Raw genomic sequence first — 279,387 nt, 5'->3', positions numbered from 1 at the left:
CACGTCCCTCTTCATCCTCAGGACAAAGAGGAAACTGTTTTCCCCCAGGAGATCTGATTTGAGAACACGTTCCAGGAATTCTATCTCGTTTTACCACATTCTATGCATTTCCGAAACAGATTAGTGAAACTGACTGGCTAGATAAAAGATTTCAAAGTGATCTCTTCTATATCCAATCCAGTTCCTGGAAGGCCTTTCTAAATTATATGGTCAATCCAAAACAATGTGATTTTTAAATTAAAAAATCTGTGCTGACCAGCACAGAGCCACTTGAGCCCTGTCAGCATAGACTGACTTGGTGGAGGGCCTGCATCCCGAGTGCACAGATGCTGAAGCCAACGGCTAGCAAACAGTGCCACCCCATGGCACCCAGCTCTGAAGTACTCAGCACGCCAGCTCTGCAAAGAATACTATGAACAGAATATGATGGAACTTCTGTGATGACCATAAAAGGTTGCCCAGACCAGAGTAGTGCTGGTCTGGGGAGACAGCTGCTCCCAAGGCACAGGCTGACTCTTTATCCAGGTTACAGTTACTTGCGCCCACAGCATAGCACCATGTTGAGACTGGGTACCGGTACCTTGGGGCTATTCACATCAACCCTATGAGGCAGCAATCATTACTACGATCCCTCTTCTACTGATGCGGAAACAAGCATCCGAGATTATACATCTAGGCAGTGGCAAAGTCAGGATTCAAATCCAACCATGTCTGACATCAGAGGCCACATCGTTCCTGGGCAGAGATCCTTGGGGAGGGCCACTGCCTAAGGAAAGCAGGATCCCACCATTAGCCCTTCTGAAAATATACACGACATCTGGAAGGGAGATGCCAAGTGGGAAAGCTGATTCATCCATCCATCTGTCCATCCATCCATCCAACCGACCAATGGACCAATATTTACCAAGTGCTTATATGCCAGGCACTGCTCTAGGTACTGGGGCCGTGGCGGCCACAGGAAGGAATCTGGATTATCCTTAGTGCTGCCCCAGCTGCCTCATTTTGTCCCTCTGGACTAGATGTGGCAACGGATTCCTGCTGCACTACCTGGGCTGTCTCCAGATTGCCTCACCTCTGTGTGAACAACTCCCTACCTTAAATCCCTTGGTTATATACACTTGAAGTTGGGCCTGTTTTCCTGGTTAGACAGTAACTGGTATAAAGCCAAAGAAGTTTTAAACAGGCCAGTGACATGATCTTATTTCTGGTTTTGGTGGCTGCTATAATGGAGGATGGACTTTACTAGGTAAAAGTAGAAAGCAAGAAGTCCAGTGAGGAGTCCTGTGAGAGAGGATGGTGGCCTGGACCAGGGTGTCACAGTGATGGCAAAGATGGAGAGGAGCCAACAGAGTTGGGGTATTGTCAGCAGGACATGTTGGTGGATGGCACTGGAGGGTCAGCGAGAAAAAATGAGGAATTAATGTCTCTTGGGCATTGGCTGTGGCAATTGATTGGGCAAATGGGGCTGCCATTTACTGAGATGGGTAAGAATGGGGAGGGGCAGCTTTCAGGAGGAAGACCAAGAATTCTCCCTTGGACATGCTTAATCCAGGGCATCAAGGAAGCAGCTGTTGCCCAAAAAGGAAGAAAGGAAGGCCACAGGAGGCAAACCTTACAACTTTGTCTGGGACCAACGTGGACACCTCCTTGAAATATACTTCTGAATTCTGTGGGAAGAATCAATCTTTTCAAAGGGCTCACTCCTTAAGTCATGGGAAAGTTACAGAAGGTAGAGTATTCACTGTCTTCCAATGAATACCGGGTTGGCTCGGACAATAGAGACTCCAGAGGGCATGATGATTTTGTTGAACACTTACAACTATGAATATATTTTATTCCATCAAAGGTACTCAAAACAATTCTACAGGTAGAAAAGACTATATGATATGCACATAATGCTCTATGCTGAAAAATACATTATTATTTCAAGAAATCACATTTTAGCTCGACAGAAATAAATTTCATGAGCTTATTTACTCTTGAGGCTGAGAGGTGGAAGGAAGTCATGATGTGGAACAGGCAAAGACTGGGCTGGGGGTTGACATCTGAATGTCGGCACCCTCGCCAGTAGCCAGTGGGAGCAGCAGGCATCTGGGATCTAAAAACCGCTTCAGGGAAAACCTTAAACACATTCACCTGTTAACGTAACCGCCTTTGCGTTCTCTTGCATTTTCTTCCTGTGATGTGGGAAGACCGTGGTTGGGCTCCCCTCAAACCAGCATCTTGCCTGGATCACAGACAACACCCCATCCAGTGGGTCCCCCCATGGACAGGCAAGGGAGGTCAGGCTGGGTGATGGTACAGCCTTGCTTTGGAATCGCAGGTCAGCCTGGTCTCTAGAGAGTACTAGAAATATATTTTCTTTGGCAAACACCCTTCTACACAAATATCTTCTACACAAAAGAGAAAGAAACATGAGCCTTCCCACAAATTCCATAAATTAAGGAGATTTATTATCCCCTGTGACTTTTGAGACTGAATTGAAGGCATCTTTCCCCATGTTTCTTATTCAAAGTAACATATTCACAAGGTAAAAATATGAAATGTCACCGAAGAGCTTATGTTGAGAAGCAGCAATCCTCTGCCCCTCTCATCCTCCCCTGACTTTTCACAGTCAACCACTTACGTGCTTCTGTTTCCATTCTTTGGGGTTCCTGTTTCACCACTGAACTGGTGTGACCTCACTGAAAAGTCCAAAGACATCTCCTGACAGTTTTAAGAAGCCATAAAAACCTCGGCACACTCAGTTACTAGTTAAGACAAATGCATCAAGAGACCACTTGGAAACAACTTTTTAAAACCAGATAAAATTCAAAGACACAAACCATTCCTCCCTCTGCAAAAAAGAAGTTTTCCATGAAGACCCCCAATTTCATTGCATAAAACTAAACCATGCAGGAATATGATAGTAAAACCTTCACTACACTGATGAGTCTTATAATGTGGTTGGGAAGCAAATAAATTCCTCAGCCAATTTTTCTTCATAATGCTGTGCTTACTAGATAGAAAAAGAAATCTCTGAGCAGGATTTACACCTGGATGGGGCCTCCAGAAGAGTGTGATTCTTTTTTTTTTTTTCAAGTTTTTATTTATTTATTTATTTGACAGAGAGAGAGAGAGATCACAAGTAGGCAGAGAGGCAGGCAGAGAGAAGAGGAAGCAGGCTCACCACTGAGCAGAGAGCCTGATGCAGGGCTCGATCCCAGAACCTTGAGATCATGACCTGAGCCGAAGGCAGAGGCTTAACCCACTGAGCCACCCAGGTGCCCCAGAAGAGTGTGATTCTTAAATAAATAGTCAAAAGTCCACTGAGTGAGCAACAAGGAATTGGATAAGATTTGGGATAACCACATCCAAGAACACTAAGAGATTATAAATTATCCTTTTTAATTTGGTCATTGAGAAATATTCATAATGTAACGTTAAGTGAAAAATGTGGGAATCAAAACAGAAGATCACACTCACCCACACACAATTTTTTTTTTAAGGCAAGGAAATGTTCTGACAGGTTAACCCTGGAATTCTCTGGGCAGTGGACTGTGAGTGCTTTTTATTCTCATTCTCTTCCTTACATGTCTCTGCATTTCCAAATTCCCTGCAGTACCAAGTGTTTACAAGGCCTTCTGTGAGCCACCCTCCTGTACCTGAGTCTCGTGGGAGACTCGGGACAAGGCTGTGGTCCTAGCTCCAGAGCTCCGTGAGCCAGCCCCCGCCCCACCATGAGCTGCACTGTGATCTGGCCCCACCAGTGATCCCAGGGCCTCTGCCTCCATAGGAGGGAAGATAACTCTGACCCTTGACGTATAGGACTTCCTCCTTCATGCTCACATGCAAAACAAAGCAAGCAGACAAATGCAAGGGCAACAGCAAATCAACGGTAACAAGGCTGGAAATGTTACCAAGAGTTACCCCCCAACTGAGCCCTAAAAATATCTGAGATCTGAGGGGTAGCAGCCTGGGCCAGCAGTAGAGTTGGACTAGCAGCTGGAAGGAGCTTCCCTTCTGCCACTAGCCAAGCCAAGCACCCAGACTCTGCACGCATGGAGGCAGGAGGGCTGTGCCACAAGAAGCTGATGCCGGGCACACACCCCAGGCAGAACTTGAAGGATTCCATCTAAGCCTCCCTTCCTACTTTAAGATCCATGTGGGTGCCCCGAAAGGCTGGACTCTAAGAAAAGTTCCTTCCTGCTTATTTATTTGTTTGTTTATTTTTTTAAGTAGTCTCCATGCCCAATGTGGGTATTGAACTCACGACCCTGAGATCAAGAGTCACATGCTCTACCAACTGAGCCAGCCAAGTGCCCCCCCTTCCTGCTTTTCTATTTTATTTTAATTTTTTAAAAGATTTTATGTATTTTATTTTAGAGAGAGCACACACACGAGTTGGGGGAGGGGCAGAAAGAGAAGGAAAGAATCTCAAGCAGACCCCTGGCTAAGCACAGAGCCCCACACAGGGCTTGGTCCCACTACCCCTAGTTCACCAGCAGAGCCGAAACCAAGGGTTGGACATTCAACAGACTGAGCCACCCAGGCACTCCCCTTCCCGCTTTTTTAAAATTATACTTTTTATTGTGAAATCACTACAGACGTATGTTCAATTCTAAGAAGCACTACAGAGAGATCCCCGTCTACCATTTTCTGTTTCCCCAGGAGTAATGCCTTGCAAAACCATAGCGTAGTATCATCTGAGGTACTGATGTATTGACACTGATACAAGCCACTGGTCCTGCTCAGTTTTCCCCAAATTTATGTCTGCTCACTTGTGTGTGTGCATTTAGCTGCCTGGGTTCTGTCACAAGCATAGGTTCATGTGTCCACAACCACAGTCAAGATACACACACCCATCACCACCACAGTCCCTTCTTTTATAACCATACCTCCTCCCCCCAACAGCTCATCCATTCCTGTTCTGTAATTTCCCATTTCAAAAATGTTATATAAATGGAGTTACACAGTGTATAACCTTCTGGGATTGGCTTTTCTTACCCAGTGTGGTTCTCTGGAGGTCCATTTAAGTTGTTGCGCATTTCAATAGTTCATTTTTTATTTTTTATCGCTCAATAGTATTTTGTTTAATGAGATTTTACAAGAAGTTTTAAAGGTTTTTTTTTTAAGATTTTATTTATTTATTTGACAGACAGAAATCACAAGTAGGCAGAGAGGCAGGCAGAGAGAGAAGGGGAAGCAGGCTCCCCACTGAGCAGAGAGCCCAATGAGGGGCTTGATCCCAGGACCCTGGGATCATGACCTGAGCCCAAGGCAGAGGTTTTAACCCACTGAGCTACCAGCTACCTGTCACCCAGGTGCCCCAAGAAGTTTTAATGGCCACTTGTTACCTTTCAGATGAAGGGAGAACTGCCCTGCTGAAAAGTCTGTGGCACTCAAACACAAAGAAATGCTATGTATCTCCAAAATCTTAAAAACCCTATAAAATGATACTTGCTTATTGTGCCTTTCTTAGGAAACTAACTTAATCCTGATTATGCAAAGCGTCAGCTAAACTTACCACCTCTTATTTTACCACAATTAAATAATCTCTCCCCAAATATACTGCAAGTTACAAAAGTCATCTTTATTATTTCTCTTCAAAGTTATTTATACACAGAATATAACTCAAGTCTCATTTCTATTTCCCTTTTCCCCTCGGCGAAAATACTGTTTGTTTGTCTCTTATAGTGGCTTGTTTTTTATTGTGGTACTGCTGTAATATATATGATCTTTAGTTTATTAGTTTATGCCTTATATTAAATTATGTTCATATCAGATTTGCAAGAAAAATGGGTTTTCATTTTACTTGGGAACTTGGGTGGACTTAATTTTGGGAAGTTGATTTTCAAGGACATTAGTCTGAAAGGTAAAGCGTCAGAGGGCAAAACAGAGAAAAGCACCCGGAACACCAGGCCTCACCCTCAGGGTACCTGGAGACATTGTTTCCATCAAGGTAGAGGAGCATGGTCAGGACAACTCCAGAGAAGGCCTGTCGGGTTGTAGGGACCCCCCAGGGAGACTGGGCATGGACCCAAATCCCACAGGGACTCTCCAAGTAGCCCCCCAAACCCCAAACTTCTCCCAGCACCTGTTCACTCAATGTCTTCTCCAGAGGTATAGGTGTAGCTGGTCACTGCCCTGTCTCCACTCTGGGGGCCTCTGTTCAGATTCTGGCTCAGTCCCACTCTGCACCCAAGGATTGAGAAACTAATGGCCTCTGCCTCTTGGGGTGAGGTACCTAAAGATCTCATCCAGCTTGTAGACTGGTTGTGTGTGACTTAGGGGCCCACTTCTTAGCTAGTGTGCTCTGCTGGGGTTGAGGGTTAGACGGGAGGAGTCAAGGCCCCTTCAAGAAGCAAAGGCCCCGTTGACAGGGCTGTGGATCTCCAGGCCAACAACACTGCCAATGCAGTGTCACCGTGGTGAGTGTCACCACACTGATAAACATTCTCATCATTGTTGCCTGGCAGGTAGGGAGACTGAGGCAGAAGAGAGGTGCACTGTGAGGTGGTGGCCCCAGAGGCCTATAGTCAATACCTACTGTTTCAACCACAAATACTGATGAAGTTCCTGAAAGCGAGGAGTTTACTGTGGCTCTGTCCTCTAGGGCTGGCCTCAGGGGTAATGCATGCTCAGTAAATGCTGCTCAACGAGTAAACAGATGAACACTAGACTCCACCCATAGTTCCACTCCTGCCTATGCACACCCAACAGAAATGAGGGCACATGACCCCAGGAGACCACAATGCCTAGAGTGTGTGACTCACAGCAGTCGAAATGGAAACAACCCAGACATCCATTGGCACTAGATCAGGTAAGTGAACTGGGATATGCCCGCACAGTGAAATACCATACAATGACGGGATAAGACGAACCACACCATAGATGACCACACAGATGAATCGCAAAGGCACAGTCCCACATGAAAGAAGTCAGGCTCAAAGTGTTTATGTGACAAGTCCATTTAGCGAGGTCCAGAGCAAGCAACACTACACTTCCCTCTGGGGGTGGGAGCCACTGGATAGGTAACTAGAGGAGGCTTTCAGGGGCTGCAGATGCTCACTATGATAGGGAGGGATGACTGGATTAGATGTATACATATGTTAAAACTCAGTAAACTTTCTGTTTTAGAGTTGTGTCCTTCACTGTATATAACTGATACCTAAATTTCAAATAGTTGTGGGGTTCAGGGGCCTCACACCCACAGGAACCTTAAATACAGGAGGAAATGATGGTATTCTACGAAATCCTTCTACGAAGTCCTTCTCCCAGCTAACTCTGCATGAAAACTGTTCCATGTGTCAACTAACAGGTGAATAACAAACATGATTTCTACATACAGTGGAATATTATCGAGCCACAAGAAGGAATGCAGTCTTATCCGTGCTATAATGCGATGGACCTTGAAATCATTCTGCTCAGTGAGAGAAATCAAACACAAAGGGACACATCTTGTGTGATTCCATTTAGTGAAATGTCCAGAACAGGCAAACCCATAGAGACAGAAAGTAGTTTAGTGTCTGCCAGGGGCTCCAGGGAGTAGGAATGAGGACTAACTGCTTAATGGGTATGAGGTCTCCTTCTGGGATGATAGAAATATTTTGGAATTAGATAGAAGTCATGGTTATACAACATTATGAATGTCCTAATTGTCCTAAATTGTTCACTTTTAAAATGGCATATTTTGTGTTATGTGAACTTCACCTCAGTGTCCAAAAAAATAAATAAATAAATAAATAAATAAACCTGTCTTTAAAAAATCTTCACATATTCAGCCATTTGTTCTTTCACTGAATCAATTCATTCACTCAATCCAGACCAGGGTACTTTTTGTGTGCCAGCTGTGTGCCCAGAGCAGGTACTAAACTTATAATTCAGCATTGTGGTTCTCAACCTGCTGAGATGTTTAAAATACAGAGGCCTGGGTTGCGATCCTGGAAATTCTAATTCATTAGGCTGAGATGTGGCCTTCGCATCTCTATATTTTCAACACCCACAGGGATTCTGACAACCAGCCCGGTTTGTAAGTGGTTGAGACAACCTTGAACCACACACATAAAAAGCCTGACTTGGGTTTGGAAACATTTTCAGCAAAAGCAGGCATGCCGCACTTTGAAAATGAGGCTGAGTTCCTAGGCTTCACGCACAGACATTAAATTTCTTCTTCCCTCTGGGGTCTGGCCCGTCCAGTCTGGATTGGTGTCATGCTTGCCTCTTACCACTTGGTGGCAGGAGTAAAATAGGGTTGACTTCCCGCTGAGTTGGCTAGGAGATGTAGATGTACTTCTCCAGTGTCTTCCAGAAGCATGTAAAATGGAAAATTTTGAATAGAAGAAAACGAGGAATGATAGTCTCAAAGAATAAGTAGTTTAGTCCTGAAGAAATTTAGCAGGCCAAACGTTTATTTCTGAAGTAGCATTGTGGTCCTGGATTAGATACCCTGGATTTTGGTGTTCTAAATCTAGGCAGATTAACAGAGGAGGTGACATTTGAACTGAGTTGACTAAAAGATGACATGCAGAAACAAATGGCAAGATGAAAAAAAAAAAAAAAGCAAGATAGAAATGAAGTACTGATGTGTATTACATGAGCAGACTTTGGAAACGGCATGCCTAGTGAAAGGAGTTAGTCACCAAAGAACACACACGGCGTTGAGTCCACTCGCTGGGCCCAGAAAAAGAAAGCGGATCAGTGGTCACCAGGGGCTGGGGGACCTGGGGGTTATGGGTGGTGACCACTAGTGCGTAGGGGGTTTCTGTTCGAGATCATGACAATGGGCTGGAGTGAGACAGCAGTGATTTAGTGATTCAGCTTCATGAATGTACAGAGATACCTAAATCTCACAGTTTAAGTAAGCAGGTTGCAGGGTTTGTGACTTACATCTCAATAAAACTTTTTTTTTTTTTTTAAAGATTTTATTTATTTATTTGACAGACAGAGATCACAAGTAGGCAGAGAGGCAGGCAGAGAGAGAGAGGAGGAAGCAGGCTCCCCGCCGAGCAGAGAGCCCGATGTGGGGCTCGATCCCAGGACGCTGAGATCATGACCTGAGCCGAAGGCAGCGGCTCAACCCACTGAGCCACCCAGGTGCCCTCAATAAAACTTTTATAAGCTAATATTTATTGAGCATTTCTGTGTGCCAGAGCGTGCCACATTCAAGTGGGAAACACGTCCAATGTGTGAGATGAAGGGGACGGTGTGTTAAATGGTAAGTAGTAGTAGAGGTGAAATAAGGGGATACAAGGAATACTTGCACAAGCAGTGATCACAGGGAGGGCAATGAAGGTTGGCCTCGATGAGAAGACAGATTTTTAAGTATTGTGGTAATACACAAAACATAAAATTTGCCATCTTGGGGCACCTGGTGGTTCGGTCAGTTAAGTATCTGCCTTCAGGGGCACCTGGGTGGCTCAGTGGGTTAAGCCGCTGCCTTCGGCTCAGGTCATGATCTCGGTGTCCTGGGATCGAGTCCCGCATCGGGCTATCTGCTCAGCAGGGAGCCTGCTTCCTCCTCTCTCTCTCTCTGCCTCTCTGCCCACTTGTGATTTCGCTCTGTCAAATAAATAAATAAAATCTTTAAAAAAAAAAAAAGTATCTGCCTTCAGCTTAGGTCATGGTCCCTCGTCCTGTTGGGATCCCAGTCCTCCTCGTTTGTGTTCTCTCTCTCAAATAAATAAAATCTTTTATATTTATTTGAGAGAGAGAGAGCACAAGAGAACGAGAGAGAGAAGGAGCAGGGGCAGAGAGAGAAGGAGACCCCTCGCTGATCAGAGACCTCGATGCAGGGCTTGACCTGAGCCCAACTGACTGAGCCACCCAGGCATCCCTAAACAAACAAAATCTTCAAGAAAATTTACCATCTTACCCATTTTTAGTTGTAAAGTTCAGTGGTATCACATACATTCATAACGTTATACAACTACAACCATCCACCTCCAGAACTCTTTTCATAAGGTAAAACTGAAACTATACCCATTAAACTATACCCTCCCTGCCTCCCCAGCCTCTGGCAACCATTCAACTTTCTGTCTGTGATTTGACTCCTCTGGGTACTTACTTACAAGCATTCATATAAGTGGAATCCTATAGTGTTTATCTTTTTGTGACTGGCTTATGTCACTGAGCAAATTGTCCTCAAGAGTCATCCATGTTGTAGCAGGTGTCAGAACTTCCTTCCATTTTTTTTAAAAGATTTTATTTATTTATTTGACAGACAGAGATCACAAGTAGGCAGAGAGGCAAGCACAGAGAGAGGAGGAAGCAGGCTCCCCGCTGAGCAGAGAGCCCGATGTGGGGCTCAATCCCAGGACCCTGGGATCATGACCTGAGCCGAAGGCAGAGGCTTTAACCCACTGAGCCACCCAGGGGTCCCACTTCCTTCCTTTTAAAGATGAAAGATATTTCATTGTATGGATGGACCAATTTACTTATCCTTCATCTCTTGATGGTACTTGTGTTGCTTCCTTCTCTTGGCTATTGTGAATAACACAGCTGTGAACATGGTTGTGCAAATACCCCTTTGAGATGTTGTTTTTGATTCTTTTGTGTATATGGAAGTGGAATTTCTGGATGGTAATTTTAATTTTCTGAGGAACCACCATACAGTTTTCCACAGTGGTTGTACCATTTTACATTCCCACCAACAGTATCATGTGTTTCAATTTCTCCACACCCTCACCAACATCCCATTTCCTTTTTTTAAATTTAAATTGTATTTTTTAATTAATTAATTAATTAAACTAATCTCTACACCCAACATGGGGCTTGAACTCAGGGCCCTGAGATCAAGAGTCATGTGCTCCACTAACTGAGTTCTATCTGTTCTGGATATTAATCCCTCCTCAGATATATTTTCTGAGGGTTGCCTTTTTGTTCTATAATATTCTCTTCTGAAGGACAAAATTTTCAATTCCCATGAAGTCTGCTTTCTCTATTTGTTCTCTTGTTGCCTGTGCTTTTGGTGTCCGATCCAAGAATTCATCACCAAACCCAATGCTATGAAGCTTTGACCCTAAGCTTTCTTCTAAGAATTTCATTGTTTTGTCTTCCATCCCAATCTTTGATCCATTGTGAGTGAATTTTCATATATGGAGTTATATGAGAGTCCAACTTTATTCTTTTGAATGTAGGTGTCCAGTGTCCCCAGCAACATTTCTTGAAAAAACTGTCCTTTACCCATTGAATGGTCTTGGCACCCTTGTCAAACATCATTTGACCATATGCACAAGACTATTTCTAGGCTCTTCTCCATTTTATTCCATTGTTCTGTACGTCTCCTTATGCCAGTACACACTATATTGATGATTGTAGCTTTTTAGTGAGTTCTGAAATCAGGAAGGATGGGTCTTCTGGCTTTGTTCTTCCAAGATTGCTTTGGCTATTTGGGGTCTCTTGAGATTCCATATGAATTATAGGATGAGTTTTTCCATTTTTGCAGAAAACGTCATCGTAAAAAGGATTGCACTGACTCTTTAGATCACTTTGGAGAGTATGACAGCTTAACAATTTTAAGTCTTTCAGTTTATGAACGTAAGCTATCCTTCTGTTTATGTATGTCTTCCTTAATTTCTTTCAGCGATGTTTTGTAGTTCTCAATGTACTCCTTTCATCCCTTTGATTAAACTAATTTCTAAATATTTTATTATTTTGATGTTATTATAAATGGAATTCTTTGTGTAATTTCCTTTTCAGATCGCTAGTGTATAGAAATGCAACTAATTTTTGTGTGCTGACTTTGCATCCTGCTATTTTGCTAATTTCATTTATTATAACAGTTTTTTTAAATGGGAATCTAGAGGACTTTCTACATATAAAGTCATATCATCTGCAAACAGATAATTTTACTTCTCTTTTTCCAAGTCAGATGTCTATCAATTTTTCTTATCTAATCGTTATGACTAGAACTTCCAGTATATATTGAGAAGAGGCAGCAAAACTGAACATCCCTGTCTTATTCCAGATCTTAAAGGAAAAGCTTTCAGTTTTTCAGTATTGAGTACAATGTTTGCTGTGGGTTTTTCACATATGATTTTTCTTATATCATATTATGAGATAGCTTCCTTCTATTCCTAGACTGTAAGGTTTTTTTATTCTATAATGAAAAGGTATTGAGTTTTGTCAAATGCCTTTTTGCATCAATTGAGATGATCATCGTTTTTTTCTCTTCATTCTGTAAATGTGATGCATTATACTGGTTGATTTTTTTTTTCTGATTGGTTTTTGTATGTTGAACAATCCTTATATTCCAGGAATAAATTCCTCTTTATCATGGCATATAATCCTTTTAATGTTTTGCTGAATTTGGTTTGCTAGTATTTTTTTATTATTTAAATTCAATTAATTAATATATAACATATTATAGGTTTCAGACCTAGAGTTCAGTGATTCATCAGTCTTAAATAACACCCAGTGCTCATTACATTGCATGTCCCCCTTAATGTCCATCACCCAGCTACCCTATCCCTGACCTGCCTCCCCTCCAGCAACCCTCAGTTTGTTTCCTATGATTAAGAGTCCCTTATGGGGGCTTCTGAGTGACTCAGTTGATTGGGCGACTGCCTTCAGCTCAGATCATGATCCTGGGGTCCCGGGATCAAGTCCCGCCTCAGGCTCCCTGCTCAACATGGAGTCTGCTTCTCCCTCTGATCTCTTCCCTCTCATGCTTTCTCTCCTTCTCTCTATCTCTCAAATAAATAAATGAAAAAATCTTTTTTAAAAAAGAGTCTCTTGTGCTTGCTTCGGCAAGCACATATACTAAAAAAAAAAAAAAAAAAAAAAAAAAAAAAAGAGTCTCTTATGGTTTGTCTCTGTCTCTGATTTCATCTTGTTTTATTTTTCCCTCCCTTCTCCTATGCTCCTCTGTTTTGTTTCTTAAATTCTACACATGAGTGAAATCATAGGATAATTATCTGTCTCTGATTGACTTATTTCACTTAGTCTAATACCTTCTAGTTCCAGCCATGTAATTGCAAATGGCAAGATTTCATTTTTTGGTGACTGGGTAATATGTCATTACACACACACACACCACATTTTTATCCATTCATCTATCGATGGACATCTGGTCTCTCCATAGTTTGGCTATTGTGGACACTGCTGCTATAAACATGGGTTGCATGTGCCCCTTTGGATCACTACATTTCTGTCTTTGGGGTAAGTCCTTAGTATTGCAATTGCTTGGTCATAGGGTAGCTCTATTTGCAACTTTTTGAGGAAAATCCATACTGTTTTCCAGAGTGGCTATAACAGCGCACATTCCCATTAAGAGTGTAAGAGGATTCCCCTTTTTCCACATTCTCGCCAGCATTTGTCATTTCCTGATTTGTTAATTTTAGCCATACTGACTGGTGTGAGGTGGTTTTTATTTGTATTTCTCTGATGTGGAGTTATGTTGAGCATCTTTTCACGTGTCTGTTGGCCATTTGTATGTCTTCCTTGGAGAACTGTCTGTTCACTTGTTTTGCCCATTTCTTGATTGGATTATTTGTTCTTTGGATGTTAAATTTGATAAGTTCTTTGAAGATTTTGGTTACTAGCTCTTTATTTGATAAGACATTTGCAAATATGTTCTCTATTCTGTCAGTTGCCTTTTGGGTTGTCGACTGTTTCCTTTGCTGTGAAAAAGCTTTTTGGTTTCCTTTGTCTTTAGAGACATGTCTAGCAAGAGGTTGCTTTGGCCAAGATCACAGAGGTGGCTGCCTATGTTCTTCTCTAGGATTTTGATAGATTCTTGTCTCGCATTTAGATCTTTCATCCATTTTGAGTCTATTTTTGTCTATGGTATAAGAAAGTGGTCCGGTTTCATTCTTTGAAATGTGGCTGTATGATTTTCCCAACACCGTTTGCTGAAGAGACTTTTCCATTGGACATTCTTTCCTGCTCTGTCGAAGATTAGTTGACCATTAAGTTGAGGGTCCATTTCTGAGTTCTCTATTCTGTCCCTTTGATCTTTGTGTCTTTTTTTTTTTTTTTTTTACCATCATATACTGTCTTGATGATTACAGCTTTGTAATAGAGCTTGAAGTCCAGAATTGTGATGCCACCAGCTTTAATTTTCTTTTTTCAATATTCCTTTGGCTATTCAGGGTCTTTTCTGGTTCCATACAAATTTTAGGATTATTCCAGCTCTGTGAAAAAAGTTGATGGTATTTTGATAGGGATAGTACTGAATGTATAGATTGCTCTAGGTAGCATGGATATTTTAATAATATCTGTTCTTCCAATCCAAAAGCATGTAAAATTTTTCCATTTCTTTGTGTCTTCCTCAATTTCTTTTCATGAGTGTTCTATAGTTTTCAGAGTACAGGTCCTTTCCTCTTTGGTTAGATTTAGTCCTAGGTATCTTATGGTTTTTTATGCAATTGTAAATGAGATTGACTCCTTAATTTCTCTTTCTTTTGTCTCATTGTTTGTGTATAGAAATGCAACTGATTTCTGTATGTGGATTTTATATCTTGTCACTTTGCTGAATTCCTGTATGAGTGCTAGCAATTTTGGGGTGGAGTTTTTTTGGGTTTTCCACATAGAGTATCATGTCATCTGCAAGGAATGAGAGTTTGACTTCTTTGCTGATTCAGATGACTTTTATTTGGTTTTGTTGCCTGATTGCTGAGGCTAAGGCTTCTAGTACTATGTTGAACAACAGTGGTGAGAGTGAACACCCCTGTCATGTCCCTGACATTAGGGGAAAAGCTCTCAGTTTTTCCCCATTGAGAATGATATTCACTGTGGGCTTTTCATATGTGGCTTTTAGGATATTAAGGTATATCCCCTTTATTCCTACACTGTAAAGAGTTATAATCAAGAAAGTTTGCTGTGCTTTGTCAAATGCTTTTTCTGCATCTATTGAGAGGATCATATGGTTCTTGCTCTTTCTTTTATTAATGTAGTGTATCACAGTGATTGATTTGCAGATGTTGAACCACCCTCACAGTCCAGGAATAAATCCTGTTTGATCGTGGTGAAGAATCCTTTTAATGTACTACCGGCTCCTATTGGCTAGTATCTTGGTGAGAATTTTTGCAACCATGTTCATCAGGGATTTTGGTCTCCAATTCTCCTTTTTGGTGGGGTCTTTCTTTCCTTTTGGGATCAAAGTGATTCTGGCCTCAAAGAACTAGTTTGGAAGTTTTCCTTCCATTTCTATTCTTTGACCCAGACCTGGACTCTTGTTTGTTGGTAGATTTTTTATTACTGCTTCAATTTCCTTGCTGGTTATGAGGCTGTTCTGGTTTTCTATTTCTTTTTGTTTCAGTAGTTTCTAGGAATGCATCCATTTCTTCCAGGTGCCTAATTTGTTGGCATATGGTTGCTCATAGTATGTTCTTATAATCATTTGTGTTTCTTCAGTGCTGGTTGTGATCTCTCCTCTTTATGATTTTATTTATGGGTCTTTTCTCTTTCCTTTTTGACAGCTCTGGTTTATTGAATCTTATTAATTCTTTCAAAGAACCAGCTCCTAGTTTTGTTGGTCTGTTCTATTGTTCTTTTGATTTCTATTTCACTGATTTCTGCTCTAACCTTTATTAACTCTCTTCTCCTGCTGGGTTTAAGCTTTGTTTTTTATTTTTTCTATCGCTCCTTTAGGTATAAGGTTAGGTTATATATTTGAGACCTTTCTCGTTTCTTGTGAAAGGCTTGTATTGTTATATACTTCCCTTTTAGGACCACTTTTGCTGTATTCCAAGAGTTTTGAACAACTGCGTTTTCATTTTCATTTGTTTCCATGAATTTTTAAAATTCATCTTTAATTTTCTGGTTGACCATTCATTCTTTAGCAGGATGCTCTTTTTCTTTTTCTTTTTTTTAAAAGATTTTATTTACTTATTTGTCAGAAAGAGAGAGCGAAAGCACCAAGCAGGGGGAGTGGCAGGCAGAGAGGGAAACAGGATCCCTGCTGAGCAAGGAGCCTGATGTGGAGCTCGATCCCAGGACCCTAGGATCATGACCTGAGCTGAAGGCAGACATTTAACCAACTGAGCCACCCAGGTGTCCCTAGCAGGATGCTCTTTAACCTCCACTATTTGAGTTCTTTCCAAATTTCCTCTTGTGATTGAGTTCATATTTCAAAGTCTTGTGGCCTGAAAATATTCAGGGAATGAGCCCATTCTTTTGGTACCAGTTGAGATCTTATTTGTGACTCAGTACATGATTTATTTTGGAGAATGTTCCATGTGCATTCGAGAAGAATGTGTATTCTGTTGCATTAGAATGGAATGCTTTGAATATATCTGTGAAGTCCATCTGGTCCAGTGTGTCATTCAAAGCCCCATTTCCTTGTCTTCTGCTTAAATGATCTGTCCATCAAAGTGAGTGGAGTATTAAAGTCTCCTACTATAAATGCAGTATTATCAATGTGTTTCTTTAATTTTGTTCTTAATTGGTTTATATATTGGCTGTTCACATGCTAAAGGCATAAATATTTACAATTGTTAGATCTTCTGGTTTGTTAGTATTTTGCTGAGGATTTTTGCATTAGTTGTCATAAGAGATATTAGGTCTGTCATTTTTCTTTCTTGCTGTGTCTTTGGCTTTGGTATAAGGTAATGCTGGCCTCATAAATGAGTTAGATAGGAACTGGTCCCTCCTCTAATTTTTTTGAAAAGTTTGAGAAGAATTGGTGTTAATTCTTTATTTTTTTTTTTTAAGATTTATTTGCTTATTTGAGAGGGAGAGTAGAGAGAATCTTAAGCAGGCTCTATGCTCAATGTGGAACCAGACATGGGGCTCAATCTCACAAACCTGAGATCATGACTGGAGCTGAAATCAAGAGTCAGAAGCTCAACCTACTTGAGCCACCTAGGTGCCCCTGGTCTCCAAAATTTCTGATGAAAAATATGCTTATAATCTTACTTAAGATCCCTTATATATGATGAGTTGTTTCTCTCTTGCTGTTTCAAGATTCTCTGTCTTTGGGCGCCTGGGTGGCTCAGTGGGTTCAATCTCTGCTTTTGGATCAGGTCATGATCTCAGTGTCCTGGGGTAGAGTCCCACATTGGGCTTTCTGCTCAGCGGGCAGCCTGCTCCATCCCCCACTCTTTCTCTGCCTGTCTCTCTTCCTACTTGTGATCTCTCTCTCTCTGTCAAATAAATAAATAAATAAAATCTTTAAAAAAAAAAAAAAAGATTCTCTGTCTTTGGCCTTTAAAAGTTTGATTATGTGTCCCAGCATCTCTGAATTCATCTTGGAGTTTATTAACCTTCCTGGATGTTTATATTCTTGTCTTTCATCACATTTGGGATGTTTTCACCCATTATTTCTTCAAACATTCTCCCTGCTCCTTTCTCTCTTTTTCTTCTGGGACTCCCATAATGCATATGTTGGTCTTTTGTATTGTCCCACAGATCCCTTATGTTCTGTTTGATTTTCTTTAATCTTTTCACTTTCTGTTCCTTAAATAGAATAATTTCCATGATCTTAACTTCTGGTTTGTGGATTCTTTCTTCTGGCTGCTCACAATCTGCCTTTGAATCCCTGTTGTGAATTTTTCATTTCAGTTATTGTGTTTTCAGCTCCAGAATTTCTTTCTGGTTTCTTTTTAGGTTTTATTTTTTTCTTTTAAGGTTTTATATCTCTTTATTGATATTTCCCTTTTGCACATACATAATTTTCTTGGTTTTTCTCAACATCTTCCTTTAGTTCTTTGAGCATCTTGGAGACAGCTGTTTTAGTCTTTGATAATCCGCCACCAGGTTTTTTCAAGAATACTTTCTATTGATTTTTCTTTCCTTTGAATGGGCCATACTTTCCTGTTTCTCTGTGGTTTTTGTTATTGTTGTCTTGAAAACCAGACATTTGAATCTGATAATGTGTTAATTCTGGAAATCAGAATCTTCCCTTTCCCCAGGGTTTGCTGTTTTGGGTTAGTGTGTGTGTGTGTGTGTGTGTGTGTGTGTGTGTGTGTGTTTTCTATTATCACAGCTTGTCTTTGCACCAAAGATCAGTCCGAGTTATAAACGTAAAGTCTTATTGGGTCTTTTCTGAGCCTGTGCCTTCTCCTGGTCATGCAGAGTCACTTTCTAATTTTCCCTCATACATGTAGTTGATTTTGAATGTCTTAGTCTTTAATGTCTGGCTTCCAAAAGAGGAAAAAGAGAAAAATATGAAGGAGGAGTGGAAGGGTGTCAGCCCTTTAAATCCTCTGGAAGTCACTTCAACTAGAAGGGGAAGGGCTTATCACAATGGGGAGAGAGTACAACAACAGTGGCTATCCTCATTTTTGCACCTCTGGGATCAGAAGCAGCAGTTAGCATTCAGAGGACAGATCCTCAATATTTGGTGGGTATTCACCCTGGATCCCACAAGATGCATGCCAGATGCTCTAGAAACCCATGCACAGGTGCCTGCCACTGGTCTGGGGCTGGGAGATGTGGATCTGCTACTACACTAAGAGTTGAAATTGATGAAATTAACTGCCATTTAATACCCAAGGCTTCCCCTGCAAGTTGCAAGCCTTCACTAAGACTCCAGAGTTCCAAAATAGTTACATCAGACAGATTCTGCCAGTGCAATTGTTGTCTAGGTAGGGAAACCGATTCCTGATGCTTCCTACTTTGCCATCTTCCCAGAATCCTCCAGAAAGATAACTTTTCCAGAGAAGATTTGAAGGATGTGAAGGAGTTACTCATGTGGATACCTGGGAGAAAACAATTCTAGGTAGAGGGAACATGAAATACAAAGCCTCAAAATGGGAGTTGCAGGTTCAGCTGCCTGGTTCACTTTGTAAATGTTATTGTGTTTTTAACTTCAAGTTCTAATTCCTCATCGATGGTATACAGCAAAATAATTAACTTATGTATATTAACCCTGTATCCTGCAAGTTTGCTATAATTGCTATTAGTTCCAGGATTTTTATTATTTATTTATTTATTTATTTAGTCAGTTCTTGGGTGCTTTTGACAATCATGCCATCTGCAAACAAGGACAGTTTTATTTCTTCCTTCTCAAACTGTATACTTTATTTCCTTTTCCTATCTTATGGCATTAGCTAGGACTTCTACCATGATGTCAAATGGGAGTAATGAGGAGGGACATTCTCATCTTGTTTCTGATCATAGTTCACTTAGGTAATATTCATTTTTTCTATGACTCTTCATTCCTGGGAGAGCTGAGCCACCCAACTACACTGACTTGGAGATCTGGATCTGTTCCTGGGCTCCTTAATTCCCCAATAGGAGCCAGAGAGCACTGAATTTTTAGGATATAGGACATCCCACCACACCTGTTTTCTTGGCAGCGCTGCCCTGATGTCCTGACTTAGGGACTCCCATCCACCTGCTGAGTGTCACACTCAGGGATCCTAAAAACCCAGGTCCCTAGTGGCTGCCCCCATTTGTCCATGGAACCACAGCCTTGGCTCTTTCTATTTCAGTCCTACTTGCTGGGATCTTCACATGCTCCTAGTTGAAGGTTTCCATTGCCCATTGGTGGTTCTGTCTGCCCAGAAAACATTCGCCAGTTGTCTCTCTGAAAGACCTCATCCTTGGGCAAGACTTTAACAAGGATTCTACAAAGTTGGTTGTCCTTCATGGGAAGAGGTCCTTGCTCTTTCCAATTTAAATAAATGGAAGGAGAGTGATTTTAACAACATGTAGGAGTCATTCGTCACTGTTTAGACTTCCTGCCTAAAGAGGTATTGGTGAAACATGATTAATCCATCCGCTCATGCACACAGTAATCAGCAGCCAAGGCTTCTCTCTGTGCTAGGCTCCATGCATGGCATGGGGATAATTAACAAATCATTCTTCCTTTGCTACCAACATAGCTGGAATGAGCATCTGCATGAAGATGCAGTGCTTTGGAAATGCAGGATTTCTTCTTACATCTTTTTCCACTTCTTACCTTTCAGAATAAATCTTTAAGTAGAGCATTATCAAATTCTTTACAGATGCACGTTACACAAAGCATTCTCATTGTCTGTCATAAATATAATATCTTTTAAAATCTCCAACACAACGTATGAGCATGTTTCTTCTCATAAATCTAGGCTGCCTGTCTCAAATCATATTCTGCTTTTCAAGCAATTTTATAGCTAAATCCTCCCACATAATTTGTAATAGTTTCTTTACAAAGGACATGAAGCTAACTATGATCCTTTACTGACTTATGTAGCATTTGCCACTTTTCTGTTTTTAGACTCCTTATCCCTTTCAAGTGGAATTCTAAAAATATCAGTTAAGCCACCAACTAATTTCTAATCCTTGCTTCTATTAATATTGCCAGAAGGGCAGTTCATCCCCTAGCCTTTGTCCTTGCTTGATTAAGCAATTCTAATCTTTTCCTGGCAATTTGATTGGTGACAATATAACTGAGCCTGACTGGAACACCAGGCAAGCAGGTACTCTTGCCTATGGAGGTCCTGAGACCAGATTAGCTACAGGAAGCTGTTCAAGTAACTCCTATATTTTTTCCCTTCCTACCCATTCTTTCTTTGGGCAAGAAACCACAATTCCTATCCTAAATGCCAGGCTAATATTTTAAAATATAGATTAATTTTAAATTCTCACTATCAGCAACTTTCATGGTACAGAGGTAGGCCTCCAGATTTTGTTAATAGCTTAAAAGATCTCCTCATAATGAGGTAACTTGGGCAAACCCTGCAACCTCAAGGCTTCCTCTCTAAGTGGAGAAGGCTTTTCTGATGAATGATGTTTCTGAAAAGATCTAAAGGACTGGGTGGCACACACTGTAATGAACCATCCAGAGGGCTTCAAGATAGCAGTTCACCCCCCCCCCCCCAAGTGCATCTCTTTCCAAGGGAACTTCGACAGACTAAAGGAAACCTTCTCACCAGAAGTTATACCACTTCTTGAGGGAGCCTGCACTTAATAGCTAGTTAATGCAGGGCTACAGTGGCCCAGCCCTTTTCCTTCAACTTGAGACTACCAATAAAGGGCATCCAACCCTACACTCCTAGAGCGCAGTCTGCTACAACTAATTGCACTTCAACCTCACCCTCTGCCCTACCCCACTTCCCTCATGTCCTTAAAGGTGTTGTTCATAAATGTACTGCTTACTAAGTCCCTGCAGCAACTCTCCATCCCAGAGTCCCAGGGACTCATTCCCAGGGAATGACAGTTGGTACAAAGTGTAGGTCCAGGAAGGAAAATCTAATATGGGACCTCTGATCTGGATCACCTACTAGCTGGCAATGGTGACATGAACCCTCCACTGGAGGTCATAGGTGGAGTTCTGATAATCCCTGACACATGTAGTGAAACAATTGTTAAAGCTGTTAATGCTGGTGTGCCTGGGTGGCTCAGTGGATTAAGTGTCTGCCTTCAGCTCAGGCCATGATCTCAGGGTCCTGGGATGGAGTCCTGCATTGGGCTCTCTGCTCAGCAGGGAGCTGCTTCCCCCTCTCTCTGCCTGCCTCTCTGGCTACTTGTGATCTCTGTCTGTCAAATAAATAAACGAAATCTTAAAAAAAAAAAAAGCTGTTAACGCTATCTGACTTCAAGACTTACTATGAACCTACAATAATAATGACAGCAGGGTCTCACCTAAAAATAGACAGATAGATCAATGGGACAGAACAAAACTTGGGAACAGACCACACAAACGTAGTCAATTTATTTTTGACAAAGAAGCAAAGGAACTTTAATGGAGGAAAGTAATTTTCTCATTAAATGGTGCGGGAACAATTGGACATCCACGTGCAAAAAATGAATCTAGACACAGACTTCATAACTTTCACAAAAATTTACACAAACTGGATCATAAATTAAAAACACCTAATTATAAAATCCAAAAGCATAAAACTTCTAGAAGAAAATAGGAAAAAATCTAGGCGACCTTGGGTTTGGAAATGAATTTTTTATTTTTATTTTTTTAAGATTTTATTTATTTATTTGAGAGAGAGAGAGAGAGAGAGAGAAGGAACAGGAGCTGGGGTGAGGGCAGAAAGAGAGGGAGAAGCAGACTTCCTGTTGACCAGGGAGCATAATGCAGGTCTTGATCTCAGGACCCTGAGATCACAACCTGAACCAAAAGCAGACACAACTGACTGAGCTAGTCACCAGTCAGCCAGTCACCCTGGCAATGAATTTTTATATACAACATGGAAACCATGATCAATGAAGAAAAATATTGCTGAGTTGGACTTTATTAAAATTAAAAACTTCTGCTCTGTGAAAAACATGCTAAAAGAATGAAGACAGACACAGACTGGGAGAGAATATTTAGAAGTAAGTATCTGATAAAGGATTTGCATCCAAAATATACAAATGCAACAAGAAAACAAACAACTCAATTTAAAAATGGGCAAAAATCTGACAGACACACCAAAGAAGATGCACAGATGGCAAGTAAACACATGGAAAGATACTCCACATCAGGAGTTGTTAGGGGAGTGCAAACTATAACAACAACAAGATGCCACTACACAATTACTAGAGTGACAAAATCCAGAACATGTGCAACACTATATGCTGGTGAAGATACAGAGCAACAGGAAATCCCACTCATTGCTGCTGAAGGATAGTTAGGCAGTTTCTTACAAAGCTAAACATACTCTTACCATATGACACAGCAATGACACTGCTAAGTATTTACCTGATCAAATTGTAAACATACATCCACACAAATGTTTACAGGAGCTTTATTCATAATTTCCAAACCTGGAAAAAACTCAGGTGTTCTTCAATAGATAAACCAATGAATTGTGGTCCATCTAGACAATGGAATATTACTCACCACTGAAAAGAAATGAGCTATCAGGCCATTAGAAGACATGGAGGAACCTTAAATGCTTAGTATAAGTGGAAAAAGAAAGCAATCTGAAAAGGCTATACCCAGTATGATTCCAACCACATGATGGTCTGGAAAAGGCAAAACTGTGGTGATAGTGAAAAGAAAAAAAAAAAAAAAAGCAATGGCTGTCAGAGTTTTCAGAGGGAAGGATGAATAGGCGGAGCATGGAAGATTTTTAGGGCAGATACTATTCTGAATAGTAATGTAATGGTGGATACATTTGACAAATGACATGCTTTTGTCAAAATCAATAGAACTGGACAACACAAAGAAACAACTTTAACATAAGCAATTGGTTTTAGTTAGTAATAATGTATCAATATTGGTTCATGGGTTGTAACAAATGTACCTCACCAATGCAATGTAGTAGTAGGGGAAATTGTATAGGAAAATGGCAGTATATGGAAACTCTTTGTACTGTCTGCCCAAGTTTTCCTGTAAACCTTAAACTGTCTTACAAAATGAAATCTACTAATTTAAAAAATATTGAAACAGTGGTAAGGAATGACATTAGCTGGTGCATTTGGGAGGTGTGGGCAATTTGTAAGTATCAGGACACTGGACAGGATGGCTGTTGCTGGAAGCTGTCAATGCACTAGAAGAAGAAAAGACTGAGGTTGGTTAATCACCAAATCAAGATAAAGAGTAGACCCCCGCAAGACTTCTCTAGTGGCACTCAGAGAGATCCCACAATTTGCAGGAGAAACTGAGAGTAGGCCCAAGACTTAATTATATGGTCAGCAGAGATCCAGAAAAGGTTGAATTCTCAAGCCTAGCAAATCCCTTATGCTAAGGTCAGGGTCCCATCTAGAAGGAGGGGGACCCTGAAACTTGGGGTGTGAACAACTAGGTTGATACACTCAAAAATCTTTGAACCCCAGGTACCTCTGAATGCTCTAGGTTTGCAGTAGTGGTCTACCTCACCCTAACAAGGCTATAGTTCCCACTTTCCCTTCTGGCTGTCAGGCTGACATGAAGGTTCAAATCACGATTTAACCCAGCCACGGAAGAGCTGGGCCTGGCCAGGGAAGAAAGAGATTGTACCCTGAAGGAGCTGCTCAATGTTGCCAAGATGTGCCATCAAGATATACTGGATCAAGGGGCAGAATATCACATGGGTTAAGGGAGGGTTTATCAATACAGAAACACTTTCCCAAGATATAGGATTTAACACACTGGGAGGCAGTGGGAATTTGCATCTAGGAAGATTCTTGGAAGTTTGGGAAAAGTGAGGACCCACACTAATTGAAACATAAATGTCATAACTGCTGTAGCAAATGGTGGAAGAAGAAATCAAGTCTCAGATAAGTGGGCTGCAATGTGAATATACCTCATAAGGCTGGAAACAAAACACCGGCCAACCACATTACCCAGAAGGACTCAGAGATACTCCATTCATCAGGTCAATAAGGACTGGGCTGGTGGGGGCACCAGCATCATTGAGGAGCTCAACAGTGTCTGTGCTCTGTAAGCCAGAACAGGCAAAGGAGATGCTGTCATAGAAGGGGCTCCCTTACAGCAACAAGGATATCAGGATCCCAGAATCATAGGTGGCTGCACTTAATAATCAAAAGCAAGGTAGGTGCAATTCTTGTAAAAGCAGCAAGGCTGGAGTGTTGAAGAGGGAAGGAGTGACCAGCACAATGCCATGAAGATGATTAATAAAATGTGGTATTCTTAAGGGAAAGATGGGCAGCCAATAAGATATTACCGAATTACACAATCAAGAGAAGTCATTATTGAATGAATAACAGGGGCTAAGGGAAGCCAACCCAAAGAGAAGTCACAGTCCTTTGGTCCATTTCCAGATCCCAGCTAGTCTTGGACCTGTGCCCCCTCCCTGACCCCCGACTAAAGGAGAAGCTAGGTCCTTATGTGGAATGAATGACACAAACCACAGCAAAAGCAAACTGTCATCATGTCTCTGGGCTTTCCCCCAAAAGAATCTATAGTCATTGGTCACTCTCAGGCACTGAGGAAAGGGAATTACTCAGATATTCCAGGGACTGCAAGACCCAGGGTCCAGGTGGAGCTGAGGGCTCTGTACCCCAGGCCTGCCTCAGCTGAGACCTCTTGCTGCCTTTTTGTCCTTCAGCCTCCCTGAGGACTATTGCCTCAGGGACACAGAGCAGGCCAACAACAGGCAATCCCTGCTTCTCCTTCATCAAATCACCTGCCTACAAGACTTGTTTTTCTGTTTTGAGGACCAAAACTTGTCTCCATTTTTATGGCCACTGAGTATTTAAAAGGTGGTTTATTCTACTTGTGCTGAACCTCACAGAGGGCAGGTTGAAGCAAGGTTGTTGTTTTATCTACAACCATTAAAGCACTGCCTCTGCAAGGATGTTAAAATGTTAGCAGTACAAATGCCAGGTGTACTCCTTTCACATGTTAGCCATAGAATATTAATAGTCAAGAAAGTTCTTAGTCAGAAAATCAAGGTTTTTTCCTTTTAAAAACGTGCAACTGTGATTTTCTTTTTTTACTTTTTTAAGTAGGCTCCATGAACATGGGGCTTGAGCTTACAACCCTGAGATCAAAACCTGAGCTGAGATCAAGAGTCAGATGCTTAACTGACTGAGCCACCCAGGAACCCCATCAGCTGTGATTTTCACACCCAAGTTCAAAGCAGCATGAGTCACAAAAGCCAACCCAAGTATCCATCAGTGAGTTAGTGGATAAACATGATGTGGTCCATCTGCACAAGGGTGTATTATTCAGTCTTAAAAAAGAAGGAAAGACTGACACCTGTTACACATGCTCATTGACATAAGCCAGACACAGAAGGACAGATACTCTGTGATTCCACTCACATGAGGTCCCTGGAGTTACTAATTCACAGAGACAGAGAGTAAGAAGAGAGGGTGCCAGGGGTCGGGGAGGGGATGGAAAGTGAGTGTTTCATGGGACAGAGCTTCAGTTTTGCAAGATGGAAAAGTTCTGGAGATCATTTTCACAATGTGCACATAGTTACACTACTGCACACTTATCAGTGGTTAAGATGGTAAATTTTATGTCATGTGCTTTTTGCCACAATAGAATGAAACCCAAGTAACCACGTACTGTCAGTATAAATTCCATTCCTTATCAAGAGAGCAGCAAACACTCACAGGTCGGTCTGCTTCTTCTATTTACCACATAGGAGGCAATACATCACAGTCTCTATTGCCATTACTAATGAGACTCCAGAATTAAGTGTAGCACCTATTCAGGGTGCCCTGACATAGACAACCTATCTTGTGACTCACTCCTTTGAGTGCAAACATGTCAATACACAAACTCCATTTGCTTAGCCAGGAGAAAATCCAGCCTTTGTGACAAAATTAGAGCACTGAGTGGGGGCGATTTTACCACTGGCACACCGTTACATTCGTCACACGACTATTGACTCTAGTTCAATCCAGCTAAAGCCAGTGTGTTCTAACGGCAGCAACCAAGTCTCTTGGTGTGCTCCTTATTTATGATGCCCACGGGGATTGAGTAACTGCCAATTACTATTGCAGGAAAGGAGGTAAAGAACCTTAAATGTGTTTTATACCTTTACCCTGAAGGAGCATATCAGGCAGAATGGAAAGGAATGGGGTCCTGTGCGCACGACACTCAATTTCAATGCACTGTGTACATAGCACATACGGCCTGCCTCCCCGCCTGATTCTCGCCCCCCCCCCCCATTGGCGAGGTTAGGAAGACTTACAGCTGTTTAAAGGGCGCACCTGAAGCTGATGCGTAACTGCCCTTACGTGTGCCTGTTTTACAGAGCTGCACTCCCTTCTTGCTGGATCTGTTTGCAGCAATCTTCGGCTGCTTCAGTCTCCCTGTGCGGGCTCAGCGCCCTGTACCTTTGTCCTCCCTCCTACTTAGACTCAGCAGGACTGGATTCCAATCACAAACATGTTTCAGGCGTGCTCCAAGCAAGCTTACGGGAGGCACTTGGACACGCTGAGTCAGTGACAAGTGATGTGACGCATCAAGGGAAGCACGAGTCGTGCACGAGCACCACCTGCTCTCAGCGGAAGTGCGGCTAGTTCAGCTCCACACAGGCGAGTGAAGGACGGGCAAGAGGTCTGCAGTTGCAGCTGCTGAAAAGCCAGCCTGTCACAGCCAAGTGACCAAGTGACCGACTCTCCCTCTCCCAACTACCAGCACTCATGGTCAGGGCTGCAAACAGGATCCCAGGCCAGAGAGGGTTTAATCACAGGGAGACCCAGGGAGAGCCCAGCTGTGTATGGCTGATGGATGTGTGGCCATCTACGTGTCCAACTGCCCCCTCACGTGGTCACACACAGAGCAGCAGCCCCCCATCAAATCTCGTATTTCTGCCATTGTGTCTGTCCTTGGCGCTCACTACAAACTGCTCAGATGCTTTTGAGGAGGCCCTCTCTGCCCTGTCCGCAGTAGTAGGGAAGGCCTGAGGGTGTCTGGATAGAAAAGGAAATTGGCCACACGGTGAAGCCCATGTGACGTGTTCTAGCCCCCTTGGTCCACTTGCCCATCAAAAAGTAAAGCGGCCACACGGTGAAGCCCATGTGACGTGTTCTAGCCCCCTTGGTCCACTTGCCCATCAAAAAGTAAAGCAGCCCCAAATGGGAGAGTCCCCAGCGTCCTCCCCAGCCTAAACTGGAGCCACTATAGGACAGAACTCCAAATTCCTCATTAAATCTTCGGGGTTTTGTGCATGTGGTGGGGGCAGGGATAAGCTCCTTCCCTGAACCACTGAACCACTGGTTCTTCTCTGAGAGTAAAGCAGCAGAGATGGGTTCTATTCATGCCTCGGTGCCTGCTCAACTCACGGACAGGCCCTGCTGGCTGTGCAGGAAGGTCCTAAAGTGCCTGGGATGCCCCCTACCAAATATGACTTGCACCCAAACACGGACTCCAACTGCTAAGCTGAGTTCTCGCCAGGAGCTGTTCACTGAACAGCCAGAGGTTGTAAGTTGAGGGAGCAGACCGCCAAGCTGTCTTGCTGGGGAGGTCAGCACCCCTCTGCCTGGGACCCAAAGGCCTGTTGGGAAGGGCCTGGAAATTTATCACTACAATTAGTATCTGTTTTTATAGTTTCAGTTGCTGGCAGAGGAGGACACAGGAACTCTTTCCAAAGAATACTCCAGGGGGCCCCTGGTGCTGCCTGGGCCTCGGGGCGCGGCTGGCAGGGACTACTGCCTGGGAGGTCCACACCTGCCCCTTTCCGCCCTCCCCCTCCAAGTACACACTTCCTCCCTTCCCTCATTTCTTCTTCCCCTTCAGGCACAACTCTTTTCATCTAACCACAATGCTTTTGGAATGGCCACAACCACCCAGCTCAGCCTGGCATGGGGCTGGACTGGCAGTAACAAACAGGATGCTTCCTGATCTCACAAGAACAAAGTCTGTAGGAACAACACTGAAAACAGACCTGAGTCCCTCTGGGAAAAGTGTGCAGGGTCGGGCCCTTCATTCAAATCTGACTCAGGAGGGCTGTTTTCCTCAAAGACTCCAAGGCCCAGAGCAGACTCGCCCCGGCAGCGGGGCCCTCAGGGTGAGCACTGCCCGCTGACATCGCTGGGCTCTGCTGAGGAGTCTATGCCCCCTATGCCATGCCCACAGTGTGACCCCCTTCTCCCCTGTACATATTTCCAAGTTCACGTCCTTGTCGAAGACTCACCTTGTATAACTGCTCCCCATCCTGCAGACATCTGCAGCATCTCGTCCGTATGATTCATCCTCTCTGCACTGGGTGTTGCTTTGAGGTGGGACTGTCGGGTTTTTTTGTTGTTGTTGTTGTTTTCAAATATACATGTATTCACTCTCCAAGCAGCTTTCAAGCTCAAATCTTGTGCTTCCTCGCCCTCCTGACAGTACCCAGTGAAGTATGTTGCATGAAGCAGGCCTCCAACAGATCCCTGGCAGGGATGGCCTAAATGTTCCTGCCGGGCTGAAGGGAAGAAGGCAGCCCACCTGGTCCGTGCCCAGCACTAGGTGTGGCAACTGCAAAGAACCAGAGCCTTCCCTTTCCTCAGGGCTGGGCTGATGGGTCATTGATGTCTCCTCATTTAAAACTAGTATTTGTGCAAAAAGAGACAATGTTGCAGTCCTAGACAATATGCATGGCTTAAACTAATGAACAAATCCAGCAGCCAACCAGGAGGAGTTATTCCACAACCCTGCCGCTGCCTCCAGGATGAAGCCACCAGGGCGCAGGCGGCTTTAATATTTAACGCAGCGATTCAAGAGGGTAGCAAAGGGGCCTGGCCAGAAATGGAACATCAAGTCACTGGGAAATCAGGATGATTATTACTTATTCAGAACCCACTCAGGAACCAACACAAAGTTGGAAACAAATTGGAGATTCTGCATCATTGTTATTTCATCCTGAACTAGATTCTTTTTCCTGAGTTCTCATGGTCCTAAGACTAGGGATCCTCAGCAGTGACCAGATCAGGGTGACATTTAAAAGTAAAGAACACCAGTGCTAAAGTGGAAATGCCACAATGCTGTGAAGTGAGTATAACTATTGCTACGTGAAAACAGGCAGATTTTCTAAGCCATGTGAGAATGATGTCCCATGATGCCCAAAGATGGAGATGGTGGCCACAAATAATCAGTTAAAAACACATTTCCTATTTCTCCCAGTTGGTACAGCATAAAGACTTAAATTCAAAATAACGTGCTGTTCCCTACCTTATACTGCTATATGCTCTTCTCCATTTCAGACAGCAACCTGATGCCTCGATACCAGTGGCCATCTCCTTGCATGGTGACATCTCTGTGAATCAAGATAGTTTTACCTGTAGTTATAGAAGTTGCCAGATTTTTCAATTTCAGGGTAGTGTATATAGCCCACAAGGCACTTTCATGCCTCCCTCGGTGGAAATGAGGGAACGGATGGGGGTTTGCTTCCCATTAAGTAATGAGGGAAGCTGCCGTTGCTGCTCTGCTCCAAGATATAGCAACTGGGTGCTTTCTCGACAGGCTTGCAAAAGAAATCAAAATCTTGTTATCAAGCAGACAAAGGGAGCACCACCTTTAAGTTTTAAATTAAAATTATTTTAACAGAAGAACTGTAAAGCCAGCTCAGAGGGGCCTGCATCCCTGGGCCAGCTCCCCCTAACATTAAAACTTCTTTTTTTTTTATTATAAAGATTTTATTTATTTGACAGACAGAGATCACAAGTAGGCAGAGAGGCAGGCAGAGAGCGAGGAGGAGGAAGAAGGCTCTCTGCTGGGCAGGGAGGCAGGGCTTGATCCCAGGACCCTGGGATCATGACCTGAGCCAAAGGCAGAGGCTTTAACCCACTGAGCCACCCAGGCGCCTCAAACATTAACACTACGGAAGACCAAGAAGCAAGTGCAAGTAAACACTGCTAAATGAGCCACAAAATTTGTGTGGACTTCCCAGTTCCCCACTCACATTCATTTGTCCAAGTCTTCCTTGAAGGCCTGGTACCGTCCCTGCTTGTCTTCCACTGACACCCACTCAGGGAGACCCACGATCAACAGCATGGTTTGCCAAGGATACAACATCATTTCCAGAGGTTTCCAACTCCAACCACCCACTGGACCCAAAGATTCCTCACGGTGGGAAGAAGAGTATTTGGATCCATCTCACGGCAACAGGTGAGTGCCACATGCAAAGGATGTGATGCTGGAGGTTAAAGGAAGTCCAGGCACAGCTTTGCTTGTATGGTGATACTGGTGGAATCATTCTAACAGGAGGTTTGAAAGGTCCTCACAAGGGTGAGTGTTTCTGCCACATTTTCAATGCAGGCTCCCTTTCACTTTTTTTTTTTTTCACTAATTTTGCATTTACATTTCCAGTCATACACCACATTTTACATGGAAAATTACGAACAAGCAGGCACTAACTCCTCACTGTTGGGGGCTCAATGGGCACTGAGCAAAGGGTTCTCCAAGGTAATTTCTAACAATATATAGAAAGATATTGAAACAGAAGATCTTGTCCTGGTTTGTTATTGAAGGATGGACTATGGAAGAGTCATGTGACACAAGTTCTATGATACAAAGGGTCCCATATGCTAGATAACCACGCATCACAAAATTAAGAGATGGAGAAAGAAAGTATTAGTGCATCTCTGCTCCACTCAACTGCTTTCCATTCGCTGGGGAGCCTGAGCAAGTGTATTTTTATTCCATAGGGCTTTTGCTTACTTAAAAATGTGTCATGAGGCAAATCATAAGCCGCATCTCCTGTAGTTTACTTTATGATCACTTTCTGGAATTAAAATCTCTGTCTAGCTGACTTCGTGTCTATGAAATATTTATGCTCTGCTCACGTGTCTGGGGGAATACAATTTGATTTCTGTTGGCAATTTCGACTCAAAGTATCATGCCTCCCTCTGTGACTCTCAGATTCACAGAGCCAAAGCCTTTGCAGAGACCTACAACGATGTCACTTAGAGGACAGAATACTCATACTGGCTACCATCTGCAGTCCTGGCAGCAGGGGTCTGCAATCCCACCCAGAAGGTCTTTGCTCCTAGTGCTCCTCTGACAGTCTCCAGTAGGAAAATTGGCCTTACTTGAATTTACGTCATTGTTGTACTCATCATGAGGCCACCCCATGTAAATGTCTATGTGGCCACTAAGAATTTGAGGAGACACATTTCCTTCTCTTAAGGCTGCACTAAGACACTTCCCCTTCCTCCCTGAGAGTCCTTAGGGTGAAGCGCTGATGTCATCGGAGCATCTCTTTCTAGTTTTGTCACCTGAAGGAGCATACCTAACACGACGAGGTGCATAAGCACCATCGACAAAGGGTTAAAGGGCACAGTCCTTGTCCTCAGGGGATTACGGTCTAACACAAGAATTATATCTCTAGTAGAGCAGCTATACAACTGAGCATCAGATAAGTGAATTTCTCTGTTCCCCTCCTACAGCCTCACCTCCAACCTCTACCACCACACTAATCATTGTTCCTCGTGGACAAATATCTCAGTTCTTCCCTTCTGGGCACCTGCTGGGACTGCTTTCGAGATCCCCTGCTGGGGTGTGGGCCTGGCTTCAACCAGTGAGCTCTGAGACTTCCAGGCAGGAGGATTTAAGACCAGTAGCAAGCTCTTGCGGCCAATTTTTTCTTTCTGCCTAGGCAACTAGCAAGACTTCCAGTATTGATCACTCTGTCATCCCAGGCTTAGAAGGTGAGGACAATGTGGAGCAGAGTTTGTGTATACATCAGGGACAGGACATCTGAGCAGGAATAAACCTTTGTTGTTTTAAACTGCATTGACTTTGGGATTGTCTGTTACATAGCATAACCCCAAGTATCCTGAATGTTAGACCACATAAGACCATTCTTCAAAGTTGTAAATATCCGTCTAGGTAAACTTCCTGCAGACTTCTGGTCCTCATGTGGAATTCAGCACAGCACAGGGTGCAGCTTGTCACCTGTGGCCTCTCCTCTATGCTGCTTCAGCATTCTTTTCCAATTCTTCTATAGGTTTTCTGTTTCCTCCTTCTCCTCCTGTTACCTAGTTGCAGGCCCTCCTCCCTCCTGATTCCAGCCACTTCTTACTCTCTTTTGGGGACACTTTATTCATTAACTTGACCTTAAATAGAATTCCAGTTTTAATTCTGTGTCCTCCCCATTCATACAACTTCGTCAGAACTCAACATGACCCCAAGAGACCCGCCTCACTGCCAAATTGCTACCCCCGAAAACCTCCCCATTCCTGCCACTTCAGCTTCTCCAAGCTTGAACTGGTGTGCCTGTTTCTTCCCTGTTCTTCATGCCCAATAAGCCAAGGAGGTCTCCTGGTTCTTTTTGTTTTTGTCACCTACGTCCTGAATTTATATCCTTTTCTTTACTGTACGAGCTCCCTCCACCATACCAGCACGCTCAACAGTTCAGAACTCCAGCCATACAACCCTAGCTCCTCTCTGAACCTCTCAAATATCCTGAAACTCATTCCTAGATTTGTCTCCCCAGACATCCGTCATATGTACAAATTCCTTGGACAAAGTTCTGTCTTCCTTACCAGTCAAATGAAGTTCAGATTTCTCTCCCTCAAATTCTAAATCTTCTATCTTTATCTAGTAAGCTTAACTTTGAAATTTGTGCTTTACTCGTTGGTCTATTTCTCTTTTTTTCCCTGAATTGCCAACTCATGATGAATAGTGGATACCCTCGTTTTTACGATTCCAGCATTCTTGTCCCTCCTTCATCTGGTAATGGCACAGTGTCTTTGGAGTACGGTCTCTCCCTCATTTCATGTGATTCTGGCAGGGCTGTCAGACAGTGGCCACATAGTGAACATTAGTTTATGGTAATCTCGTGTCCCAGTTTTCCTAGCAGGGTCCCAGCTTATAGTCTATTGTCCCAAGGAAACTATTAGCAGCACCCCATTTTCACCCCCCAAAAGTGTCTCTGTAGCCCAGGTTGCTGACAACTATGCTTCTGTCACAAGAGGAGGCTGTTCTGCCATAGAACAGAGACGCCAACATTCAGAGGGCAGGTGGGGGAGGACCTTGTCTAAATTCCTGGATCCAGGCACATCTCAAGTCTAGGAGCCAATAAATTCCCCTTCTGGGAAAAATCTATTTTGAAGTGAGTTCTTGTTATCTGCAACCCAAAATCCTGGCAGACATATGGTTTGGCTTCAGCAGTTCCCTCCCCAGTTCACATCCCCTGTCTTTAAGGATCTGCTGGACCACCCCCCACCACCACTGTGAAATTGCCTACATAGTCCAGCCCCAATTTTTCAGGCTTGCTCTGGGAAGTTTTTATTCTCTGATCACCAATAGTGATTACAGCCTCTGCCCTGCAACCTCATAAATACAATGTTTACACTTAATGTCCAGTTGTTTCAGGATGTGGGCCTTTTTTTCTCCACAATCAAAACTATAAGCTCCTGGGAAAAGACAGGGACCCCATTTAATCTTTTCTTATATTTTTCTTGAAGCCAAACAGGGTTCTGTGTACACAGCAGGCACCCAATAAATATTTGTTGAGGATATGAGTTACAAATGTAAAGGTAATATTGACTATGTGTCAGAGCAGGAGAGAGTGTCTTGTGGAAAAGGGGCAGTGGGATGTCACCTGAATCGGGCTAGGCCAGTAGAGTGGAACCAGAAGAATGTACTTCACTGTTTTTCTTTATGGGTAAGAGCTTCTTTGCTTCTTTCATCCAGATTCCATTCTCTCACCTTATCCTATTCACCCAGTTGTCTGACTTCCTCTTCTGTGTCTGGAACCATTCCAGAACAATGGTGACCTCTTCATCACAAACCCCAGTAGACTTGCAGGTTTTGTCTTGTTCTCTCAGCAGCAGGAGCCGGTTAGCCAATTCTCCCTCTTTAAATCTTCATCTTCCCTTGGCTTCCTCTCCTTTTTTCCCTCCTGAGTTCTCTGGTTGCTCATTCTCAGTCTGGTTTTCCAGCACTGGCTTTCCTAAGGTATAGGCCTGCATCCTCTTCTCCTCCATATCTTGTCCTCCCCAAGACAATCTCATCAACACGCTGTATGCTGATGACTCAAAACTTTAGTTCCCAGTCTGGACCTCTTCTCTGAGTCCCAGATGCATGTATCCAATTTAGTTCCCAGGCTGGACCTCTTCTCTGAGTCCCAGATGCATGTATCCAATTACTTATTTGCCCACTTTTCTCTTTTGTCTCATAGCTGGTATGTCCTGAATTGAAATAATTTTTCTATTATAGGTAGCAGTATTTTTGGCTACCAATAGGAAAAATGACAAAAAAAAAATCTTGAACAATAAGAATGTGTGTAATCTCATATTACAGGAAGTCCAGAGGCAAGGGAAGCCAATCAGCAACTCAACATGACCATCTCTACCTGGCTCCTTCCACATTTCTCCTCTGTCAGCTCAGCATAAGGACATGGTCCTTAATGTTGGCCCTTCCTGTTAGTGAAAAGGTTACTATTTCCAAGCATCCCCCAAATACCTTACTAAAAATGGGTTTGTTCTAATGAGTATCTCTTTTTTATTAGGGAGGAAATCTTTTTCCAGAAGGCCCTTTTCCCCTGAAAACCTGGATCACATGCTCATGCCCTACCTAAAGAAGAAGCTGTGAATATGAGTAAGGTTTCTACATTTCTGCGGTCACTGTCATCTCTTACCTAGACTGCAGTAACAGCTTATTTGCTCTCCCATTTCTGCTCCTGCTTCTCCTCAATCTGTCTTACACATACCGCAGCTGAACAAATGTGCTGAACAATGTGTGGGGGAGTATAACGTCAATGTATTTTCGCTTCTCCATTATTGAGAAGTTTTCCACCATCCAGACTAGGCCAGGAGGTGACACTCATCGCTGCAAAGAAAGGTCTGCCCAAAGAAGTTATTGCTCAGTTCTGAGTTTTAAACCTAAAATTCTAAGAGCTCATAGCAAGCTACAGTCTTAAAAGCAAGACTTTTAAGAGAGAGAAAAAGGAACCAGGAGCCAAAGCTTTGGAGATTTACCTAGAGCAAGAAACCCAAAGATAGGATGTGAGAGAAACTTTTTGTAACATAGGGAGAAAATTATCTCCAGGGCTGGGGAGAAGTTTGAAGAACTTTGAAAGAGAAGACACCTGTCTGGGTCCCTGAGAATGGACCCGATGCTCGTCCTACAACCCTCAGTTGAGGTGACAAACAATTCAGATGAGTAGAGGGGTGATATAAAAGTAGAGGGGTCTATTCCGAAGGTCTAAGCCAATCAGCAACTCAACATATAGGAAACTCCCAAATCCCCATGCGCACTGGCATGGGACCCTGAGGGGGTCACTGAAACAGATGTAACCTAGGGTCTGGACAGGTTGACATTGCATGCAATGAGCTCATAAGAGGCCAGCAGCAGCAAAAGCTACCCATGAGCAGAGGTGGTGGGACAGGTCTCACCACCTGCAGGGGCCAGGGAGGAACTGGCTGGCATGTATGCTAGAGCCTCTGCTGCCATGAGATTATCTATCCAGCTTCCCCAACCCCAGATGGCACCAAAGGAGAAAGGAAGTAGTTGGAGGAAGAAGGCTTGGAATGACTAAGATTGGAGCCCAACAGTGACTGAGGTGCAGATGAACTGCACCCCGACAGACAACAAACAAAAACAGCAGGCTGGGCTATGCTAACCGACAGGAACAGCTGTTGGCCCGTGGCAGTCTGGAGGCTCCAAAAGAAAGCTGAGTTCTATTTTAGAAAACAGAGAAACTTAAATTATTTTTTGTATAGCTGTGTGAAGTATATGTAAATTTTGTGCCCTGTCCACTACATTCAAGATAAAGTCCACATGGTCTGTCCCTGCCTGCCTCTCCACCCTCATCACTAGCTAGTATAGGTAGCAGAGAAAGAATTGCAAATGTGTATTCAGGAGCCTGTGTTTCGGACATTTCTATACTTTGGTGGTCTGTATTTAAAATAGAGTTCAGAACAGTGACCTGTTGGTGAAGAACACTTGGCCCCTTGATAGAGGAATGTATAGCTGGTCATGCACTGTGGCCTCTTCCTTTGAAGCAGGCTCCAAGGTCTGTCTCTGCTCCCCTGTGGAGCGTCACGAATACTACAAGGTCCTTCCTTCCCTGCTGACAAGGCAGTTCTCAGAGGGCATCTTAGGAAGTCCTTAATCTTGACGTGGTAAGAAGCTCAGATGTATGGAGGTCCCGTAACTTCTGCTCAGTGACAACTTTTTGTATGAATGCAGACTTCAGTTAAAGGCAAAAGCTGCGTTTTAAAAATCCGGCTTGGTAAATTTTTGTTCCCACAACAATTTGGTGTGGTCTTAGCCAAATCAGGACCAAAAAGAATAGCAAAGGTAGACCAAGTGCACTCCCCGGTAAAGCCTTTGGGTGTCCACTCTCACATCTTCTCCTGACACTCCCCATGTGCCAGCTCGTGCTGTGGGCAAATTCTGGTTCTCACAAGGCATGCAAATGCCCATCCACGTTTGTGTGCACACATGTGACTATTGTGTCTGCGACTGGGGAGGTGAGATAGTATCCAACCAATTACATTTTTCTTTGGTTAAAAATTCATTTATGAATCTGGCTGTTTAGAAAACATTTATTCAAAATTTGGATGTTTTGCATGAAATACTTTTTTACATTTTGAGAAATAGATAAAACACTGAAATACTTTAAAATTTTTACTCTTAAAGAGTGTAATCTTGGGGGTGCTGGATGGCTCAGTTAAGCATCCCACTCTTGATTTCTGCTCAGGCCATGATCTCAGGGTCAGTGCTGTCTCTGGCTCTGATTCTCTCTCTCAAAAAAAAAAAAAAAAAGGTAATCTTGTTTTTTCCTTTGGCAGCGTGGTCACTACCTATGGTAGGCAGCATAGTGCCCCACCTCCCCAGCCAGTGTCCATGTCCCAACCCCTGGAACCACGAATCTGTTATTTCACATGTCAAAATAAACTTTGTGGACATGGTCATGTTAAGGATCCTGAGTGCGGTGATAATATTAGATTGCACAGGCATGCCCAATATAATCCTTTTATGTGAAAGGGGGAAGAATAAGAGTCAGACAAGGTGTGGTAATGGAAGTAGTGGTTGAGATGATGTGATGGGCCAAAGATTATGGCCAACCTTAAGAAGCTGGAAAAGGCATGGAAGGTATGTCCAGCAGCCCCTAGAAAGAACGTTGCTTTAACCTCTTGATTTTAGGCTTGTGAGATGAATTTTCAGCTTCTGACCTCCAGAACAGTAAGATAGTTAAGTCTATGTTTTAGGCCACTTAACTTGCAGTAATTTGTTACAGCAGCAGTAAGAAATATACTACCAAGTGCAAAATTAGGAATTTGCAGAATGGCAAATTTGATTCCATGCAAGAATTTGAATTTCTCCTCTAAAACTCAGTAGTTAATGTGTATATGAAACTTTACATTTTAGTGTTAAAATTGGTTGTAGCAAGACCCACATAATCTGGGAATATATTGCTCTAAAAAGATTCTTCACTTCAACATTTGGCATAAAATTTACAGGAAAGGGCAATATCTAACCCTCTTTCTGACAGTAATTGATTCATTTGATTATAACTTATTTTTTTAACACTCTTGTTACTTAACATTCTTCACTTTTGGAAATCTAAGTATCTATAGTATTGAAGTAGTGGGTATTTGCATTTATCAGAAGATCTGAGAAATTAAAGTTCTACACTAGGACTGTTGAAAAAAGATAATAATACACAGAGGATTTTTGACCCACAAATGACGATGATCTTAAAAGCTTGTAACTCCAAAATCAATACTTGCGGTATTTGTATTTATGCTTCCTTAGTAAATTATCTTCTTTTAAAGAATCCTTCTGGAAGAAAATTGAAGGGTTTGACTGGCACTGGATTTTGACCAATTTGAAGATCAGGGAGGGAGTTTGTGGAAGCAGTGCCTACAACTGCTCAAGGATGTGGAGTGCTGAGGGAGTGAGCACAAAGCAGGTGTGGAGGTGGAAATGATGGCCAGAGTGGTTTCTTATATTAAGCAAATACAAAGACTGAAAAATAAGAAAATAGAATAATGAAACTTGGGTTTTTATTGCTGGAGAACTTATTTATAAACATAAAAAGAGAAGATTCCAAAAATCCTGATGTGTTGGATTGGAATCAAAAGGATATGTTTTCCTAAAAAATATAAATACAAGTATAGGCAATTATAGATATGTATGTAAATATAAGCAAATATACATACATTTCCTTGCAACTGAGATCTCAAAACAATGACACCCTAGTAGCAATAAGCACACCACACACTCCAATCTTGATTTTTTTTTTTCAAAGATTTTATTTATTTGTGGGCTGGGAGTAGGGAGGGGGAAGATAGTGCAAGTGAGCATGTGCACAAGCAGGGGGAGCCGAAAGCAGAGGGAGAAATACACTCTCTGATGAAGAAGAAGCCCAATGTGGGATTTGATCCTAGGACCCATGGATCACGACCTGAGCTGAAGACAGACGCTACCCAGGCATCCCTCAAATCTTGATTTCTTTTTTTTTTTTTTTTTTTAAAGATTTTATTTATTTATTTGACAGAGAGAGATTACAAGTAGGCAGAGAGAGAGAGAGAGAGAGAGAGAGAAGGAAGCAGGCTCCCTGCTGAGCAGAGAGCCCGATGCGGGACTCGATCCCAGGACCCTGAGATCATGACCTGAGCCGAAGGCAGCGGCTTAACCCACTGAGCCACCCAGGCGCCCCAAATCTTGATTTCTAAATACCATCCTCCACTAAGAAGAAACAAAGCTCCTTGGAGAAATGGCTAGGCAAGGAAGGGAGCAAAGAATGACAGGATGACAGGGACATGTCAGAAAGACTCAAGAGCCAGTTAAATGTGGCTCTCTGCCCATCAAAATGAACAATGACAGCAATAGGGCATGACCACTGAATAAGAGAGAAATCCATGTGTCCATACTGATATAAACAAATAAAAAACAAACAAAAGGGAATCCTCTTCCTTATAGAATGCCAACTAAAAAATGTGAGATGAACAATGGAAATTTTAAAAAGCACTATTTGGGGTGCATCTGGCTGGCTCAGTGGTAAAGCAGGTGACTCTTCATTTCAGGGTTGTGAGTTCAAGCCCCACACAGGGTGTAGAGCTTATTTTATTAAAAATATAGTTTAAAAAATAAAAAGCATTCTTTGGCAATGACTGTAGTGATCCAGCCAAGTCACTGATAGAACTTCATGTCATCAGGCAAAGGGTGATAAAGAATAAAATAAGGGTGGGATTTTGGAATATCTCCCTACAAAATACTAATCAATTTACAAATGAAAAAAAATGGAGAAACCGAGCAGACATCTACAGGACTAGGTAATCAAGATGACAAGATGAGTATCACCCGTGATAAGATGTGTTGTGGCACAGCACCATTCCTGAGGTATTCCTACCAATAAACATGGCCTGCATTTGGTCCTCAGGAAACATCCACAGACTCAGAGACATCTCATATGCATAAGTCTGTGGTCTTTAATAAAAATTATTAGGGACAAGAAGGACGGAAGACCTGTCCCAGCATGAAGGAGACTGCACATATGATCATGGATGGGACCCTGAAACAAAAAGGAAAAAAGAGACACTGACAGTTGGCAAAGTCCAATGGAGTCTGTGGACTGGACCTTAATATCGCTTTGATACTGACTGCCTCATATGGATGGTTACAGACTGGTTATGTAGGGGTGTCTGCTCTGGGGAAATATACATGCAAACATTTCAGGTGATGGAGAATCATGTCTATAGCACATTCTCAAATGGTTCAGAAAAAGACTAAGGAAAATGGGTATGTACATGTACGAACACACACTCAGGCACGATTCTTGTTATTTGTGAACTTGCCTATCTGCTAAAATTTATTTGTAACTCCAAAATCAGTACTTGCGGTACTTCAGCAATTATGGGCCAGCATGTGCTAAGTGGCAAAAAACTTGAGTTGCCTGAGAAAACACACCTCCAGTCAGGGTGGGACAAGATGACACTGGCCTTTCTTGTTCCAGCACTGATATGGTAAATAAGCTTCCATTCCGTTGCCTATTTAGTGTTACGGTCTTCACATTTTTGGCCTTTCTGGTGGCAATCTTGCAGTTTCAAGTGGCCCTTAAGCTGGTGCTTAAGGGCTGTCCGGTTTCCTAAGTACCAGGGCTGCGATGTACCTTACAGAGAAGAGCCGCAGACAGGCTGGGTTCGGGCATGACTTACATACAGCACTGCTGGCCATGAGTTCAATGTGAACAAATCAACAACACATCAGTGCAAGTTGTCTTTAAACAGAAACACACATAAAACAAGGTTAGGCGGTGACGGCTGGGCGTGGCCAGAGGCTTCCAGAGAACTTGACCAGGTACCCTGAGAGCATCCGCTCATTCAGTTCGCTGAGACTTCACACAGTAACCCGCTGGGAGACAGAAAACCCACCACGTACATTTGGGGGGGTGGGCAGGAGGGCGCAATGGAACCGGTAAGGAGATATGGTAAAGTGACCCCATGAGAGGACTGTGGTGGGTCCCAGTGAAGATATGCAGAAAGGGGACACAGTGAGGAGAGGCAGGGAGGGGACCCAGTGAAAGGATGCGGGGGGGGGGGGTGCCCAGTGGAGGGAAATGGTGAGGGGCGCCGATGAAGGGACATGGTGAGTGGATGCGAAGAGAGAACACCGTGAGGGGACGTGGGAAGAGGAACCAGTGAGGTGATGCGGGGAGGGTCCCACTGAGGGGACCGGGGTAAGAAGACGCGGTAAGGGGACGGCGGTGAGAGGACCGCAGTGAGAGGACCCGTGAGGGCACCGCGGTGAGAAGACCCGCTAAGGGGACCGCAGTGAGAGAACCCGGTGAGGGGACCGCGGTGAGAGGACCGCAGTGAGGACCCGGGGAGGGGACCGCAGTGAGAGCACCCAGTGAGGGGACCGCGATGAGGGAACCGCGGTGAAGAAACCCGTGAAGGGACCGCGGTAGCCCCCGGGTAGCCCACTAGGCAAGAACAGGGAAGCTCTCCGTCAAGAGCTTTCCCAGGGTCAAGGCCCCTACCCCACTCGGGGCGCCGCTCGGCAGTGCCGGCTGCGTACCTCGCGGTGTCCCCTCTGCGGCGCGGGCTCTGGCTCCCTCCGCGCGCTGCTCCCCGTACGGCCGACCCCTGCGCACGTCTGCCGGGGGCCTCAGCTTCGCCGCCGTGACTCAGCTTTCCCGCGCCGCGCAGTCGGCCAAGAGCGCCTGCGCGGAGCCACTTCACCGTGACTCAGCGGCTCCGAGAAGCGGCCGGACTGTTCGAGAAGGGAGGCGGTGGAGCGAGGAGTGGCGGGTCCACGGAGCCGCGGGAGGTCGGGATTGGCCGGCCGGGCCGTGACGTAATCTGGGCGCGCCGGGAACGCCGAGCCTCCGCGGGGCGGGATTGGCCGGCCGGGTGGTGACGTTATTGGGGCGCGCCGGGCAGGTAGGGGCCCCGGCGTCTCTCTGAGCTCTAGGAAGCGAATAAATGACCGGAGCTTTGGCGGTATGCGATGCTTCGCACTTCCGCGGGCTTGGACGGCGGGGCGCCGCTCGTCGGATCCCATTTTCCCCGGCTTTTTGGACTCGTCCCCTGCGGCTGGCCGCTGGAAGGGACATCCATCTTCCCGTCTCCGCCGCCTCCTGCTCGCCTCCGCAGCCACCCGGACGCCCGACTAGAGCCAGGTCCGGGGACGGGTGCGGGGCCCCGGGTCGCAGGGCTGGGAGGGCTCCAGGTGCCAGCCGAACGAGCCCACGGCCGGGGGCTGGGCCGGATGAGACAGCGACGGGCTCACCTGCCGCCGGCCTGCGCTCCGGGGCGCGGGCAGTGGAGACGTCGTGCGCGCTCGGGACCGGAGTGGGTGGGTGCTGGGACGGGAGTCACAGCGTTCTCTGAGGGTGTGGAGAAGCCGTGACGGTCGGGGCAAAGGCCCCTTCGGAGGAGTGACTCTGAACCACGATCCGAGGGGAGGAGCGGGGTGGTGGGGAGACTGGGGACAGCACCCGGAGTGGACGCTCCCCGGAGTGGACCCTCCAGACCTGACTTCTGGGGGCGGGGAACTGGGGACAGCACGGAAGACGCTCCCCCGGAGTGAACCCTCCGGACCTGACTTCTGGCGGGGGAGGGGGAGCTGGGGACAGCACGGCGGCGTACGCTGCCCGGAGTGGTTCCTCCGGACCTGACTTCTGGGAGGGGTTCTTGAGAGGGTTGTGGGTGCTAGGTCCTGGAAGGGATCTATCTCATGAGGCCTGTTAACGGACTCCAGTTCCCTCTGGAGCGCAGTAGCTTCACCCTTCGTCCACCTGGTTTCCACGTGAGTTAAGCGCTTGCTCTTCTCCCTCATCAACTCTGGGTTGTCATTAGGGAGCAAGTTCTGAGTAAACCTCAATGCATGAGGGAGTAGAGAACAGCAGGGACAGAGCTGAAGCTCTTCTAATTCCCGTGATTTGGCGCCTGGCAACGGTTTTGTGTGTGTCAACAAGTATACTCACTCCATGAAACTGTGGCCCAACTTTTGGCCGGCGTTTGTGTAAGTTGAATATGGAAAACCCCTGTCAGCGTGAGTCAGAACGGTTTAGCCTGAATTCCGGGTGAGAATCTTCAAGTAGGAAATTAAAAGACCCAAGAAACAGTGGCTGTCCTAATAGGGTGGATTCTGAAGTATCAGCATACTTGTACTCAAACTTCTTTTTCTCTTTGCTGAAAAGCAGCAAGAATTTGTGATGCTTTACTGCCCTGCGGGGGCCAAGGATGACTCGGGAATTGAATGCTTCCCACAGAGCATGTTTATTTTCTTAGCCCTAAGTTATGAACTCTGGGGACTAAAATGATGGCCATCTTTCCTTACGTAACTGTTTTAATTCTTGTAGGTGATCCATCTCTCTGTCATCTGTGTTTGGACACTTCCAAATAATGGAGTTCCCTGATTTGGGGAAGCATTGTTCAGAAAAAACTTGCAAACAGCTAGGTAAGCACTATTAAGAGAATGTTGATAGGCAATGTGTGTTTTGTTGGCTGTTTAGTCAGGAAGAACCGACTGTTTTATTAATTAGCTATTCTCTGGGTCTTGGCTCTGGTGGCTTTTCAATATTGAGAGGCTGGCCTGAGGTTCGGTTTCTATTCAGCACTGTTACTCAGGGTCTGCTGAAGGCCAGGTACCACGGCCAGGGCCAAGTGGATACAAGTGTGCTGATTATATATTTGTGATATTACATGGGATGGGGCTTTTTTGAAAAGGTAGCTTTAAAGGGGCACCTGGGTGGCTCGGTCAGTTAAGCATCCTACTCTTGGATTTTGGCCCAGGCTGGTGAGAAGGAGCCTGGAGCTGGGCTCCTGAGCTCAGTGGGGAGTCTGCTTAAGTTTCTCTCTGTGCCCTCCCCCTACCCCCTGCGGCCTCTCTCTAAAAAAAAGAAATTAAATTTTAAAAAAAAAAGAAAGAAAGAAAAGATAGCTTTATAAGTTCTTCAGTTTTGCTGGCATTGTGAAATTTATGATCCCTGAAGTTTTTCTCACGTGTTTTTCTCCTCAAGGATATATTTGGTAGGCATAAAGAAATCAGTGTAGGTAAATACCTGTTTAATGTGCTCTAGAATTCTTTGGTCCTAATTTTTAAAATGGTATTGTTTTTTTGTTTTAGATTTTCTTCCCTTAAAATGTGATGCATGTAAACAAGATTTCTGTAAAGCCCATTTTACTTGTGCTGCACATAAATGTCCCTTTGCATTCACAAAGGTAATTTATCATACTTTATTCCAATGAGTCTTGTTTTTCATTGTCTAAAGCTGTGCTGTCCAAGTAGTAGACATTAGCCACATAGCTAATTAATTAGCCATATAGCTAATAATTTCATTCAAATGAAGTGAGATTTAAAATCTAGTTTCTCAGTCACATTAGCTACATTTCAGTTGTTCAGCAATCGTATGTGGCCAGTGACTACTGTGTTGGACAGTGCAGATGTGGCGTGTTTCCACCATCATGGGGAGTTCTAGATGGCACACCTCTAAAGCAACAGGTTTCATTTTTAGGGGCTCTTGAAGTCAGATTGTACCTAAACCTTCAAAGCTTGCTTTGCATGTTAAAATATTCTGTTCTTTTGATTCATTATGCTGAGAAAAAAACAGGAGTATCTTTGTGAAGTGCAAGAAATACTTGACAAGGTATCTTACCTGGGAGGTATTAAAAATGCTTATCTGGGGGTGCCTAGGTGGCTCAGTGGGTTAAAGCCTCTGCCTTCAGCTCAGGTCATGGTCCTGGGATCCTGGGATCGAGCCCCGCTTCGGGCTCTCTGCTTAGCAGGGAGCCTCCCTCCCCCTTGCCCCCTGCCTACCTCTCTGCCTCCTTGTGATCTCTGTCTGCCAAATAAATAAATCTTTTTTTTAAAAAAATGCTTATCTGGGGGGCGCCTGGGTGGCTCAGTGGGTTAAAGCCTCTGCCTTCAGTTCGGGTCATGATCCCGGGGTCCTAGGATCGAGCTCCGCTTCGGGCTCTCTGCTCAGCAGGGAGCCTGCTTCTCCCTCTTTCTCTCTGCCTGCCTCTCTGCATACTTGTGATCTCTGTCAAATAAATAAATAAAATCTTTTAAAAAAAAAAAAGAATCCTTTAAAAAAAATGCTTATCTGGGTAACTTTACAGTCTTGTGAATCTTTTTTTTTTTTAATTGTATTTATTTATTTGACAGAGATCACAAGTAGGCAGAGAGGCAGGCAGAGAGAGAGGAGGAAGCAGGCTCCCCGCTGAGCAGAGAGCCCCATGTGGGGCTCAATCCCAGGGTCCTGAGATCATGACCTGAGCCGAAGGCAGAGGCTTTAACCCACTGAGCCACCCAGGCGCCCCATCTTGGGAATCTTTTTAGTGGCAAATAGTACCTGGTAGAAACAGGAAGATGAACAGGACTCTAAGAAAATCAACTTGTGTGAGTCCAGAGGTGTAATACCTCTGTTACTGACTTTGCACGTGGCCCCCAGCCTATATTCATTTTGTTTCTGGTGGTTCAGAGGTTATTTTAGTGACTTCTTTGGGTCTGTACTGCTGCTTCCCTAATGGCAGTTAGAAACACGAATGACTTAGCATTATTATGTGCTTTCATTATTGTTGGCCAAGGTCTGACCCTCCAGCATTTTCTAGGTCATCATGAGGGTGTGGGGGAGGGTGACTCATATTTACCAGGCCCCGATGACTAGGCCACACAACCCAGTTTATTTGTTGGCTGTGACCTCCTCATGTCTCTAGATAGGGAGAGTCTGGTTAGAGATCATTAGTAATGCTTTATTTCTCAATTTGGCAGACTTGTCATCTGACTTCTGGGTGACCCTTCAGCTCAGCCCCTACAGACAGTAGGCCCCATTAATTCTGTGATTATCTGTTTGGATGTCAGTTGTCACCTCTGTTTTCTTGCGGAGCTAAGTTTCTTTAGCTCCTGCCTTGGCTCTAACTGCTGGGCATGTAGCCACTGGGTGCCTTGTTCTTCCCTCCAGAGCTGCACAGTCTTGGGCTTGGGTGGTCATTATGTACCTGAGAGCTCAGCCTAGCTGTGTGTTCCCTTGTCAGGTGAGTGAGTCTCCCTGCGTGTGAGAGCCGCAAAAGGATTAGATAGGCTGTTGGCAATTGAAGGCAACCAGAGGGTCTTTATGGCTAGTGTTTTCTTCTTTTTCTCCATTCTGAGGGCTTTGGGCTGCTTCACCACTCACTGAGATGATGCTAGACAGAGCCAGGCTGCCCTGAGACCAGATCAGTTTCACCAGTTTCTCTCCATGGCTGTCTTTTACTAATTGTTTCAGGGTCATTTGCACAGTTAGGTAATAGTCTGTCATGTTTAAATTCCACTGGATTCCACCTTTGGCAGCTCTGCCCTGAATCTTTAGGGTTCCCTTACTGTAAATCCTTTGTGTTAACTGTATCCCCTTCTAATGAGTAGTTCGAAAGATCAGTGTGTGTTCACTATGTGATTTTCAATGCGTTATGCTGTTGTACCTTTTTCTTTCGAGTTTTGATTGTCTGAATCTGGAATATTCTCTTATATCATTATTTTTAGGATGTTCAGGTCCCAGTGTGCCCACTTTGTAACAACCCAGTCCCAGTAAAAAAGGGAGAGATACCAGATGTGGTGGTTGGTGAGCACATTGATCGAGACTGTAATTGTCATCCTGGGAAGAAAGAGAAGGTAAGGACGAATTTTGTGACTGTTGGTTTTCCTTAGCGGGGAAAGGTCGATTATCTAACTGTGGTCTGTAGTACTCACCATTTGTGTACAAAATAAAAGTTTCCCATGTTGTCCTGGCTTGGGTTCTTACGGTTATATGAACATGCTCTGAATATCAGAATCTACTTTGGGATTTGTTTCCCTTATAGGATTCTTACCTTTTTCTCTCAAGATGGAGCGTTAAGGTGTTTCTAGAATCATTCTGTTAATGTGTACTTTCCCTAAGCTCGTCTAGGAAAACGTAAAAGGATACATAGAATTTGAACATTCAGTGTTCTTGCTTTTGTAGTGTTAGTATCTTTGTGAAAGCTCTCCGTTTGTTCATTTGGAGTAAATCATGTTAGGAAACACAGTAGGCCCTATTCTCCACAGCAGGTGCTTTCAACTTGTTTGTTGGCTCCGACTCCTCCTGAAATACAATGAAAATGACAGGAAGCAGATTCTTTTTGCTCGTCTTGTTTGGGGTACTTCCTTTTTCTCCCAAGTATGTGTCTTGTTTTCTTTTAAGTTTGTCTTGTTCCCTGTAGTTTTGGGCATTGTGTGTTGACCACAGTGTGGGCTGAGCATCGAGTTCCCTCCCCCTGTTCCCATGTGGTCAGGTCTCTTGCCACCCCTGCCCTCCCAGCAGACATGGTGTGTGCTCCTGGACCAGTGTCCCAGTTCTCCATAGGTGAGAGATTCCCTCTGCATTTCTCTTAAGCTAGATCCTAGTTTCCTGCATCTATCTCCCTTACGAGGGCTCTCTAACCTCCTGTCTTGTGCTTTTCTTTCTTAGTTTTCACCTTATTTGGGGAGAGGCATATCTTCCACGTGCGAAGGACCATGGAAGATAAATGGGAGGTTGTGTATGTCGCAGGGTCTTTGTTCTCTGTTATTCCTTGCTCAGCTGCCTGGGGGTAGCAGCCTGGCTTTAGAATCTTTGTTTGAATATATTTGTGGGCGCTGGTTTGTTTTCTTGCTGGGAATTTCCCAGCTGTTCTCCATTGGGCCTTTGTGGGACCAGTTTTCTGTCTGTCAGCTTGAAGGCTTTCTCCTCACCCCATCCCTTCTCTCCTCTGCCCCATCCCAGAGTTCCGAAACTTCACCCTGATTGTTCCTTGTGTGGATGCATTCTCATCTGTCGTGCTCTATAGACAGTGGACCCTTCCAAACTGGAAGCTCCAGTGTTTCCATCTGGAATGCCATATTAGATTCTTTGATTTCCTCTAGACTCCTGTCCCTTGGGTGCTGGGCCTCTTGGATAGGTCTCCTTATTTCCTCTGTAAGTTTCCTTTCCCTGTGAATTCTGCATCCGGGGTGTTTCTTGTGCGTCCCAGTGAATGTGCTCCTCACGAGCTAGGCTGAAGCCGAGTACTCAATCGCATGGTGGCGGCAGCTTGGACTCTCACCTTTGCTGTGGGTCTTCTGCCTGGTCCACCTTCTGTGCTCTGTGATTTCAGGTCTTTCTCTTGGGCTAATCGGATTCCCCTCAGAAGGCATTCTGTTCCCTGCCCGGAGAGCGTGCTGTGGCTTCCGGAATTGTGGAGCTAGGTGGAGAGAGCTCTCGCAGCTCCTCCGCAAGGAGCGTGAAGTCCTTACTGCCTTCTGAGTGCTCATCCTGTGTTTCTTGTGCTTCCCCTGCCCATTGATGACCCTCCCAGGCCAGCAGCCTCTCTCAGACCCTCAGCCAAGCGTGCGTCTGCTGCTGGGCTCAGGTGCAGCACTGCAGGTCTGTTCTCATACACGCTGCCACTCCTGTGGTGGTCCCATGGCACCCTGAGCGGCTGCTACAGCCAGTTTCAGATATATTGGGAGTTTTGTTTATGTATAGGGGTGTTTCTTGACCTTCCCCACCAGCTTACAGTTTGGCTTTCTTGTATCTCCCAGGTTCATTATTACTTGAGTGCTTTTTCCCCCTAAAATCTTTTTTTTTTTTTTTTTTTTTTTAAAGATTTTATTTATTTATTTGTAAGAGAGAGAGAGAGAGAGTGAGAGCAAGCACAGGCAGACAGAGTGGAAGGCAGAGTCAGAGGGAGAAGCAGGCTCCCTGCGGAGCAAGGAGCCCGATGTGGGACTCGATCCCAGGACGCTGGGATCATGACCTGAGCCGAAGGCAGCTGCTTAACCAACTGAGCCACCCAGGCGTCCCCCCCCTAAAATCTTATAACTGTTTTTTTTTCCTCCTTATCTTGGTCCTTGTGGGTTTATCCCTTTTCAGAAAATCTGCTGCTTGTCATTTTCATTGTATTTCAGGAGTCAGAGCCAGTATACGTGTTCAGTTCTCCTTCCTTAACCAGAAGTCCAAGGATCCTCAAACTGAACTTGCCCTTGGTTGACAGCACGTAATGTGTGCCCTCTCCCCTCAGACTGCAGATTCTCAGATGCTCAGGCCTTTCTGGGGTTTGGTCTCAGCCAGCTCTATGGCTTGCCCTTCCCAAAGGCCCTACCAGGTTACTCAGGTTTGTTTTTCTGAGATGCCCTGCTCCTTTCTTACTGCTCTCCAAAATAGCATATGGGCTTTCAAGGAGCTCGAGACTTCAGGAAATGGGCATTTGTCAGGCTTAAATCTCAGTTTCCAGTCATGAATCCTGGTTTATAGTTATAAACTACCTGGTTATGTTACATTATTTAATGTAATAAGTAGAAGTTTTGTTAACCCCTGCTTGCTGTTTTCAACCTCCAACATGACAGAATAAGCTCTGTATGCCTTAGCCTAGCACCCAAAACCTTTTATTCACCAGCCAACCCCAGTCCCCTCCATAACCCCATTCTCTCTGTGAGTCCTTAGAGCTTTGCCCTCCAATCATTCTGGAACTTCTAAAACCTGCCTGCCTCTATATAAGATCACAACTGCACTTGGCATGCTTTCCTCCTGAACTGACAGGGTCAGTTGACAGGGTCTTCCTTGTTCTTGGCCCACCCCAGATTCGGGACCCAAGTCCATCCCCTGTCCCCACGCCTGCATGCACATGTTCCAGTCACTCAAGGCAGCCTGTGCCTACCCATCTTTGCTGGAGAGCTGCCCTTGGGCTTCTAGATGGATACCTTTTGGCCAGCATCCTTGCTCTACAGAGTCGGCAGTGCCTGGGAATTTATATCACTCCTTCACCCCATCCCTATTGCCCCCTGCGAAAAAAACCCCGAACCCCAAAAACATAATGGGTATAGAGACTACAGATTCTTAGCTCCATGGAATGTCTTCACAGCCCCTGGAACCAGCTGCCTTCTATATAACTGGCATGATTCCACAGTCTTGGCCACCTTCTCTTTGTGTCCCTGGTCCCCACTCCTGTGGAGGGTTTTTTTGTGTGTGTGGTGTTTTGTTTTGTTTGGCCTGAGAACACCTCCAGTCGTCCCACAGGAATCCCCAACTTAAGATACTGCTTTTGTGTTTGTTAAAACTTTGCCGTCTCCTTGGTACTCACCTGTGTGCTTGGCAGATGTTTGAATGAAATCTTGACATCTTCATTCCTTGTAGTGAAGAACCATTTCTCGTTTAAATGTTGGTAGTCTTATTGGGGCTTGTTAAATAATTGCTTATTGAAGCAATTCTTGCTTTCTCAGATTTTTACGTTCCGGTGCTCAAAAGAGGGGTGCAGGAAGAAAGAGATGATGCAGGTGTCTTGTGACCAGTGCCATGGGAGTTTCTGTATTCAGCATAGACACCCTCTGGATCACAGCTGCAAGCACGGGGGCCGCCCCATCGGCGCAGCTGGGTGAGAAGCGAAGCTGCCTGTGACGTGCTGGCTCATGTACAGGGACACCCATGGGACCGCCTGACCCCCATGGTGGGGATAGGGCAACTCTGAGCATTTACCGAACTAAGTTGTTGAGGTGGAATATTTGTTGTAGGAGTTTGGATGAATATAATCTAAATTAAAATTGGATTTTAAATTAAAGTTGGATTTTAGTTGTGTTTCTTCCTGTGGCTGCCAAAACAAAGCACCATGGCCTGGGCACCTTCATCAGCAGTTCAGTCTCCCTGCTCTAGAGGCACAAGTCTGAGATGGACATGTGGTGGGGCGGGCTCCTCCCAGAGGCTCTGGGGTAAGCCAGTTCCAGGCTGCGCCCAAGCTACAAGTGGTTTGCTGGCAGCCCTTGGCATACTTTGGCTGTGGGCATCTCTCCCCCAATCTGTGTGTCCATCACTTAAGTTTTCCTTGTGTGTCTATGTCCATATGTCCCCATTTTATGTGGACATGGTCATACTGGATTAGGGTCCCGCCCTTCTCCAATCTGAGCACATTTCAGCTAATTACACCTGTCATGACCTTACTGATAAATGTCACATTCTGAGGTCTTGAGTATTTAAGACTGTGAGGCTATCACTTTGCTGGGGACATAATTCAACCTGTTTACAAGTGGTATAACAGAGCATCTTTCTCAAGTCCGTGAAAACGTTTGCCTGAACTGGCAGTGGAATGCTAAAGTTTACCTTTTCGTTCCTGGTAGTTTCTCAGGTCGCCCCGCACGCAGCTCTCCAGGTGAGTGATGAAGGGGTCGATGACTGTTGGTCTGACCTTTCTGAATAGGTGCACAGCTGCCCGAGCCTCTGAATCCAAGCCATCAGGAGCGTTAAACACACTGTCCACCAGTTGGCTGGCTCGGCGACTCAGGTATGGGTCTGGATGGCATGCACAAGGGCAGGTGCTTTGTACCGGGGGCGTGGTTCTTGTCTGAGTGACCAGCACTGCAGAGTCATTGCAGTACTGTTAATAACTGACTGGTTAAAATGATGTGCTCGGGGTGCCTGGGTGGCTCAGATGGTTAAAATGATGTGCTCGTCCATCGGCTCAGTGTAAGGAAGGCTGAGAGATCTGGATATGAGTTTTCTCAGGCCCTGAGTTACCAGCACAGTTCATTCCAGCACAGACCGTATCAAGAAGTAACAGGTCTACAGCTGGTTGCCGAAATACCTTATTTAGCCTAGTGCTTTTGTGTGATGCATTGCTCCTGGTTAATCAAGACAAACCTAAAAAAATAAGCTGTTCTTCTGTTCTCTTTCAGGTGGAAAGTAAAGAGGTGATGGGACTATGTCAGCCCACAGTGGCATGGTGGCTTGTGTGTATCACTGTAGCAGGGCAGGTAGTGTTGATGCTGTAGTGGCTCTGTACTTCTCCTCGCAGGTAGTGTGGAATGCCATTAAAACTTTCCCAGTAAACTGTACATGTTTTGGCAGAATAAACAGAAGGATTTTGATATTCTAAGTTAGGCTAAGCTACTCCATCAACCTGCTTCCTCCAAATAAAGTGACATAAAGGTTGATCTGGCACACTCGGATCCTTCAGAGGGCGGCTCTGCCCTGGCCTGAGTCCCTCAAGAACAACCCAGCGTTCTGGAAGCCTCTGTCACTTATACAACCACACAGCTGATTTATTCTGTCTTCATCTTGTGGCTGAGGTACCTGAGCCCAGGAAAGGTGGGGGAGGCCGTGGGCCTACTGTGTTAAGGTCCTTGTTCAGAGGTGGCCCCAACACACAGTCCCTATTCCACTGAGCAAACAGCTCTGTGGCCATACAGACTCAAGTGCTGGGCTTACACTGACAGCCTCAGTCCATGAAGCATCCCCATGTCCTGTGACCCTGGGCACTGGGAAACTGAAGCAAGATGTCATTTGAGTTGGATTCTGATCTTAACCCACTGGTCATCCACCTAAACATCCAGACCTCCCTTTGCTCTTGTCCAGGCGATGACTTCTGCTTTTAGAGCCTCAAAATGCAAAGCAGGGAGAGGCTTCTGTTCAGTTTCCATTCCAAAAATAGGTGATCAAAACTATTGCTGTGGGCTTAGTTGGTGGTACGTGTTCTGGACCAGTGGTTCTCACACTTCCCAGGCTCGTAATTGTGTGGAAGGCTCCTCCGAAGGGTGCTGGGCCCCACTCCCAGAGTCTTCTGGTTCTGTGGGACTGGTGGGCCTTGAAAATTTGCACTTCTAGCAAGTTCCCAGCTGATGCTGCCGGTCTGGGGACCCCACTTAGCCAAATAACTTCTCTGTACCCGTGCTGTCCAGTACATGGTGACTAGCCAGAGTTTATGGAGCATGGGAAATGCATTTGGCACAACTGGGGTTGAATTTTTAGTTGCATTTAACTTAAAGGCAAATTAACTTGTGCTTTTTAGAAAACTCTTCAGTGTGTTAACTATGGTATGTGAGTCTTCTTTCATCTATAAATTTTAAATAAAGGTCAACCCTTTCTCATGAAAACATAATACCCAAATTGAGAATCAAAAACACTGAGCTTTGAAGACAATACCAAAAAAAGTATGTGATTGTTGAAGTTATTTACATGTTGAAATGCTAATATTTTGGGTATGATGGATTAAATAAAGCAATAAAGTTGATCTTACTTGTTCTTGTTTTAACTGTGGCTACTAGAAACTTTAGAAACAGGTAGGTGGCTGGCATTATATTTCTTTTTCTTTTTTTAAAAGATTTTATTTATTTATTTGACAGAGAGATCACAAGTAGGCAGCAAGGCAGAGAGGGAAGCAGGCTCCCTGCAGAGCAGAGAGCCCGATTCGGGGCTCGATACCAGGATCCTGAGATCATGACCTGAGCTGAAGGCAGAGGCTTAACCCACTGAGCCACCCAGGTGCCTCCTATTTCTTTTCTTTTTTTTTTTTTAAACAGTTTCGGGGTTTTTTTGTTTTGCTTGAGAGACAAAGAGTGAGCACAAGCATGAAGAGCAGCAGAGGGAGAAGCAGCCTGATTCTCTGCTGAGCAGGGAGCCCAATGCAGGGCTTGATCCCAGGACCCAGGGATCATCATCTGAGCGGAAGGCAGACACTTAACCAACTGAACCACCCAGGTGCCCTCCAGCATGTTATATTTTTTTAGTGTTAGAAGTTTGTATGCATTTTTGAGAAAAATGTCACACGGTTTTGTGCTCTGTGTTCATCTCTGCAAGGTAGGAAGGGACTCACTTTCCTTATCTGTTGCGGTGCTTCTGTGGCAATGTTTGAGAAGCACCAGGCGGTAGGAGGAGCTTCCCAGGCAGGACAGGATTGCATTTGCTCAACCACTTGAGGAGGACCTGGAGCGAGCTGGAACCTGTTGGCTGTAGTTGACCTGCAGACAGCCACAGGGGTGATTGGGCGTGAGTGGTGTTCTATTAACAGGTGCCACGGCATCCTGTGTGTTCCCTGCCATTGAACATCTCCAGGGCAGAGGGTCCTTGGAAGCTCAGGTTGGATGTCTCAGACGGAAACCCGAAGCTTTGCTGAGAGGAGTGGGCCTCCAGTGTTCACTCTCTGTCCTGGGTCCTCTTCCCAGCCCATGAACCCACCACCCCCTCCTCTCCTAGACAAGTGGGTGTAAAAGCCAACCTTTTGAGGGTGTCTTGCCTACCTTGTCCTAGGGCATTTGGATTTGTGGCTGATGGGAGTGATTATTGATCTATAAGCTGGGTGTTTTCTTGCTGGCTGGGACAGACACAAAGTGGGTGTCCCGAGTCTATCTTGGCACCTGGACCCAATCAGCAGGTGACAAGCACCTGGGAGGTAATGCTTCCTGCCTGGGTTGCCTTCCTGCTTTCCCCCGAGTTGGCCTTGGGCTGGCACCAACCAGCTCTTCCTGGGCGAGGCCCAGAGCCAGGCTGCCCGTCGTTGTGGTGTCTGGCCTCTAGTCTGCAGCCTGGAGGGACTGGCCACTGCCTGCCCAGCGGCATGCTCTCCTTCTCCAGGGCATGTTCACAGGAAAGCAGGAAGGGAGACACTGGCCCACAGATACTCTTAGTGCACTTTCTTCTTCTTCTTCTTCTTCTTCTTCTTCTTCTTCTTCTTCTTTTTAAAGATTTTATTTATTTGACAGAGAGAAATCACAAGTAGACGGAGAGGCAGGCAGAGAGAGAGAGGGAAGCAGGCTCCCTGCTGAGCAGAGAGCCGGATGCGGGACTAGATCCCAGGACCCTGAGATCATGACCCGAGCCAAGGCATCACCAGAGGCTGTCCATCTGGATGGTGGTGAGGGCTGATGGGAATGTTGGTTGCTTTGGGGAAGTCAGGTGCAGTGTCACAGGGAGATTGGATACAAGAGCCATCAGCCCCACGTCAGCGTTTGTAAGTCATCCATGATGGGAGGGATTGGGGTTATTTTAAATGTATTTTTAATTAAATGTATTTTAATTAATCTCCTGTATTCATTCTTTGCAATAAGCCTAAGACCAAACTCAAAACATAGGCTTGAAACTGGCCTCAGTTGGCTGAACTGGCCTTGGTTCTCCAAGCTTCCGGTCTGAGAGTCAGGGTCTCTGGCATTCATCCAGCGTTGCAGATGTCTGGAGGCGGTGGTGGTGTGTTCTGGGGAACGTGCTGAGGGAAACAGGTCCGACTTCTCTATTTGGTCTGCCAAAAACTTTCCTCAGGGAGGTTTTGATTTGCTTTTCTGTATTTTCCTGAAATGATGTAGACTTCTGATCGCGGTAGAGAGTGTAGAAAGTGCAGTGGGGAGGAGAGTATCCGGCTGAGGCAAGAGGTGGTTTGCTGTTGGTTTCTAATTTTTTTGTCTTGAGTGTGTCTGCCTCTCTAGGACGTTAGGGGGAGCTCTGCCCAAATCCACAGTTGCAGAGTTTATGCACAACCTTGTTCTAGGTGATGAGATCTCTTTTGAATGCACCACCAGCTAAGATTTTCTTGAAATAAATACTACAAAAGCAACCTTTTTAAATGGTCTTTAGTAAAACAACAACAAAAACATGCCAACAGGCAGAGCAGTTGGTTAATTTTACATTCTGTAAAATTATCATTCTGAACTGAAATAAAGCTACTTATGTAAATAGCTTCGCTTTGGCTCAATCTTAAGAAGAAAGTGCACTGGGGCGCCTGGGTGCCTCAGTGGGTTAAGCTGCTGCCTTTGGCTCGGGTCATGATCTCAGGGTCCTGGGATCTAGTCCCGCATCCGGCTCTCTGCTCAGCAGGGAGCCTGCTTCCCTCTCTCTCTCTGCCTGCCTCTCCGTCTACTTGTCAAATAAATAAAATCTTTAAAAAGAAGAAGAAGAAGAAGAAGAAGAAGAAAGTGCACTAAGAGTATCTGTGGGCCAGTATCTCCCTTCCTGCTTTCCTGTGAACATGCCCTGGAGAAGGAGAGCATTGAGAAGGGCCGCTGTTTCCATAGCACTCAGGAAGCTTATGGGATGGCAGGGAAAAAGTCAGGTCCTCTGTATAGAGCGAGCAGCTGTTGCTGCATACGTGCTGCCCAGATGTGAGATCGTGGCTGTCATTTGGCTGAGCATTCGTGTCATTCACCTCCCCCCACAGACGGGTCCTCAAGCTGCTGTCCCACAGTGCCAGCTACAGAGCCCTGACCACAGGCAGACTCTTTGGTCTGTTGGGGCATGTGTCCTCCCGCCCATCTTCCCACTGTCATATACCCCTGTCTCATGGAGGGTGGTGACCCTTGCACGGTTTGCCTAAAGCAGGGGTTCTCAAACTTGTTCTGAGCCTGGTACTCTGCCACAGTGGTGTGTCTGTGCTGGAAGCCTGCTGAGCTGGAGGCCGCGGTAACCTTAGTGGACAGGATCAGATCCATCTCAGCATCCAAGGGTGAGATGGAGTTTGTAGGAAGCATGACAAGTGGAGAAAACAGTATCACTCATTTTTGCTGAGTTAGGAAAATTGTAAATTAGGAAAGTAGTTTTGCTGACTTGAGACTAGAGACCCGTAGGGGGCGCCCAGGAGTGTTTGGCAGGAGTTGGGCTGGATGTGTGTGGTTGGAATTCCTGCCGCAATGTTGGGAGATGGCACCATCGTCATGTTTCCTGATGGTTACTTATTTCAGCTATAAGCCCGGAGTAGGATCATTTCAGATTTGACCTTTCTTACTTGGTAAACGGATTTTTTAGAGCAGCTTTGGGTTTCATGGCAAAACTGAGCAGAAAGCACAACCCATATCCGTGCTGCCCTGCCTCCTCCATATCCACATCCGCACTGCTTTGGTTTGCTGTGGTAATTCAGAGAGTAGGGAAGTTGGCCTCAGCACACGTTGCTTCCGAAAGCATGAACTCCATCACAGTAACGAATTCCAGAGCCGTTGTGTGTGGCCGGAAGGAATACAGACTTGATGTGCTCTCCTGTTGTAAGGTTGGCACTTGTATGGTTGCACTATAACGTGCCTTGGTTGCGAGACCGGTAGGGGGCTCCCACCTGGCAGATGTGGAGACTAGCTACCAGGCTGTAGGATGCTGAGGAATCCTTGAGGGAATTTTAAAATTATGGACATGAAGGGTGCCTGGGGGGCTCAGCCAGTTAAGTGCAGACTCTCAGTTTTGGCTCAGGTCATCATCTTGGGGTCCTGAGATCAAGCCCCACACTCAGCACAGAGCTTGAGATTATCTCTCCCTCTGCCCCTCCCATGCACCCTCTCTCTCTCAAATAAATGAATCTTTAAAAAAAAAATTAAATAATCAGATTACAGACATCGGGGGCTCCATCCGTGGACCATATGACTCTTGATCTCAGCGTTGTGAGTTCAAGCCCCATGTTGGGCATAAACAATATGTTAAAAAAATTACAAACATGTTACTCTCAAAATGAATAATATAGTAATCCGATCCACAACCTAAAGTGATATTTCTGGCCGTTATAAGGTAGAGAATGCATTAGGAGGACAGAGTGGGTGACCTGAGTGCCTGGGGTGGAACCCTAAAATGGACGAGGGCAGGAGACATGGAAAGTCTGTTGCTGTTAAGTTAACAAGATGTCCAGGGTGACTGGGAGGAGTGGGGATAGCACCTTGCTTTTCTTGGTGGCACTTAGGCTCTGTTGGGGGTGGGCAGGGTAGTGAGCAAGGGAAGAGGTTTGAAAGGAAGAATCCAAAGTTGGGCTGTGAGCATGTTCTTGTTGAGATATTTACTGGACTGCTGTGTAAGCCATGTAAGCAGGTGGGTAAGCGATTCCAGGGGGCAGGGTTGAGACCAGAAACAGGATTTAGAGTCACTGGCATATGGTTGGATGGAAAGCTATGGCAACAGATGAAATCACAGTGGAAGAGAGGGAGAGGGAACGAAGACCTGGCACTGGGCCCAGACAGAGTACTAGGGAATAAAGATCTGGAGGAAAGGAGAAGACAAGGGTAGTGTCTCAGATCTCTGTAACATAGTGTTCAGTGAAGTAGGACGTGAGATATAATTTCCATAAAATCATAAAACGTATGTAGCTCCTCTAACAATGTAAAAGTTTCAAGAGGCGACAAGATACAAAACATGCTGCCATCAATAGCCCTCATTGCCATAAATGACGATCAGAAGATACAAAGAGCAAAATCCCATCTACAATGGCAGTAAAGACAAAATACTTAGGGATAAACCCAACAAGATCTATGTAAGACCTAGAGCGGACAAAACTTTAAAACATGAAAGACACAAAAGTAGACACAAAACATCGAGACAGGCCTGTTCTTGGAAGACAGCATCATAAAAATGTCCGTTTTGCCTAAGTTAATTTTATTTTTAAATTATATCCACCAATTTATTATTTTATTCTCCCTTATTTTTAGTTCTTTATATATAGAAAGTAAAGATAGCAAAACAGCACACAACCTGGACAACAATGAGTACTATTAAAGAGAGTTGGTACACGACCACTTTAACATAAAGACCAACTCTGCTCCAAAAAGTAGAAAGTTTCCCACTCCCTAAAAAATGTTATCAGTTGCTATTTTTTAAAAAAAGATTTTATTTATTTATTTGACAGAAATCGCAAGTAGGCAGAGAGTCAGGCGGTGGGGTGGGGTGGGGTGGGTGGAGAAGCAGGCTCCCTGCTGAGCAGAGAGCCCAATGCAGGGCTCTATCCAAGGACCCTGAGATCATGACCTGAGCCAAAGGCAGAGGCTTTAACCCACTGAGCCACCCACGCGCCCCCAGATGCTATTATTTTAATGGTCAGAACCATTTTAAACTTCATCACCTCTCGGGCACCTGGGTGGCTCAGTGGGTTAAAGCCTCTGCCTTCGGCTCAGGTCATGATCTCAGGGTCCTGGGATCGAGCCCTGCATCGGGCTCTCTGCTCGGCAGGGAGCCTGCTTCCTCCTCTCTCTCTCTGCCTGCCTCTCTGCCTACTTGTGTCTCTCTCTGTCAAATAAATAAATAAAATCTTTAAAAAAAAAAAAAACTTCATCACCTCTCTTTGTCATTTTTTGTTTGTTTTTTGGTTTTGTTTTTTTAAAAGATTTTATTTATTTGTTTGACAGATCACAAGGAGGCAGAGAGGCAGGCAGAGAGAGAGAAGGGAGGAAGCAGGCTCCCCGCTGAGCAGAGAGCCCTACGTGAGGCTCAAACCCAGGAACCTGGGATCATGACCTGAGCCAAAGGCAGAGGCTTTAACCCACTGAGCCACCCAGGTGCCCCTTTGTTTTTGTTTTTTTGATAGCAGTTTTGACAAGTGCCTTTGTAAGAGCAGTTAATCTACTTGGAAACTTGGCAGTTTCCAAGTTTTCTATTTTCCTTCTAAGTGTCCTTGCAAAGTGTGTGACTATAGAGCTCAAGGCTTAGAACGGTTGTGTCTTTCCTGATTTTTCTGTGGTCTGCTGTTCATTTTGGCTAGCCTAAATTAATTTTAAATCTAAGAGGATCCCAATAAAAATACCAACAAGCTGCTTCTCTGGAGCTCCACAAGTCGGCACCGGAGTCGTGGAAAACTACACGTGGAGGAAAACTGAAGGAGCACAGGATGAGAGTCCTGCTTGGTCTCACGGCTCACTGTAAAGCCTCCTGCAGAGAGCAGCGCAGTGGGCACAGCAGCGGGCAGCCCGTGTAGTGGAGCAGGAAACCCTGAAACCCAAGTGCATGTGGAAACTCAGGTGTGATAAAAGGTGTATCTTGGGCATATGGGGGCTCTGTTGGTGAAGGGTCTGCCTTCGGCTCAAGTCAAGATCCCAGGGTTCTGGGATCGAGCCCCGCCTTGGGCTCCCTGCTCAGTGGAGAGTTTGCTTCTCCCTCCGCCCTTCCCTCCCCGACTCCTGTGTGTGTGCTCTCTCTCCTGCAAAAATAAATTAATAATTAAATCTTATGAAAAAAAAATAAAAGGTGTATCTCAAGTCCGTGGGACCAAGATGGGTTTTTTGAACAGCAGTGTTGGTTCAACCAGGCAGCCACTTAGAGAAAGGTCACACTGGCTCTATACCCTAAGTCACACACACAGAGGGACCCCCATCAGAAATGTGAATGTAAGAAGTGAAACCAAACAGGGTATGGGAAGAAAACTTGGGTGAATTTCTCCAAAACTGTGTATGGGAAAGGCTTCCCCACAATGATTCAGAAGTCAGAGGGATGAAGGAAAGGGCTGTTAGTGTCAAAGCACAGTTGCATTGTGGAGAACAAAGGACAGGTGACAGACAAGGACAAGGTATTTGCACATACATCACAGGTGAAGGTTGATATCTCTAATAAAGAATGGACACACTAAGGGGAGAAAAGATCAGAAACCATAGCAGGGGCGCCTGGGTGGCTCAGTCGCTTAAGTATTCACCTCAGGTCATGATCCCAGAGTTCAGGGATCAAACCCCGCATCAGGCTCTCTGCTCAGCAGGGAGTTTGCTTCTGCTTTTCCCTCTGCCTCTCTCCCTGCTCGTGCTCTCTCTCTCTGTCTCTAATAAATAAATAAAATCTAAAAAAAAAAAAAAAGTTAAAAAAAAAAGCAAATAGGAAGATGGGTGAAGAATGAAGTGACGTAAGAGTGTATAAAGATGATCCTGGGATATAGAAAGGGATGTTCCACCTCACTTGAGTTAGGAAAGATGTAAATTAAGACCAAACTGAGGTCCCATTTCTTAGATTAGATGAGCAGAAATCCAAACTCGAACGGCATATTCTATTGACAAGGCTGTAAGCAAGAGAGGTGTCCACACATTGCTGGTGAGGATGCCAAGTTGTCAACCATTATGAAGGAAGATCTGGCTATACCCAGCAAAACAGTATTTGGCAGTCCACCCCAGGAGTCAACCCTGAAGGCATACCACCATGAACAGTAAAATGCAAGTGTGCACGATTGTTCAGTGCAGCCTAATTTACAATTGCAGAGCTCGAGACTGAGTGCCCGTGTATGGACGCTGATTAAATGAGCCACAGTCAGTCCACCCACGGGGCCCCGCCAACCTGTAGGAAAGCATAAGAGGATGCCTGTAAATTGATGGAAGATTTCCAGGATGGACTGTTGGCTCGAAGGAGCAGGGTGCAGAGGAATGTGCGCAGTGCTGGCTGCGGTATAGGGAAGAAATATCCACACACCTGCTTGTTTTTGCCAGAGGAAGCTCAGAAAGGATAAACCAGAAACTAAGAAGGTTGGCTACTTACGTGAGGTTTCGTGGATGGGAATGAGGTAGAGGGTTGCAAGCATTAGAATACTTTCTTGTGCAGTCTTAACGTTTGGACTCCTCCTATTGTTTCACAGATTCAACAAAGTTCAGCAAGACGGCAGGGGGTGGGGAGCCCCGCAACTGGAGAGACACAGACACCAACAAACAGCCTTTTTTTTTAAAGATTTTTTTAAAAAATTTATTTGACAGACAGAGATCACAAGCAGACAGAGAGGCAGGCAGAGAGAGAGAGGGGAGGAAGCAGGCTCCCCGCTGAGCGGAGAGCCCGACGCGGGGCTCGATCCCAGGACCCTGGGATCACGACTTGAGCCGAAGGCAGCGGCTTAACCCACTGAGCCACCCAGGCACCCCCAAACAGCCATTTTTGATGTGAATAAACACATTTTTGGAGGAACAAACACAATTTTTTTCATGATAAGAAACCCACAAAATTCACCATTTTAACCATCTTAAAGTGGATACTTCAGTACCACTTAGTACCTTTTCAGTGTTGGGTAATCACCACCACCATCTAGTTCCAGAACATTCTCCGTGTCCCCGAAGGAAACTTCATGCCCATTAATATTCCCCATTCTTTCCACAACACCAGCCCCCAGCAATGACTAATCTACTTTCTGTCTCTGGATTTGCCTGTTGTGGACATTTCAGGTTAATAGAAATACACAATATGTGGTTTCAAAGAGCCTGTGGCTTCCCTTTTACATGCCCTCCTGTCCACTTGCCCCAGGGAAGCCAGCTGCCAAGTGAGCTGCCCTGTACAGGGGTCCCCATGACAGGGAACTCAGGGAGGCCTTTTGCCAATGGCCAGTGAGAACTGAGGCCCTAAACCCAGTGACCCTTGGAGAGTGAATCCTTCCAATAGCCACGTATGAGCTGGGAAATGGACTGTCCCCCAGGCAAGACTTCTGATGAAACCACAGCCCTGGCAGACAACTTGACTTCAACTTTGTGAGGGACCATGAATCAGAGGCACAGGGCTAAGGCACATGGGTGTTCCTGACCCCTCAGAGACTGTGACATGAAGCTGCTAAATTTATTGTTTTAAGTTTTGTGTTCATTTGTTATGCAGAGATAGAAAATACAATTTTCTGCCTTTTGGATTTGGGAGGCAGCATAGACCATATTTAATATGACCACTATTCATTTACTGGGAAACTTGGAAGTCGTTGGTGTTGAGTGAGGCCCAAAGCAAAGGAAGGCTCTGCACCAGATCCAGTTTGTGGCGCAAGCTGTCCTGCACTTGGGCCACATAATTTGGAAGGTCCAATAGAGCTAGAGAGGTACGTACATGGTAGCTGAGACTGTGTGCGTGTGTGTGTGTGTGGTACCTGGCACCATCTCCTAGAGCTTGGCACAAAGCCATGCCCTCTGCTGCAGAGAATTACAGAACATCCTAAGCAGCTATGGATGTGCTACCTTGCCTTAGAGACTGAGCACCTGGCCGTGGACATCATCTGAGGATGTGACTAGAGCTGTCCATCAGGAGCAGGTCATTTTCAGACCCCTGAAGTTACAACGTTTGGTGAATGTGTCAGCAGTCCCTTGTATGGTGAAAGTGGTATCTTATTTTTCTGGATTTCCTATCACATTGTGTTGTCTCCTTGTGTACATGGCTATTTCCTATTGAATGCTGGACATAATATGAGTAATTACAATTTGGGCTATGGAAACACTATACTTTGATTCTAGGGAGGTTTTACCCTTTTTTCTTTGAGCAGACTAGCAGCATCAACAGTAAACCCTGTATCACCTGAATGCAGTTTCAGAGTTGGAGTGAATTTAATCTGGATTTTATGAAGTCCCTACAAGCCTGGTCTACTCTGGTTCTATTCACTCTTACAGTGTAGCTGTTCAGGGTCTCAGCTCAAAGATGGGGACATTTACAAGAACCCTACCCCTTAGGAGCCCTAGCCCAAGCTGTCAATCTCTGTTCGGTTTCTAAGCCTTCCTGCTGCCTCTTCCAGAACCGACTGACCCCTGAGTGGAAAATGTTGCTTGATGTCAGGGGTAGTACTCTGGGTTTCCTTTTATCCCGTCAGAATATTTCACTCCGATGGCACAAAACAGCATTTCTTTTAAAGTTTTTTAAGTAATCTCTGTACCCAGGGCGGGGCTCAAATTCATGACCCCATGATCATTCATGATCAAGACTGGCATCTTCCACTGACTGAGCCAGCCAGGTGCCCCTAAAACAGAATTATTTTTAAACGATTATATTTTGGCCAGCTTTTTTTTTTTTTTTTTTTTTCCCTGTTCTCAATGGGAGGCTCACCGGAATCATTATCAGAGCTTTCCTTTTTTTTTTTTTTTTTTTAAAGGTAAAACTAAACAATATATTACACATTTATATATTTTTACATTATATGCTGTTTAAGCTTATGGGAGGAAATTTCTTGGCCGTGTGGCCGCGAGGCCATCGGGGCAGTTTGAAAACAGGACGGTTTTCCTGAAGTGAGCAAGGCTGGACGTGCTCACACGGGCGTGAGTGGGAGGGCGGGGAGCGACCGCACCCGCACCGCACTGCACCGGGGTTAAGGTGGCTTGTTACCCGAGCCGCACCTGCGCGCGCGGGCAGCTACCCTCGCACCTGGAAGCAGTGGAGGCACCGCAGAACCGCGCCTGCTCCCGCCGCTCCCGTCCCTAGGCCCCCAGGGGCTCCGAGGCAGCGACAGTCACCCCACTAGAGCACCTGCCAGCCACGTGGGGCCGCCCGGGAGACCCCTAAGCCGAAGACCGCCTCCTGGGGGCTTCACCCGGGCGGCGTTCAAACATTGTGCACAGTTCCATGGTTGCAGCATCCTCAGTTCATACAAATGAATTGCGTTTAAGACGAATCTGGTGAGCGCAGGCAGACCTCTCGGGGTGGTCCGCCTGGGGTTCGACCAGAAATGGGATGCGGCGCCCTAGCCCTGGCTGCCCGCGTATGGGGCGTTGCTAGGCAACTCGCGGCTCCCGGCAACAGGCAGCGCCCAGAGATGACGCCAACAGCCCGCGTCCGCACTTGGACCAGCCCCCTCGCGGCCGCCGTATGCAATTGGCCGGCGGGCAGACGGAGGCGGGTCTCGGCCAATGGGCGACGCCGCTCCGGAGGGCAGGACCGTGTTACTAGGGCGGTGCGCCTGCCGGAAGCCCGCGGCGGCGGCCACGCGCAGGTGGGTGAGGTTGGCGCGGTCGGGGGTCAGGGGGTCGCGGGGCGGATTCCACGTGGGTGCGGGGACTCGGCGGTTGGCAGGAGGGACTGGCGGAGTCCCGCAGATGGCGCGCGGGGATCGAGCCGCCGGCTGCCCCGGGCTGTGCCCCCCGAGCCTGTCATTCCCTTCGCCACAAGCCGCCCCTTGACTAAATCGTGCGGTGGGCTCCGGCGCGTGCGCCTGCCCCAGGCCAGGGCTCGCGGCGGAACGACGCCACCTGGGACTCTCGCGTTCTGCGGGGACAGAATTAATAAGTAAGGTGGTGGTGGGCTTCTGCAGGGAAATGAGGCGGAGCACGGCGTGGAGAGCGGGCCGCGGCGGTGTCCGCAGACACGGCGGGTGAAGGGGCTCCGGGCGCAGCTGTAGCCACTGTGGCGAGAGCACAGGCCGGAGGGCGGGGGACAGGGGGCACGTCGGGCAGCCACGTGCGTCCGAAGGCCTAGGTGAGGTCGTGGACTCCTCCCCGAGCACAGTGGGAACCCTTGGGAGGGTGTCGGGCAGAGCCTGACTTGGGCATTCTCTGAGGCATTCCGCAGGCTGTGTTGGAAATGGACTGGAGGGGCAGGGGTGGGGGCTCTTGAGAAACGCAGATGGGAGGGTGGTAGTGGTACAGGGAGTGGAAGGGAGTCACTGCCCTCTGGACGTGCTTTAGAGACAGGCAAGCGGGGCTAACGGACACTGGAGTTGTGGGACACTACAGTCTTTTTAGCTTGAGCTAGAATCTGGATTTCCCCAGATGGCGGTTTGTTGAGAGGACAAATGCACAGGAAGATGGGTTTGTGGAGGACCATCAGAAGTATCCATGTTAAAAAAAAAAAAAAAGAAGAAGTATCCATGTTGATGCCTTGTGTTTGAGATGGTGTGTGAGGGAGTAGGTGATACAGTGTACTAATGCAGTTTAGGGAGAAGTTCGAGGTGGCCAGGTCCCCTGCCAATAGTTGGTGTTTAGAGCAGCACAGCAGGCTGAGATCAGTTAGCGGTTGAATGTAGGCAGAGAGGAAACTGGGCTCACAGACTGGAGGGAGCCCTTTAGTGCCGAGGGCCAGGGAGGTGAAGGTATAGGAGGAAAAGCAGGCGGTAGTGGGGTCTGTTTGGAAGCCAAGAGGAAAAAAGTATGTGGAGACAGAAGTGAGCATCAACTGTCAGATGCTGCTGTTAGGTCAAATAAGGTGAGTGCTGAGAATCTGCCATAAGGTTTCATGTCTGCGAGGAGCAAGCTGGACCGTAGTTTACTGTAGTTAAAGAGGTAAGGCTGGATTTCAATCAGTAATAACTGTTGCAGTAAGGATAAGAACTGCCTGAACTGAATTCACCTTGGATTTCTCCAGAGGTGACTGAGGGAATAGGGATGGGAAGGGGGAGCGGCACTTAGTAGACTTAGGAGGTGAAAAACTATAGAAGCTGGGGAAGGGGTGTTGGTCTGTGTGAAACCCATGTGGGTTTGCTAACTGGCACTTGTCAAAGGTAGGTTCCTACTCTTCCACAGAGCTGTTCGATGGGGCCCCATCATCGGGTGTCACAGCATTGACTTTTCTCAGGCAGGCACTTTTTAAGGGTGCTAGGGGCATCATAGGGATGGGGCCTTGAGCTGTTATTCAAGTTTATTCAAGTCTTTGAGGGCCAAGGTTGAGGACCGGTGGAGAGAGGAGCCTGGTTAGAGTTGGGTCATGGAGACAGTCTTTGTCCTTATGGTATGGTTGGTGATCTTGAGAACAGCTGAAGAGTGGCGGAAGCCTGGTGGAAGGGTATGGGAGGGAAAGGAGGGAAGGGGTTATGCAGTGCAGGTAGGTGGCTCTTGAGCAGGAGGAAACAGAAACGGGGTAAAGAGCATGTGAGATCAAGAGAGTGGGAAATTTTGGTTGAGTAGAAGGGAAGCTGGACCCGAGCAGGAGAGGAATTGTTCAGTGATGTGGCTGCGTAGGCAGGGCATGGAACCCAGCGCCAAAGTGGAGGGTTTGGCCTCCGTTGGAAAATGACAGGATCCATTGTAACAGGAGAAAAGGGTGGAGGGGTAGATGTGGGAGCTTGCAGAAGCTCCCTTCCAGTTGCTTTGATTTCCTCTGTGATCAGGAATTAAGGTCCTGTGAGAGAAGGGAGAAGACCTTGGCATTTTTAGAGGAGAGGCTTGTCCAGGTGAGTGGCTGGGGTGGGGAAATGTGGTAGGACCACCAGTGAGGCTGAAGGATTATTGGACCCTGGGGTGCTGGGGGTGGTGAGCTGCAAAGAGGGGCTTGGTGAGTGAGAAATTTGGAGCATTTGTAGTAACTGGGCTTCAAGTTTGGCATTTGGAGGAGGGAGAGGGGAGGGTAAGTACCAGGAGAGCAAAATCCAGAGGCTATTCTGTGTGGGTAAGTCAGAATGCAGACCAGTCTTGGATCAGAATGAACAAGAGCAAAGTCCCAGTCCCGGCACAGGAGCTGGGATTCTGCTCCTGGGTTCCCCGGACAGATTTCCTCGAGGGTTGTGGATTGTGAGGGCGCACACCCTCCTCCAGGGGCCCTTCCTTGCAGCCTGCCTGACAGGACACATCAGAGGTATCATGCTGTGGGTGATAGGGGGCATTAGGGCCTCTGGGTGGGGATTTCAGATTTAAGAAGACTCTTTTCCTATAGGCTGATTTATTTTTTAAAGATCCTATGGAGTTTCTTTTCAGCCCTGGAGACCCAGCAGCCTCAGCCCATTGGCGCTGACACTTCCTGACTAGTGACTGTAGCCAAGCCCAGATGGTTAGTTGGTCTCTGTGTGTCTGATGTGGGTCCTCAGCTTTCTGTTGGTGGAAGGGTTTGTTTGCTCCCCTGAAGACTTTTGAGCTGGTGTTTTAAAAGAAAGGTTGTGTTTCTGCTTTTGTTGTAGAAATTACAGAAAAGTAGAAGGGGGAAAACCATACTTGTAATTCTGACTCTCTAAAATGTTAATTTTTTTTTTTTAAGATTTCATTTATTCATTTGACAGAGAGAGACACACAGGGAAAGAGGGGACACAAGCAGCAGCACAGGGAGAGGGAGAAGTAGGCTTCTTGCTGAGCAGGGAGCCCGATGAGGGGCTCAATCCCAGGATTCTGGGATCATGACCTGAGCCGAAGGCAGATACCCAAAGACAGAGCCTCCCAGGTGCCCCAAAATGTTAATATTTTAATGTACTTCCTTCTAGTGTTTTTCTTCGTACAAACATATTATTTTTCCTACAAAAGGAGGGTCATATTGTACATATGTAGGTTTCCGCCCATCTTTTCCTTTTATGTCGTACCCTGAGCTCTTCCTGCCGTGACTGAGTGCTTGGTGTGCTCAGGGCAGCCGTACTCCTGTGCGTGAATGAGTCATTCATTTGCCTGGTCCCCTATTGTTGGATAGTTACAGGGTTTTCCGCTTTTTAATTGAAGAGGCGTTATCATTCCTTTACAGTGCCATTGTCGTCCTTATATTTGAATCTCAGTCCATGATTATTTCATCAGGATAAGTTCTAGAAGTGGAATTACGGGCTAAAGCACTTGATAAATGTTATGAAATTGCCTTTTAAAAGGACTGTGCCAATTTATTCTCCTGTCAGTAGGCATGATAATGGCCTTTTCATCATTCTCCGGCTAACCCTGAATAATAGAATTTCAAAAATCGTTTATATAAAAAAAGGCATTTTTAACCTATGCAATTAGCTAAGTAATACGTACATACAGCTGGAAACCTGCAGTGGTAGCAGGAGATGGAAAAGAACAGCAGCCCACGGCTGGGCTGGGCCATGCCGCAGAGGCAAGCATTGTCCTCGGTCAGCTTTGCAAACTGGGATCGCTTCCAGACATCCAGAGCACAGTGTGTGCCTTGGGTTTACCAGTTTTAGGCGTCATCTATTGGTCCGCCCCACTGATGGGTGCACCCCGGTTTCCTCACCCGAGTGCTGCCCTCAGCACTTAGCACAGGGCCTGGCACGCAGTGAGCGCTGGGTGAAGGTGGATGCTCACGGCCACCGTTGCTACGAATAGCTTTCCTGACACCCCTGCCCCCTCCTCCCGGCCCCGAGATAAGGGGAGAACTTAACGCTGGCGAAGCCTTATGAGCAGCTAGATGTTTTGCAGAAAAGCCTGTGAGGAAAAAGAAACGCGAAGGAGAGGTCTCAAGCTTTTTGAGGTCGGGGCACCAGGCCACTGAGCTGCTGCCGGCTTCAGAGGAAGGCGGCGAAGCTCCACCGCAGCTGCTTTCCTCGGTACCCTTCCTGGAGTCGTCAGGCAGCTCCTGGGGACACTGAGGAGTATTTGTTGGCTCTGGTTGTGCTGGAATGCTTGGACACGCTCTCGTGCCCCTCACAGCTGCTCTGAAATAGGGCTACTGCTAAGGGCAAAAAAAGGAAGAAGGAAAACTGGTACAGGGGCATCATATAGCTTAATTTATTACAGATCATTTGCGAGAGATTAGAGGGTTTTTCTTTCTTTCTTTGTGTGTTTTAGTGGTTCACAGGGCTCTGTGGCCATCACCGCAAACTGATTCCAGAACATTTTCCTTCTCCCAAAAGAAACCCAGTACTGTTCACAGTCACTCCCTACCCCTGTCCCCTTACCCCGAGCGAGCACCAGGCTACCTTCCTGTCTCTTTAATCACTCATTGTGGAAATTTCATATAAGCGAGATTATACAATCTGTAGTATCCTGTGACTGGCCTGTCTCACATAGCAGGATGTTTTCAAGATTTATCCAGTGAGTGCTTCAGTCCCCCGCTTTTTTGGCCAAATAATGTTCCATTGCCTGGGCGTACCACATTTTGTGATCTGGTTATCAGTTGTGGACGTTCAGGTTGTTGACACCTTTTGAATGTTATGACTAATGTTATGAACATTCAGGTTTGAATTTTTATGTGGTTGTGTTCATTTTCTTTGGTGGAGTTGTTGGGTCATATGGTAACACAGTTAACTTTTTTTTTTTTTTTTAAAGATTTATTTATTTATTTGACAGAGAGATCACAAGTAGACAGAGAGGCAGGCAGAGAGAGAGAGAAGCAGGCTCCCTGCTGAGCAGAGAGCCCGATATGGGGCTCGATCCCAGGACCCTGAGATCATGACCTGAGCCGAAGGCAGCAGCTTAACCCACTGAGCCACCCAGGCGCCCCCACAGTTAACTTTTTGAGGGTCCACTAGGCTATGGTACAATGTGGCTGTACCATTTTATATCCCACCAGCAGTGAAGAAGGGTTCCGAGTTTTCCACATCATCAATATTTATGATTATCTGTCTTTTTGCTTATAGCCAACTTAGTGACTGTGAAGTGGTGAGTCATTTGATTTACATTTCCCTAACGATGAATGATGTTAAGCATCTTTTCTTGTCCTCATTGGCCATTTGTATGTCAGCTGTGGGGTAATCTGTATTCAAGTTCTTTGTCCATTTTCAAATGGGACTGTTCTGTTATTGTTGTTGTTGTTGAGATACAAAAATTCTTCATACATGGTGTTCACAAGTCTCTTTTAAGTTATATGACTTGCGAATATTTTTTTCCAATTCTTGATATTGTCTTTGTACATTCTTGCTGACATCATTTGCAACACAAAATTTTCTAATTTTGAGAAGTTCACAATTTATGTTCTTTCTTCTACTTCTTATGTTTTTGGTGTCATACCTGAGTCTGTTGCCTTATCCAGCATCTTCAAAATTTACTCCTGTGTTTTAGCTCTTACATTTAGGTTTTTGATCCATTTTGAGTTAATTTTTGTGTTTGGTGTGAGGTAGGGCTCTCAGTTCATTCTTTTGCATGTGGAAGTCCAGGTGTCCCAGCACTGTTTGTTAAAAAGTCTGTTCTTTCCCATTAAATTGTCTTGGCACCCTTGTTGAAAATCACCATGAATGTAAGGAAATGTCGTTTTCTGTAACAAACATTGATTGTCTCAAAGTCAGGAGACACTGTCTCTTAGAACTATTAAAAGAAACCTTTTTATAATGTGGAAAAGTCTTTCTCTCTTTTTAGCAAATAGACTTAGTGATTAAACTTTTTAATGATAACTTACAGAATGAATAAAGATTTAACTTAACTTTTATGGCAACTGGTATGTAAATATTTGCTAAACTTTCCTTATTTCTCCAACGAGGTAATTGGCTGACAGAGTCCTTTGTCATTTCAAAGCCCTTGTGTCAACAGTCTCTTGTTCTTTCACGATTTCTTATTACACTGCTAATTGAAATTTGTAGCCTCTGGCTTTGAATACTTTTTTTAGATAAGGCTTAATTAAAGACTGTGGAGCTTGGAATTTTTCTGATTCTACAACAGTAAAACGCTTTCATTGTGCTGTAATCAGTCACAGCCCCATATGGGGCAGAGGGAGCCCTCCATGCTGGCGCTGTGTCCTCTTGGATGTGGCCCTATGATCACCTGTTTCCTGGGTGTTCCTCACAGCTTGATATCCCAGGTTCATCTTACACTTTACTTGCTCCAGACCAGCAATCTTAAGGAACTCTGCACCCCCCACCTGCACCCCTTTTATAAAATAGAGAATGCTATTTAGAACCCAAATCTGGACTTTTCATGTCTGCATTGCTTCTAGGCCCTTTACATTGTGATTACTCTATAGTTGCCCACCCCAGAATGCTTTCCCACTTCTGTTTGCCTTTGGGTAGCACTCACTGTCTTCTCATGGATCCTATATTTGCGTCCCCCCATAAGCATGTGAACTGTGTGTGGATAGATCTTTTGGACAGCCTGGCCTAGCCTAGAGCAGCTCATGGCCCGTGCTCAGCACCCTGCAGGTGGTGACAGAGTAACCGGCAAGTGACAACACAGGAGCGGAGCGTGCCTGCGGTGTGATTGCTGGGATTGCTGGGTGACGGTGTGTGCACGCTTATTTCTACCAGCTAATACCTTCATGTAGTTGTCCCCTTATGTCTCCGTGGAAGCAGTTTTGCTTTGGGGGGAAATTTACATTTCGGAACATCTGTTCAGAGAGGACAGGCTCAGGACATACCCAGTTCTTGGTCGCCTAGCTCTGCCTGTGCTACATGCTCTGTCCTTCACTGGCCTCCTGGAGGCCTCCTGCCACTGTGACTGTATCGCTGCCTGTCTGTCACCTGTGCTCACTTTCTTCTGTTTTATATTCTTGGCAACTCCATGTAAAAGTGTTTTCTCATTTACTTAAATACATAGGTCTGTCTTTCCCACTAGAAGGGAAGCTTCATGAAATCAAGGCTCTTATTTGCCGTGCCGCTTGCCCTGTGCTCAGCCTCTAGCACAGTGCCTGGCACAGAACTGGCTCTCAAAAAATATTTGCTGAGTTATATTTTTAATATCTTTTGATAGAGTCTAAAATGAATTCTGGTGTCAAGAGAAGAGAACATTGGGTTTCTCTTTACCTATATACACAGCTTTGAACAGTATGTCTAAAATTAAATTTAAAAAAATATAGACATAAGTATGCAATAGATACATGTATTATGTGTGTGTGTGTGTGTGTGTGTGTGTAAAATCTGGAATATGGAGGATGAAGCCACTGAGAGTGAGTTTAGGATAAATAAAATGAAATACGTTTTTATAATTTGTTAGGATAAAAGCTGTAGTTTTAGTGTAGGCTTGTAGGTAGAGTTTTAAAGGACTGGTATTAAAAAGTAACCTTTATTTTTTTTCCAATTATAAAACCTTGAAAATAAAAACTAAGCTTTAAATAAATAGAAAGTTCCTTGTAACCCCACCCCCAGATATAAATAAAGGTAAATGTTTTGTTTATATCCTTCAGACATTTTATATGTATGTATATATAAGTATGTGTATATATGTTTTTGTATATTTGTCTTATATACCTCCTCTATTACTGTTTTTTAAATATTTTTAAATTTTTTAAAAAGATTTTATTTATTGTCAGAAGAGAGAGGGAGAGAGAGAGAACACAAGCAGGAGGAGTGGCAGGCAGAGGGAAAGGGAAAAACAGGCTTCCCACTGAGCAGGGAGCCCAGTGCAGGTCCATCCCAGGACTCTGGGATCATGACCTGAGCCAAAGGTAGCTGCTTAACCGACTGGGCCACCCAGATGTCCCAGTATTATTTTCTTAAAAATAAAATTGTATGATACTAAACATCGTGTTCTATGTTTTCCATTCTGTATCTGTAACACGATCTCATTTATTTTAATTATCAAGTTGATTTCCATTTTGCTGGTTTATTCTGATTTATTTAATCCTTTGTTAATGTGTGATTGGGTTGTTTCTACTAAAAACCACATGTATGAAAAGCAGTATGTAAATGTTTGCAGGTGCTGGTTATTCAGTTCCCATCTCAGCTCCAAAAGCACATTTTACACTCCACATTGTGGTGCTCTGCAAAGGGCTTTTCTGTTTTCAGCTCCTTTTTGGCTCCACCCAAAGAGGGCAGTGGGGCGACTGGAGCAGGTGGGGAGGTGGGGGTGAGATGGGATGGGCAGCGGGTGGTGGCGCTTCTTGCTCTTGCTGTTCGGTCAGTGCCACCCAGCAGTGGCCTTGCCTGCAGCAGCAGGAGCTCGTTCAGTTCCTCACAGCTCCCTCCAAGAATCAGCCTGGTTCACCACTCCGAGGTCTGTCCTCAGAAATTCTCCCAGAAATGCCCCCCCACCCCAAGACTTCCCCACCCATTAGATGGCTCCCTTCGATGTCTGCCTTCGGATGTTCCCCTCAGACATCTTCCTTCAGACCTCCCTCCCTCAGAATTCCTCCCTCAGAGGTCCTTCCTTGGAGGTCCCTCCTTCAGATGTCCCCCCTCAGACATCCCTCCTTTAGATGTCCTCCCTCTGATGTCCCTCCCTAAGAGTTGCCCCCTCAGATGCCCTCCTTTGAGATCCTTCCTCAGAGGTCCCCTCTCTGACCTCTTCCCTCAGACAGCCTGTCTGTTTTTCCCACAGACAGCCTCCCTGAGATGTCCTCTCTCCGAAGTCCTTTAGATGCTCCCCCTGCAGATGTCTCCCTCAGATGTCTCTCCCTCACACATCTCCTTCAGATCTCCCTTAATCTGACGTCCTTCCTTCAGATCTCCTCCCTCAGATCTCCTCCCTCAGATGTCCCTCTCTCAGAATTCCTTCCTCAGAGGTCCCTCCTTCAGTTGTGCCCTCCCAGACCTCCTCCCTCAGACATCCCTCTTTCAGATGTCCCCCCTCAGACCTCCCTCCTTCAAATATCCTCTCTCTGAGGTCTCTCCTTTAGATGTCCCTCCCTCAGAATTTCCTCCGATGCCTTCCCTTGGAGGTCCTTCTTCAGAGGTCGCCTCTCTGACCTCTTCCCTCAGATGTCTTTCTCACAGATATCCTCCATCAGAAGTCCTCCCTCAGACGTCCTCAGATGTCCCCCCTCAGACATCCTTCCCTCAGACATCCCCTCCCCCTAGACATCCTCCCTCAGACTTCCTCCTTCAGAGGAGTCCTCTCAGAGGTCCCAGCAGCAGCCAGTGTCCCTCAGTGGAGGGCTGTCCACTATGACCTCTCTGACATGCTTCCAGGTTCTGGTACTTCATCCAGTTCTTGGTTCTCCTGCGGCACAATCCTACAAATGAAATGGGTTTTAGAATTCACAGGCTTCTTTCTGTTCTTCTACAAGGAGTTCTAGATACTACTGTGCTTGAGAAAGTAGACATAATCAGATGCTTCTCAGATTGTGTGTCCTTCCTTCTGTGTGGCCCTGGTTGATACTTCTTTCATAATCCAGTGAGGCCATCCCAGACTCATCGTGGTCCCCTCCACCCCTTGGTGACTGAATGCCCTCGTGGCAGGGTACATGAAGGTCACCTGTGGCCTGTGAGGCTGCAGCTTCTCCAGCTGATGGGAAAGGAGAATTGGGGATTTGACTTTGTTTTAATTTGTATATCCTGTATATTCTGAAATACCTTTGTATTTCTTCAGCAGTGGGACAGTCCTCTTCCTCCTTTGTTTAATAAAATGTCCCAGAGGCTGAGACCTTTTATTTCCCATGTATTTAGCAAGTTGCCTTCTCTGTTGCAGGATGGCAAAACAGAAGAGAAAAGTTACCGAAGTGACAGAGAAAAAGAAGAAAAAACTGAAGAAGGCATCGACAAAAGAGAACCTGCTGGCACCCGAAGCCACGCTGGGGACCAAGCAAGTGCACCCCGAGGTAGGTGCATGTGGGGTCGTGGCGGCCTCACCTCGTTTCTTCGCCAGGAGGGGAGGCAGCTGGGGCTTGGATTGCTGGTGTCTGTCCGAGAGGAACAGAGGATGGAACAAGGGACATGTGGACACACTCGGTGCCTTCTAGCGGCCACTGTAAGACAAATAAGAGGTCTTCAAAGTTTAGGTTTGAGTAGCCGCCCGATCTGCAGACCGCCGTTTGGGGTGCCGTGCTGCAAAGGGCTTGGCCCCGTGGCGGTGGCACGGTGACAGGGCAGCCCTTCAAGCAGTGCTCTCGGGTGGGCCAGCGCGGCGTGCACAAGGAGGGACACCTCGGGGGATGCATGGAACGTGGCCCGAGACTCTGTACTCAGGAATTCAGATCATAACATAAAAGTGTTCACTTCTAGCATGACGTAACTCTGCCACAAAAGTAGGTATGTGCATTTAAATTTGTTTAGTTACCACCATGTTCTGAGTGTTAGCATTTCTCTTTATTGAGTGGTCTTTACAGTTCCTACCATGCAGATGATCAAAATGGCGTAAGATATTATAAGTTCTGACAAATTGTTGCACATAAAGTAGAATTTGAGCAGGTAGACAGCAGTAGCGATGCAGCAGCTTTCCCTGTTCATGCACCTGTGGGTGAGCATCCCTGTTCCTCAAGTGGGACAAGACTGAGTGTGGGTGTTGGTCCTGTTTCCCACGCTTGCCTGTAAGCCCTGAACAGCCTTGTTCACATCAGTGAGTGAGGATGGAAGTTTGGTCGTAACAGCATTCTTAAATCCTCAAACTCGGAGACGGTTAATGTAATTTGGGGCACATTTTATCAAAATTTATTTTTAAAGATCTGCCATTAGATGACAACTTGACTAGATCCTTCTTCAGTTCTTTTGAAGAAAAAATTGGAAACTACCTGACTCGGTCAAGGATGTGTTGCTGGGGTAGTTGGGGTTGACTTCTGCAACACCAGTATTTCAAATTCTGTCCTTGCTTAGTGCCCCCCAGGTGTTTATGCCCTCAGCAGTGTTCCCTGGTAAGATTGAGGTGACAGGTGGCTTTTAAAAAAAAAGATTTAATTTATTTTAGAGAGCGAGAGCACGCATGTGAGCATGAGCAGGGGAAGGGGCAGAGGGAGAGGGAAAGAGAGAATCCAAGCAGACTCCACGAGGAGCTCACGATCCTGAGATCATGACCAACCCAAGTGGGAATCCGAGGCTCAACCCGGCGCCCCAGCAGGTGGCTTTTTCTCCAGAAAACAGGGAAAGGACCATTGTGCAGGGGGGAGGAGAGGAGGGCCAACCTGACAACCAGCCAACTTCCTGGCTGCGGGCCATTCTAGCCTTTACTTGGAGCAGGTTCGGAAGGACCGCTAGTGGCATTAGGGCCCTGGGAGTGCGCTCCTGAGACCACCTTTGCCACGCGGCTGCCCGAGCGAGTCTCGGTGTCCTTCAGGGTATGTGCGACCGCTTTGATGACTGTTGGTCCAGATCACTTGAGGTCTGCATCCACTGAGGCATCTCTGTACTTCTGAGAGGCGCTGTGAGCTCATTCAGAAGATGCTCAGCTGTGGCCATGGGGCCTGGGAGGTGTGGGGGTGAGCAGAGCGCAGGACCCTCACTGGTTCTGGGTACCCTTTTTCTGCATGCTCTTGGCAGAGAGCCTACCAAATGTGGCAGCTCATCTGATCACAGGCCAGTCTACTCCTGTGTGTGGAAGTGTGGCGGTTCACACAGCGTCGGTGTCAGGAACCTGGCTGGCATCAGTGGTGCCTGCGTCTTGCTCTGAGTGTGGGCTCTTCACAAACCTGTGACGCCCCCGGGGCCAATTCTTGTTAGTCTCTGTCCTCCGCTGCTTGAGCCCTGACTGGGTCTGTTCTTCTGCTTTCCAGCTCTCCGAAGGAAGCTGGCGTCCGGAGAGCTCCTCAAGCTCCTGCTCCGTGCTTCAGTCCACCCCGGTTCCTACAGAGCCGCAGTTACACATGATTTTCTTGGGCTCTTTCTAGGGTACTTTCCTGCTGCTTCTAGACTCCTCCAATTTCTTTCTCTTTTTCTTTTCTTTTCTTTTTTTTTTTTCTAAGATTTTATTTATTTATTCATGAGAGACATGGAGTGAGGCAAAGGGAGAAGCAGGATCCCTGCAGAGCAGGAGCCCAATGTAGGACTTGATCCCAGGACCCTGGGATCATGACCTGAGCCGAAGGTAGATGCTTAACCAACTGAGCCAACCAGGTGCCCTAGACTCCTTAAATTTCTTTAAAATAAGCCCCATACAGGGGTGCATGCCTGAGTAGCTCAGTCAGTTGAGCATCTGGTTCTTGGTTTTGGCTCAGGTCGTGATCTCAGGGTCCTGGGATCGAACCCCCCATCGGGCTCTGTGCTCAGTGCAGATTCTGCCTGAGATTGTCCTGCTCCCTCCCCTCTGCCCCCCCCAAGTTGTACACATACACACTTGCTCTCTCTGTCTCACACATAAAAAAAATAAATCTTTAAAATATAAAATAAACCCCATACTATCACCTTGGTGAGTTTTAATTTTGTCACAGAACTTCCAGCTTTCCTTTCTTGATCTCTGCTTGCTGGCGGGACCCACAGACAGTGTGGGTTTATGGTAGATGCCAGTATGGGTTAGAATTTCTGCGTAAGATGCAAGGTGATACTCTCTGTTAAGTTCAGGTCTTTTTTTTTTTTTTTTAAGTATGTGATTGTTTTTTGTTATTAAAGTACATGTTGATTGTACTTCTATATATTCCATATATGTTCTCATATATATTGTACTTACATATATTCCAAACAGAAGAGGAGCTTCCGGTTTCTCTTCTGGTGATTAGATTTTTGTTTGGTTTGTAACATAGTGGAGGAGGTTCCTGGTAGAGGCACGTGCACTTTTGCTTCCTTTTCTGTCCCTGGGTGTTGAGGCTCAGGGGCAGGCTGGCCCAGGAGTGGAGGAGTGGAGGAAGTGGAGGAGCAGGAAGTGGGCTTTGAAACCCACCTGTGGCCTGCGGAGGAGAGTGAGTGCAAAACCGGGACTGACCAGCAGGGGTCGCAGCCCCTCTGCCTTCAGGTGCTTGTTTGCCCCAAAGAGCTGCAGCCAAGCGTGTTTCCAGGCCCCGGGAGGATTTTTAAGTGCGTCTCCCAGTGAGGTGCTGTGCTTGCGGGCTTGTGTCCCGAAGACCCCTTCTTATACTGTCAGTCTCCCAGGGAAGTGGAGACTTCTCTGGGAGGACAACACCTTGGGCTATCCTAATAAAAGTATTTCTTTACTCTGTGGTTCTCATGGGAATATGGAAAAGCAATGTCAGGCAGTTTTCTAAAGAGAGAACATTGACCGCTGCACCTAATCTTAAGGAGAGTGGGTGGACCGGGCCTGGAGAGCACATCCTATTACCCTGGGAGCTCATGGAAAAGTACTGTGCTGTCCCCCCACTGCCCTGGCTCCAGGATCAACCTCTGGAATCCACATGAAGAACAGAGAAGCCTCTGTCCCCACTTGGACCACTGTGTTGTCCTCCCGGGACTGTCCGTCTAGATAGGCCTATGGGACCCTGTGTGGCCACTTCCCACAGCACAGGCGCCCTGAGCCTGTGCCAGGAGAGCTGACGTTTCCTCAGTGCTCGCCCTCTGTGGCCCCTGGGGGCAGCTTCCTCAGAGCCAGACTTCCCACTGGGATCAGGGGGCCTTGGCACACCCAGTGGGCTCATCTCTGACTTTCATACACTCTGGAACGTAGAAAGCCATCTGTACAGCCCCAGACACCCCGAACCCCCCGTTCCACTCCTTCATTTGCGTGGCTCACTAGCCCATTAACCTGCCAAGGCCCATGAGGGTCTGCATCTCAGAGAAGAGGGTGTGTGTGATGTCCTGGGATAGGGCAGAGCCCTTCTGCTGTCTTCCTTGGTGCTTGGTAACTGGTTCTGGCTGGCTGGCCACAGACTTTACTAAGGACCTACGGCCTTAGTATGTCCTACACCTAGCAGGCGCTACGCCTTCTCCCGCTGTTGTGCAGGGTGGACGACCCAGGGGTCTGGCATAGAGTCCACAGGCCTGTCTTCTTCCATCCTTCTTCCACGTATGATGTCCTGGACCACAGAGTCTCCACCCATTTCCTGGCTTCTTGAAACTGTCCTGTGAGCCTGGGCTTTGGGACTGGTCAGTCAGACCTTTAAGTTGCTGGTCCCCTTCCACTGAGAGGGTTGTGAAGATTAAATCTTAGACAGCAGGTGTATTCAGAGGGGCTGCGACCCTATTATCAGCTGGCACAGGAAAGGGCAGGAGGTCGTGGTATTGCTCCTGCAGGTCTACCCAGCCCTGCTGAGGAGATCCTCCATGGTTTAGTTTCTGTCCCAGGTGCTGAGCCACATGCCTGGGAAATGGCCTCCCGCGTCTGTCCCCTCGGGCCAGTCAAGCTGCTACATGCCTTGACCAGCACGTGGGAGGGGCTGCTGCGGTGCCCACGACCTGAGCTGTCCGGAGACAGGAGGGGTGGCTGGCGGGTGAGTAGGGGCCTTCTCCCTTCATTTCTCAGGTGAGAACCCCTGTGTTTGCAGAGCACCAGAGTTCTCATGGGACAGCCCTGGGGTGCCCTAGGCCCAGGTGTGGCTGTGGTCCTGACTTCATGTATGAGTCAACTAGAGAGGCTGGTACTTGCTTGGTCACCTGGCCAGCTGGGATAGAGAAAAGACTCACAGTGGGGTTTCCTGTGTCTGGCTACCTTTTGGAGCACCCGAGGAAGACCAGGACAGGGAGCTGCAGCGTTGCCTGCCCTGGCCCTTTAGGGTAACTGGGCGGGGAGTGCCAGTCAGTGGGCTGCTCAGCCACGTGCTTCGGCAGCAGTGCCTGGCACCGTATAAGGAATATACCCAACTCCTTTCTGGCATCTGCTCTCACACTGTAAATGTTGGTGATGTGCTTGGGAGAAAGACCTCAGATTTGACGAGCAGACCGTCCCACATTGGGAATGACAGTGCATTCCTGAAGTCTGGAGGGCATGGTGACTTCTTCTTTCAGAATGTCATGTGCTGTGCATAAGCTGTTGGGCTCCCAAGTTCCTTACGTGCCCCCTGTGTTTTCACGGGCCCTGCAAGGACGTGGCTGGTGACAGCGGGGCTAGACGTGGCCCGGGCTCCGCATTTCCATACTCAGAGTGCTCGGAGTGTTGCTTATCTGGAAGGGAAGTAGCTACTCCATATGGACCATTTTTTTTCCTTCCTATGTAATCTCGAAAATGGGATAGGAGCTACGGGCATGAAGCCAACAAGCACTTTATAAAACCATCGAATGAGGTTGTGAACTTTATGGCCTTGAGAATTTGCTCAGAGCCAAAATACTTCATTCCAGTGGTATTTTGCTTAAGAAATATTACGGGTCTGGCAGTAGACTTTTTTGTTAAACTGGTGGGGGTGAGGGGATGCTAATCTTTATGGGCAGCTCCCTGGGAGCCTAAATTGTTTTTCCAGCAGAAATTCCCCTCTGCCATTGTTTTGTTTTCTACTTGGTGACTACTGAACACTTAAGTTGTCAGCCAGCTGGGGTTATAAACCAACTGACTTCAGGGCTAAAGGAGTTGAGAGGAAAGGCAGACCCAGAGAAGTTCCGTGACTCCCCTGAGGCCCATGGTAAGTTAATGGGAGGCCGAGATCCCCTTGTCCTGTCTCGGTAACCCAGCTCAGCCTCCTCCCGAGTTTTTTCCTTTTTGTGGCCGAGTAACACTCCACTGTACTTAGCACGCATTCGGTCCTCCGTTCACCAGATTGCAAACATTTGGGGTGTTTCCAGTTTGGGGCTAGAATGAGCATGCTGTGAATATGTGTGTGCAAGGCTTTCTGTTTTCATTTCTCTTGGGTAAATTCTCAGGACTTCGGTGGACCACATGGTAAGTATGTGTTTACTTTTTTTTTTTTTTTAAAGATTTTATTTATTAATTTGACAGAGAGAAATCACAAGTAGACGGAGAGGCAGCCAGAGAGAGAGAGAGGGAAGCAGGCTCTCTGCCGAGCAGAGAGCCCGATGCGGGACTCGATCCCAGGACTCTGAGATCATGACCTGAGCCGAAGGCAGCGGCTTAACCCACTGAGCCACCCAGGCGCCCCTGTGTTTACTTTTTTAAGAAGCTGCTAAGCTGTCTTGAAAGTGGCCGCCCCAGTGCACGTTCCTGCCAGCAGTATGTGAGGGTTCCGTATGCTCTGTGTATCTGTCCACACTTGGTATTGTCAGTTTTTAAAATTTTGGCCACTCTCGGGAATGTAGTTATGTCTTACTATGTGTGTGGTTTTAAAAGGCACCTTTTTTGAGGTATAATTGACTTGGAGTAAACTGTTCGTTCTTGTGGTTTTTCACTAGCATTTCCCTGATCGCTGGTGGCGTGAGCATCTTGTGTGCCTTCTGGCTGCCGGAAGTTAAGTTATCTTTGGTGAAGTGTTTGCTCAGCTCTCTTCTCCATTTTTGTTGGGTTGTTTTCTTATGGTTGAGTTTTGAGAGTTGGTTACATATTTTGGATACAGGTCTTTTATCTGATTTCTGTTTTGCAAGCATATTTCCCCTAGTCTGTAGCTGCCCTTCTCATTTTGTGAGCAGTGGCTTTTGAAGAGCAGAAGTTCTGAATTTTGATCAAGTCTGGTTTCATCAGTGTTTCTTTATGGTTTGCACTTTCTGTTAACGTGTCCTTTGGCTCACTGTGTCCTACAGGTGACCCCGAGTCCCCCGTGTGGCTCTTCCTCATTGGTTGTAAGTTCTACTTACCATTTCCCTGGAGCGCGTCGTGTCCTCTCAGCCTCGCTGGTAACAGTTGTTTATCTTGTTTCTGTGTTTACCTGTGGAAATGCCTGCTGAGCGCACGTGTGTCTGCTGTGTGTGTGCACGTGACTGCTTCTCGGGGGCTCACACCTGGAAATGGAGTGGCGGGTGGGAGGATCGGTAGGGGAACACGTGGTACACAGTGTCCAGGGGCCCCACTGCTTCTGTGTCTGGCAATCTGGTGGGTGCAGAGTAGGACCTGCTTGTTTGTTTGTTTGTTTAGGGAGTTGGGGGGGCAGAGGCAGAGGGAGAGGAATCCTCAAGCGGACTCCCTGCGGAGTGCAAAGTCAAACACGGACCTCCATCTGAGTAGGGCCTCTTTTAATTTGTATTTTCCTAATCACAAGGGACCAAGATGGTTTCTAGTCATTCTTTAAGGATTGGTCTTTCTCCATGAATTTCCTTGTCACATCTTTTGTCTTTGTTTATTTATTTATTTATTTATTTATTTATTAAAGATTTATTTATTTATTTGACAGACAGAAATCACAAGTAGGCAGAGAGGCAGGCAGGGGGTGGGGGGAGGCAGGCTCCCCGCTGAGCAGAGCCGGATGCGGTTGCTCCATCCCAGGACCCTGAGATCATGACCTGAGCTAAAGGCAGAGGCTTTAACCCACTGAGCCACCCAGGCGCCCCTCTTTTGTCTTTTTTTAAAGAAACGTTTTCTTTTTGTGCGTGTATTACACATATTTTCTTCCAGTTTGACGTTGATGCGGATGCTCTCCACGTGTGCAGGCTGATGTCAAACCTGTCTGGTATCGTTTTTCCCTTATGATAAAGGCTGCCTTCTCTCTTCCACAATTATGAACATATTGTCTTACATATTTTTTTCTAAATTTTGTTGCATAATAGCCCATTAACTTGTCATGCCGTTATTTATTTAGCTTGCTTCTTGCCACATTGTGTGATTCTTCAGTTTTTATAAAAGCGTGTTTTAATACTGAATAGAGGAAGTACTTACTGTTTTGGGGATGGTGTTCTTGGCCTTTGTCACGTATTTTCTTCTTTGTATGAGATTTGGAATCGGCTTTCAGGTTTCATGATGATAAGTCCTTTGTGGTTTATTGGGGGGTAGTTTTTAATGTCCTTCATGTAAGTGTCATGCTTTTCTCTGAGGAGATCTCCGTATCTCTCCAGGAGTGAGTGATCTGGACAAGGCTCCTGCAGCCAACACAGGGCGGACTCCATTGGTCTGTTTTTTGAGTCACATAACATCAGGCTACAACTTGGCGATGGTGGCTGGTCCGTGAGGAGCTATGGTCCTGTTGTTGCCCGTACCAGATACCCCCCGGGCCCCTTGGTGCCTGCTCTGGCCTTCCTGCTGTCCCTGCTCGGTTGCACGGTGTGGCCCTCCTCTCCTTCTGCCCACATTCCTTTCTGAAATTGAGCTTTCTGGCCTGGCCAGCCTTTTAATTTTCTTCTACTTTTTCTTTCCTCACATTCTCCATGTTGATCCCTCACCTAACTTTTCTATAACCGATCAAACCTAGTGGCAGCTCACTGGGATCAAACTGGGACATTTAACCTGTTCAGCAAGTATATATTAAAAGTTGTTTTTTGTTCTGCTGCAGACACGAGTTTTATTTAATGTTGAATTAACATATGTTTTCATATTTAAGATATTATCAGACTGCTCATTACTGTATATATTGTTCCATCAACTCTAATAATAAATCTGTTTTATAGAGGAAGGTGAATCAAGCAAGGTGATTTTTTTTTTTTTTTTTTTAATGAGGGTTGGGGTAGAGTTTAGAGGACTTTGGGGCGGCCTCCTGTTTGTAGTAACCTGCAATGGCTTTTCTCACATATAACTTGTAGCAAAGCACACAGTATGTAAAACTGTACTTGTATTAGATAGATGGTTAATTTGCCATGTTGCTTAATATCTGGGTTTACAATCACATCAGTCACTGTTGGGGTGGAAAAATTGCATGAAACATGAGAAAACCCAGTGATGAATGGGTTCTGACCTTGGTAGTAAGTAGTATTTCTCACTGATTCCCTCCCATTTACATTAAGTAGCAAACACTGATCAGATCGGCCTAAGAAGGGGAGCCTGACGCAGGCCTGACCTTGGGTTGGATGTTTCCAGAAGAATGAAAAGGGCCTGTGTCTGTGGCCATTTTTCATTTCCATATGTGCTTGCAAAGCATTTGGTAAAATGTAACATCCATACATGTTTAAAAACAATGTCTCAACCCCCCCTCCCCGAAATAATCCTCTTCCCCTTAAAAAAAAAAAACAGTAAAAGTTTATTACAGAATCAGACACCTTTTTTTTTTTTTTAATTAAAAAATATTTTATTTGTTTATTTGTCAGAGAGAGAGAGAGAAAGAGCGCACAAGCAGGGGGAACAGCAGGCAGAGGGAGAAGCAGGCTCCCTGCAGAGCAGGGAGGCCAATGCGGCACTCGATCTTAGGACCCCGGGATCATGACCTGAGCCAAAGGCAGACGCTTAACCAACTGAGCCACCCAGGCATCCCCAGGCACATCTTTTTAGATCTTACTTCAGCAGAAAGGTGCTCCCAGAATTGTCAAAAGGCTGAGGAGATTCAGGGTGGCTCTGCCACTGGGCTCTCCACCTTGGGGGGCCCTAGCCTTTGAGTCCCTCCCCTCGTCCTGGGAGGCCACCAGAGCTAAAGTTCGGACTTGTGGGCACCTGCAGATTGCCTCAGGACAGAATGGCCCTCATGTCTTGCCACGTCTCTGGTTCTAGATTCTGGGAACCACTCAGTTTGGGCCTGGGGGTTCCCTGCTCTTGTCAGTTCTTGGACACTTTAAGAGAGCGGCTGGTTTTTGTACTTGGCCAGCCTTTTGGTCACCATGCCTCTCCCCCACCTCAGAGAGTTGACCTAAACCAAATCAGGGCTTGGCCAGCTAGGAGCCTTCTGAGGCTCTGTGGGCCGTGTGGTCTGTGTCACTGCTCAGCCTGTGTGTGGAGGAGCAGGGCACCGACAGTGTGTAAGCAAACGGCCACAGCCAAATAAAGTTTATTTACCAAAATAGGCGGGCATGGGGCACTTGGCCCAGAGTTTGCATTCCTGGTCTAAACAGTCTGGCCCACCCATACTGGGCCCTGGCCCCCACAGCTGCTCCCAACCCACATTTGTTCCTTGCTCTGGAGCAGCACTCCCTGATGGAGGTCTGGCAGCTCAGGCTGCACATCTCCCGGCCCCAAGTGAATGGGTCTCCACAGTGTGAAAGGAAGCCCAGGGCCTGTACTTTGGGTAAGGGACAGCCCTTCTCGGGGACCCTGGGAAGGCTGGCAGGCCTCTGGGTTTGTCCTAGGGACTGCTGAGGGCCCTGTGTCATCGGGGGGATGTTGCCTTGGGCATTGCCACACAGAGGGCTAAGGAGAAAAAGAACACAACGTCTCTGAATGGCAGGGGAACATTTGATTTGAAATATAAAATTAGTATCTACATAGACAGGAAGTGGAACCACCAGTGGGTGCTAGTGTGCTGAGCTGGGACACCTGCGGCCTCTTCTAGACACAGCCCCGACGGTCCAGGGTGCAAGTGGGTGGCCTGCTAGTTACCTGCATCCCCCGGTCCCTGGTTCCTGTGTCCCGGGGGAGGCCACTGCTGAGATCCTGGCTGCAGCTTGTCGGGGGAAACGAACACAGAGCACAGAGGCCTTGACCAGCGATCTCAGAGGGAACCCTGTCTCGGGGTTTAAAGGCTGGTAGTACACCTTAAAGGCTGCAGAGGCTAGAACCTTTCGGTGCTGTGCTAGGGGGCATCTGGCCTCTCATTGCCCAGCCTCCATGTGGGGGCAGTTAGGGGCCAGGTGTCCCGAGGGCCACTAGGAGCTGAGGGGGTAGAGGGTCTGTGCGTGAGTCCCTGTGGCTGCCTCTGCATCCTTGAGGGGCTTTCTGGTGCCACAGCAGGCTCTGCGAGCTCGTGCGGGTGCTCTTTCTCTGTCAGTAGAAGAAAGCACAGGGAGGTATATGTTGGCCTTGAATGAGGTGGTGCTTCGAAAATGTGGAGCCCTCGAGTACAGGCAGTGACTGTACCTGTGCTGGGGCACGCTCCAGCCAGCGCAGGATGGGTGTGTGGGGGGCGTGCTAGAGGACTCCTGTGAGGAGGGGGATGGAGGTGGGGGACACAGGAGGCCCCTTCCAAGTCCTCCAAACCTGGTCCCACCCCAGGGTCTTCTCCCAGCCACAGCCGAGCGTCCATGTGTTGGGATGGTGGGTTTGGGGGTGGGCCTGCCTGGGAGGGAGCCTTTGTTCCTGCTGGAGCCGCCCCGAGCTGGTGCACAGGGCCAGCTCGTCTAGAGGGCCTGGTTAGAATGAACTGTACCTTTGGAGTGCTCACTTTGATATTTTCTGAAAAAGAGTTTATTTTTTACTTTTCTAAGTAGGCTGCATGCCCAGTGTGGAGCCCAGAAGAGTTTATTTTTGATAAAATTATAAATACATAGGAAGTTGCAAAAATTATAGGGCCAGTGTGCCCTTTGCCCAGTTTCCCCCACCGATCACAGACCACAGTGTCAAAACCAGAAATGGACAGTGGCGCAATCCACAGAGCTCTTTCTGACTTTACTAGCTTTTGTGTAGTCATGTAGCACGTGTACCTGTGTGTGTGTTCACATGTTCACGTGCTCGCATTTGTGCGCACACGTGCCCTGCTGTGTGTGCTTGTGTTTGTGCTTACGCGTGGTGCTCACATGTGTGCCTGTGTGCACGTACGTGTTTGCTTGTGGTGTGCATGCACATGCAGCCTTATCGCCAGTGTAGGTGGCTGGGGCCACCACCATAGTCGGGGTGCAGAAGTCCCCTGTCACCGCACAGCTCCCTGGTCCCCTCCCTTTCTAGCCATTCATTCACTGAACGCAGGGCATTGGGTTGTTTCCAGGTTTTTGCTTTTACGAATAAAGCTTTTATGAACATCCGTGAGCATGAGTGCTCATTTCTCCGGGGTAAATGCCCAAGAGGATAACTGCTGGGCCATTTGCTATGTGCAAGTTTGGTTTCTGAGCGAGCAGCTGTCCCAGCATATGTGCCCACCACCATCCCGCCTGAGATGAGCCCCTTCACCTTCTCACCGGCATTTGGTGTTTCTCTGGTTTTTATTTCAGTCATTCTGATGGTGGTGCTCACAAAAGTGCCCTGGGAAGTAGGAGAGGGGAAATGAAAACTTGCTTTTCTCGGGTTTGGCGATTTGTGCCCTTGGCGTGCTCAGTTTTAGAAACTGCCGGTGGGCAGGTGTAGAGGCATTGTCCTGGCTTTGTGGCGGGGCCGTCCTGCTGGGGCCAGGTTTGACATGGCCTCTGCCCTGCCCCTGTGTGACATCCTGTCTTTCGCCAGGAGCTTTTCGGGAGTGGCAGGCCTCCCTGGGCATCGTTCAGAAGTGGCTGTGGCCACGGGGCCCATGAGGCCCATGGTCAGTTAGGTTGGCCTCGAGCATGTGTTCCTCATGTTCTCTACAATGGGTTTTCTCCACTCGTTTGTCAAATCTGAAGAATTACAGAAAAGTTGGAAGCTGATAAGCTTTCCCTGCTGCCATGGAGACCTGGCAGCCCTCATTCTGGGCCAAAAAAACCAAGGTCCGCCCCCCACCCCCAGTCTGGCTGTCTGTGTATCCGTTGCTAATGCACTCCCTGCTGCTGCTGCCAGCCAGCCAGCGAGATGTTTGTAGCTTTGCTTCCTTGTGCTCAGCAGAAAGTAACTCAGCAAAGTGGAATTAAAAAAAAAAAAAAAAAAAGGATTGTTTGTTGTTTTTCCTGACTTACACATGACCAGTGTGAAAAAAAGAAAAGGAAAGCTACAGGAAACGACACGGAAGAAATCAGAAAGACAGATAACCCTCCGGTGAAAATCTTGGAGTATATCCTCAGTATTTTCACAATGGTTCTGTGTAACAGAGTACCCACATCAGCCCTGGGCACTGTAATTTGTTTTCCGCGTTTTCTAGTATGACAGAGAGAAAGGTAGCTCACGGTTGCTTTAATTTCATTTTCCTTGATTACAGCCATGAATGGTCATTTTCCACATACATATCGGTCATTTGCTTTCGTGGATGCCTGTAGGGTTTTTTTTTGTTGTTGTTTATTTTTTTCCCACTTCTGTTGCAAAGCCTGTCTTCTCTGTATTGATCAGAAAACTTGCTCCTTATGCCAAGAGCTCTTCGTCTTTGCTTTATGCTTCAGATAGTTTTCCAGTCGAGTTCTTCTTGTTTATGACTTCCGCTCTGCCTCTCCCAGACTGCTCCCTCCCGGCTCTGCATTGGCCTCCCGGGCCTCTGTGCATAGACCGCCTCTCCAGACCCTGTCCTGCCCTGTGCCCTCTTGAGGTTCCGTTTCTCCAGCCATTGGGAATTTGAGGGGTGTGCAGCGAGGTGTCCCCTGGCTGCCTCAGAAAGCCAGTGGCCTCCTGGTTGAGGACTGGGACTGCTAGGCCGGCAGTGGGACCCTTGCTTCTGGGCTGCGTCTGAGCTTGGAGGGCTGCTCCACCCCGCAGCTGACGGAGACCCCAGATTCTGAAGGCCAGTTGTTTGGTTTTTGATGAGGAGTACAAAGGCAAAAGGAAATGTAGATAAATTTGAATTTCCTTATAACCTGCAGCCCATTGACAAATATTTGAGACTGACAGAGTAGAACATTCCTCCAGGAAGCTCCCGATCTTATAATGTCTTGCTAGAGGGAAAAACAACCCTAGCTTGACAATAGCTAGTTCTCCAGGATCTTGGGAGGTCTCTTTAGCAGATGGGAATCCTTTCAGAGTCTTCCTCTTCACCTCCCGCAGCTCGGTAGAATATAGTCAGTTGCCCCTCACAATCCCAGGCCAGCGGCAGCCCTTCCTGCCCACAGGTCCTGACCCTGTGTTTTCATAAAAACCACTTTTTTTGCACCTAAGATGTCTCAGGAACTCTTGGCCAGCAGCTCGAAACGCCAACATGTCCATAGCAGTTTTCACTGGTGATGTGCGTTCCTTTTTGTCAACTGCCTCCAGAGGCGTTTGGAGGGGAAGCGAAGAACGGCCGCGCGGGGCTTACAAGTACACGCCATTTCGGGCGAAGTCCTCCCACAGACCAGGTGCTGGGATCTCCCCGCTGCTGTCCAAAAGTGGGTGGTAGCCAGCTTGCCTCGGGTGGGTTGGTCGTTTTTTCCAGTCTCCTGGCCGGACCGAGCTGTGTTGTTTGCCTGCCTGCGGTCCCTCAGCCCCATGAGATAGGCTGAGGTGTGGCCGCCACACTGTGGCGCTGGGGCATGAGTCATTCCCAGCAGTGTCTGGGGAGTGGGTGCGTGTGGTTTGGGTCCTGTCAGATGAAGGAGGGAAGGAAGGAAGCGGTTGCCTGGTAAACAGAAAGATGTCCTGGCTGGTGTCTGCCCCAGGTTATGTGTGGGGCCCTGAGATATCATCACACACAGACCCTGGAAGCCGGTCCCAGCTGAGGGTATGGTGGTGGGGAAAGGCTGTGACCCTCAGCCTCAGTCCAGGCTCTTGATGCCCACCCCCAGAACTGTGAGCGTCACTTAAACGTTTTCAGTTTTTGGGTGCCTGGGTGGCTCAGTTGGTTAGGCAACTGCCTTCAGCTCAAGTCATGATCCCAGAGTCCCGGGATCGAGTCCCACATCAGGCTCCCAGCTCTATGGGGAGTCTGCTTCTCCCTCTGATCTCTCCCCTCTCATGCTCTCTCTCATGATCTCTTTCTAATTAATTAATTAATTTTTTAAAAAGAAAATTATTATATAAATTAATATAATTTATATAATATATATTTCACATTATATATAAATATATATTTATTATATATTTACATTGTTATATATAATATAATATATATTATATAGATTATATTGTATATTATATAGATTATATATAATCTAATATATAATATTTATATAATAATATAATAAATTAATTTTTTTAAAGAATATTTTCAGTTTTCATGCCTGGAGGCTACATTCTGTACTTGAGGGAAGCTGTGGGCCTGCATGCTGACCTGGGAGTCAGGCGGCATGTGAGCTGTGACTGTTAGAATGAACTTGGAGTTAGTAGCCATGTGGGAGTGACCAGAGAAGGGCTCCGTGCCGTATGTGTAGGTTAGGCTCCCGAGGTGATGTGTAGGCCCACGGTTTTCAGCCCATGATGAAATTGGAAGTAATACATATATGTGTGTGTGTGTGTAAATATATAAGTAGCACATGTATGTTTATCGGTCTGGCTGATGGGTTGACAAGAGAAATACCTCCTTCTTCAAACACATAAACGTGCTTGAAGAAATGTGACATCAGAATTAATGTGACGTAACTAGGAAGCAAGCAGGTATGCAAGAAATAAAGAAGCTCAAAGCCAGACTGATGAGTGAAGCTGGAGCGGGTGGCCCCAAAGGTGTTGGAACTGGGCCTCCACTGTAAGGCTCGTTCTCGTGTACAGATGGTGCAGCTGAGCTCCTGACCCAACAACATGGCTGTGCTCGGCATGTACTTGTGTGCAGGTCGTGGAGCTGAGCTCCTACCCCAAATCCAAGAGCCACGTGTGTTTCACTCATGAATTAGAAAATCCTGTCCCTTGAGCAGACACAGCAGCAAGGCCGGGTGGGTGAAGAAAGAGTCTGTGGCACAGAATCGGAATCCCAGACCTACAGTGTGTGTCGGAACCAGACCCAAATCCATACCAACCCACAACATGGGAGCCCCAGGTCAAGAAAGTCATGGCGGGAGCACTTGAGTGGCTCAATTGGTTAAGCAGCTGCCTTTGGTTCAGGTCATGGTCCCAGGGTTCTGGGATTGAGCCCCAAATCGGGCTCTCTGCTCAGCGGAGAGCCTGCTTCTCCCTCTCCCTCTGCCTGCTGCTTTGCCTACTTGTGCTCTCTCTCTGTGTCTCTGTCAAATAAAATCTTAAAAAAAAAAAAAGAAAAAAGGAAAGAAAGTCACAGGGACACATGTTCAGACCAGTAGGATTCACAGACCCTCCAGCAGGGACAAAGGCAAAACCACCCCACGGGGTCTTCCAAGGAAGATAGCTGTCCTCAAAAAGCACAGTCTACGGGAGGAGAGACCTGTCCTCAAAGTCAGCAGGTAAGGCAGGGGACAGGATTCACAAGAAGTACAAGGCAGAGGACCGGGGAGAGTTTAAATGGATTTAAAGCATTTGGGTAATAATGGGAGAGCCAGCATTCTGTCCTTCTTTCCCTCCAGCCTGAGAACAAATGGGAAGAGTTGAAAGGAATCAAATTGAAATTTGTAAAAGTGAAATTCGCATCCTGGAGTACCATGGTGGGCCAGGCTTGGCTAAGAGATGCGCACATGCCCGGCAGACACACAGTGATGTGTCTCCAGGAAACCTGGGAGGGGAGGTCAGAGGGCGAGGAGGGCAGTATTTGAGGATAAACTGGCTAAGAAATTTGTGGCATTGATAGTGGTGTGAGCGTCAACGAGGGGCGCATCCAGTCCTGGACTCGAGCGGTATGCTGAATAAAGCAGCCGGGCAGCACCATGGGAGCGAGCAAGCCGCTGGAAAGGCGAGGCGGGTAGCCAGGGCAGGAATGGGCTCGCTGGGCCCCACCTCTGCTGGGCCGGGGTGTGGGGGCCTCAGGCCCGGACAGGCAGCCTCCCATGCTGTTACCACGAGCCCCAGCAGATGGGGACTTGGGGTTGTGGCTGCCTAAAGCTGCAGTGGGAGATGGGTGTCACGGGGAGGACATAGCAGACGACGGGAGTGGTCTCCAGGAGTTTTCAGGCATCTCCAAGTTGTGAACCATTGGTTTTCTTTTAGTGGAAAACTTGGCTGGGGGAAAGGATGAAAAATAAGGAAAATCTTGATATCTTTGTTCCGTGAGACTCTGCAGTACAGCCTGGGAATGACTACGGATGCGCTCTAGTGGGCTGCCGAGCGGCAATGCTCGGGCAGGGCCGGGCGCACACAGGCCGCTGCACATCTGTGTTCTCACGGCCAGTGCGCACACCACCTGCTGTCATTCTTGGCCACCAGTTTTCCCCACCTCCCTCCTCCTGCCCGTCCGTGGGGGTGGGGAGCATTCTCCCCGCTGCCCCCTGGAGGCTGGTGGCAGTGACCACCCCGCCCTGGGCCCTTGCCCTTTGTAGGTGGGGTTTGGGAGCGCTCTAGTCTGTCTCCCTGCGGACTCTGCACTGTGACTTGCTTCCTCTTCCCTGTTCATTTAACCCAGCTGTCCCTGGACACCACAGTGGCAGTGTGAGGGAGGAGCCTCTCCCTCCAGACCCCACAGCAGGGCACTTGTCTGGGAGTGAGGGGCTCAGTCGGGACCCCCTCCCCCCATGTAGGACTCTCCTCCACTTGTCACGGACACCATGGATCTGACCACTTCCACCCAGTCCCAGCCCCGTCACCTTCACCGAAAGGGGCCACCACCTCCTTCTTCCTTCGTGGCCCTGGGAGCTCTCTCTGTCACACCCTGCCTGTGTGAGGGGTGGCTTCTCGCTGTAGGCAGCTCATGGCCGGAAGCCTGTGGTACCCTCCAGGCCTCCATGTACCTGTTCTCATGCCCTTTGGCCTCTCCTTCATCATCTGGTCACGTGTCCCCGAAGACAGATGGCATCTTTGCTCGCTCTTCACCCTGGCCCCCAGCATGCAGGAACACAGCAGGTGCTCACGTGTTTCTTGACTGGCTCATTGTGGGGCCTTTATTCTGGCTGTGGTCTGGATTGTGTGTGTGGATTGTCCATGACACCCAGGCACACCTTGAGGGAACGATGCACTTGCCTGTCTTTGCCGAGAGAGATTTTGGTAATATCCCCCGGGACCTGGGGGACCTGCCTCTGCGCGTGTGAGTAGCCTGTCGTGTGTGCTGTGTGCCATGCCAGGGCTTGTGTCCCTCTGCAGCCTGTGGTAGCTGAGCTGACTGGGGTCCAGAACACAGAGGAATGAGAAAATCCTTGTTTCACATAGGTGCCCGTGGTGTGCAGCCTGGAAATGCTTTGTTCACTGGATAAGTAGCATCGAAACAGTGAACAAGGAAAGTTGACAAAGGAAGCCCCCACCCCAGTTCCACCCTCCTGACATCCAGTGTGTTCCCTTTTTTTTTTTTTTTAAGATTTATTTATTTATTTGAGAGAGAGTGTGTGCACATGTGCATGTGCAGGGGGAGGGGCAGAGGGGAAGGAAGAGAGAATCTCAAGCTGACTCCTCGTTGAGCGCAGAGCCCAACATGGGACTTGGTCTCATGACCCTGAGATCCAGACCTGAGCTGAAACCAAGACTCAGGCAGGCACTATCCCCTATGGCGCCCCTAGTGTGTTCCATCTTTAAGTGTCCCTTCCATTCCCAAGGTACCGATCTCAGGCCGTGTCTCTCCCACACTTGAGCTCTTCCTGCACACTTGATTTATACATGACCGTTTTTCATGCCATTCTTAACTCAATTTTTGGAAACAAAGCCTCCCACCCCCACACTTTATAAAAATAAAACACACCCATGGTGAAAAATTCAGAAAACGTGGAGAAGTTGAGAGAGAAACATTCAGTATGTTACCATATTTATTTATAAGTGTTTTCAAAGACATGGTTGGCTTTCGGGGGTGGGGGGCGCATGTCGCTCTGTCACAGTTTGTGAGGTAAGAATCACAGCCTCACCCTTAAGTCATCCTTTTGCCATTTTGGAGACAACCTCACTCCACCGGGGCTGGATGGCTCTGTCCTGCTTTCCTTGAGCCCAGTGTTGTCACTCCCTTGTCCCAGACAGCCTTGGAGGCCGAAGGCTGGGTCTGTCCCCTCCTTGCCCAGGAAAGCAGGGCCAGTGGGAACTTGGTCTCTTGAATGAATCTCTCCTTCAGTGGCTTGTTTATTGTTTTGTTTTGTTTTGTTTGGGGGGGGTTTCCTCTTGGCTTTAGAAGGCAGATTTCAGAGAGTCTATGTCTTGAAACTTTCCATCCTGCTGTACATCAGGAGTTTTAAAGCTTATGGGAGCTTCTGCCCCAAAGGTGCCAGGAGCTGACTTGTGACATGCCTGTCCTCCTTTCTGGCTGGATTTGCCTGTGACCTCCAGGCTGTCCCCATTATCAGAACCAATTTTCTAATATTCGTTGGCACATATTTGTAAGCCAAGAGGCAGAAGCGGGGTGCTTCCTGCCTTGCCCCTTCTGCTGAAATTATCTCCGCTTCCTGGCTGTTCAAAGGAAGCCACTAAATATATTGTTTCCAGTTGAGTGGATGCTACATTTACTTAAGGAAGCTTATTTCATTATAGCGTTCGCTAATGTTCATAAGGAAGATTAGTCACTGGCTAATCAGACAGTGTATGCAAGGCAGTTCTCCAGTTTTGGGTCTAAAATACCAGAATAGGCAGATTAGGCTGAATATTTGTTCAATCTTTTCAAAATTATTTTTGTAATGGTATGAAAAGATTTCCCAGGATGAAGTATTCACAGCTGGGAAAACAGTTGTTGCTTTGAAGATGGTTTTCCCAGGCACAGAGCTCACGTCTCCTGCTGTTAGGAGCATAAACAGTGTCTAGTTTAAACTTGCCATTCTTGTGGTCAGTTTTGATGGCATAGGGTGGCCTTTTTCCGGCAGAGCTGCATGGTCCTCTCTCAGGAATATACTTTTATGAACCTGGAGGAAACCATACTGCCGTTGGCAGATACATAAGGGAGTGCGATTGCAAAGGTGTGGCTATCTGACTTCGCAGGTACTTCTTGCTGATAGGTAATATCTTTTAAGGCTAAGAATCACAGTCGGGGTTGGGGACCTGGCTCACAGTGGCCAGGTCAGGTTGACCTGGATGATGCTGATAGGTAATATCTTTTAAGGCTAAGAATCACAGTCGGGGTTGGGGACCTGGCTCACAGTGGCCAGGTCAGGTTGACCTGGATGATGCCATCCTTACCTCCTTGAAGCCTCCTTGAAGCCTCCATTGGTCCCAGAGCCCCACACATTCTCCAGGACTGAGCATGGCTGCCACCTGAAGCCAAGCACATCGGCTCACTGGGTCAGCCGGGTTGGGTACAGGATCGTGGATCAGGGGCAGGACGGAGGTGTATGACTGCAGGACATTAGCAGGCTGGAATGAATCTCCAGGTGCCGCTACTGGGGATTCTGCAGTTGCCGCACCAGGCTCGGTGTGCAAAATGGGCTCAGTGACTGTTTTGGGAAGGAACCAGAAAGTAGGATCTAAGCATGAGGTTTACACACATGCATGGGGTATAGGCCAACTCTTTTAACACGGAGGCCCTGAGATGCAGTACCTTAAACCGGCAACATGTTTGTTTCACAGCCTGGGGCTGAGCAGCCCAGGCCTGGGTTGTCCAGGGACCTATGTCCTGTTCATCTTACCTACCTGCCTCCCCCGGGGATGGTGTCCCTGCTGTGTGGTCAATGGCGGCTCACTGTGCTAGTGTTTCCGTTCTGGGGTGGGGGATAGATGGAGTGAGGGTTAGTGACTTCATCTTCAGGGAGATGACCGTGAAGCCTCAGGCATGCCCTCTGCCTAGACCCTGCTGACCTCACCTTAGTCGTCCACTCCTTTCTGGCTGTGACTGAGGCATTGACTGTCCTCTCCAACTGGGCAGCCAGGAACCTGGTCAAAACTTGGGGGCTCTATTCCCGAAAGCAGGAAGGGGAGTATGCTCACCAGGGGAGTCTCTCAAGGGTGTGATTGTCTCATTGTCAAGTTCACAGAGGAGGGCTATAGGCAACGGGATGAGGTGTGACCTGGGGCACCAGGCTTGTCTCTGATGACTGTCAAAGGGAGATCATGTGGGGATGGCGCGCAGGGGGGCTGTGAGGGTACCAGAGGTGATAGATGGAAGGGGGACCGGTGCCTGCGGTCAGTGAGGCTGAAGAAGCGGTTGTTGCTCCTTTCTTGCGTGGTTCGTGTGAGGACATATATCCTCTGGGGAGGGTGGGATTCATGTTTGTGTGGGAGGCATAGGCACGATTTGAAGAAATCTCTACATTTGCTGAGGGCACTTTTATGAATTGGTGTTCTGTTTATGTTGTTACTTAGAAAAGCTGGTAGATTCTAGGTTTTGTTTTTTTTTTAAGATTTTATATATATTTTTTGAAATAGAATGTGTGAGAGAGTGATCACTAGCAGGGGGGAGGGGCAGAGAGAGAAACAGACTACCTACTGAGCAGGGAGTCCAATGCAGGACTCGATCCCAGGACCCTGAGATTATGACCTGAGTTGAAGGGATGCTTAACCAACTGAGCCACCCCAAGCCGGAACCCCACAGAAGCTTCCTGCTCCTCCTACCCCCAGCCCGAGGCGGAGTGACCCCTCTGTGCTCCAGCATCACATCTGAGAAGTCGGGCTGATCACAAACCTGGCTCGAGGGGACAGTAAGAGAACCCAAGACCGTGCATGGCAAACACATAGCACGGCATTGGGCTGTGGAAAGCTGTCAGTACCTACCGCTGTGATTTGTTCTTTTAACCAAGTAATACATGAAAATGGGGTCTGGGTTTCTTATGTCTTGGATTTCATCCCAGGAGGTCAGACTTCATGAGCAGTTTGATCAGCAACGTCTGATGGTATGTCTGCGTTTGAAGAATTGAAACACAAGGGATGATGGGTGCGACTGCATGATGACAGCCTTCCCAGCCACGGGATGGCATGGTGATCACATTTGTCTGTGTACTGACACGCTGTAATGAGCCCCGGTGGCTCCTGACGGCAGGATTTCTGTCCTTGCACATGTGGGGGGCAGACGATGGTGCCTCACAGAGCAGCTTCTGCTTCTAGCTAATGGACCCTCGTGAAGTGCAGAGACTTGCTTGTGCGGCCCATCCTTGATGTAAATAGTGTTGAAGGAGGTTAGCAGAACGCCATTCCTAAGGACCAGACATGGGGGTCTCACGTGTTTCATATCGGCAGCCGCTTGCATGCCTGCCTCTCCCAGGGGCATGTGGTCTCTGCCACCCTTTTCAGGATGGAGTGGTCTCTCCACTGAGCTGGATCGCATGGGTGGCATGCTTCCAGAGGGCAGGCTGGGGGGATCCCAGTCAGCCAAGATGTGGGTGATGCACAGGGGAGTGTGTAGGAGCCTGAGAGTGTGTGTGTGTGTGTGTGTGCACACGCGTGTGTGAAGCTCCACTCTCAGAGTGCCCTAGCATCGTGCAGCCACATTCACTCCCGAGTTTGTGTCCTGCCCAGTCCCGGCAGAGCAGTGCGCCTGGCCCTGAGAGCCTGGGGCTGCGTCTTGCCATGTGGGGCCTGCCGGCGGTCAGTGTTCTCGAAGTTGCAGCTCATCCCCGGTCCAGGCGAAGAAGTGGTGTCGCCAGGCAGCTGGGCTGTGATGTGAGTGCTGGATGCACGGGCCGCCTGGCACCCCCGCCCTGCTCTCTCAGTGGCACAGGTACCACTGGCATGTCTGAACAGGAATCATACATATGTAACTTAGAGCGGATGGTGGAGATGTTCCTGCGCAGATAAATGGAGTTTCCCTATGATATGTATTTTGTAGGGAAGAAATTCTAAACTGTGGTATTTTCTGTCTTTCCTGCTGCCCTCACATCCTCTTGAAACAAACACCCTGAGCTCCCACATTGGCAGCTTATGCGAGTAAACCCTCTGAAAGTTAGAACTGTCCTGGGTTCACACAACCTCATGGAACTTTGGTTTTAAAAAGAAAACAGAACTTTTTTCAAGAAAAACAAACAAGGGGGATTGTACTTTCAGAACGCAGATCTGGAGTGCTCGCGTCTGAGCAGGGCGCTCACTTGACTAATAAGTGGCTTGTTGCTGAACTGGGAGCCGCACAGCCCTGCGGAGTCCGGGCACAGGATGAACTCCAGGGACTGGCCCTGGAGCCTGTCCGCCAGCAGGCAGCTAGGGAGAAGGATAATTTGCTTGTAGGAAATGCAGTCTTGGGGGACCTGGGTGGCTTTGTCGGTTGAGTATCCGACTCTTGATTTCGGCTCGGATCATAGCTTCGAGGTGTGGGATCAATGCCCCCTTGGGCTCAGAGCCCCCTTCGGATCCTCTCTCCCCACCGCTCCTCTTCTCTAAAAATAAAATAAAATAAATAAACAGAAAATGTAGTCTTGTTTTTTTTCTCAGTTTTTGTATTTATTACTGGTGGGCTAAACTGTACTTAAGAGTTTTTAAGGCAAAATTGTGTATCTCTGGAGCTTAAGGGAAGCAAGAAGCCAGAAATGTTTCTAGGTGTCCGTGGGGGAATGAACTAATGTAAGCTTGATGGGGCAACTGGGGGCAGAGCAGCTCGGCCCTTGGGGGTCCCTGGGATTGAAGGGGGTGGGAGCAGAGCCGGGTGACCCCAAGGAGGGAGCCAGGAAACGCAGGGAAGCAGTAACTCAGGACCGGGAGGGAGGGAGGTGGCACAGACAAAGGTGGTGTGTTTCTGTCTCTTTTCCCGGCTCTCCCCGACCTGCCCTTCCCTCTCAACCCCCTGCGATCTTCCTTCTCAAGTTTGCCCTCTTAGGGGCCGCTTCTCTCCAGATGGTGTTTTGAGGCATGGAGGAGCTGCTGCTTATCTTTTTTACTGAAGCTTCTAGTTCTACGTCTCGTGTTACTAACGTCCTGTCTGATCTTAGCTTTACCTGACTTCAGCATTAGCAGTGTGGGGCGGGCTTGCACTGAAGAAGTGAGGCCATCTTAATCTAGGCAATGGCAGTGGCTATCAGTGCTAACTTCTCCTTTGAGTCTTTGGTTTTAAACCGAGCAGCGGCAGGTTTATTTATGGCTGCAGGTGGCCGGACTCCGTGGTGGACTCTTTCCCTCCTGTTCCACCTCCCCCTTCCCTTCTTCTTATGACAGATGCAGGTAGGGGAGTACGTGCAGCCTAGAGGAAGCCACAGCCCACTCAGGAGATGGAAGGACACTGGTTCTTGGTCTCATCCCTGCCTTGTTTCTCTCCGGAGTTGTGCTGCTCCCCCGTTCATCCCATTACACAGTTCCATTGTGCTCGTATTCCAGCTTTATGTGGATGCACTTGCATTTTGCGTGTCTTGTTTTGTTTTACTTTTTAAGCTAAACTTTATCTGTATGTACTGTGTGCAGTGGCATATGGCTCTGGAGTGCCCCTGATTTGTGTGGTTTACCCATTATTCTGGTGGTGGTCATTTGACTTGTTTCCAGGTTTTGGCAATCATAAACAATGCTGCGATGACTGCTTCCATATGTGTGTCCTGTCCCACATGTGCACACGTTTCTCTGGGGCTGTGTACCTAGTTGTAGAATTGCTGGGTCTTGGGATTAGGTGATCTTCATCGTCACTGGATAAACCCACGACATTGTTGTCTGTTGTTGTGTAATAAATTACTGCGAAATGCAGTGGTTTAAAATAACCAGGTTTGTGTGGCTCTGGGTCTGGGTGGGGCTTAGCTGGGTCTAGGGGTTCAGTCTCTCAAACTGCTGGTGGGTGTGGCTGGGGTTGTGGTCTCACCCGAAGGTCCGACGGAGCGCCAGGGGTGGGGCTCTGTGTGCAGCCTATCTCCCTGGCTGTTGCAAGGATTCACCCTCACTGGCTGTTACATCGGGGGCCTTGCTTTCTTGCTGGCTGTTGGCCCGAGGCCGCCCTCAGCGCCTTGCCGTGTGGGTCTCTCCATGGGAAGTTCACCGTATGGCACCTGCTCTGTCACAGTGAGAGAGAAAGAGATCTTTTATAGCTGTTCTCAGAGGTGATTTCCCATCACTTTTGCTACAGTCTCTGGGCTAGAATCGTGTTGCAGGGTCCAACCACCATACGAGGGTGTGGTTGTCGGGATGCGGGGACCCTTGGGACCATTGTAGAAACAGCCTGCCACACCCTCAGTGTCTTCTCAAAAGTACAGACCCAACAATGTTCCCATAGTAGTGGATGAGAGTTCACCATAGGCCTTTTGTATAGCACTTAGTCTCATCAGACTTTTAATAATATTGGGAGTTTGAGTAGCATCTCGTTGTGGGCTTTTACTATTTTGATGTTTATGTATTTAGAGATAAAGTTGACTTGGAATACCCAGCTTTGAAGCGTTTTGGTAAACGCAAGAACCTCTGTGCCAGAAGGCCTGGACCTGGTGCCTGGCTGTCCATGGACTGACCTCCTCCCGTGCTGGCCTCCTGAGTGACTGGGCTGTGGGTGTGGGTGCCACTGCTCTGATGTGTTGCCCCACACAGACCCCGCAGACCTCAAGCCTCTGCCCACTCAGTGTCCTGCTGGAACATCCAACAGTGGACTCAGGCATCACAGAGACTCCAGTGCTCCGTCTCTGTGGAGCCGTCTGCGAAGCCTTCCCTGGGGTGGGCTGTGAGAGCACCGGTACCCCAGCTGCTCAGGCAGAATGCTTTGCTTGTAGTTGTTCTTTCTTATTGTTGTAAAACACACATAATGTGAAATGGAGCATCTTCACCACTTCTCAATGTCCAGCTTACGGGCACCGAACCCATCCACGCTGCTGTGCAGCTGTCCCCCCATCCAGCTCCAGATTGTTCCACCGCCCCCACGGAGACCCTGTCCCCGTGATGCCTGCTCCCCCAGCCCTGGCCCCACCGTCCGCTCTCAGTGTCTCTGAGTCTGATGACTCCGTGTCCTCACACAAGGTGTCCCCGAGTGTGTGCTTTCATCTTCATGTTTGTCTCTTGATGCTGGCTGCTTCCCCTGCCCCCATCCAGTCCATCAGCGAGTCCAGTGACTTCGGAATATCCCGGAGCTTGGCCATTCCCTGACCCAGGTCCTCACCCTTCCCGGCCTCCTCCCCACCTCCCTCAAGGCTACTCTGAGCGCTGCTGTTGGTTAGTCATTTCCAGTGGGAGCCTCATTCAGCTTTGGGCCTGCTGTCTTCCACACTGAATAGATGGTCAGCATCCAGTTGAGGAAACTCTTCTACACCTCGCTTTCTCGAGTTTTTATCATGAATGGGTGTTGAATTTTGTCAGGTGCTTTTTCTGCATCAGTTTTTGCGCTCGTGTGATTTTTCCCTGTTAGCCTGTGGACTACGGCACATGACACCGATGGATATGAGCGTTGAGCCAGCCTTGCATCCCTGTGATGAGCCCTCGGTGCTCCCGGTGGATAGTGGCCTTCATGTGCTGCTGAGTTCGGTTGCCAGGATTTTAAGGACTTTTGCATCTGGATTCGTGAGGGACATGGATCCTCAGGGTTTTGGCACCGTCTTTGTCTGATTTTGACTCAGGGTATTTGGTGTCAGTTCTCGTAATGCTTGGTTAGCGTCAGCAGTGAACTCTGGGCCTGGAGGCTTCTTTCTCAGGGGCTTTCACTTCGTGGCTTGGTTGTCCTTGGTGCCGTGGTGCTCCTGGAACGATCTGTTTCATAGGACTTGGAGATTATGGAAGTTTGTGCTTTGGGAACCTTCGCTCATGGGGCGCCTGGATGGCTCAGTGGGTTAAAGCCTCGGTCTTCGGGAACCTTCGCTCTACTTCCTGTTTCTTTTTATAGTTTCATGTTCCCTGCAGATAGTCTCAAGTTTGATGCTTGTTTCTCTAAGTGCGATAAGCAGTCGTTTTAGGCGTGGCACGGGGTCTTTGAGCATGGAGCCTGTCGAGCCTGTCTCAGCCTGTCTCTGCCCCACTCTCACTGCATCCCTAGCTGTCTTCCCGCACCTCCTGGTCCCCGCACCCCCAGAAATCTTTGCGGGTGTTTCTGTTGCCTATGCTGGCTACGTTCTCCTGGAAGCCTGTGCCGGCTCCACGGCATGTCTGGGGTGCGGCAGACGAGCGCCCCCAAGTTCTGCCCCCTGGCTGGCAGCCTGGCGCCACCACACCGCCGCAGCCGTTTCCTCTGCCCCCAGCACTCGGAGGGTGCTGCGACGGTCGCACGCAGGTCGTCAGGTAGCCCTTCCAGCTCAGCCTTTTGCAGCCTCGGCTCACTGCAGGCCGTGTTGGGTGAAGGGCCCTCAGGACATCGCAGCTCCTCTTTCCTGGCTGCTGCGCTTTTCTAGAAACCCCCCTGCCAGGTATAGAAATGACGTATGTTACCTGACCGATCTGCATCTACTGTTGTCAGGGGCAGGTTGATGGGGTCACCTGGCAGATTTAGGTGTTGCTCTGGAACCTGGTCTTCGAGCCCAGGGCACAGGCTGCAGTCCCTCTGGGGCAGTTCTGTGCAGTGACTTCGAGGGCAAGAGCCTTCCACCTTTTCAGTCTTCAGCGGAACCGGGACCCTGCAGTGGCTTGCTTTGATTTTCTTCATTTGGCAGAATTTACATTTTTGAGTCCATGAAGGGAAATGCTGTGTTGTTTGCTGAAGACGGAGTTTCCTGGGCGGGGCTGTGTCTCCAACGAGCAACATGCCTTCCTTCCCTGCTGGCTTCAGGAGTTTGCTGTGACCCTCTTGGGAAAGACTGGTCTCCTGGGGTGGGTGTGGGTGGATGCTGAGGACTTACCTGTGCTCCAGGTGACCACTCAGAGCCACACTGAGGCACTGAGAGCTCCCGCTAGGGTCTTCCTTCCTCTGTGTAGCACTTCCTGCAGAGCCCTGTTATTGGTGCTGTGGGGTCTCATACAGCCCCTTCCTCTGGGGGCTCAGGTCCCAGGAGAAGCCGGGCCAGGAGGCAGAGGGTGGGCGAGCACGTTAGGAGCTGTCCAGGCAGGGTCAGGAGGAAGGAAGAAGGCATAGAAACTTGTAAGGGACCTCTTGTCAGTAGATGTCCGCATTCAGCAGAACCAGCGCCCCTGGGAGAGACTGGGGGACCTGGCCGCTTCTGATACTAGCTGGCATCTTTCCAGCACTCCCTACAGCTGATTGCTTGTGATAAGTGTTAGGTTGATTCCATCCTGCGATAAAGGCCTAGAATTACAGTCGGATTTGATGCACTTTTGTTTCGTGTTCCTTTGGCTTTTAGAAACCTTGTTCCCAGACAGAACCCCCACCCACTGGACAATGGCAAAAACCAGATTAACTCAGAGCTGCCAGCGCTTTTCTGCCGACTCAGAACTGGGTGTGGAGGCGAGGCCTGGGCCAGTGCGCATGCTGGTGGGCCTGTGTGGTGAGCACGCAGGCTCCGGACACAGGCCCCAGACAGTTGATTGGGGAGGGCGGGAGCCATGGATGGAGCCGTGCCAGGCCTCGTGTTCCTGGGAGCGGGTACCCCATCTGTCCCTGCTTGGGAGGGCCCCCCTGCGGCTGTCCTGCTGTCTTAGACAGGGCCAGCTCCCTTACCTTGGAGTCTTCTCTCTTTGGCAAGGGCTTGCTGACTGATGGTGGCTGCACAGTCCTGGGGGTTGTCCTGTGGGTGGATGGGGGCATGGGTTGGGCACTTGGGAGGGAGCGAGGGAGGGGCAGGCTGGGACCTGGTGGGCATTGTACCCACAACACCGCTTCCTCCCTCCCTCCCTCCTTCCAGTTTCTGGTGATTGCTGAGCTGGCTGACCCTCACCCTCCAGGAGCCAGGAAGGTGGAGTGCCCACCCACCCCGTCCACAGCCAGGCTGGGCCTCAGGGATGGGCTCTGGAAAGGCGTGCTGCTGATGAGTCGTGAGAAGAGGCATAGGCCTCTCTTCCTGGCGCAGGCAGTGAGCTCGGGTGCAGAGATGGGCCTTGGTGCCCAGATACCTCCCCTGACTTGAGAGGAGAGACAGGAACATGATGGGTGTGATGCACCTTGAGCCTCTGCAAGCCCAGGAGGGGCTCTGTCCCAGACAGAATGTGCGTGGTGGAGGTGGAGGTAAGAAGAAGTCTGGTAAGGAAGCCTCTTTTTGCTGGGGTCCTGAGCGTCTGGCCCAGTGAAGCTGCCCCAGCTCAGTAGGCAGCAGAGAGATGGAGAGATGGCTGTTGACCTGCTTCCTTTCTGAGCGGGGAGCTGGAGAGTCAGCTGCAGAGGCTAGTGCCCTTGGGCTGCTGGCCCTGCCTGACCCCCCGACCTCTTCTCTCAGCCCTTAGTAAGTTCAGCTTTACTTCCTTTTTTTTTTTTTTAAGGTGACTTATTTATTTATTTGAGAAAGAGAGAGAAAGAGCACAAGCAGGGGGAGTGGCAGAGGGAGAGGCAGACACCCTGCTGAATAGGGAGACCAAGGTGGGCTCCATCCCAGGACCCTGGGATCATGACCTGAACTAAAGGCGGACGCTTAACCGACTGAGCCCCCAGACGTCCCTTCAGCTTTACTTCTTACTCAAGTTCTTTTGGTCTGGTTCTGATTTGCCGGCATATCAGAAGACACCCAAATGCTCAGTTTCCCACCGTGGAAAAGAAAATAAAGCCTGAAATCTGGGGCAGTCTGCAGGAGAGAAGGGGCTGGTTACGAGAAGGCAGCTTCGGGACCCTGGGTGGCTCCGCCCGTCCGTTGGCAGGTGCTGCCATTGCCCGGCGAGAGGGCAGCAGGAGCATTGGCGGACGGGGAGGATGGCGGGGAGGACGGCGGGAGTGCCAGCAGACGGGGAGGGCACCGAGCAGGGCAGAACCGCTGTGGCAACACATGGCCTAGGCGGGGTGGTGGCTTCGTTTTTAAACAGCAGCTTTTTTTGAGATATAATTTACATAACATAAATTCACCTTTTTAAAGTGTGTACTTAGTGGTTTTTAGTGTATTCACAGAGTTATTTGACTGTTACTACAATCTAATTTCAGAATATTTTCTTCGCCCCTAAGAGAAACCTGGTCCCTGGTAGCATCCCTTCCCATTTCCCCAGCCCCAGCGCCCGCCATCTGCTCCATAGCTGCAGATGCTCCTGCTGAATAGAGTCACAGACCACATGGCCCTACACATCTGGCTGCCTTCTCTGAGACTCAAGGCTCCGGGGTTCGTCCATACCACGGCAGGTGTCCGTGGTTCATTCCCTTACGTGGCCAAGTAGGATCCGATTGTGTGGCCAGACCACATCAGCTGTTGGTGGACCTTTGAGCTGTCAGCCATTGCGAATGGGGCTGCTGTGAATATTGACGTACAAGCTTTTGTTTGAACACCCGTTTCAATTCTTTTGGGACCACACCCAGGCCTGGAATGGACATTCCACACGTTTTATCCTGTTTGCTTTGACATTTGTATGCATGCTTCTCCTCAGGCTGCATCTTTCTGTGGAGATCCCCCAGCCATGAATACTGAAGGGTATGTTTTCTTAGAAAAAGGGCATTTTCTTGTGTGCCTGGGCCCCATAGCAGTAGCTGTGCAGCATTTCCTTGTAGCAGAGCATCCTGCTGAGGTCCCACGCTGCACTGACTTGCTTTATGTCTCTACCTGTCCTTAACTTGGGACACTCCCTCTTCCTTTGTCTCTTTGACATGACATTTTGAATCATTACCCTATCCCCATTTTGGATTTTCTTTTTCTTTTTTTTTTTTTAAGATTTTATTTATTTATTTGACAGAGAGAGAGAGATCACACATAGGCAGAGAGGCAGGCAGAGAGAGGAGGGAGTAGGCTCCCCTCCGAGCAGAGAGCCCGATGCGGGACTCGATCCCAGGACCCTGAGATCATGACCTGAGCTGAAGACAGAGGCTTCAACCCACTGAGCCATCCAGGCGGCCCCCATTTTGGATTTTCTGATACTTCCTCCTGACTAGGTTGAGGTCACGATCCCAGGTAGGACATGGTGACATTGTGGCCCATTTAGGTCCCACATCTGAACTGCCCGTCTCCTTGTGGGACCTTGTTGGCTCTCCGTGAAGGGCCCTCCTAACTCCCTGCTATGAGGTGCCTCTCTCTCCCATGGGAAAGCAGCCAGAGGCAGGGGGAACACGAGGCCTCTACAGATGTCCTGCTCCTGTCACATTTCCTGGGTTTAGCCTTCATTAGGGATTCTCACCCGTCTCAAGCTATGCTGGGACCCCTGCAGTGGCCTCCCCCATCACCAGCCTGTGGGAACCCTCTACTCTCAGGGTGCAAGGCTCACTTACCCACTGCTGTGTATGACTGTATTGTGTTTGTTTCAGTATTCATTTCACTTACATTAGGTTTACTTGTATTCATTACTGGAATGGGTGCATGGATTCTTATCTTTCAGTAGTCTATAATTGTATTGATGCTCAAAGTGCCCTGGATTTGGCTAGTGAGATCCCTTCAAGTAGGTCCCTGTGTCCTTTTGATGTGACTGTGTCATTCTTTTGAAGCTTTCCTTTCTTCCGGAGGAACACCATGTGCCATGCTCACCTTGTACTCCCGCCCTGCCTGAATCAGCCATTTATCTGAGGAGGCTGGTTTCTTCTCTGGGGGACAGCCTGGGCACCGCTGGGCCCGCAGCCGCTCAGGCCCTTCCTGCCCCTTTGAGCAGCTGGAACTAGGGAACATACGATCACGCGTGTGCACACCACACACACATGCCTGTGCCATGCACATATATGGCCCCTGTGCTGTCCTGCACATATGCTTAGTTTAGAGATCTTGGGGTTCACTGGACACCGCCGGTTCCATCCACCCTCGGGCCCTCACCTGCCCTTCTCCCTTCCACGTTGCATCTCCCACCATCCACTTGAGAAAACTCTGGGTTCACTGACGAACATTCTCTGTTCAGAATGCACGTAACGGTTTCGGGACTGCTTCACCGTAGCACCTTGAAAGACGCAGGGGGACATCCCAGTGAGGCTGTCATGACCTGAATGCCTCCACCCTTCCCAGGAGGGCATAGGGTCTGGACAGTGTCACCCCTGTAATCAAGAGTTAATTATTATGCACAAAGAAAATTCAGAAGTCCTGTTCAGTGGGTTTTGTGTGCTTACAGCTCTGTACTTTTGAGCTCTTGGTAGGGTCACAGAGCATCAGTGCCTGGGAGGGCCCGGTTACCAAGAAGCAGCAAGGCAACTGAACACCCTGATTTGATCTTGTGGCGTTCCTGACAAGGAATTAAATCAGCCTCTGCTCTCAGACAAATGCTTCTGAGGATGGCCTCCACTGGAATGGGCCAGGCAGCCCGAGCACACAGGCTCCATTGTCTCTGACACAGGGTCTGGGGTCCTGAGCTCAGAAAAGACTCCAGCAGCTGCCGGTCCAGCCTCGGGCTCAGTAAGAATTCCTTTCTGTTGCGTCAGGACCTCTACCTTGCACTTACCCTTCTAGCGATTGTCCAGTGGACCCTTGGGGAAGTTGTGTTGCCGGTTTACACATCAGGAGATGGGCTTCAAGAGGTTAGAGGTAGGAGCTGTGTCCAGCCCTGTTGGACCTGTGCCCCGGGCAAGCACCAGGCAAGCATGGCCTGGTGCAGAGCCCCTTCAGGAGCAGGGCCTGCCTTTTCCAGCTCTCCACCACAGGGAGGGCAGCCCATGTGGAGGGCCACCTGGGGGTAGCACGGCCCTGTCCTCTGGGGCTTTGGTCAGACATAGTTCCTGCCAAGACACCTTTGGAGGAGCTCTCCATTCTGCTCCTTCCTGCCAAGAGCATCCTGTGTGGTGTACCTTTGGGAAAGGATCAAGCCTGTGACCCTGATCAAGACCTCTTGATCCCTGAGTGCTGTAGAGGAAGGGATGTGGGGTTTGGAGAGGTGGGCTGTGGGTCTTGGCTATATCATTACCCTTCAAGCTTTCAGGCAGTTCCAGACTCTGAGTAATGGGGACAGTGTGTGCCTCATGGGGTTGTTGGAAGGGTCAGAGAGCAGGCCTGATGCCCTAGTGATGCCCTCTGTCTCCCCTCTCACCCCCCCCCGACTCCATTCTCCAGAGCTACACATGGGTCTCCAGGCTCTGTGAAGTCTTCGCGCCCTCCCCACCACTGCTGCTCCTGCTGGGAACGGTGTGCGTGTTTGATAGATCCCTGCACAGAGTCACATGCTTGAAGCTGGGGAGCAGGTCTGTGTGTCCGCTCTGCAGCTTGGAGTTGTTAGCACTGAGGTCAAAGGGGGGAATTGGCAAGGAGCAGGGTTTGCAGGCTGGGTCCCGGGCATGCCATCTGCTCTGACTGGGCTCTGGGCTGGGGCAGAGCCCATCCTGAGAAGCTGTTCCACGGGGGGCTCAGAGGATGTATGAGGGAAGGCGTGTTAGAACCTCTTCCGGCTTTTATAGGACGAGGTGCATCAACGCGGTGTCTGTACCCCACGTAGATTCACGACTTTTGGAGGTTCTGGAGAGGCAGAGGGTGGAGGGAAGACTCGTCCTTGGAAGTTGCTCCCCTCACCTTGGCTGCAGGGTGGGTGTCCTGTGACAATGCAGCGGGAGAGCTCATGTGGCTACCCTGTAGTGAAGTCCCCCGCACCAGAGCCGCTGGTGTGTGGGAACTGTCCTCAGCGGTTGGGTGGTTTTCCGGGCCTACAACAGGGATGTTTATTTAGAAAGTGAGTCTGAAGTGGGACTTGGGTGCTAGAGATGGCATTTCTGCAAGGTCACAGTTGGGCAATGCAAATATTCACTTGGGACAGACACCCTCTTTCTTAGAGATTTGCACCTATAAAAACCACTGAAACTTCAAATGGCCCATTTCCCTGTCACCCTATCACCTAAACATTGTCTCGCCTTCCCCACAGGAAGCCCTGCCAGTGTGAACATCCTTGAGGACCCATCTTTTGGGGAGATGGGCCCCCTGAATGGAGTGGCAGGAGGGATGGGGCTCATGTTTTTCCTGCCCCAGCCCACATTGGAGGCAAGGGCTCCCTACTCTCAGTCCACATCGGAGGCCAGGGGTCCCCAAACTCAGTCCCCACTGGAGGCCAGGGCTCCCACTCTCAGCCCATAGTGGAGACCAGGGCTCCCACTCTCAGCTCACAGTGGAGGCCAGGGGTCCCCACTCTCAGCCCACAGTGGAGACCAGGGCTCCCACTCTCAGCCCACAGTGGAGACCGGGGTCCCCCGTCTCAGTCCACATTGGAGGCCAGGGCTCCCAGCCAGCTCACATTGAAGGCCAGGGCTCCCCAGTCTAGCCCACATTGGAGGCCAGGGGTCCCCACACTTAGTCCACAGTGGAGGTCAGGGGTCCCCACCCTCAGTCCATGTTGGAGGCTGGGGTCCCCAGTCTCAAACCGTAAGGAGGCCAGAGGTCCCTAACCCCAGCCCACATCAGAAGGCCGGACCCCCGGCTCCTGTGCATTGGAGGACAGAAGCCCCCTCTGCCTCCCCAGCTGCCTTGTGAGCACTCTGAGCTACTGCAGGCACCGTGCCTGATGCTCATAGCACAGAGCCTTCCAGAAGAGCCAGGGCACGTGGTGCACTCCCAGGAATGTTTGCTCTGACACCCGGAGCTTGTGCAGCTGAGCATTAAATGCCCTGGAGATGCCAGGTGCGTGTGGGTGATGGGGTGTAGATGTTTGCCCTGGGAGGGAGTGCTGGCTGGGTCGTGAGCCTGGTGACACCAGGGACGGGGGTGCCCTTGTGAGGAAAGACTGGTTTTGCTGCTGAGGCTCAAGGACTGCCCCACCCATCCCGAACAACTCAGAGAATTGAGAATCAGGATGTGGCTATGTTTTATTGAGAAGAGCTGGACGTTCCTAGCAGTCACTAGTTTTTCTTTTGTACATTTTAGGGAGAGCTGTTTACATTGCCATCATCGTTGCCCCACTGTTGTTCTCCGAGGCCAACTTGGTCCCATGCATGCTGGCTCCCCAGCCCGTAACCCCATGGTCTCCTTCCCTGATGGTGTAGGTGCAGAGATGCCCAGGAACAGACAGCAGAGGGCCAGTGACTCAGACAGCAGCGGGGCTTCTGGTTGCAGAAGTGCTCCGGATTGTGTGGCCGCTGTCTGCAGGGCCACCCTGAGGGGGTGTGTGTGTGTGTGACGAAGAAGAAGCACTTCTCCCTTCCTCTCTGACTCGAGGGCACTTGTTTGTGTATGCCCAGTAAACCGTAAGCCACAGACGAGGCGGATGGTCCACAGTTTCCAGTTCAGGTCTGCTGAGTGTGTTCTGTCTCCAGCATTCATTTTTCCCGAGGATGGCAGATTTATAGGAGATGGACCTTGAAACTAGGTCTCTCCTCCAAAATGTCCCCTTTGTTTTGCTTGCACTGACCAACATGAGAAATGTCGTTTGCTGTGGGACACAGTGCGTGCAGAGTGGACCGCAAGTTCACGCTGGTCCCCATCCCTACGCCAGCTCTCGCCAGTCACTTGCCCTGCAGCCGTGAGTGTGAGCAGGGAGCCCCAGTGCTGTGTACTCGGTCCAAGATCAAGGTGGCTTGCAGTGAGGGCTCTTCAGAGCCCAGGTGTGCCTGCAGCTGGGGCACGGGTGGGCCAGCCTGTTCTGACTGGGCTCAGAGCGCAGTGTGGCCCAGCTGTTCCTCCCACCTTGCCCTGGGGGTGAACCAGCATGGGATCCCTGTGGGTACAGAAGTGCCTCTACACAGCGCTGCTGAACCTCACGTCCGACTGCTCTGTGCTGTCCGGAAGGACCGCCTTCAGGGCAGCGTGGCAGAAGCGGTTCAGAGCTGACATGTTGGTTTTCTGCTCAATGTACATTCTCAGTTTGTCCCGAAAAGTCTCCCCCAGAAAGCTATAGATGAGGGGGTTCAGGCAGCTGTTGGAGAATGCTGCCAGGTTGACAATGTGGCCTGTTAGCGGGTAGGCGTGGCGGAAGGACTGCGTGCAGGGAGCGGCTCCCGGTGGGCTGCGCTGCAGGAGGTGGACGCTGATGAAGACGTTCTCCGGCAGCCAGCAGATGAAGAACACAAGGACCACCGCGAAGATCATGCGCAGGGCTTTCTGCCGCCTGGGGCGCAGGCCTCGGTGCTTGTGAGCCTTGACGAGCACGCGGACAATGAGTGAGTAGCACAGGCCGATGATGGCGAAGGGGATGATGAACCCCAAGGTCACCTCCAGCCACTGGATCTCTTTGACGTCTGCGAAGCAGAAGCAGACCTCCTCCGTGTGCTGCAGGTGCACCGCGGTGAAGGGCACCAATGTGGCCGAAACAGATGCCATCCAGATGAGGCCGCAGCTGAGCCGGGCGTGGTGCTTTGTGCGGAATAGGCTGGACCTCATGGCCTTGGCCAGAGCAATGTACCGGTCAAAGCTCATCCACGTGAGGAAGAAGACGCTGCTGTACATGTTGATCTGCAGGAAGAGTGACATGAAGGTACACAGCACGGCAATGTCATAGTACTGCTCGTCCAGGTTGAACACCTCGATGAGGGAGTCAGCCACCAGGATGAGGTCAGCCGCTGCTAGGTTAATGAAGTACAAGTCCGGGATCGTCATCTTCTCCCGGAAGCTGATGTTCACCACCAGTATTAGGATGTTCCCCACAAAGCCGATGGGGAAGAGGAAGATGGTGTACAGGCAGGACAGGAAAAGCCCAATCACATACTGCTGATGCTCAGAGAGCTCGCCCGTCTGGTTAGCCAGGACAGTGCCGGTGAGTGCATGGGACAGGTTAAGCTCCAGGGGGGTGCTGTTGGAGGCACCTGGGTGCATCTCCATGCCAGGGAGCAGCACTGGGGAAATCACGTCCGTGTCCCCAGAGGCGCACCTTTCAAGGTTTGCTGTGTGGCTACCAGAAATCCGACTTAAACGAAAGCTCCATCTCTAGAAAGAAAGGTGACGCTCTTTGAAGTGAGCCAGATGCCTGTAAGAGTGGAAGTCATCGCAGGCACCACTGCAAGCAGCGTGGGTCCATTTTGCAGAAAGCTGAGCAATCGGAGAAGGTGGTCCATGGCCACACAGCGGGCGGCGCCCTGGCTTGCTGTCAGCTGCCGTGATCCACGCGCGGCGTGGCGCTACTACCTGTGCACCTGAGAGAAGCAGATGGAAGAGGAGTTAGGCTTTGGTTCAAGTCTTTAAGGCTTCTTGGCGAAGACGGTCTCTGTGGCCAATGGCCATGGGGACGGCAGGCACGTGAGTGTGCAGGGAAGGCCAGGACTTGAGGTCCTTAGCGTCTTGGAGAGGTGGTTGTCACTGAGCTGAGGGAAAAGAATTAAGTGTAGAAAATGCCCCACATTCTGTCCCCAGGGCTCCCGGCCGCTCAGTCTGACCGGAGCCTGGACTGTGAGTCATCCTAACGCACAGTGGACGCCTATTTTTTAAAATAGTTGAATAGCTGGCTTATGAAGTAACATGGAGGTTGGGTATGGAAATCTCAGGAAAAGTACTGTTTGCCAGCAGAGGAAATAAAATTTATTTCAGCAGCTGTTAGAAAGAGAGCTGAGATGGGAAGGGAAAAACCCAGCTTCTCTGAAGATAGTGGGCCCAGAATGCTGTGTGGAAACTGCTTACGCAGAATCTCTTACAGTAAAATAGATAAAAGAAATCTGTTTTTTTTTTTTGTTTTTTTTTGTTTTTGTTTTTGTTTTTGCTAATCTAAGCTACTGCTTTCATGATATGAAATGAAAGAGAAAACATAATAAAAATGGTACTGGGGCACCTGGGTGGCTCAGGTTAAAGGCTTTAGGTTAAAGCCTCTGCCTTCAGCTCGGGTCATGATCCCAGGGTCCTGGGATCGAACCCCATATCAGGCTCTCTGTTGGGCAGGGAGCCTGCTTCTCTTCCTCTCTCTGCTTCTCTCTGCCTACTTGTGATCTCTCTGTGTCAAATAAATAAAATCTTAACAACAACAACAAAAAAGGTACTTGCTTTAGTAGATATTTACCCAGTGTTTTCATAAATTATAAAATCTAATATATTTTTGTAATGTTTGTAACCTAGAAGCTGGGTACAAAAGAAAAAAACAAAATCCTAAGCAAAGCCCTTTAGACCTTTGCCGCCGACAGGTCTAGCCTCCAGGGCCCTTCACCACAACCTGGCTTGTCTGTGATCTCAATAGACAAGTCAGCCAGGGTTCGCTGGGCAGCTGGGGAGGGGTGCCCTTGCATTGAGGGGGTGGGTGGGGGCCTGTTGCCAATGACAAGAAGCCCCAAGGAAGCCGGCCTGGCACGTTAAAATGGACTTGAATTGTTTTCTGTTGAGAGTTCTTGTTTTACCCTGTGAGATCATTAGGACTCATTTCTGAAGTGTTGCCAAACCAGACTAGACATTTATTGAACCACTGCTTGAAAATACTGCTTTAAAAAGGCGGGGAGTGGGGGGTGCGGCGCAGAAAAACGTAAGTCGCGGCCTTGGGGTCAGTTACGATTTAAAAAGTATTCAGTTAGCTTTGCTTAGCTGGGGTTGATAAGTTTATTACTTATTTTGCATTTGTTACTCATCTTTAGTAGATAATACCAATTTGAACCACATAAATGTCATCGTGCCCAGATACTATCTGTAACGTTAAAAGCCTCTGTTTTTAATTTCTTTGTAAAAAGTGCTCCAAGTGCTTGTTTTGCTCTCTCAATGTGGAAACTCGGGGCTGTTTTTGATGCTTCCAGAGGAAGGCTTGAAGGTGAAGGCACTCACGGCGCACACTCGTCCTCCTCAGTGCTTGTCAAGATAGGCTGTGTGGAAAGAGTTGGAAAGCGAGTCCGCCACCGCCTTCCCATGTACACGAGTCTTTTGATCCTTGGCAAATACCGTTACTTTCATAGTAGCCTAGAACAGACTCAGAAAGTAGCATGGGTTTCCTACCTCCACAGCACCCTCCTGAGAGTTGACCATGAATTTTTAAGGATGAGCATGAAATAGTTTCGTATCATTTTGTTTCATGTTTCCACTGCTTGTCTAGTTCTAGAAAACTAAAGCCACATTTGTCAAATCTACTGGGTATGTGTCTTCGTGAAGCAATACTAATCCGCCCAGATGTGTGGCTTGGGCGAGTATTTTCATTGAGTGAGACATGATGCTGTAGACAGAGCCGTCTGACTGTCCTAACGTGAGACAGCCCCTGGCTTGAAAGAAATACGACAGAATACTGCTTATTATTTTCGGCATGCACTATAGAAAGAACCTTTGTGCTTAGCCTCCCCGGCTATAGTCACGCTGAGATTGTTAGAGCCCCATCTGGGTCCTTAGTGGAGGAGAAGGGCTATAGCCTCAGTGGCCCTCTCACCAGAGGGTGGCCTGCTGCACCTTACATGAGACCACTGAGCCAGGTCTGCCCAGTGGTCCCGTGGTGGCACCGACCCTAGCTCAGAACCAGGAACCCAGGACGGAGACTCACCTGCACCGCAGCCACTTTGGAGCAGACCCTTCCCCCGTCCCTCGGAGGGCTTGTCAGCCAGCCTCAGTGACTGTGCTCAGGGCTGGCTGGAGGCACAGCAGCAGCTCTCGCTCGGGCAGTGGGGATTCTGGACTTGCTTCCACCCGTCGAAGGGTGCCAGAGCGGTGGTCCTGGGATGGGAAGCCTGGTGCACGAGGCTGACCCGCCAGAATGCCCATCATCGCTCCGTCATCGCGCCAGACACCGGGACACCCGGGCACTGCAGGCTTTATAGGCTTCCCAGGGCCGCCCATTGTGCTCAGCACCGCTGGACGGCCTCCGAGAAGGCCAGCATTAACCATTTTTTTGCTGGCCTTTTTTCTCTCACACTGTGGCAATGAGCTCAGTCCCACTACACATTTTTATGGATGTTTCCAGACTTACCTGCTTTTCTTCACCCACTGATAAAATTTTTTTAAAGTGTGAAAACATTGTAAGTAGGTCTTGTGTACCTTTCAGATGACCCATCGTCATTTGCTGGAACTAAAATGGTATTGCTTGTTTTTAAAACGAGGCACTAGATTTCCTAAGCCGAGAAAGGATTGTACTAATTATACTTGGAGAATCGAACCTAGAACTAGAATTGGAACCTAGAACTTTCACAAAATCATTTCCAGAAAGAAATTTAAACCCACATAACAGGTATTTGGGGCAAGTACATTAGGAATCAGGGTTGTTTTTCTGCTCTCAGTGTTAGCCTGTCTCAGCTCTTGCTTTCTCTTTGCTCCTGAAATCGCCTGAGTGCACTTGTCCCGCAGGAGTCAGTGACCCACCCAAGAGGCCCTCCTCCTCCTCCTTGCCACAGCTGCGGCCCTTGTGCAGTCAGGGTGAATTCTGCCCCAGTCCCTGGGACCCCCCCGCCCAATGCCTCACCATCCTGCAGGTAGCTACTGTCTCCTGCCTGCCACCCCCACCCCAGCTGGTGGTTGGGTTTACCATCAACTCAGGGAAAGGCCAGCAGAGTCACTGGCCCCAGTTCCCAGGTGCGTGCACATCAGGTCTGAGGTCTGTAGGACTGGCCGCACCCTGGCTGCTTGCGCCAAGTTGTGCAGTGTTCGTGGACGTCACATTTTAATCGATCTTGTACTTTCCTCTTGGTGACCTTTTACTTTCTGAGTTTTTTAAAGCTGTGGGGTTGACCTGAGCGTGATCTTTTGGGTGACTTGAGTGTGAATAAAGCACACGGCTGTGGCGTTGGCAGCACAGAGACCGACACGTGCTCCTCCCGGAGGACAGAGGCTGGTTCCGGGCTTGGAGCAAGGTGTCCGGTTGGACAAGGGCATGGTGGCCGCAGGGTTCCCCTCCAGTGACGGGCCCTGCAGGCTGCCAGGTGGCTTCCCTGCAAGCTTTTTCTGTTTTGTCAGGATCCTGTTCCAAACGCTTGAAGGTATTCTGAATGGTAATAGTCTAACATCTTTCAGATTTGTGTTTAATACACATGTATATCAACAGAAAATGTTGAAATGTTACGTTTTTTATGGAAACATACTAACATCTAGTGTTCTTTCCAGCTTTAGAATCCAGACATAATTCTAATCTGTAATTCTTCAAATTCTGAATGATTTAGTAACGTGGATGAGGCCGGTGTGATCTCACACCTACCGTGGACAGCCACAGACTCCCAACAAGTCCAGCACTAACGATGCCTGAGGACACCATTTTGAAAGAAATGAGTCATGAGAAAGTATAACTTCCTGTTGTGTTAAAAAAATAAATACAAATCCAAACCTTGAAATAGCCAAGACATGTCACGTAAAAATAGCCACTGCCCACTCGCCCCAGCCCAAGGCCTGTGGCCCCTCCGTCCCGGTGGCTGAGGAGGTGCTTCCCGTGGCTCCTGACGCACTATCCCTGCAGCTCCCCCCGAGTTCCCAGCACTATCCTAGCATGCTGGCCCCATGCAGAAGGCTTGCCATCAGCTCATGAGGGCTGCCAGCTGGTGGCCCTGGGTGGCTAGTAACCTGTCAGCCTTCATACGACAGGACCCTGCCTTAGGGATTTCAGTCCCCAAACCCGAGCTGATGTTTGCATGTATCAGGGATGGGAACATCTTATGGATGTCTCTGTAGAGCAGAAAGACCTTTCAATGTTAAAATCTACCCTCCAGTGGGCGTTTACTCACGCCAGGCTCTGTTTGCTGACCACATTTTACCCATGGCTCATGTAGCCCTCACTGAGCACCCTGGCATGTGGGGGCTGGTCCTGTCCCTGCCGTGCAGGTGAGAAGCCTGAGCTCAGGTGCATTTGGCCCAGGCCTCCGTCTGGCTGACTCTGGCCCACGGTCCTCGTCATTGCACTGAGAGCTTCCCACATGGCCAGTCCCCTGTAACAAGGTTGTCTTGGGGCTGAATTAGACTTCTTTACAGATTTTTATCCATCCCCAGAATTGGATGATGGGGAAACTTCAAAGGGAGTCTGGTCTGCTTGGCGTTCGTTTAGTTAAATTTGCAGATGTAGTCCGGTAACAGGTAGCACATAAAGAACAGACATGTGGTAAAGCCAGGAGGTCTGCCTGAGTGAGGGCCCTTACCCCCAGAAAGAACCCTTACCCTCATTTCCAGTTCCTCCAGGCCTGGTGCTGTGTCCCCCATCCCCGCCACCCCTGTTCTTCTGTAGCAAAGAATTGTCCCCCTGGCTGCAGAGGGACCCCTATGGTGAGAAACATTTTGCCACAATGGGAACAAGCCTGGAACCCCCAGGTTCCCGTCTTCTCCCTCTGCAGTCAGCTGCCCTAGGGCCCTCGGTAGAGTGGTGGTAGAATGGGGGCGCTACATGATGCCCATAGGGAGCTATGAACACCAGGACACCTGGCCTGCGCCGTCCTTGTCCTCGGGCGGGGCCATGTGCCCACAGCATGTGCGTGTGCCACCCTTCCCCAGGATTGCCTGGTCAGCAAGACGTGAGCGGAGTCCCGGGCAGCCGGGCTCCTATTTCCTCTGGGTGCATCTTAGGGAGAGAGAAGCTCAGTCCCGATGTTTGGAGGCTTGTTGGCAGGATTCGGCTCATGGCTGAGACCCCCAGTGCTGTGGCAGCTGCGCTTCAGAGTCTGCTGGCACTGGGAAATACAGCATGGCCTTTGTGGTGCTTATGGGGGGAAGCTCATGGGCACCGTGGGTGTGCCCGCTCTTGAGAGGCCGCCCTGCACACTCCGCCTCTCGTGTTTTCTCTTGATTATCCTGAGTGGGGGGAAGCAGAGAGCCCTTCCCCTGCATTCTTTGTGACCCTTACAAAGCCCTTGGGGGCTTTTGTGGGCTTTGTGCTCACATGCCCTCAAGCATTCAGGCCAGCACCACTTGCTATAAAAACAGAGGCCAGGGCCCAGAGAGGGGACGGGGACGGGCTCACCTTGGGGGAGTGTGTGGATGGACGTCCTGCACCATCTTCATCGGCTGCAGGCTGGCATGCAGAGGTATGTGCTGTGGGGGTGTACTATGGGCCCCCATTGGGTAGCCGTTGGCCGGGGCTGAGTGTCAGAGCCCCTGATTCTGAGTGTGTGTGTGTGTGTGTGTGTGTGGCCCAGGAAGCTGGCCCAGGGAGCAGAGAAGTGACCACCAGGCACTCCCTTCCAGATGAGCTTTGCTCTGGAGACTCAGCCTGGAGCCTGTGTTAGCAGGAGTGGATGCATTGGCACTGTCCTCCCGTCCTCTCTGGGGCTACCAATCAGTGAGACCCAAGTGGCAATCTCGTGTGTGTGCAGAGCTGTGTGTCCATGCCGTAGCGTGCCAAACCACCGCTGTCTACACTGTCCAAAGCTGTTCTCTAGAACTGCCTTCTGCAGACCCACTGTCCAGCCCCTTCCATTACGGGACGGAATGTCGAGGGTGCAGCTTCTTTCCGGCATCAGAGGCACCTTCATGCCCACTCACCCTGGGGGTATTTCATGACACCATAAAGGAGCCATCCCCGCGGTTTCGCCAATGTTGACTTTTTGGACAGCTGGGCTCCTCTCAGCCGTTGCCTGGAGCTTTCTGGACATTTCCTCTAATTTTCTGAGAGCAGTGTGCCAGTGGCACCCAGAATGCCGTGTGTGTGGCCCACAGAAGCTCAGTTAGATGGGGTCTACCAGGCTCTGCCCCAAGGGGGGCTGTGTGTGGGTGGCATGTTCTAGAATGCCAGGCTGATGGCCCGGGTCCTCAGGGAGAGGCCGGGAGCCTCAGGAAGTGGCTGTCCCTCACCCTCCACCCTCTTCATTCTGAGCCATCTTTTTCAAATCGAGGTTTGGTGGGCACCTTCTGGGCTAAAGCAACCCCCCACGGTGGAAAACCAGTTCTGTGTGTTTTCTCCTCTGTGGCTCTTGACCTTTCTCTTGGCTTGGTTCTTGAGGAGCTCCTGTTCACAGTGTGTCCTATCTGACCCAGGGCAAGGGGTGAACAGATGAGACCCACACAGGGCTAGTGTTGGGGGCCGGGGGCACCTTGGTGCTCTAGGGTCGGGTTTCCCCACCTCCTCTCCCATCGGCACGGTACCTTTTAGTGTCTCAGACACTGGGCTTCCTCATAGGATTTGTTTAAAGAAAGGATCCTGTGGCTCAAAATAAAAAGTTTGAGAACCACCGTTTTACATTCCTGTGGTTGAGTTCTAAAACTATTCCTTTAGCCAAAATACTGAGAAACTCAGTGGGATCAGATTCTCCGGGCTTGGCTTATGTGTTTGCTGTCCCAGTGTGAGTCGGCCATTTCTTAGAGGAGCCTGAGCACATGTGAGCCTAACCCCTCCTTCTGTTCTAAAACTAGCAGGCTGTTGGCTTCTATTATTGTATATTTATACATTAATTTAGATCCTTCCACTTCTGGCCATAAATGAGTAACGTCAGGGAACTTGCCATAAACCATTAAAAGCTGGATAAGATAGAGGACAGAGCTGTTTCCAGACACTGGGGCAGTGGGCAGCGCAGGCTCTTGGTCTCAGAGAGAAGGAAGGAGGCACAGTGAGCCCCCTTGTCCGGGGGCAGGAAGGGATCTGAGCAGCTCGGGTAACCAGACCACATTGAGGGGACGGGATTAGGTTTCTGGGAGGCCAGAGGAGCTGGAATGGCAGGAGATGGGACTGGAGACAGGGAGCCATGTCAAAAAAGAGCTCCCGAGGTGCAGAGAGCTGAACCTGTACGTGCCTGGTGGGGACAGTCAAGGCCGGACTGAGAACAACTACAGGCCAGCTCCAAGCCGAACAACTCCCAGAGTTTACATAGGCCTGGGCCACATTCTCTTCCACCTGGTCAGACCAGAGATATTTCTGAGCATTTGTGACAACGAGGAGAGACCCCAGAATGGGACACACCAGACCCTGACTAACAAAGCTTAAACACAACTCTCCAGAGAATCCCACAGGTCCGCAGGGAACAACATGCCTGCCGGAGTAAATGTCAGTACTCTTCAGGAGAAGAGAGCAGGGGCACCTGGGGGGCTCAGTCGATGAAGCGTCTACGCCTTCGGCTCCAGTCATGATCCGAAGGTCCAGGGATCGAGGCCCATGTCAGGGAGCCCGCTTCTCCCTCTCCCTCTGCCGCTCCTCACCACTCGTGTTCTTTCTCTCTCTCTTTTGCTTGCTCTCTCTCTCAAATAAATAAAATCTTTTTTAAAAAATGAGAGTGAAATTTAACACCCAACAAGGGAAATGCCTGACATCCAGCATCTAGTAAGAATTACTCTATCCTGTGTGAAGGAGCAGCCTTGACATGTCCATCCTGATGCCATTTGTCCTGCTTGACCCTCCCGGCGGAAGGGAGCGCACTGACTTCAGATGCTCCCAGCTCCGTCCTTTGTGCACCCTGCCAGCCCCTGCGGGCCTCGCGCCTGCCTGGGGTCCAGGGCCAAGGCTCCTGGAGTGTGTGAGCACACAGGAGCAGAAACAGAAGGGAGTGGGGTTTTAAAGCATTTAGTATTTTAATGGTTTTACAGAAGCAACTTAACAATGTAATCCAAATTCTTTTTTTTCCAAAGAAATAATGCAGATGTATCAACATCGAAGAGGCAAGTTTTTGTCCTGTAGTTTGCAGAATAACATAAAATAGTCATTAAAATAGAAGCTATCCAGACAACAGTGTTAGCCCCTAAAAAACCAGCTACCAAGACGTGGAGGAACTTGACGTGCATGTTCCCAAGTGACAGAAGTCAGTGTGAGCTGGCTCCGGACTGTGGGATGCCAGCTGCAGGGTGTTCTGGAAAAAGCAGGACTGCGGGGACAGTAAAGATGGTTGGGGGCCCGGGACCAGGGACAGGGATGAAGGGGCAGAGCATGGGGGCTTTTCAGGCAGTGGGTCCTCTGTGACACCATAACGAAGGCTGTGTGTCCACATAAACCCGTCGGAACCATGGAATGTCCAGCACCAGGAGTGAGCCCAGACGTGAACTATGGACTTGGCATGACTGCGATATGTCAGTGGAGATCCATGACTTGTGACAGACACTCCACAGCGATGTGTCAGTGGAGATCCATGACTTGTGACAGGCACTCCATCAGGGGGACGTCAGGGTGGGGGCAGGGCGTGGAGGGAACCTCTTCATTCCTTTTAATTTTATTGTGACCCTAAAACTACTCTCGAGGTTTTCATAAAAAACCAAACCTGTCAAAGGTATAGATTCCCACAACCAGAGACCCCTTTCCCTTCCACGCCTCCTTTCTCTGTTCGACCAAGAAAATCTTAATGTAAATCTAGCAAGAATTGTTAAGTGTGAATCTGCATTAAGATTAACTACTGAACTTCGTATTTTATGTTTGGTACCTTATGGTGGGCACCAACCACCTGCCAGGTCGCAGGGAGCCGGGAGCGCCATGTGACACTTGATTACCTGGCAGGGAGCCAGGAGCACCGTGTGACACTTGATCAGCCTGTGGGTGATACTCTCAGACCTCCAGTGAGGATGGTACACTTACAGAGATAAAACCGAGCTCCTTTGCACTTAGCAGTATGTCTGCGGTCCAGACTCTCTGGCAGTGTTAAAAGTTAACCAGTTAACGACCCTTTAGGGCTAGATTATAATATGGCCCCAAAGTTATTTGAACAATGTGTTTATTTTCAAGATTCTGTTGTCTGGCTGGGAAGGGACAGAGAAGGATGCCAACTCAGGCTCACGGAACTGCCCACCAGCATGTAGGACGTCTCCATCCAGTCAGCCCTGTGTCTGGACAGCTTTGGCCCTCACAGTCGCAGAGCCCTTGATTCGCAGGGTTTCCTTTAGCTGCAAGCCTTGATCTAGGGTGTGGAGCCACATGCCAGGTAGCTGGTTTGCCATGCCTTCCAGACGATCCTGTCCCCCCATTGGTGCTCACCATGCAGACTGGAGTTTCAACAGATGGTCCTATCCCCTCCCTGCCAGGAAGACCCTTTCACTTGTCCGGCTTGCTCGTCCACTGCAGACAGAGCCCTGCCTTAACTGCTGACCCTCTTTAAGGAGAAGCTGTCGCTGGGATCTGCCTTCCTGCACCGTTGGGTGATGCGCTCTGGAAGGTTCAGCAGTGCCAGCCTGCAAGGCCTATGGAGGAAGAGGATGGCCAGGGAATTCATGCAGCTCTCCCCACACAGGACCAGCTCTGCCAGGTTCATGAGCAGCTCATCCCTGGGAGAGCCAATGTCCCTCTGCAGCTTCAGCCGGGCCCGCTGCAGGAGTGCAATGTTGTAGAGGAGGCGGCAGGCAAACGTGGTCAGGGCCATGGCAAGCACAAGGCAGGGAGCGGAGGCCACATCCCTCTGGGGAGGGGCCGCCCGCCAGGCCAGCTGGACAACGATCAGGATGAAGAACGCCAGCTTCAGGACAAGGGCCAGCCCGAAGCCCAGGCTGACCTTGACGATTTCATACTCGGGCCAGGCGGTCAGCGGGTCCACCTGGCACAGGGTGGTTCTGGACAGCTCCCCAGATGTGCCCAGCAGGGCTGCCAGTCCCAGGGAGCTGCAGAAGGCACAGCCCCTGATGACGGCCAGGCTCTCCACGGGCCTCTGGGCCGCCTTGGTGGCCACGGGCAGGCAGGGCGCAGAGCCCTGTAGCAGGAACGCAAAGAGCATCACCAGCTGCACATACTGCGCGTTGAAGTAGCAGACATTGGCCAGGAAGGAGAGGGTGGCACAACTCAGGTTGGTGGCGACCATGTAGTCTGGCCGGCTGATGGCGGTGAGGGACAGCAGTGTCACCAACACGTTGGTGATCGTGAGGTCCGAAAGGAATGCGTCCAGGCCACCCCACCTGGCACGGCCCTTGATGAAGGTGGTCAGGTTGAAGAGCCCAGCCGCCAAGCTCACCGGAACCCCCAGAGCCATGTAGACCTGCAGGCACCTAGAGACGATGCTCTGTGCAGCGATGACATCCTCGACTGCTGTGGACACGCGACTCGGGTACTGGACCCATGACATGTTGTGCAAGCTCATCCCAGCTGCGTCCGAGCTGCAATGGAAGCATACCACGCTATTTACCGGCCATCACCCTGGGGTCACGAGAAGGGCGGGGGCAGGGGGCCTGCCTGGAGGAGGGCCTCCCCCGAGGAGGGTGGGAAGAGGGATTGGTGTGACTGCCAGCTTCCCTGTGGGGGTTCTGGAGCAGGGGCCTGGGTGCCCGTCCACTTCTCCCCTCACATCGGAACGAAGCTTTCTGCTCTTAAGAGACAGCTTCTTGGAATGAGGTCACGTCTTAGTCCCACTGCTAAAGCTTGTGCGCCAGGGGCCCCAATCTCCTGAAGGACTGCAGGGGAGCAGAGTTCCAGGACCCAGATTTAGAACTCCTCCTGGGCATCGTGCTCACTCAGGGCCTCAGCGTCAGGCCGGGGAACGGCCGGAATCTGCATTCTGCGACACGTGTGCATGTGACTGTCCAGCTTCTGGACCCAGAGACCTGCACTCTGTCGTGTTGACTGTGGAGACGGAAAGGGGTTGTATGTGAACGCTGGCCCTGAGGATCACAGCCCTTCCTGCTCTTTCAACCAGGACCTGTTGGTATGAGCCAAGCTGTAAAGTCCTGACTTGGGGCTTTAAATCGCAATGTGTACAGACTCACATCCTTCCTGGCTGGTCTTTTGTCACTGAAATTGTTTGGTTTCTGTATACACACATCCTCCCCTTCAGTTTTAACCAAAGAGCCCATGAAGTCAGGAGATCGCGTAGCTGCTTGTTCAAAGGAGGTTGAGGGGGTAAAATGGGAGAGTTGATGTTCGTGGAATGCTCACGCGTAGGCCTGGCCCCAGAGCCTGCTTTCATGTTCTCCCCGGGGGGGCAGCCTGGGGCCTGGCTGACAGAGTCACACAGTGTGGTCACATGCTGCCAGCACGGACTTCCGAAGGAGAGAGCACAAGCGCATGGCCTATCTTCCTGGCTACCCACCACCAGAGCCATCTCAGTAGCAGACTTTGCATCTGGAAGCACCTGTTACACACATAGGAGGTCTGACAGGTGGCCCCTTGCGTATGCGGATGTGTCATGGGCGTCCCTCCTTCCTGGACACGCCCAGTGCCCAGATGCATTGTCCTGGTTTGAAAGCCCTGGGGCACAACATGTGGAGGTGACTAGCATGTGCTTGCCTTCTCTGGCACATCAGACGCTATCCGTCCCACAGGCCTGCGGAGGTGACTTGAATACACACATTTCTCCATGTCCGTGTCTGGCTGGCATTGTCTGAGAAACACAGGGAATTGCACTGTTTTCCATCTGCTACTGCTGAAGGTGATGAGTGATTGCCAGGACGCAGAATGCCTTCAAAATTAAGAATAGTGACCCGACAGAGAGGAAGTGATTTGGAATGTTAATCTTTAATTACGGCAAATTGGAAAGAAGATCTTGTGAACATTGACCACAGGTCAGGAAACAGCATTAGGCTGGGCCGGCGTCTGATCTCTGCATCTGGCCAGTGTCCTGGGCACTTCCTGGGGCCAACCGTACTCTCTCTGCTGGTGGTTTCGGGGCGCTCATTGTCAGAGGCCCCCAGCTTGTGGCAGTCAGCTCCATTACCTGATTTGGTAGCCAGGTTCTGGGTCAGAGGGTGTAGCCAGGTTCTGGGTCAGCCAGGTGGACAGAGGGTGTACGTCCCCAAATCTGGCCGTGAGAGAAGGTCCTGGACTCATCAGCTTGTTAACTGCTTCTTGCCTTTCTCGAGAGGCAAGGGGCCTTCTTTGGAGTGCGGTGAGCTCCAACCTCACGCTCCCTTCCGTCTGCTGTGTGAGTTGTCTGGTGAGAGGTCGTGCACCTGTGGGCCCACAGCCAGGAGTGGGTGTGCTGCCGTCAACACTGCTCACAGCGCCTGTTGACCCAAGTTCTTGGTCCCAGCTCCTCGGTCTGCACTCTGGGCTCATTCAAGGAAAGGAAGTTGCCAAGGATGGGTGGGGCGCACTGGCCCCCAGTGTGCCAACAGCACAAAAAGTGGGGTGCTGCTCCCTGCCATTGGGTGCCATGCTCCCTCTCCTGTATTTAACACAAGCGTGTGATTCTTTTGCCCCAGGGTGTGGACAAAGGGTGGAATTCTAGCACCTTTTTATCCCTTCAGGATTGGGACCCAGGGGAAGGCATCCCAGCAGGTGAGACCTGATGCGCTTCCGAATCCCTGGCCTTGCGGCGGCCAGCCTAGGAAGGTCAGCAGGCTCTCAGCTTTGCCCCCTTCTGGGCCCAAGGAGCACAGAGCTTCTCCCAGCGCACCGGCTCTGCAGCAGCCTCACCCACCCCACCCACTCTGTCTCAGGCCTGAGCCTTTGCCGGGCTGGATGACCGCCAGCCTTCCCCTCACCAACACTTGTGGGTTTTATTCAGAAAGATAATAAAACGTGGAAGATATCTTCTCATGAAATTGTCCTTGATGACGGCTCTTCCAGTGAATCCCCCACCCACATCCCTGACTCTTTTGTGTCTCTCTCTCTTTGGCCTTGACAGTCCTATGCCTCCTGCCCCAGCCCTGGAGGCTCACCCCTGGAGGGGAGCAATGGGGGGCAGGGCTCATGGGAATCAGGGCCTTCAGTAAAGCCGAGTGTTCACCACTGCTGCACATTGTGGGAAGCACTTAACATGGGGTGATTTCCTTAAACCGTAGTTCTCCACAGGAGGTAGGGACAATTGAAATCCCACGTTGTGGTGGAGGTGAGCATGTCACAGAACAATGGGGTCACTCGTTCAGTGAGCCAGTAGGTAACAATGGCGTCAGGATCAGAACCTGATGGTTTGGCCCAAGAACCTGTATACTTTTAAAATTAACATACGACAAAACTTACCCTTTTTGGTGTATACCACGGATGCATCTGGTCACGTAAATGCCACCATGCACAGTAGACAGACGGGTCCATCACCCCCTAGATTCCTCTGTGCCATTTCTTGGTGCTCAGCCCGTCCCTGTGCCACACCCCAGGCAACCCTGCACTGTTGTCCCTCCCATTCAAACACTGCCAGGACATCACAGGAGCGGACTCTGGGTGCCTTCTGTGTCTGGCATGTTCCCACTGGGCGGCTGGCATCGGAGGCTCCCTGATGATGCATGGGCAGAGCTCACTCTTTGCTGTCGCTGAGCCACGTCCCAGCCGCGCGTCTGCCATTCCGCTGACATGGGGGCCTTTTCCAGGTGTGGGTGCTTACAAACCAGCCACTTGAAATATTTGTGTATACGTTTTTATATACGAGCATATGGCTTCTTGCAGGTGAGCAGAAAACTTTTTTCTTGGGTGAATACTTAGGAGCAGGATTGCTAGGTCTTGCTTTTTTAAGAATTTTATTTGGTAAATTTGACGTGGTTCACGTTATAATACGGTGTGCGGCGTGTGGCTGTGATACAGTGACGTGTTGCTGATCAGCCCGAGCTCATCAGCAGCGCAGTAGGGCCCTGGGTCAGTCACTTCCTGATTCCTGTCTGTGCCCTCGCCAGACCCCCTTCCCATCCTTTCACTGGTTTGTTCTTGTTTTTGTAGGATTGATTGATTGATTTGACAGAGAGAGAAGGCACATGCGAGCGTGGGCGGGGCAGAGGGAGAGGGAGAGAGAATCTCCAGCAGACTCCCCACTGAGTGTGGAGCCCGACGCGGGGCTCAGTCTCACGACCCTGAGATCATGACCTGAGCCGAAACCAAGGGTCGGAGCTGATTGTGCCCCCTAGGTGCCCTGGTCTGCTTTTTTAAATAGCTTTAACTTCTTTCGACTGCGCGGCTGTGGTGACCTACGGTACTTGTCCTCTGCCTCGCGGAGCGTGGTGTGCTGTGGGCCCGTGTGTGCTGCCGTGAAGGGCAGTGTGTCCTCCCTCCCAGCCAGGTGCTGTCCCACTGTGTGCGTGTGTGCTGCACTGTCTCGGTCTGTGCAGCTGCTGATGGGTGCTGGGCTCGTGTCTGCAAGTGTGAGTCAGACTTGCGAGGCTGCCAGTGTTCGCCTGAGAGGCTGTGATGTTTGGTGTCCCCTGCGAGAGCCTATGCTTTCCAGCATGGGTCTTAGCTGAGACTCCGAACTCCCCTAGAAGCCAGCCTGACCGTCTGAGGCATAACTCTACCTTGTTCTGGTGCCAGTTTCAGGCCAAGAACCAGGGCTTTGGGGGCCCTCTTCTGAGTCACACGAAAGGGCTGCCAGGGTCCAGCTCTAGGGTCCCCTGGGAGCTCTCCGTGGCCAGAGCCTTGAGAATTTTGTGTTCTTTACAGCAGCTCGTGGCTGTAGCTCCTTAAATAGGCTTTCAGAGTGGGAGGGGCATGTGGGGTGGCTTCCTGAGGGTTTGTGTACCCTTGGCCCCCCTGGGCCCTAGGTGGCCATCCAGCCTTTGCTCCGCTGGGCCCTCTCCCAGCAGCCCCTCCTCACACGTTCTGTGTTACAGGCCCACATTTATGTCCCTAGGAGCTCTGCTCAGGCACTGAACAGCAGGGTGGTTCAGTGTTTTCCCTGCATCCACATGGCCCTTCTTGTCATCCCCGTGTACGAGCAACAACTCTAGTTGCTAGGACCTCCCCACTGCAGATGCTTACGGAGTCTCTGAAGTTTTGATGTCCTTTTTTGCTGGGTGCTTTCCAGTTCTGGGCTCATTTCACATGTGATCCCAGAAAAGCTTGCAAACTCTTTCTATATGGAAAGAGCGTAAGCCTTTGAGGACGGGATTCTGCTCAGTGACTGCTGTGTCCTCAGCCTGGCCGGCGCGACCCTCTGCCTGGGGCTCTCCATGGCCCCATTGGTCTCAGATGTGAACCTCTGGGAACTGTCACCAGGACTCCTGTCACTCACGAGCTCTGGCTATGGCTGTCTCTCCACCACCAGCTCCTGATGTTGCAGGTGCATGAGAATGTGGTGGGCGCACTCCCTGCTCCATGTTCATCTAGTGAGTTACAGGACGGAGCACAGGGAAGGGAAACTGCCTCTTGTCCCTGCCCCTTGGGAGGATTCCTTCCTACTCTGTCCCAAGGCACCAACCCCATTCCCTCCTGGCCAGCTCTTCCCGCTCTCGCTCCCTCTGGCAGGACTTGGCTTTTTTAGCGCCTTCTGGTCTCGGCTGCATAAATGTTTCCATTTCATCCCAGTCTTCTGTGCTCCTGGCCGACAGGCAGCCGTGGGCCTGATGAGTCACCGTTCAGCCCATACATGGCCAAGCCCTGTGCTGTCCAGCCTGGCCAGCTTTACGGTGCTGTGGTGTGGGGAGCACGAGCTTTCGTGGACACTGGGCATAGGGTACACCCCAAGACTCAGGCCAGATGGCATGTGGAAACCGTCCACAGGCTCCCACCTCCAGACCCCACCTGGAGGCTAGGAAGGGAGTGTGACCAGCTGTGTGGCCCCGCTTACCCATACTGCGTTTGTGGGGACCTGGTACCAGGCGTCTCCCTCCTCTCCTTCCTGGTGATCCTAAGGTGCGAATACCTGAGCCGTTCTGAATGTGTTCTATGGGTTTTGGGGAAAACTTCACGGAAGTGTGAAGATGAAAAGGTTTCCACTTTGCTCCTTTCGTGTCTTCTGAGACCACCTCTGTCTTTCCTGGACACACTTACATGCACACATGTGCCTCCGGGAGACATAGCTGCTCCCTGTCTGACCCGGTGCTGGGCAGTCCGTTCCTCACACAGTGGACGTCCCTGCCTGGACAGGGACTGCCTCGCTGTCGTCCCTGCGCTTTTGTGGACACATCTTGTGTCCCTGTGTTAAGTCAGAGGCCGGAGCCCACTGTGAGAGGCTTACCTGTGTGAAGGCTGAGCTCTGGACCTCTGTGTGCTCATGGGATCTTCCTCTGACACACACCACACTCCCTGATGTCCCTGTGGCCTCTCAGCAGCCGTTCAGGGACACAGTGAGAGCCCCTTGTCTGTACTCAAGGGCCCTTCTTTTCAGACCCACCTCCCCCCCGACCACCACCATGAGAAGCTTCCCACTGGTTCAGACGGTTCCGAGGGCAGAGACGATAGGGGTCTCCTGGCCTAGGGATGCCCATTTGTATCCGCTGGCCGCTCTGTGGGCCTAGGTGTTTGCCAGCACGTCCCAGTGCCCTGGGGGCAGCCGTTCCCCCGCAGAGCTGAGCCTGAGAGAACTGTGCTCCAGCAAACCCACCCCTGGTCTAGAGACGCACACTCCATCCACCTGTCCCCACACACTTACCGAGCGCTTACGAGGAGCCTGGCCCTGGCCACCGGGTGCCACTGTCCTGTCCTCATGGACCCTCTGTGCCTTAGCTCGAGAACACCTGGTCCCTGGACCTCCAGAACCTCTGGGGACAGGCTAGGCTGTCCCCTCGCATGGGGAGCGAGACCATGCACCCTACGGAGCATCGCGCCAGCAGGGCCTGCTTTAGGGTTTGGGCTTGGGTGGGTGATTTGGAGGAGGGTCTGAGGAAGTGGGCGCTCTCTGTCAGAAAGCAGGGGCTGTACCACGACCAGGGTCCTCAGTGGTCCTGCCTGATGGGGATGTGGCATCTTTGGTAAAGGGGCAGAGCGCACACCTGCACCGGACGGTAGGGTGTGGCTGTTCCGTGGCCTTTTGCGGCCTGCTTCATGCTGGTCCCAGGACTACATGGCACTGTGCTGTGGCACACTGCTCGGCCAGGTTGGCGGCCAGACCCTGGTTTTGTTTCTATCCTCCTGCACACAGCCCCTGCGGCGATGCCACATCGTGCTCTGGACTGCAGCACCAGGCCGCCACATGGCCCTGCGGACCCCTCCCCAGCAGTCTCTGCCCTGCTGTCCCCAGCTGTTTCGTCCAGCCCCACCCTCCTCGGCCCTAACCCTCCTCGGGGCCCTGACTGAAGGGCACGTGCAGAGCCCAGCCCTGTTACCGGAGGTCCTGGAAGGCTGTGCTCCATGGGCTTCCACTGATGCCCTGCCCTAGCAGCCCCTCTGTGAGGTGGACAGCCCCATGTCGCACTCCATAGGCCTGTGGTATTAGACAGATGCATGAGCTCCTGGGTGTGTGTCCGCAGCATGGCACCCCTGAGCGCCTTCAGGAAGATTTTGTCAGACCAGGTGGCACGTGGAAGGCACTCGGGTGGTTCCTTTCCACTTACAGAGAGGAGTCAGGTGGTCATAGAGACCCTTTCCTTCCATGCCATACTGAGTGGCCCTGAACACAAAGCATGCCTTGTGCAGAAGGCTGGCTGCCCTGCTTGCCTGGAAAACTCAGGCCTTTCCTTCTTCCTAGGCTCCTCCCTCTGGGCGGAAACACCACAGGGTCTGGGTGCCCCGCCCCGCCCCCACCACAGTTCTGGAAAGGGGCCCCCCATCCCAAGCTTCATACCCCATGAAACCTATATGTTCCAGATGTGCCTCCTAAAAGACATTCGCTGTCCTCTGCCAGAATGTAACCTCTCCTGTTGCACCCTGGGATGGAGAGCCGGTGTGAGGGTGTGCCTCTGGCGGCTCTGGTCAGCACCCAGATGTGCGTGCGGACAGTTGACAGGCCTCTCCCAGCTCTGTCCTCAGGACACAGAACTAGAGCCACTGTGTGTCTTTCCTTATGAGGGGACCTGAGCGCTCTGCGCAGTCATTTGCAAGTTTAAATGCTGGCAAAATAAATCTCATTTTCGTTTTCACTGGAGCCAAGCTATTGCATAAAGAAACCTTCATTTTCAGAAAGAAATGGCACTTGGCTGTGAAATCACCCTCAGCCCACACTGTCAGCCCGCGCTCAGGCCACAGTCCCCGGGGTGGGGGCCCCCAGAGGCAGGGAGATAGAGAAAGCCAAGAGGGCCGGCAGCTCACCTGGGCGAGGCACACACGCCGCGTCCGTCTTCAGTCCTGCCTGTGCTCTGTGCTCACAGGGACGCAGGCACAGACCGTCGCTCCTGTATGGAAGACAGGAATCCAGCTGAAGTCGTTGAAACTACACACACTGCATTTTAAGCAGAGTGTGGTTTGGCCACGTGACCCAGAAAAATTCAGCTTGGCCCACGTAGAGAGGTAACTTTGCCTCGCAGACAGAAAAAGTGAGGTGTGTACCTTGCCTCCCGGCGTCTGTGGGCATCCAGCAGACTCCATCCATCCCTGCAGACTCCACACACTGACCGTTCACGAGATGGTCCCTCCCAGAAGGCAGGCAACGTCTGCAACTTAAAATAGGACCTAAAACCCCACCCATAACACAGGGAAAAGTGTTCCCAACCTGTGTAGCCCAAGGAAAGTCCCCCAGAGTTTGTCCCTTAGTGCGCTCCACCCCAGCCAGGCACTGCCCTCCGCTGCAGGGTGGATCAGCAGGCCAGAGGCCTGAGCACACAGCCTTGCAGGCCTGGGCCTGGAGCCTCCGTTGGGATCAGGCAGAGTCAGGATGCTGTTACCTGCCAGGGTCATCCACATCTGATCCTGTGCCCTGGCAAGGGGCTGGGCACAGGGCAGGTAAGAATCGCGGAGGGAGAATGGTCCGGAGCCCTGGGGGCGTGAGGAAGTAGCCCCGGGGATCCCAGATCCCTAAAGGAGATGACCTGCATAAAGGAAGCAGGAGTTCAGCATGGACCTGGAGGCTGGTGACGCTTCCCTGGCGGCTGTCCCCAGGCCAGCCCCAGCTGGAGACGTGACACGCAGAGCCCTCCTTACATGACTGCACCCATGGCAGCTGACCCTGTGTAAGATCGAGTAGCACTTGGGGGACGTTGCATGTAGCACCCAGCCCACTGGGGTCCCTGATGGCATCCATAGCCGCATGAGCTCCAGGGAAAACCCACCAAGGCTGCAGGGAGGCAGAGAGTACCCCGGGAACCCCCCCAGTCACTGAGCCCAGACTGGGGCCAGGGACCACGTGTCGTCTGATGTCTCTTACAACTTGGACTCCCCACATGGGTCCTGCTGTGTTGTTGCTGATGAGCACCTGAGAGCAAGCCACCCTGGGGCCTCTGTGCCAAGAGCCTTGAGTCCAAGCAGGGCTTAGGAGCTTGGTTAGGAGTGGGGAAGCCTCGCCGAGGTTTGAGGACCACTGACCGAGGCTAATCTCTCCAGATGGGAGACCTGAGGCTTGGACAGGGGCAGCTGGGTCTCTGTCAGTGTCGCTGGCCAGCATTCGCTGCTCAGCTCCCAAGGTGACGAGGTGCCTTGCCGTTAGAGCCGCATGGCCATCAGCTCTGCCCACTGGTACCTTCAGGGAGGCCCCCAGCCTGGAGTCAGGCCCTGACAAGAGTGTGTGGCCACAGGGGAAGCGAGGCTCCCAGCCCCCAGCTTCCAGCACACAAGCGAGCAGAGGCATCCTGAGCTACTGTGTGGCTGGCACACCTCCCTCAGCCTCCCGGTGTCCAAGCCCTTGTGCACGACCCCGGCCAGCTCTCTGGGCTCTGAGTCTGAACATGCCGCTTGCAGCTGGTGGCCGCGGGCCTCCCGCGCTTTGTCTTGTGAATGGGTTTATAGAGCTGCGCCTGCTTGTTGGAAGGGTGCCTCAGGACAATGGAGCTGGTGGGTGGGCCTCATCAGGCTCCTCAGAAGCCTGGCTGGGGATGGGGGTGCGGTGGGGGCCCTGCCCCATGTGGATGATGCTCATCTGTGGGTTCTGCTGCGTCGTAGGGGCATTGCTCCCGTGAGATCTGGGGCCCCCCAGGCAGGGTGAGTTCCCAGGGAGCAGCAACCACCTCTGTCTTAGGATTTGGGGCATCCTGCCTCCTGCTCACATGAGTTCAGGGCTTGGGGGTTTTGAGAGCCCCAATTTAGAGAAGTAAGCCTACCCTCTGGGCTCTCCCAGCCTTGCAGGGAAATGTCTGAGCTACTGGCCCAGCTGGCCTCTCCCCGCCCTGACCTCCTGGTCTTCCGTTAAGCTGAGAAAACCACATTGTCTTCCCCAGCTGCGTCCACTGGGAGGCCTGGTGTATGGTTTGGCTCCATTCTGCAATGTCCAGAAATGTGTTCCATCTGCACCGTGGCTGCTGCTAGCAGACAGGCAGTGTCCGCCTCCAGGCTGCGAGCTCGTACTGCCGGCCGCCGGCTGCTGGGCCGTGAGAACCACTACGACACTGGAGCCTCCTGTTCTTGTGGGCGCCTTGCCCGCTGGGCCCAGCCCCCCACTTGCCAGGGCTCCCACCAAGCCATCGAGACTCGGGATGAACAGAACTGCTAAGAGAAGTAGCCACGCACTAAGCCTGAATTTCTGGTGCCGAGCGGAGGGGAGAGCCCGAAGCATTGAGATGAGGGTTGTGAGGGCAGGCCGGCTAGCTCCCAGCTCCCGTTCACTCCGGTCAGAGGGTAGTAAGTCCAGCAGCGCTGCACAGGGTATCTGAGGGTTAGAGGAGTTGGCAGTCCTAGACATGTGAAGCCAGAGACCATCTGTAAACACAGGTTTCTGTCGAACAGTGTGACCTGCACAAAGAGAGGGTCCCACATGGGTCTTAGTTGGGCCGGCCTCTGCAGCCCAGCCCCAGGACCAGCCTGGAGTGGATCCCTCTCCAGCCCACTGTCCATCTATCTCTGGACACCCCAGCACCCTCCTCCTGGGGTGCCTCGAGGCCTTGTCCCCGCCTTCTGTCACACCCTGTCTTTGCATTTCTGTGGATCTGATTTACTCCCCATAGAACTGTCTGCGCCCTGGGTTTGTGTGCTTCATATCAGGATTGGGGTGTAGGAGGACATGACTTCCAGGGGGAGTGCTGTGCCGCCTCATTCCTGGCCTGGCCCATCCCATGTGTCCCACACTTCCTCAGTGCCAAGGGTAGACGTTGGCGAAGAGGTTGGAGCGTGTTGGAGCTCTGCACATGAAGAGTGCGCGCAGTTACTGGACGTGAGTGAAAGTGGGAAAGAAGGTGTGCCCACGGGGCCGCCTGTCAGCTGGCAGCATTGTTCCACTTGCACGGGAACTGGCAGCGGTCTCCCAGTGCCCACTCCTCCTCCTGTGTTCCTGGCCCCGTGTTGAGAAGGCGATGGAACAGCCCGTTCAGGGAGCAGTGGCTCTCCTGCCCACCCCTCTGTCCCAGAACACACCGTCTTGGGACGTGTTGTCTTTGTGTATAAGCACAGGATGGTCAGGCTTCATGTTCTCTGCAGTGAGAGCATCTATCCGGGGCTTTGCCCACGGCCCAGCCCCAGTTATGGACGTGACTGTGCTGTAGTGCGTGGCCTCCAGAATCTGGCACACCCACAGTCACCCCATGTTCGTGGCAGCTCTCCTCACAGTGGCTGCGGTGGGAGCGGCCTGAGGGTCCGTCAGTGGAGGAACGGATGAGAAACATCCCCACGCGGTATACAGAAAGGAGTGGTGGACTGATGCCTCCCCCAGGCCTGAGGGACCTTAGCAGCGACCGTTCTGTGGGAGAAGCCTGCCCCAGGGGACCATGTGTTCTGTGACTCCCCTGAGAGCTGTGTCTGGGAGAAGCCGATCCACACAGACAGGAAGATGAGTGGTTGCAAGGTGCTGCGGGAGCCGCCTCATGTATCCTGTTCTGAGATACCAGCACCAATGGCCCCTGCATGCGTCCCGACTTTTGTCACTAAGACATTTGTACATGTTTAAAATTGGCTTTATTTGAGACAGATGCCATGTAACTACACTAGTTATGAGAATGCGGGTCACTGACACTAGAAGCCCTAACCGTGACCCACTCCAGCGGCTGCTCCGTCACCTTGAAGGGTCTCACCTGTGCGTCTGTGGCCGATCCCTGTACTGGACTTCTGGCTCTGCTCGCCACCAAGCTGTTTGTTTTGCTTTCCTTGTCCTGCTGCTGTGTGGTCAGCAAGAAGAGGAGAGTAGGCTGATTACGGACTGACTCATCTCAGTTCCAGCCCAGGCCACAGCATGTTTCTCCGCGGCTATGGGAGATGATGGGAGCCTTGGCGGGCATGCCCACAGGTGCTTCCAGGACAGGGAGACGAGCCAGAGCTGCAACAGGCAGTCCATCTGCTCGTGTGCCCGTGGCCCGCGGCTGTCCGCTGGCTCTTTCCCGATTTATCTCCGTGCTCATCTGACCTCATGGTCACCCAAGAGCCTTGGAGTGAAACCACAGTGCCAAGTAATGGGGCCTTTTCAAACTCTGGGGGGACTTGCTTGGGGTGTCTGGACAAATGTTTTCCTGAAGAAAACCACGTTCGGGTTTTTTGTGGTCTGAACCTGGCTTCCAACACCCGCAGCCTATCTCTGCAGCCATGTGGTGAGCGCAGTCCTACCCTTAGGGCCCCAGTGTTCAGCCCGGTCAGCCCTGTCTGGCGGGCCATCTCCTCACAGAGGAGGAGCCGCGCGCGTGCAGAGGTCAGAGGTGTCCACAGAGGCTTGGGGGAGTGCAGGCTCCTCCTCCTGAGGGGTGGGGACAAAGGGCGGGCACTTTTCGGGAGTACCCTTTGCACCATGTGGAATTGTGAGTCCATTGCAGAAGCATTTCCTTGATCTTGGAGCCTTGGGAGCAGGCAGAGCCTCACAGAGACGGGCCCCTCTGTGAGAGAAGCATCTGAATGCTTCAGGCGACGGGCAGCCTGAGTGGCAGAGGCTGGACCCATGTGGCCTTCCACCTGGCCATGCAAGAGAGAGCAGGCCCAGAGGCCGTGGTCCAGAGTACTTCCCTCCTGCAGACTCCAGCATTCACCTGTGCCTTCTTAGATGGAAACTTTTCCAACAGTTTTTAGAAGGCATGTATAATCTTACGGCTAGGTCTTATGTACCTTTCTAGCCATGGCCCTTCTTTAGCTCCCTGAGATGTAGGACATTGCAGTGAGCATTCAGCTTCACTTAGTGATGAGAAATTCCAGGGAGAGGCTGCCCTGTGGACGGCAGCATGCTGAGCCTTAACTGCACAGCAGTCCAGCGTCACGGGCCCATACCTGGCTACTGTCCCTGCAGGTGCCTGGCCCTCCTGGCTCCAGCATGGCCACCTGGGGCTGCGTGGACTTGGCATGGCCAGCGTGTGTGTGTGCATGTGGGCGTACACATATATGTGGGTGCAGATACCTGTGGACTGAGCGCTCGTCTCCAGTGCTGCCAGGGCTGTGTCTTGGTAAAGGCACAGTTTGCTGCGCATTCTGCAAGCCTTGTGCAGTCTGGGCCTATGTCTGCAGGGATAGCTTGTGAAGGACAGTCCCTTCGGGGGATGTGTAGCAGGCTGTCTGCATTTCAGCAGCTGGTTTGGGGGTGAAAGCCGCCGTGGAAAATCACTGAGTTACATCACCAAATATGACCCACCCAACCCCATCCACATCAGGGCTAAAACCCGTGAGAAGCACCCTCTCGTGGCACAAACATGGGTCCTACTGGCCCAGCGCACCGTGGCCCATAGTCGGCCGCCCTGCTGAGTGAAGGTCTGCCGGTGGCCACTGGATGGAGCTCCACAAACATGCCTGTTCTCCAAGGCTGGAAGATGGTTTAGAGTCATGGTTGGTCGGCCGAAACTCTAGAATGTCCCGGCTGGTCTCCTGGCATCTTGGGCTCTGGCGTCTTATTTCCCAGGTTCACATGATGTCAACAGCAGATGGGCCGAAAGAGCCTCTTGTTAAATGGTTTTAAGTATCAGGAGAAAGGTCGAGAACGCAATAGGCGCTCAACAGATGCTTTGTACTAAGGACTCCTGTCTTACGTGCACGATCGACAGAACAAGGCAAATCATAAAAAGTCTTTAAACTGTATCTTATTTATTAAGATATTATAGGTATCTTCAAATTCTTTCATTCCTGGATAACTCAGTCACTTTTCAGCTTTATGAGAGCTCACTGTGTGCACAGCATGTTGACCACTTGCCAAGGGGGTCACACACACACACACACACACACACAAACCCCAGAACTGCTGGGGCCACCAGGACACTCATTCTGTCCTCAGCCCTCAGGATGTGGTCAGGGATCTTTAAATTTTTATTCTCAGGGAAGAATAACATTTTCAAGAGTCATAAGGCTGTCTCTGCTGGCCTTTGTGGGCAACCTGTGCAGTGGTGTTTGCAGTACACTCTGCTACCATCTGAGGCTGGCCACAAACGGTCATATTACTGTCATTGTAACCGAGGAGCTACAGAGAAACAACCAGAGATGGCAGGATCTGTGTCACTAGGGGAAATGCCGATTTTAGGTTAATACGTTCTGATCTATGTCCTATGCCCCTGGAAATACATTTGAAGAATTCCAAAATTGGGTAATACGTATCAAATAATTTAAATCTTCAAATGTGTGGGGTTTTTTTTAACAGGTTTTTCTTCCTCATTTATGTAGAATTTTAGGCCAATGGGTACATCATAATTTAACAGATGAGAAATGAAAAAGCCCCCAAATTCTCCAAGTGATTTTAAATTAAGAACAGGACTTGTAATTTAGCATCTTAAGCATTTATTCCAGGTTTATCTTTATCAGGTGCTTTCTATAAAAGAATGTTGACTTATCAACATGTCTGTCCCAAATAGCAGCACGTCTGGTTTCCTATGATAAATTCTATAACCTTCACGAAATAAACCTAAGATTAAGCTCATCTTTTGGAACTTTAAGCATGGCAAGATAGATATGTGTTTGTGGATTAATAAAATTAATGAGCTTGGAACATAACGTTTCACTGGGAGAAATACAGATTGGTCAATTAAAATATATATGTAATCTTTATTTAGCATTGAGTTCACAGTCTACTTTAGCTTTTTCCAAATAGTTCCTCATTCTTATCTCAGCCCAAAAGTCTTTCCATTTTTTTGGCAAGTTCGCAGAAGTGCTGGAAGCTCCCATACCTGGAAGAGAAGTGTCAGGTCACAGCAGATTGATCCAAGATGAATTTAGCACAAGAATGTGGATGAAGAAATGTGAAATGGACAGTAGGTTCTGCAGCATGTGGGGTTGGTGGCAGAGGTGTCCCCAGCAGGGAGAAGAGCGTGTCTCACGCTAGTGGTGGGGGTCTCTGTTAGAGGTAAGGGTCTGCACGGGAGCCCCAGCCTGCCTTGGGCCTGTGCTCCACCAGGAAAAGCTGCCAGGCTGCCAGGTGCCTCAGGGGCCCTCTATCACCAGCACACGTGGGTGTTAGGATCGGGGGAGGGATCTCTGGCAAGACCCACTCAGGCCCCCAGAAGGGGGGTCTGGAGGTCACCAGAAACAAGCCAGTTTGCAACCAGAGACACTGAGAAATGGAAAACAAATCAATAATTTTAGATCCCTCTCCTGTTTGAGGGACCTCAGCTGGGGTGAGGGACTCTGTCACTCCTCTCTATGCTGTTGGCATTTCCCTCTCTCCTAGGAGCTCTTTCTCCTCAAGCAAAGAGCAGAACAGGTAAGCAAGGAAAAGGGTCTTTTTATTTGAAATAGCACTGCCACTACAAACCAGCCCACCCGCTGGATCCCGTTTCCACTAATAACGGTGCTGGCTTCCTGATCCAAGAGCCTGGCTGTGTGTGGTGGACCTTGGCCTGACCCCTGTCTGGGGTCTGACTGCCAGCTGGGACAGAACTAGAGATCCAGCAGTAGCAGGCATGTTGGAGGTGAGAGGTTCTACGGCTGCAGTGTTGGGACCCGTGCCGTCACACTGGTCACTTAGGAACACCAGACTTTCCCAGGGGAGCCATGGCCTCGGGACTACCCATAGTTTAGCTCACAGCTGGAGTAGGGTGGAGGGGGTCAGGCCTGAGGCTTTCAGGATTTGAAAAGAAACTCCAGTGTATCTGAAGACCTGCAGCAGCAGTTGGGGGGGGGGGGTGCACCCTTGGGTAGAACTAGCACATTCCTGACAGAAGCAACCTGGAGACCTGTCTCCTTCTGCCTCGGATCTACTGCCAGGGCCCCACAGAAGTGGTCTGGACTTTCACAGCTAGCAGGGCCGAGCAGGGCCAGGGCCCTGCCATCCAGTGTACTTTACGGATCCTGCACAGGCAGACTCTTCACTCAGTCCCATCCCAGCATCCTAGAGGGGATACATTATGCAGATGGAAAAAAACAATGGCAACCAAGTCACGGACTAAATTTCCCAAGAGATCAGGACCAAATGGAGCAACTTCCCCGCATGGAATGTGGCAAAAAATCGAGCCACACTCTGTTATCCTCAGACCAGATGTGTCAGAACTCAGAAGTTTTCAGGTTATCACAAGTTAGTATGTTAATATCTCCACTAGGGAACTAATATCCAAAATACATAAAGAACCCCTACAACTCAGTAGCAAAATAAAATCTGATTACAAAATGCGGAGAAGGTCAGAAGAGACATTTCTCCAAAGAACACGGACGGCCAACACATACATGAAAGGCTCTCTGCGCCCCTCACCACCGGGCAGGTGCACATAGAACCACAGAGGGGGACCCCCCACACACACCTGTTAGGGTGGCCGTCATCAAGAAGATGAGAGAAGAGCTGATGAGGATGTGCAGAAAAGGGAACCCTCATGCACCATCGGTGAGAATGCAAACTGGTACAGCCACTTAGTCAACACAGAGGTTCCCCAGAAGTTAAGGAAAGAGAACTTCCCTACGATCTAGTCCTCACACTTGTGGGTACTTACCTGAAGGATACAAAACCACTAACCGGAAAGATGTCTGCGCCCCCATGTTCAGTGCAGCATTACTCCCCATGGCCGAGACACAGAAGTGGCTAAGTGTCCCTCAATGGACAAGTGGACACAGAAGACGTGGGGCGGGGGGCATACACACATGCGTAACACACACTAGGGAACAACAGCCATAAAAAGGAATGAAGTCTGGCCACTTGCAACAATACAGACGGACCTGGAGGCCACTGTGCTGAGTGAAATAAGTCAGACGGAGAAAGACAAACACCATAGGCTCTCACTTATATGGGGGATCTTTAAAAAAAAAATAACCAAGGTCAGAGAAGCAACAGACTGGTGGTTGGCAGGGGTGTGGGTGGTGGGAGAATGGGTGAAGGGGAGTGAAGAGATAAAAATAAAAAATAAATAAATAAATAGGGTGCATTACCGAGCAACGACCAAAAACAAAGCAGGTGTTTTTTTTCTGGATGCACAGCCCTAAAAGCAGGGTGGAGTTACCATATTACCAATTCCCAGCCCTGTTCCTCTGTAGCCGTAAATGGCAGGAAAATTTCGGTTGAAACATAAACCACATTTTAAGGAATGTGCATGTTTATGATTTTCCTTTTAGCAAACCACTTCTGTGGACCAGTTTTCTGCACACGCACACACACAGTTAACACGCCGCGTGTATTGCATGCTGGGGCAGGGCCCCCGTAATCACACTCCTCTTTCTGCAGAAAAGTGCCCTCCTACCACTGGAGGTCAGGGTTTGCTACCAAATGAACTTCCTGCAAACCTGAAAAACAGATCTTCCCGTTTTTAGAGTTTGGTGGGTTTCAGAGTTGGGAGTAAGGGGCTGCAGATCTGGGGTATATTGTGATGGTGTGAGGGGCAGGGCCTTCTGTTTGCATAGTTGTAAAGTTGATGGTTACGGGCCACGGTGTAGAAGAATCCAGGCAGGTTTTGGGCTCCCCGTGGCAGAGGCCACGGAGGACCTGACGGGCAAGGTGGTGATAGTGGCCCCATACTCTGCCCCTGCGCCCCACGAGGCTCAGTTGTCCAGGCCTGTCTCTCCCCTGGGCAGTTCCTTCCAGCTTCAGCATTAACTGCCTTTTCCTCTCTTCTGTGTATTTTTATTGTTCCGTCTGGTGCCCACAGTGGGGAGTCGAGCTCTAAAGGTCAGCTGAGATCACCCATGAGGGCAGCAGGGGTAGTGGGTGCATTCAGCGGGCAAGGAGAGAACCGCGAGCTACTTTACTCTCGATTTAGACCAGCTACCACGCTGGCTTCGTCCATCGGAAACATCTTGACACCACCTCTGTGTGTGACACCGTGCGCCTCTGCTCCCCGCCGCCCCCAGGCAACCCTGCAGCCGTCACACCCACCCCCACCCGTCGGAAGAGGGTGCTCTTTTGTGTTGCTTCCTTCATTTTCATACTGTTGCGACTTTTCTGTCAAATCTTTCTTTCTATGAACAAAAGTAAAGTAAAAGAGGGAATCCAGGGTTGTAGCAAGACAGAGTATAAATACTGGCGTTTGACTGTCATCATGTCGTTCTGGGACCCGGTGTGGAGGAAGCTGAGGACGTGGCCTCGGGGATGGAGCAGTGCATGGGCCTTGGGCAGAAGCAGGTGGGCTGATGCAGCTTCCCTTCACCCCAGGCCCCTGCTGCTTTGAACAACGTGGCCTTGGTGTAAGAGAGGCCTTTGTGGAACAACAGCAGACTTGGCGAGGACACATCCAGTGCTGTCCTTTGTTATTGCCGCACTGACCTGGGGAAGACAGCGACACGGTGCTGAGCACCCAGCTCAAGTGTCAGTCACCTGTCTCCCCGGAGGGGGGTGTGGGTCGTGCCTCAAGGCGCATGCACCCTCAGCCAGCGGCCAGATGACTCCGCAGTGAGTGCTGGTGGTGGCCCCGGGACTGGCTGTCTATGCCATCACCTGCTGGACCCCCACCTGGTCTGGGGAGCAACTCTGATGCCCACAGTGCATTTTCTTGATGAGCCGCCGGAGTTTGCCAGGAAAGTTCCTGTTGATGTAACGGTAGAGGAGTGGCATCACGGAGCTGCTGGAGAAGGCCAGGAATCTCGACAGGTCCTTAGCAAAGAGCAGAATCCCCAAGTGGTGCCCATCCACGGGCTTCCCCCGCAAGGCTAGCAACGTGTGCCCCAGGAGGGTAAGGTAGTGAGGTGTCCAGAGCCCAAACTGCGTGCACACGGTGGCCACCAGAAGCCTGTGCACCGAGGGCTCCAGCCTCCCTGTGTCCTGGTCAAGGGGCGTGTCTTCCTTGCGGAGCCTTGCAATGAGCGCCAGCGCATAGAGGACAGCCAGGGTGGGGACCAGAAACCCAATGAACACCATGATTGCATCAGCAGCCTCCGTGTCCTGCATCTTGGAGCACTCGACGATCCTAGCCGCCACGTGGCTGCAGATGTAGAAGAGCAGGGAGGAGAAGCTGGTGAGCAGGGCCCCGCCCCAGACAAAGCCACACACGTGCCTGGTGTTGTAGACGCTGGACATGTAGGTGCGGGGCAGGGCCCGCTCGATATAGTAGTCGAGGCTGAGCAGGGCTGTGGAGTACATGGTCACCAGGGAGGAGACGTTGAACAGCACCAGCAGTGTGATGTGGGCCTCACTGCTGAAGCCCCACAGGGCCCAGCCGGAGGCTGTGGGGCCCAGCAGGTGCACGGGCGCCAGGGCGCTCAGCACCAGGCCTGCCACGGCCATGTTCACGAAGTAGACATCGGGCATGGTCATGCTGCTCTGGTCATACAGGTTGACCAGGACGAGCAGGGCATTGTAGCCCAGGCCGATGGGGACACCGACGACCAGGTAGAGCAGAGAGAAGAGGGACAGGACCAGGTGGAAGTGCTGGCAGAGGCTGTGGTCCTCAGTGCCACCCGTGCCATTGAGTGGGCCGCAACTCCACATGGCGGTGGCAGCGGGCTGGGCTGTGTGGGAGAAAGCAGGAGAAGGTTATTCTGCCCCAGGCCTGCGAACCCCCAGAAACACAGAGGTGGTACAGGAAGAAAGCCTCGCTCCTTAAACTAGCAGAGAATGGTCAGAGTCTCAGATTCTGTCCTGCATGCGCGTCTCCTGTGAAAGCAAAGGTGCCACCCCACAGCTGTTTAAGTCCCAAGCTGGACCCGCAGGGTCACAAGGCTGTGATAATCTGACTGGCCATGGTGAGCCTCCCTAAGCCTGCGGCGGCAGGAATCTGAACCATGGACGATTTACCCAGGATACTGCTAGAGAAGTTGCTCCCTGCGTACTCACTGGCTCCTGCTGGGTCCCTGCTTCTCTCTGCCAGGAGGGGACATTCTGCAGGACCTCCCCCACCCCCACTGTGGCCTCACCCCTCTGCCTAGGCTGCGTGGCTTTCAGTCCACGTAACACCCGCCTGCTCAGCCTCTTTACTGAAAGTGGGTTAGAAAGACAGGTGACTGTGGAGCCCATCAGCCAGGGTGGCACCCGCACAGCACTCACATTCCCGCACAGCCAGGACACGTGCCAACAGGGGCCTTCCTGAGACAGGGTGACCCTCCACAGCCCCCCAGGTGAGGACAGCAGCCTCTCTGTCTAGCAGGCAGGCCACAGCCTTGCCCAGACCCTTCTTGGCATGCGTGGGAATCGTGTATACCTTCCACACCTATGTCTTTGGTGTGGTGGCCCGAGACCCACCCTGTTTCACATGACACCAGGCTGCGACAGCAGGCTGCACCTCCAGCCCCGGGAGCGGGCGCGGGTGCACACGTGGGAGATGTGTGGGCAGCTGCCAGACTGACGTGTGTCACCGTGTGCAGTGAACGGAGCTGGGAGGTGGGAGGCTGCCACGGGCTGACAACGCTCATGCCTCCATCTCCACAGGGCCGTCACTGGGTCCCAGTGAGGCCACATCCACAAGAACCATCATGGAGCCTGGGGTTTCCTGGGGGATGTGCTCCCCGCCAGGGAGGGGGCTCTGCCCTGTCAAGTCGCCCGTGCCCATGCCAAGAAAGACAGACAGGGGTGGGCCATCGGTCCCAGCACCCTCACTCAGCCTCTGAGGCAGCGCTCCAACATGGTGCAACCAAGCGGCCTGTGTCCCAGCACCTAGGAGGCATGGGCACACAGCCGGCCGTGAGAACCCACTGCATGAGGAAAGAACACACTTCACAAATGTCAGTTCTTTGGAGGAAAACCTTACTTTCAAAATGTAGTTTGGTCCAACCTGATCTCCTGCTCTCAGAATAAGAAATCCTCTTGGGCGAGCATATACAAAGCAGACATTTGTTTCCTGAGCCTTAGGACAGGGATCAGCCAGCCCTGCTACCCACAAAGGGGCTCAGGGGTCAGGCCCTGGCCACATGTACTGCTGCGCCGCAGGCTGGAGCCTGGCGTGGAGGTGGGAGGTAACGTGGAGAGAGGGTTCTGAGAGCACAGACCTTACCCACTGGTCTGCCTCACCCTTGCCCCACCCAGGCCAGTGGGATGACAGGGGGTTAACAGTGAAGGAAACAAAAGGAGGCCAGGGGCCCCCACTGCAGGAGTGTGTCTGCATGGGAGTCCCCCAGCCTCAGACTGTGGTGGGCACACAGGTCGTGCAGGCATCAGGGACATCCAATCCGGGGAGTGTTTTGCAAGCCTCACTTAATGCTGCTTAGCAGCCTGCGATGATGTGTGTCAGACGGCAGCGACACTCAGGGTCAGGCTGGGCACAGGGCTGGCCGGCTCTACCCACATTGGTTACATCATTGATACAGTGTTTACTGTCACCCACAGTGTAAGCTCGGCCCTAAAGTCTGGACAGTGCTCCTCAGCCTATGGCCCTGGTGGGCACTCTGCACCCCAGGGGCCGAATTCTGGGGGAGAAGGTGGGAGCCCCGGGCAGGTGGCACGTGTGTCCCACAGCCAAGGCACAGGGTTCCGCAGGGAGCTGGGGAGGGGAGTCATCTAGCTGATTACATGGCAGGTTTCCGTTCTCCTTCTCCTTCCTGAAGGCCTCCAGAGCTGGCTGGGGATGTTTCAACAATGTGGCCTCTTCTCTGTTCTGTGGCTCCTCCGTGCTGAACCATGGCTCCAATAGTGAGCGGGGGGACAGGGAACAGAGGAGGCTGTGGGGCGCTCATCTGCCAGACTTCACTGGCCTGGAGTCCCCCAGAAACTACATTCTTGTGGCCACTGTGGACATCTTCCATCCCAGAGCATCTGTCTGTGCGGTGACCAGCTGGGCTCACATCCTGCCCAGGGACCCATAAGGTCTGCCTGAGATGTTCCACCTGCTCTCGTGTCCAAGCCTCTTTCCTTACAAGAGGAGAGAGATGCATCCCTGAAAAGGCAGGGCCCTGCGTCATCGTTAGGCCAGGCACTGGCTCAGTGGGGCGCTGGCCAGCAGGAATGGCCGGGACCTGAGGAGCCACACTTCTGGTCCAACAGAGCCCGTCCTCCCTCAGGCCTGCCCCAGGCTTGTGCGGGGCCCTCAGCCCTCCCTCCCGCAGCCTGTCCCTAGCATCACCCCGAGTGGCCCGTAGCTGCACCCGCGCCTCAGGCTGCTTACCTCTATCCTAAGTGCCCTTGTCTGTGCGCCTGGACCGCAGACCCCGTGAGCAACACGGCAGCATGGACGACAGGGAGAATCCTGTGTTTCTCAGCACACACACACCACCACCACCCCCGCCCGCCCTGGGTGCTTATCAGTGGCAGCCTCGCGGCGCTGGCTTCCTGCGCGGTGCGTGTGCGCACTCCGTGCCCAGCGTGGAAGCCACTTGTTTTCCTCCAGTAAATCGCTCAGTGTCGGCCTCCCTTGGCAGGCCCAGCGGCCCCTCCCTATCTCTGTTTACAGCCAGCTCCGCAGAACGAGGGCTGTGCCTGGAAGGGCCAGCACCGTCGGGTCGGGCTCCTGCCCCGTCGCACCAGTTCCAGGAGTGCCAGGTTCCTTCCCCCTGCACCCCAGCCCGTGCCGAGTGATGGGGCAGGTGCGGCAAGTCTTGCCCAGAGCTCACATGGCCGTTCCTGACACTTGGGATATAGGGCGTGTGCAGTGACAAGTTTCTCTTCCCTTGAGCAAGGAAACTGAGAGGCAACTTAGCACAGAACCAGAGGCCACACCAAATCTCCATGGAAAGGGGCTGTGGCCTACGGCTCTGCAGCACGGGCCCCAGGGCTCTGTGAAGGGGCAGCAATGGCTGAGGACAGGTTCGGGACTGGCAGGAAGAAGGGCGGGTGTCTCCCCTGTGTCGCTGTGGCACCCACAGCTGGCCTGAGCACGGCTACAGCGGAGCTGCTGGCCGGTGGCCACTAACCGTGTCCCCTCCCAGCCAAGGGCTCAGGGAGCCGCTGTCCTGCCTGCCCACGGCTGCCCCGTGGGGCCACAGGGAAGGGCCGCTGGCGAGCGGCCATCCTGGGCCAAGAGTGGCTCCATTCTTGGGAAACGGTCACGTGGAGCACAGTCTGTTTAGAATTTCCTTCCCAGTTCTCGTGCCTGTGTGGCCTGGCTCACAGGTCGTGTGGAGAGCAGGCGGTGGCCATCAGTGCTTGGTCTTCAGTTGAAATAGGCCTGAATTTCTGTTTGCTGATAGCCAGGAAACACAGAACGTACTGACTTGATTTCAGAAGCCAGAGTTCGCGTCCGTGCATGGTTCTCGTGTGTATGCAGGCGGAGGATGCCAGCTGTTGGCTTTCTGTCAGCCTGATGATGACAAGCTTTGCTCTTTTGTCCCAGCATTCTTCTAGGGAAACCACTTTGTTTTCTAAACACGGGCATGTGGTATTTGCCAAAACAGGAGTGTTCATTCCCGTCTGGGAGGATGGCGCTGAGAGGCAGGGCAGGGAAGGGAACAGCTGGCAGGGAGGCGGGGGGCCAGGTGCTGAGGTGACACCACCATCGCTGAGGCCACTGGACAGCCACATGCCCGCCCCAGGATGGGCTCACCCATGCCCTGTGCAAACCGAATGTGGGTCCCTGTGATCACGGGTGGTCCCACTGCACAGGGGCTGCAGGCATGTGGCGCAGGTGGGCGGGAAGCAGGTGGAGGTACTCAGGAGGGATAGCGACTGTACTCCCAGAACTGCCCTGTGTCTGTGGGTCTGGTGCGTGAGCTAGCGGTGGTCCTGCCTAAACCCTAGTCACAGGCCTTTGGTGAAGCCTGTGCAGGTCTCGCAGCTCCTGGCTCACGTCACAGCTGACCTTCCAAAGGATGAGCACCAGGGTGGCTGGTGGTGGGGGCGGGGGGTCCTGTCCGGGCCAGGACTGCTGTCTACCATTCTGCACCTGGAGCCAGGCGGATGCCCCTGATCCCCCAGGCCTGCCCTCCTGGCTACACAGGGCCTCCAGTGGGGGCTGGCTCAGCCTGCCTTTCTTTGGTTCCTGTTCCCTTGTGGTGACTCCACTTCCCTTTTGCACACTCTGGTTTTGCAAGTCCAGGAACCTGGGAACAGAGACTTCCCTTCAGGGAGGAGGCAGACCTGGGAACAATGGTCTGGCTCCTGCCCTCCAGCCCAGGCCTCAGACCACCTTTCCAGCTCCTGAGAAAGAGGAACTTGGAGTACAGCCGGAGTTGGGGGGGTGGGGGGAGTTCCAGGAAGGTCCTCTCTGCAAGGCCACTCGGGGTTCAGTGCACTTCAGTGCCCAGCACTCCCCACTCCACCCATTCTCATTTGGAAATCTGCCACATTCTTCCAGGACAGCAGGATGGATAATCTAGCTTCCCGGGCCCTGTCACCTGCTGTGTGCCCTTAGCAGAGAGGGTCAGGATCAGTGAGGACCCCAGTGGGCTTCTCGTCTGGGCTAGCCTTACAAACAGGCTGGGCCTGTCTCCACACCTCCTCCCAGGACCCTCCTGGGCCCCACCTTGCCAGAGCTCCCTGCTGCTTCCCTGGCTCCTAGGCCTGCTTCCTCTTCCACGTACCCTAGAATCTTTTCTAGAAGGGTCTATTGGCAGAGCTCCCTGGTTTGCTCTGCCCGTCCTGCCCCCACTTCCTCCCACCTAACCAGCTCCCTGGTGCTGTTCCTTTGCCCTCCTCCACTGGGCCTGCCTCCAGCCTCTCGGGGCCAGACTTACTACCGCCTCTCCCCTGCCCCCAAGAGCTGCGCAGGTCCTGCGCCTGCAACCACAGCCTTGCAGCAGACAAGGCGCCAAGAATGGTCCCAGCACCTGTCCCCCTGCCTCTCCACAGGACTGTACTTGGGGTCCCCCTGGATTTCCACTCCTGCCAGCCCCAGGTCTCACCTCATCTGGGTGCGGCTTCTGTCACAGAAACTCTCCCTTCCTGGTTGGGGTCACAGCCTCCTGGAGGGGCCCCTCACATCCGTGACCATCCTCCCAGAGCACTCTCCTCTCAGTCCCAGATCTTCGTGGGGACAAGTGACCCACTCACCCTTGAGACCCCCGCTGAGCCAGGCCCATGGCGGCTTCTGCGTGCGTACGGTGTGTTTTCCGGTGAGCCAGGACTGCCTGTCAGCCAAGTTGCACAGAGCAAGAGTGCCCCGGACATGTGTAGGTGTCTTGCTGCCCACGTCCGTGGCAACGGCAGCAGCAGGCCTGCTGGGCCTCCATCCTCTCTGCGGCTGAAATGTGGGCCTCTGTGGTGACAGAGTGGCGGCCCAACTCCATGGCAGTGGGAGGGATCGCAGGAGGGCCGTGCACGGTCAGGCTGGCCTATTCCTCATGGGCACCGGGCATCTTGGCTGGGCAAGAAAAGGGAGGCAGCTCTTCAGGCCAGGGACCTCACACCTGCTTGGGGTTGTCCAAGACAGAGACCACTGTAATCTTCTGGCTTTTTCCACAAAGGTGACTCATGTACTCACCTTCTCTGAGGGCTCTGTGTGTGTGTGTGTGTGTTTTGTTTTCTAATGACACTCAGAAAGAAGAAAGCTGCACATCATAAGGACAGGGCCAGTCTTTCAGGTGTCTGCTCCCCTTCCTGGTGCTCTTCCCATGGGCTGGAGAGGCCAGGATGGCTTGTGGGGAGCAGTTCCAGGCCTGGGGGCCAGCGGGCACCCAAGAGAGGAGAGCAGATAAGCAGCCAGCCTGGTGGAAGGAGGAGTAGCTGGACCACAGGAGGGTTCTACGCCCCAGACCAGGTCAGAGTGCATAGCGGGGCCAGCCTGGGAAACGGCAGCCCCAAGCTCCCTGCTGGGCCAGTCCTCAGTGGCTCAGACCGTTACTGCCTCCACAGCCACGTGGCGCCCCTTCCCTGAGCTTGGCTGCATTCGCACCCCAGCGAGGGCAGCCTCCAGACAGGCCAGACATTTCCCTCCAGAAAAGCCTGAGAGGACCCGAAAGCTGAGCTGCCATCCCACTCGTGAGGCGGGCTGCACCGTGGGAAGCCCTGGGAGGGAACAAAGCTGTGGTCATTTCTTCTCCATGTGGAGCGGTCGGTCACCTCTTGGGTCTCAGAAGCCCTACCCTTTAGAGGTGAGCAAGGCTGAGGTCCGCAAGGACAGAGTCTCGTGGTCCAAGCTGGTGTCCATTTGTGGATTTGGTGCCCCAGCACTGCTGTCTGGGCCTCTGCCACCTCATGGGGTGCCCCAAGGCCAGACTATCAGAAGGGCCCAGTCCAGGAGCTGCCTCCTGCAGGGCAGAGAAGACCCAGTGAATGCTGGCCGAGATGGAGCGAGAGGCTGGTGGGTGTGCAGGATGCGTCTGAGTGTCGGCTCAGAGGCCCCGAGGGCATGGAGCCCTTTTGGGTTCTGTACCCCATCCCAGTTTCTAGGGTCTTCACAGTTTTCACGTCCTCTCTGTCCCTTCATCCCCAGCTGGAGCCTGTGTTTCCTCAGCTGGGTGACAGTCACCTGCAGATGCTCTCATGCATCAAAGAAAAGCCATTTTCTTCCAAGATGCCTTCTGGGCTTCAGTAATTCTATTTCAAGGAGACGCTTTCCTAGACTTGCCAGTTTCTAACCGCGGGAGAGTTCTCGGCTGCCTCCTGATCGCTGAGGCTCTCAGGCAGGGTTACGGGCTCAGCACATGAGTGTGAAAGGGCTGTTTGCCTCAGGCTGTAGGCATGGAGCCATCAGAGAATGCTGAGAGAAGGGAACCCGCAGCTGTCTGACCTGAAGACCCATGGGCCTGATGGAGGAGGATGTCCAGTGGCCGCAAGTCTGGCCTAAGCACCCCTCTGGGCAGCTGTCCTTACTGGCTTGGAAAACCAAGGAAGCGCCCTCTGCTCTGGGCCCTGAGCTGGGACTTTGGGGCTCTCCGGTTTCTTCCCTGATGGTACTGGCCAGCGCCCGAGCATGGCGGCTCTGTAGGGGTCACACAGACAGCCCAGAGGGCCAGTGCCAAGAGCAGGCACAGGCCTGGGCCCTGGTGGCTGCCCAGTGAATCAGCACACGGGGAGAGAGGGCCCTGCAGGCCGAGGTTTTAGTAGGAAGGCCTGTGGGTGGGAGGCCAGGCTGCAGGGAAGATGAGCTGACGGGAAAGCTGGGAACAGACAAGCCACTCCTCTGCTCAGCGGCCTGAGGAGCCCCGGAAGACCCGGAGGAGCAGGGTGTCCCAAGCAGCAGGGGTGATGCCCAGGCCTGGGGGACAGACAGGGACAGGTGCAGAGCGGGCCCTCGGTGTGTCCCAGGACAGACACCAGTCCTAGGAGTCCTAGGCGGCTTTCCTACTTTGAGGAAGCAGCTCTGAAGGCAGGCACTGCCTTGAACCCTGGCCTCCCTCCTTCCCCCTCGGTGGTGGAGGAGCTCTAATGCAGGTCTCTGCAGGGCAGGCGGTGGCTTAGGCAAACGCTTGAACTTCGCAGAGGGAGCAGAGTAACCCCCTGTGACCTAGCGCTACACGCTGTCAGGAAAGGTGCAGGTGCCCCTCATTTTGCTCAGCATCCCGACCAGTCGGGAATTCCGTCTGCAGAACCAGCCCCCCAGATTGGTGCCCGGGCTCCCTGCTTCCGTACAGGGGGGCGCTGGTTAGGCGGGTAATGTACTACCTCAGTAGTACTACCAGCTGTACTACCAGCTTAGGAGACTGGTGTGACTGCTGGAGAGTGGAGCATGGCAGGGCGAGCCTCAGCAGGTTCCCGGAGGGTGGATGAGTAGGGTGCAGGCCCATACCCTCCTTCCTGAATGCGGGGAGCTCACAGAAGGCTGGCTGTGGACTTCTGCTCAGAATCTACCACCTGACGTGGAAGGCGGGTGTGGGAACGTGAGTGCCAGGCACAGGCCTGGTGCCGGCTGTTGGGGGCGGGGAGGGAGGGGACAGCGGCAAGCCTCAGACCACCGCTGTGCACCGCAGGGACGTCTCCGTCCCAGAGGCTTCATGGTCTGGGTCCGGGCTTTGGTAACAACGCCAATGGCACATTTGCTGGTTTGGCATTCATGACACTGGGGCATGAAATATGTCCCCACAGCATACAGAGAAGGGGGGCCAGCGGACAGAGCAGCTCTGACCCTAACTCAGGAAGACTGGGGGAGGCCTCTCAGCGGTGATATATACCGCTGAGAACTGCTGGCAAGGCCCACACCCCAGTTAGGCCGCCTGTTAGAAGCATTTTGAGGCAGGACGTTGACAGCTTGCTTTCTGTGCCTTTTCAAAGAAGAGCCTAAAATGGTATAAAGCAGCCCATCAAAAGTGGGTGTCTGTAAGTAATGAAAATGCTAAAATCCAGGGCTAAAGTAAATAGTGATCTCTGTGCAAACAGATGCCAGGAGTGGGTCAGGACAGCAGCCTGGGGGAGGAGGGGATCGTGGGCTGTGTGGACGCACGCGTAGCAGGCTGCTGCTGGGGTGGGCAGGGGTCACACCTCCTGGGGTCCTGCATGTGTGTGTATGTGTGTGCGCGCGCACGCGCGCGCCTATATGTACAGAGCCCACAAAGACCAGCAAAGAGGAATCAGCCTGTTCCAGGGTAGCTGAGCTGGTTTCACTAAAACCTTCCCGTTATTTCCTTGCTCTGTTAATCAGGAAATCCTGTCGTCTGCTGCTGGGGGCCCACTGGTGCTGGGCCTCCTGCCCATCTCCCTGCAGGGCGGGGGTGCACATACTGATCCCCCTGCTCACTTGATAAGTGCTAACTTACCCCTGAAGTTTTATTTTGGTATCAGCACTGTGAGGGGCCCTCCCTGACCGTAGCCCCTACCCCCACCCCCAGCCAGTCCTGCTGCAGTCCTGTCTTTGCCACCTGCTGAGAGCTTTCTGAATGGGAGGGGGAAGTCTCTTGATTCTTGCCAGAAGCCTGGTTGGCTGGCTGGGGAGGAGGTTCGCTAGGTCATGTCAGAGGCTCTCCCCCAAGGTGAGCAATAGAGCCCACACCACAGAAGGTATAGGAGAGTGGGAGTGCCTCTTGTCACTAGGAGATCAGGCTGTGGGCATGGGGCTGTGGGGCACAGGCAGTGCACCCTGAGTGGGCAGACAGCTCAGCCTGGCTGACGGTCTTGTGGGTTGTTTCTGTTTGACGTAGACCTGCTGTGCACCATGAGACTTAACTTCAGATGAATGTTCTAGAACAATCAGAATGCTTTGAAAATGACTCCTGAATGTTTATTTCCTTTTGTAATAATGGGCAGAGGCTTTAGCTACAATTAACATCCAGCTGGTAGGAGCCAGACACTCCGGAAAGGCCAGTGCTTTCATAGGTTTTTCAATGCAGAGAGCTTACGCATACTGATTCCTATCACAAACGCTGTGCCCTCCTGGGGTGTGATAAGAAACTGTTCCTCATATAGATGGGTTGTTTTGGTTTTTATTGCCTTTTGCTTTTTATGGTTCTAAATGGCAGAGTAGTGAGCGAACCAGGCAGCATGGCTCACGCATAAACAAGGAGTGGCCTCTCTCTCTCTGTGGAAGAGAACAGGCCTGTCCACTGGCTCAGGAAGGGCTGCGGGGGACTGAGACCAAGCAGCCAGGTCCAGGCCAGTGGGGCGCCTGTGCCAGGCCACCAGCTTCCTTCCCTGGAAGGAGATGGGACACACGTTCTTTTGTCAACAGAGCGCTAGTTTCTTGGGCTGTTTTTTCCCGGATTAACTTAGTTTGAGGCTAGTTCTCCTTCCAGGCACAGCAGGCCAGGAAAAAATAGAAACTAAAAGACTCACTTAGAAATTCAAGGGGCCGAGAACAGATCAGGTCTCCATTTCAGACTCTGGGCAGGCCTGGCAGCCCAGCCTGGCTCCCCGATCTCCCCCAGCCTTTAACTCAGTGTGCTCTTACCTCAGTGGCAGGGGGCACTCAGAGCCGCTGATCTTATCAGCACCTTGTGGTTCTTTCCCAGGGAGGAACCGCTGGTTAGTTTTACTCTGCACAGTTGCTTCCTCAGTTTGCTGGGTTCTAATTAAAACTGGGAAGTTCCTAGGCACACCCCCGCTGGCCTGAATGGGAGGAAAGGGACCGTGGGTGGTCCTGCTGGGGGACACACAGGACACCTGGCCCGTCTCACCCTGTCCTGTGATGTGAGGGATGTTGTGTTTGCACATGGAGACTCCCAGGGGACTGAATTCTGTTCCCTGGCACCATCATATTTTGGCATCTCAAATTAGAAAGAATATCACCCTTTTTCTTATCTGGACTGTGGCCCCTGCCTGGGTGGTATTTTGGGTCCTAGGCATGTGAGGCCCCTTTGGACAGATGCTTCCCAGTTCCACAAGTGGCTTTAGCCTTAGAGCCAGCAGCTCTAAGGCTAAAGCCACTTGTGGAACTGGGAAGTGACGGGAAACATTGTTTAAGGAAGAAGCAGCATGATTTCATCATGTGTGCTAATGCAGAGGCCCCAGTTCTCAGGAAGGGAACTCATCCCCTTCCTCTGCTACCACCCCGAAGACACTGCCCTAGTGTGTGGTTGGGTCACTAGAGGCCAGGTGGCAATTATGTTTCCAGGATTCCAAATGACACTGGAGGGACCAGAGTTGGGTGCAGCTGCTCCAGGAGCCCCCTCCCAGTCCCATCCCAGGAGGCAGCAGGGCCCTCTTCCCACCTGTACATCACACAGGCGTTGTTCCTAGCAGTGATCTCCGCAAGTATGTCACTCTCTCATTATATAATAGGTAGAAATCAGTCCTCACATCCCAACCTAAAAACCTGTGTGGCCCACATTAAGTGGATGTACCTTGCCTGTCATCAGCCTACCCTTTGAGTTACAGGGACACCAGTACCATGCTGACATTTGCATTCTGCCCTAAGACTGTGTTTTTCCATCCTCGGGGTATTTCCACACTCACGACAGAAGCAGGACACTGCATGGTCCAAGAGCTGTGTGTGGCCCTGGGGGACGGCCTTACTGCTCCAGCCCCAGCTTCCTATGTGTGACAGGCCTGGTGAGCACTAAGCACATGCAGGTACTTATCTGGAGACCTGCTTCATTCAGGAAGATACCAGGGTCTCTGGTTTGGAGAGCTGGGTCCCACAGCAGTTGCTTACAGAGCTACGCTGCAGGTCCTGGACAGTGGCTGTCTACTGGGTGTAGTTTTCATTCTGCAGTGCCCCAGCTAGACCCAGTCAGGACAATGGAGGGTCTGGTCACTTTATGCATGGTCAGAGTCACTTTCCCATACCCTCGTATATGCAGGGATCCGGGAAGCCAGCTTCTGGCTTTTTGCAATTGAATGCTAACCTCTGCTAGAGGCTGGCCTGCTCAAATGTGAAGCTTATTACTTAGAGCTGGAGTGGAGATCTCAAAGGAGATCAGAGGGATAAATGGTGCTCTGGACATCAAATGTACAGTCACCCTCAGGCTCGCCACATCTGGGCCGGGCAGAGGCTAGGTAGATGACCACAAGCAGATGAACACCCTGCTTAGAGGCTGAACTTAAGGTGTTTATGATACTAAGTTGCTGCTTGTTGTGTTTCTTGTTGCTTCCAGAGTGGATGTTCAAAGGCGGGGGAAGGGGGGGTGTCCCTGCCTTCCTATGAAGTTTTGCAGGAGCCTTTCCATGCGCGGGGAATTGTATATTTTCATCAAGTGTCCAAGATAGTTAACAACAGATTTGCTGTCTACATTTAGATGTAGTTCCAGAACTTACTAAAAACTGTGTAATCATGAAGAAGAGGAAAGCCCTAAGCATGCTGACCCAGGAGAACGTAGTCAGTACCCCTCCCCTCCCCTCTCCTCTCCGCGCCGCCCCCACCCCACCCCGGCGCCGGACACGTGAGGAACCAGTGGTGTTGCTAAGCCACATGCCCCTCCACAGGTTAATGACCGCTGGGCAGCCGCACAGTCAGCATACAGCTGGAGACTGGCCCCAGATGCGGGACAGTGTCCCCGCCCCCTCAAGGGGACAGCACCCCTAAACCTCTGGGAGACATCGTCCCCGCCCCGCAAGGGGACAGCACCCCCAAACCTCTGGGGGACCCTGTCCCCATCCCGCAAAGGGACAGCACCCCCAGACGTCTGGGGGACACTATCCCCACCCCGCAAGGGGACAGCACCCCCAAACCTCCGGGGAACGGCGCCCCTACCCCCGGGGGACAGTACCCGCAAACCTCCGGGGGACAGCGCCTCCACCCCGCAAGCGGACAGCACCAGGGCGGGGCCGACGCACCCGAGAGTAGGTGCGGGACCGCCGCAGCCCCGGGCTCGCTCCCCGCGCGGGCCAAGACCCTGGACGTGCCGGCCGGCCGACCCCGCCTTCGGCGCCCACTCACCGGCTCGCTGGGCCGCGGGCCACGCAGTCGCCGCGGGGCGGGCAGCTCCGGGCTCCGAGGAGGCGGCGGCGGGGTTCACGGCGCGCACGCCGCGCGGGCCTGTGTACACACGTGACCGCCGGCCGGTCCCGCCTCCCTACCGGCTCCGCCCCCGCCCCCAGGCTCGAGCCGCACTCCGACCGCGCGGGGCGGGACGGGGCGGGGCGGCGCGCGTTCTGTGACCCGAGGTCAGCCGCGTGCCGGACGCAAACCCCGGGCGCGCTCTTGGGCTCCCTGAAGCGCTGGTGCTAGTTGTGCTGAGTCAGAAGGCGCTCTAATCTGTAGGGCACAGCGCCCCCCCCCCACCCTCCAAAGGCCGTAGTCTGGTCGGTACAGGTGCACCTGCTCCGCCCCCGCAGCATGCGCGGGCTGCTTCCGCAATCCCCCGTTACTTCCTGGGCTTGGGAATTACCTTGTGGGCTGAGCGCACCGCAGGAAAACCTCTGAAGCACACAGTGCATTGTTTGCAGCCCCTTTAATTTTGTGGCTGTTGTTATAATTAAACGTTGGGAACGTTTGAAGACCAAGGTGATTTACTCTGCTCTACTTCTTACGGTGTAATGGTACCCTTAGCCGCACATTCTGGCTCAGGATCCGGGAGCATTTCTGTCTGAAAATCAAAGCATGCGGGTTGCAGAACTTAACACAGATGTGCTGCGTGAGCAGGGGCTTAGAGGAACTGCAACAAACGAGGATAGCAGCCAGGGCTGCTTCTGAGCGGCCCGTGCTGCCTGCGTGCTCACAGGGGAGCTTCCTGACCACTGATTAGAGAGGGAGGTGATGGGTGAGCTGGCAGGCCAGGCTCCCCTTGGTCAAAGGGCACAGCAGAGCCCCATTCTCTGTCCAACCCAGGTGTAGACCTCCTTGGCCTTCTTGTCATTGCGTAACTTCTCAGCCCAGCACCAGAAGTGGGTTTGTGGGGTAGGCATCTGGCCGCACCTGACACTTCACACTGCTGGGGGAGCCTTACTCTGCCAGCTCCTCTAACAGGTGCCCAGAGCAGCCTCTGGAGGTATTTATTGCATATGTCATCACCCCCAAGACATCATTAATGCTGTATACACCACTGCTTAATGAACCACTGTAAAGAAAATAATTGGCCAATTAAATTCTGACACGTCAATTATAAGAAGCATCCCGATTTTAGAAATGTTAAAATGAGAGAGAAAATGTGTCTTAGCAGCAATGAAATACAATCCTCTCATGTTAAGCTGTATCAAGGCTCTGAAAGCTTATGCAACTTGCCCAAGGTCACACAGCAGCTGGTGGGGTCTGGACTTGCACCCAGTCTGCCCAAGTAAAGCACTCTGCTGTCTGAGTCACCTTAGCAGAGTTCTGTTCAGAGCCCCTGGAATGCCAGGTCACTGAGGTCTGCCCACAGGGTGTTTGGTGGCCAGAAGAACAGCTGCTTGTAACTGGGGTGAACTGAACAGCACTCAGGTCACCTGCACTGTCTTGTCTGCAAAGAAAGACTTACTCTGCCAAGCAGGCAAACAGGGTCGGAAGAATGGCAGAGAGTCTGTGTGTAGGGAGGAGGGGGGGGTGGGAGATCTTCAAAGTAAGCCCACCCTCCAGCTGAGCCAAGATCAGCGTTTTATAGCTAGGGACTGTAAATAGGCACCAGAGGGTTACAGCTTCATATCATGCTGCTAGCTGCTCCCCAACCATTCAGGCCAGTTCCCATGGATGAGCCTGGCGTCTGTGGGGACAGCAGCACCATCCTGGGCAGATGTGGCCAGGGGTGTAAGAGCCGTGCGACAGACGTGCATCCTGGGTTTCTGACTGCATCACACTCAGATGTCACTTTGTGAAAACCACGTGCAGTTGGCCTCCCCTGGATTGCTGGTGAGGGTTTCTGAGGAGTAGGAGTCGGGTGCCCCTGGGCCCCAGGGCCCCAGGGCTGAGCCTTTGTAGCTGCATTCACTGCGGCCGTCACAAGGCTGGTGCCCTAATTGTGCACTGCACTCTGCAGTGAAAAGGGAGACTCCGGCCCAGTTTTCTGCTGAGATCACGGAGCTGCCGCTCCCTGGATTACAGAAACATCACAATGGCCCTTTGCTTAGCTTAGTCTGAAGACTTGGCAAGTCTTCCTGGTGATTTTGGTGTGGCAGTTGATAAGAAAGGCTGCATTCCACTTTGAGGGGACTCTGGACGACTGGTTGGGGACCTGAGAGTAACCTGCTACACAGAGTCATTCTCTTGGGGGCTGGAGACCGGGGTGTGGAGGGTTCCAACTGCCCTAACCTGGACAGAAAGGCAGGGTCATCTTCTTTTTGAAAGGGGAACCTTCTTTCAGCCATGATGTGCTTAAACTGTACATTTGATCCTAAGTGACGTGTTGATCAGGGACAATGAATGGTCAAAGTTAATTTGTTTTTTCTTATGAGTCTGGTTTTAGAGTAGGTTCTGTATGGTGACTTTTGTGTGGTTTCATTAATGCAAGTAAATGTTCTTCAGGGCTCCAGTAAAGTATAGTAGACTTTGATAAGGCAGCGTGGAGGGCTTGGTTAGAGACAGTGTCCCGTCGTAGGAAAGCCAGTGGGCTAGATGGGAAGCGTGTGACTGATGTCTAGCTGTTGGTTCAGAGCTGGGCCCGTTGTTTCTCTGTTGTCTTCACAGGCATACACGTCCACAAAAGCAGAGAACAACTTGGCATGTTATCGGACTCATCTGATCAAACTTTTCTGCCCCAGTTTTAGCCAGGAAGAACTCACCGTCCAGCTCCCACATAACACAGTTTATAAAGATACTCTGTTTCTTAGAGAAGGCTATTCTTTGTAGTTATATACTTTTATTTATATAGTCTTATGTCTGGATTTTATACTATACACATACACACAAATTATGTAATAATGTTAACCCTACAAATAGAACAGCCAGTTACTTTATCAGAAAAGTAGCTCCTTCTTCCAGAATGGCAAAGGAATCGCAATTAGTGCGGGCATGGCGAGGTGACCCACAGGCCAGTCTTAGAACAGACGAACGGGGCATGGCGATGCTGCTTGGGACGGGAGCCCACTGGAGGAGGCCGGAGTGAGGGCTTTCCATTGGCTGGGCTTTTGCTGGGTGAGTAGAAACCTTCTTCCTCTGGATCCTGGGCCTGGGAGCACAGGCTCCTCACCTCCTTTCCCATGAACACAGTTGAGTGTGGTGTATAGTGAAGGTAGACATGATGTCTGGGCTTTGCTTCAGAGTCATCCAAAGCTAGGGCAGGAGTGGAAAGACGAGTCATACTGCTGAACCCACAATGATTCAACATAATTTTATGTATCTTTGGGATCTCCTGTCCAAAAGAGGGGGTCAAAGACAGAGACTGCATACCGCTGCTCCCGGCATAGGGGCAGGTTATACCAGGCCTGGGCCCTGGGCTCCACAGGGCCTGGGCTCAGCTTGGTGGCCTCACGGGCCCCTGTCCCCGCCTCAGCCTCGACCTGGGTGGGGCCTCGTGGGCACACAGATTTCGGGCACTGAGTCCCCGTGGGACTTAGCAGGAAGAACTGGAATCTGGAGGCTGGCTGTTTGCTTTTCCTCTTCTGAAGCTTTCATCGCTGTTAAAAATAGCGTGCTCAAGAGCATTTCCTGAACAGAGTGGGAGTGGGCGTGGAGGAGCTGGCGCCCAAGTGGGCCTGTGACAGCCGGCTTGGTCCCGGAGTGCAGCCACCTGCCTGGTAGGCTGCACCTGTTGTCTTCTGCCCGAGAAGCTCAGGAGTGGTGAGGCCAGAAGGGCTACCATTTCCACAACAGCAGAAGACCCCAGCCCCTAAGTCTGGCCAATGTGCCAGTATTCTACTGGGCGGGGGGCTTTGGGAGACAGTGGGAGATAGTTCTGCTTGGTACCCCCAGCACAGCCTGTCTGGCAAAGGCAGGAGGGGCCCAGGCTCCACATTCTGGAAAAATGTGGGCTTGGGGCTGGGAGGGAGGGGAGGGCAGGTTTGCTGGCTGCTGGGCCTTTGGCCAGTCCTGGAGACCAGTGAGGACAGAGCGAGGCAGGGTCCTGCAGTGGCCTTACTCCTGGCTTGAAAGTTGGTCGGGCTGTCACCAACATATGCAGCTTATGTGGGGACAGCTTGTCTGAGCCACGCCCAGCCCCCCCATACTGGGGGCACAGAAGTTGCTTTTTTGGTTGTGTTTCTGTTCTGGAGCTCGCTCTCTTTTTTTTTTTCCTGGCTTTTTATTTTTAAATAATTATAGATTCCCAGGAAGTTGCAAAAATAGCAGAGAGCGGTACTTGTACCTTTCCCCCACTTTTCCCTGATGGTTATATTCTGCATGACTCTAGAATAATACCAAAACCAGGAAGCTGCTGTGGGCACCGTGACACAGTGCTCGTGTGTCCCCCCATGACCACCAACCGCAACACACACAAAGTCTCCTCCACGGCCATGCTACCCCTTACAGTCACACACACACACACACACTCTCTCTCTCTCTCTCTGCCCCTTTCTGGCAGCCACCCATCCCCTCTGTGGTTGTGTCCTCATGAGGATGTTACATAAATGGAGCCATCTGGTGTGTGTCCTTTGGGGATGGGCTGTTTTCACTCAGCCTGATGTCCTGAGAGGTCCAAGTTCTTGTCGTGTACCATTGGACCACTCCTTTTTACTTCCCAGCAGCAGTCAGGGGACAGAGGGCCGGGTTAGTGTTCACTCACCGCTCAGAGCTCAAGCTACGTCCAGCTCGGAGCTACTACAGACCAAGCAGCCCAACAGTTGTGACAGGTTTTTTGCATGGACATAAATTTTCATTTCTCAGTTGCTGGGTCATAGGGCAGGTGCATGTTCAGTGTTTGAAGAACCAGCCAGATGGTTTTCCAGGGTGGCCGCAGTATTTGTGCCCTCTCAGCGGCCGAGTGTGGCCTTGTCGGCCCTGGCAGTTGTCCCCGCAGCTCTCAGCTGCTTCGACGGGTGTGGCGTGGTCCCTCATGTTCTTGGTTTGCTGATGCACCATGATAGCATACGTCTCTCTGTGTGCTTGTTTGCCATCCCTGTATCTTCTTTGGGGACATGTCTGTCTCTCCCATTTTCTAGTTGGGTTGTTTGTTTTCTTCCTGTCAAGTTGCAAGAGTTCTCTGTGTGTTCTAGATATGAGACTTGTGTTACCCGTGGAGTTTGTAAATCCTTTGGCCTGGCCTGTGGCTTGTCTTTCTGCCCCCTCAGCAAGGTCTTTCAAAGAGAAGAGAAAAGCTCCTTTATTATTTTTTTTTAATGGATCTGCATTTAGTGTCATGGTTAAGAAGTTCTTCACTAATACCTATGTCCCAAAGACTTTCTCTTGTGTTTTCTTCTAAAAGTTTTATATTTGATAGATAAGTCTGTGATCCATCTGAGTTCATTTTTGTATGTTAATATTTGTGAGGATTAGGTCAGGTTTTTGTTTTGTATACTCTCTATACCCAGTGTAGGGCTCAGACTCACGACTCGGAGATCAAGTGGCATGCTCCTCTGTCTGAGCCAGCCAGGCACCCTTTTTTTTTCTTTTTTTGAATAGACTGTTTTAATGCCAGTTTTAGGTTCACAACAAAGCTGAGCAAAGGGTACAGAGATTTCCCATATTCCCCTGTCCCCACGCATGCACAGCCTCCCCCCATTATCTGCCCCCCCCACCCTGCATGGTGCATTTCTCATGGTCGATGAACCTACAGCGACTCGTCATCACCCAGAGTCCACAGCTCCCCGTTAGCGTGCAGTCTGGGTGGTGTACATTCTGCGGCTGTGACACATGTGGAGGACAGACGTCTGCCCTACAGCATCATACAGAGGAGACTCGCCGCTGGAAGAGCCTCTGGGCTCTGCCGATTCCTCCCCACCCTCCACCCACATAACCCCTGGCACCCCCTGATCTCCGCAGTGCCACCTTTTCCAGAACGTCATACAGTTGGAATCGTTCAGTGGAAGCCTTCTCACACCGGCTTCCTTCACTTAGGAACGCACATTTACGGCTCCTCCTCCGTGCCTTCCCTGGCTTCAGAGCTCACTTCTTTTTAGTGCTGCACAATATCCCACTGTCTGCGTGGACCATAGTTTGTTTATCCTTCACCTGCTGAAGAACATGCTGGCTGTTTCCAAATTTTGGCAGTTAAGAATACAGCTGTTGTCAACATCTGTGTGCAGGTTTTGGCATAGATCTAAGTTTTCAGTTCCTTCGGGTAAATACCAAGAAGGAAGACTGTTTGGATCGTGTGGTGAGAATACGCTTAGTTTTGTAAGGAACTTCCCAACCGTCCTCCAGAGTGGCCGCCCCGTCTCGCATTGCCACCTGTACCCGGCGGCTCCGCGTCCTCGGCAGCACGTTCTGGGGCAGTGTTGCGGGTTTTGGCCGTTCTCATGGATGTGTGTGATACATGACGTTGAGAATTTTTTGTACGTTTGTTTGTCATCTGTACATCTTCTTTGGTTCAAGGTTCCTTTCTCACCTATGGATGTCCTATTGCTCCAGGATCATTTGTTGAAAAGACTGTCTTTCCTCCAATGAATTACTTCTACACTTTTGTCAAAATTCAACATGTGGATGAGACAGTTTTGGTCTCTCTATCCCTTTCTGTTCGTGCGTGTGTCTCCCTCCATCAGTAGCACCCTGTCTTGACTGCGGTAGCTATACAGTAAGTTTTAAAATGAAATAGAGTGATCCTTCCTACTTTGTACTTTGTTTTCCTTTTTCAGAATTACCCTAAGTATTCTAGTTCCTCCGATCTGCCATATAAATCCTAGAATCATTTTGTATATATGTGTGAAAAGTCTGTGGTTTTGCATGAAAGCGGTCGGATCTCCTCTTGGGAGGAAATGGCTTTACCAGGTTGGGTTCCAGTTCGAGAACACAGCGCATCTCCCATTTCCTTAGATGGATTTCTTTCATCTGCTTTCTTTTTGGTTTTCAGCATACAGCTCCTGAATATGTTTTATTGGATTTCCACTAAGTTTTGTTTTGTTTTGTTTTTTTTAGCAATTGTAGGTGGCATTGTATTTTATTTGGTTTTCTGTACATTTATCACTAAGTCCTAGAAATACGATCAATTTTTGCATGCTGATCCTCTGTCCTGTGATCTTGCTGGATTTGTGAGTTCTCGGAGTTGTTTTGTAGGTTCCTTGGGATTTTGTGTATTGACCGCCATACCATCTATAAATAGATGTTGTATTTCTTCTCTTCCAATCTGAATGTTTTTGGTTCCCTTTTGCTGCCTGGTCATGCAGGCTTAGCAGTGGGCTAGTAGTAGTAAGAGGATCTTCCTGTCTTGCTCCTGGACTGGTGGAGCAGGTAGGGGTGTGGATGTTATTTCTCAAGTTGAGGAAGTTTCCCGCAATTAGCCAGTTTCTGAGGTATGTCATGAATGGAATTTGAATTTTGTCCAGTGCTTTTTCTGCCTCAGTTGATAGGATGGTGTGTTCTCCCTTCTTTAGCCAGTTGATAAAGTGGATTATACAGATTGATTCTTCAGGACTGAATCAGCCCTGTGTCCCTGGGTAACCAGTTGTGGTCTGCGGTTCTTTGTATGTGTTGCTGATTAGGATCGTTGCGTTTATATTCATGAGGGATATCGGTCTGTGGTTTTCTCTGTTTCATGCTGTCAGGCTGGTACTGGCTTCATGGGAGCCATGGGAGCTGGGAAGTGGCCCCTCCTGGCCTGTGCCAGGCCAGAGCTTGTGTGGGGCTGCCACGCATCCTCCTGTCAGCAGTTGACAGAACTCCAGGGAGACCACTTGGGCCTGGGCGAGAGGCTCTCTAGGAGACATCCCACGGCTGGAGTGATGAGGGCCCTGGCCTGCCGGGGAGGGGAGGGGCAGATGTGGCCCGGAGACCAGAGCTGGGAAGGCCTGCAGCTGTGCTTGGCTTGGCTTCCTCTTGCTCGTGGCTGACAGCAGACCCTGCTCACCTGCAACTTTACCACTTAGCTCCCTTGTGCCTCCCACGGCTTTTGTTCATCAGACATCATCACGCCGGGCAGGGCCTCTGCCTGGAGGCTTAGAGGGAGGAAAGTGCTGTGTCCCGGAGCTTTGTAGGGTGTGCCTATCCATATCTAGGTGGGGATTCCAACTCCCCTACAGCATATCCTATGGATTTCACTAATGGTTAGTCCTCTGGGAGGCTGCATGCCCAGAAAATTGGGCATGTGGATGGACCAAACATTCTAGTTAGTAATGTCTATGTCCAACATAGTTATTCTTTCTTTCATGACTCAGAATGATCAACATGATCTTGGAGGCCTGGCACCCTGGTTTTGAAGGCTCGTTTGTATTGCCTCTGGGGGAAGGTCTGGTATTTCATGGTTCTAGAACCCCCAGCCTCATGGGGTAGCTCTACATTCCTCCCGTGGCCCCAGCCACACAGCTTCTCGTCTGCCTCATGTGGGCCTCCATGCCCCCTCCCGAGGACTTGTGTGCTTACTGTACCCCTTTCTCCCACATACCGCAGGCCACTCTCTTACCTTGGGTCTCAGATGCTGCATTCCCATCACTGTTTTTCTTGACCTTCATCCTCCCCTAGACGTTTCAATCACAATACATTAAAATCAACTTACTCTCCAACTATGCTCCCTAATTGTCCCCTGAGTATTTTAGTCTTCTCATGGAATCTCACTGTGGGCAAGTGTTCCTGTGACTTCAGGCCCCAGTAGCAGAAAGCCACAACTGGCGCGGTTTACAAAGAGACAGTGATTTCCCACAGTTCAGATCAAGGTGGTGGCATGGCCAGGTTCTGGGGAAGGCCTCCCCCGGTTCATGGAGGGCCATCTTCAGGATGTGTCCTCACATGGCGGAAGGGGCAAGGGAGCTCCCTGGGTCTCAGCCCTCAGGACCTGTGCATTTCCCCCAGGGCCTCACCTCTGAATAACATCACACCAGGGATTAGGTTCGAGCATATGAGTTTGGGGGAAACACACATTCGGACTGTGGATGCAGGCGTTTTTGTCTGTTTTTTACCCCACAGTATAATCACCATTCAGAGGAGTATTTAGTGTGAAAACATTGCTAAACAAATACATGTGAAATGAGTACTAGTACTCGATCCTGGCTCTTCCAGACCAGGAACTGCTGAGCTAAGTTGCCTGGAAAGGGTGGGGTTCTGAGGGTCACTGGGGCAGACGCAGGTACTGCTGCCAGGCCCACATGGCAGGCAGGGCTCTTGATCATTTCTACCAACTGGACCTTGTCCACAAAGGCTCTCAGGCTGTAGTAGGTACCATTTCTCTTGGGGCCCCCACCCTGAACCCCACAGGTTCAGTGAGTAGCCCTGTGCCTGCTGCTCTCTGGTGAGGCCCAGGCTCAGACAGCTGCTGGGAAGCATGGCCTGGCAGTGCCTGGTATGGGGGAGAGCCCCACTGCCCAGTGCCTGGGCCTTTGCATGTGCCCCAGGGGTGGTAGAGTGCAACCTGCAAGGACTGGAAGGGACAGTGGATCCAGCGTAGCCAGGTCTAGCACATTTGGGGCCCTCACTGAGTCCCAGGCCTTTCCTCTGTGAAGTGTGGGTACATGGCGAAGGGCCTGAGAATGCACTCAGAGCCATGTGTCCTGTTCCTGCGTGTGGTGTGCCAGGCCAGCTCCCTCCCCTTCCCGCTCCCTCTCCCAGGGCTGCTTCTGAGTCACCGAACCAGACAAGGGTTGTGAAGAAAGCAATCAATCAGAGGGCTCTTAAAGCTGAGTAGTGACAATGGAATGCACTAGAAAATCAGCACGTAGATCTTCTCGGACTCAGAATTCCCAGAATGGAGTCCTTTCCAGGAAACTGGCAGTCTTGAAACTTTAAAAAAAAAAAAAAAAAAAAAAAAAAAACTGTTCTGAGTCTCAGTTTCCTTATCTGTAAAGTGGGAATGCTGATGCCCGCATTCCAGGGATTAAGCAAGACAGCACAGGTGAGAACACTGTATATGTTTAAGGTATGCAGTATGATGGTCTGATCTCCATATATGGTGGATGTTCTCCGTAATAGGTTTAGTTAACATCTATCCTCTCGTATTGATACAAAAAGAAGAAAAGAAAAAATAGATTTCTCCTTGTGAGAGAACTCCAGCACAGAGGCTGTCCCCACCCTGCCCCCTGCCTTCCCCTTCATCCATCTGGCTCTGGCACAGGCCTCTGCAGTCCCTGTGTGCCTGCCCTCATCATCACCGTTGAGCAAGCCTCTGTGTGGATCAGCCCGTGGGTAGGGGTGAAATGACCCAGAGGAAAAGCACAGAAAGAGTCTATCCCAAGGGCGCTTGGGTGGCTTAGTCGTTAGGCATCTGCCTTCAGCTCAGGTCATGATCCCAGCATCCTGGGATCCATCCGGCTCCCTGCTCTGCAGGAGGCCTGCTTCTCCCTCTCCCACTCCCCTGCTTGTGTTCCCTCTCTCACTGTATCTTGTATCAAATAAATAAATAAAATCTTAAGGGAAAAAAAAAAAGAAGAAGAAGAAGAAGAGTGAGTCTGTTCTGGCTCCTGCACCTTGGAGATCCTTATCAGACTGGGAAGATGGGACACCCACACCTGCCAGCCAGCACACAGTGGGCAAATGAAGAAATGGCTTCTTGAGCTGTCCCAGCAGCCAGAGTACAGTGTCCTGGGATGCCTGGCTTCTGATCGCTGCCAGAGAGGTGGTTGAGATGCCCTCTGCACCTGTCCCCAACCAACCCTGCCACTAGAGAAGGGCTGTGATTGGGAGGGTGCTCAGAAGATGAAGCAGAGTTTTCTCAGAAACTGAGGCAGACTGGTCGTGAGGCTCCAGGCAAAGGGAAGAGCTTGTGCAAAGACCCTGGGGAGGAGAGAGCAGAACAGTTTCAATGAACCCAAGGGTGCTCAAGTGGTGGAGATGTGGGAGTGGGGCCAGAGCGCGGGACCAAAGCCTGACAGTCAGATGGGGGTCCATGTTGTGGGCAGAAAAATGGGGAGCGACTGGGGGCACTGCAGCACTGGTTTTCCTGACTCTGCTGTCGGGAGCAGCCCGGAAGCAGGGCCTGGAAATATGCAGACCTCTGCGCGTGGGCTCTTGGTGGCCCAGCTGTGGACCGAGAAGCTGTCCTGAATCGCCGTTCCTCTTCTGAACAAACTTTTTGAATAAGGAACCTGGCGCCGCACCTCTCCTGCCTCCTTTGGAGAGCAGGGCTCGGCTGAGGGGAAGGGGTCCGCGCCCACCTGCGGCCACAGTCCCCGCCCTCTGCTTGGAGACACGCCCACACGCGGGGCCTGCCCGCCGGGTCCATCCTACCGCCCGGAGCCACGCCCGCACGCTGGGACCTCACACGCCGAGCGCGCGCGTGCTTGCGTCACCGCCCGGCCGGCTGGATCCGGTTCCAGCCGAGCCAGGCCGGCCTGACATGCGCAGTGCGCGGGCTCTGCGGCCGGGCGGGCGCTGGGCTCACTGACGGCCCGGTACGCGGAGGTCAGTATGCCGAGCCCGGGAGCCGGGCCCAGTTGAGGGGGCGGGGGGCGGCGGAATTCCGCCCTGGCCGAGCGCGCGGAGGGCGGGGCGCGTCGGGGTAGGGGGTGCTGCGGGGGGGGCCTGGCCTGGGTAAGACGGGTTCCCGTAAGACGGCTCGCTGTGAGGGCGGGGTGCCCTTCCCTCTTGGGGTCGGGTGCGGGTGGGCCCACGCCGCTGCCGGGGTCACATCGTTCTGGGAGCCTCGCCCAGCGACCCGGGTCCACCTTCCCCCACCTCCTGGGGCCCTGGAGTGCCCTGCTCACCACCTCCACGGTCTGCGCGGTGAGGAGGGGGCCCCAAGCTGTGTCCTGCACCGGGAGTAGGGATAGGCCTGGGGAGCTCCGAGCTGGGTCCTACACCGGGGGGAGTTGGGGGGCTCCGAACTTGGTCCTGTACTGGGTGGATAGCGGAGGGACTGGGCGGGATTGGACCAGTATCCTGCATCAGAGGGGAGGGACTCCGAGCTGTGTCCTGCTCCGGGGATGGGGGGGAAATGAGGTGCATGGGGGAGACTCTGAGCTGCGTCCTGCCCTGGGGTGGGAGGCGCGTGGGAGGCTCCGAGCTGTACCCTTAGCAGCTCCTGCCTGGGGAAGGCCTCTGAGACTGACCCTTGCTTGCTGCTTCAGAGGGCTGGGTTTTAGTCTCAGACCCAGGCCATGTGGCCCCACCTGAGTCCCCTGGCTCTCCTGCTCTTCTCTGTAAAAGCGGGGAGGGGTCTAAACCGTGTCCCTGCTCTGCACCCTGGGACTCACCTGTCCTTACCCTTGCCTCTCCTGGGATGGGTGTTGTCCTCTGGCTGGGACGGGTCTTCAAAGCTTTCATAGCCCAGGGCTGCCTTTACTTTGCAAGGCCCACCCACACATGGCACAACCTTGTTTGGGGGAGTAAAACTTGACAAGGGTATTACTGTACTGCTTGTGAAATTATGTGGCTGTAACTCACAATTTGGGCATGTGATTTTTTCACTGTACATTCAAGAGGTCTTGCAAAGTGAGAAAAATCTAACCCTTGGTTTCCAAATGTGATGAAATTATATTTAACAGTTGACTTAATGAGACACTGTAGACATTCAGTGAAGCCTTTGTTTGGATTTTGCTGTTTCATCATGGAGCCAGTAACACGTTTTGGTTTTTTCCCCATAGCTCAGACCTTTTGGGGGTCCTGACCACAGGGCCCAGAAGGCAGTGGGGCCCCTGAGATGAGGATTTGGATTGAGGTGTCCTGTTCAGTTTGTATCCAGAGGCTCAGCTGTCTCCTCTTCCTCAGGGCCCAAAAGCCGCCGAGAGAGAAAACAGTCCAAAGACTGTTCAGTTGGAGCAGCATGAAAACATGTTGGAGAGTCTTTTGCAGAACTGTTGGCTATTTTTGGGGAGAGAAGCCCTGTCAGTGCTTCTTCCCACGTTGCCTCCACGAGAGCTGGCGCTGTGTGCCTGCTCCCAGAGCCCTGGGCCTGCCTTGACTGAGGTGGGGTTAGGTGTTTCACAGTTTTGTAGTATGCTTTCAAGCATGAAGAACCTGATTTTTGTTAATGTGTGGTAAGGTCAGCACTGCCAGATTAAGAATGAGTGTCAGCAGATTTTTTGGAAGTCGTTGAAAAGTGTATTTTTTTGTATATTACATGTTATTTCTAGACTCATTTAGGAGTCATACTTAATACTCTGCCTGGCTCTGCCCTGTTTGGTGTTTCCAGATTAAACACAATGTGCATGCAGCCTTCAGTTCCTGGCCAGTTCCACGTTCCCAGAAATGAAAGGAAGGCAGATTCAGAGTTTACTAGGAAGGAGGTGGGCGTGGCGGGGGGGCCTGCTGTGAGCACAGGGCAGGGCCTAGCGTGTGACCTTTGCCTTCCGAGCTAGCCTTCAGGCCTAGAAGGTGTAACTGACACTCTGCCTGACACTGTTGACCATGCCTGGTGTAGCTGGGCTCCACGCCTGTGCTGAGTCCAGATCATGAGTTACCTAAAATCAAATGAGGGCCCAGTTGGCCAGTCAGTCCTACTTGTGGATGACAAAGCTCATAGCAAGAGGAATCATCAACCCAAGGCAGCATGTGCTGGCACCATGGGGGACAGGCAGCATGGCCCTCAGGGCCTGGAGGTCCAGGAAAACCCAGTGAGCTCCTTGCCTCCAATGAGAGGTTAGCCTTTCCCTTTAGAGGGGTGGTATCCGCACCTTCTCTGGGTGGCCATGAAGGGTTGGTGGTCTGCCTGGCCCGGTCCTATGCCTGCCTGCTGGGAGGCTTAGCAAGGAGAGTCCCTCACAGCCTCTTTGGGGATTTGGCCTGCTCTCATAAGGCCCTGAGACAGTGCTGGAGCAGACAAATGCTGTCTGCCGTAAATACCTGGTAAGAAATGCTGACCCCTCAACTGGGTGGGGCGGGCCCACTTACCAGCTTCCTTCTCTGTGGAGTAGATGTTCTTCTGATGAAGAGCATGGAGCCTTCCCTGTCCTCGTGCTCTCCTTTGCCATGGGTTCTGTGATCTCATGACCCTGAAGACATCCCCGGGCCTCTCCACAGCCTGTGCAGACTTCAGCCACACCCTGGTGCGTTCTCCCAGCCTGTGGGGACACTCAGGTTGACATGTGAGCATGTGTCCTGTGAGCTGCCCCACTCCTGTCCTCCCTCCTCAGCTGCCACAGTTGCCATTTTCCTGGTCCACATCACCATTCTCTTCCCCCATGCCCTTTCCTGTCTGTGCAGCCATGTCCAGAGGCTCGGAGGCAGAACCACAGCTCAGCCTGTTCCCACGTTGGCCCTCTGTCCCCAGCTAGGGCCCCTTGAGAACTGGGTTGCTTTTCACTTCTGTCCATGGCACCTGACTTGTGCTTTGCCATGGACGTCCACCCCACGTGGTGCTCTGGGAAAAGCAGTGCCAAGATGGACCACGTTCCACGTTGAACCAGCCTCCAGTGACGGTGCTGACTTAGCAGTGCCCTGTCAGGGCCTGCCCACCACTCCTGCAAGGAGGGGCGGCTTGCTGGAGTCTCTACCAGTCAGGACTCTATGGCAGAGACGGGGCTGGCTGCAGATGGTTCCCTCTGGCCAATGAAGGAGAAGGAGGAAGGTGTCACCAAGGTCTTCAGGTGGCTCTCTCCATTGGTCCCCAGTCCCTGTGGGGAGCACTTGAACACCTCCTTCCCTCTCAAACAGGAAAGTGGAGATTTGTCGCCCCCATTTCCCCCAAAACCCTAGCCCATCTGCTCCTGGTGTCCATCCATGTCTGCTTCCTCTAGAGAGAGGGCCCTCCAGGGACAGGGCTGGACATGCGGACTAGAGATCAATGGACAGACCAGCTGTGAAATGGTAGATGTGTCCTAAATAAAAGGAATGACTTGCAATATCGGAGGACTTTGTATCCAGAGAGCTAACCTGACCTTTGTAAAGATGGCATCTCAGGGCTGGAGGTCACTTCTGTCTGCAGATACTTGTGGCGTCACACCTCAGGAGTGGGGCTGGGCAGAGCTCTCTCTGCTGGCTCAGGGCCAGCCTGTCTCCCAAGGACCCAGTAAGCTGGTCCCAGCACAGCGTGGGAGAGCAGTGGCGTCCTGATGCCCATCTCAGGCTGAAGCTCTGTGGGACTGTTCACAGGGTTTTGTGGGACTGGTCATCTTGCCCAGCTCCTGTACCCACGTCTTTGTACCTGGGAGTCTTTGGGCTTTTTAGTGCATATGGGTCTCTGACAAAGTTCACCCTCACACCACAAACTCTGTTTCCGCCCTGGGGTTACAAGAAGCAGCAACAGAAGCCGAGCCGCCTGGCACTTCTGAGCCATGCTGGTCTCCTGGCTCTGGGCTGTCTGGTGCTCACAGCCTGCCCCGCACAAAGTGATGCTGTGTGGCGCTGGAGGTAGCCCTGTGGCTGGGAATCTGAGATTGGGAGGCAGGGCCCACTGACAGTCCAGCCCCTGGGGTTTGAAGAACATTGGTGTGGGACACCCTCTCTGGAGTGATGGACAAGACTTCACCCCTTGGACGACAACTCCTCCCTGAAAACCGAGGAGGTGAGCTCCATTGGGGTCCTGGAGTCTGTTCTTTGAGGTGTGTTCTGCGTGTGTGTTTCTGGGAAGAGCATCTAGGGGCTTCCATCCTATTCTCCGAGGCCAGTGGATTTTGATGGGGAGAGGTAGGAGGGGAAGGATCCTGGCTTTTCTGGGGTGCATGTGGTGGCGGACCTGCAGGCTTGAGGAGCTGGGCTTAGGTTGGGGTTACGTTCTTAACCCCGGCTCTCAGAGAGTTGGAGCCTGGAATTATAAATAACCTCTTGCTGTCTCTGTTGACCTTTATAGCATTTTCTCCCACTGTGAGTGTGGGCGGCAGACCACAGTGGCATTGGCGGGACCTGTGGAGGGCGTGGGTGTGTCCTGGCAGGTGGTGGGTGGAGACCGACCCCCCTGTGCTCTCGGGCACCTCCCAGTTACATTGGCTGTCACGCCTGTGGCCGTCGCTTAGCGAAGCACAAATGGGGTCTCTCCTGGTAATGGTCTCGGTCTCTGTCCCTGTCCCTGCGTGTCGCATGTGTTGTGTCTTGCATTTGAAAGCCTTCTGAGGGGTGCACAGGCCCCACCACGTGCATAGGCATCTGGATCCAGGAGCTGTGCTCTGCGAGGAGCCTCCGCCGCCCTGAACAGCTGCTCTGGCCGCCGCTCTCCCTGTCCTCCAGGAGCTCACTTACATCCGGCCGTGAGCTCCTCGAGGCCAGAGCCCGCGTCTGCCTCCGCTCAGCACCAGCGCGACACCCCCAGCACGCACACAGGGCCACGTGGCTCCGGTTCATGGCAGCTTCCATGGTTTATCAAAGCAGCTTCCCGAGTTGTCAGTGTGCACATTTTCTGAAGTTCCTGTTTGAATCCGGTGCTGCAAACAAAATGAAACGGGGAAATTATCCCATCCGTGCGGTAGCAGAGGCATCACTGTGTGGGTTAACTTGGGCGGATGTCATGGTTGGTCCCTACACCTTTTACATCACTGGCTCTATCTGGAGTCTGCTGGGTGTTGCTGTGAGTTTCTGGTTGCTGAAAAGGCCTGTTCTGGTTGCAGCCTTGGCACTAGTCCTGCAAGCTGTGTCACCGAGGAACCTGTGGAGGGGGTGTGCGGCGGGGGGGCGTCTCTTGCCTAACAGCTGCATGTGTGTCGGCTCATTTCAAAATAAAACTCATTGAAAAATCAGAGGAAACACTCCCTTTTTTGTTCTTCATTGTTTCTAGAAAAGGAAAAGGTAGTTTGTTACCGTAAGTTATCTTTCTGAATTTTCATAACTAGGGTCATGAGTCTGATGAAGGTTCAGTCTTTGAACTGGAACAAAATTTCCAGTGGTACCACAGATGGAGCCGTGGGCTTCCTGCCTGCCCCGGACTACCTGGGTTCAGAAGCAGAAGGAAGAGGGGCTTCATTGTGGGGAAGACTGCAAGCTGGAGCCAACTTCCTTTTTTCCTACTGATCCCTGGACCCCCGACTCCAGAGACCCTTCTGTCCCCTGAACTCTGGGCTCTGGAACAGTTGGTTTTGGGGTTCCGAGACTCAAAGGGTCAGCAGACCCCACTGTGGCACTGGGGGCCCCCCTGTGCTGAAACTGCGCCTGGAGCATTCTGGGCTGTTTATGGACGGACAGCTATGGTTGAAGATCGCCCAGAGGCGAGAACCAGCACTCCCGGAGCTGCTCTGGCTGTGACAGAGCAGGTGGGTGCTCTTTCTACACCATGCGGTGGCCTCATGTCAGGGAGAGTGGGCAGGACTCAGCCTGGGTCTGTCACTGGCCTGCTGGATGAGCTCTGGCCCTTCCCACCTCCTTCCCAGGCCTTTCCTGCACACCTGTCATTGGGGAGATGGGTCATGCCCGTCATGGACACCATCTGGGGGATGCTGCTTCCCCCACCCCTCCGGGGAGCCAGACCCTCCGGATTCATGCAGCAGGTACCACGTACCTCCCCTGCCATGTGCTGGGTTGGCTTGTGTCCTGCATGTGGCAGAGGAGCCCTGCCTCCAGCTTACCCCCAAACCCCCTCCCTGCCCTGGTGCCTCCAGCCAGGCTGCAGACCCCGTGGTGGGAGTGGGGGCTGTCCTCTGCGGGCCCAGGGCATGGGTGCCAGCAGCCCCCTGCCTTCCTGATGCCACACTGAGGTCTGGCTGGAAGGTTGCCTTCACTCTCAGCCTGCTTTCTGGTCCTCAGAGCCTCAGTTGTGTGGCAAGCACTGTTCTTGTCTGGAGGGAGCCAGTCTGGGCTCTGCTCTGGGCCCAGGGTTAGCCTTGCCCCTCCTGCCATCAGCTGTGGCGAGAGGTCCTGTGAGGTAAAACCTGGCAGCACAAGGCACATTTTCTATTTTGTAGGGAGCAAGAGCCTCCCCCAGGCCTGGTTGGACCCCAGTGGGGCAGCCTCTGAGCCTCATACTCTGTGCCCCCTGTCCCCCAGTCCCTCCCTGGCTCTTCATGAGCGACTGCTGCCCTGGGCTTGCCTGGAGCCAACAGACCAAGCTCATCCAGGACCAGGCTCTGGGCTCAGCTCCTCTGTTGGGGCTGACAGCGGACATGGGCCAGGTGGAGACTTGTATGCATGCCTGGGGCAAGCCCTGGGGTTTTAGATGCCCTGGGTAAAGTCGACAGTTCATAAAAGTTGAACCTAAGAGGATCTGGAGTGCAGTCTTAAGCCCAACCTTCTGGAAGGCCCAGCCCTTCTCAGTTCTTGGTGCGGCCCCTGTCCACCTCTGAGAACCGGTCCTGGTGGGTCAGGAGCCAGCACACAGCCTGCTGGGCAGACATCTCTACCCTTCACGACCCTCATCCAGACCTGCCACAGACTGGCCTCCAGGTGGCAGGGCATCTCCAGAGCGCTGTGTGCTAGTCCCCATCTGTAAGGACCTCTGTGAACCGGCTGGTGGAGATGAGCTCTGTCAAACCCTAGAGCTTTCGGCAAATGTCCAAAATTAAAATAATAGCGAATGCGGTGGGAGGCAGGTACGGGCATCAGGAGCCTGCAAAGACCCATCCTGGCTGCCCTGGGCCAGACCCTGGGGTGGCCATGTGAGAGCCATAGAGGTGGGGCCCTGTCCTGACAGATGTGCTCTGAGCGTGCAGCCCGCAGCCATTGCAAACACTTAGCATGAAAAAGGAGGATGCAGAATTCCAACTTCTGTTGTTTCTGCGCTGTAGCGAGGACATAGTGTTGTGGCTGCGCTGGGCTGCTACAGGCCTGGGCTCCCTCTTTCTGCCTTGGATGGCACCTGCCCAGGCCCGAGCTGTGAGTCCCAGGGGCCCGAGCCCCCTGCGTGGTAGAGCTTTGGGGTGAGCAGAGCTCCCCACAGCAAAGGGGTGTGCACACATTTCTTTGTCTGGCCTGGGGGGCCATTGAGGACAGCCGGTAGCAAAGAGTTGGGGGTTTCCATCTAAATTTGGCTACATTCTAGATTCTATTTCTCCTGCTGGAGTTACTTTGCGTTTACCACGTTTTGAAAAATAAAACGTGGCCACCAGATGTCAGGAGGCATTACTCCACCACGTAGACAGGCGGAGAGAGGGTTCCTGAGCCCGGGGAGAAACCTTTATCCCCTCCCCCAAAGCTGCTCCAATGCTGATCGAATTTTGGGTTTCCACACACGATCTCAGGGAGGAAAAACAGTTTCCCTTGCTTTATGAAACCTCATAAGCATTGAGTCTAGTGTCTCCTTTTAGAATTCCAAGTGGGAAAATCTGGAGGATGGCTGGTTTGTCCCCCACTCTCCTCTGTAGCAGGTGGCAGGACCATGCCAGCCTGTGAGGAGCATTCTCCATCACCCTCGGTCTTTGCCACGTCGCTGGACTTCAGCAGCTCTGGGCCCATCCTGGGCTCTGGCTGCCCTCATGCCGTGGCTGGGCCAGCTGCTCTGTCTTCTGCCCAGGCGACATTCCCTGCCCAGCTCTCTGTGTGAAGAGGAGCACTTGATCTTTGCTCCTGGATGCTCTGGGAAAGACAAGGGGCCTTTCTCTGGGACACAGAGAGCTGCTGTCCACCCTCCTGGGGCCTGAGCCAGGGCCAGAGGCTGTAGCTGCACGCCTGGGCCTGGGGTAAACTGTCTCTCCTGGGGCCCTGAGGCTCAGAGCCATCCACATTTCAACCAGGGCAGCTTCTGTGCTTGGGAGCAGGTGCAGACAAGTGACGAGGCACCCAGCAGTGTGTGGTCAGCACCCACATCACCCTAGCGTGCACTGCCTGTATGTGTGTGAGACCCCTCCCCTGAGTCTCTCATTTGGCAGAAAGCCCCCACTGGATAGTCTGGCTCAACCTGGACACTTGTGCGAGATCCGGGGGAGGGAGCTGAAGGGGCACATCAGCCAACCACTGGCACCACTGCTGGACAACCCCAGTTTCCAGAGAAGGGGTGGGGGACAATGCCAGGGGTCCGCTGCTTTTGGGGGTGGCAGGTCTGTATGGCCCGGTTTCTTGTGGTCAGCTCAGTCTAGAATGGGTAGTCTCCGCTCACACCATGATAGCCCGTCACCCAACGTCTTCGGCGCCCGAGCAGAAGGGTCCACAGGGCAGGCCAGCCATAAAGCCACACAGACCCATCGGAAAGCCTCACCCCGAAGGGCCCGATACCACAGGATACAGAGAGGGCCCCAGAAAAGGCAAAGTGGCACATTGAGCAGACCCTGGTGGGCTTGGCACCTCGTAAACACATGTTCCCGATGTTGTTTCACCAGAATGAGCAACAGAAGGGCGAAACGGGCCTCCTGCAAGCTTGCTGTCTTGTGTGCTGGAAGCCCTTACCCACACGGCAGAGGACAGCCGTCGCCTGAGCCCACAGTGAGACCACTTGTTCTGTGGCTCGAGATGCCCCCAAGCCCACGTCAGCCAGCACAGGTGCCGCCAGAAGGCGACAGCAAAGCAGACACGGCCTCCAGCGTCTCCAGGTGGCCCTAAGAACACAAGTGAGACTGGGCCAGCAGGAGTCCTGGCTCCCAGCTGAAGCTGGGCCCCCTCTGGAGACGGGTCTGTGCTGTCTCCTGGGAGAACCAGAAATGTGGCAGGATTTCAGCTGCACATTTGAGGTCCTTGGGTACTTTTGGGGGTTACTTTGTAGCTCTGCCCCAGTGTGGCAGCCCTAGAGCAGGCAGAGAGACCAAGGAGTCCCCCTGCACCTGCCCGTCCCCTCTGGGGGTACTGGCTTCCACGAGCCTTCTGGGACACCCTATGCAGGTACATCCCCAGGGCCACCCCTGGAGGGAAACCGCAGACATGGCACCTCGAGGCACACGTGGTGCTATGGGCATCTCTGGGTCCCATCCCCTCTTGGCCCTGAACTCACCCTGGTCTGCCACAGATACCAGTTTCACACAGTGGGCCAGGATCACAGGTGTTCAGAGTGGCTGAGCCAGTGTGGCCATGGGGCTTGTGCACAGGGGCCTCCTCTCCCTGCACCCAGCACCGCACCACGCTCTGCCGCTGCCACACCACCCCTGGCAGGTGTGGGTGCGCAGCCGGGACCATGTGCCCGAGAGCATGCCCCTGCTGGGGAGGGAGGGTGTCCTGGCAGACAGGGTGGTCAAGACCCCTGTCCCTTGGGGCACCTAGGTGGTTCAGTGGATTAAAACCTCTGCCTTCGGCTCGGGTCATGATCCCAGGGTCCTGGGCTCGAGCCCTACATCTGGCTCTCTGCTCAGTGGGGAGCCTGCTTCCTCCTCTCTCTCCACCTGCCTCTCCTCTTACTTGTGATCTCTGTCAAATAAATTTTTTTTTTTTAAAGACCCCTGTCCCTTGAGTCCACGTGGGATCCTCCCTGCCTTCCAGGTCTGCCTTCTTTCCTAGATGAAGGCTCTGCTTTTTTATCCTGGAGAGAAGGAAGGTCTGCTGTGACCTGGAATCCCCCAGCCTGGGTGGGAACAGGGCACCCTAACATCAGCTGGCTGCTTTGGGAGCCAGCTGTCGTGTGCAGGACAGCAGCCCTCTGTGCTTCCTGGTGGCCCTAAGCTCCTGGTCCCGGAACTGAGACTCTGGCATCTGTCCCTGAACCCCTGTGCTTTCTGGTTATCCTGAACTCCCAGTCCTGGAACAGAGACTCTGGCATGTCCCTGAAACCCTGTGCTTCCTGGTGGCCCTGAACTCGGGTCCTGGAACTGAGACTGGCATCTGTCCCTGAACCCCTGTTCTTCTTCCTGGTGGCCCTGAACTCCCGGTCCTGGAACCGAAACTGGCATCTGTTCCTAAATCTTGGAGTTGATCATGCCCCAGAGGTGATGTCACCCCACTGTAGTGCCTGCAGGGACCACACACATGCTGGCGGCTTCCATGCCTTCAGTGCCCTATTTGTACCTCTTTTAAGGCTCAGGGGGCCTGGGGGAGCCTCAGTGGCCACTTCCCTGCCTGCTGTGAGGCCAAGGCAGCCTTGGACAAGGGCTCTGGCCAGGCTGTGTCTGGGGCTAGGGACACACAGTGGGCACCGCTGTCCTTGCAGACCATTTCTCAGGGCCCCAGAGCTGCCCCCACTCCAAAGGCCGCCTGGTCCCCAGGCCCCGGGACCACACTGCATTGCTGGGCTGCTGTACTGCGAAGGAGATGGGCTGGCCTGGGACAGATAGGGGGTTCTGAGGGGCTGGGACAGGGTGAGACCCCCGCCCAGCCTGAGGTGCTAGCTGCTAAGTGTGGCCTTAAGCCAAGGGCGCAGGACCGAGAAGCAGGTACATGCAGCCACCCTTTCCCATCAGAGGCTTAGACTGGATCCTCCAAAAAGCAGAGAGGCAGACAGATCAGGCACAGGATGCTGATTTGGAGCCATAGCCCCAGGAGCCTCAGCACAGCCCTGGAGGAAAGGTAAAGCACCCCTCCCACCCATAGGCCTGGCCCCAGTGCCCTCCAGAGCTTTAGGCAGGTTCCCATCACAGAGATGAGCCAAGGCTGTGGGGCCAATGGCCAATGTTGGCATGGCCGCCCCTCAGGAGTCCCATTTGTGTGGTTCTCCTCGCAGCAAAGCCACGGGGTGAAGGGAGCCGGGTCCAGGGCCAACAGCTCATGTGACCCTCCCTTCGTGAGGTCAGATACTCACCAAAAGGAGAGAAGGACCGCGATGGGTATCCGCCCCATCCCACGCTGACACTGCGGCTTGAACCTGCCAGTCCTCCCTCTGGCCTCCCCCACAGTGTCCCCTTCCTGGAGCACACCTCTGGGCATTCGCTTCCACGGCTCTCCTGTTCCGGGCCTTGGGCATCTGCAGGGGCACCCGTGCTCCCTGACTGAGGCAGATGCCTGGAGAGGTGCCCTTGTGGATCTAAAACAATGTCGAGCCTGCTCTCCCTAGAACCTCCTTCCTGCAGGTCTGGTCTGAGGGTGTTTCTGCCTGGCCAGAACACGTGGTAGCCTTTCTAGATCAAAGTAATGCCATTTCTGCCTGCGTCTCTTGCCAGGAGTTACCAGGGTAAAAGAAAACGTTTGTTTCATGCATTATATTTTCTCAGATACGGTCAGCTTTTCTGTCAGTGGTGCCTCTGAATTTCCTTGGGCTAATTGACTCTCTCTCCAGTCTGTGGGGCTTTTGGATTTGTGCATTTTCAGTACATTTAGTGCATGTACTCAGGGTTTTCATTGCCCTCAAAGCCAGTAAGGATTGTTTTTAAATGTATTTCTAATCACATGAGCACTCCATGACTTACTATCGTACATGAAAACATTTACATTGAGACACACTGAAGTGACGCAGACAAAATTCACCGTCTCTCGGCCACACCGCCCGTTGTCCCCTGCTCTCCCCTCCCCCAGTGGCCATGGTGGGTCCGTTTGTCCTGCCCAAAGTTTTCCATGCATGTTGAATTGTTTCTGTACCTTTTGAAATGCAGCCCAGGACCTGTGTAACTGTAAGAGAATGTGTTGCCGCAAGTTGGGTTTCCCGTATTAGGAAATTGTGCATGCCGTTTGGTCTAGAACACCGGAGACCATAATCCATCTTTGTAGAGCTGTGTGTCTGCACAAGACCACATGCTGTCAACTCCACGTGTTTGTGACAAGCAGACAGGCAGCAGACGTGAGTGGTGGCAGCTGACCCCCTCGCGGTCGGTCAAGTCTGTATTTTGGAAAAGGGTCGTATTCACAGCTGCTGACTGGGAGAGCAGGCTGGGCCTGCGGGGGGGGCTGGGGCTGCCGCCCCTCCCCACCTCATGTCGCTGTCTAAAGATCCCTCCTTCCCCTGAAAGTTACCTCCCCAGAAGGGGCCCCAATAGGCTTCAATTATTGGACTCCTGCATTCCTTCCTTTTCAGAATTTTTTGTGTTTATATAGGCGTTCCCAAGCCCTTGGGCAACCTTTAACCTGAGGAGTGTCAGGAGACAATGGTGATGGTGGCAGCTGTGTCCCAAGTGTTATTTGCTAATTAAAATCTAATTCTGTAGAGGGTTATCAGATCAGTGGCAACTGGAGAAAGTTCATTTGTAATCAGAAGAGATTAAGCTCCACCTCCAGGGACGGTGGGGTCACCGAACTCCCGGAGGGCGGTGGCTGGCAGATGCTGCGCGTTAGAAATGGTTTTGCTTCCCGGGGTGCTTGCGCTGGCCTCCCACTGCAGTGGCGACGCTGCGGGACGAAGGTAGCCAGAAAGGTCCAGATAGGCCCCCACTGCCTTCATTCAGACGTGCTGGGAGGTCCCCGGGTCCAGCCAGCCCCTCCGCAGCTGAGACAGCTCTGCCCCCTGCAGCCGGACACCCTCACAGGGCTCCAGTCATGATGGTGGCAGCAGTGGGGGCATCACCGGACCCAGGCCAGGAACGGTCAGGGCACTCAGAGCAGAGAGACCAGGCAAGGCCCACAGCTGGTCCACAGCTGCTGCCCCCGCCGGGTCACAGCCCTGCACACCCAGGCCCCACTTCTTTATCTTCCAGCAATGCCCGGGACCCTTGTGTTTTTCCCAAATGGTTGCTTGGGTCCATGTGGTCCCCTCCAGGGCAAGGACCGCAGCTGGGGGAGGGGCAGAGCTCCATCACTCCGTCCCCCTTCCCAGCAGCGACAATGGGAGAGGGGCTTCGGCTGCTTCCTTGTCATCCCCTTTCCAAGGAAGAGAGCCAGAAAGGACCGGCTGCCTGAGCTTAGGGAAGGGAAGGCTGGCCCAGCAGATGCGATGCAGGTGCGATGGCTGTCATGGCCTCAGGGCTCAGAGGTCTGGGGCAGAGGGGCCGGCTTTCTCTCCAGCTTACTGGGGGGGGGGGGGGGGGGTGGTCTCGCCCACAGGCTATGCATTGTTTCATTGAAACTGCCAGCGTTTAAAATTCAGGAGGTTTCACCTGTCTCACTCTCTGTTTCCAGCTTCTTTGGAGAAGCCTTTCGGCGTCGGCCATGGGCTGGCTGTGGGCATCTGGTGGGTCTGGACCCCCTCAGCATTCCTAGCTGGCCCCTGGCGCCATCGAGGGCGGGCGTCATGACCCTTTGAACAAGTCTGGAGTCATACTTAGCTTCCTGAGGACATGGAGCGCAGACTCCAGCCACCGCCATGCCAGGGTGACCAGAAAGAGAAGGAAGCTATGTGTGCCCTTCCCAGGTTTCTATGTCTAGTACCACACATGGGCCCTTCATGCTGGGTGTCACAGAAGCCCCGGGCAACACCTAGGCTGTGCAGGCTACTCCGCACTTGGGTCCCAGCCGCCCAGCTGCTGGCCCCTCCATGGGGACAGGGCCCTCAGAATGCCCCGGAGTCCACCTTTCATGCGACAGGCTCCTCCAGCCTCGGGCAGAGGCCACATCCTGGTGACGGCTGGCCCTGTGAAGGGTGCAGAGTCATGCCAGCAGCCCTAATTGTGGGATCAGGCACTTCCTGCTCTCACTGCCCCTCCCAGGCCCCCCTGGGTCAGTGTCCCCATGCTCTTGGCCCTGCACTACTACGGTCCTGACCTTGCTCCAGGACTTCAGCCCTAGGTGGCTGCTGACGTGCTGCCCACATGGCTTCCGCGGGGACAGAGGCTGGCCCACACCCAGAGCTTGTTTGCTCCTCTGAGAGTCAGACTTTCTGTGTCGTCCGCAGTGCTGGCTGCCGTGGGCTGATGAGTCTGAGTAGTGGGTGTCCCGTCACACTCCTCAGACCACTCCGCCCTTGGCCTCAGGAAGCCCCACCTGAAAACCAGATGCCTCTCAGGCAGCTAGGGGTGCTGGGCCTCTGGGGCTGTGTCCGTGTGTGGGAGACTTCCCAAGAAGGTGAGGGGGGTCCAAGGACCCTCCTGTACTGGCAGCCTGTAAGCCCCATGTGCGTGTGTCTGTGTGTATGTCTGTGTGTGTGTGTGTCTGTGCATGAATGTGTGTGCATGTCGAGGCTGCTGGAGTCTCCCTAGGGCAGGCCTGAAGCCCCATGGCTGGTAAATTCAGCTGTTTTTAAAGGAGACAGAGGAGCTGGAGAGAGCTGCTCTCTTGTTTTAGAAGATAACGGAAGGATCTGGTATTGAGTTGGAACACAAAGGTTGTCAAGGCACTGGCATTTTAGAAGGGGGCCTGTGTGGCCTGTGGGGACACTGGAAGGGAGGGGGGTGCTGTGCAGACACTGGATGGCCCAGGGCAGTGTGCTTGCCCTTCCTAGAAGCATTGGGGGCAGTAGCCTGGTCCCTGGCCAGAATCACAGCGACCAATGCTGGCGTTCCAGGTTTTCCAGGAAGGGGGAAGTGTGCAGCTGCTGGAGTCTTCAGCCTCCATCTGGTTTTATAGTGGGTGTCTGGGAAAGTGGCGGTGTCAGGAGGCCACACTAGCGCCATGCCCCCAAGCTGCTTGGCCACCTGCTCCCAGGAGAGGTTCAGGCAAGCATAAGGGCCTCAGTGGATGCTCATGGTGGGAAGACTGCCCCTCCCCATCCCCTGCAAGCCGTGTGCACTCAGCACAGCCTCTGTGAAACCTGGGGACCAGAAACTCCTTAGGGTTGGGTGGGTGGGGAGGGGGTGGGGACAGGGAGGGTTGGAGAGCGTGGAGGCAGCTCTAGGGCCTCAGGGGATAGGGGCCCTGTCGAAGCCAGAAATCCTAGCCCCCAGCGCAGAGGCACAGGTACAGGGCAACAGGGCTGAGGTGAGTGAACTTTGACCCATCCTGGGGGGGTGAGATAGTCATGCCTGGGTCCCTGGGAGAGTGGGACTCTGAGCAGCCCCATCCCCAGCTCTTGGGGTGAGAGGGGCACTGGGGGTCCCAGCACGGGGTACAGAGGGGCTCAGCTCCCAAGAGCGGGGGTCCAAGATGCCATGGGACATCCTCACAGGCCAGTTTTCCCTTGCCTTTCAGGGAGACACAGTGTCGGGGACCAAGCAGGAGACGGCCCCCGAGCTGCCTGCGCTGACCCCAGAGGAGAAGAGGGTCCGGGACAGGAAGCTGAAGAAGGAGCGGAGGAAAGAGGAGAGGAAGCGGCTGCGGGAGTCGGGAGCAGCCCAGAGCCTGCCGGCCAAGCGCTCTGGGTCCCAGCTGGCCCTGGACTACCTCCGTGGGTAAGACAACCCTGTCCTGTGGGGCCCGGCCAGTGTCCCAGGGCATCTGTGCCAGGAGGGACACGGGCTCCACGTTCAGTGACCTGGCTCCCCTGTGGCTCCCGGGACCACTGGGACCCCAGGGTCTGTAGCGCCACCTCCAGTGATGTCCCTATGGCCATCCTGGTGGGTGTCATCCACCCCAGGGGCTGTCTGAGGGAGGGGAGGGCCGCCACCCTGTGCCTCAGGAGCTTGCCTTGCAGGGGGAGCAGAGCAGGGCATGGTCACCAAAGCCTCGGCCAGAGCCCTGGGACTGCCTGCCGACCCTGTGTCAGTCATCCTGTCGTCACGCCCAGGCAGCAGCTGCCAAATGTATTCTAACAGCTTCATGGGAGACTTTCTAGGAGCTCCGGGAAAAGTGAGGCTGCTATGAGACCATTGGCTTCTGTTATCCGAGAAACTTACTGGGAAGTAGAGGCACGTGTTCCAGCCCGGTCCCTATGCCTGGTTCTCCTCCCCATGAAGTGGGTCCCTACTTTCTGCAATTCATACTCACTCTTCAGGCCGGGAGCCTTAGCAGCCAAGACCGAGGGGGAGGGCTGGGGACCCAGTCTTCACTCCACTGTATGGAGGGCCCAGCTCCCTGGCTGTCATCTCAGGGGTGGCACGCGCTGCGGCTCCCATCAGCTCCTCCAACTCCTTCCTCTGGGCCAGAGGTGCCCTGTCCTGGCCCCACAGCCCCGCCCCCAGTGGAGGGAGTTACAGTGGGTCACCCGCCTGGACAGGGTAGAGGCCCCCGAGTGGGCGGTGATGCCACAGGGCGTGGAGGCCGGCAGGGTATGGAGCTCCAGCAGCCCAGGGCCTGCCTGCAGATGTGAGAGGCTGCTGCACCCCATCACAGCCGAGAACCCTCATTACACCTGGGTTCTGGTCCATGCACCACGCTGCCTGTCAGCAAGGCATCTCCTGGGTGGAGTGGGAGCCCCAGCGGGTGGGCTGGCTCGTCCCTATTCATCGTCACCATCTTTCTTGTCGTTGTCCTTATCGTCCTTGTTTGTCTGGGGGCCTCCGCTCTGCCTGTCGTGGAGGTGCTTGGGGCCCCCAGCTGGTGCCCCTCACTTTCTGTGGTCTCATGTGGCATATCTGAAGCCATTCAGACACTCCCTGGGGGCTCAGGTGACCAGAGCCCTGGGGTTGGGTAGGGTGTGTGGCTTTGGGTTCACAGCCAGTCCACGCTGTCCATATGCGGGTGATGGAGCCAGGTCCAGGGAGTCCAGGTCCCAGCCAATGGAGCTCAGAACCACCACACCTCTCTCAGCCCAGGAGGGACCCCACAGGCCCTGGGGCGAGGTCATGTGCCATCCTCGAGGTGGGGGGACAGGCCAGGGAGCAGCTGGTTGATGGAGGCACAGGGAAGTTTATTACAAAGAGGCATACTGAGGGCTTGCTATGGGTCAAGAAGCCGAGACCCAGGAGGAGCAGACTGAAGGGCAGCCACTCCCCCAGGGCTGCAAAGAGGCCCAGCCGTGGCTCACAGAATGGCAGAGAAATCACAGGAGCCGAGCCCACGGGACTTGCCAGGAAGGCTGCTCATGGGCTGTCTGGCTGTGGCTACAGTGGACCATTGGCTCCTGGGGGTTGCTCGCCAGAACCAGGCTAGAAGAGCCTTCCTCTTTTATCCTGATATGTCTCTCCAGCACTTTCTCCTTCCATTGGCCCAACTGGCAAAGGAAGCCCTCTGTTTCTATGGAGCGGGCGATGGAGGAAAGTTTGAGGCAGAGGCCATGACTTGATGACCAGCGTGGGGGAGGGAACCCCTCGGGATTACCCTCGGGAACCAGTCAGAGGGTTTCTCTCTTCTTTCCATCCCTTCTTCTAATGCCCGCTGTTTCGGTGTCTGCTTTCCCACTTCTACCGGGGCCCGGACTGAGTGCAGCACCTGCTGGTGTGGGAGGCTGGGCCAGGCTCCATTCCAGAGGCCTGGCATGCTGCTGCCCGAAGGGGGACCGTCAGTCGGCCTCCTGGCCTCAGTGATGCGTGGTAGATTCACACTGTGAATCCGACTGTGGCCATGGTGTCTGCTCCCCCAGGAGGACGGGATCACTGGTCTAGTCTGGCTCAGGTCCTGCTCTGTGGCTGCCACACAACGTGCCCATGTCTCCCTGACACCGAAGCAGTCCAGACCAGCATGGCCCTCCGGGTCGGGATTCTTGGCTCCTCCCAGCTTGCTGTCCCTCACCCCCCACCACATAGCTCTCGGTTTTGGGTTTGTGGTTTTGTTTTTTGTTTGTTTGTTTGTTTGTTTGTTTTTTAAGATTTTATTTATTTATTTGACAGAGATCACAAGTAGGCAGAGAGGCAGGCAGATGGGAAGGGAAGCAGATTCCCTGCTAAGCTGAGAGCCCAACTCGGGGCTCGATCCCAGGACCCTGAGATCATGACCTGAGCTGAAAGCAGAGGCTTAACCCACTGAGCCACCCAGGTGCCCACAGCTCTCAGTTTGAATGCTTTCCGCACTCTGGTCAGCAGATTCTGCTGTAGCACACAATAAAGGCTTTGCAAGAATGGCCGATTTCATGAAATTCCAAATATACATAAACTGGTGGCCTTGTCGAGCCGGAAGGAAGAGCCCCGTGCCATCTGCTGCAGGTATGGAAGCAGGCCCAGTTGGCCGAGGCCTCCCAGGCATGTGGAAGTGAGGTGTCCTCCCAGCACCAGGCCCCTGATCCCCCTCTGCTCCTTGTCGGCTCCCCTCTGGCTGGGGGCCCAGGGGACTGGGGAGCCACACAGACCCTTCCGCCGTCTCCTGCCGGCATCTGAACTTCCTGTCCTTGCTTTCTAGCTGGGCTGAGAAGCGTGAGAACTGGAGATTTCAGAAGACAAGGCAGACGTGGCTGCTGCTGCATATGTACGACAGCGACCAGGTGTGTGCACGCTGGGCGGGGAGGGGAGAGGACACACGTGGTCGGGGACTAGGTGGGTGTGCATGCTGTGGGGGGCAGGTGTGTGCACACTGGGGGAGTCGGTTGTGTGCACACAGGGCGGGCAGGTGTGTGCGCGCTGAGGGGTGGTATGTGCACACTGGGGGGTAGGTGTGGATTGTATGTCAATGTGGACTTCCTCACAGGTCATTGTCCCTTGCTATCATCATCTACTGTGACACATGCAGTTTTCATGACAACTGTGGTGGCTCTGCGGCAGGGAGGTCGTGGGTGCCCATGTGTACATGATGGGGGTGATCTCCAGGAAAGAACCACTTGAGAGCCACAGCATGAAGTGAGGCTGTGGGTGTGGCGGGGTGGGGAGGGCAGCTGTCCACACAAGGCCCAGGGCTGCAGGCGGTCTGGCCTATAGCAGAGCCCCCTCAGGGCCAATAGCACCACGCCCCTTCCCCATGACCCTGCTGTCCTGCACAGCCCCGTGCTAGCTCCCCACTCGGAAGACTTCTGAGCCCAGGATCCCAGCTCCAGGGACACGTGGTCCCCAGAACCCCCCGGAGCAGCTAGCACACGCGGGCAGCCAGTGGGAAGCTACGCGCACAGACCTTGGTGCCCCGACCACCCTGCCCGGGCCTGTGTGCCCTCTGCTCCCGGACCTGGAGCCGCTCCTCACCTCCGGGGACACGCTACTCCCCGGGAGAGGGGGCCAGGGCGCCCCGGGGACCACTGCTGTGGCCGGCCCTTGCTTCCCAGTCGTGCCCATCCCACTCAGACCTGGTTGTCACAGTGGTGGGAGCTGTGCTAGGAATAGGTTGTCACTTTGCTGGTTGTCCCAGTGGTGGGAGCTGTGCTAGGAATAGGTTGTCACTTTGATGAAGCCTTATTTTCTCTATGTTTACTTTTGTTGTTTGTGTTTTCCACATCATAACTAAGAAATCACTGCCTAACCTGAGGTCAGGAAAATTACCGCTCTTTTCTGGTAAGGGTTTTTTAGTTTTTGGTCTTACGTTTAGGCCTTTAACACATTGGGGTGAACCCCATCTGTGCTGATGTAGGTCTTCTGCATGTGGGGCCACGCACTGTCCGTTGAGCTGACTGTCCTCCCCAGAGTGGAGGGACACTGCACCTTGCTGCTTCCTGGTGTCCTGCCAGTTCTTACATGTCTGCCCTGTTGGAACAGAGAGGACAAGGCTTGTCGGCCTCACTAGCCCTTCCTCGTGTCCTGGGCTGCCCTGGAAAAAGGGGCTGTGTATCTGAAAACCCAGCTGGGGTACTGGTGGTTTTCGGGGGCTGTCCAGAGAGGATGCAGTAACTAGTGGATGGAAGGGTAGATTGATCGATGGCAAGCCTGCTGAGGTCAGGGTCAGAGCTCACCTGGGTCTAGCATGGGCAGTGCGATAGAGAGGAGCCCTGAGCCACAAGTAGGTGACTATAGCCGGGGTGCCTAGGGATGCCGGGAAGGGAGGGGAGGGCCAAGCTGGCTGTTGGTGGGTGTGGTCCTGATAACAAGGCCTGGCCCTCAGTTCAGCAGACACTCCCAGGGCCTGCATGGCTCAGCAGGGTTGGGGGTGGGCAGCAGGGAGGGCAGTGGGGGAGCCTGGTGTGAAAGCCAGGGGGTCCTTTGGTGCTCTGAACCCCAGATTCTGTAGACAGCGGTGCCTCTGCCTCCCAGCCTGCATCCAGCTGCCTCCTGATCCCACAGTCAGCCACACTCCTCAGCTTCCCTCTGTGGCCCTCATGCTGTCCTGCCCTCAGTCTCCCTCCAGAGCAGCCTGCCACCTTGAACGGGCCCTGCACTACTGGCTCCCGTGTGGCACATAGTTGGGCCTCTCTGTGACCCCCCCAGCACAGTGCAGGGATGCTCCTTGTTAGGACCTTTGCAGCAGTGGTCCTCCAGCGCTGCCTGCCAGAGCCGTGACCTGAGGCAGAATGGTTCTGCGGTCCCACACATGTCCAGTCTTCCTGGCGCACTGATGAGCAGAACCCAAACTAGCATCTTCCTCCCCTGGGAACCTTGCTTCCAGCCCCCAAGGCAGAGGCAAACACAGCCCGACGTTGTGGCGGCCATCTGGCTGCATAGGACAAGGGTGTGCATGCACGTGTGTGTGCACATGGGTGTGTGTGCAATCCCCAGTGTGTTCAGGAGTGCTTCCTTCCAGGAGCAGGACATAAAATTGGGTTTTGGGGATGAGACAGATCCAGAAACCCGATCTAATCGTGAGGTGGACTGATGGGAGCTGGAGGGAAAGCCTGGAAGTGGCCCACACGTTCAGGATGCCCTGAGGAGGAGGGAGCCAAGGCCAGTCGACGGGGAAGGAATCTGTCCCCAACAAGCCGCGTGGGACCTGCTGGATGCCACACATCAGAGAATGAAAGTGATCTCAGCCGACCTCTAACAAAAGTGAAAATGAGCCCGAGCTGCAGGCTTCGGGGCTGACGCTCTCCCTTCATAACCTCGGGTCAGGCACAGCTGCCTTGAACACAGCCCCACAAGCACGGTGACACGGAGGGACGGACAGACAGGAATGAGACAGCCCCCCACAGGAGGGAGAAAGTGCGCATGTGCCCCATGTCCTGCGGCCAGTCTGCTACCCGGGCAGAGCCTTCCTAGCTCAGTGACAGGAAGGCCAGTTTCAGAGTGGACAGAAGATCCATGCAGACGCTTCTCCAGACCAGACAGTCCAGGTGGCCGGGAGCCCCTGCAGCAGAGCTCCACGTCGCTGGCCCCCCGGGGGGAACACCCACCAGTCCATGGCAGCCAGGCCAGCGAGGGCGGCTGGTGGCACGTGTTGAGCAGGACACAGCTTCCCTCTGCCCTGTGCCTCTTGGAGCACCCTGTTCCCACGTTAGGTCTGATTGCATCTCCAGATTTCTCCAAGGACGGCAATAATGCAGTCTTCACATTTTGTTCTCTCCATATAACCTTTATTTTGTCCAGGTTGGTTGTGGTTTGTGTGCTTGGCCTCTGACTTTGGAATCAGAGACTTAGCTCCAACACAGCGCCCTGTAGGGGTGACCAAGGCTGCACATGCCCCAGTGGCCCGTGCACTCCTGTGTGGGTTGATGTGCTAGACTCATGATCGTGGGTTTTCTCTCCTGTATCCTCCGATTTCAGAATAGAATCTTCTAGTCTAGCTGCAGGACACAGGCTTGGCTACTGACGCTGTGGAAGCTGGTGGAGGGCAGCCCATTGGAGGAGGCAGGGGGCAACTGTGGGGGCAGGGCGTAGCATGGTAGTGGGTGGGCTGGGTGGAGGTCAGTAAGTAGTGGGAGGTAGGGTGAGGGGAGCCCATTGGTAGAGGCAGGAGGCAGCTGTAGGGGAAGCTCGGGTGGGGGGGGCAGCCTGTCAGGGGAGGCAGGGGTGTAGCCCACAGAGGGAGGCAGGGGGCAATGTGAAGTGAGTGGGGGAAGCAACTGGGGAGGAGGCCCAGGGTGGGGGGCAATGCGGAGGGGGTGGTGGGCAGCCTGTCAGTGGGCAGCGTTGGGGGCACAGCAGGGGGAGGGGAGGGAGTGGGGAAGGCTGCTGTCCAGCAGGCGAACTCTTGTACCCCCTCCCTGTGCCCAGCCCACCACCTGGGAGTCTCTGTGCCTCCCGTGTCCATGGCCACAGGCTGCTCTTAGCGCGGAGCTGCTTTGTGCTGAGATGAGCTCTAACTCATGCACCGTGACATTTAGCGCTGGAGCGTTTAGCTCGGATGAAGTTCATGTGTCTGGGGCTTATTTAGCTGCTCGTGCACTCTGTGTCCCATCTAAGAAATCGTGGCCCAATCCCAGGTCACCAAGATTTTCTGCAGTGCTTTCTTCTAAGAGTTTAGAGTTTTAACTCCTCATTCGACCCGTTCTAAGCTGACGTCCGAAGCCGGTGTACGGTAGGGTCCAGCTTCCTGCTTCTGCACTGGGACGTCCTATGGTCCCAGCAGCGTCCGTTGGAGCATTGGCTCTTCCCCACTGAAGGGTCTCTGTGCCCTTGTCAGAACTGGCTGACTGTGGGGGGTGGGGGGTGTCACCACCTGCTGACCATGGTGGGGGACTGTTGGGGGGCAGGTCACCACCTGGGCCCCAGCTCTGCCCTTGCCCTGGGTGTCTGTGCCAGTGCCTCTGCCTTCAGGACTCTGGCTTCAGGGTCAAGACATGGGAGTCACTGACTGCTTCTTGAGTGGACCTGGCCATTCCTTCAGTCTTGCCTCTGGATGGTACCAGCTGGACCCGGAGTCAGGCAGCCTGGGGTGATGGCAGTTAAACTTGGCTTTATCAGCTTCATCTCCCTCAGACCTCCGTTCTTTGTCCTAGAAGATCTCTCTCCTCACAAACACATGTCTCTTTAGTGGCATTTCAGGAGGGGTGAGAACCCAGAGCTGCTGAGCCTGAAGCCCATAGAGGGAACAGCCCAGGACTGGGAGAGGGTCTCTGCAGGAGGTCATACCTCCCTCCCTACCTCCCCCAGTCCCATGGTCCTACAGGAGGGGGACAGAGTGGGAGCAGGTGTGTGGCATGGGGCGGGGAGGTCCTTTCGCCGGCACAAGGGTGCAGTCCGAGATGCCATTTGCTGGGCCAGGAGCCCTGCCCGGAGCCTGAGACCCACACTGTGAATGCCTGGTTTCCCCACCACTCAGTGTCCACACTTCCCTCGCCACCCCGCCTGGCCCCTGACAGCCTCATCGTCTCCCCTCCCAGGTTCCTGATGAGCTCTTCTCCACCCTGCTGGCCTACCTGGAGGGGCTCAGGGGCCGCGCCCGGGAGCTGACGGTGCAGAAGGCGGAAGCCCTGATGCAGGAGCAGGACGAGGCCAGCGGCACAGAACCTCTCCCGCAGGGGAAGACCCAGCGCATCCGGCAGGTGCTGCAGCTGCTCTCCTAGGGGGTGGCCGGCAGGATGCAGCCACCCCCCAGCAGAAGGCCCCGACGAGGAGCAGGTGGGGTACGCGCTGGCCCACTGCCCTGGGGACTTACAGGCGCTGAGTCCCTGTGCCTGCTGGCACCTGACCCTTGCAGGGACTGACTCTGCCTAGCCAGACTGTTTATAGACAGTGACACGTTTTTGTGCTTTTACAGCAGAAAGTGGCCACTGCGACCTCATCTAGAGGTTTATCCTGGCCTCCCAGTGGCCCTCAAGACTGCAGGGTGGTTGCTTGTTGAGAGAAAGGTCTATTTTTTTTACTCAGAATGTCTTAGAAATTGACCAGAGCCAGCCCATCCCTCCAGCTGTCGTCCATCCCCGCTGGGGGGGAGGGGGGATCCCTCTGGTGCCGGCCACCTGCGTCCAGGTCACCTGCCTGTGTTCCCCAGTGGGTCCGGGCCATGCTTGCCCATCTGTCACCTCCTTCTTGGGGCCTGCTGGGCCCTCACTGACCAGTCCCAGGGAAAACCTGGCTGCATTTTCAATAAAACTGGCCCGTGTCGGCCGTGGCCCTCATTCTGTGCACCCCGTTCTTACTTGCCTATCCTGACTACGAAGAACTTGTCGTGAGAGTGAGCGTGCATCGGGCCAGAGCCGAGTTCCCCGGGGACAGCATCCCAGCAAGCCCCCTGTGTGGCTCTCCTGCCTGGTGGTGCCAGGCACTTGCTCTGCGGGCCCGCCATTAGCAGGTGTCAGCAGTGTCCACACTGGCTGCCCTCACACAGCCATCCCCGCCGGGAAGCAAGCCTGCTTCCCAGAAGAGCACGCATGTCGAACCCCCTGGAAGTCACTTCAGGCATGGCGGCCCACGCTGCCTCGGCGAGTGGGAAAAGTTGGCAGGCCCTTGAGGAGGACCAGTGCTTTCTGGGACCCGTGGAATCACACAGGGTGGCAGATTTGTGCGGTAGTTTCAAAACTCCTCTCCCGTGGTTTTGGCGCCCCGCCCTGCGACGTGGGTCAACTTCCAGCACAAATGAAGAAGAGGAGACGCAGTGTGACCCCTGGGATGAGGGCAGGAGGAGGAGGCATATGGCGCCCTTGAGACGCTTGCCATTGGGACTTGGCCTCCATGATGTGGGAAGACCCCCTCACGTGGGGAGGACACATAGGGAGGCCACGAGGGGTGCTCAGATGATGGCCAGTCTTCAGAGGGTGGCCTCCCCACGTGACACCGCGTGAAGCAGGAATGAGCTGTCCTCACCAAGTCTCGCCCATGTTGCAGGTTTGTAAACCCTACTGCTGGTACACGTGCAGTAGATAACCAGAGCAGCACGAAGCTGCATACGGTGACCTGCTTACAGTGTGCGTCATGGCATTGAGAGGGTCCCGGGCTCCAGGCCTGTGTGTAAAATTTTTTTTTTTTTTAAATTTTTTAAAAATTTATTTATTTGATAGAGATCACAAGTAGGCAGAGAGGCAGGCAGAGAGAGAGGAAGGGAAGCAGGCTCCCCGCTGAGCAGAGAGCCCGATGTGGGGCTCGATCCCAGGACCCTGGGATCATGACCTGAGCTGAAGGCAAAGGCTTAACCCACTGAGCCACCCAGGCACCCCCAGGCCTGTGTGTAGACCCCTTATTCCAGGAGAGGCCTGGGGCCAGCCATGCTCCCCAGATGTGTCCCCTCCTCGTGGCATCCCCAGCTCAGGTTCTGCTGTGACTTCAGCTTCAGTTTCCATGGAGCACCTGTGCTGAGGGACGCTGCTGAAGCACAGTAGGGCGTCAGGGTGCCCAGACCCAGGAGAGGCCCCAGCTGCTCCATGGGGACCCTCTTCTCACCCATAACCCAGACCCCTGGCCTCTGAGGGTCACCCTGCCCCACCTCCCACCCAACACCTGTACCTGATGGCACCGCCCCCCATGGAAAGGGGACATGATCCACCACGCCCTGGGGGGCATTTGGCCCTGTCCCCCACCCATGGATGCAACTGGAATTCCGGTCACACACATGAGTATGCGTCCAGTTCTGGGTGGGAGCAACTGGCCCGACTCCTCTTTGGCCCAGGTGGCCTTGAGGACAGATAAGTCCTGACTCTGTAGTATCCATCAGGGGAGAACTCGAACACGGAAGCACTTTGGAAGCACGTGTCCATGTAGGTCTGTGAGTGCGTCAGCAGACCGGTGTGTGGGCTTCACAGCTCCACAGATGATCTGGGGACATGGACAGTCAGACTGCCAGCCTCACTAGGCCTGAGTTTGGAGGCATCCCGAAAATTGCACTGAGAACTGGACATACAAAGGAAGACCCACAGATACAAAGAAAGGGCAGATTTTTCTTACAGAATCAGGGTTGACTGATTAAGAGCCATGGCTCTGGGTTTCCTGGCAGCCAAGTTGAAAAGGGAAACGCAATTGGTCCCAAGTCCTCAGTGTTTGTTACTGGATATGGTGGAGAGAGCAGGGTGCTCCCCAGTACCAGATTGGAGCACTTTCTGCCCTAAGAGCTCCTGTCTGAGCCTGAATTGCTGTTCCCTCAAGGTCCCCCAGGCAGAAGGGCAGAGGGAGGTGACACAGACATGTCACCTGGACAAACTGTCGAGAGGCATCACTTGGTGTGGGTCCAGCCTCGGTTGCTGGGGGGTGCCAGTCGGAGATGGCCCTCTGATGAGGCCCCAGGACAGTGATATGGGAGGGCCTGGGGCCGCAGGGCCAGGAAACAACTTGACCGTGGCTGCTGATTTCCCGCCATCACCGCCCTCACTGGAAATGACCCAGATGCCCATCAGCAGCCGAACAGGAAACCGAAGTGAGCACCACTCACCCACAGAAGGGAAGAAGCCTGGATACAGGTCACAGAATGGCTCTGGGTGGGGGATGATGGACCACAAGGGCACACCGTTGACACCACTCAAACAACATCCTAGAGACAGCGGGCCAGCTCATCTGCGGTGACGGAACCCCCGGGGCAGGGGCCAGGCGGGCACTCGGGCGCCAAGGTGGCTTGTCAGCTCCATAAAGCGAGGAGAAGGGAACAATATTCCCCAGATATTCCCCAAACTGTGGCCTTGGCACATCTGGCGAGTTCCGGGTGGGGGGATTGTGAGGGGACCCTGAGATTGGGGGGCCCAGGGTTCCCCTGCAGAGGCTGGAGGGCTGTCCGAGGCCCTGCTCGCATCCCGAGCCCTGGACCGGGCTGAGTGAGGGTCCCGCACATACCAGCCCACAGGCCTAAGGGAGCCAAGCCGGGGGCACCTGCCATTGGGACCCTGGGAACCTCAGGTTCCCATCACGGCCCAGGAGGGCACTGAGGTCACTGTGGGAATCTCCTGCCTGACGCCCACGCAGAGCCTCCCGCCCCGGGGAGGGGCCTCGAGCAACGTGTCTGTGGAGAGCTCCCACCAGGATCCACAGCTTCCACCTGGCAGAAAAGCTTCTCAGGTTTGTTCTTGGCAAATTAATCAACGAACCCTATTGGCTGCTTTGGAGAAAACTTAAGTCACCCAGGAAAGTGGTTCATTTTGACGCCTGTTCTTGTAAGTCAGGAGACGTGCGGCTTGGGTTCTGTATCCCGCCCCCGCCTGAAGCCCACCCACCTGGGAGGTGCCATGGGTCCCTCTCCTACACAGGGAGCAGCTTCTGGAAACAGTGTTGCAGCAGCACCAGATCTCCCACAGAGACAGGAGACCCTCAAACCTAGTGTTTCCCCTGTTCTGGTTTTCTGCAGCCTCCCCCAGCAAGCCCTCCTGGAGCAGCCGAGTCTCCTCCACCCACAGCTTTTTGGAAGGGTTTCCACAGCCATTCTGAAATGTTCTGTGATGCTCTGAAGGATGTTTTCAGTTCTTTCACAGGGGTGAACTTCGGTCAGAGCCATTCTGTTTGCCCCGCGTGACCGCGGAGAGTAAAGTGGCCCAACCCTGCAGAGGTGCTCCCAGACCCTCCGTCAGTGTCAGAGGTGGCAGACAGACAGAAGGAATGCGACCACAGAACACACTCCTCACCCACTACCCAGCTTTTCCCAGAAGCAAAGTACACAGACCCCTCCCCAGAATAACCCCCTTCCCTTCCCCCGCAGGGGCCCATCATGAAAAGCGTCCGTCACGAAGAGACTCGCCCCCACTGCCCACCCCGGACACTGTTCCCCCGTGGGGACACAACCCGATCCTTATCCTTTCTCCCGTGGGGAGCACTCTGCGTGCACACAGCCTCGGGGACCCCCTTCTGCAGCTGCTCCAGGGATTGTCCCCATTCCTGGTTTGCCATGATGTCCCACCGTCATGTCCTCAGCCCCGCCCTCCGCCTATCCACCAGCTCCCTCTCAAGGTGTTCGTCCTCCCACAAAGAAAAACCTTTGAATTTAGAAAGCTAAGGCTTCCCTGTTGGGAAGGGTTGAGGGGCAGACGAGGGATATGGGGGATCAGAAGGAACCAGGGAAAAGGCCCTGGGGCATGGCACTTCTCCTGTCCACCCTCTGTGCCCCCCACTCAGAGCCTAGGTAGGGAAGGGTAACTGGGTGGCCCAGAGCCACCATGCAGCCAGGACAGGGCCAACCCTACCCCTCCAGGCTCCTAGGCCACCAACGGGTTGCCAGATACAAGACAGGATACAAGATAACAGGAAGCGTGTTGGTGCTGGGGTGGCCTATGGCGGCCCATGCTGGGGAGGACCCCGCAATGCACCCCGACCTGGCGTCTCTGGGCCCAGTCAGCAACAGCCCCCTGCCCAGAGGCCCTCTCCTGGGGGGCTTGGTACATCTTGGGCGTGGGGAAGAACAGAAGCTGGGCCTTGGGATCTGTGTCCCCACTTGCTTCAGGGTCATGTGAGGTTGATGGGGTCCAACATGAGGGGCCCCCAGTGTCCTCCCTGCAAACTCCTGCTCATCCTTCCTGCTCAGGCTCTGCTGTCACCCCTGCAGGGTCCCTGATCCTCTGGTGGCAGCTGTCCCTCGCTTGGTCCTGGCCCCACGGACAGAACACCTCCTGGACGTGGCCCCCCAGGAGCTGCAGGAACAGGGTGGGGTCTGCAGGGGACCCAGCGGCCCAGGGCCTGGCACAGCACAGACTGAGTGTGCTGTGAGCACGGGGCTCGGGCTGGCCTCTGGGTGGATGTCTCTCACACCCCAGCTGCCAGGGGCACCCCTGTGCCTGGTGGGTGCCTGGCCAATGCTGGCCCTGTGGAGAACTGGACGGGGGCAGCATGGAGGGGGCGTGGGGAGAGGAGGACACAGGGAACCCAAGGAGGCATGCATTGGTGTGTCGAGAGGGGGTGCTTCACCCCTGGGTTGTGAGGGCACCCTGAAGTACGGGTGGGGGCCTGGGTGCAGATAGAGGCAATGCTGATGCCCAAGGGGTCTGGGGGCAGAGGGCGGAGAGCGGGGAGCTCAGGGCAGGGAGGGGGCCCCAGCTGCCCTGGAAGACTGGAGGAGAAGGGCTAGAGATGCCTCTGGGCAAGGGGAGCTGGAAGGGGGCCGAGCCCCCAAAAGAAGAGGATCAGCCCAGGAGGGGCTTTCTGCCTGTCCATCCTTTATTTGTCCTGCATCCGTCCTCCACAGAGCACCCCAGGCTGGGACCTGGGTCAGAGCTGGTCTCCTGGGTAAGAGCCTCCGGACCTGGGCACCACACAGAGGGCCTGGGCTGGCGGCCGCATGGTGAAGGCCGGGGCAGGCGTGGTGTCCAGGGCAGTGGGGCTGAGGCCGGGCGGGGGCAGCAGGCGGTATCTGTGGAGGAGGCCAGCAAAGAGCAGGAACAGCTCCGACCTGGCCAGGCTCTCCCCCACGCAGACGCGGCGGCCTGCAGAGGAAACCAAGGTACAGGGTATGGGCTCCAGGCCTGCCCTTCACAGGGCTGTGCCAGGGAGCCCGGCCAGTTTCCTGGAGCGGAGGGAGAGGGGAAGCTCTGGGAGGGCAAGGGAGGGCTGGAGCGGGGGCGATCTGAGAGCAAGGTCTGCAGTAACTGGGACATGGCCAGCTCGGGGGGGCAGAGAGGCTGTGGGCAGCAGGAGGCCCAGCAGGCTTGACCCTGACCTTCCGAGTTTCCTGGGGTTGAGGGGCCCTGTGCTGTCCCCACCTGTGAGGGCTGTGGGTACCTGCAGAGAAAGGCAGGAAAGCGGCCCGCTTCACAAAGCGCCCCTTAGCATCCAGGAAATGGCCTGGGTTGAACTGGCGGGGTGTCTCCCACTGCGTCTCGTCCAGGAGCACCGAGCTCAGCAGGGGGATCACAGGCGTGCCCTGTGGGCAGGCAGCAGGTGGACGGGGCCCGCACCCCTCCCCACAGGGGTGTGCACCGAGGGAGACGGTCCCCCCAGGAGGCCAGCCTGGTCCTCGAGATTCCCAGCTGGGCTCACCCTGACCCAGAGTAGAAAGGAGGAGGGAAGGAAGGGGGCGGGAGGGCCCTGCCCACCCATCAGGGTCCGGGAGGGGCATGCCCACCTTGGGGAGCAGGTAGCTGCCCAGCTGGGTGTCAGCCACCGTGCACCGCGGCACATGGGGCAAGAGGGTGATGAACCGCTGGACCTCATGCAGCACAGCATTGGTATAGGGCAGGGACCGCTGGTCCTCCAGCCGGGGGAGCCGCCCGGGCCCCAGCACACGGTCCAGCTCTGCCTGCACCCGGCCTGCGGGTGAGAGGTAGGGCCAGCATCTCTGGGCCTTGACGGACCCCCACCCACCCCGCAGGTGGCCGTGTCCTGGGAAGACAGGCTGGGAGCTCACCTTGCACACTCGGGTGCTTGCCCATCAGGAGGGCAGCCCACTGCAGCGTGGCTGACGTGGTCTCTGTACCGGCCATGACCATGTCCAGGGCACAGGCCACCATGTTGGCCTCGGCAAACAGGCCTTGGGGCTCTTTCCCCTGCAGAGGTGAGTTGGATGGGACTCAGCTGGAGGCTGGGCTCCATGGACCATCCACCCCGGACCCAGCTCTGGGCTCAAGAAAGGAGCATAAAACAGAACCTTGGCAGGAAAGCAGAGCCGAGTCTGCTGAGCACCTGCCACGTTCTGGGCTCCCTACATCCTTGCAGCCGCACCTGGAGGCAGGCACTACAAATGCCCCATTTCACAGATGGGGAGACCGAGGGGCCCTCAGCTTGGAGATGGAGGAGGTGGTGCAGGACCAGCATGGACCCCCTCCCCAATCCCACTTCTCCGGGGGGCCTCCCAGATGCCCCAGGCCTCTTAGGCGGTAGGGTGGGTCTGCCCACACCTGGCCCTGCTGAATCAAGGCGTCCATGTAGCTCTTCACAAGGCCTCCCCTGGGCTTGGGGGGCTGCCGCCCCTCCAGCAGGGTCCTCAGGATAGAGCGGACCTCCTCTATCTTCTGCAGGACAGGCTGGTGCAGCCGGAGGAGGGCCCCGAGCCAGGGGTAGATGTTGAATAGCTGAAGGCAGAGAGCAAGAAAGCAGGTGGGGTCAGGGTGCGGGCCCCACAAACCCCGCAGGTGTGTTCACCTGTCCAGGTCACCAGGTGCTGCCCCAGACTCCAGGCAGAAGTGCTAGATAGGTGCTGCCAGTGGCCACAAGAGGTCGCTGGCTCTGTGTGGGGTTGGGGGGTAGGGTAGGAGCCTGGCCTTCCTGGTGGGATTAGCAGCCCAGAGGCTTCCAAAAAACCCTCCCAGGTCAGGAAGGGGGTGCCGCAGGACAGGTGCTGGTTTCGCGCCTGCAGGCAGCTATGATCATGCCCGTGTCTGTCCACCAGAGCCAACAGGATTGTGGGGGCGGGGGGTGCCGCTCATTGAAGTCATTAAAACAAAGAAGAATTGGCAAACTGAAGAGCTTCAGCAGACCCCGCTGTGACCAGGTTGTCTGAGGGACCAGCACATGCCCGGCACGCAGATGTCCGTGGCTCTCCTGGTGCACTGTGACCGCTGGATGTCCCCTAGAGCATTAGTGATCCCTGGATGGATTACACAGGGCGCCTCTGTGATGAGGAACATTCTACTCCGAGCCCACGGCTCCGTTCTCCTGGGACTGGCCGTCCCGGCAAGGAGGTCAGGTCCTCCCGTCCAGAGGCTGTCAGAGGCCCCTAGGACAGGAGAGTGAGGACTGGAGACTCTGGCCAGCCTCTGCCTCACGCACATGACCGCGGGTCTATAAATACACGCACCGCGACCAGAGACTTGTGCTCAGTGACCTATCGCGGAAACGGTCACGAAGGCCAACGTTTCACACTTTGAAAAAGAAATATGCCTGCTCCCAGGGGTTCTGAAAATGGGCAGGGCCTGTTTGCATCATTCCTGTGACACTGTGAAGGACCCACGTTGGGTGGAGTGTCCCTGGGTTCGAGGGCTGGGGGGCAAGGGGACATCGAGCCCCATATCCAGGGAAGAGACACTCAGTCCCCATCCCTACCTCGGAGCAGGTGCATCTGGGCCAATGGTCAGGTGTGGGAGGGGGCAGATGGGGACTCCTGCTCTACACCCTCATTGCACAGAGGGCACAGAGGACTGGCCTGGGGTCACATGACCAGTGGGTGTCAGAAACAGGACAAGGTGCTGTTTTAGCAAGGTGGCAGCTCACCTCTCTCGGGCAGAGACCACCCCCTACCCTGAGACCAGGAGCAGCCACCTCTTACCTGCAGGCTGGGGGTCCCCAGGAGGACCATGACCTCATCGATAAGGCTCAACAGGGACACGAACACAGGATCCTGGTATTCAAACCGCCGGCCAAAGAGCAGCGTGAACGTGATGTTGGAGGGGGCCCAGCCCAGCAGAGCCAGGGGAAAGGGCTGGCCTGGAGTGGGAGGGAGACGGGCCTCAGGGGTGAGGGGACCCCCAGAGGGGGGTTCCCTGGCCCCCACTCACCTCTGTAGCCGTCCAGCTCCCCCATGAGGCACCTCAGCTCCTGCAGGACCTTGCTGGCTACGGGCCCCCTCCCCACACCCAGGCTGTGGAGGGTGCGCACAGTGAACTGGCGGGCGGCCCTCCAGCGTGCCCCGGATGAGAAGAAGATGCCTGCAGGCCAGACAAGTCGCCCGTGAGCAACCCCGGGTGATGCAGGCAGGGAGCAAGGTCGGGGGGCCTGGCTGGGGCCTCAGCCCCCAGGAGCTGGCCTTGGTGAGCCACGCCCACTCATGGTGTGTCATGGTCCCCGGCCATAGGGACACTATGTCCCTCCCCAGGAGCCACGCTGGGCACACTCTCCTGCTGCTTGGAGAGGCAGACCCCCCCCGCCCAACGCTGGGGTCCAGGGACTCCTATGCTCAGCAGTCCTCTGCCCATTCCCTGCCCGCGCCGCACACCTACCCCCACCACCCTGGATGAGCTGGAAGATGGCGATGGGGGGCCGATCAGCCAGCTGCGGCCCGGTGCCCACCAGGGCCTCCCTCACAGCCTCGTAGCCAGCCAGCACCACCGTCTTCTGGCGCCCCAAGTGGACAGTGAACACTGGCCCGTACCGTTCGGAGAGCTGGTGGGGACAGGCAGGAATAAGCCAGCAGCCCTGCCCCCAGGCCCCCATGAGCACCCCCAGGCTGTGCCCACGCAGGGTGAACACGGCAGATTTGGAGGCAGGGCTGGCACAGGCAGGGTCTGTAGAAACTGGACCCACCGCAGGTGTGCACAAGCAAAGGCCTGGGAGCCCAAAGCAGGAGCTGGTCCCCGGGGGCAGTAGCCTGCTGGACCCCACTGAGCCCCCTCCCCATCCATTCCTGGAAGACAGGGAGTGCTGCCGCTGGTGCTGGGTGTCTCCATCATGGTTTTCTTTTCCAGGGAAACAGCAGAGAGGTCTCCTTGGAACCCAAAGACGAGAAAGCAGGCAGTGAGAGCAGCTGTCTGCAGGGTGGTCTGTGCTAGAAGCCCAGGGGTCCTCACAGGGAGCAGAGGGCCTGTCCCCACTCCAACACCCCCCAGCATTGAAGCCCAGACAGACAGGAGCAAGGGGTGTCCAGACCTCCTGCGAGCCCTCCCGCCCAGTCTGGAGGCACAGAACCAGACTACGTGGCAACACGTAGTCTGACATCTGATGCCTCCGTGTGTGCCCATTCCCCTTCTGTGCCTTTACACATGGGGACACCGAGGCCCGGAGGCACGAAGTGAACTGCTGTCCATCACATGAAGCAAGGGACAGAGCCAGACCTGCCCTTCCTGTCCACACCCACTCCACTCCCCACACGCAGGGCAGACACCAGGCACAGCCTAAGAACCCTGATGCCCCGGGTGCTTCCTGCAGCAGCTTCCCTGAGGGGCCAAGGCTGCAATCCTTTCCTCTCCACCCACATGCAGGGCTGGGGGTGGGGGGGGGGGCACCAGGAATCAGCAGTGCTTCTGGGGAAGGAGGGTGGAGTGGTGGTGGGAGCCATGGTTGCGGTGGGGGGCCAGGCCTGTACCTCTGCTTTACCTGCTGGGCCAGTGGTTCCTGGCTGCAGGGCAAGGCAGCCTGCCCACAGTCTAGCCTCCAGCCCAGGCTGGGAGCAGCCACACCGAACAGGCGCTCCCTACGCCCCAGGCACACCTGTGCGCTCATCCAGGTTCCTTTCCACGAGGGCCCTCTGCTGCATGGTACTACTCCCGGGAGTACCTGCCTCCTCCCCTCCCCTGCCCCCAATCTGGGCTCTTCTGTAGGTGCTCATCAAGTGCTTCCTCCTCCAGGAAGCCCACCTGACCTGACACTCCTGACGCCCTGCTCCTTAAATGGCCCATCTGCTTCCCCGTAGGGTGGGATGTCTTTCTCTTCTACAAGGCAGGGTGGGCACTTGGGCCTCTTGTGTCCCTGCCAGGTGAGCACCAGGCTGGGACACAGAACTACCCCCAAAGGGGTCCTGGAGCACATGCTCAGCTTCCCCTGAGATGGGGCTGGGCTACCCAGGACCCGCGTGCCCTACCTCCATCAGTGACCGGTCCTGCTGTGACATACGCAGCAAGTGCAGGTTTCCAATGAGTGGGAGTGGGCGTGGCCCAGGGGGCCATCGAGGGGTTGGGGAGGGGGTGCGGGTGCAGGTTCGCAGCAGCCCCCAGAGCCCCAGAAGCAGCAGCAGGATCCCCAGGAGCAGCAGGGCCATGAGGACGGCAGGCGGCGGGGCCCCAGCTCCCCACCCTGTGCCTTATAGGCTGCTGGGAGGGCGTGCCAGCGCCTCACCCCCCCACCCCGAGAATGTGGACCGAGCAGTTTACAGGGGACAGTCAGGCAGCTTAAAGTGACAGACGTGCGTGGAATGTGGGGTCGCATCTGTGGCAGGGGGCCAGGGGGCCAGGAGCTATCTGGGGGGTGGGCATCTAGACCTTGCCCTGGGGGCGTCTTTGTCCCTTGCCTGCTGGAGAGAACACACCACAGGGTCCAGTCTGCCCCTCCCGCAGGCCTCTGCCTCTGCCTCAGTCTCCCCATGAAAACCGGAGCTCATGGGGCCTTGGGATACAGGCCCAGCTCTGAGGGGAGTTCCGAGCCTCCCTCAGAAGGGCCTGTGGGGTAGAAGGTCCGTGGAGACCCTGGGGGGGCGGTGGGCCAAGAGGTTCCACACAGCAAATGCCTCCCATCGCAGGGCCCTCAGGGTCGCCTGCAGCATCCTACGGCGAGCTTGCCCTGAGTGACAGCCTGCTCCCTGATGGCTTTGTGAGTGTGGTCACCTGGAGCGGGAGGCCCTGGCCAGTGCAGGGCGAGGCAGGGGGTGGCGGCTGGGTTTACGAGCCCCCCGTCTGTCTGTGTCACACTCCAGTCTCCTCACCCCCGGTGCCCCGACTGGGAGAGGAGGAGGCGCCCCGTGGAAAGGAGCTGTGAGGGGCGGGAGGGCTGCTGGCATCAGAAGTGGCTAGGCCTGCTCCGCGCCACCTGCCCCGACATGAGGTAGTGGGAACCCTGTTCCCACGTGGGGCCCCTCGCTGTGGGGCCCATCTCCTGGGTATGCCGTCCGTGCCCCTCCACAAAGCTCAGAGCCAAAGCAGCCTGACGGCCGCCACCCCTTTCCAGCCTCTACTTGCACACCTCCTGTGACGGGGTGCTCACTGTCTTGCGGGCAGACTGTCCCGTTGCATGGCCGGCGGCCGTGACGAGAGAGGACGGCTCTCTAACAGCTGTGTCTCCAGGTCATTTGGGCTGAGTGCCAGGTACCAAGGCCGCTACGAGGTGTGTGGGCTGTGGATCCTTGCGGCCCAGTAAAGTCCACTGAATTAATTCTGCCAGCATTTATTTAGCTCCTGTGTGTGCTAGGCTCCGCCCGTAGCTAGGGCTGCAGAAATGGGTGGTCTGGGGTCCAGAAAGGGCCCCCCAGCCCCGTGACAGAGACCCACGTGGCAGGGGCTTTGCCACTGAAAACACCTTGGGCATTGCTGCTGAGCATTCGAGTCACAAGGTGGAAGGGCGTTCCGGCCAAGCGAACAGGCTGTGCAGAGCCCAGAGCAGCAGCAAGTGAGGTGCTGGGTGGACAGCCGTGAGAGGAGGGACGGTGCAGTGTGGCCCAGCGCGCTATGGGGAGGGACTCGGGGTCCCTGGGGTGAGGTTTGAGGGTCAGTTCTTCCTCCTCCTTCAGGTCGGTGAGGCCTGGGTGCCTGTGAGCCACACTGGGCGTGAGGCCCACATCTCAGTGCCCCGGCCTGGGTGGCTGCAGAACAGGTGGGTCCCTGCAGGGTGCAGCTGCATGGGTGGAGGGGATTTTTCCAGAACTGGTTGGGCTCAGCCAGTTCCTGGTGTTTTACCTGCAAGACCCTTGAGGTACTCCCAACTGCTGGGAGGCGGGGGGTCACCCCCATTTCTCAAGAGAGTAAGTGGGACCCGGGTTTGAGTGGCTCACAGCACCCCCCAGCCTCTGGGTGCACTGGCGGTGAGGGGGATCAGGGTGGGGGGCCCCCCACAGCACCCAGCACGCGCTCTGTGGGCATCCCACCCCACGGGGTAGGAGTGTGGTGGTGAGGGGCGCAGACTTGAGAACCAGAGTCATCGGATTAGGTTCCTGACCCTACCCTCTGGGCTTCCCGACCCTCCTGGTATTTCCTGGGATTTCATGTGGATGGAGCCAGCTGTGTGTGACCACGGGAACATGCCCCCCCACACACACCCCATGCGCCAGGAGAGCTCTGTCCCATGGGCCAGGCCCAGGTGAGGCCAACCAGGCACCTGGAGCTTCTCAGGGCTGCAGCTGCCAATCCTGAATGGGGAACTAGCAGCTTGGCCAAGAATCTCTCCAGGTACCATGAGTGGGGAGGGTTCTTCCACATCCAGGTCCTAGAAAGATGAAGCAGTGAGACCCAGCGGGTTGTCCCCACCTCCCTAGCTGGTGGTTCTGCGGAGCCACGCTGCCCCACCTCTCTGCAGACGGGCCTCAGCTTGGGGCCTCAGGGAACCCACCTGGCAGGAGTCCTTTCCTGTAAATGCAGGTAGAGTTTATGCTTGTTCAAGTCCAGCCCTTTCAAGGTACGGTTCTGCAAGTTCTCACCAACTCCTGCAGTCATGTGACCACCCCCACGACCAATATAGAAACAGTCCCATCCCCCCCACCGATTCCCTCTTGGGAACCAGGAGTAATGATTCCTGGAAACTTTAGATAGAAGGTGAAACTGAATTTGCTCATCAGCTGACCCTAAAGTTGGGACTGTCTTGGATTGTTGGTGGGGCCCAGTGGAATCACAGACCCAGAAGGGAAGGAGGCCGTGGAGGTGAGCCAGAGCGAGGGCCTTGTGGGGGGTCCCGGGGGCTGGCCGGGCTGCCCCAGGGTGGCAGGGAGAGCCGTACTGGACTCTGACCTCGGGAACAAATTTGATGAACTTGGGTTTTCAAGCTTCAAGAAACCCTCATTAAAGGGTTAGAGGCCACAGCCTGTAACCTATGACCTGTGACCTAGCTTTTGAGTCACCTCAGAGGGGCCCTGAGGCTGCCCCAGGCCCAAGGGGAGGGGAACTGTACACAAGAGGGGCAGGTTCTAGAAGAGTCTGTGGAAAACAGAGGCGGGGAGCACCTGTCCCATCTGCCCTCAGATTCGGCCCTTGTACCCTGGGGACGGGCTCAGGGTCCCTCCTCCCCAAGGGTGTGGCCTCTTCTGTGTGTCTCTGGTCCTGGGGTCTCGATGCCATAGACCTCATTGACACTGATGGTGCTGGCCAGGCCTTGGGAAGCCCCCTTTCCGCCACCCCCAGGCCACCTCTCCTCCAGCTGCTCATCCAGGGCCCTTCCCCTCCTGGGCCCAAAACTGAAGCAAGAACAAGTGTCCCTCCCACAGGTCCCTTCCTCGGCAACTTCTAGAAAGGACTGCTGCCCCCCTGGCTGGACCCTGCCCCCCAGCACTGGGGAGGGGTCCTGCGCAGGTCCCTGGCGGCCCCACCCCTCACCCCGGTGTGAGTCCTGAGGCTGCAGCCAAACCAAGAACCACAGCTGGGCCTCTGAAACTCCAGAAATACACCCATGGGCGGGACCAGAAGTCTGCACGGAGGTGTGGGCAGGCTGGCTCCCTGCGGGCTCTCGGGGAGGACCAGGCCTACCGCTCTGGCCTCGCCCACCATGGCCCACAGTGGTCTCACCTGGAGACCCTTGCCTTGCGTGCACAGACCGCTGAGCGCATCTTCCATGGGTGCCACCTGTCCACGCCCCACAGCACCCAACAGGCTTTCTCGGCTGGAGGCATTCGTGTGGCTGTTCATCCGTTCAGACAGACAACGGACACACACCCCGCTGGGGCTCCAGAGTCCACCAGGGGTCGTCTGTGAAGTGAGCCCCCTCCCCGCTAGGCGCCCCCGCCCCACTCATGCGTCCTCCCAGAGGCTCTTGGCATCTGCGTGTGCCTGCTTTTGCTGTGTTTGTAACTGTATTCACACAGCTGGTGTCCAAGGGCGCCGTTGGACGAGTTCTCGTACGCGCGCAGCCGCAGAGCCTTTGCCACATACCAGACCGTGAGCATCCCGTCCGCCCTGAGTCTCCTCCTCCCTTGTCTCCCTCCCTTTGTTCAATTGCCTTTTATTCTTTCAGTGACCATGTGGCCGGATCAGACCCCGGACGGGTGCCTCGTCTCCTCTCTGCCATTCTGTCTCAGTTGAAAACATTCCACTCAAAATACCTGCGTGCCCAGTTGCAAGGGATACACTGGGTAATATAGGTTCCCAGCACCAGAATCCCTGAGCCTAGGGGCTGCCCCTCATTAGATGCTGGCCAATGTTCCCTCCGGGCCTGGTGGGGCATCATACTATTGTCCCATGGGCAGCCTGGATCTCCCCACCACCACCCCCGTGAAGGGCATCTGAAGGGCCCTTGCCTCATTGGCTCCCCACCCCTCCCCATGCTGATGCTGGGTCAGGGTTCGCTGGGCTTCCACTCTGCCCCCTCTCGTCTCTGCTCACCCCTCCAGTCAAGGGCAGCTCAATAATTTTCTCAGCATAAAGATCATCTTACAAACTTGAGACTCCTGAACATTGGGGCCCTGCCCACACCTTCTGAGCTCCAACCACCTATGGGGACTTTCTTTCATGTCTCATGGCTTCCGCACCCAACCTTTCTGTGCCATGTGGGACTCTTTGTAGGGGGACAATAACCCCAAAATGGCTGGAGTGTTGTACTGGGTGGAATGGCCTCCCTCCTCCCCAATTCATGTCTCCCTACAACACCAGAATGGGCCCATATTTGGAAATGGAGTCTTTGGAGAGGTAATCAAGTTTAGATTAGGATTAGGGTAGCCCTAAGTCCAGTGACGGATGTCCTTATAAAAGGTAGCAAAGTAGAGGACACAGACACAGAGAAATTCAGGGGAACTTAGAGTTCGAGAGGGAGGGTATGGCCCCAAGCAAGGAAGGTGGGGCCACCAGGAGTTGGACGAGGCAGGAAGGATGCCCCTCCCCAAGCGCCCCCAGAGAGAGCATGGCCCTGCCTGCCCCAGGTTCAGCCCTCTGGCCTCGCTGGTGGGAGAGAACATGTTCCTGCCCTCAAGCCAGACATTCACATGTAGGAAACAGAAAAGCTGCAAATGATTGTTTTTCCTGTAAAAACGCAAATCATTTCTGTCTGGCAGAAAAGATAATACCAAAGGTCACGGTTTATTGCCCTGTGAGCTATTAACCTGTTGTAGGTCCAGTTTAGCAATGCGACTCCGGCAGCCTTACTGTTCCTCCGACCAGCTGTGGCTGTGTTGGGGTTGGGCGCCCTTCGCAGAACCAGCTTTGCCATCTGGCCAAACTCCTCCATCCTGAGCGTTAAATGAAACTAACACATGTGCAGCTTCTATTTCTCTGAGAACCACGTTTTCAACCTTTTGAAAAATAGACTTTTGCAGTAGAATTATCAAAGTGGAAAGATCTGCGATGTCTCGTTTCAGGCAAGATTCGATCTAGGGGCTGTCTTCAAGCCGCAGTATCTCAGCCTGAGGTTGAGTGCCCCCAACTGATGCCGGTCAGGTCATCTCCACCAAGGCTGGCCCACGCTGCAAGTTCTTGGCAGAGCCAGTGGTCTCTGTTTTACACCACTGAGCTGGGGATGTTTGTTACACGGTGCTGGGTAGCTTGTACACTGGCTGCGTCCCTTTGGACATGGTTCTCTCCATGAGAGGTGAGGGCTAAGTACCCCTGCCTAACCGGGTTCATCCTCCAAATGCTGAACTAACTGAATTCTGCTGTATGCCCAGCACTGTTCCAGAGGCCTCATGCCAACAGCTTGGCACTGAAGAGGGTTTCCAGAAACATCAGTTCTTCCCCCACTTCTTGTATCTGAGCACCACAGATGGAAATCCTGTCCTCTCCCAGCCAAACATCTCATATAAAGCAGTAATCATTTGCCAGGTACAGACGTGTCTATTAAAAGCTGTCTGTCACTTCTGGGTCAGCAGGCCTCCAATGCTTCATTGGTCCCTCAGGGCTGCTGGACAGAGAGGCTGCAGGCAACCTTGGGGGGCAGGGCTGTCCTCTTTACTGCTGAGTGGTATGATCTAGTCAAGTGGAAAAGTGCTATTTGCTGGGTAATAAAAGTGTCTTTTGTTCACTGCTCTGGAAACATATTAATGAATAACCCAGTATGTGGCCCCTGGTTCCAGCTGCCTAAAACGGTCATTTATTTGACAAGATCAAGGTGCAGTTTTCCTTTTGTAGTTTTTAGTGGCCCCAGAACACTAGGCTGACCAAGTTCTCAACAATGGCAATGGGCTTTCCCTGTGGACCCCCACCAGCCCTGGCAGCATCAGGGTCAGCTCCATGCTGGCCCTGGACACACAGCTGAATGCAGCCTCAGGCACAGAGACCCAGTGGTGGACACCGCAGAGGGGCAGGCATGCTGGGAGGGAGCTGGAGGCCTTCCGGAGACTTTGAGGAGGGGGCAGGCACTATTCTGCAAGGCCCCTGAGTTACAGAAAGTGCTCCTAGTCCTGACAGTAGAAGGAGGCACAGTGCTGGACCATGTCAGGAACTGGGGGTGGGGGGAGGCAGGGAGCTGGTGAGCCCAGTTCTAGGGCCCAGTACGTGGTTGGCATTGGGGTGGCAGGGATGCAGGTTCACAGAGCACAGGTGCGCTGGGAGGGCAGTGATTCTCTTCCTCCCCCCAGATGAAATCCAGAGTCCCATTTTTGGAAGGAGGGGTGGTTGCCCGGGGAACGGGGCTGGGAGGAGGCTCTGCATGGAAAGCTGGGGTCTCCACGGAGCCCTTTTGTTGTTGTTGTTCTTGTTGCTGTGATAATAGTAATAAGTGACCGTCAGAACCCTAACTATTCCTGATGCTCTTAGAGTTCCTTATAGGTGGAGCCGCCCCCCTTGCCCCCCATGAATGCATAGCTGAAGACCTAACCCCCATCACCTTAGGTGACCTTTTTTGGAAATAGCGCCCTTGCAGATGTAATTAGTCACGATGAAGTCGTTAGGGTGCGCCCACCCAATCTGGCTGGTGTCCTTGCAAGCAGAGGACATATGGACACAGACCCACGGAGTAGGGGGGCCGGCACGGGAGGGTGAATGTAGAGACCGGGTGTGCGCAGGCGCTGAAGAGTCCTCGGACTGCCGATGACCAGGCGCAGCTGGGGCGGCAGCCTGAAACCGGGTGCAGCTGGGGCGGCAGCCTGAAACCGGGTGTCCTCAGAGCCTTCAGGAGGAGCCAGCCCGACCAACATGTCCGTCTCAGACGTCGGGCCTCCAGAGCCCAGAGCAATCACACTTCTGTTGCTGGAGCTGCCCGGTGTGGGACGCTGTGTCGTAGTGGCCCTCGCTCCTTCCTGCTCAGTAGGTAGGCCCTGCGGACCCCTGGGGATGCAGAGGGGCCGCATAGCCTGCTGGGACCCTGCCAGCGCACCTGCTCTGGGCTTCCTGCGGGCTCAAGCTATGTGTCTTTGAGCTAACAGCGGAGCCTCTCTGGACTTCCGTCACCTCGTCATAAGATGACGGCTGGCCTCTACCAGTGTGTCTCGGCGAACGTCCGACAGAAGGAGACTGCCAAAGACTGGGCAAAGCCGCCAGATCAGGGCCTTTCTGAGCCCGGCTGGGGCGGGGCCTCTGGCGTGGGGGCGGAGCCCGATCTGTAAGGGGTGGGGCCTGCGAGGCGGGGCGGGGCCTGTCGCGGCCCGGGGACTGGTCCCAGCGGCGGGGAGGGGCCTTCGAGGCGGGGGCGTGGCTTGAGACATAGGGGCGGGACACGGGGGTGGGGCCTGCCGCCCGCGCCCGCTCTCAGCTCGACTTGCTCGGCTCTCCCGCGGGGCCTGCTCGGCGCTCGGCCCGCCGTCCTGCGTACCGAGCGCGTCGCACTCTGAGGCTCGCCAACATGTCGACGGCGATGAATTTTGGGTCCAAGAGCTTCCAGCCGCGGCCCCCGGACAAGGGCAGCTTCCCTCTAGATCACTTCGGTGAGCGGCGGGCGCGGCGGGCCGTGGGTCCTGAGTGTCCGGTGGCGCCGCGCAGCCCCACGGCGCAGGTGGGGAAACCGAGCCCCGCGCGGGCGGGACGGGCCGGCGCCGAGCGGCTGGTGGGAGGGGGCGTGGGGCAGACCCTCCGCGTCCGGGCACGCACTGTTGAGCGCCTCCGGTGTGGGGCCGGCGTCCGGGTTAGCTGGGTCCCTCGGTGGAGGCCGGAGCGCAGAGAGCGGGTGACGCACTGTGTTGTCGACACCCACGTTTTCCTGTGGAACGTTCCAGACACGCCCCGAGGGGGAAACCGCTCCGCGGGAGCTCCCGGTGGCCGCCTCCCGGCGTGTCCCGCGTGGCCTGACAGTTTTGCTTGAAGAGGAGATGCTGTTTTCCTTCTCGTTCCAGGTGAATGCAGAAGCTTCAAAGAGAAGTTCATGAAGTGTCTCCGCGACAATAAATTCGAAAACGCTTTGTGCAGAAAGGAGTCAAAAGCCTATTTAGAATGCAGAATGGAGAGGCAAGTACCTGGTGACATGTGTGACTTCTGGAAGCTTCCTCGGCTCCCGGAGCATTTCTTCCCTGGCAGCTCATTGCAGCAGGGCTCATTGAGGCTCGGGCCTTTCACAATGGTAGAATTGCTTGTCCCTGGGATTGAGGCCCGCCAGATTAAATGGTCCCAGAAGTTGTGCAGCAGCCCTGGGTACATTTCCGTGAGTGACAGCGTCATACCTGACAGCATTCCTCAGAGTATTTTCTTTACAGATTTGGGAGCTGCTGACCTGTCGTTAAGGTTTCAGAACCGTCCCTCATGAAAATGCTGACCGAGCCAAAAGATTTGAAGGTTGTGGGTACACAGTTTTTTCTTTCACATTCTCAGATCATAAAAATGTTGTTCGGTGTAGTCTCAGCTGTGCTTAAAATGTGACAGGGGAGACAATAGGCCATTTCAGAAATGATGAAAGATGAAGGATTTGTTCTGTCTTGATCAGAATTCACCAGAGCTCACTTTTAAATAAAACAAAGGTTTGTAACTATGATCTGTTAAGATTTTATTTAAGAACTGTTCTAGTCCTTAGTGGGGAAAGGTAGGTAACATATAATTATGTGGGAGTGGGAACTTTTATTTGATTTTTAAGCCCTTCGTTAGCCCTTCGTTCACTCAGCTTTGTGTGAAGATAGGTTGACATAAACCAATCCATTTGGAGCCCCATTTCCACTTTCCCATAACAAACTCAGACATTGGCCTCAGGGCAAAATCTCTTGTTTCTCAGGCCCACAGGTTTGTGGAGGGCTTTCTGTAGACATGTAAGGCCCTCACTCTGTCTCTGGAGTCGTTCAGGCTCACAAGGGCTTAGATTTGACAGCAGATCCCCCTGAGTCCAGTTCTTACCATCTTTAAGTAGCACAATCCTGGGATCATGTGTTCACATTACTGTCTTTTAAATTAACACATCTTTTAAAGATGGGAACTAAGTAAATTTTTTCTTGGAGCTACTACATTTGAAGACAGTCTGAAGTTGGTCTCTGTCAGCGTGAGGGTGTGAGCAGGTAATCCACCTCTCTGAGGCTTGCATTAATCATCTCTGTTCGGGCCAGAGGACCCAGCACACACAGGTTGCTGCCCCTGCTGGGAGCTGTTCCGGAGTTGGGCTGCCTGGGTCCCCAGAGAAGCTCCTGGCTTGCCAGGTGAAGGACCAGCAGAAGGGCCCTGTCTTCTTTCCGAATCTGACCCAGGAAGTGAGCTGCCTGCTCTCCATGTGTCCATGCCTTGCTCAACACAGCTGGAGACTGGCCTCCCCTGAGGCCTGCTGAGGTTGTTGGGGACGGAGGGAGGCAGCTGGCTACTCTGTGGGTTCCATTATTTCAGGTGGCTTCCTTGGCTGGTCAGGCAACATTAAAATAAATGTAAAGAGTGCATGTGTGTTTCTGACTTGGTCAGTGATTTCGGCCAAAGACTTTCAGATGTTTTTTTTTTGTTGTTTTTTAAAATATTTTATTTATTTAACACAGAGACAGAAATCACAAGTAGGCAGAGAGGCAGATGGAGTGAGAGAGGGATGCAGGCTCCCTGCTCAGCAGGGAGCTCGATCCCAGGACCCTGAGACCATGACCTGAGCCGAAGGCAGAGGCTTAACCACCTGAGCCACCCAGGCACGCCTCAGATGGTTTTTAATGAAAGTCTATGGCCACCCAGATTCAGTATTGAGATTCTGCACATTTGCTTCTCTTGCATTTTACAAACCTCTTTTTTTCCTTTTCCTTTTTTCTTTTTAAAGATTTTATTTATTATTTGACAGAGAGAGATATCACAAGTAGGCAGAGAGGCAGGCAGAAAGAGGGGGAGAAGCAGGCTCCCCACTGAGCAGGGAGCCTGATGTGGGGCTCGATCCCAGGACCCTGAGATCATGACCCGAGCCAAAGGCAGAGGCTTAACCCACTGAGCCACCCAGGCACCCTTTTTCCCTTTTGTGCTGAAATCTTACCTGTTCTTGTATCTCTGTGCATCTTTATAAAAAAAACTGCACCACAACAAGTTTTTAAAACTGCCTCTTGGGACGCCTGGGCGGCTCAGGGGGTTAAGTGGCTGCCTTTGGGTCAGGTCATGATCCCAGGGTCCTGGGATTGAGTTCCACATCAGGCTCCTTGCTCAGCGGGGAGCCTGCTTCTCCCTCTGTCTGCCTTTGTCTCTCTCTCTCTGACAAACAGATAAATAAATCTTTAAAAAAAATAAATAAGTAAAGTTGTCTCTTGAGACCTCAGCCTATTGTAGCCAGATGTGGAAGTATGTGAGCTGTTGTAGCTGCAGGCCATATTTTCTCACGGGAAGAACTGTCTGGGGTTACCAACAACAAATACACGAATGATCTGTGATCTCAAGGCTCTGTAATTATTTCAGTTTGATTCCTGTGCCGTGGGGTGGGCCTCTGGGATCACGCAGCCGCTTCCCAGAGTGCAGGTTGGCGTGAAGGCCAGGCCTCCCAGAAATCCAGCTGCCCTAAATCACGCACTTAATGCTGCCTCAGTCTCTAAAGGATTGGACTGAAAGTGGGATGTTGTCTTCAGTCTCTTCCCTTATGCTAAAAGGAGGCATTGAAGTCATCCTTTGGGATTTAGAACTTGCTAAATGTTCTATTTGTTGTTTTTAAGGACCTTTTCAAGGAGCTGGATTTTGTGAAGATTTAGATTTGTAGAAAGAATATCTTGATCTGTGTCTTACTTGGTTTCTGTTGTTTTCCTTCCTGATTACTTCTTTGTGCTGCTAAACTCGCAGGTCCTTCCTGTCCCGACGCATGTCGGGAGGAGCACCACTCGCCCCCGTGTGCCACCAGCCCACCTCACCTTCTGTAGCGGGTAGTTGGACATGGGTGTCGCCAGGCTCGGTCAGGGCATGGACAGGCTGCATTCCTTCTGGAGGCTCCAGGGCAGAGTTCCCGTGGCCATGCTCCTTGGCTTATAGCCCTCTGCCCTCTCGAAGCCGGCATGGGGTATCTCTGACCCTTCCTCGCTTCTTGTCTGTCATTTTAAGGGTTCACGTGATGAGTTTGAATCCTGGGTCACCTCACTTCAGAATCAGCCAGTTAGTGACTGTACTTCCACCTGTGGCCTGAGCCCGAGGGTGACACAGGCTTCAGCAATAAGGGTGTCATCTGGGGGGTCGTTGCTCTGCTGATCACAGTGCGAGAGACCTCAGTTTTAAGAACTATTGGCCAGATGCCCTCTTTTGATAAGATGTGGTGAAAATTTATCATTGTTTTCCCCATTTGGGTTTAGGAGTGGCACATGCGTTCCATGCTAAGATTTAGTGTGCTCTAGATTAAATTCTACGGACTGAGGTTTGCAGTTCTGGGCACATTTTCCTGAGGGATAAGTGACACTCCTTGTGAAGTTTGGCTAGAGATCATCTCTCTGCAAGGCGTTGTGTTTCTGCAGAAGCGTGGCCTGCTCTCCCTGGGGCCCCGCAGAACCTGCAGAAAGCGGGTCGTCTGAGCAGGTGACTTGGACGGGCCGTGGTGCCCAGCATGCTGGCTGAGCACGAGGCTGGGTGCACAGGCTCTGCGGTGGGGGCCGGGTCATAGTGTGTGAAGTGATGGTGGGTTTGTGCTGGCTGAGCCCGGTGGTTCCTGTGGGGACATGCTGCTGCCCCCTTTCCACCCCCAGCAGGCAGGACAGATGCCTCTGAGAGTTGGGGTCGACCCACCACCCGTGACCCCCAAAACAAAACAGAATGAAAGCTAGGCCTCCCTTTGCCTGGAGCATGGGTGGCGGGAAGCCAGACTTGGGGAGACTACTGAGTTCAGCAGGGACTCTGTGCCGGGCATCTCCGTCTTCATGGCCCTGACTTCTGTGGACGTGGTGGGAGGCTAGCAAATGGCTGGTCATAGGGAGGGGGTGGGAGCAGGGCATGGCTGCTGGCCAGCTATGGGGCCATGCAGGGCCTGGGGCAGGAGCGAGAGGATGGCAGAGCTTATGCACCACGCATCTGGGTGTTCCTGAGCTATGAGTAAAGCTAACACATGGTGACCATGGACAGCGCAGTTCTCCTTACATGCAGACTCTTCGATAAATGCAGTAGAGTCCTGGAAATATGTTTCTTCCTTGTGTTTTTCTTATTAGCGCTTTTGTTTTTTCTGGGTTATGTCTTGCTAGGATACACTTACATTATAGCTAAGGTTTCTGGTTAGCGGTAGGTTGTCGGTCCTTAAGCTTTTGGGGAGTCAAGAGTTGTGGATGGATCCTTGACCGCACAGGTGGTTGGTGTCCCTCACTCCTGCGTTGTACAGGGTTAGTTGTACCAGATAAAAAAGTCTGTCCTGGCCTGTCCGCACCTTGTCCAGGGTGTCTTCACAGGGACCTGGAGGTCAGGCGTCTGCTCCTATTGTTCCCTTGGGGAGCCTCACGGTGGTCTGCCCACTTCCTTTGGGTCCTGGCTGCACCCTGTGCGTGGGGAGCTCTGCGCACTGGTTTGCCAGCGGTTGTCCCTCTGGGGTCCAGAGGCGCAGGCATCAATCAGCCTGGAGGAGGAGGGCGCAGACGGTGACCCAGATGCAGCGGTGTCCCTGCCTGCAGGCAGCCCCCCAGACACCGGTTGGGCGGGATGGGAGTGAAAGCACAGGCCCGTGCAGACAGTGTTCTTCGTTTTCTTCCCTTCTCGTAGGCAGCTGATGGCACAGGAGCCCCTGGAAAAGCTGGGATTTGGAGATTTGATTGATGGAAAACCAGAAGCAAAAACTAACTCGTGATGGAAAAAAGACCACTGGCTGCCCGGCCTTCTGGGATGGAGCACATTGTGCGACCTTGTCAGCTGACAGCCTAGGGTCAGGTCCTGTGATGGAGAGGTTCCAGAATGCCCTCCTTGACATAAAGAGCTCATCCCAATGTTTCCCAGGTTGTTTTGAAAACTTAACTATTACTTTTAAATCTCATTTTCCCTCAAGAGTGTTAGGTTTTATCTTTACATTGCATGTGGCAGAGTTCCTAAGAAGACCCGTGACAGGTGGGAGGTTGGAGTGTGGAGTCATGCCCACCTGGCAAGGGGACACGTGGCCTGGGGGACACGGTGACTCCATGGTGCTGGCGTGCTGAGTGCTCGCAGCTTCAGGCTCCACGGAGATAGAGGTGCTGTCAGAAACCACTCCCAGGCAGAAAGGGTTTCCTTGTGCTTTTGGGCCCCAGTTCACTTCCTGTTTTTCTAAACAAAACATGAACCTGGGAAGGAGAGCGGGTCTGGCCTTTGACATATTTGACTTAGTGATGTTTCCAGTCGTGCCTGAATGAATACCAAGTACCTTTTAACCAAAGGCTCATTTATGACCTATACAGATTGTGTTTATAAAACTAATAACAGTGACCGTGTATTGTAACTGAGAAACGAAGTGTTGGGACACTCGTAGCTCGCCACATGCATGTGGTCTCCAGCGTCTCCCTTTGAAAGCACACCCGTATGGTCCTGCGGTGTCACCTCCAGGGCTACCCCCAGAATTGCCTGCAGTCACTTAAACCTCATGTGTGCCCTAACCCATCCAGGGTTTCCAGGCAGCTTTGCTACGTAGCCAGGGTTCTGTTCCCCTGCAGAATGCTGCGTGTGTGGGTCTGGGCCCAGCGCTGCCCTCACTGCCTCCTGGCCAGCCAGCTTTGGTCCCAGTGTGGCTAATGGAAGACGGTGGAGACATCCCCTCTTGGACAGTGGCCCTGAGAGGGACTGCCAGCCATGACCCATGCCTGGGCTTCCGAAATTCCCCTCTCCTCAGCCATGCGTGGTAGAGGTGTGGCCGTGTCCCAGTCTCTGCCTTCAGGTCCTTCTGATTTCAGCCCATCCGCGGTGGGTGCCTCTTGGCTTAGACTCTTCCTGGAGTAAGTCCCTCCCGCACTTGGTGCCGTTGCCACGGTTCCGACTCCACCCCATGTACCCATGAGTGGTTAGCTCCTCCTGCTCCTGTCCGCTGTTTGTAACCGTCGTGTATTTGGGCTCTGTCTTACGCCGTCATCGTGCTACAGACTTTTTCATGTTAGCGTCCAGTTGCTAAGGTGCCTTGCCTATTAACGCCAAACTGAGCCATGAAACTAGTTTGTGTTTGCTAACCGTCTAGAATTACATACGCACAAGGTCGTTTATGTGGTATTGTTTATAATTATGGAATGCTGAAGTGACCCAGGTGCCCACAAGTACGATCTTTTGGTGAACCATGACTCTTTTGGGGGGCCGTGCAGGGAGTCTGAACTGACACGGGCTGGCCTCCTACCACAGGCACGCTGTATATAAGAAAGGCAGACTCTAGAAGCATCTGTAGTGACATTAACAAGGAAGAAAGGAAGCTAGAAGTGTCTGCACATATGTGCAAACACAAAATTGAGGAAGGACAGAGCAGACGCTAAGGAGGATGGTGGCCGGCGTGTCGTGAAGCCCTGACTCTGAGCCAAATTTCTGTTCTTTTTGCTCAGAGATGACATGGCTGTGGGGCACCCAGCATCAGCTGCGGTTATTATCAGACTGTTATGTTGTCTGGCCTGCTCTGAAAGCCAATGTTTTAGGACTAGAGAATTAGGGAGCACGGAAAGCCGGGGCCTCAGGGGTCCCTTTTGTGTCACAGATAAGGTTACTGCACAGAGAGACGTACTTTAATGTGTGCGTGTATCTGTGTGCACCTGCCAGCCCTGAGTGCCTGGGGGCCTGGAGTGGTGACCCCTGCAGCAGGTGCTCACCCTTTCCCTGTCCCGGGCTGGAGCGCTCCTCCTGATGGCTGGAAGCAGGCTCCCAGAGGAAAAGCTTGTGCCCGGGCCAGAGTGGGAAATCCAACCTGAGCCTTAACCATTTGTGGCAGAAAGCAAGGAATTGCTGGAAATAGGATGGGGGCTTGTTGGAAGAATATAGGCCCCCCCCAGGGAGCTACATCCAGGTCAGTTGGAACAACAGAATATTGTTTTGGGTTATAGTCTTCAGAATCAGTGACTCTGCACAAGTCCATGCTGATATAAATCACTAATGGGGTTAAGCTGTGGGCAGGGGAGGGACAGTGGGTGGTGGTGCCCAGCACAGAAGTGACAGGTTGGGGACAAAAGTCACAGCACAGAGGCAGGGGTAGAGACGAGAACCGGCTGGGAGCTCGGAGTCGGGCCAAGTGTGGTGTCAAACCTGGGGACTGTCCTGGGGCCTCCCTTCAGGGTGTGGTAGAGAGGACAGTGCACACTCGGTGGCCTACCCATGGCTAGCGCCCCCCTCTGATGCTCTCCTCGGTGTTCCTACTTCACTAGTGAGCAGATGCCAGACTAGACACATTCTGTAGAGTGAAGACCGGTGCTCTTCATGGGTATCAGGGTCCAGAGAAAGGAGGGCTCCGGAGAGATGGACGCACTGCCACACAAGTCCTGGGCCGGGAAGCACAGTGGCGGGCAGCTGCTGGGGCGAGGCAGTCTGCAGCCCGGTTTACCAGAATGCTGGGATTCTTCTATGATTATGTTATGGTGGCATTTGGGGAAGCTGGATATGAACTCTCCTATTTTTGCAAATTTTTGGAAATCTAAAATTATTTGCATTAAACTGTGTGGTTGAACTTTGTGCGTGTGTGGTTGAGTAAATTCTCGTTGTCAGATGTATCCCGTGGACTTCGAGGCAGGTGATGTGACAAATGGTTTCGGCAAGTGGGGGAGGAAGCGTGGGAGGAGAGGTCCGAAAGCAGCCCTAGTTGTGGCAGACAGCTGAGCTCTTTACAAAGGGGCAGTGGCTTCCCAGTGTGACCTTTGATTTTCCACATCTGAGTTGCTGGCCGTACGGCATGTAGGGCACAGATGTCCTGTTCATACCCAAGCGCCTGCTCCTTCGGCCCTGCTCCTGTAAAGCGCCCGCACACTTTTCGCAGGAAGTCAATAGCGGTATTCAGTGACCCAGAGACACCTTCCAGAATGCTTTCCAAGTGTTCTCACGCGGGAGATAGGCCAGGGAACCTGGGCGTCCCTCAGAGGAGTCCCTTAGTCTGCTTCCCTCTAGCCCCTGGGGGGTGGGGCGTGCTCCGGATGCAGCGCCTGGATTCCCTTTGGCCAGCTATCCCACTGTCAAGAGCAAGACGGCCTTTCCTCTCTGTGAAGCGTCCTGTGCTCACTTAGGTCACCTCAGAGCCAGTGGCGTAAACAGGACAGATTTACGATCTTATAAACAGACCCACGAGGCTGCATTTCTGTGGGGGCTCTGGCCGGAGTCGGCTTCCTTGTCTTTCCAGCTTCTGGAGGCACTCCGTTTTCCTCAGCCCGGGACCCATCGTCCAGGACAGCGTCCTCTCTGTCCTGACCTGTCCCTCCCATCTCGTCCCTGACTCTGATGCTCTGCCTCCTCACCAGAACCTTCCTGATGACACTGCCTACCCAGATAATCCGGGGTCCCCTGCCAGCCCAACATCCTTAACCTGATCAACCCCTGGCAAGTCCGATTCACAGGGTCAGCCAGGGACACTGATGTGGACTCTGCCAACCACACTAGCCGTGGTGTGAGGGGGACAGAGAAGCATCGGGCCTGGATGGGGCTCGGGTCCGAGCTCTGGACCGGGAGCAGCTCCTGCGTGCCCGTGCCCAGAAGACGTGCTGTCATACGGCTGTGAGGCTTTGCCTCGTGAACGCAGCAACCTGCCACAGACTGAGTTTTCTCAGGGCTGGGTTTAAAGGCCATATTCTTCTGAAATCTTTGGCAGACAACGGAGAATGGATATGTGCTTGGTAAACAGCATTCGGTTGGAGCCAGCCACTGCAAGTAGGACGTGATCCCATTCCCGCCACGTGTTCCTCTCTAGATAGTTCGTGATGTTGTGGATATGAGAGCCGTGTCTGGGATCCAGGGCAGTAAACGGTCTGGGATCCAGGGCAGTAAACGTTCTCGATTCACGTACGGTTGAGAGAGTCGTGTGTATCATTTTTATAGAAACAAATTGTTCGTTTAAGAACTCACTGTGTGTGGTTATTTTGTATCACCTGTAAGTCACTGTGACTGTGATTTTACATTGTCCATAAGTAGCTTGGTTGGTTTTTCCTGGTGGAACCTCACCGGTTTTGTGGCTGCATGCAGTTCTGCAAAGCACTGAGGGTGGCTGGGGGCGGGGGCCGTTAGCTGCTCACGGTGGCTTTGCGGGCTCTTTGAGGGAGGGTTGTGGCAGTCTGCTTGGGTCTCCCCTTTGGAGGCGGGGACCCTCAAGCCTCTCTGAATGAGGGCTACTCTCTGTGCTGCTCGCTTCATGCCGGTCTTACTGGGAAAGAATGAGCTGTCTGTGCCTGTCATTCCAGCCACCAGCCGTTTGGATTCAGTCTTTCAGCAAGATTATTTATGGGCGAGAAAGCAGAGATTTTATTATTGCAAGAGACAGACGTCAGAGAACTTTTTATCAGGCCATAGAAATGACTGTGTGGACGTGAGTAAAATTACCAGCCTCCAGTTGGCAGGAGTGGAATCAGATTCACAGTGGCCTATGCGCAGAGGATGAGCAGGTCATGGTTGGTGCCTGGCTGGCCATCCGTTCTGGCCTGGAACCCAACAGCAGCTCCGTCTGCAGAGAGGCCATGCAGATTCAGATGCGACCCAGGCTAGAGACAGACTAGAGGGATAGGATCACAGCCTGGTCTCCGGCCTCCTGGCTCTGACTGCTCGTCACCAGGGGCATCCAGTCCCAGGGTGGGCTGGGGGCCGGGGAGCCGTGCCCAGCCACTTCTTAGGAGCCCTGCTGGAATGGCTCGGGCCCTTACACACTCACTTCCTGTGGAGCCTTCCCTCCTCCTCCTGGTGGACTCCCCTGATTCTTCCAGGCCAGGCCTGTGTCCCCTCCGGGAGCAGCCTACAGGGAGGGGGTGGGAGGCGCCTGTCGTCGTGGGAGCAGTTGGGTGTGTGGACACAGCCCGAGGCCACACCAGCAGGGCTGAGGGTATCTGCGAGACCAGGAGAAACCGGGAGAATGACCTATCTCTGAAATAGTGCTTGTGCATGCTTGTTAGCTCTTTTTTTTTTTTTTTTTTTTTTTAAAGATTTTATTTATTTATTTGACAGAGAGAAATCACAAGTAGGCAGAGAGGCAGGCAGAGAGAGAGAGAGAGAGGAGGAAGCAGGCTCCCTGCTGAGCAGTGAGCCCGATGCGGGACTCGATCCCAGGACCCTGAGATCATGACCTGAGCCGAAGGCAGCGGCTTAACCACTGAGCCACCCAGGCACCCGTTAGCTCTTTTTTTAAAGATACTATTTATTTGAGAAAAGAGGGAGCATGAGCTGGGGGGAGGGGCACAGGGAGAAGCAGGCTCCCCGCTGAGCATGGAGCCTCATATGGGGCTGGATCCCAGGACCCCAGGATCATGACCTGAGCGAAAGGCAGACGCTTAACAACGGAGCCACCCAGGCGCCCAGTTTCTTTTTTTTAGACTTTTTATTGGGATATAATTCACATGCCATAAATTCACTTTGGAAAGAGTACAGTTCACAGAGTTGTGCAAACATCTCTAGATTTTTAAGTAAACTCCACCCCCAGTATGGGGTTTGAACTCACGACCCTGAGATCGAGAGTTGCACGCTCCACTGACTGAGCCGGGCAGGCGCCCCACTGTCTGCTCGGTTTCTAATCATTTTCCCTTTTTCTTCTTCAACTCAGAAGGTAGCCAACAGAATCTCCGGAAAGCTGTGGATTTACCGCTGAGCCCTGGCCGGGAGGAGGTGCAGGGGTGAGAGCGGGAGAGCACCTTGTTTGTGAGGCTGCCCCCCAATTCTGGGCTGTCTTGGGGTTTGGGCCGGCCTCTTCCCCACATTCCGATGAAATCCCAGAGTCATATGACTGTTTCAAAGCCTTTGCACACATCCTGCACCTTCTTCGCTTAGGGTGGGCCTCTGTTCCCTCCCCTGAGTTTGGGGTTAGAGGCCGCTGAGCTCTGAGGAACTCCAAGTGAGTCCCCTTGGGGATCCCACATCAAGAGGGTGGGGAGCAAGAGGAGGGACGCATGCCTGCAGCCCCCACCCCCCGCTATAGCTGCACCTGGAGTCCTGGGTGGACAGAGGGTGTCTAGACCACAGCGCCCACGGCGAACGCTGACACGGGAGCGCTGAACAGCAAGTGAGATCCAGCCTAGGTCACTGGAGGGGAAGGAGGTGGGAGAGGAAGTTACCCGGGCGCACAGGGAGTGCGAGGCAGGGGATGTGCCTGCAGAGCTGACCCTGGCACCCTAACCACTGTGTTCCGGCAGGGTGGGCTTCCCTGGCCATGACATGGGGGAGCAGGAGCTCCCAGGCCTAGACTCTGCTGCGTTACTGGTGTAGGTTTTACCTGCTGTTCTGCTGAATAGCAGAGGAGAGCCCTGCCTGGGGGACACTCGGCTTCTCTGTACCCCAAGGTGCAAGGGGAAACGGTTCTCTTGGGCGCTGGGGGTGGAGCAAGACCTAGGGATGGAAGTGGGGACTGTAGGTGTGGGATCCAGGAGGTTCGTGGTGGGCAGGTAGTGTTGGAAGGACAACGGGTCCTGGATAGGTGTGAGGGACACCCCCAGGGGAGCATCTTTTCTCCAGGCATGTCCTGGAGCTGAGGGATGGACTTTTCTGAAGGTGCTAGTGTGGTTTCCACTTTGGGGCTTTTAGGGTTGGTTCCTTGGGGTCCGGTGGCTATGTCCCCCCACCCTTATTACAAAAGCCCAGTAATTTGGGACAGGGGTGAGGGCCAACCACTCTGAGGAAGCCAACTCTCCCTTCCCATTAACTTGCAATGGTCAGTGGCATCTCCGTGACTGAATATGGTGGCATGGCGGCCCCTGCTGGACAGTGCTGGCACCGCAGTGCTTGACGAGGGTTCCCTAGAGGGGACTCTGCCAGGTTCTCCAGGAACTGCAGATAGGACCAGGGCTGGGTATCTCTCAGGCCCCAGGTCTTCCTGACTTAGTGGCCAGGCTGGGGGGTTGGGGGCTTAGAAATAAGGGGGGGCTTCAGCTGCCGCCACCGCCCCTGTGCCAACTTCCCTGTTCGTGTCAGGGCAGCACAGAGCTGGTGTGTGGGCCTGGCACCACAGGGAGTCAGTGATGGGTGGCAAGGGGTTCACTGCCTGCACCCACAAACTGTGCCTAAGGGTAGAGGCTACAAGGGGTAGAAATGAGATCTGGGGGTGGCAGGAGCCGCCCCCCTCCCAAGAGAAGATGGGTCACTATGAACAAGGAGCCTCCCGGCCCCTGGGACCGAGTGCTTAGATGTGGGTGTCTGCCCAGGGCTGTGGGGTGCCAAAGTACGTAGCCTTGTGGGCCCTGCTCCTCCAGGCTCCTCTCTGTCTCTCCCTCTCTCCCACCGCTGTGCCAGTTAGCCTTTTCTGGGCTGCAGGCCACCTCAAACTTAGCTTCAAACTGCAGCATTATATGGGACTGGTTGCTGCATCTGAGGGTACTCACTGCATGGGCATGGCCGGGACTTGAGCTGTGAGGCCTCAGCTTGGGACATGAGGGAGGTCATCAGGGATGGGCAGGGGCAACACCATCTCTCTGAGCTCTCTCTGCATGGTCTCTGCAGTGGGGTGGCTGGGAGCCAGGCTTCGTACCTGGCAGCTCAGGCTCCCAAGGAGAAACCTAGGGTTTGGGGTAGAAAGAGAGCAACACAGAATGTGCACCAAATGGAAGTCACATCCTTTTATGATCCAGCCCAAGAAGTCTGCAGCCGTCCTTCACTGGTTGGAGCAATCACAACCCCCACTGAGACTTTTTAAAGATTTTATTCATTGAGGCACCTGGGTGACTCAGTGGGTTAAGCCTCTGCCTTCAGCTCAGATCATGATCCCAGGGTCCTGGGATCAAGCCCCACATGGGGCTCTCTGCTCAGCAGGGAGCCTACTTCCCCCTCTCTTTCTGCCTACTTGTGATCTGTCAAATAAATAAAATCTTTAAAAAATATTTATTTAGAGAGGGAGGGGGAGAAAGAGAGAGTGAGCACCTGAGGGAGGAGCAGAGGGAGAAGGGGGGGGGGAAGAATCTCAAGCAGACTCCATGCTGAGCATGGAGCCTGCCATGGGGGTCCATCTTACAGCCCTGAGGTCATGACCTGAGCCCAGACCAAGAGTTGGAAGCTCACCTGACTGAGCCACCCAGGCGCCTCAACCCCCACTGAGATTTAAGGTGAGAATATAGATCCCACATCTCAGTGGAAAGTGGGAGCAATGTCAAACACATTATAGATGACCGTGTAGGAGGGAAGACATGGATGGATGACAGAAGGATGGATAGATGTTGGCTGAATAGATAGATGGATGGATGAATGGATAGGCAGATAGATGATAAATGATGGATGGATAGACAGTGGATGGATAGGTGGATGGGTGGGTGGCTAGAGGATAGAAGGATGGACAAATAGATGATGGGTAGATAGATCCTGGGTAGATGATGGGTAGATACAGATGCATGGGTGGATAGGTAGATGATGGATAGGCGATGGATGGATGGATAGGTAGATTTGAAGGAATGGGTGGATAGATGAAAGACAGATGATGACTTGGTAGTTGGATAGATGGGTAAATGATAGGAGTTAGATAGAAGGGTGGGTGGATAGATGGATGGACAGATGAATGAATGGGGAGAGGATAGATGGGTGGATAAATAGATGATGGATGGGTAGATGATTGATTATGGGTAGATAGGTAATGGATAAGTAGATGATGGATAGGTGGGTGGATGGATAGATGATAGATTGATGATGGGTAGATAGACGATGGATGGATGGGTGGATGAATAGATGGTTGGGTGGTTAGATGATGGATGGATGGGTGGATCGATGGGTAGAGGATGGATGGATGGGTGGGTGGGTGGATGGGAAGATGATGGATGGGTGGGTGGGTGGGTGGGTGGATGGATGGGTTGATTGATAATGGATAGGTGGGTGGATGAATGGATAGAAGGTAGATGGATGAATAAATGATGGATGGATAAATAATGGATAGGTGGGTGGATGGATGGGTAGATAACTAAATAATGGATAGACAATGGAAAGATGGATGATAGATGATGGATGGATAATGTATGGGTAGGTGGACGGATGGGTAGAGGGATAGATGAATAGGTGGACGGGTGGATGGGTGGATAGTATATAGATGACGGATGGATAGATAATGGGAGGGTGGGTGAATGGATGGGTAGATGAATAGGTGAGTGGATGGGCAGATAGATAATGGCGGGATAGGTGGATGGATAGGTAGATGATAGACTGAAGATGGACGATGGATGGATGATAGGTAATGGTTGGATAGGTGGGTGCATGGATGAATAGATGATAGAGATAGATGATAGATGGATGATAGATCCAGTGTACAGATGAGTGGATGGGTAGATGGAAGAATGGATGGACGGATGGGGGATAAGCCAGGGACCTCCTTTGAGAAATGCAAGTCCTCTCTCAAATGCCTGGTCTGAGGCCTGTCATGATGTATAGGTTCATATACTCTGTTCATGGCAGATGGGCTCAGTGTGTGGCACTGATAAACTGTGACGTACTTTCACACCTTCCTTCCCGTGCTTCGTGAGGCTGCAAGGCTTCTTGTTGGATGTCCCTTGTGCTCGACCCTGTCCTTAGGCCTGTGATCTGGTCCTGGAGAGAAGCCTTTAAGGTGCGTGACCCCGTGCCTCCCACCTCAGTCTCCCCATCCTCTAAGGGGTGTGATATTAGTCCTGTGTGGGGCTGCTGAGGGGTGGGAGGCAGGACCCCTTCATTCAGCCCACTCAGCGCAGGGGCCACAATGTCAGACACAAGAAACATGGAGAGCCGTTCTGTTCTCACTGGAACACAAGGGAAAACCCTTTCATGTTTGAGAGTTATAGATAGGTGTCACATAAGTAGAATCATACATGTGTCCTTTTGTGACCGGTTTATTTCACTGAGTATTGAGTGTTTTTTAAAGCATCTATTTATTTAGAGAGGGTGCACGAGCCAGGAGAGGGGCAGAGGGAAAGGGAGAGAGACAATTATCAAGGAGACCCTATGCTCAGCGTAGAGCCGGAAGTGGGGCCCGATCCCACGACCCTGAGGTCATAACCTGAACTGAAACCAGGGGTCAGATGCTCAACTGACTGAGCCTCCCAGGCGCCCTGAGGATCACCTTTCAGGGATCACCAGACTGTGGTGTGTGTTGGTGCCTCGCTTCTCTGTGGCTCAGGGCTGCTCTGCTGTGTGGGCGACACTGGGACTGCGTCCACCTTTGGCTGCTGTGAACAACGTGAACATCCACATGCAAGTTACTGTGTCAGTGTGTTTGCATTTTGGTGGGGTCTGTACCTGATGGGGCACTTTCCAGGTCACTTGGGAACACTGTTGAGCTGCCGGGGGACCCAGTGGAATGTTCACACAGCGGCTGTGTGTTTTCCATCCCCTATCCCCAGAGGATGAGAGTTCAAGGCCCCACAACCCCGCCGCTCTTTTTCCTGGTACCGAGCTGCAGCTGTCCACGTGCGTACGTGTGAGCATGTATATGCATGCGTGTGAAATGTGTGCATGTGTGTGTGTGCGCATGTGTGTTTCAGGGGGAGTCGGACGGTAGCGGTTCAATTTGCAGCTCTCCGAGTGCTGGTGGTACCGACCGTCTCCCGTGCACCCTGGCCTTCGTAGTCTTCCTTTGAGAAATGTCTGCTCAGATCCCTTTCTTGTGGCTTCGCTCAGTCACTTGCCTGGTTTATTATTGACTTGTAAGCGTTCTAAGTGGATTTGTGGAGTTCTTTTGCATCACTTTGCACAGGAACTTAAGATGCACTGCTGAGTGTTGTTGCTGGAGGGGGACAGCGTCGGGGAACGTGAGCAAGCCCTGTGGCCTCTAGTGGGTCTCACCCTTCTCCCCACACTGCGTGCTGAAATGGCTGCATGAGGCCACCAGCCCCAGAGGACCTTGCATGCTGGGCCTGCCCTGGCCCTATCGGGGTGGCTGCCAGAGAGGCCTTGGGCACAGCGCGGGGCCCACACCCTTGCCAGCACTCTCCTGGCCGGAGAGCCTCCTGCCCCTCTGCCCCTTCCTTATGCCATTGGTCTTTGAAAGACCAAGCAAAACATGTGTTCAGTTGCCCCAACGCTGGTGAAGCAAACCACAGCTCCCACCCCACATCATCTGAGGGGCTCCCCTGTGGACCCCCCAGCTTCCAAGGGGGTTTCTGGGCCAGTGCCACTCCCAACAGGGACGTGGAGAGCATCAGTGGCCGGGACCTGCTCCCCCAGCCTTGCGGGGCTGTGACCACTACGCCTCTGGCTGTAGGGCAGCAGGGTGCCCCGCATCTCAGCCCTTCTCCTGCGAGAAGTTCCAAGCCGCTCAGGTCATCTTTCTTCTGGTTTTTTTGTGTTTCTCTGGGTAAGGAAACCAGTGAGCCTTTCTCCTGAGGGTGGGGCTGCAGGAGTTGCTTGGGGCAAGGCGGGCTTCAGAATGGGAACTGTCCCCAGCCACACCAGGAAGCTGTCCCTCGTGGTCAGGCATGTGGCTGTGTACATTCAGTGGTCTGCTTGCAGCCTCCACCCTCGGGGACTGGCTCACTGGGCATCATGCATAAGTCCCTGGGCCTCCCCATCCTGGGGGTTCTATTGGGGGCTTTCCCCACAGCTGCCCCTCGGGCCCACCGCCGAAGCAAGGGTCCCCCAGGGGTCTGGCATGGAGCAGGCCCATGGAGGACAGAGGGTAAAGGCACTAGGATGTGGCCGCCATGCCTGGAGAGGGCCAGAGGTGGGTGGTGTGAGGCCCTGGGAGGGTTCCCGGCCTGGTCCTGGTTCCTGCTCTGCTCTGGGAGCTTCTGGCTGCCCAGCCTCTGAGCTCCGAGGTGCTGTGTCTGCAGGGGGACGGAGACTGGGGTCTGCCCCCCTATCATGCCAGGGTCAGGGCTAAGAGGGCCTATACCTGCAGGGCCTGTACCAGGTGTGCCAGGTGGATGCTAGCATGGTGTGGACATGTCTGTGCTGGCAGCCGGGGGTTCCTGTTTCCTCCCCCACTGGCTGGCCGGCCTCTCCAAACTGCTGAGGGCTGTGCATGGAGCAGGTGCTCAGTGAATAGTTTTGAAGGGCTGAGGCTACCACCTTGTCCTGGAGAAGGAAGGGCCCAGGTGCCCAGAAAGATGGTGCCATGTCAACCAAAGACCACATACACTTGCCCAGTTCCTCCTGTGTGCCTGGGGCCAGGTGGGGCCAGGGATGGCTGGGATTGGCCTTCATGCTGGCCACCTCCCTCAGCCTGGGTGTGTCCCCTCCCCTGTCCTGGGCAGGTGTGCCAACCCCACCTGCTTTACAGAATTTCCTCCAGAATCCGGAGACAGTAGGTGTCTGGGCAGAAGAAGGGTTAGCAGACACAGGCGGCTGGTGGCCAGCACCTCTTAGGGCTTCTGGTGTCCAAGGAAAGGGGCCACTTCTTGGGGACAGTGGACACCGGAAGTACCCAGGCCTCTTGCTGCTTCCTTGTCTGAGCTTGCTCCTCTCCACCTGCTGTCTACTCCACAGCTTCCCCACTGTCCTGCCTCACACCTTTCCTGAGAGCTCTCCCCTGCCTTCTGCATGGCCCTCCCTGTGGCCGGGTCACTTGGGCTCCTTTCCCCAGCTCAGTCCCCCCACACTCTGGGGGCTCCAGTCCCTGTCTCCAGCCCTCTGCTTCTGTGCCCACGATCCCCCTGATGGTCCGTGAGCTTTGGTGATGCCACCATCCCCAGGGCCTCCCATGGGCCACAGAGTCCTGAGTCCACCTTTGCCCACGTGCATGTCCTCCACACCCAGATGAGCACAGCTGTCTCCCTGGGGTCGTCGGTCTCAGGCCTGCCTTTCTCAGACACCTTCCCATGGATCCCCAAGGGCAGACATAGAGTTGCTCTCCCTACTCCCCACACCCTCGGCACAGGGGTCAGCCCCCCTGAACTGTGTCTGGCCTTGAGACCCTCCAGCACTTCCCCTAAAGCCCCAGGCCCCCGAGCTCGTCGGCCTGAAATGCCTTCCTGTAGCTGGCTCACACTCACCCTGGGAAGCCCTGCCGACCCCTGTTCACCAATACTGGCTCGCCTTCCCTGCCCCTCCAGGTAACGCAGGTGATGGCAGATCTCTTTCTCCTCTTTGGAGGCAGGGCCTGCCCTAGGGGGCCTCTAGCCAGGCTGGGGCACACAGACACCTGCTGCCCCTGGCCCTTCTCGAGGCCTACCCTTCCCCATCAGCCGCTGGAGGGAGGACGAAGAGGTGGGACCAAGAGGGGGTCCCACAGGAAGGCACAACCCTGGGATGGGTTGCAGGCCAGTGTTGTAGGTGGGAAGCTGGGGGCCCCAAGGAGGCTGGCTGTATGGAGGGAGCATCCTGGATTTGTTTTGGCTTCAAGGGGAAGAAAATGTGTCCAGACTGGGCCTGGGGTCTCTAAAGCCTGGGGACCCCCAGCCCCTTTGTTCTTATCTCACCCCAAGTTAGATTGCTTCAGACAGCCTGGACCCTCCCCACTGTTGGCAGGAGGCAGAGGGAGGGAAGAGAGGCCGGGGGTCCCCACGTAGTGGGCAGCCGTGGCAGCCCAGGTAGCCACCAGCCAGCTGTCAGTTTCCTGACTTTGTTGTACAAAAGCAGCTGAGAAAACCAAGGTCAAACTGTGTTCCTTTGCTTGTGAGGCTTTGAACTGCAGACCTTTGTTCCCTCCCAGTTGCAGGTCAATGACGGTGCCTCCTGGAGGCGCTGAGGGCGGGGCTGGCCCAGGCCAGAGTCCCCGAGCCCGGTGTGGTTCCTTGGCTACAGACACATCTCTCCCCACCCCTTCGTCCGTCACATGGCATTCTCCCTGCATGTTTGTGTCCAAACAAACATGCGGGGAGAACATGCGGGGTCCCTTTTATAAGGACACAGTCATGGAGCAGGGCCCACCCCATGACCTTGACTTGACTTGCTCCCTTGCAAAGACCCTGTCCCCAGAGAAGGCCACATTCACCCTCCCAGGGATAGGGGTTGGGCGGCAATTAACCCCAGCATAAGCCAGCAAACGCAGTAATGCACTGTGGAGACACTTCTGGCCCTGGGTGGGGAGCACTGTCCTCCAGGACCCTTCATTTCAGGGTTACTGCCCCCTGGGCACCTCAGGGGCCCTCCTGGCCTCTCTGACCTCTGCACCTGGCCCGCCCTTTAGCCCCAGAGCAAACCTCACTGGCTGCCTGGAGGTGCCTTGGCCAGATGCCCTGCTCTCAAAGCATCCCTGTGCCCCCTTCGCCTCCGGGAGCCTTTGGTTCTCTGTCCTGTCTCCCTGGCTGGGCCACAGGGTCTCTGTCCAGTGCCCACTGACAAGGCCAGTTCTCCAATGCGGGTCTCGATGACAAGGCCTGAGTTGGGAGCCCAGAGCATCCCGGCAGCTTCCCAGCGCACCTCACTCCTCTGAGCTGCAAGCCAGCAAGGACCAGGCTCCCTCTGCTTCCAGCCGCCTCAGCGGCATCCTGTCTAGGACTGGAAACATGGGAGAGGCTGGACAGAGACCAGGTGCCATTCTGCTGCTGTGAAGCCAGTCGCATCCAGAAGGCTTGCTGGGAGATCCCCGGTGTTCATATCGGTGCCTGCTTTGGAGATCTTGGAAATCTGGTTGGTAGAGTGAAAACACCTAGTTTATAGAAAGAAATTGGTTGAGAGGTGGTTTTCTTTTATATTCTTGTCAAGGGGGTGTTAGAACATGAGCTCTGGGCCTGAATATCTCAAAATGCTGGGCTGGGAGCTCTGGGTTCCATGGACAAAGTCCTGACACTGGTTTGGGGTCTCTTTCCTCATCTGGGGTTTTCTGCCTGGATGGTTGGGGAGGGCTTCAAGTAGGAGGTGGCAACAACCTGTGTGTATCAGCAGGGTGGGGAGCCTAGCAGTGCCCCCATCATCGACCTTTGGAAAATGGCTTCTCTGTCAGGCTGAGGGCAGGGTTCATCCCCGCCAAGAGGCCCAGGGCTGGCCTTGATTCCCGGAAGCCTCTGTTCACTCTGCTCCTTCCCTGGGAGAACCTGCCCCTGCTAGTGCCAAGGCGCTGCCCTGCTGGCTCAGGGCCAGGGCCCTGGTCTCACCTTACCGGCCGACTAGCTGTGCTGTGGGCACAGGAGCAGGCAGACCCAGCCCAACGGGAGCTCAGCGTCTGTTTTGTATGGCTCAGTGCTCCTGGGCAGGCGGGCACCAGGTCTCGCTGGGCCCCCCTCCCAGGCCCAGAAGATGATTGAGTAACTGGGATTCAGGGGCCTTTGTCTCAGCCTTGCAAAACGAGGAACAGCTGGCAGAGGGAGCAGGGGTTGTGGGGCAGGTGGGCAGGGGCAGTCAGGGAGCCCATGCCGACCCCGTGTCTCCAAACGCCGGCCCCAGTCTGGTTCTGGCCCAGTCCAGGCTGTGTTGTCACCGTCTGGATCCTGTGGGTGCCACCCCCTTGCCGGGAAGCCCAGGACAGGGGCTGTAGCTCCGGCTCTTGCCTCCTTTGGGGATTCTGGTTTCACATCCTGACTTCTCTTTTCTCACCCCCTGCCCCCACCCCCCGGGGATGTCATCACCTCCTCAGTCAGAAGGGAAGACAGAGATGGCAGAGGACCCACCCTGGGCAGGCTGTGGCCGTCTGCTCATGTGGTTCCCTCCTGCAGGAAGCCGGGGCCACACCTGCTCTTCCCCGAGACCTCTCTGCGGCCCCTCTACGGGTCCATGCTCCTCTCTGCCCTCACTGGGCAGCCTTCCCAGTGTGTGTCTCTTTTTCTGGTTCCGCGTTTACCCCAGTCCCAACATGTGGAACCCATGTGTGGCTTTGGGCCACTGATTGGATTGCTCCGTACCTCAGTTTCCCCATAAAATGGGAGTTAAATGAGAAAGTCCATTGAGGGCTTTAATCTGATGCCTAGTTAACTAGTTAGTAGCTGTAACTTGTCATTAACATCTTTGTTAAGCAACGTTCTCCTCATGTATGCTGGGTGGCAGGCTCCGAGCCGGGCACAGGGGCCCAGAGGAGAAAATGCCGTCTGTCTTTGCTCAGAAGGCTCCAGTCTGATGGCAGAGAGAGACGTGTGGCCAGCTGAGCACAGCGCACCACAGCCCCGCTGACTTAGCAGGGCAGAGCAGCGTGCCGCATTCTGCTGGCCAGATGGACGAGGCCCGGAAGCTCTGTGTTCCCCGAGGTGACTGCGGCCCGGGGAGCAGGCACCTGGCGGGACAAGGCTGCTGCGGCCCCACCACGGACAAGTGGCAGGGCTGCTGCCGACGGCAGCGCCTTTCCCCGTGTTCCGGAGGGCTCCTTTGTGATGAGAATCCACTCTAACAGTCATGGAGATACTGGCGGTGGGCGAGGGGGGGGGGGTCGTGTGGCTGTGACCCTGACCCACTGAAAACACCCTAAATGCTCCTCTGCCCGTGGCCGGGTGCACACGTCACGAGTCAGCTGAGTAGAACGCAGTCACTGAAAGAGAAGGAGGTCTGTATGTATGGACTTGGAAGATATGTAAGGTCTTATTAAGTGAAAATTAACCAAAAAACCAAACCAAAACAAAAAACACCCAAAAACCCCAGTGGCAGGTCAGAAGGATTGGAGACTCCCCTGGTGTTCTCACAGGTGAGGACCGTTCTGGAAGGAGGCAGAGGGTGGTTCACAGAGCTTGGCTTGGAATTGCCTGGGATGGGGATAGAGAGAAACTGTAATCCTTTAATGGGATGCTTATTTCAATCGTGTGGATCATTGGATCCATAATTTAAGAAAATGGGAAGAATTCGGGAAAGTGCAGAGGCAGGCAGAGGAAGGGACACCCATTACCTGTCCCCTCTGTCTCTCTCCTCTCTCTCACTCCTGGGTCCCTGCCTCTTGACATGGTGGGCCTTTATTCCTGGCATGGGGACCCCACTGTGGTGTCCCTCCTGTGGCCGCTGGGGCCTGGGGCAGGGATGGTGTGAGCGGGCACCCCTTCCCTCAGCCCGTGGGCCTACCGCCGGCCTGATTGGCACACAGTAGGTGTCCAGGTGTTGCTCCCCACCCCCAGGAGCTCAAGGAGGAGCCCACCTGGGCCTGCTCAGGCCCCCTCTGGTGGAGCTGGTGGCGCTGTGCTCAGATGGGGGTGGGCAGCGGGGAGCCCGCCGGGCTGGTCCCGAGGCGCGCGGGCTGGGAGACGGGTTGGGCGCGGAAGGAGGCCGCCCGCCCGCCCGCGCCGCTGGGGGCCGCCCGCGGGCCGTGCCGGCCAGAACGCGCGGTGCGCCCCGGGCCCCGCGCCGGCACACGCTCAGCGGCCGCGGCGGAGACACCAGCGGCGGCGGCGGCGGAGCCGGGCCCGGCGGCAGGAATGCGGAACCGGCGCGCGGGCTGAAGCCGCCCAGGATGGCGCAGGGCCGCGGGCGGCGGGCAGCCTGCGTGGGGCCCTAGCGCGGCAGGGCGGACGCTCCGGGTCCCGGCCCGGCATCTCGGGCGGGCGGCGTCGCGGCCATGGCCAAGGAGCGGCGGAGGGCCGTCCTGGAGCTGCTGCAGCGGCCGGGGAACACGAGATGCGCCGACTGCGGCGCCCCGGGTAGGTGCGGCCGGGCGGGTTCCTCCGGGGTCGCGGCCGGTCCGCGTGGGTGCGGGGCCGGGCTAGCCGAGGGGCCGGGGGGATGCGGAGGGGGGCGCGTGCGCCCCTGTGAGGCGCTGGTCGGGGTGGGTGCGGGGCCGGGATGGGTGCGGCCCGGGGTGGGTGCCGGCCTGGATGCCGGCCCTGAGGACTGGGAGGAGAGCTGCGGCGCCTGCGTGGCCGGGGGCGCGGGCCTGGGGTGCACCTGCATGGAGCCGGACGTCGCCTCCCAGCGGCCCCGGGGCCTGCGGCTGTGTTGCCTCCCCTCCCCCCTTCCCCTCCACCCGCGTGTCTCGCTGTCACCCGCGGACCGCCGCGGCGTTGCGAAACCTCCGCTCCGCAGAGAAAGAGGAAATCGGGCCGGGCGGGTGTCTGCAGAGAGAGAAAGGGCAAGCGGCCCCCCGGCTTATGTGTGTGGGTGTGGGTGTGGGTGTGGGAGTCCACCTGGCTCCCCGCCACCTGGAGGTGACGTCATGGCCCCCCACCTGGGTCCACCCTTTTGCACATGCCCTGAGCAGAGGACTGGGGGAGGAAGGCCCGCGGGTGAGGGTTCTCCTGTCCCCACTCTGGCAACTGGCTGCTCTGGGCAGGTGGCCAGTTCAGGTGGGGCACCAGGGCCATCCTGCCTGTAACAGGCTCTTCGTTCACCTGCGCCATCCTCCCATCAGGCATCTCCTGGACTTTGCTCCTGGGTGGCCCTGCTCTGGGGTGATTTCCAAGGTGCCAGAGGCCTGAGGAGCTTCCTCTCCCTTCCCAGGGCGATTTGTCCTGGGATTGACAGGAAAAGGACAGGCTGTGCTTCCAGGCTGACAGAACCCTGTTTGTGAGCCATCAGCAGGGGAAGGTTGGGGAAGGAACAGCCCCTAGGGCTACACCTGCTCCCGCTGCCCCCAGGAGGAGGGCAGCCCTGCTCAGGGGCTGTTCCCCCCAGGCATTCAGGGGGACATTGCACACCCCACTGGGGGCTCCCAGCTCAGAACACAGAACACTTCTCAGAACATACCTAGCTTACGTCCCCCAGGGGCAGGGGCTGCATTTGTCCTGAGACAGCAATTGGAGACACGCAGCCTCTGGGTACTCCAGAAGGGACCCAGTGGCCCGCGCTCCTCTGTTGCCTACCCACTGGGCTGGGGGGTGGTCTTTGGCAGCCCCGGGTCCTGGGAATCCGCTGGTCAGCTGCGGTGTTGCCAAGAGAGGCTACACCAGGAGCTTGAGTGTCCCAGAGCCGCCGACAATCTTCTCTGGAAGCCAGGCAAGCTGCAGTGGCCTCTCCCCCAGCCTCCTGAGCCGGGGAGCTGCAGGGCCCACCCTGATGGTGCCAGGGGCCGGGGGACAGCATTGGCACCACCGTTGTGCTCTGCTCCTGCCAGCTGGCTGGCTTGGCTCACTCTCTCCCTGCCTCCCTCCTCCAGACCTGAACTTTCACTTGTTCTGGAAAAAGGGACGCACCAGGGAGAGGTCACCGGCATGTTGAGCTCTCAGCCTGTGGCGGGGGTGGGGAGGGGAGAGGGGGTCACGGGCTGGAAAGCTGGCCCTGTCACTCTCCTTCTGAGTTACACTGCTCAGGAGCTGCGCCTTTGGAGCCAGAGCCTCTCTCCAGTGACCTCGGTGGATGGGTGGGTCCAGCCTGGCAGGTGGGACAGGGGGCTTCCTGGCCTCTTGGGCCCTGCAGGGACCCCGCCCCTCACAGCAAGCACTGCCATGCCCAGCTCACCCACTCAGCCAGAGGGCACTGCTCCAAGGCAGGCACGCTGGGCCCTGGAGTGGTCTGTTCTTACAAGTCCAGCTTTCCCTGGCATTGGGCGAAGCCTCTGGTTTTTAAGAATTGGCCCATGACACCAGTGTCTTGCCTTATCTGTCTGGCAGCCCTGTGGAGCAGGCAAGATGCTGGCGATCTCCCCCATTTCACAGCTGGGGAAACTGAGGCCTTGGAAACTTGAGCCACCTTGGGGGACGTGGGGCTACAAAGGCAGAGCAGGTGTCTTGGTGTTATAGCTCTTCCCCCCTTCTTGGCCTCCCCTCTGCTCCAGCGGTGTTGGGCGCGAGGTTTGCTGCCCTGCACCCTCCCTTGTGACCCCCATGGAATGCACGCCCACAGTCTCCGTTGCTTGGATGAAGCCGCCTGGTCTGTTCAGGTTCTGTGCCTGCCGCGGCCCAGACGGGTGGCTAGGGGCCATTCTGTGGGGACCCGGACTGGCTCAGGGCTGCCCTGCCTCACCATAGCCAGTCAGGAGCCCGGCATTGCTGGGGGCAGGGGCACAGGGACCCTGGACTGTGGGCCAGCAGGCCAGGCCTGGGCCACCTATAAGCACCAGGCCTGGAGGGTTTTGCAGGAGATTTGGGCAGGCCTGGCCATCTGGCTCTGTGAGGGCTTCCAGGAGGGAGGCAGCCTTGGGGTTGAGGGTGTCCCTACGGCCCTCACAGGACCTGCTCCAGTAGTGGGCTGCCCCCACCTTTGAGCATGGGACCCAGGTAGCAGCCTCCCAGAGAAGTGGTTCTCGTGACAGGCCTGGGGGACTGGGTGTGTATGGGTCCCTTCCTCTGCAAGGCCTGGGTTGGGTCTCCATCTTGGGGGTCGAAAGGGGCAGCTCGGCACGTCCCCCAGGCTGCCTACCTCGTCAGGACAAATGACAGTCTTTCCCTTGAGCCTCAGGTCCGATGTTCCCGGAGGACTTGGGGGCTCTCACATCTTCAGTTGGGTTTTGGTGTGGGTGATGACCTTGTGGTCCTTTGATGCATGTCACCTGGGCATGAGTCACGTGGAAGCACCAGGTAAAGCCAATCTGGGAGCACGTGGGCCTCGGACACACGGGCGGCTGGGTGAGGAGGTGCCGGTTTCTGCCAAGACAGACAGTTTGGGACGGCTGTGTGGAGGCTAGGCTGCTCCCAGCATGTTTCTGGAACCAGGCCCTGGGGGTCTGACTCTGGCCTGGGGGGCCCGTCCTGGCAGCTAAGCTGCAACCTGAGTGCGTGCCCTCTCAGCCCCGCGGGTGACCTCAGAGCAGAAGCGGCTTGCTCAGCCCTGGAAGGCTTCATGGCGGACAGGACCTTTCAGAACTTGCTGTAAGCCAGGACAGAATTGGCTGGGGTGTGTGTGTGGCGGGGGGGGTGTGTCTTTCAGGAATTTGGCCTTGTTTGGAGAGGGCCCCCTGGGTGGGCGTGCGGCTAGCAGGGGGCTGCTGAGGAGTGGGCTGGGTGGCTGCACCCATCTCTGGGGCAGAGGCCCACCTGGTTTTGGGGGTTAAACCAAATTTTTTTTTAAAGTTATCATTTTAAATGATAATTTTTAATTTTTAATTGATTTTTTAAAATTTTTAATTAAAATTATTTTTTAAAATTTTTTTAGATTAAGATTATTTGGTGGGGGAGAGAGCACGCCTACACGTACTTGCAGGCGGGGGGGGGCACGAGCATGGGGAGAGGCAGAGGGAGAGAGGAAGCAGAGACTTCAAACCAGAGCAGGTTGTCTGAGGCCGGTCCGATCCTGGACCAGATCAGGACCTGAGCTGAGACAGAGTCGGAGGCTCACTGATTGCGCCGGCTGGGCACCCCCACTGTGACGGGCCTAGGTGTGCAGGGGTGTTAAGTACTTTCCTGTCCCTGCGCCCCCTCCTGCGCATCGGCCTCCAGAGCCTTACCGTCCTGTCAGTTGGAAACACGGGCCCCCATGTGCATCTCCAGCCCCACCCGCGCCTCTGGGTCGGTGGTTTGATGGCTCCTGGACCTGGTGGGATAGGAGTCCTGCCTTTTTTGCCTTGTGTCTGGTGCATTCCCTCAGCATGGTGTCTGCGGCCGTCCGCACTCACGTGGCCATGCTTCTGTTACGTGGACACTCCCCTCTCCATCTGCCATCTACCCGGGACTCCTGCGTGGCTCCCACCTCTTGGCTGCTGTGAGCGCCGGGCTGCAAGCGTCTGAGAGGGCAGAGTCAGAGGACTAGAATGGCCAGGTCACAAGGTGACTTTCAGTCTGACATGGTGCAGGACCCTGCAGGCTATGCTCCTTGGCCCCAGGCCAGCAGGCCCCTTGTGCAACGTTCTGCTGCCGTGTCTGGGGGGCTGGGGAGCAGCTCCCCCCACCTCCATCCCAGCAGGGGAGGCCCAGCCAGCCAGGGCTGCCAGACTGGGGGACACTCACTAGACTGAGATTGCCCCAGAGGGATGCGGAGCTGCTGGGCAGGCTGGGGAGTGTGAGCTGGGCCCTCGCTGCTCCAGGATGCAGCTCCTGGAAGAGGGACAAGGGCCTTGTACTCAGGCCCCACCCTCCTCGCTGGCCATTTGGGAAGCCCTGCTCCGACCAGGGGCCTGCCAGCAGCGGTCCCCCCATGCCTGGGAGCCGGCTCCTGGATCCCATTTCCCCGTGAAGGAGCCAGAAGTGGCTTCACCAGCATCAGCGTCCAAGGGTGGCAGGCAGGGGCTGTGGGTTTGCCAGCTGCCCTGCTGGCAGAGGCTCCCTGGGGTCCCATCCCCAGGGAGCCGTGGTGGAGAAGGGCTCCTTCCCCCTTCTTTCTATTGTGTTAAAGTACGCATCACCTGGAGCGGACAGTCTCACCTGTTTGGGTGTGTCCATTTCAGGGGCCTTCAGCACCTTCCCCTCCATGCAGCCGTCACCACTAGCGGTCTCCAGAACTTTCCATCTTCACCAACTAAATCTCTGTCCTCACTAAACACTCATTCCCCCTCTCCAGCCCCCCCAGCTGCCCTCTGGGGTCCCTCAGAGAAGTGGGGTCCCACACTGTTCGTCTCGTGTCCACAGGTCCCTCCCTGTGGTAGCAGGTGGCAAAATGCCTTCCTTTTTAAAACCGAAGTACAATTCGCTTAGTGTTTGATGTTAGTGTCAGGGCACAGCCCGCCGATCTGGGATCTGTGTGTGTTGTGAGTGATCGCAGGAAGTCTAGTGAGCGGGTGTCCCCACAAACAGGTACAGCTCTGCACAGTGTTACTGGTCACATCCTGGGACCTGCTTAGCTTACACCCGAAGCTGGTGCCCCTCGACCCCCTCCGTGCGTCTCATCCCCGCTCACCCCACATCTGAAACCACCAGTCTGTCCCCCGTGTCTGTGAGCTCAGAGGTTTTATTTCCCTTGCATAGGGTATTTTTCTGTCTGACTCATTTCACTTAGCGTAATGCCCTCCAGGTCCCTCCTTTCTGTCACAAATGACAAGGTTTTCCTCTTGTTTACGGCAGAACAATATTCAGGGTGTGTGTACACACGGCGTCCGCAGTGTCCCCTTGTCCATCTGCGGACACTTAGCTGCTGCCGGGTCTTGTCCGTGGTGAACAGCGCCACGGTGAGCCTGGGGGTGACCACGTCTTTTCCAGTTAGTGTTTTGGTTTCCCTCGGGTAAATCCACACAAGAGGAATGGCTGGATCTTACCGTTGTTCTGCTTCTACTTTTCTGAGAATCTCTACACCGTTCTCCGCAGTGACTGCCCCGATTTTCTTTCCCCCCAGCAGTACCGAGGGTTCCCCTTTTTGCACATCCTCACTCATGCTCGCTCCTTCTTGTCATCTGGACAGTGGCCATTCTGACAGGTGTGAGGGGGACAGCACCGTGGTCCTGCTGTGCCTCCCCTGAGCATCCGTGCTGAGCTTCTCATGGACCTGCTGGCCGCCTGTGCGTGCGTCCCCTTTGGAAAAATGCTCTCTTCAGAGCCTCTGCCCAGTTTTTAAAGGGATTGTTGGGTGTTTTTCTTGTTTTGTTTTGCTACTGAGTTGTGTGAGTTCTTTATATATTGTAGATATAATTATTAGACATGATTTGCAGATGTTTTCTCCCGTTCCACAGGTTGCCTTTTCCTTTTGTTGTTTTCCTTGGCTTTGGTGGGCTGTGCAGACGCTTTCCAGTTCCCATTGGTTGATTTTCCCTTTTGTTGCCTTTGGTTTTGGTGTCAAATCAAAGAATCCTCACCAAGATCCACGTCGGGAAGCTCACTGTCTCTGTTTTCTTCTAGGAGATTTATGGTTTCAGGTCTTACACTCAAGTCTTTAATCCATTTTGAGTTGATTCTTGCATACAGGGTGAGGTAGGGGTCCAGTTCCTTTCTTCTGCAGGAGGCTGGCCCGTTTTCCCAGCACCGTTTATTGAATGGACTGTCCTGTCCCCATCGTATATTCTTGGCTCCTTCATCATAGATTAACTGACCCTGTATGGGCGGGTCCATTTCTGGGCTGTCTCTTCCCTTCCACCGACCTACGTGTCTGTATTTACGCCAGCACCGTAGTATTTTGATCACTGTAGTTTTGTAATATGTTTGAAATTGGGAAGCCACCAACTTTGTTCCCCTTTCTCAGAATCGCTTGGTTATTTGGGGTCTCTTGTGATTTTATACAAAGTTCAGGATTAGTTGCTCTGTTTCTGTGAAACATACCACTGGACTTTTGATAGGGATTGCGTTGAACTGTAGATTGCTTTGGATAGTATGGATATTCGAACAGTATTAATTCTTCCAGCCATGAGCAGGGACGGCCTTTTCATTTATTTGTGTCTTCAATTCTTTAAGGTTTCCTAGCATTCGGGACACAAGTCCCTCACCTCCTGGACTGACCCTCTTCCTAGGTGTTTTATTGGTTTTGATGTACCTGTCAGTGGGACTGTTTTTTTACCGGTGTTTCCCATGGTCTATTATTAGTGTGGAGAAACCCAACTGGCTTCTGTACATTGACAGTGTCCTGTAACTTCACCGAATTCGTCGACCCATTCTCGTGGTGTGTCTGTGTGTGTGTACACATGTGTGGAGAACCTCTAGGGTTTTCTACACGTAACGTGTCATCTGCAAACAGTGACAGTTCTACTATTTTCCTTTTGGTTGTGATGCCTTTTATATCTTTTCCTCCCTGGTTGCTCTGGCCGGGACTACCGGTACCAGACGGAATAAAGGCGGAGAGAGGGCATTCTTGTCTTGCTCCTGAAATTAGAGGAAAAGCTCTCAGCTTCTCGCCGTTGAGTGTGATGTGAGCTGCGGGCTTGTCCTGTGTGGCCTTTATTGTGCTGAGGCACGTACCCTCTGTAACCCGCTCTGTTCAGGTGTTTCTCAAAAATGGATGTTGAATTTTGTCAAATGCTTTTACTGCTTCTATTGAAACCATTTGACTTTTTTCTTTCGTTTTGTTAGTGGAGTGTATCGCATTAATTGATTTGCGGATGCCAAATTGATTTTTTTTCCCCCTCCCTAAGGACGTAGAAGTTTCTTGACCACACTGCAAGGGAGCAGCAGGCAGGACAGCAAAGGAGAGAGTGCTCGAGTGGATTTCTTGATCCAAACTAGCATCCCTGGGGTAAATCCCACTCGAACACGGTGTATGATCCTTTAAATGTGTTGTTGAAGTCAATGTATGAATATCTTACTGAGGACGTTACAATCTGTGTCTGTCAGGAATATTGGCCTGTAATTTCCGTGTCCTTGTCTGATTTCGCCAGGGTACTGCTGGCCTCATGAAAGGAGTTTGGAAATGTTCTATTTTTTTATATTCCTTGGTATTACTTCTTTAAATGCTGGTAGAATTCACCAGTGGGGGCGCCTGGGTGGCTCAGTGGGGTAAGCCTCTGCCTTCGGCTCAGGTCATGATCTCAGGGTCCAGGGACAGAGCCCCATGTTGGGCTCTCTGCTCAGCGGGGAGCCTGCTTCCCCCCTCCCCTACCTGCCTCTCTGCCTTCTTGTGATCTGTCAGGCAAATAATAAATAAAATCTTAAAAAGAAGAAAAAGTCCCTCAAAAAATAAAAAGAATTCAGCAGTGAAGCTGTTGTCTGGTTCTGGAGGTTTCTTGGAAGGTTTTTGATCACAGATTCAGTCTCCTTGCTTCAGATTCCCTTTTCCTTGATTCAGTCTTGTACATTCCTAGGGATTTACTAGTTTCTTGTTCCGTTTGTGGGGTGGGGATGTAATTATTCATAAGCATCTCGTAGGACCCTCAGTGTTTCCACGGTATCGCTCCTAGGTCTCCTTTTGCATTTCTGATTTTATTGATTTGAGTCCTCTCTCTTTTTTTCTTGGTGAGTCTAGCTAAAGTTTGTGAGTTTTGTTTGACTTTCCCCAAAAAAAGTTCTTTGTTTCATTGATCATTCTATTATCCTTTTGTCTCTCTCGCTCTTTTTTTTCTTTTCTTTTCTTTTTTTTTTTTGAGAGAGAAAGCACGTGCATGTTGGCAGAGGGGCAGAGGGAGACAGAGCCCCAAGCAGACTCCACGCTGCGCTTGGAGCCCAATGTGGGGCTCGATCTCATGACCCTGAGAGCCCAGGCCAAGATCCGGACGCTTCCCCAGCTGCGCCCCCCAGGTGCTCCATCTGGTCTTTTTCCGGTTCCTTGCAGTGCGGAGCTTGCTTGTTTTTCCACAGACTTTTCGTGTTTCTCCAGGCAGATGCCCCCCATCGTGGACGTCCCTCTCACGATGGTTGTCGCTGGGCTCTCCGAGCTCCCGTGTATTCCATTTCCACGTGTCTCAGTTTTTTATTTCTCTCCTGACCCACTAGTCGTGCAGTGGCATGTGCTTGGATCTTCACACACGTATGAATTTCCCAGTGTTCTTGTCATGCATTTCTAGTCTCACACTGCGGTGCAGAAGGTGCGTCATGTGATTTCAGTCTTCTGAAGTTTATTAAGACTTGTTTTGTGGCCCAACAAGGAGACTTGTGGTCTTAGGTTTAGGTTCTTGATCCATTTTTTTTTTTTAAAGATTTCATTTATTTATTTGACAGAGGTTACAAGTAGGCAGAGAGGCAGGCAGAGAGAGAGAGGAGGAAGCAGGCTCCCTGCTGAGCAGAGAGCCCGATGCGGGACTCGATCCCAGGACCCTGAGATCATGACCTGAGCCAAAGGCAGTGGCCTAACCCACTGAGCCACCCAGGCGCCCCTCTTGATCCATTTTTGAGTTAATTTTTGTATATGCTGTTGGGGGAGGATCCAGCCTCATTCTTTTGCATGTGGCATCTTCCCAGCACTGCTTCTCGAAAACCCTGTCTTTTCCCCATTGGATGGTCTTAGCGTTCTTGTCAACTGTCATCTTTGCAACAATGCAGAGGTTAATTTCCTGGCTTGTTCTGTTCCGTGGGTCTATATGTCTGTTGTTCATGCCAGTGTCACGCTGTTTGGATGCCTGCAGTTTATTTGTTTTTTGAGATTTTATTTATTTATTTGACAGAGATCACAAGTAGGCAGAGAGGCAGGCAGGGGTAGGGGGGAGGCAGGCTCCCCGCTGAGCAGAGAGCCCAATGCAGGGCTCAAACCCAGGACCCTGGGATCACGACCTGAGCCGAAGGCAGAGGCTTTAACCCACTGAGCCACTCAGGTGCCCCTGCCTGCAGTTTAGTGTTGGATTTTGAGTCATGAGGTGCAAATCTTCCAGCTTTGTTCTTTCTCCAGATTGTTTTGGCTCTCCAGGGTCCCTAGAGATTCTGTGTGAATTTTAGGATGGACTTTCCATTTCTGCAAACTATGTCATTGGGATTTTGGTAGGGATTGCACTGAGTCTGTAGATTTGCTTTGGGTAACACTGACATTCTGACAGTATCAAGTCTTCCAATCCATAACATGGGGTATGTTTCCATGTATTTATGTCTTTGGTTTCTTTCCAGAACATTTTATACTTTTCATGAGACAGGTTTTGTTTTTTTTTTTTTTTTAGCCTACTTGGTTATTTCTTGAGGATTTTACTGTCTTTGATGCTCTCGTAAGTTGATTTGTTCTTGCAATTTACCTTCAGATTATTCCTTCTGTATAAAAATGCAACTGGCTGCAGCCCCTGGCTGACTCAGTCAGTACTGCATCTGGCTCTGGATCTCAGGGTGCTGAGTGAGAGCCCCATGTTTGGTGTAGAGGTTACTTTAAAAATAAGTAAATAATAAAAACGTGGTGTGTCTTCACGTGCTGACTTTGTGCCCCCTTCCTTTGACGGATTCCCTTATTCCGACAGCTCCTTCCTGGAGTGTTCGGGTTCTCTGCATATGAGACCATGTCCTACGCAGACAGATCGTGTTGCTCCTTCCTTTCCGCTGTAGATGCCTCTTCCTTCGTTCTCGTGCCCGGTGGCCCCGGCCGGAGTTTTCCAGGACTGTGTGGGACGGAGGTGGTGAGGGCGGGCGCCCTCCCCTCGTTCCCGCTCCTCGAGGAGGAGCTCTCAGTCCTTCACCGTCGAGGATCACGTTGGCCGGGGGGTTTCCGAGACGGCGGTCAGTGCGTGGAGGTCGCGCCTCCTATTCCCGGTTTGCTGAGTGCTTATATGCGAGCATCGGGTTTAGTCCAGCGCTGTTCCTGCATCAGTATAGATGGACAATCATGTGGGCTTCCCCTCGTTGTGCTGGCATGGGGCGTCACGCTAGCGGGTTTTCAGAGGGGCCCTCTGTGCATTCCACGAGTAAAGCCACTCGTTGTGGTGTGTTGTCCTCGCTGTGCTGCCGAGTCCCGCTTTCCAGAGGTCCGTTGAGGGTGTAGCCTCCGTGTTCACAGGAATCACTGGTCTGTGATTTTTTTTCGTAGCATTTCTGAGGTTCTACTGGCCACGTTGGATGAATTGGGAAGCGCTCCCTCCCCCTTGATTATTTTGGAAAAGTTTGGGAAGGACGGTGTTGGTCATTAAGGGTTTAGTAGAACTCCCCAGGAAAGCCGTCAGGGCGTGGCTGTTCTTTGTTGGGAAGTTTTGATGACGGATCCAGTCTCCTTACTGGTTCAGAGGCCCATTTGGACGGTCCACTTCTTCGTGATTTGGTCCTGGTGGGTTTTCCGTTTCCAGGAACGTGTCCACTTCACTGAGGTGACCCCGTTGTCGGTGCATGGCGGATCCCGGCAGGCTCTCCTAGACCTTTTCATTTCTGGCAGCAGCGTCCCCAGCCTTGTGTCCGATTGTCGTGACTTGAGTCAATTTCTTAGTCCGTCCAGCTCAAGGTTTGCCGATTCACTGATCTTCTCGAAGAAGCAACTCTCGCTTTCATTATTTTCTCTCTTGGTTCTCTTTTCTCTATTTCATTGATCTCTGCTCTGATCTTTATGCCTTCCTCCCTTCTGGCAGCTTTAGGCTTGTTTGTTCTTTGTCTGGTTTCCTCAGTCGTGAGTAGTCGTGAGTTCGGTGGTTGGGTTGACATCGTTCGTGTTTTGTGACGTCAGCACTGAGAGCTGCAGAGGTCCCCGTTAGCACCACCGGCGCTGCGTCCATGTTCTGGTGTCGTGGTTTGTTTCCCTTCCTCTGATTCCATTTCGCCTCTAATTTCCCTTGTGATTTCTTCCTCCATCCACTGGTTGTTTAAAAGTGTATCACGTTTCGGCCACGTTGGGAACGTTCCCGTTTTCTTTGTGTTGACTTCTAACTGCACCCTGTTGTGGCCATTGACGATGCTGCATGCGAAATCTACCTCTTACAATCGATCTGCACTTCTCTGCGACCTCACGCCTGGTGGGTCCTGCACAGCAGCATGACGCCCGGTGGGCACGAGGGAGGAATGCGTGTGCCGTCCCGGTCGGGTGGGGCGTCGGGTGGGATCTGTTTGGCTGTTGTGTGACGTCCTCTGTTCCTCACCCCTGCCGGATGTTTCTGTCCGTCACTGTGAGGGCAGCATCGCGGTGGCTGGCGAGGTCTCCTTCTTATCCCACCGAGTTTTGCTTCCTCTGCTTTGATGGTCTGTCATTCGGCGCATACACGGAATCACGAGATCTTCTTGCTGTATCGAGGCTTTTACTCACATAGATTGTTCTCCTTCGTCCCTTGTGCCTTTTCCTGACTCAGTCCGTCTGTCTGCTGTCCATGCAGCCACTCCAGCTCCCTCCTGCTGGCTGTCCACGCGCAGTGTCCTTTCCCGTCCCTTTGACTTTCAAGCCGCCGTGTCTTCAGATCCCAGCCGAGTCTCTCAGGGAGGCCAGTGGTGGCACCTTGTGTTTCTGTCCATCCACCGTTCTCTGCTGACCGGGGAGCTTCCTGTAATGTGAGCGCTGGTAAAGAGGGTCTCCCCCCGGCTTGTGCCCTGTGTGTGTGTGTGGCCTGCAGCTTCTTCTCCCTTGTTTGCTGGAATCCTGGTGTCTTCTGTGTTTAGTTCATGTGCAATGTTTGAATTCCCTCCTGATTTCCTTTTGTGTATTTTCTGTAGCTCTTTTCTTCCTGGTTGCCATGGGGATTACATTTAACATCCTAAATTTATAACCTTCTAAATCGAATTTATAGTAGTTTAACTTCAGTAACGTGCAGAAACCCTGCCCCTGCACAGCTGTCTGCACAACCCCCTTTCGGTGGTCAGTGTCCCAGTGTTTCATCTGTACACACTGTGTGCCCCAAGACATATAATTCATTCATTCATTCATTTATTTGTTTATTCATTAATTCATTTTTTATGAAGTAATCTCTCCACCCAACTGAAATCAAGAGTGACATGCTTCCCTGACTGAGCCAGCCAGGTGCCCCATAAATAATAATTATTTTAAATGCATTAGTCTCTTAAGTTATGTAGAAAACAAAATCTGGAGTTAAATACCAAAGTTATAGTAGTACTAAGTTTTACGTTAATAATTTTTTTTAATCAAATGAGTCAGTCTCTTGTATCGTGTATAAAACCACTGTTTTATTTTATTTGTTTTAAAGATTTTATTTATTTATTTGACTGAGATCCCAAGTAGGCAGAGAGGCAGAGAGGGAGAAAGGGAAGCAGGCTCCCTGCTGAGCACATAGCCCGATGTAGGGCTCGATCCCAGGACCCCGAGATCATGACCTGAGCCGAAGGCAGAGGCTTTAACCCACTGAGCCACCCAGGCACCCGAAAACCACTGTTTCAATACCATCGAACGCCACATGACCGCTGTTATAGTGGCACTAGCTGTCGTCGTTGGCCATGTATTTACCTTTCCTGGGATCATCGTTTCTCCGCGTGGCTTTGTGGCGCTGCAGCTCTGGTCACAGACTCCCTCAACTCTTGTTTTTCTGGGAACATCTCGATTTCTCCCTCACATCTGAAGGACAGTTTTGCCAGAAATAGGATTCCTGGTTGACAGTTTTTCTCCTCTGAGCACTTGGCACATATCAGCCAACTCTCTTCTGGCCTCTGAAGTTTCTGATGAGAAATCTGCTTCTCATCTATTTGAGGATCTCTTGTGAAATCACATCTTGTGGAAACCATCACAAGTGGCTTTCCTCCTGCTGCCTTTGTGATCCTTAGGTCTGGGTTTTGGATGCTGAACCGTCATTTTCCTTGCCATGTGGCCTCTTGGTGTTCACGTGGCCTCATAGAGTTTTGCACTCCCGTCTCCTCACACTGTGATTTCTTCATATCTTCTCCCTGTTCCTTCCTCTCTCACTTCCCCCGTGTGTCCCACGCACGTCACTTGGCTCCTTACGTTCTGTTCACTTTTCTTCCATCTTTTCTGCCTGCTCCTCGGCTTCCGTAACTTCCATTGTCCTGTCTTCAAGGTCACTGATTCTTTCTCCTGGCTGCTCAGATCTGCCTTTGAATCCCTCTGGTAGACTTTCTACTTCAGTTACTGTGCTTTAACATCCAGAAGTTTTTTTCTGGTTTCTTTGTAGCGTAGATTTTCTGTCTTTATTCCTATTTCTCCTTTGTCTGTACATGGTTTTCTTGACTTTCTTCCCATATGGCATTTGTTCTTCAAGCATATTTACAACTTTTGTGAACATCTGTGTAATAATATCTGCCACTAAGTCCTTGTCGGGGACAGATTCTGTTCTTCTGTTCCTTTGAATGGCCATGCTTTTCTCTTTCTCTGTATGCCTCGGGGTTGTTTTTGTTCGACATTTGAAACTAATAATGTGGAAACTTGGAAATCAGATTCTCCCCTCTTCCCAGGGCTTGCTGGCTTAGTCGGTGTCTTTGTTTTGTTGTCATTGTTGTGGACTACTTGCCAGGGATCAGCCTGAGGTGTAAACTTAATGTCTTCTTGGGTCTTTTCTCCCCTTATTTATTTATTTATTTTAGAGTGAGAGCACATGAGCGGGAGGGGCAGAGGGAGAGAGAAAATCTCAAGCAGACCGTGCGCTGAGTGTGGAGCCCGGCACAGGGTTTGATCCCACGACCCTGAGATCATGACCTGAGCTGAAATCAAGAGGTGAAGGCTCAGCCAACTGAGCTGCCCAGATGCCCCTTCTCTGGTCTTTTCTAAGCTTTTCTGTGGTCATTCGTAAATGTTTCCCATATGTGCAGCTGTCTTGAGTGCCCTAGTCTTTAATGCCTGGCTTCCAAGGGTGGGGGGCCCAGGCCTTTAGATCCTTGGAAGTCACTTGAGCTGGAGGGGAGTGGCTGCCTCCCTCCTGGGCACTGGCAGCAATCTGTGAGCAGAGCACAAACCTGATACCTGGAGGACAGGGTCCTCGCTGCCCATCCTGGCTCTTGCCAGCTGTGTGTGGTTTCTTCAGGAGCATTGCACATCTGCCTGCCTGGGACCGGGGACCCAGAGGTAGCTGGTCCCGAGCTAGGAGCTGACACTGGCAAGTACCCATCCACCCTTCCCCTGGTCCCAGATTAACCCGAGCTCCTTCTACAAGGTCCTGTGTCTTTCTCTAGAACATTCAGCTCTTTGGGCACAGGCTTTGGTGGAGGGATAGGTTGCACACGGTGTGATGGGGGAGGGCAGAGAAGACAAGGTGCTGTGGAAGGAGACGGGCGTGGACTAGTGGTCCCTGGTATCAGAGCAGACCGTGGGTGAGCGTAGGTACTGAGGGGGCAAGTGTGAGTTTACTGGCAGTGGCCACGACTAGGGTGTGGTCCTGGGGTGTGGTTAGGTCTGGGGCTCCCTGAGCAGGGAGATGTCACCAGAAGGGGATGTGGGATAGGTGGGTGAGAAGACCCTGGGGTTTTTGGTGCTGGGCTTATCCAGAATTCTCCGCAGAGGAGGGGAGACAGCTCCTCCGGAAGAGGGGTGGGCAAAGCAGGTGCAATGACCCCCGTCACTGTGAGCCGTGAGCTTTGTGTGCTCAAGGGAGAAGCAAGGAAGCGAGTATGTCCAGAGAGGAGAGTGGGGGACAGGCTCACCAGCAGCGTGGCACACGCAGAGCCTTTGTGCATGCTGTCAGGGTGGGTCCTGGGCCGGCAGAGGTGAGGTGGATGCTGGGAGACCATTAGGGGTCTCTGAGTCATCCAGATGAGAGGGGACAGTGGCTCAGTCTAGCATGCTGGCAGGGGTACAGTGAGAAGTCCAGTCCTGGATATGTTTTGCAATTTAGGGAGCAAGATGTGCTGGGACATGGGGTGTGCGGTGCCGGGCAAGAAGAGACGGGGACACTCTGGTTTAGAGCCTAGGACGAAGGGAGACCGGGAGCTGGTGTGAGGGGCTGCAAGTGAGAAGATGCTACAGACCGCGGGCAGAGACTCGAGCTTGAGGAATGTTTTGGAGAAAGTGGCCGGAGGTAGACAGCAAGTAGCCAATAACTGATGATGTGCATATTTTTATTACTTTTTTTTTATTCCCTGAAGTGAAATTCACATAACATTAAATTGACCCTCAAAACCCAGCAGAGTCCAGTGGCTTTTAGAACATTCCCAGTATAGTGCTCAGCTCCCAAGTACGGTTTTTGCAACCAGGAGATGAGATGGGGAGGGGTGGTCCAGAGCCTGGCGGTGGGCAGCAGGAACGCCATGGGATGGGCGGGCCGGTACACACTGCCCAGCCCAGGAAGGACCCGGTGCCTCACCTGCAGGCCACTGGAGTCTGTGTTGGGGTGGGAGGTGCAGAGGATGCCGGGGCCATGGGGTCAGGAGATGGGCTCCGAAATCTGGCAGCAGGTGCCCTGAAGAGGGTATTCCAGGGAGGACACAGAATGTGCCAGAAGCAGGCGGGAGGGGAGGGTCAGGAGGGAAGTCTGGGGGGAGAGGGACCTCCTTCAGGGGCTCACCAAGCCCCTGCCCCATAGATCTGTGGATGGTCCCCCTCTTTGGTGACTCCTTGCAGTGTGCGAGGTGTGGAAGCAAACACCCTCCTCCCCCCCACCCCGCACCTGTGCCCTCCTCCCTCCTGGCCTCGGTGTGGGATGGGCAGAGTTCTCAGGAGCCGGCCGCAGGGCCCTGCCAGACCCCTGCCAGACCCATGCTTCCAGGAGTGCTCCCTCCTCCCTGTGGGGCCTTGGTTGGGGGTGACATTGCCTGCTCAGCCCAGCCTGGCCCCAGGATGTGTCTCACCTGCCCAGATGCCTCTCTCTGCTCCTGGAAATGGTGAGGGGCTGGGTCACCTCTGCACTCCCTGGGAGAGGGCAAGGGAGTGGGGAGGAGGAGGCAGGGGTGTCTGGGAGGAGCTGGGAGAAGGCTGGCGGCCTGGGTCAGAGTCTGTCCCGGCTGGCAGGTGTGATGTCACCCACTGCACGGAGGGTGGGGCTGTGGCCTGGAGGTGTGCGGGGCAGCCCAGTATCATTGGTGTGGTTCTGGGGCTGGGCAGGAGTAGAGATGCGGTCTCATGCCTGGCCCCTCTCTGCCACCCCTGCCTCTGTCGGCATCACCTCTGTCTGCCTCCCCCAGACCAGCACATGCCCTGGGGTGTGGTCTGTGCTGGGGGTCACAGGCCCTGGAGGTCCACTCCAGGCCACTGGGTGAGGAATCGCCAAGATGGGATCCTCTGGTGCCCAGAGAGAGGATGGGCAGGCTTGGGACGGCTCCCTGCACTGTGGGGAGGGGGTGCGGCCAGAGCAGAGCCTGGAGTAGCATGGGGGCCCTGCTGCCTGGGGCTGGGGGTCCTGGTGTCGGGATACCCCCACCCACCGCCCTCCCACCCTGGAGGGGCTCTGAGCTTGGGCGTGTAAGGGTATGTAGCCATGCAGACCCCTCATGCCTGGAGCGTCTCTCCAGGCTCCGATGCGGGGCTGTGGGTGTGCACGCAAGCGGGCGGACCCAGCTGAGCTCCGGCAGTCCGAGAAGAAGCCACAGGTGCAGCCCTGTCCGTCCTCACTTGGGACCTCCCGCCAGCCTCCGTCTGGCCGGCTGTGTCCCTCCACCACCCGAGTGTGCACCCCGATCCGCTCCGGAGTCCAGACCCTCCTGAGATTCTTCCCGGAGCCTTTCTTAGGGAGGACAGCGGGGCTTGGATCCCAAGCAGTCCTGGCTCCTCCATGAAAAGCAGGCACCCTTCAGGAAGGGAAGCTCCTGCTCCCGCCCCTGATTCCTACAGGGGTGCTGGGGCTGCCCTGTGACAGGTGAGGGTGTGTGTGGGGCCAGCTGTGTCCCATGTGATTCCAGAGAGGTGACCACTTGTGGAGGATCTCTGCTAGGCAGGGGCACCCAGACCAAACGTAGTGTGACCATTAGCCTGAGGTTCATGGGAACCACAGTGGGTGCACAAGGTCACAGCGTCCCGCTTGCATGAGCCAGCCCAGCCCCCGCCCGCTGGTGCCTCCCAAGCACATGCCTCTCCTGGTGGCCTTCGCCTTGGTGCAATGTGGAACAGGATAAAGACGTCCCTTCCTCTTCCACTGGAAGGCTCAGAGCCTAATCAGGTGTCAACGGGCACTGGGGAGCCCTACCAGCAGCCGGCAATCCCCATGACCTCCTGTGAGCAGTGGTCTTGCCTGTAGACCTGGCCAGATGGCCCAGCGGGGGACACTGCTTCCACCCACAGGATTCATCTTCCCTCCCCTGTCTGGCACCTGCCTGTGTCACACCTGTGAAGGAAGGTAGTTCAGGGTCGGTGGTGGTGGGCTCTGGGAGACCAGTGCTGGTCTGCTCCAGTCTGCCACTGGGTGACCTCAGGCAAGTGTCTGACCTTCTCTGGGCCTTATTTGCCTCATTCTGTGCAACGGCACTAAGGGCAGGCTTGGCCTTGGCTGGAGCTGTGGGACCAGGTGAGCCGAGGTGCTCAGGCTTTAGCCCCCGGGGGGACGGGATGGCCAGGGAGGCTCTGGAGGGTGCCCAGGACTTTCCTGCTTCCTTCTCCAAGGCCAGGCCCCCAAATCAGCCGACAAGGCCCCCAGGTGCCCACTGGACGTAGCCTTTGGGAGAGTGTGGCTGTGGGTCTGGGAGAGAGAGAGCGTATCTCTCAGAGGAGGCAGGTTCCTGCCAACCCCACAGAGCACGGGGCCCCGGGGTCAGAGGCCCTGAGTTTTTCGCTCCTCCAGGCTCTGGGGGAAGCCTGGGGCCCTGGAAACAGTCACTGCTTTCTTAGATTCACCCTTCTGGTGGTGTGATTTACACACAACAAAATGCACCCCTTCCAGGAGTGCCAGGGAGCTGGGAGGAGAGCACGGGGCCTTCGCCGCCACGCGCCCTGTGTCCCTGCTCCAGCAGACAGATTTCCCTCCGCCTCTTCTTGTCTCTGAGAGGGCCGTGTTCTTACCCAGTTGGAATGGTCCTTCGCGCCCTTTGGACACATGTCCTCTATCAGATACGTGATCTGCAACGTTTCTGCTGGTGTAACTCGTCTCCAAGAGCGTCCTTCCAAGAGCAGATCTTGTCTCAAAATTCTGATGAAGCTATCTTCTTTATTTGTTTATTTGATTCTGTTTTATGTTTTTCTGTGACCCAAAAAGTCTTTGCCTAACCCAAAGTCAGATTTCTTTTAGAACGTTTACAGCTTTGGGTTTTGCATTTAGCATGACAATGCATTTTGAATGACTTTCTATGTATTCTCTTTGTATATTACGTTTGTGTATGGCAGGAGGCGTGGATAGAAGCTGCGGGTTTCTGACATCTAACTGATGACGGTTCTTTCTCCACTAAACTGCCTTTACATCTTCGTCAGGAACCCGTGTGGGTCTACGTCTGGGCTTTCTATCCTGTGCCATGGATCTGTTTCTGTGCTGATACTGACGATAACTCTAACTTTACGATAAATCCTAAAACGAAGCAGTGTTAGTCCTCTGTTTTTGTCCAAAGTCATTTTGGCTACTCTGGGTCCTCTGCATTTGCATACGAATTTTAGAATCAGTTTGTTAATTTATATTGTAAAAATCCTGCCGGAATTCTGATCGGCATTACATCGAACCTGTAGATTAATTTGGAGACAATTGATAACTTAATGATACCAAGTCTTCCAACCCACGAGAGTCCTCTGTCTTTCACAACATATTTAGGGTGTCTGAGACCTTGTCGTGGTCATTGTGCTGTTTGTGTACTTACCTGAGGTATTTCATTTTTTTTAATGCAATTATAAATGGTGCGGTTAACTTTTCACTGTAGCAAAGCACATATAACGTGGAACTTTCTATTTCACTCTCTTTTAAGTATACAGTTCAATAGCATTTCAAACATTCTCGTTGTTGGTCGGCAATCTCCAGAACGTAAACGGTTCGGTTTCCAGCTGCTTGTTGCTGAGAAATACGAATCATCGTTGCTACTTATCTTACGTCCTGCAGCCCTACTGGTTCTAGTAGTGTGTCTGTACAAGCCTTCAGACTTTGTACATTGATGATCATGTTGTGTATAAATAAAAGAGGTTTTATTTCTTCTTTTCCAATCTGGAAGCTTTTTATTTCTCCTATTGCCTTAGCGCCCTGACTAGAATCTCCAGTCCAGTTCTGAATAGAAATACTCACTCAGGACAGACGTTCCTGCCTTGGTCCTGATTTTAGGGGAAAGTGCTCAGTCTTCCTCCAGTGCGCACGGCGCCAGCCGTTCCGTGGATGCTGTCTGCCAAGTTGGGAAAGTCCTCCTCTACTCCTAGTTTTCTGAGAATTTTTACCAAGATGGTGTATTTTATCACATGCTTGTTCTGATCTATTCACCCAGTCCTATGGTTTTTCTTCTTTAATCTGTAAATACGATAATTTGCACTGATCGGTGTTCAGATGTGAAGCCAACTTGGCATTCCTGGTACCAGTCGCTGTTGGTCATGGTTGTTCTCTTCCTTGTAGATTACTGGGAACGCAGGTCTCCTTGTGGGCATGTTTTCATTTCACTTTGCTAAATACCGAGTAGAACTGCTGGTGGACAGGAGAGAGATATTTAATTAGGTGAGCAACCGCCACACTGTTTTCTTTTCCAAAGTGAGTCGAACCCACTTAGACCGGTGCGCACGCCGCTGGGGAGCCCAGCTGCCCTGTCCTTGTCACTGTGCATCGGTCCTGCACACATTTTAGCCCTTTCCCTGGGTGCGGAGCAGCCTTCCATCCCCAGAGCTTCTTTAAAAAGGCACACGCGATAACTTGGTGTCCTCTAGTGTCTCCGTTTCTTTATTTTATTTTATTTTATTTATTTGACAGAGAGAGATCACAAGTAGGCAGAGAGGCAAGCAGAGAGAGAGGAGGAAGCAGGCTCCCTGCTGAGCAGAGAGCCCAATGCAGGGATGGATCCCGGGACTCTGAGATCATGACCTGAGCCGAAGGTCACGGCTTAACCCACCCAGGCACCCCTAGTGTCTCTGTTTCTTAAGTTCAGGCTTCCTCGAGCCCTCCTTGGAAGCTGCCTCTTGAGTCATGGTTGCGGGCACGTGTGCCTGTGCCCCTGCACCCAGGCTGGGTGGGTGGGCGGGTCCCGGGGCAGCTGCAGGATGCCAATGCCAGGGCGGGTTAGAGCGCCTCCTTCGGCCTAGGAGCCCTGTTGTCAGATGAGTATTAGCCGGTGCTGTGCCCTGCCTCCCCTGACCCCCTGCCTCCCTGGGGCTCGCATCTGTCTCTCCCTTCTTTCCTCTAACACAAGGCTTGGCAAATGTTTTCTTAAAGGACCAGAAAGTAGACATTCCAAGCTCTGCTGTCCACACCTCCTCTGTCACAGCCACCCAACTCTGCCATCCTGTCGCAGAAGCAGCCCCAGACCAAGACATCCATGATGGGCATCTTCGCCGTGTGCCAATAAAACTTTATTTACCGAAATAGGCCTGAGAGCCACGGTTTGCCAATCCCTGCCGGCGTGCTCGGGAAACGTCTTCCAGCACAAAGACCACCTTGTCCCAGAGCCTGTGCCTAAGGATGGGGGGCAGCTGAGCGGGAGTGTTTGGTGGTCTTGGTTCAGCCCGTCTCAGAATTCCCACGCAAGTCAGGGAAGGCTGTGAGGAGAGAGGCCCCGGCTGGGGGTTCACACTCAGAGCGGATGTTAGCGAGTGGTGGGAAGTGGGGTCTCTCCTGCACCCTAGTCACTTTCTCAGTTGGGCTCATTCTGCATGTCACCATTATTGTCCCATCTCGCAGAGGAGCAGAGTGAGGCCCAGAAGGGCTGCTGCGTGCCCAAGACTCCGTGCCTGCCGGGCCTTCTGTGCACAGCTGTTGACTGAGCAGCTTTGGTGGCGGTTTCCGGGGAAGACAGGCGTAGGGCTGCTTGCATCACGAGCACTTGAGCCCCTGGTTCTGCCTAGATACTGCATTGGGTCCTGGAGACACCCACAGTGAACGGGGGACAGACTGTTAGCCAGGCCGGCGGCTGTAACGGCCCCACAGCTCAGAGACTGCTCTTTCTCTTTGCTCAGAACCCAGTGCTTTCCAGAGGGACCTGGTCCCTATTCTCTGGAACCTCTCTGCTCCAGAGCGTGACTCAGGCCTCCATCCTGACCCCTGCCAGAGTCTCCCCACCCCCACCTGTCAGCCAAGGATGGGGGCACGGAATACCATGGGTGGGTGATGGCCATCGGCCAGGCCTGGAGGGCCACAGGTCCCTCTGATCCCATTCCGCAGGCCAGAATCACGGCCACGCCGACTTCCATGAGGCTGGGGAGTGTCGTGCATGTACTGTGACCCCGGGGAGGAGGGGAAACAGACGCAGGTGAGCCCCAGTGGTCTCTGCCACAGCCCCGTGCTCTGGGAGGGCTGGGGAAGTGAGCATCTGAAGCGGGTCAGGCCATATGTGCCGCCCTGGGAAGATCGGCAGTAACCGAGCATTGCGTGTTCCGGGCCGCTCCCGCTGCGGTCCGTGTATGAGTGGTCTCAGTGTCCTTGATGGAGTCTGTCCACTGTGCAGAGGAGGAACTGAGACACAGTGCAGTGAAGTCATTTGCTTTGGGACACACAGCTCGGAAGAGTGGGGTGGGGGTGGACCCAGCCCGCCCGGCTCAGGGGGCAGTCTGCTCAGCTCTGGAGCGTGTGTGACAGGGACTATGGGGTCCTCCCTGGTGAGCGGCCAGTGTGGCCGGCCGGGGGTGGGGGTGGTGCCCAGGCATTTCTCCTGTGAGTGTGAACGGGGAAGGAACCACAGGCCCCCAGTCTGGCTTTGGGAGGATGCCTGCTGCCCTGCCCCAGTGTGATTTTTCTGCTGGGGATCTGCTGCTTGGGCCCCCGGCTCCATGTCTGGCTGCTCCTGCTGGTGGCTCACTGCTGGAAGGGCCCGTTCTCCCAGGGCAGCAGTGCCAGGGAAAGGGTGGGAGCGGCCCAGAGCCCCAGCCCAGCCAGCCCACATGGGTCTTTCCTGCTCACGTTCCCCGGACCAGAGGAGGGGCTCATTTCCTGGTGGGACAGCATTTTCTTGAAGAGGGAGTGGCTCCTGGGGCCCAAGGAGGGTGGGTGCGCCCAGGCATCCAGGCCAGCGGCTGAGGGTGGGCTGTGGCCGCGGGACGGGGGTTACATGGGGCAGGGGCCTGGCATGGGGGAGTACCAGGGGCTCTAGTGTGCCCCTTGGCTGCAGCGAGGCATTTTCTTGAGAACGATACCAAAATGCAGGGCATGTGTCTTCTGAGAGTCGGGGATCGAGGTGGATGGTTGGTTCATGCAGAGCCCTGGACCCTTGTCCTGCTCCCGGCGTGTCCTCTGCGTGCTCCCTGCACGTTCTCTACACTCCCAGGTTCCTGTGGACACTTGGGTCACGTGTGGGGTCTTCACGTAAGTCTGTGCTGCCGAGAGCACTGTGGCGGGAGGCTGGTCTGTGGCTCTCTGACCCCCACCCAACCCTCAGGGAGGCATAGAGCTGGGGCACGTGGCCTTCTCCCCGCCCGATCTCCCCTACTGCCCCATCTCTGGGGTCCCCTGCTTGCTCGTCCTCCCTGCCCTGCAAATCTCAGTACGTTGGAAGCCTGGGTTCTGGCTGCAGTCAAGCCCTGTGGTCAAGATAGCTCCCTGGGTCAGTGCTCAGGGCAGCAGGGTGCTGTTCTGTCCCTTAGTGTCCCCCAAATCGTCACCCTGGGCCAGTGGGAGGGAGCTCAGGGATATGGCTGTAGGGGCCATGTAGACACCTGGGACCGGGCTGCTGGGAGGGGGCCCAGAGCACATTGGGTGCCTGACCTGTTTGCATTCTAGGGGTCGGGACAGGCGGTGCTCAGTTAACAGGCAAAAGAAGGTCTACACCAGCCTGGCAGATGGTGTGAAGAATTGAGAAGGGCATCATAATGGGGGACGCATGAGGGGGCCTCCAGCTGGTGGCTGGGGCCCTGCGAGGGGGACATTTGCACAGAGTGGCGCAGAGGAAGGGGCCGGCCAGGCGTTGGGGGCTGGAGCAGTGCCTGGGGAGGAGCCAGGAGAGGTGGTGAAAAGTCCCCGGAAGGTCCCAAACAGAAACTGATGTGATGCGATGCTCTGGCTTCCTGTGGGTGTGGGTGGAGCCGGCAGAGGGGCCATGGGGGGGGACAGCAGGGAGTGGGGGTGGATGGTGGGCATGTCCGGGATGGTGGAGGGGATGGGTCGGTGGTTGGCCCTGCCCCTCTGCTCACAGCTCTTCTGAGCAGGGCAAGGCCCCAGAACCAAGGCCGAGGCCTCGGGCTCCCTGGGCTGGCCCCAGTGGAAGGCTGATGTCAGCCAACCCCACACAGGGTGGAGGCGGGGACTGGGGCCCCAGTGGGTCTCAGAGCGCCAGCCTCCAAGTTCCTGGGCAGGAGCCTGCATCTGTGCGTGGGGTCACTTCCTCCCCTCAGCCCCCCAGACTCACCAGGAGTCCCACCCTGCACCAGCCGCCCCACCCCCTAAACATGCATCGAGGTGAGGGCTGGGAGGGTCCCCATCCCCCACGGACAGGCGGCCCGTGGGGCTCGGCACGGGGCCCACCGGTGACGTGGCTGTTTTTCTCCTGAAACTTCTCTATTCTGGGGGCCACTTAGAAGCGACCTGCCTTCCTGGCCTCCACTTCCTCTGCTGGACCCCAGAGCAGGTTGTACACCCCACGGGTGTCATGGGGCTGGGGACAGGGATGCTGTGTGCTCGGCTGCCAGGTCTGGAAAGTGAGCAAGGCCTGTAGCCACCAGGACCCCTGTGCTCACCGGCCCCCGTGTCCCTCTCGGATCTCACAGCAAGCCCTCCCTTGTCTCCTCAAACAGGGAGGGAGGGAGGCTGGGGCCCAAGGCATGTGCCGGTGCCCTGGGGCCACTGCAAGGCCAGGGCCAGGGGCCTAGGGCCAGAGCTCTCGAAAGCAAGAGTGCCTGGTGCCCAGCCCCTAACACCTATGCACACACACATGGGCACACACCCTGTGACACGCCTCTAGCACACACACAGGCACACCCAGACAGGCATATGCCCTGTGACAGGCCTCTCGCACAGTGGTGGGACCTGTGGGCCAGCCTTTGGTGTTTGAGGAGAGGCCTCGGGTTCCTGGCCTCTGGGTTGAAACCAGCCCGAGGCAGGAGAAGCTTTTCTTACGAGTGGAAGGTGCTTCGCTCCTTCAGCCCCCAGCCCCACACTCGGTTACCAGCACGGGGCGTGCCATGTTCCACCGCTAGCCCAGGTCAATGGGAAAAATCGCCAGCATGCTTCCCCCTGTCCTGGACCCGGGGTGGGCCACGCAGCCATCTACACCGGCACGTTGCTGCGCACACAGGTTCCCAATGCTTTTTGCGGTTGAGTGAGATGTCCGGGTGTGTCCAAGTGCATGGCCAAGCCAGTGTCCCTGTCATGCCTTGAGGCGCCAACCATGTGGCATCGTCTAGCACGTCTCCCACGGCCACGGGTTGTCCACCAGCGTGTCTGCGGAGCTGGCAGACGGGAGGGTCCTCGTGTGGGACCCGAGCCCGTCAGCCTCCGGGATCTCCTTGCCAGCCCCCCTCGGCACAGATGGGGACACTGAGGCCAGAGAGAGCCCTGGCTGTACCTCATTCCCTGGAACGGAGCCTCCCTGAGCATCTGGCCTTTGTCTTCCAGATCCCGACTGGGCTTCCTACACCCTGGGGGTGTTCATCTGTCTGAGCTGCTCTGGGATCCACCGGAACATTCCCCAGGTCAGCAAGGTGAAGTCCATCCGTCTGGATGCCTGGGAGGAGGCCCAAGTGGAGGTATGGGTCTGCGAAGAGGGGGCCGCGGCCGGTTGGGGGGAGACCCTGCAGTCCTGCTGCTCCCTGGGTTCCCTCGGCACGGCCCCCCAGCTCAGACACCCCAGAGGTGCTCCCGGCTGCTCACTGGGGCCAGTGCTCTGGGGCAGTGGGTGGTGGCGGTGAGGGATACAGGGGTGAGAGGGAGGGGCTGGGGAGGCAGAGGGGAAGAGGGGTAAAGGCACAGGGTGGGGGAGGGGAGGGGGTAGAGGGTGGATGCGGTGGGAGGGATGGGGATGGGGATGTGAAGGGGGATGGGTGGGGAGTGAGGGTGGGGGAGGGGGAGGGACTGGGGGGTTTGGGGACAGGGCAAGCGGGGAGGGGGCGGCCTGCAGGAGTGAGACGTGTCCTGTGCCGTTGGCCCCCAGGTCACCTGTCTACGGCGCACCACTTGGCGGCCCTCGGTGTGTTCCCAGGCCGCTGTCACTAAGGTCACCTGTAGGACATTTCACCCTGAGAAAGGAGCCTGTGGCTCTAGCCGTCACTCGTCTGCTCTGCATCCCTGAAGATGTGCCCACTGTGGGCATTTCTGTGGAAGGCATCGGGCAGCGGGGGGCCTCGGGGTCCAGCTTCTTTCACCAAGCTCCCCGCGTCCAGGGTCGCCGGCGTGCTGGCTCATCTGGACTTCGCTCCTTTTATGAGGGGATGACGTCCACCGTGTGGACAGACCTTGTTTTGTCTGTGACGAGCCCCGGGAGGCTTCCCTGAGGCCGTGTGCACACAGGGAGCATGTGACTCAAGGGGGGACCCCCAGGTGGCCAGCCCTGAGGTGCCCCTGAACATGGGGTCCCTGTCCTCCCCGCGGATGCAGATTTATTCAACCCGATGCCTGGAGGTTCAGTGACCGCCGGGCAGGTGCTCCTGTGTCCCTGCAGGACCACAGGCAGCTCCAGGAAGCCTGTCCCTGCACGTGGGAGCTCAGGGTCCAAGGCCACGTGACTGCAGTCCCCACCCTAGTGGCTTCCCTGCCTCCCCCACAGGAGACCCTTTGCAGCATCCCTGAACACTGGCCCCTGGGTCCCTCCTCGGCTGTGTCCCTGTGGGGTCGTCATGTGGCATTTCTGGGTCTTGAAGGACACTGAGCACCTTGTGACATGCTTTAGAGTCTGTGGCTTTCTCTGCACGCCCTTGGCCCCTATGCTTTCTCGTGTTCTTCTATATTTGGGGATTTAACCCTTTGAGGTGGTTGTAGGAGACAGTGTTTCTGGGTCGTCTTTTGACTTTGCTCGTGCTGGGTTTTGCAGTGGAAACTTGTTGACTTTGATGCAGTCTCATCTGTTGGTCCTCTGTGGTTTTCAGGGTTCTAGGGTATTTCGATGGGCCTGCGCTCTCCCAGGCCGGTTTGACTCATCATGGCATCACTGAGGCGGAAGGCGTATGCCATGTACGATGGGGGCTTCACTACCCACCACGGCTGCACAGTCACCCCCACTGCCCGATCTAGGAAGATTTTCCCCCGACGAGTCCCCCAGCCCTGCCCCCTGCCCCCCACGACTGCCGCCCGGCCCCCGCTGGAGCAGGAAGGTGTGCTTTCTGTCCTGTCGCTGCCCCCTGCTTGTGAAGCACCACGTGTCTGGGCTTCATCCACGGGGTGGCAGGTGTCCTAGCCACACGCCTTTCTGTCACACAGTAATTCCTGCTGTGTGGGCAGACCATGCTCGGCTGCTGTCCCCACTCACTGGCGGTGGCTGTATGGGTCCTCTGTTTTCCACTGCCGTGAATAATGCTGCTGGGAACTGCCCTGGGCCAGCTCGGCGTGGCATGGCTGTGTCTAGTAGGGATGAGCCAGCCTGCCTGGCACAGGGGTGTGGGCCCGCTGGCGCTGCAGGACGGCCCCGGTCCCCCCAGCCCTTCATGGGCTGGTCTCCGACTCCAGCCTCCCTCACAGCTGCGGGTGGGCCCTGCTGTGGCCTTGACTTGGGTCTCGCAGGCAGTGAGCGGTGGGGAGCACCTCTTCCAATGCTTGTTGGCCGTCTGTGTGTGTCCTTCGGAGATATAACCGTTCAGACCCTTTACCAGCTTTATTTTTTTTTAATATTTTTATTTATTTATTCAATAGAGACCACAAGTAGGCAGAAAGGCAGGCAGAGAGAGAGAGGGGGGAAGCGGGATCCCCGCTGTGCAGAGAGCCTGACATGGGGCTTGATCCCAAGACCCTGAGATCACAACCTGAGCTGAAGGCAGAGGCTTAACCCATTGAGCCCCCCAGGCACCCCCCTCTACCAGCTTTAAAACCAGGTCGTCTCTCTATTCTGGAGCTAGGAGCGTTTACGCAGGATCCTTTCTATGTTCTGGACTTGAGTCCCTCATTGGATCCAGTATTTGCAGATAGTTTTTCTCCTTCTGTGGGTTATCTGTTAACTTACCTTTTGAAAGAAAATGTTTGCAAAGCTAAGTGTGCCGTTTATGTACTCCAGGAGCTGTAGGTATGTGTTTGTTACTGAGCTGAGAGTCACATAAACCCACCATGTTAGTGAACAGCCCAGTGGCACTTACCATGTTCATGGGTGGGGCAACCCCCACCCACGTTTGGCTCCATGTATCCCCAGCACCCGCAAGGAGTGGCCCTCCGACCCCGCGGCTGCCCGGCTGCATCCTGCGTCTGGGCAGATGCCCCTTCCAGCCACTGTGCGCCAAGACAGCCACGCACTGTGGCCTTCAGTGGCTGGCGTGTCCCATCTATTGTAATGTTTGCACGCCCTCAACAGCGTCCCTAGAAGCACAGAAGGTTTTAACTTTGATGAAGTTCCATTTTTTTTTTCTTTTGTTGTTTGTGCTTTTGAGATCACATCTAAGAAACCATTTCTTAATCCGAAGTCAGATTTCCTCCCGTATTTTTCTAAAACCATTTCTTAAAGTTATACCACGGTTTCCATCTACTACTTTCACTGTTTGATTTTGGAAATCATGTCTTTAATTCAGCTGAGCTTATGTGGCTGAAGGGTTGCATCCAACAGCACTTTTTCTTTGCTGGTTTCCCCGTTTCCTCCCCCAACTGTCGATCAGCAAATGCGCCCCCCCCCCACCCCCATTGATCTGGACATGCATTAAATCCAGTGTCAAGTATTAGACCTTACTGGATCTGTTTCTGGACCTCTTCCTGGTGGCATTGATTCGGCTCTCCAGTCCGTAACAGGTCTTAGTATCTGGTAGGAAGAGTATTTGCAGAATTTTCTAGAACATTTTTGCTCGTTAATTATGAAATGAACTTTAGAATTATTGCTAGCTTTAAAAATTCTTCTTCTTCTTCTTTTGACAACTTCAAAAACAACATAGATCAACATCAGGAGGGAATGTGTCCCCCCCACCCCCGCCTTCTGAGCGTGTCTCTGTGCAAGATCTCTGGGGCATCCCTTGGGGGCGCGGATGTTCTATCTCTGTGGAGACTTTGAGCATTTCTCACGAGACTGGCTCTTCCATATTTTGCCAAGATCTTGATTGAGGTTTTAAGATAGAAAAGCAACTGATTTTGAAATTCTAATTTGGTACCAGCCTTTTGCTGAAGTGACTTATTGTCGGTGATTTTTCCCAGTTGACCCACTTGGGTTGGCCATGATCACGAACTGATCATCCTCAGAGCTCAATGCCTTTAGAAGAAAGGCTTTCTCTTGGGGGTGGCGGTGTCAGGAAGGAGGCAGGATTGGAGCAGAAAGAGTTTCCTCTGCTTTCCTCATTTTTGAGGCCACCATGCGTCAGGCCCCGCTGGTCCCCTCCCTGCTCCCCGCACCAATCCATCCAGAAGCATCTGCTTCAACACACCTAGCACTGCCCCCAGGGCCTTTGCACCTGCTTTCCCCCCCACTTCCTGTGTAGTACCTGCTCCAGCTTCCTGACTCCTGCCACTCTGACTCCCCCTCAACCTTGGGGGAACACAGACCTTTCTTCCCCAGGCCAGTTTCCATCTCAGGGCCCTCACTGGGCCCATTACTCAAGGGCTGCCTATGGGGTGTGGGTCAGAGGAGTGGAGAGTGGGCCTTGCGTGAGGCAAGGGAGCTGCATGGGCTGAGGGAGCAGCTCTGCAGCCCCGGGCGGTGTGAGGAGCACCCTGCCCACCCTTCCCAGAGCCCCTGGCAGAACTGCAGGTGCTGTCACTGAGGCCATTGCAAACTGCTTTCCCTGGGGCAGGAGGGCCCTGGGGTCGGCTGGCCCCTGCCCTGGGCCTGGGCTCTGGGTGCACTGACCCCATCCTCCCTCTGCAGTTCATGGCCTCCCACGGAAATGACGCTGCGAGGGACAAGTACGAGTCCAAAGTGCCTCCCTTCTACTACCGGCCCACGTTTTCCGACTGTCAGTAAGTCATGGGGGGGTCTCTCTGGGGCTGGTGTCAGAAGGATGCACGGGAGGGGCAGTGGCTGCCGCCTGGGAGCTGGGGAGGGCGACCAGGTCCCCAGAGCCTGCCACTGGGGTGGTGGCTGGTGGCCAGAGGGAGGGAGGGCAGGGGGGCCCTCCCTTTGGGTCTCAGCCTGGGTCTCCAGGGGCCTCGTGTGCCCCCAGGGGGTCAGAGGAGGACACTGAGCAGCTCAGAGTGGTGCCCAGCCCTGTCCAGGTGCCCCTTCTCCCAGTACTTCTCGACCTCCCGGAATCCCCTCCCTCCCTGGGGGCCACCCCCCAGCACAGGTCCTGCCCCTTGGGCCTTCCCCAAAGCCCCCGACTGCACTGTGTCTCCTGGCCGGAGTCCCTGGGGGCTCAGCCACGGCTTGGAGATTAATGGCCCTTTTTGGACAAGGGTGCTTCCAGGGCCCAAAGGGGTTGAGTGAGTTTTCTGGGGTGACACAGAGGCCAGCAGACAAGCTGGTGAGAACCTGGGATGTGGGCTGAACACTGGGCACTCCCTGCTCCTGTCCACCTGCCTGGGGGCGGGTTTCTCCTTGGAAAGGAGGGTGAGGACCTGGCCCACCTGCCTACAGGGCCGGGGAGATGCTGCTCCTGGCTGCAGGGTCTCTGGAGACAGGACACCTTGCAGGAGGCTCCCATCCTGAGCCTCCCCCTGCCACCAGCCACGCCTGGACTCAGGGGAAAATTGGAGCCTGAGGTCCCGCCTGGCCTTCTTGTTCTGAATCAGTGAGGCTGGGCAACTATTTCTGCAGCCTGATTTCATCACCTCGGCCACAGGCTGTGCTCTGCGGTCTGCCTATCTGCATGCGTGCTCTGTATCTCCCTTTGGAGTGGGTGACAAGGGACAGCCTGACCCCAGGCCGCGTCCTGGCCACGACGCCCGGCAGGTGCCTCTGTGTCCTGGTCCCTGAGACGAGCTCGCAGAATCTGTCGCTGCGCTGTGTCCGGGTAACTGGGCAGCCTGGGAGGGAGCAAGTGGACCCTGGGCAGTCCTTGCCTTCCAGAAGCCTCCACGAGGTGAAGGCTTGCGGGAGCTGAGCCTGCCACTGTCCTCATGCTCAGTAGGCGCTTAGGTGTGCCCAGGCCAAGCTCCCGAGGCCCAGGAGGACGCAGATGCCTACAGGGCTGGGGTCCAAGCCCTTTGCAGGAAGTGCTAATTGATTGGGCAGCGGCGAGGCCGGTGCGTGGCAGCCGACACTCCGAGCTCAGTGCGGGGTGCCCTGCGTGGTGGGAGGTGTCATTTGAATCCCTCTGTGCAGCACCCCCAGAAGGGCACTGTTGGAACAGGGGTCTGCCGCGGGCTCCAGGGAGGCCCCCTGGGGGTCCTGAGGACAGAACCATGGGATGTGTGCCCTCCCCCCACCTCCCATCTGGGGCTTGGAGCCCACGGGCGAGAAGGCTGGGGGACAAGGTCATGTTCGTGTCAGACAGTGACTCAGAGAGAGGCGGGGCCCTGGGCCCCCTTCCTGTGTTCGCCCACTGCCCTCGGGTTCAGCTCTGGTGTCGCGGGAAGAAGGTCAGCAGGGCGCCTCTCGGTTTTGCTTCTGTGGCGAGCCTGGCCCCCCTGCTTCCCTTGCAGGGGCCTGGGGGAAGCCTGGAGCCCTCGGCGGGCAGGACTCCCAGCTGGACGGGCCTCTGTGCCCGCTTCCTGGGGCCGGGGGGATGAGAGCCTAGCTAGGTCGGCTCGCACAACAGAAGTGCACTGTCTCACCTCCTGGGGGCCAGTGGTCCAGGTGTGCGGGGCTCTAAGCCCAGGAGGGGCCTCAGCCAACGCGCCCCACTTGGCCGTCCCATGTCTGCCCAGACCCTCTCTCTGGGGTCGCCCCCATTATCTGGCCTGACACACTGCAACTCCCCAATCCACAACCGTCTTCCTTCCAAACGGACCCATCTGCAAGGGGCTGGGGGTTAGAACGCCAACATATTTTTGAGATTGGTGGATGCAGTTCAACCCATAACGGCCTCAGAAATCCGGCAGATGAAATGATAGGTCTGGGTTCGCCTTGGAGTGTTCAGAGGGCGTGGGCGTGGGTGGGGCACGGCGGGCGGGGCACAGCGGGCGGGCCGTGGGCTCACCACTTGGGGAGGGTGTATGGTCCGTTTCCCTGCGGAAAGGAAAGACACTAGCGGGGTGAGCTATCCACCCTGTGGAAGGGGAGACCGAGGCGCCAAGGGCAGTGACCTCCCCAGGAGGGAAGGCCCAGGCCTGGGACTTTGGGCAGAGTGTCCTGGAGCATGGGACTCAGAGGCTGATGGAACCGGGGGCAGGAGGGCGATCAGGAATGGCGGTCAGACACCATAGCCAGTAAACAGCCACGTTTTTGTAGGGATCCTGCTGCAGCTTCGGGGGGTCGGGGGATGGAAGGGTCCGCTGCCTGCCTTGCTCTGGGGGCACCCCCAACAAGCTGTGTGAATGTGGGAGGTGGGCTCTGGGGGTCGGAGCAGGGTAACTCCACGGCAGGGCAGGCTTGGGGACCACTACACACCAGGGCGGTGGTCACCCCACTGAGCTGGCCGCCCTCTGCCCTCCCAGCTCCAGGCGACCTGTTCAGCCCACATCCCAGCTCCGCAGTTGCTCTGGGTTCAGGGGACCCATGCTGACCCCAAGACCCTGGTGGGGAGGCAGTGAAGGCTGTTCCCCCTAAGTTCCCAAGAGCACAGGGTTGGTCTCAGGTTCAAGAGCAGCGTCCGCCGGGGCTCTGGGGCTCCCTTGTCATGAGGTTTGGTGGAGAGTGGGAACCCCCTTCGATGCTGGTTTTCCCTGGTGGAGGAGGCAGGGCCGGATGGCTTCAGGGGGTCACCCTGGTCATGTCGGGGCCCCTGGTGACTGAGAGGTTTGGGATCTGTGTGCCGAGCAGGGTGGGGACTCCCCGCTGGTGGCTGCTGCCCAGGCTCTCTCCTACTGTGGCTGAGAGCCTCTGTGCCAGGCTCGGGTGGGGCCTTGGGGGCCGGCGTCCATGTAGAGGCACTGGCCTGGGCCCTGTGGATGCCCTCCATGACAGGGTGTAGACAAGGCCACGGAAGGGCCGTTAGCTGTCTGCATCCCAATGACATGCCAGGACTTGGCTCGCACACGTGTCAGAGCAGCTGGGCATGTGGGTCCTGTGTTACAGAGAAGCAGGTGTGGGAGGGAAGCTCCCTCCCCGGGGTCCTGTAGCTAGACTCTGTCGGGAGTTGAATGGTGTCCGCCAACAGGCAGGTCAGGTCTGAACCGCAGGACCTATGAAGGGCCCTCCTCTGGGACCAGGGTCTTTGCAGATGAATTAAAGGGCCCGGAATGAGGGCATGTGGGTTCCAGGCGGCAGAGCTGCGAGGGCGAGGGTCCTCAGAAGAGGAGGGAGGGGTGCTGGGACCCAGGGAGGGTCTGCGCAGAGATGGGCAGAGACCGAGGACCCCGGAGGAGGGCCTGGTTCTGCACCTGACCTGGGGCCTGGGGACCCAGAAGATGGTAAATCCCAGGAGAGGGGCTCAGGAGGTGGCTTTCAGAGGCCCCTGTGAGTGCTGGTTGTGGGTGGCCCCGGGACCATGTGCACGCCCACAGAGCTGGGCCCCCAGAGCCTGGTTTGGCCGCATGGGCCCCGCATGAGGCCTGAGGTGGCCTGTGTGCTGCATTCTGTGTGCCTGCCTGGGCTGGAATGCGGGCCGGGCTGGGGTCCCAGACACACCTGGGTCCAGAGCCAAAGGACCCCTGAGGGCTTGAGCGCTCTGTCGTGATGCCTGCCAAGCTGACATGACTGGGATGTAGGAACGACTGCCAAGGCCGCTGTCTAGGGACAGGAGGGGTTGGCACCGCTGTGAGAGTTGGAAGATGGGGGCCCGGGGGCTGCCGGTGGTGCTGAGCTGGGGATCAGTGAGGGGCTCATCAGCACCGGAAGAGCCAAGGCAGGGGGGCCACGGAGGGCTCTGAGCGGCTCCAGAGAGCAGACCATGGGGGTGGCCCGGGTCAGGGTGGCGGCAGGGACAGGAGGCCGAGCCGAGCCCTGAGGTCTGCCGAGGTACAGGGTGTAGAGCGTGAGGAGCTGGAGCCCAGGGGTCCATGGCGGGGGCGGGGGGGGGGTGCTGGGCAGGGCACAGCAGCCGTCCTCTGCAGCCACTGTATCCTACCTGAGGGATACACCTGAGGGAGGCCTGGGGCGGGGATGGCAGGGGACTGAGCTGCGGGAAGACATGGGCACGATGGGCAAGTGCCACAGCGAGGGTGAACCGCAGACGCCACTCTGTGCGCCAGCTGGTCACAGAAGGCCACACCTGCGGCCACACAGCCCCGCCCACACAGCAGGGGCCTGTGTCCTCTCTGGGGTGTTGGCGGGACCACCTTGGGAGGGACTGTGAAGCTCTTTATTTGACGCCTTCCTTGACTTCCTTCCTTGCTCATATGTGAATTAGGACTTTTTAATATTTTTTTTTAGCAGTCTCTACACCCAGCATGGGGCTTGAACTTCCAACCTGGAGATCAAGAGCCACTCACAGCAGCGACTGAGCCCCCAGGCGCCCCTAGAGCTGCTGTGTTTTCAAAGATTTATCTGTTTACTTTAGCATGTGAGCAAGGGAAGGGCAGAGAGAGCAGCTCATGCAGACTCCCTGCTGAGCGAGAGCCCCACGCAGGCCTCGGTCCTGAGACCCTGAGATCGTGTCCTGAGCTGAAATCGAGTCAGATGCCCAACTGACTGAGCCCCCTAGGCACCCCAACTGACTTGTTTTTAAGGAGAGGTTTTAGTAGTAAAACTATTTGATTGGCAGACAATTTTAAACGTGAAAGCTGGCAGCCCTTTAGCTCCCCTTTCCGAAAGTGGTGGACACGCATGTTGCCCACGGGGCACCGGCAGCCTCCAGGAGCCCTGAGGTCCAGCCCAGCATAACGCTCTCTCTCCTCCCAGACTCCTGCGCGAGCAATGGATCCGGGCCAAGTACGAGCGACAAGAGTTCACCCACCCGGACAAGCAGGAGCCCTACTCCGCAGGTGAGGCCCGCACTCTGTGCCCCCCTGGTCTCCGTGCCTCTCCCTCTGGCCCTGCCTGTCTGTCCCTGTGCCTGGGTCTCTGTCTCTCTCTGTCTCTGCCTGTCCTTCTGTCTCTGTTTCTGTGTATCTCTCTGTCCTTGTCTCTCTTTCTCTGTTCCTGTCTCTTCGTGTCTCTGTATTTCTGTTCCTCTCTTGTCCTCTGTCCCTGTCTTTGTCTGTGTTTCTGTCCCTGTGTCTCTCTCTGTTCCTCTCTGTGTCTCTGTCCCTGTCTCTTTCTCTGTCTCCATTCCTCTTTCCCTGTCCCTTTGTCCCTGTCTGTCCCTGTGTCTCTGCCTCTCTGTCCCTGTCTGTCTGTCCCTCGGTGTTGGTCTCTGTACTCCTCCTCCCCGGTCCTGGCACTGCCAGATTCATGTCAAATCTGGAGGATGGGCTAATTGGTCTGGGCCCATGTCTGGTCCTTCCGACACCAAGCTGGGTGGCCTGGTGCTCAGGTCCCACAGCCCTCAGCAGCCCAGCTCAGACGGGGCAGGTGCCGTGGGGATGGCAGGGCTGCACTGGGCACCCTGGCTGGTTGGGGAGGTGGCCCTGTGCTGGGCTGTGTGCAGGGGGAGCAGTTGCTGGTGGGAGGGCCTGGGCCCAGGTGGTACTGAGTGGCTGCGCCATGGGGCCCAGTCACGGAGGCTGGGAGGTGGGATATGGGCCTGCCTCTGGGTCCTGGAGCTGCCCTCTGGGGAGGAAGCAGGGTCTGGGTTCCAGAAGTAGGGGGTGCACACAGGGCAGCAGCAGCACCGACAGACCTCTCCCCTGCATGATTGGGTCCGTTCCAGGTGCGAGGGCCTGTGAGGGCCAGGTGTCCCCCTCAGCCTCCTGCCCCCGGAGCTCTGGAGGTGGTATTGACCCCCTGACGAGCTGGGGTCCTTCCTGCCTTCCTGTCCTGGGTCCCCCAGTAGAAGGCATTCCTCTAAGCTCCTGGTGCCATCAGCCACTGTTCCTCTCAGGCAGCGGTGAGACGTCGGGCTGGGGACAGAGGGGACGGCAGGAGGGACATGGGGTAGGCCCTGAGCCAGGGGCTCGGAGCCGTGGCTTTTCCGTCAGCCCCTCCAGCCCTCCGGGGCTCCATCCCACCTGCTTCCAGCCAGGTCTGCCGCAGCCGCCATCCTGGGGGAGGGGCCCGCTGGCCCCAAACGGCTGCCCGTGGCAGAAGCCTCCCTGGTGCCTCCCCATGTGCCCTCCTGGGGCCCCACGCCCCACAGCCTCTGAGGCCTGGCCAGCCAGGTGCCTCTAGACCCAAAGCCCGTGCAGCCCAGGGGTGGCAGGGGGCAGGCCCCCCGCCCCACGGAGCTCCCTGCCGCCAACCCCAGTCTGGCGGAGGGGAGGAGCAGGGGCACCGGGGACACCCCCGAGGCTCCCTGACCCTGCGGAAGCACCAGGGGATTCCTGTGGCCTCTTGCTACTGTCAGAGCCCTGTCCCAGGCAGGGGCCGGACATGCCCACCTGGCCCCTCCCACGAGGAGGAAGGGGGCGGGTCTCAGGAATGGCTCCGGCCCTGGGAGCCACGTGAGGCCCACGGCTTGGAGAGGCCGCGGGGACCTGCAGGGGGCACGGTGGGCGTGGGCCGTGCCACCCACAGCTTGTCCCGCCGGGCCTCCCGCGAGCAAGGGCTCCAGGCACCAAAGCTGGATGTGAGGGCAACAAGACGGGTCACAGAGGAAAGGCTGTGAGCTCTGCCTGTGGCAGGCGTGGGCCAGGGAGGGAGGAGGGCTCAGCCCTTCTGACAGCAGAGGGGGGTCCACTGTCCGAGCAAGAAATGGGGGGAGGGGGCCATCAGCGGGCGAAGGCCCCAGCGGGACAGGTGTGGTCTGGACCACGCCAGGCACCAAAATCCGAGGAAGCTGTGGGGGTGGGGGGGAGGGCACACGAAACATGCTTATCGGGAAGTATCTTCCCCTGGACGTGCCCTGGGCTGGAGGAAAGGGCCCAGCTGGCCGAGAGCTGCCGGACCCGCCTCCCCTCGTCTGGACGGGGCGCCGGTGCCCGGACTGTAGCGTTCCTGCCCAAGACGCACAGCTTCGCCTTGGCCTTGAGGAGACGCCACACAGACCCCACCGGAGGAACCCTGAGCAGAGTGACTGACCAGCAGTCCTCAGGAACGTCAAGGTTGAGAAGCGTCCGGCGTGTGTGCTCAGAGGCGTGCATCGTGGGGCAGACGGGAGTGGGAGTAGTAGTGTCATCCGGGGTGACCGCTGGGCTTGGGGCCCTGCCATGGCTTCTCTCAGGTCGTGTGCATCAGAGCGCTGACAGGCCAGGCATCAGCTGGTGTCAGGGAGTGAGGGCCATGGGGAGGCTGCAGGGCCCGGGGCTCCAGGGGGCACCAGGCTGGTGCACCCCGCCCTCGGCCAAGGTCACGGGTGTGTGGAGAGAAGGGCCCCCGCCCTGGCCCAGCTCACAGGGGTGACCCTGGAGACAGCTGCTCCTGGCTCCCTCCCCACACTGCCCCGCCTTGATCCACAGCCTCAGTGGCCGCCTTTCACAGACCAGACAATGCCCCCTGTTGTCCCGAGGGCCAGGCCGCCTAGGCCGCCCCCAGTCACCAACAGACACAGCACTTCCTGGTGAGGTTTCGAACCCCCTCCCCCTGCCTCCTGTCTGTGCAAAGCCGGGCTGGTCCCAGAGCTGCCGCCCTGCCCCGCCTTTGTCCTGAGTTTCCCTGAGGTGGGGTGGTGGGGGTGGACAGAGAGCCCCAGAGGGCTGCGGGGCCAGGGCTCCCTGAGGGACAGAGCCCGCCCCCCCGTGCCTCAGTTTCCCCTTCGGGGTCGTCGTTGGAAACACTGACGTCAGGTGTGGGGTGCCCGGCATCCCTGGGATGGCCAGGGCAGGCCTAGTCAAGGGAAGGCGCTGTGGGGTTCAGCAAGATGTGCTTCCCCGCCCTCCCACTGCTGGATTTGCTGTTGGCCACTTCCTGGCAGCATCTTCTGCGTGGGGACCGGGTTTGGGGCACATGGACTTGGCCATGCAGGAGGTTGTGCTGGGCTCTCGGGTCAGCCTCTCAGGGAACAGAACCTATAGGCCTGAAACCAGGTTCTGGTGCTTCTGGGAAGGTGATCAAGGTGGGCCTCAGTTTCCCTGGTGTCTCCCCAGGTCCTGGCTCTATGCCCAGAGGACACCTTTTAACCGGCATCCCCTGGCAGAGGCCGCATGGCATGGGTGCCTGTCTCTTGCCCTGGGAGGGCAACCCGCGGTGTGAGCCACCCAGGGAGCCCTCCTGCCCCTCAGAGCAAGGCCACGTGAACATGGGTTTCTGGGTCGTGTGTGAAGCACGTGGCGGTTCCTCGTTGATTGAGACGGGGTCTCGAAGTGACCCCACCGTCCTGCAGGGCCTCCGGCGAAGGGAGCGCCGTGCCTGTGCGTGTGCCTGCGCCTGGGGCGGGCTGTTTCATGGCAGGGTTTGGCCATTTCTGGGGGAACAGTGGCCTCCGTTCCCCACGGACAGTGCTGAGGTTCCTTGTGCTTCCTCCAGGTGCTCCTCAGGCAGGCTTCCAGGAGGAGGCAGCCGGGGAGGCCCCAGGGAGCAGGGCAGCCCTCCCAGCTCCCAAGCAGGTGCGCCTGGCACGCGGTGGGTGCTGGCTTGGGGTAGGGCCCAGCATGTAGTAGGCGTGGGCATACCGTAGGTGCTCAGTGAATGCGGAGTGAAGCATCTGACCTCTGCCCCGGACTGGCCGCTCCTTTGGGAGGAAAGGAAATGGCCCAGCTGCAGGCCTACGCTTCAGGAGGCACCGCTGGGTCCTCTCCAGTGCGGGCTGCTGGGGGAGATCCCTCTGGCAGGGGTGCGGTTGGCAGGGGCGTGCGGGAGGGGGGCAGCACAAAGACCCTGAGTCTGTGTAGACGACAGCATGGAGCCCTAGAGTCCGCAGGGGCCCCCCAGTGTGACAGGCAGGCCGCTGGCTCGGGCAGAGGGCCAAACGGGTGTCCCTTGGATGGGGCCAAGTCAGGGACCCTGGCCAGCGCCTTTCTGAAAATATTGCTGCCACTGTCGCGGTGCCTGAAATTAGGCCTCCTGGCGGCTGGCTGGCGGGCAGCACACGGCCCAGGAGCCAGACAGACTTGGGGCCAGAACTTCCCTCCACCCGAGGCTTCCAGCCCAGCCTGTGCCAGTGGGAGTGTGGGGTGGCCGGCTGTGCTGTGTCCCCACCCCCGGGCCACTGCCTGTCAGGGCCTGAGACACTGCTGCCACCTGCTGGGCCTGGCAGGCAAGGCAGGCAGCAGGGGTCGGGGTGGCTGGGCAAGGGGGCCTGCGGGCCAGGAGTCCCAGCCAGTGCCGAAGGTCAGTGCTGGCTAGCAAGGTGACCTTGGACCAGGACCTCGCATCTCTGTGCCTCAGTTTCCCTCCTGTACAAGGAGGATGCCGACTTGGAAGTCCTTCTGGGGCCACCAGGGCTCATGTGCTTGGCCAGGGCCTCGCCCTGGGCACCGTTCAGAGGTGCTGGCGGGCCCCCCCTTGCAGGTGTCAGGGCTCCGGCAGCTGTGCAGAAGCTGCCCGTGAGCCCTCCCCTGTGTCCATGGCGAGGCCAACCTGCAGGCCAGCGGACTTGGGCTTCAGCCTGGGCGACTGCTCATGTGCTCGTTCAGGGTAGGCCCCATGGGGCCTGAGGACCTGGTGGTGGCCCTGCTCCCTGTGCACAGAGCGGGGCTGTGCCTGCTGCTGCTGCTGTACGCAGGGGGCCCAGGGGGCCAGGCTCCTCAGCATTGGGAGGGGACAGGCCCCATCTGGTGCTGTCCCACGATAGACTGAGAGGCACCAGCTGCCCCCTCCCCGATGCCAGGCTGCCGCCTCTTTATGGCCGCATGTCTCCGAAACAGAGAAAATAGCTCCTTGTGTCTGTGGGGTCAGGGAGGGGCTGCCGGGCTGCAGGGGCGGGGCATGGATCAGGGCCTCGAGGGGGCGTCGGGCATGTGAGCTGGCTGCGGCTGTCAGTCTGGGCTCTGCCTCGGCCGCACAGCCTGCACCAGCACGGACCGCCCGTCGGGCCTAGTCTTCTCCTCCCATCGTGGGCTGGCCTCGGTGGGCGCCGCACAGCGCTGGGAGCCCCTGCTGCCGTGGGACGGGTTCCCTGGGGTGGGGGGTGCCCTGAAACCCAGGTATGACTGCTGGGTGGTCTGTATGGGAACCACAGACCCCGCCTGTGACCTGCGAGGCCCCGAGGAACACACCCAAGGAATGTGGGTGTCCCCAGAGCTTTGATCCTGGTGGGCATGTTTGAGCTCGGAGTGCGGCAGCCGCCTCTCCCGCCGCAGCCCTGTGGAGGGACAGTGTGGGGACACACAGGTCAAGCTCCTTGGGCCAAGGTACTGGAATGGGTGTCACCGACAGGAGCATGATGGGAAGTCACGGTGGCACAGCAGCAGTAATCCCTTCTGACGGCTGCAGGAACAGCAGGCCACAACCTGCAGCCTGACTGGTGCATCTGAGCTCGGAGCCCCACAGAGTCAGGGGCTGGAGTGGAGGGCTGGGCAGGGCCGGCTGCTCCCCAAACATCTGGTTTCCATGCTCCCTTCTCCTTCCCCCTTCCCAGTGCGAGGACCCCTGCCTGTGATGGCCTTGGCCCCCCACCCCCGGACAGTTCAGGGCCCTTGCCTGTCCCCAGACATATGCGAGTCCTATCCCTGTGCTGCCCTGAGGACTTGGCTGTGGGCACCTTAGTCTGCTCTGCACCCACCCTGGCTGGCCACACAGGTGCACCTCACACGTTCACCGTGGGCCTGCACACAGGGCAGCACACCGCTTCCCGTCCCATATTTGTTATGGGATGTGTCCAGAAAGAAAGAAGACACCCCAAGCGGCGGGGGGCAGCTGTTGGAGCAGGGGTGGCCTCGGGTCCCAGCGCCGTGAACGTGTCGGGCTTGCGCCCACCAGGCTTCGCAGCCCTGAGGCTGACGGGTCCCCGGGCCAGCAGTCTGGCCCGCTGGCTGGAGCCCTCCCACCCACACCCTCTGTGTGGGTCAGGACAACAGCCTCCACTCTGGTCCACTCTGACCCTCTGACCCACGCCTGGTCTCTCCCCAGGATACCGAGAAGGCTTTCTCTGGAAGCGGGGCCGGGACAACGGGCAGTTTTTAAGCCGGAAGTTTGTGCTGACGGAACGGGAAGGCTCGCTGAAGTATTTCAACAGAAATGATGTGAGCGCAGCACAGGGCCTGAGTGGCTGAATGTTGTCCCCAGCTGCCCTCAAGCAACGCCTGGCCTGGAGTGGCTGCCCCCTCCCGTGGGGACACCTGTCTGTCCACCCCTTGGCCACAGTTGCTCCCTGGGGCCAGGTTTGGTTTGGTACTGCTGGGACTCCCGGGCCTGAGAGGGTCATCCAGGCAGTGAGGGGGAAAGGGCAGGTGGGCTCCGAAGGCCGTGACTGGCCCGGCCCTGCCCCCCACAGACCAGCTCCAGGTCAGGACATCCCCAGTGACAGAGGCAGAGGGCATCCGCAGGGCAGTCCGCCCGTGGAGAGGAGAGCCGGGCTGGCAGGACAGGAGGGGGTGGGGCGCCACACCAGACAGGAGTGGTGTGCCGAAGGGGAGAGGAGTAGTCTGCCTAGGAGTGGAACATCCCCCTTCCTCGTCCCCGGGGAGGGCAATGCTGTTACCCTAGACCTACAGATCAGGAAGCCAGGCCCAGAGACGGTAAGTAACTTCCCCAAAGCCACACAGCACTGCCGGCACCCACAGGCCCACCTGGGGCTAAGGCACAGCCTTGCTTCCAGGCCAAGGAGCCCAAGGCTATCATGAAGATCGAGCATCTGAATGCCACCTTCCAGCCCGCCAAGATCGGCCACCCCCACGGCTTGCAGGTCACCTACCTGAAGGACAACAGTACCCGTAACATCTTTGTCTACCACGAGGACGGGAAGGTGGGTGCCCGGGCTGGTTGGTGGGGGCAGGGAGCTGGAGCGCCCCACTCTGCCCTCCCCTGCCGGGGAGCGGACTTGGAGCCCACAGGGGAGAAGGCGACAGGCTGGGGCCACGTGTGCCATGTCCTGCTCTGTGGCCGACACACCCGCCTCCCTCCCAGATGCTCTGCAGGGCGAGGGGGCCAGGAGTCCCCCGCCAACCCCGCCAGGTCTGTCTATTCGGCACGGGTGGCCCCTCCTCCTCATCACTTGGTTTTCCATTTTTACCTCCGCAACATGGCCCGTGAGTTAAAAGGCGAAATGTGTCTGCGACATTTTAGAGACAGGGTCTGGCAACCTTTCTTCGTGTGTACAAATAACCTAAAACTCACCATTATCATGATGTTCAAGCATATGGGTCTGGCCACATTCATCGTGTAGCTGTTCCCCCACCGGCTCCAGAATGTTCTATCCTGTCCCCGCGACGCATGGATCCCTACCTGCTCCCCCAGCCCAGGCCCCGCTGTCCCCCGCTGTCCGCCCTTTGTGTCTGTCAGCCTGACAACTCTGGGTCCTCGTATCTGTGGGGCCCCGGGGGTGTCTTTCTGTCTGGCTGGGGTCCTCGGGGCTCATCCCCACAGGACAGGGGTCTGGCTGCTCCGAGGCTGAGCGATCTGTCGTGTGCACGCAGAACAGTCTGCCGGCTGCTCCCGTGACGGGGAGAGGGCCTGCTCCCACCTGGTGGTTTCCTGATGGCTGCCGCTATGAACTTGGGCTACGACACCTCTGAGCCCCTATGTTCAATTCCTGTGATTATGTGGCCAGAGGTGAAATTGTGGGATCACTTGGCGATGGTTTTTTTTTTTTTTAAGATTTTATTTATTTATTTGACACAGAGAGAGATCACAAGTAGGCAGAGAAGCAGGCAGAGAGAGAGGAGGAAGCAGGCTCCCCGCTGAGCAGAGAGCCCGATGCGGGGCTCGATCCCAGGACTCTGGGATCATGACCTGAGCCGAAGGCAGACGCTTTAACCCACTGAGCCACCCAGGCGCCCTGGCGATGGTTTAATATTTGGAGGACCCTCCCCGCTGCAGTCCACGATGGCGGCACACATTGCACTCCCGCCAACAGAGCTCTCGTGTTTCCACGTTCTCCAACCCCCGTTTCTGGGTTCGGGCAGCCACTGTGGTGTGAACTGCTTTCGCCTGCGCTTCCCTGAGGAGACGTGAGCACCCCCTGCACACCCCGCTCGGCCGTCTGCTCATCTCCAGAGCAGGGTTTGTCCGGGTCCCGTTCGGCCCAGTTCGGATTTGCATTGTTCGCTTCTGGCGTTGAGCTGTAGGGCTTCTGCTTCCTGGGTATTGGGCCCGCATCAGATCTGTGCCCTGAAAACGTTTCCTCCCAATCTGGGGCTTGCATTTCACTCTGTGGATAGTGTCCCCTGAAGCACAAAATTTTTTATTTTTCATGAAGTCCAATTTGTCTTTTTCTTCAGTCGCCTGGGCCTGTGGTATCAGACCAACAAAATCCTTGCCATATCCGACGTCATGAATCTCTTGCCTCGTTTTCTTCTAAGATTTCTACGGTTTGGGTTCTATGTTTGGGACCTTGATCCACTGAGTTAAATTTATTAAAGATTTTATTTATTTGAGAGAGAGAGAGCACGAGGGTGGGGAGGGGTGTTGGGGGGGGGGAGGCAGACTCCCTGCTGAGCAGGAAGCCAGACTTGGGGCTCGATCCCAGGACCCAGAGGTCATGACCTGAGTCACCCAGGTGCCCCTCCAGTTTTTTAATACGGGATGTGAGGTTGAGTCCAACTTCATTTTTTTGCCCGTGGATATCCAGGTTTCCCAGCGCCGCGGCGAAGACTGTCCTTTCCTAGTTAGTGCTGATGCACTTTCTCAACCAAGGAGACCGATTTCTGGGCGCTCTTCTACTGCACTGGCCCATGTCTGTCTTTATGCTGGTGCCATAGTCACAGTCTACTGTGACTTTGTCCAAGTTCTTCCCGTTTTGTTCTTGTTTAGGGTTACTTGGCTACTTCAGTTCCCAGATATTCCATGTGCGTTTTGTCAAATGTTTTATCAACTAAGATGATCGAGGTCCGTTTTTCCTTCCTTCTGTTCATGTGGTGTACTGCCTTCTTCAGTTCCATGCGGAGAATCCCTTGGATTTTAGGACTAAATCTCACTTGGTCGTGGTAGGTAGTCCCTCATATGCTGCTGAATTCTGTTTGTGAGTATCTTGTGGAGGATTTTCGCATCAGTGTTCACAAGGGATACTGGTCCGTGCGGTCTTGTATTTGTGTCACGTCGGTCTCCAGGCTATGCTGGGCACGGTACCAACACCGTACAGGGTGAGTTAGGAAGCGCTCCCTCCCCATCGGTTGTTTCGGAAAAGTTTGGGAAGGACGGTGTTGGTCACTCAGGGTTTAGTAGAACTCCCCAGGAAAGCCGTCGGGGCACGACTGTTCTTTGTTGGGAAGTTTTGAGACGGATCCAGTCTCCTTACTGGTTCAGAGGCCCATTTGGACGGTCCACTTCTTCGTGATTTGGTCCTGGTGGGTTTTCCGTTTCCAGGAATGTGTCCACTTCACCGAGGTGACCCCGTTGTCGGTGCACGGCGGTTCCCGGCAGGCTCTCCTAGACCTTTTCATTTTTGGCAGCAGCGTCCCCAGCCTTGTGTCCGATTGTCGTGACTTGAGTCAATTTCTTAGTCCGTCCAGCTCAAGGTTTGCCGATTCACTGATCATCTTCTGTCTTGTGCCCTGTGTGTGTGTGTGGCCTGCAGCTTCTTCTCCCTTGTTTGCTGGAATCCTGGTGTCTTCTGTGTTTGGTTCATGTGCAATGTTTGAATTCCCTCCTGATTTCCTTTTGTGTATTTTCTGTAGCTCTTTTCTTCCTGGTTGCCATGGGGATTACATTTAACATCCTAAATTTATAACCTTCTAAATCGAATTTATAGTAGTTTAACTTCAGTAACGTGCAGAAACCCTGCCCCTGCACAGCTGTCTGCACAACCCCCTTTCGGTGGTCAGTGTCCCAGTGTTTCATCTGTATACACTGTTGCCCCAAGACACAGTCATTCTGTTAAATGCAGTATTTCCTAAGGTAGGTATAAAGAAAGATTTGCAATTACAAACAAGTTATAGTAATAGTAGCTTTTAATTCCTGCTTACTGTTTTCCTTAGAAGTACTAGTTTGTTTTTTTAAAGATTTTGAGAGCGAGAGAGAGAAAGGGACAGCATGAGCGGGTAGAGAGGGGGAAATGTGCCTCTTCTTTGGCAGGGAGCCCAACATGGGGACTCGATCCCAGATTGTGACCTGAGCCAAAGGCACACACTTAACTAACCGAGCCACCCAGGTGCCCCCAAAGTCTTAGTCTTTTAAGTCACGCAGAGAACGCAAAGTCGTCAGGCAACTTCCCTGAGCTCATTCCTCCATAGAGCTTCCAGTTACTGCTGTCCCTGTTGTCATCCGTTCCTGGTCGTAGGGGAAAGCACTGCTCTTCCCTACAGCACGCGAGGGCAGCGGGGGGCCTGTTGCACAATGAGGCCTCTCATGTCGACCCGCGTCCGTCTAACCCCTTTGGTTTCATTGTGAAAGATGTTGTACTTTGTCAAGTGCTTTCCTTTGCTTTTTCTTCATCTATTGCGATGGTGTATGGTTTTTAAGTGTTTGTTGAGGCGACCAATCTGGCTGATGGGCTGGCAAATATTGAGCCATCCTTGGATCCCTGAAGAAACCTACTTGGGGTGAACAGCCCTTTCAGTGTCTTGCTGGATTGGGTTTGCTAGAAGCTGCTGAGGGTCTCTGCGTCTGTGTTCATTGGGGTACGGACCTGTTGCTCTTTTTTCACTGTGCGTCTGGTTTGCTATCAGGGTAACGCTGGCCTCACAAATCTGGAAGCTTCCTTTCTATTTTTTTTTTGCTGTGGTTTGAGAATAGCTCTTCACTCTTGAAGTGTTTGGTAAAATTCGTTGGTGAAGCCATCTGGTCCTAGACTTTTGTGTGTTTTGAGTTCTTTGGTTACAGATTTCATTTTGTTACTAGTAATCGGTATGTCCAGATTTTCTGTTTCTTTCTGACCTGGTTTTGGAAGATGACATGCGGTATTAACAGCTTTTAGGTGAGACATGGCTGAAGGCACATGTGCCAATCTTCAGCTTTATCTAGAAGCCTCCACCCTCGCCATCTTTGGGACCCCGAGCCCAGGGACCTTCTCTGTGTGTGGCATGATACTCTGCGGCTGTGCGTGCCCAGCAGCCTCCCCCAGGGTCAGAGGGCTGTGGTATGGCACCTGCCTGGGCTGGGCCCCGTACCTAGATACAGGTAAGCCTGTTTGCCATGGCTCTGGCCTCTGTGAGTGACTACACAGTTCGCCAGTAGACACAGGCAGGAGTCAGAGAGTCCTACTTGTACTGAGGGCTGGGCACAGTGACTGTGCATAATGGGGGCAGACCACAACCCAAGGGTGGTGGCAGGTATTGGGATGGCATGTGCAGAGGCCCTGTGGCCAGATGGAACAGGACACACCTGAGCAGCTGACAAGGCTGAGGCTGGCAAGAAAGGAAGGGCCTTTGGGCTGGGGAGAGCCCGTAGGGCCTGTAGCTGGGCTGTGGACTTGTGTCTTTATTGGAGGAGCAGTGGTTTGCTGGGAAGTTGTCACGGCCGAAGTTGAACTTTCACTGACCTGTCCAGCTGCTGCAGTTCCAGTGATCGGAGGGAGTCCCGCGCTGGGGAGTAGGCAGGAGATGATGCCTCCTAAGCCCAGGGGAGGGACTGGAGAGTTCACTGGTGACCGGGATGCGGCTGGATGTACCATGGGCGAAGGCGGCTGTGGGCAGGGCCCAGAGCGTACGCCCTAGCCCGGATTGGGAACCCTGTGCCCTAGGTGGGGAAGACAGCATTGGGGTGCACGCTGCAGGGCAGGGCTGTGAGGAGGTATGGCCAGCTCCTGGGGGTTGGGGGGGCGTGCAGCAGGTGAGGGTGGTGAGGAGGCATCATTTCCAGTATGGTCTGGTGTGGGATGACCCCGCGAGCAGGAGTGGGCTCCAGAGCCCTAGAGACGTGCAGGTGCTGGGTGGCTGGCAATGGCCCGGTGTTGGCAGGGGAAGGAGGTATTGGGCTCACCCAAGTGGGGCAGACTCCAGCGTCTGGTCGGCGGGGGACTCTGCACGGCAGCAGGAGAGGGAGGGGCTGCGGGTCCACCCTGTCCAGCAAGGGGTTTGGCTCACACAGAGCAGCTCTCTTCCTTCCTTTGGAGATGGGAGGCAGCAGCTCTGGGTGGATTTAAGAATAGATGAGCCTTGCTCTGGGCAACATCTTTGGTTTGAAAAAATAACCCCACTGGAGAGAAGAACCACCCCATACCTGAAGCCGCATCAGGGCCTGGGGCCGGCGGGCTTGGACATCAGTCTCCCCCGTTTGTGCCCTGCCCATCCCAGGCCGGCGGGCCCCAGCACGGCCTGGCTCCTGTGTGGAGCCATCGCTGTCCACCCAGGCCGCCCCCGGGGCCATCCCCCAGCAGGTCTGCCTCCCACCTGTGTTCATGGCTGCCCTCGGCTGGCCCCCAGGGGGGCAGCGCTCAGGGCTGACACCCGCTCTGACCCGCAGGAGATCGTGGACTGGTTCAATGCGCTCCGAGCCGCCCGCTTCCACTACCTGCAGGTGGCCTTCCCCGGGGCCAGTGATGCCGACGTAAGTGCCGGTGGCTTGTGTCCGCTGGGGCTGGGGCGCTGGCCAAGGGTCTCCACGTACCCGCTCCTTTCTTCTGGGGCATGTCAGCTCAGCAACAGCGAGCCGGGTGGGGGGGGGGGGCGGAGGGTGCCGGGGACGCACTGGGGGAGAGTGACTGGGAGGGCCCAGGCCTGAGCCTGTCTTCTGCCCTAGTTGGTCCCGAAGCTCTCCCGGAACTACCTGAAGGAAGGCTACATGGAGAAAACGGGGCCCAAGGTGGGTCTGACCAGCTGGCCCGAGCCCCTCGGAGATTAGGGTCTCAGCTACCCAGGGCTGGGGTGGCCGTGGAGAGTCAGAGTGCCAGCAACAGTCCCAGGCAAGGACTTCCAACACATCACTTTGGTGTGTGGATGGCCCTGGACCCCACAACCTTATGTAAGCGGGGGCCCTGTGGAGCCAGGACTGTGGGGCTCTGGGTTGAGCCGAGCCTGCCTCGTGCCTTTGCCCCCTTCCATCGGTCCCTAGAAGGGCAGACTCGGCCCCTTCCCTGCCTCGTGGACGTGTAGAAGGGGTAGCCTCACAACCAAGATGGGCTCTAAGGACGGGCGAGGAGGAGGAACTGGTGTGGTGGGGAGGGGAGGGCACGTACCTGGGAGGAACAGCATGTGCAAAGGCCCTGGGGGCAGCCCCCTGGCAGAGCAGGACGCGGCACCACCCACAGAAAGCACAAATGAGCGAAGGATGAGTGAAGGCATGTGGGGGTGCCCTGCCTCAGGCTGACCGGCGGGACCCCGGCACTCTCTGACCCACAGCAAACAGAAGGCTTCCGGAAGCGCTGGTTCACCATGGATGACCGGAGGCTCATGTACTTCAAAGACCCTCTGGTAAGGGGGTCAGGGAGGGTCTCGGCCCAGGTCAGCTAGGGCCCTTGCAGGGTGGATGTCTCCGCTCCTACAACGTGGAGACCAGCTGTCGTCTGCTGGCCGCAGGCGGTGGGGATGGGTCTGGGCTTCCCCCACTAGGAGCACAGCTGCCCCCTTGCCTAGGGGCTGCCTGGCCTCTGCCCACAGGATGCCTTTGCTCGCGGGGAAGTCTTCATCGGCAGCAAGGAGAGCGGCTACACGGTGCTGGACGGGCTCCCGCCGTCCACCCAGGGCCACCACTGGCCCCACGGCATCACCATCGTCACGCCAGAGCGCAGGTTCCTGCTGGCCTGCGAGACGGAGATGGAGCAGCGGGCCTGGGTGGAGGCTTTCCGGAAGGTCGTGGACAGGCCGATGCTGCCCCAGGAATACGCAGGTGAGTGCGGGTGGGGTGGCAGGGACCGAGCCCAGCACCTCCTGGGTGGCTATGACCTGGCTGGACGCCTGTCCTTTTCCAGTGGAAGCGCACTTCAAGCATAAACCCTAACGAGAGACGGTTCTGGAGGCCCGAGGGAACCGGACTTGTTGGAAGTGGCCCTCGAGGAGGCAGCAGCCAGACTGGGGGGCTGCCAGATGGAGGAACCAGCTTCGTGGCCCCGGCCCCAAGCGGCAGCCCCGGACACGGCCACGTGGGGCCTGAGCTTTAGCCACTAGGACCCTTTTCTCTGGAACCTCACTGCAGGCCGGCCTGACCTGCTCTCAGACCCCACCATGCTGCTGCCCAGCGCTGTGACCCCTGCCACCCTCCCCCCCACCACACCCCTCCACTGAACCACCCTTCCTCTGAGGCCTGCGCCCGGCCTCCTGGCTCAGGGCAGCCCGGCAGACCCTCCCTACCTGCCCTTGCCCCCTGCCCGCCTGAGCAGGACCCTGCCCCTGAGCAGGAGGCTGGGCTGTGGGGACAGCGGGTGGCCTGCATGCCTCCCCTCCCCCTCCTGCCCTTCCCTCAAGTCTCTGTCAACAAGTATTTATTGAGCTACCTGCTGTGTGTCAGTCATGGGGTCCTGGGTGCTAGCATGGGGCACGGCATCGTTGTCCTCAACCAGCTGACGTGGCATGTGCCTGAGGGCCTGGGGGTCAGAGACACCGGGGAGTTGCAGCTCACTGGGCTCCAGCATGCCTGGATGGGGAGGGAGAAGAGAGGGGCAGCTCCTGACTGTTGACCGCCACCCCCCCCCCCCACCAGCCACTGAGCCCTTAGAAGATGGAAGCCCAGGGTGTCCCCCATCAACACCCAATGTGCCACTGGCCAGCCGGCACTTACAACCCTCGAGCATCCTCCCCAGGGGCCCTGGCTCCCTGTCCACCCTCGGTGGAGGGTTGGGACAGAAGCAGCAGAAGCAGGGGTACCTGCTGGGTGATCTGGGTGGTCCCTCAGCCCCCCTCCCATACCCTCAGACGGTCCTGGACCAGCCCTTGAGAGGTACAGGAATCCCCAAGGCAGGGTGTCGTGTCACGCCAGCCCTCATGTCCTGCTCCATAGTGGCCCCTTATGTAGGTCAGGAACTAGGGTGTGGGCTCTGGGTCCCGAGGAGGACCTACCTGCTGGCCTCTCATACACACCCTGAAGTGCGGACGTCCCCAGAAGGGTGCCCCAGGGCCTCTGCCTGTCCTTGTGGGTCTGACTCCCACCACCCCATCTCCCTGCTGCCCCTGAGCGTGGGCTGGCCCCCTCAGAATCATGTCAACCTGGATGGGGGGGGGACCAGCCGCAGGGTCAAGAGGACAGCAGCGCCCCCCTCACTCCCATCTAAGCTGCAGGCCCCAAGACAGCCGGGCCGGGGAGGTAGGACAGTCCCAGGGTCACCCAGGGCCCCTGCCCCCTTCTGCCCCAGGCAGGTACCCCCTCCCCAGCCGTGCCAGACGCCACCACCCACAATCACTGGCCTGTTGTCCCCGCTTCCAAACAAGGACACTCAAGTCCCAGAGGTAGGGGGTCTCCTCCTAGGTGGAAACGAAAAGCCAGAGGTCCCCGGGACTGCCCCTCCCTTTGTGGGGAGCAGCCCCAGCCACACGTTCTTGGGGACTGGCCTTCTAGACCCTCTCTGAACCAGATGCAAGGGTGTCCTGCCCAAGACACTAACATGTTAAAAAGAAACAAACACTTACCACTGGCAGGAGAATTTCTCCCAACGAGGCAGGAAGCTCATGGCCCACAGATGGTGGTCACTGTGCGGACCTCACAGGCCTCGGCACACCGGGTTGCTGGTAGCTGTGGCCTTCAGGCCGGCGTCCGCATCCCTCACGCTCCTCCGTAGAGACGTGGGCAACGCACGGCCTGCACGGCTACACACGGGACGCCGCGTTCCCAGAAAATGACAGCACCATTCACAACTGCACGAAAAACGTGGCCGTGCTCCCAGGGAAAGTGGGATCGGGCGCACGGGCCCACGGCGGCCCTCCGACCGGGGAGGGAGGTCTCCACGTGCTGAGGGTCGAGACAGACGCCGCCACCAGGAGGAGCATAGCGGGACACAGGTGTGCGTGCTCTGTGTTTGTCCATTCTGGCCGGGGCAAATTCCACAGAAAAACCCAAGTGCTGCTCCAACATCCTGCCCACTGACTGCGCTGCACCGCTGCATTTCGTGGTTTCAGAACAAGCATCACG

General features: G+C 53.4%; 8 protein-coding genes across 16 annotated transcripts; 4 read left to right on the top strand and 4 right to left on the bottom strand.

The window, feature by feature from the left end:
• Window positions 1–40,468: 40,468 nt before the first annotated feature.
• Window positions 40,469–52,638, top strand: ZFAND2A (zinc finger AN1-type containing 2A). 5 transcript variants are annotated; one of them, XM_059154810.1, is made up of 7 exons: window positions 40,469–40,597; window positions 42,990–43,087; window positions 43,757–43,851; window positions 46,151–46,279; window positions 49,862–50,013; window positions 50,830–50,913; window positions 51,305–52,638. In XM_059154810.1, the coding sequence occupies exons 2-7, from the start codon at window positions 43,033–43,035 to the stop codon at window positions 51,321–51,323; spliced, it is 534 nt and encodes a 177-aa protein (XP_059010793.1). In that variant the 5' UTR covers window positions 40,469–40,597; window positions 42,990–43,032; the 3' UTR covers window positions 51,324–52,638. The 5 variants fall into 5 exon arrangements, 4 of the variants coding, with proteins under 4 accessions (XP_059010793.1, XP_059010792.1, XP_059010794.1 ...); XM_059154809.1 differs by lacking the exon at window positions 40,469–40,597 and adding an exon at window positions 41,562–41,804; XR_009349249.1 differs by lacking the exons at window positions 40,469–40,597; window positions 49,862–50,013 and adding an exon at window positions 41,556–41,804.
• An 11,043-nt stretch (window positions 52,639–63,681) lies between these two features.
• C17H7orf50 (chromosome 17 C7orf50 homolog) lies at window positions 63,682–187,855 on the top strand. Its single transcript, XM_059155216.1, has 5 exons — window positions 63,682–63,756; window positions 73,715–73,844; window positions 179,326–179,525; window positions 182,347–182,428; window positions 187,118–187,855. Exons 2-5 carry the CDS (start codon window positions 73,716–73,718, stop codon window positions 187,298–187,300), a joined length of 594 nt encoding a protein of 197 aa, XP_059011199.1. The 5' UTR covers window positions 63,682–63,756; window position 73,715; the 3' UTR covers window positions 187,301–187,855.
• Window positions 107,811–112,685, bottom strand: GPER1 (G protein-coupled estrogen receptor 1). 2 transcript variants are annotated; one of them, XM_059155212.1, is made up of 2 exons: window positions 112,388–112,685; window positions 107,811–110,255 (listed from the first exon to the last, which is right to left on the bottom strand). In XM_059155212.1, exon 2 carries the CDS (start codon window positions 109,774–109,776, stop codon window positions 108,697–108,699), a length of 1,080 nt encoding a protein of 359 aa, XP_059011195.1. In that variant the 5' UTR covers window positions 109,777–110,255; window positions 112,388–112,685; the 3' UTR covers window positions 107,811–108,696. The 2 variants fall into 2 exon arrangements, with proteins under 2 accessions (XP_059011195.1, XP_059011194.1); XM_059155211.1 differs by having other exon boundaries at window positions 107,811–110,087.
• LOC131819834 (uncharacterized) lies at window positions 118,842–128,680 on the bottom strand. The gene is made up of 2 exons (XM_059155215.1): window positions 128,528–128,680; window positions 118,842–120,801 (listed from the first exon to the last, which is right to left on the bottom strand). Exon 2 carries the CDS (start codon window positions 120,783–120,785, stop codon window positions 119,796–119,798), a length of 990 nt encoding a protein of 329 aa, XP_059011198.1. The 5' UTR covers window positions 120,786–120,801; window positions 128,528–128,680; the 3' UTR covers window positions 118,842–119,795.
• On the bottom strand, window positions 137,448–152,830 carry GPR146 (G protein-coupled receptor 146). Of its 2 annotated transcripts, none has more exons than XM_059155213.1 (2): window positions 152,707–152,830; window positions 137,448–140,107 (listed from the first exon to the last, which is right to left on the bottom strand). In XM_059155213.1, exon 2 carries the CDS (start codon window positions 140,085–140,087, stop codon window positions 139,086–139,088), a length of 1,002 nt encoding a protein of 333 aa, XP_059011196.1. In that variant the 5' UTR covers window positions 140,088–140,107; window positions 152,707–152,830; the 3' UTR covers window positions 137,448–139,085. The 2 variants fall into 2 exon arrangements, with proteins under 2 accessions (XP_059011196.1, XP_059011197.1); XM_059155214.1 differs by lacking the exon at window positions 152,707–152,830 and adding an exon at window positions 142,693–145,974.
• Window positions 187,856–192,449: 4,594 nt separating the features above from the next.
• Window positions 192,450–198,323, bottom strand: LOC131819872 (cytochrome P450 2W1). Of its 3 annotated transcripts, XM_059155271.1 has the most exons (9): window positions 198,085–198,319; window positions 196,508–196,670; window positions 196,067–196,216; window positions 195,838–195,995; window positions 194,471–194,644; window positions 193,981–194,119; window positions 193,699–193,883; window positions 193,356–193,497; window positions 192,779–193,060 (listed from the first exon to the last, which is right to left on the bottom strand). In XM_059155271.1, exons 1-9 carry the CDS (start codon window positions 198,259–198,261, stop codon window positions 192,846–192,848), a joined length of 1,503 nt encoding a protein of 500 aa, XP_059011254.1. In that variant the 5' UTR covers window positions 198,262–198,319; the 3' UTR covers window positions 192,779–192,845. The 3 variants fall into 3 exon arrangements, with proteins under 3 accessions (XP_059011255.1, XP_059011254.1, XP_059011256.1); XM_059155272.1 differs by lacking the exon at window positions 193,356–193,497 and having other exon boundaries at window positions 192,450–193,060; window positions 198,085–198,323; XM_059155273.1 differs by lacking the exon at window positions 196,067–196,216 and having other exon boundaries at window positions 198,085–198,320.
• A 7,477-nt stretch (window positions 198,324–205,800) lies between these two features.
• On the top strand, window positions 205,801–214,036 carry LOC131819095 (cytochrome c oxidase assembly protein COX19). The gene is made up of 3 exons (XM_059153835.1): window positions 205,801–205,983; window positions 206,389–206,504; window positions 211,143–214,036. The coding sequence occupies exons 1-3, from the start codon at window positions 205,902–205,904 to the stop codon at window positions 211,221–211,223; spliced, it is 279 nt and encodes a 92-aa protein (XP_059009818.1). The 5' UTR covers window positions 205,801–205,901; the 3' UTR covers window positions 211,224–214,036.
• A 14,740-nt stretch (window positions 214,037–228,776) lies between these two features.
• On the top strand, window positions 228,777–277,758 carry ADAP1 (ArfGAP with dual PH domains 1). The gene is made up of 11 exons (XM_059153834.1): window positions 228,777–228,912; window positions 253,842–253,972; window positions 258,208–258,299; window positions 263,221–263,303; window positions 269,365–269,477; window positions 270,053–270,199; window positions 275,794–275,877; window positions 276,070–276,132; window positions 276,669–276,740; window positions 276,927–277,155; window positions 277,238–277,758. Exons 1-11 carry the CDS (start codon window positions 228,831–228,833, stop codon window positions 277,264–277,266), a joined length of 1,125 nt encoding a protein of 374 aa, XP_059009817.1. The 5' UTR covers window positions 228,777–228,830; the 3' UTR covers window positions 277,267–277,758.
• The last annotated feature ends 1,629 nt before the right edge of the window (window positions 277,759–279,387 follow it).

The sequence above is a fragment of the Mustela lutreola genome, chromosome 17 (genome assembly GCF_030435805.1).
Source record: "Mustela lutreola isolate mMusLut2 chromosome 17, mMusLut2.pri, whole genome shotgun sequence".
Lineage (NCBI taxonomy): Eukaryota > Metazoa > Chordata > Mammalia > Carnivora > Mustelidae > Mustela > Mustela lutreola.
Note: the sequence above shows the minus strand (reverse complement) of the source record. Positions and strands in the feature narration are given on the sequence as shown.

What these genes read in the sequence shown, in the direction of transcription:
- ZFAND2A (XM_059154810.1), top strand. Translation starts at nt 43,033, where the DNA reads ATGGAGTTCCCTGATTTGGGGAAGCATTGTTCAGAAAAAACTTGCAAA. An exon ending in AAAAACTTGCAAACAGCTAG is followed by an intron (nt 43,088 to 43,756) that starts GTAAGCACTATT and finishes TTTTTGTTTTAG; the next exon opens with ATTTTCTTCCCTTAAAATGT. An exon ending in CGCCCCATCGGCGCAGCTGG is followed by an intron (nt 50,014 to 50,829) that starts GTGAGAAGCGAA and finishes CTTTCTGAATAG; the next exon opens with GTGCACAGCTGCCCGAGCCT.
- LOC131819095 (XM_059153835.1), top strand. Translation starts at nt 205,902, where the DNA reads ATGTCGACGGCGATGAATTTTGGGTCCAAGAGCTTCCAGCCGCGGCCC. An exon ending in CTTCCCTCTAGATCACTTCG is followed by an intron (nt 205,984 to 206,388) that starts GTGAGCGGCGGG and finishes TTCTCGTTCCAG; the next exon opens with GTGAATGCAGAAGCTTCAAA. An exon ending in AATGCAGAATGGAGAGGCAA is followed by an intron (nt 206,505 to 211,142) that starts GTACCTGGTGAC and finishes TCTCGTAGGCAG; the next exon opens with CTGATGGCACAGGAGCCCCT.
- LOC131819872 (XM_059155271.1), bottom strand. Translation starts at nt 198,261, where the DNA reads ATGGCCCTGCTGCTCCTGGGGATCCTGCTGCTGCTTCTGGGGCTCTGG. An exon ending in AGGACCGGTCACTGATGGAG is followed by an intron (nt 196,671 to 198,084) that starts GTAGGGCACGCG and finishes TGTCCCCACCAG; the next exon opens with CTCTCCGAACGGTACGGGCC. An exon ending in GCAGCTACCTGCTCCCCAAG is followed by an intron (nt 193,498 to 193,698) that starts GTGGGCATGCCC and finishes GCCTGCCCACAG; the next exon opens with GGCACGCCTGTGATCCCCCT.
- ADAP1 (XM_059153834.1), top strand. Translation starts at nt 228,831, where the DNA reads ATGGCCAAGGAGCGGCGGAGGGCCGTCCTGGAGCTGCTGCAGCGGCCG. An exon ending in CCCACGTTTTCCGACTGTCA is followed by an intron (nt 258,300 to 263,220) that starts GTAAGTCATGGG and finishes CTCTCCTCCCAG; the next exon opens with ACTCCTGCGCGAGCAATGGA. An exon ending in TCTACCACGAGGACGGGAAG is followed by an intron (nt 270,200 to 275,793) that starts GTGGGTGCCCGG and finishes TCTGACCCGCAG; the next exon opens with GAGATCGTGGACTGGTTCAA.
- LOC131819834 (XM_059155215.1), bottom strand. Translation starts at nt 120,785, where the DNA reads ATGAGCTTGCACAACATGTCATGGGTCCAGTACCCGAGTCGCGTGTCC.
- C17H7orf50 (XM_059155216.1), top strand. Translation starts at nt 73,716, where the DNA reads ATGGCAAAACAGAAGAGAAAAGTTACCGAAGTGACAGAGAAAAAGAAG. An exon ending in GCCCTGGACTACCTCCGTGG is followed by an intron (nt 179,526 to 182,346) that starts GTAAGACAACCC and finishes CTTGCTTTCTAG; the next exon opens with CTGGGCTGAGAAGCGTGAGA. An exon ending in ATATGTACGACAGCGACCAG is followed by an intron (nt 182,429 to 187,117) that starts GTGTGTGCACGC and finishes CTCCCCTCCCAG; the next exon opens with GTTCCTGATGAGCTCTTCTC.
- GPR146 (XM_059155213.1), bottom strand. Translation starts at nt 140,087, where the DNA reads ATGTGGAGTTGCGGCCCACTCAATGGCACGGGTGGCACTGAGGACCAC.
- GPER1 (XM_059155212.1), bottom strand. Translation starts at nt 109,776, where the DNA reads ATGGAGATGCACCCAGGTGCCTCCAACAGCACCCCCCTGGAGCTTAAC.